Here is a 274562-nt window from a genome sequence, read left to right as displayed (position 1 = left end):
ACATCAATTGTAACGGTTTAAATACCGAAACACCATGCAGATGGGGGCATAGACTTAAAATTATATTTGATATGTGACCTTGACCTCTGATTAGTTGAGATCTGTTTGTTGGATTGGACCTTCAAGTTCTTTCCATTTTTCACCGTCCAACAGATGTCCATCAATTAATTCAATTTGGTTAGTTTTGAGTGTGATTGTTTTGGGTTGTACCACATCTATCTTGGAACCTACGTTTGAGGGTTTGATCTAAGGTACATCTGTTCCACGTGTACAGTTACAGCATCAATGAGTACGAAAGCATTGTGCTTAGCCAGTGTATCGAAGGCTTTCTCTTTATTTTTTTTGACATCGATATGCAAGTTGCACATGAAATGTAGTGGGCAGAGGCCCATGCAGTTGTTTCTTGTCCACAAGTCTACTTTTTATATTTCTAGAGAAATTGCTAGTATGAAGCTGGTGTCACAGACGTACACGCAGCTTCATCCTCATAAACGTGGCAAACTTGTGTGATGATCAGGACGGTCGATCTTATGGTCCACCATGTTGGTAGGCCATATGTCAAAAATTAGAACATCGTACTTATTAATCATCCGACCATGGACTAACGGAGCAATGGTCCACATTCTGTAAACACAACTCGCACAAACTGGATGGACGCCTGGTGTGGGCCTGGAGCTCATGGGGCTAGTAGGGCTTGGGTCAGGATACAAGCCTTAGCCGGACGCTGAAACAGACCATGAAGGTGATATTATTGTAGGTTGGAACCCTCTGCCACAATGTACTCAAAGTTGCTTTATCAACGAAGCTGGTGTGCATTTGTTCACACTTAGGAAATGGAACCAACCTTAGATCCTTGTTTATCAGTCACGTGGTCATGGATCCGGACCATTCCAATCAGTGGACCACCTCTTGGATAATCATCAACCAAAATCCACGCTTGATTATAAGTTGATAACCATTCCTTCGATCCCACGCTCTCATATGGTTTAGAAGGCTTAGATCAGGACCCCAGAAAATGGATAAAATGGTTAAAAGCATCGGTTTTCTATAATTTTTCTTAGCAGTGAAGCCCCAAGAAGCTATATCTATGAATTTTGGTCGGTCCAGATCCATCCTCAGACTTGTCAATCCGGATATTCAAGCTCTTCTACTAATAGTGGAAGATGAGTAGATGTGGTCCAGTAAATGAGTAGATGTAGCTGATTTTTGCGTAAGGTAATCCTCATTAAAAGGAAAACCTATTGAACAGGTTGGATAATCTTCTGGGTGGACGGTACCTTGTGGTCCAACCGGTTGGACATGAGACCTCCTGAATAAATAAGATATCCTTGGACAACACAAAATGGGTACAATGATTTTGAAATAAAGGTAGCAGCCAATTGAAATCCATTTCAGTCTCCAAAAATCATTTTTTTACACGAGTGCCAGCATGGCACGTGGGTACAGATCAAAGCGGTTTGTTAGGTGGGCTCAAAATGACCACGAATGCACTGGCCAAAAAATGGTCAAGGTGGTCTACTCCCACGTGCATGAGAAAAACAAACGATTAGATGATCAATTATCTGTATTTAACGTACACGTGTCCCACATGATGAGTGGACCTTCTTGATCTGGTGTACGGCATGATCACGGTGGACCCCACATCATAAGTGAACCGGATCCCGGAAGCGGATTGCGTACTGAGTAAATTCTGTGGGGTCCAACGTGATTTTTGTATTTTATCCACTCCGTCCATCCATTTTACCAGATAATTTTACGTCTTACGCCTAAAAATAAAGTATAACAAAATCTAAAGTGGGCCACACCACAGGAAACAGTAAGAATTGAACATCTACTGTTGAAAATTTCTTTGGGGCCACGGAAGTGTTGGATCAAGCTTGTATTTGTTTTTGCCCTTCATCCATCTCTGTGTGATCTTATAAACAGTTTGGATGAGAAATAAACATCATAGAGGGCCCTATAAAGATTTCAACGGTGGAAATCAGTATTCCAACTTTTTCGTAGGGTATGGTCCACTTGATGTTTGGGTAGGCTTATATTTTGGGCACAACCCCTTAAATGATCTAGAAAAGCGGATGGACGGCGTGGATAAACCACATAGTTTACTCAGTACGATCCGATTTCCCGGATCCCACACCCACATGCCTTTGATCACATCGACATTTTATTTTAGGTGAGTCCCTTCACGGGTCTGTCTAAATTGCCAGAAGTAATTTTCACATACAAAACATGGCATGCTAAGCTTGACATGACATCCAAGCCGTGCAAAATGCCATCTCATCATCAAGGTCACAAAAATCAAGCCAATACACTCATCAGGTGGGCCACACCGTCAAAATCAATAGGCACAAGATGATTTTACCCAATGTACAGTTGCCACCTGTTAACAATCCTAACAACTCTTTGCCACATCCACTAAAACTGCATCCAGATGTTTAGCGGATTACTTGTGATAATTTCAAATCAAAGATTAAATTCAAATTTTGTAATTATTTAAATGGTTGGCAAGATCCAATTATCTGATTCAAACCATATATTAATTTCTATCATGCCACTAAATAACCAACCTTAAATCCAAAGAGGCCAAACATTGGATGGTCAGGATTTTCTGATGACAAGCGCGATGTTAGCTTACTCCACTTTGGATTTTGTTTTGCATCATTTGATTGCTATAAGTCGTTGTCCAATCTGATCAGCATGACACGTGTTTGAGTAGGTATGATGACGTTAAGGCCGTGACCTCACATATTCGTTTCTTGGCACTTTTGCGAATGTGACCGTTGATGATGGCCCTCTTGCACAGGGATTCCTGCCCACAACCAATGGATGGTGGGAGATGACTTTATACGATCTAACATGCACCCATTCTTTTAACAGGTTGATGAGTACGTGATTTTATAAAGAGTGCGGATCGTCTGTGTTAAAGGCACAGAGAAATTCAGTGACGTAGCTTTCATTGGTACACGGCATAGCCGATGATACCATGTTAAAAAAGTGCAGATTTTCTCTTCCAGATATATTCCGTACTACACCTAAATTTTAAGCGTGGAATTTCACCATGATTTATATGTTAGATCCCCACAGTTCATAAAATTTTCCTAGAGTCTTAATGAAAAAATGATGCACATCTCAAAGTTCGCGTGGACCATACCACATAAAGCGGGGATTGAACAAGGGTAATTTTTTACTATAAACGCAATCGGCTGTCTATCTTTTTTATTCGATCAAAACAAAGCTTACTTACCAAACTATACTTCTATCCATATAACAGCTTTACTCTAAAATTCAAAGGTATTTTCATCCAAAACTTTCTTTCTATACCTTAAAAATCTACTTTCATTACTTAAATTATCGGCCGACATAAACAAAAAAACCACACAAAAGAGAAGCATCTACAGTGCTAATTTTTTCATTGAACAACTATTGCTAAAACCTTCTAGGTCTACTGTAAGGTTTATTTGCCTTTTCACCTCTTTTGTAAGGTCACTGGGATTTAGATGAAGGGAAACAAAAATATTAGATTCATCCTAGCCTTACGTGGACCTAAGAAATTTTCAGCGATGGGCATTCAGTTCTCGTATTTTCCTATAGTATGGCCCACTTGAGCTTTTGATTTGCCTCCATTTTGGTATTATGCTCTAAAATGGTGTGTAAAAATGGGTGGACGTTGTGGATCTAATACACATATTATGATGGAGCTTGTTGAAGTTTCACATGTCAATACTTCCTATTTTTTCTCTCCTTGGAAAGGGAAAATATTTTTTTAGATAAAAAACAATGCATATCTAAAGCTAAGTAAACCACACCACATAAAAAAGTAAGACTTATGCTACAGCTGAAAATTACTCGTACTACAAACAGCTCTGATCAAGCTGATATTTGTGTTTTGTCTTCATCCATCTAGGTACTTGTAACCTTATGAATTGGTTAGATATAAAATAAGCCCCCCTAGTGGCCCTAGGGAGGTTTCAATGGTGGTTTGTTCAATCCCCACTACTTTTTATGGTGCAATCCACTTTAGCTTTAGATGTACCTTATTTTTATGCTCATGCTTTAGAATTATCTGAAATATTTGATGGATGGTGTGGATCTAATACAAAAACCATAGTAGGACCATGGAATTTCCACACGTTAAAAGTTGTATTGAGACATCTACTTGCTATAGAGAATTTTATTTTACATGTTGGAGTCATCATAAACAATGCGCATTAATGGGAAGCCACGGCCCGGGAATTTTCTGTGCCTTCCACACCGACTATCCGCACTACTTCCTAAAATCGATTTATGTGAGGAAGAGGAGCAACCCAATACAACTAGGTATGAAAGTATGGACACGAATTGGGTACTACCTAAATGGTCCCTAGCTAGGAGCTAAGAGGGACTCTGAGGGGCCACCTTGATGTATGGTTTCATCCACACTGTCCATACATTTTGCCCTAAAATGCTACAAGTCCAAAAATGATAACATTCTAAGGCTCAAGTGGACCACATAGTAGGGATTAAACATTTATTGTTGCAAAAAATTTTGTAGGCCACAACGGTTTAGATCAAGCTGATGTTTTGTTTTCCTTTCATCAAGGTCTACGTGACCTTATGAACGGGTTGGATGGCAATTAACCATCATGGTGTGGTGGGTGTCATTATCACCCTTGCTTCCTATAATGTGGTCCACTTGAGCCTTGGAATTGCCTCTTTTCAGATTTGTACCCTGAAATTGCATGGAGTGTGGATAAAAACTGAACATCATGATGGCCCCTCGGGCTTCTGTTTGTTCCTAAAATGAGATGTGTAGGTAGTACCCAACCGCGTTTGGCAACGTGATGCTACAACCCATGAACTAGATGGTTATATATATGGTCCAATCGGCAGGATTTTTCAACCGAGCTATTGTATAGTCTAAATATCCGAAGATCAAACTGATTTATGAGTAGATTTGTTGCAATATGGACTTAAATTAAGAGAGGGTGGAGATCAGTAGGAGTCCTTATACATACATTAATCAGAATTAAAAGAATAAGAGCGCTCAATCTGATAGATCCGGTCTCACCAATTCTTCAAACAGACAGGAGTGAAATTGTCAAAAGTCGACAGTATGCATCCATTAGGTCATTTAGATACAACAATGACATGATCGGTTTGAAGTATGAAGCAAAGTTGAAGGTCTCCCATGTTACACTATAGGAGTATCTGTGTCACCGCCACTTTGAAAATGGCAATGGACTATTATAGGAGCCTAGACAAAGAAGTCTTGAATGGACGGGAGTGGATTACATTATTTGGCTTGAACGGAGGGTAGCGGATTACGTGCGCCCAGCCTACCAAGACGTCGCGGCCCTTACAATGGAGAACAACTTTATACATGTATTCTATATCCAACAATATGGCCGAAATGAGGGCTTTGTTTGAAGGTATGGAATTGTGTGTCAATCTCAGAATTGACAATGTGTTAGTCGAATCCGATTCCAAATGGCTAATTGACAGAATTTTGGGCAACACCAACCCCGCTGGACTTGTAGATATTGGTTGGATAGGATCAAGATGCTTCGAAGTAGGGGTAACTTTTACTTCTCTTATATCCCAAGGGAGGTGAATGGGCCGGTAGATGGGCTGGCCAAAGAAGGAAGTGTGAAGCAAGTTAGCAGCTTATTCCGGAATCCGTCAAATCTTCCTCACCTAGTCAAAGGAAGAATGGTTCTGGCCTCCTTTTTTCTTGTTGGCCCTGTCCGAATGGCCTTCTTGTATCTCAAAATTTCGCTGAAATGAAGACAGTTTATTTTTAAAAATAAAAATAAAAATAAAAATAAAAAATGTATTCTATATCCATGCCATCCATCCGTTTTGCCGGATTATTTTAAAGGATGTGACTAAAAATGAGGCAGATTGAATTCTCATAGGAAACAGTGGTGATTGATTATTAATGGACCACGAAAGTTTTGGATCAACCTGAAATTTGTTTTTTCCTTCATCCAAATTTATGTGACCTTATCAACCTTTTGGATGGCAAATAAAAATTACAGTAAGCCCTAGGAAGTTTTAATGGTAGGGCATTCAATCGCCAGTGTTTCCTATAGTATGGTCCATCTGAGAATAGAATCTTCTTCATTTTTTGGCTCATGTGCTAAATGGATATGGAATAACAGATGGCCGGAGTGGATATAGAATTAATGGATCAAGGTGGGCCCCACGGTAAAGACTGCACCGTCTTGAGTGAGGTTGGGCCCGCACCTAATTTAATTATGTAATTGTCCTTTTCTTATTCCAGAACAACCAGATGGGGCGGGTTCCTCTCTAAGTCCTGGTAGAATAGAATATATTATTCTCTGAGTAATTCACCTGCGTTAAAAAAGATTATTTGCATGCACTTGCTTATTCACCTGCTTATGGGCTGTTGCGGACGGCCCACCATGTTGTGGGTATTCCACCCAACATAAGCATCAAATGAGCCCCACCATGATGATAAGATACCCAAAAATCAAACCCTATCAAATTACGATGTGTTGTACTTTAGAAAATAAGGACAACCACCTAAAAACCTTTATAAATTCACATGGTGGTTGGATTTGCCTGATTTTTCCAGGTCCAACTTTCACAGCTGGGCGATCCTACCATATAAGTGGGATGCCATTCATACATATAACCCTTGTAGAATATGATATTCTCTTGGAACTGCCTCAACCCTTCTCTGGTTTAATTTTCTCATAATACTAGTTTAATCATCTAAGACAAGCGTATGCAGTTTTGGTTTAAATATGAATTTCATCTCGAGAAAGGAGTAAAACTCAACTTTGCAATAGGTGGGCCCCAGCATTATATATGTTATATCCAACGATTCATTTTATTTTTTTCAGATCATTTTAGAGCAAGCTCAAAGAGGCTGATTCAAAACTCAAGTAGACTACACTACAGAAAACAGTGGGGATTAACATTTACCATTGAAAACTTCTTATGGGCCACAGAAGTGTTGGATATGTCTTATTTTTTGGCTCATGCCTTAAAATGATCCGAAAAAATGAACAGACGGTGTGGATGAAACACATGCATCATGATGGGCCACAAAAGTTTCTGACACAATCAACTCTGTTTGCAAGAACCGTATAGTAGAGATAGTATGCACCCTTCATCATTTTCAATAAGTAACAACACTATACATTTGACTGTCCTTTCAGAGAATCTAAACCGTCCATCGGGTGTGCCCTACCTCAGATTTTCCATGCTAATAAATAAAAAAGAAAAAAAAAAAAAAAAAAAAAGCCAATGGGACAACTGGAGTTCTAATTTTGAACGGACGACCTGGATCCATAATTGTACTTCCCAAAGTCCTGATGGAATATCTAAGGACGTGTAACTCTCTCTTTCAATAATATTCACAAGATAAGGTCGAATAAAGTTGTCCATCGAATCGTTCAATATCTTATTTTTTTCTTGACATTTTTTTCCTTTTAATGTCTTTTTCAAAATTCATGCCTACCATTTAAATTGAAAACACCCCACCAGATTTAAGCGATGGGCTAATACCATGGGTTTGACTCCCGTCCTCGGTATTAACCCATATACGTGGTTGCCAAATAAAATAAAATTACTTAGTTATATAAACACATTTAAAATTCTAAATGTGTTTGGAAGTTATTTGATACTCCCATGAGTATGACTTTTGATACGCAGGCACCGACCTTGGTACCAAACAGTTATTTCATACTCCCGTGTGAATGACGTCTGATGCGCAGGCACCGACCTTGGTACCGTGCGGAGCTGGAAAAGCTATGTAGACCCCACCATGATGTATACGTTTTATCCACGCCATTCATCTATTTTTGCATGAGCTCAAAAAATGATGCAGATCCAAATATCAGGTATACTATAGGAAACAGTGGTGATTAAACTCCCACCGTTAAAAACTTTTTGTGGGGCTATAGAAGCTTTGGCTCAAGCTCATATTTGTGTTTTCCATTCATCCATGTCTGTCTGACCTAATCAACGGGTTGGATGGCAAGTAAACGATACAGCCCTATGATTGGTGGGGTCCACCTGATATTTGGATCTACCTCATTTTTTTTGGTACGGCGGAGTCCACATAGCTTGTCCCAGTCCCGCAGGCACTTAGAAAATGGTAAACGGTACACCGTGGGGTATATTAACCAATCCAAACCGATGAAATTGTGGAACACTGCTGTGAAAGTTAAAGTCAGATTGGTTGAAAAATCCTGACCTTTGATTTGTGAACGCTTGTTTTTGGAACTAAGAGTTTGGATATTTTCATTTGCAGCCGTCCAATAAATGCACAGCAATCTAATATTTACATAACCAAATAAAAGTAATCTGTTTCGCTCATGAGGCATCTAAACCGGTGCCTGTAATTTGGAGGCACTATTTGGTAAAATCCAATTCTTTGGACCCTTATTTCTATTTGGAGAATTTATCCCAGAGCACTATAAGTTACGGTGCTTTTAGTTGCATCAAGAGATATGGAGAGCCTAATAGACCAATCTGGGCTGTCCATTAGGTCCAAAATGCGTTTTATGAGCTACCATGTAAAAATAATATAATTGGACAACCCTAACCATCAGATCAGTAGCATATAACATGGACGGCCAGGATCATTTATGAGAAATAGGCCTAGTTATAACAAAGGATCCATCTATTTTATTGGGGCCCATCATAGATTGCTTAAGGTTCTAAAGAACTACTTTGATCAGAAAATCCTAACCATCCCATTCATGGTTTGGACACTAATGGCTATTAAAAAAAAAATAGAGTATAGATCAGATCATCCCATCAATTTGATTTCCACATAGTAGCTAAAGAAATGTCTGCTGAACAGAGTAGACGGTCTGGATTAGTCAATTCCACTGTCCAATTTCTATTACTTGTAGTGCTCCGAGAGCACTTGATCATTTCTCTGTTATTTGTAATAACGGTTTTTTTTTTTTTTTTTTTTTTTTAAGTAGTGTCCTATCAACGTTAGTCACCCAAGCTGGCATTGTACTTTCTCCCTTTCTTTTATCTCTACCGTTCATTTGGCATCAGTTCAGGATGATCGGAGCCGTTAATCATTTAGATCATATCGTAGATGGATTACATTCGAAAAGTAAGGTTCATCGAACTATCTCAGTACTTGATTTTGACACCAGCGGTCCATACAGGTCACAAAAAAGTTAAGCACCGGTCCAATTTCAATTGGGAAAGAAATGCTCCCTTAGAATAGCTGAGATAGTCCAGCAACACAGTGGCCCACAAGATCAATGGTCCTGATTCACGCATCACAAGAAATGTATATTAAAAAATGCAAGCATGGGCATGAAGATGCCTAAGAGAAAAGTGTTTGGCATGAGGCCCTATTTAAGTGGTGAGGTAGTAAGAAGAACATCACCATTTGAGCTAAAAGAAGTAGTGTTGGAAGGGGAGTAGGAAGCTGTAGCTGAGGCAATGGCAATCATGTGTTGCTGTCCGATACTACCGCAACGCGAGATGACGGCCGACGAATTCCGGGCCTGGATCATGAAGTTCGACGCGGACCGTGATGGCACCATCAGCCAGGACGAACTAAAACGCGCGCTTCGTAGCCTACACTCATGGTTCACTTGGTGGAAGGCCCGCCAAGGGATGAAAGAAGCCGACAGCAACAGAAACGGCCACATCGATAGGCAGGAGATGGAGAAGTTGGTGGCTTTCGCACAACAGAATTTGCACCTGAAAATTTATGATGATAATGACTGATCGATCAAACTTCGACTGTTTGTGTATCTTTATGTTTTTTTATGTGTGTGTTTATGGTGTGGATTGGGGTGTGTTTTTGAAGTGATTTTATTACCAAGAGTAAGAGAGTGCTTACAAGAGATTATGTTGTATTTGAATGGTATTACTCCGATCTAATTCGATTACTTATGCTAATAACTGCAAAAGCTCTGTCATCTTGGATTTGCAACTAGTTTGTGGAGAAATCGACGTTGTCAAAGATTACATTAAAATGGCTTACATGAGCAAGATCATGACCATAACCATGAAATCAAGAAGATAGAGAATAAGAGGAACTCAAATTTATTTTTGGTTTAAGCTTACATCCATGAGCTCTCACACTACCCTCCTGTACATTTCCTATACACAAGCATCCACAACATGTTTCCTACACATCCTTTAAGAATCAAAGACAATTTCATCAATTCCATCGCCAACCCATTGAAGTTGCAGTGTCAAAGATGACAAGGAATTTTCCACCTTGAAATCTTTTTCATGTTTTACATTCCCACCTAATTTAGGAAACTTAAAATGTATTCACTCTACCTTAATTCCAGTTATCGAAAGTAGCCATCCATCAACTTTGACAAGAAAACTTCGATTCGCCTCTTTGGACTTACAAACTATAACTGTTAGGAAAAACAAAATTGTATGTTTTCAAGATGTGGTGAATCTCTCCAACTCTCCAATCCAATAATCCACTTCCCAAAATTTTCAAAACAAATCCTATATCAACTTTCAACAATTGTACCCTGAGTGTTCATTTCTGATCAAGTGGCTATTTCAGGTCCAACTACAACATCATTTTCAACTTTAGTTTCACGAAGAACAGAACGGATCCTCTACAACAGTTGTAGACTAAGCTTAACCTACAAAAACTTGAATTTGTACGTGAAGTGTATTTCTTTACAACTAAAACATTCATATCTTCATCTACAATTATGCTAATAAAACTCATTCATATGCCTGTAAAACTAATATGTTTTTGATGGTTGTCTATTATTTTTCACCATCTGGCTTACTTGATGATTAGATCGGCCTCATTTTCGGGGCATCTGGTGGGGCAACCCTGGACGGATTGGATGCCATACACACACCAAAGTGAGAAACATGCAGCAAGATGCAAGAAATTCTCATGTACAACAGTTGCAGAGGACCCAGAGTCTTATTCAAGTACTACAACGTAACCCATCCACGATGAAGGCGCACCAGATGACTGTTCCAAATCACCAAATGGCGGTCTACAATGCCGGCCAGAGCATTTTCCATCCTGTGCATGTGACCTAATCCACATGGGCCACTTGTCAAAGCATTTATTCTCTGATAATTAGTTGTGGTGGAGAGTCACAGAAACAAAATGATGATTTCTAAGATTCTATTCCTTTCTTTTGAACAACTTTCATAGCTTCTTCTTCTTTTTTCCTTTGATCCAAATTTATAGGATTCTTATTCGATTATAATCAATAAAGAGAGAGAGAGATTTCAAATATAAACAATCACCAGGGCAAGTACAAGCTCTCATTTCAATTGTAAGTATCAAAGGATTTGGTACTCCTGCTAACATGGTGATCAAGAGTAAGGGGGTCCCCCGATCCAACGGTGAGATGACGATCGATGAATTCAAGTTGTGGTTGAAGCGGTTCGATGTCAATGATGATGGACGCATAAGCAAAGATGAGCTCCAAACAGCAATCCGCCGTGCCGGTGGGTGGTTCAGTTCTTCGAAGAGTGTTCGAGCTGTAAAACAGGCTGATGCCAACCACAATGGGTTTATCGATGACAGTGAGATCGAAAATCTGGTAGCCTTTGCACAGAAGAGCTTGGGGTTGAAGATAGTTGTATATTAGTTAGTTTTTAGTGTAGCTCGTGTGATGGTTGAATATCAAGTTAATAATGGTGTTTGGTTTTGCTTTTCTTTGTGATTCTTTTGTATAGAGATTTTAGAGTTCAGAGAATCCTCATTGGCCCAGCCAGTATTAATTAGAGGACCACATGAATCAATGATCCAGACCATTGGTCTCATGGTATCCCCCAAATGACTTGGTCAGAAAGTGATAGGAATTGTCCAGGAAATTGGCCACTGATTGACAGGTTGGGATATTCCATTCTGGAGAATTGGATAGCTAGGATCTTCCAATCAAGGAGATCTTTAAGAGTCCCTCATCAATAAAGGGGCCTATCAGATCAATGTTCTGGATCATCCGCCATGGCCCGTACTTGAGCAGAATGGATCACATCAGGAGGCTCCTAATGCATCAATGCAACATAATTTCAAGTGGGAGAAATATATAGAAGCTGTCCCACAAGGACAACCCAAAATATGTCCTGCTCAATCTCCACAGCGTGGTGGTCGGTGATCAGAACTGATGGCCAACTTGGTCCCAATATGAATGGATGATAGTGTAAAGATCAGATCCACCGTATAATTCTAACTTTATATTGGAGTTAGCCTACAAAGAACCAGTGGAAACAAGAAATGCTTGTTCGGTTAAACTTGTTTAATCCATGGACAACAACAGGCTCATAATAAAATGGTTGGAAAAGAAATGCAAATCAAAATAACTCTCTTCTTTCTATCTTCTACTCTTTATTATGTTCCTAATATCCAAATAAACTTTAAAGAAGATCAAACTTACTGCTCTAATATCATGTTAAATCAGCTTAATCATTTTTTAATGTATCAAATAATTAATGTAGACATTTATATGAAAGCAAACAACCCTAGTTTTTCAACCGTCATTGAAACTTTCATCAATGGCCAATTTGGATTCACATAAAGTAAATAAATGAAATATAGTTTCCCATGAAACTTACACTCAGCTTTTATTTATGAGAATTTATAAGAAAAACCATTCCCACTTTTGTCTTTGTTGGAAAATTAATAAATTTATTTTCCCACCTTTACCCCCTAAGAAAAGCATTTTCCCATGATGAAAGAAAAATTAGTTTCTTAGGATTAAGCCAGTTAAAAGGTTGATAGTTAAATAAGGTTTATTGAGCCAAAGTCCATGTAATAAAATTCATTCACATTTTTACTATTATAACCTAATCATCTTAGGTTCTCTTCTATTTTTCTCATTGTAGCTTTCCATAGGCTCTCAAGCTTAGCACAATTTAACTGTTTGACAAAGCCCAAATATGCCACCATCACCTTCAATCACCTTACATATACCACGGGTGTCGATATGCCAAATGAGCCCTTTCCGTCTTCAATTATACCCCAGATGTGCCACCATGCCACATATGCCAATGTGCCATGTATAAGGCTTTCCGCAGGTGCTAATGTGCCACATGTGACACCATTCATCTTCTCTTTCACTTCTCTTGTGTCCCACATATGTAAAGCATTTCACAAGTGCTAATGTGCGACAAATGACACCATTCATCTTCTCTTGCACCCCACATGCTAATGCACCACATGCACCACCATTCATCTCTTTTTACACCCCAACTTGTAAAGCACCATACATTCTTGCCATATACGCCATCGTTCGTCTTCAATCACTCCAAATATGCCACACGTGCCAATGGTGCCAATGTGCACAAGTGTTGCCATCAGTATCCATATGTTAAATGTATCAATATATGTCTTGTGCCACATGTGCCACTTTACAACTTCAAGCACCTCATATGTAATATTTGTGCCACAATTCAGCTTCAAGCACCCACATCTGCCACACATACCACATGTTACTATCCATTTCTAAGCATCCCACATCTGCCACACATACCACATGTTACTATCCATTTCTAAGCATCCCACATGCCAAGTGCTAATTTGTCACATTTTCTAGTGACTACCTAAAAAAAATTCCCCATAAAAATTTGGTTTGCCTAAGACCAATTTCAAAATATATCCTAAATTTTTAGAAAAATCTTGTTGAAAAACGAGGAAGAAAAATTCATTTCGCACAGTTTCCTATAAATAAAGTTTCCCAAGAAACAGTATTTCCTTTCCTATGCTTTTAACAGCCTTAAGATGGAAACATAAGAAAGAACACATTCCCCACAACCCACACAGAAAATCACATCCAAGGCAATACACTCACCCTCGGAAGACTGCAGAAGGGATTTTGGAGCTTGAGATATCCAAGGGATTTAACGTGTGATAATACAACTTCCATAGAATTGCATTTGTATTTATAACATGTCGATGAACTTAGTTTTAAGGAAACTCAAAATTGTCATCAATTCATTAAATAGAGAATAATCAGCTTATTATTTGTTGCTTGCTTTTGAAATGTTAACTCCACACACCTGCAGACAAGAGTTACCTGGCACAGTGTAACACATTGATCTGTTTCAATTGAAGGCATGACGATGAATGAATGGAACTGTAGGTCCATGAACAATGATACATGTATGTTTTTTTAGCATGCCCACTTCTTCTAGGATACACAGCAATGCATACATAGAAATTATTACAATGCTTGTGAGAACTCATGGCATCTGCTACCCGGCTTTATGAACTTGCTGATCTGAAGGATACCAAAGCTCCAACTCCACCACATGAATCTGTACATACAATGTTCAGTTGCATCTACCCAGCATAGCAGACCACCGAGGTTCCTGATTGCTCATATTGGCTGCCGAGAATTCCTCCTTGACTAGTGTCCAGTAATTTTGAATTAATTACGCACCGATGAAAAAAATGTACAAGACGAACTTTTAAAATGCTGGGACTAACAGCTAAAGTGTAAGAGTGTGCACGCACAGACGTGCACTCATGCATGCATACACTTGTGTCTGTGTGAAAGAAACAGGCAATGAGTTTGGTGGGAGGGGGACATAACAATCAGAAGAGAAGGCCCGAGATTGATTCAAACACTGAAAAACAAGTAAAAGACTTTAAAGTGAGATGTGCCAAGACATTTTTCAGTGTATTTAACTATTTATAGTACACAATATATACATGCGCCTATCTATGATGTGGAGTTTGCTAACCCATGTGTATAAACACGCCCATGAAAATAAAAAATTAAAGATCTTGAAGTGAGATGCGCCAAAGACATTTCTTCACTTTAGATTGAACTATTTATAGTACATAGTGGGGTTTGTTGACCCGTTTGTATAAACACAACCATGAAAATGCACTAGCACGCGCCAACCCAGCATGGATGGGGACTATCTAGTCATGAAATAGGTAGTGCTCACCATAAACATGATCTGGAAATCAGATGTTCTGCTCATCAGGTGTGCCCCGCAGTACAAAAGAAATGGATGGTTAACAAAAGTTGCACAGTCATCTGCATAGTGACCCCACCCAATTGCACAGCTTGGATAATCACATACAGGCGCATTATAGGTTGTTGAATATACAAAAACGGTTTTAGTAAAGCTCCTATAGTGTAGCTGCATCCATATAATGACGATTTAGTAAAGAAGACAATCATTCTGCTGTTTCAAAGAAAACCATGCGTTTAAGGTGCTGCTTTTTTATAAAGTAGAGACCATTAAAGTGAGAGAACCCCACCTAGCAGATTCCACAGCTTGGCATGCTAGAATCCTTCTGACTCCTGCTCCAAATGTGATTAGGCGAGCATCTCCAGTTTGCGAGGCTTCAAATGCTGATCTCGGGAAGGGGCACTTTCCAGAAATTCCATGAATTGAAGTCCTCCTGAAACCAAATTCATGTGATAGTCAGTTCAAAATAGATACCCAAGAATATGGTTACAACCATGGTGCTAGTTGATGTCATTGTCTAGCATCCGAGTAGTGTTCTTGCCCCGCAATCAGAACTTTCAGTCTCTTTAGATGAAAGAGTTCCAGAAAAAATCAGAGGGAAACCTGCTCGGCTGAAGACTTGGCTGGAAAGATGCCGTTCACAAGAGAATGAAGTGAAGTATAAGATTTTGTATCGACCCAGCGGTTCACAGCTACCTCTCCCTGTATCCAGTTGCAAAAATAAATCCAGTGAATCTTGGTTCTCGGAATCCATCTAGTAAGATTTAGGATTAGGGAGTTGATTAATACCTTGGGATTGATAATAAAGATTTTTCCTTTCGGGATTCCAACCTTAAGGTAGCTGATCTCATCGGTATCTCTGTTGCCAAAACCAGCATAGAATGGGTTGGAATCGGCGGGAAATAATGCCCTGATATCCTGGAAATTTGGAGAAGGAATGGCATTATGAGCAACCATTCTGCAAAGCTGCAGAAACTTTCGTGTACGATGTTATGAAGGAAACTGCAATATTGCAATGTCTACAATGACTTTCAAGAGGTAAACGACATGAGGTCCAATGTTTGGTGATCCATGCTGATCTGGCAGGCCCCATTTCAGTGTTGGATACCAAAAATATCTCCCAGATTGGGAGATCCCTTTGATGAAAAGAAGTTGAAAGTGTGGGATGTGATCATGTAAAACAAAGCCCATTCTTAATCATTAGGCTCTCAACTGTGCCTCCACTCTTCGAACCAGGAAAAACTTGGAAAGGAAATCATTTGGGTTTGGGGAAATCTTTAAAAAAATAATAATAATAATAATAAAAGAAGATTTGGAGAAAATGATAAAAGAATTAAAAAATGCTATTCCTGTTTACTCCTTTCTCCATTTACTAATAAGAATTCATGAATTATCTGTGGATCAGAAAAGGATGGAAAAAAACAAATAAATAAATAAACAAGAAAAATATACAATTTTTTTAATCCAAAATGCTGCATTGTTTAGTTGTGTTACAGAAGATGTAATGCTATACTTCAAACCCACAAAGAAATCCCACGTTTTCAACATCCTCCACTTCAAGCATTGGACAGCCACTAACTATTTTCATTAGAATTTTTGCAATAACAGGATCCATATAGAAAGAGCTGACAGTAGAGACATATTGAGCTGATGATCAACAAAAGCATTATATCAAAATAGCTATAGTTACGTATAAGAGAAACACAGCTATCTTATTTTAGGGAATGATAAGATGTGAATTTACTCAGCAAATATCACACACAAGACAACAAAATGAGCAAGGAAAAACACAATTTCAGCAGACATATTAGGGGGCTGTCCATACAGTTTTTTTAAGCTGCAATCTCTAATTAAGGCATCCAACATTTATTAATTTCAGAACCCATCAAATGTATATGGTGTAAAAGGTTTGATGGCTTCATATCCAGCACAGGCTCCAATCTGGCAATGTGTGTAACATCTAAGTGGTGAACAAGGGGGCCCCCACCATGGAGATGAACATACGCAAAACTTAGGATAGTCCACTCATCACTCCTCAAGTGGCAACTCATGTATGTGGAATGTGGACCACTGGAGGCCACCAGATGAGTGGTGTTGACAATGATCATGTTTGATCTTATGATCCACAGTCCAGATTGATAGGGGTGTATGTGTGGCCCACCTGGATAGCTGTATGATCATTTGGCACAGTCCTTTCTATCTTTTGTTTATAGTCCCTTTACTTTTGTCATTTTTTGTGCAACTTGTGTACATATCATATTGAAACTAGTGATGGCCATTTTCAGCATTTTTTTATCGCTTAAGCAACCCTACCTACTTTTTGCTCCTCTTCTACCTTCTTCTTTCTCCGTTCTCTATATAAATCCACATGGTATTAGAGATTTTCTAATCCAGTTTCCTCCTCATCTCTTCTTCCTGTGCATCCCATTCTTCTTTGTTTTCTTCCAACATCTCAATCACATCTTGTTTTGCTGTTTTTATTCTTTTATAGACCTTTCTTTATGTGCACAGATTTCTGTATGGGATCTGATGCTTGTTTTGGCAATGAAATTGAGAAATATCATCCTTGCGGTTTTCACGCAAAGAAGGGCAGCATATTTCCTGGTCGTGTAATGGAATGGACATATCTTGATGCTAGTGGACGTCTTGATGTGACGGGCAGATCTGCCTTCATTCATACTATATTTTTTGTTGTGATTTAAGAGGGCCTGGATTCGATGTGCTGCATGTTTCTTCTGTCAAATCGCTGCTGATATGGTGTCGAATTGTGATGTACAATCAGATCTCTGCCTGATGGCATCAGAATCATGGTTATTACCAGTCAGTTATTATTTATATTTGATTTTGCCTTTATTGGCATCTACTTTGCTGTACATTAATGATTGAGTACTCGACTACTCGTTTCGTTGAGACTGGTTATTTTCCGCTCGATGGATGGTAAAAGTGAGTCCAAAAATTCCATTCTACCTCCATCTGAGGCTCATGGATTCCAAATGAAAAATTAAATAGTACAAATTACTTACAATGGGCTATAGCCATGGAAGTTTTTCAGGCTAGGCTCTGATACCATGTCAAATTTGCTCAATGACCCTCAATCGAGTGGTCCTTTTCTTATATAGAAATCATTTTCCCTACTTACAATATATCCCTTAATTACAGCATAACAACAGCATCTTTATCCCCTAATTACAGCCCTTAATTACAGCAATATATGGTACAACAATATATGGTAGGTTTGTTGTCTATCCTACTAACAGAGCCAACATAAGTTAAAGTATATTACATCTTCCAAACCTAAAGGTAATTCCAACTATGATGGTTGATTGGCAAATGATGCCGAGATTCATACTCTTTTGCGTAAAAGCATAGACCAAACATAAGTGTCAAGTTTATGTTTTTAAAGACCCCAAAAGAAATTTGGCATACTCTAAAAGAAATGTACTCGAGAGAAAATTCTAAATCAGACATGGAACAGTATGAGAAGATTTTTTAACTCAAACAAGGTGAGAAAAGCATTGACAAGTATTATTCGACTCCTAGGGTATGTGCGAAGAGTTGAATATATATTACCCAAGGTATTCCATAATGGTAATGATGCCCGTAACGGGCATTGCCGTTACCGTTACGGGTAACAATCATTACGGGCGTAACGGGGGCATAATGGCCGTTACACCCCCCGTAATGGTTCTTTTTTTCTTTCTTTTTTTTGTCAAATTTTTTTGAAAAAATATCGAAAAAGTCCCATTTAATTAAAGAATTGCAAATATGTATTCTTTTCTGATTTTCAACATGTTCATGATAACATAACGGTCCACTCTTTGGTAAGAATATTGTCTCGGGCCTCTATTGATTTTATGAACCTAAAAGTCCTCAATTGGCTGTAAAAATCATATATTTCATTTTCTAAATATATTTATTAATGATTCTATATAGATAAGATAATATTAGTATTAATTAGGCAATGATGGATTCATGGATGTAATAATAAAGATATTGTATAAGTAATATATTAAGTTAATGGATTGGAGAAAGGAGTCATGGACAATGTGTCACAAATAGAATAGAAAAAAAAAAAAAAAAAAAAAATCAAATATTATTATTATAATGTGATAGTTTACAGTACACCATTTGTGTGAATCACACATACATACCACCAACATACTCTAATCACCATCAGAAAGAAAACCTTGCTCCATGTGGTTGATCAACCTCTACGTTGTCATCATCCTGACGTAGGCCATGCGGTTGTGGCTGTGAAGGAGTTGCATATCCATAGTAACCACAAGATCCTGTGGGGAAGACCAAATCAACAAATCCTGAGGATGACAGACTCCGATCCTCACTACCACTAGACATTTGTTGTGTGAAATATGGGTAAGAATAGGTGACAAATGACAACTTGTATTCACAATAACCGTACCTATACCCCTGCCCTGGCCTTGGTACTGCTCATACCGATACCGTGAGTGAGACTGAGACGATGTAGAGCTTGGAATTGGATCCGGATCCGAATATTTGTAACCCGTACCAGATCTAATCTTGCATTCTACCATTCCATGCATTTTCAACAATAACCCCTTCAAATTAGGAAAAAATATCAACTTTTTATAATTTTTTATTTTTGTATTTTTCATAAATCACAAAAAAAATGGTGCGAAAATACCCAAAAAAAAAAAAAACAAAAAAAACAAAAGAGAGAGAGAGAGAGAGAGAGAGAGAGAGAGAGAGAAGCATACGAACATAAGATCTAATCTTGCATTCTCCCATTCTATGTATTTCCAACCATAACCCTTTCAAATCAGGAAAAAAAAAAAAAAAAACAAACTTTTTCCCTCTTTTTTTCTATATTTTTCATAAATCACTAAAAAAAAAAAATGGTGCAAAAATATTTTTTTTAAAAAATTTTGAAAACTGCATAAATTTCAGCAACACCATGTTGATTAGGTGTTTCATCAATTTTAGCAAAAAATCACAAGAAAAAACATGCACTAACCTCTATCTTGAAAATCCCCAAAATGGCCCACCACTCACTCAAGCTTCAATTTGTCAAAACTAAGTTGATCTCAAGTTTTAATCTTCACAAATATGCTGGAAGCAGCCGAAATCACTATGGAATAAGCTTAGGAAGGGGGAAAAAATAGAGAGATGTGAAGAAAATCTGCAAAATGGCCCCCTTAAAAAAAATCTGACCATTTTTTTTTACCGTTACATATAACGGACGTTACGGTAACGTTTTCTGGGGGCTGACCGTTACAGCCCCATAACACGTGACGGCTACTGCCATTACCATTATGTAACAACTGTTATGGCTGTTCTGTAACCATTTTTTAATACCTTGATATCACTCCTCGACTCTTACTAAAATGTTGTTAAAGTAGCACGAGGAGTTTTGGGTTGCAAAAGTTTTTTCTGTGTTACATTCTGAATTTAACCTAATCTATGCTTAAATTCTTAGAGGCGACTATATTCTGATGGTTACAAAGGCACTTTCTCACATTCCACATATGTCAATTGGGAGTTCCATCAATTCCTACCCTCAATGAAGATTTGCTCTCATTATAAAATAGGGTCACGGCGATGGTGGTAGTATTGGTGGTTGTGGAGGTAGCGGTGACCATACAAGATTCAAGAGGAGGCTGTGATGCATGGGGTGAACAATTCTGGTGATAGAGATTAAGGAGAGGCTGTGGCAGAGATAGTGGACCCAAAAAAGTAAACATTGTGGGTGCCCTAACAACTACGTGTATATATGTTGGGATATTCATGGAAAGCCCACGTGGGCTAATCAAGCATATGTCACTAAGGATGATTCATCTAACACTCATGCAGCTTGTTCTTCTCAGCCACTTCCACCTTTGATTGAGATTGTCAACCTCTCCATGTCTCCCAAGGAGTACTCTCATCTCTTATCATCTCAGTAGCATAGCATTAGTCAGCCAGCTTCCTCCACTGCCACATTAACCTAGTCACGCAATGTTTGTCTTCATTCTCAGTACAATCCCTGGGTCGTTGACTCAAGTGCATCAGACCACATGACAGGTAATTCATGTGTTTTATCAAAACTTGCTAACTCAAACTCTTTTGTCAGGATAACAAATGGTATCTCCTCTCAGATTAATGGATTTGGTACTATTTGTCCATCTCCTTCTTTGAAACTTTAGCCAATCTTATATGTACCTCATTTTCCATTTAATCTTATATCAACCAGTCGTCTCACCAAAAGTCTCAACTGCTCAGTTACTGTCTTTCCCTCTCACTACATGTTTTAGGACCTAACAACGAGGAGGACGATTGGTTCAGGATATGAGGCAGGAGGTTTATTCTACCTAGATTGTGCACCAAGTACAGCGCTTCAGTCTAATGTAACATGATTCCAGTGGCACTATCGATTGGGACATCCTCCCTTAAATAAATTGAAGCGGCTAGTTCTAGAGTTGTGTTCATTTCTGCTTTTAATTGCGAAGTATGTTAGTATGGTAAAGATAGTTGAATGTCTTTTCCACCCCATGTGGATTGACATCCATCAAATTCTTTTTCATGATGCATAAGGCACAGATTAAGTATTATGTTAATTTTGTTAATGACTTTTCTCAAACCACTAGGTTATTTTTGTTGAAAGAAAGGTATAAGATTTTCTCTATGTTTCGATTATTTCATGTTGAGATTAGAAATCAACTCCAAGCAAATATCTATATTTTGCATTCAAATAATGAACATGAATATGTGCACAATGATTTCTAGGTATACTTACAAAAACATGAAATTTTACATCAGACTTCTTGCAGTCACTCTCCTTGACAAAATGGAATAGCTAAACACAACTATTGGCACTTGACGTAATTAGGGAAATTTTGAGATTTTGGGAGATGGGCCATATTACGGAAAATTAGGAAATTTTTGAAATTTTCCTAATTTTTCTCAAATCAATTGCAATCTAATAGCAGACAACCGACCAGCGCACCAAAAGCTTCAGAGTTGATGGAGGACTGGTTTATATCTATATGCAGCCCCTTCTAGGCAAACCCAGGAGAGACCTCCCCATGGGCAACCCCCGCTTCACACGGGTCTCCGAATCACAATGTCCCACAGTAAGCCCCACCTCGTGGCCATTCTGCATCTCACAGACCTCACCTTGTGGGTCACCCCACCCCAGCATGGAGATACGGAGCATCCTTGGAATCACACCAAGATGCCCCCGCATCTTCCACCCACACTGGTGAGGAGACTCGAACAATGGGCTCTCGCTCTGATATCATTTTGATAGAAGACAACTAACCAGTGCACCAAAAGCTCCAAAGCTGATGGGGAATGACCAGGTTATTACTATATGCAGGCCCTCCCAGGCAAACCTAGACGAGACCTCCTTGTGGGAAACCCCCGCTTCGCATGGGTCCTCGAATCACACGATCCCACAATGATCCCCACCTCATAGCCATTCTGTAACTCACAGACCCCACCTCGTGGGCCACCCACCCCAGCATGGAGAGACGGTGCATCCTTGGAATCACACCAAGATACCCCCGCACCACAATCTTAGTGTCCAAACATGTATATAACCTAATCTACATATTATTGACAATTTAGGAATTTTTCGAGAAAAAATATTTTTTTCCGAAATCCACGAGTATATTTCTAATTTTCTACTTCTTTTTCTTTTGAATGGAATGCTTAAGTGATGGGGACATCACGCGCACATGCACGCCCCCCCTACGCAAGTACGCAAGGAGGAGAAGGGCCCCACCATCAATCTGGATCAATGACGACATCCAGGGAAGGCCTCTTAGTTAGAGGGCTGCGTTTTAGTTCATTGGAGTAGACCCGATAGTTATGTAAAGCCCACTATGGGTTCTCATGATCGTGGCCCACTATTCTAATTAGTCAAGTACTTTGGGTTTTGCTTATTATTGTTATTAGGAATATCATGGACGGTTTAAATTGTTTTGATTAGTTATTATTTTTTATTACTTTGTCTTCAAGTAATAAGTTGCGCACATAACGCGAGTTTTGGAGTATAGGGTTTTATTATAAATAAGCACCCCTTGTAGTCTTTTTATTCATTGAAGATTAATAAAATTTATGTGTTTCTCTGCTCCTCTAAATTTTTGAGTTGTAGAGATTCAATTGGGTGTGAAACTCTTCCTTCCTCGAAGGGCTGACTATCGTGGTGCGAATCCATACATCCCGATTCGCCCCCACCTTCTTCTATCCATATTTCTCTTCTCCTGCAATCATCTACGCTTCAAATTCATCCTCTATTGCAGCCGTTTTTCTCTCTATAGCAAATTTTCAGAATCTGGCCCTGCAGAAGGGCTGAAACTTCGGCGGAGCACCACGCACAAGTTGTGCATCAGATCAAGCTGACATTTGAGAATTTGGAGTCCACCCCTGGCCGACCAAGGTCAAGATGGCTTTTTTTAAATAGTGGGCCCCACACATGCAGCCGAAATCACACGCACGTGCGTCTGGGCCATTGCTGTTGTCCACACGTGCGGTACTTCTCAAGTTCGTCTCTCTCCTCTCTTTCACTCCTTTTTCACCCAAAATCCCTAAACCTAACCCTAAATTATTCAAATCCCCAATTTTATGCCCTTCCTTCAACCTTAGGGTTCCCTGAATTGAAATTTCTGAATCCCTTGGATTGGGGAATTATTTGTGCATGTGTGGATGAATTTACCCTCCTTTGATTCTTGTTTGGTGTATAATTTTAATTGATCCGGCCCAGCATGTGTAGGCCTGAATCCGCATAAGATTCCCCTTGATTGAGTGTTTGAGCTTTTGTGTGGGATGTGGAATTTTGTGTAATTGTTTCTGAACTAGTGTGATCTAAAGCTGAAAATCTTGCGCAACATACTTGAATTTCATGTCTTGCATCACTAAGTTTCCATACATGTCTTCTTGCATTTATAAATTTTATGAATTGACTTTGAATAAAATTGCATCAGTTTAATCAAACAACGCATAGATGAGGACCCTATACAAAGGAAACCTATTGTGTGCACTTGTTTTTGTGATTTTTTTATTTTTAAGTGTGAATTGGTGTCTTTTTTAACAATCCATGAAGTTTTGTTGAAAAATTCAACCAATTTCCCAATGTTTCTCCATATTTCCCGACAACGGTAATAAATTACACGATACAACTGATATATCCCATGCAATAACTAATATGTATCCATATCCCAAGGGTTAGATACATTACGCGATAATGATATGGAAAACATTGGTTGTTTCTCCTTCATTTCTTTTCATTTTAAACTGGTTTAAAAATTCTGACCAGATTTGGTTGATAAAAGAGCAGTGAACAAGAAGATGATCAACCGATTCTTCATCTACCATGCAACATAGACACACATTAACTATAATCATCCCCCTTTTTCTCAAATTGTCGACCGTGAGTATCTTCTTCTATCCAACCAGCCATCCAAAAGATGCAATCTTAGGAGGGACCAAATATTTCCAAATCTGATTTGTCAAGGATTCTTCTTTAAGGCAAGGGTCGTTGTCCAAAAGTTTGTATAGCGACTTTACCGAAAAAAATACTGGACTTGTCAAACCTCCAGATTAATCTGTCTGCACTGAGCTGATCTGGCTTGATTCTGTAAATGCAGTCAAGGAGGGCCACATACTCATCAATCTCCCAATCATGTAAATTTCTTTTGCGCACCATGTTCCACTCTATTTTCCCGCCGAAAACATTATAGCAGCTAGCTAATGAAATAGCGTGATTAGGGGCTAGAAGGAATATATTTGGAAAATCTTCTTTCAAGACCACATCTCCCACCCAAATATCTTCCCAAAACTGAATGTTATCTCCCTTCGCTATATCGAATCCGATACCTTTGAGAACCTCCTCTTTCACGGATAACACACCCCTCCAAAGGGCCGAAACCCTTTAAGATGTTGATTCCTTAGTCCACCAACCTCCCTTTGAACTATCATATTTACTTTTGATTAACTTATTCCAAAGACTCCCACTTTCAGTCCCTAGTCTCTAGATCCACTTCCCTAAGAGGGCCCAATTCATTTTCTTGAAATCTTTTACCCCAGCTCCACCTTCTTGAAAATGCTTGCACACCTCTTTCCATTCGACTAGATAAAATTTCATCTTCTCCTCCTTCCCATGCCATAGAAAATCCCGTCTTAACTATTCTAGATTAGCCAACATCTGAATAAAGACATGAAGTACAACGGGAGATTCGATAAAGCGGCCTTTATGAGGGTGAGATGACCGCCCAATGATAAATATTTACATTTCCATCTAGCTAGATACTTCTCAAACCTGTCTATGACCTTGTCCTATAGGGACTTAGGAGGCCTTCCTATACACAGAGGGAGACCAACAAAGATAGTCGGAAAGCGGGCCATTGAACTGTCAGAATTTCGCATATTTTCTTATCTCTTCTTCCTCCATGTTGACCCCAAACATCTTGGACTTTGCCATATTAACTCTCAGCCCCGAGACAGCCTCAAAACACCAAATCGTTGTATGCAAGTTGCTCACCTTCTCTTGGTCCGCATCACTAAATAACAATGTATCCTCCGCGAACTGAATATGGGAATCGGAGTGGCCATTTCTTCTACTCTAATTCCGCTTAAGATGCCTGCTTCTTGACTTTTATTAAGCATTCTGGATAAGGCCTCCCCGACTATAAGAAAAAGAAATGGAGACAATGGATCGCCTTAATGCAACCCCCTGGAGCTTTTGAAGAAACCTTTTGGGGATCTGTTGATAAATATAGAGAAATAGGCCAAACCGACACACTCCCCCATCCACCCTCTCCATTTCTCACCAAAGCCCATCTGCTTTAACATATACTAAAGGAAGCCCCAATCCACATGATCATATGCCTTCTCAAGATCAAGCTTGTATAGGATACCCTTTGATCTGGATTTATGACTGGAGTCCAAACATTCATACGCTATGAGAGCACTATCAACTATTTGTCTTCCCAGGATAAACGCACTTTGATTTCTGGAAATTATCTTCCCTATCACCTTCTTCAACCAAGACGCCATTACTTAATCCAGAATTTTGTATGGCCCTCCTAGTAAGCTAATCGGTCTGAAATCTTTGAAGCTAGCCGTGCCCGGGATCTTTGGGATTAACGCTATAAAAGAGGCCCCAAGACCTTTTGAAAGTCTCCCTCTGTCATAAAATTCATTGAAGAAATCCATAACGTCGCCTTGAAGAACTTCCCAAAAAGTTTGAAACAAAAAAATTGGAAAACCATCTAGCCCAGGAGCCTTGTCTCCTCCCAAAGATTCCACAGCAACCTTCACTTCTTCCAGCGTAAATGGAGACTCGAGAGCTTTAGCATCATCTTCAAACAATCTGTCCACATGGAGATGATCCAACTTTGGCCTATCCTAACCTTCTCCCTGAAGCAAAGTGCTAAAAAACGTAATAGCCTCTTCCGCTATTTTGTCTTTATCTTCAATACGGCTTTCATTCACAACTATGCAGCTAATCTTGTTATTTCTTACACGCGCACTAGCTATATTGTGGAAATTTTGTGTTTTTGTCGCCCTCCCTAACCCACTTAGTCCGCGATCTGTCTCCATAAGATTTCGTCTTCTACCACCCTGGCTGAGTGGTTTTGAATGAGTTGAATTCTTCTAGTCAATGTTTCTGTAGACATTGATCCTTCTTCCGCTCTCAAATCAATCAATTGCAACTCTGTCAAGATCGAATCCATTTCCATCTCCCTTTTGCGCAACTCCTCTTTCCACTGCTTAAATTTTTTTCCTTCAGGAGTCTGAATTTGCTGCACAACCTAAAACCTGCATAGCCTTCCACCTGAAAACCACCCCACCAATCAGTTATTAGCTGCAGAAAACCTTTTATCTTCAGCCAAGAAATTTCAAATTTGAATGGTTTCAGGCCCCAATTTTGCTCTTCTACTGTTAGGATCACCGGGCAATGATCAGACGTGGTTCTCGGAAGGACAGACTGGGATACAAGAGGAAATGACTTTATCCAATCAGAGGACACCAAGAATCTGTCCAATCTAGAGAATGTCGGATTCACTCGCCCGTTAGTCCATGTAAATCTGGATCCAAGCAATGGAAGATCCACCAATTCCTGATCATCAATCCAGAACGAGAAGGATCGCATTGCTATTGTGACCTTTCTGCCATGGGACTTTTCTTTGGCATATCTCATATTAAAATCTTCACCTATACACCAGGGGCCTTTGAATCTAAGCCTCGTAGAGTTTAGTTCCTCCCAGAAGTGTTTTCTGCTGGCTTCTTGAGTGGGGCCATATACTGAGGTGACGAGACAACAGAATTCAGAGGATTTGTCTTGCAGGATAACCGACACAAAGAAGACACCGAACTAACTATTCTCAAGCAACCGTTGAGATGATTTCCACGGCATCAGAATTCCTCCGACACTACCAATAGCATCCAGCGCTACCCATTTTGCATCTTTTGCCTTCCAAAGAGTACCCATAAGCTTATCATTAAAATTTTGAACCTTCGTTTCCTGTAAGCAAATCACGTCTAAATTGCTTCTCCCACAAGTGTCTTTAAGAAGCCTTCTTTTTTGCTTGGACCCCACACCTCTAACATTCCAAGATAAGATCTTCATTGAGGAACTGAGCTACCCCGATTTCCTTTTATCCTTGTTCCTGCATTAAACCCAGTAAACAGATTGGGACTCAAAGTAAGACTTTGAAAATCTTTGTTGCTGCACGATCCAGAAAGGCGTTTTCTGGGAGATCTTGTTCCTGTTAGTGGTCTTCCATAGGTCTCGACACATTGAAATAGAGGTATATAATCCTCTGGGTGGTCCCCAAACGATAGCCCTATGGACCTTCAAATGTGTCCTATGGCATCTTTGATCCATTTCTTCTTCTGGATTATTTCGATCAACTTGGCCCTCTAGTCTTCGGCTTTCGCCTTCTTTTCGTATACACCCTCCAACTGCTTTGATGATCTCAATTTGGTTTTTTCTTTTTTTATTTAGCAAGAATTTTTTTTAAATTTCAAAAAAAAAAAAAAAAAATTTGTTGATTCTTGTTATGATGCCTGAGGAGTATTAGAAGACTATAGATCTGCTGATTTGGTCTTGATTTGGGATTTTTTTTTTTTTCCTTTTTTATATTTTGTTTTCACAAGTTTTCTATAAATTTTAAAAAATAATAATAATAATTTCTATTTTCTACGTATTGTTATTATGTTGCTTGCAGAGTCTTCTAATAGTATAGATCTAATGATTTCACACATGCAAAGATTTTAAAAAAAAAACACTACATTTTCCTCCATTTTTGGGTTGATTCTTTAAGCATTTTCTCCACACACAAAAATCAATAATAATTTTAGGAAATTATATGATTATGAATGATAGATATAGGTTAATATATGTTTATTTTGAACATGGATCTACCATTTACAACTATATTTAAATTATTTTCCGATATTCAAGCCATTTTTATCCATTTTTTTGGTATTTAGTTGAATTTTTTTTCTTTCAAAATTTATTTGGGGGTATGAAACATAGATCTAAATTCTTTTAACAAACATTTACATCTTAGAGGCTGTAAATTTATTTTTAATGTATTTCCACCTTTTTCTCAGCAATTTTCAAAATTTTTTTATTTTTTTTCAAAAATCAGATTGGATGTTGCTTTCTTTTTATTAATTTTTCACCTCTTACTTGTATATCAAATATCAATACATGTAATATACTTACACTCTTTTCTTAATCTTATAGTCCTAATGTGTCATTGTTTTTAAAAACTCCAATCCACTGACAGACGGTTAATAGTACAATAGTTGATAGATAATTATATTAGCAATATATGATATCAATTTCTGACATATATCAACAATTTATACCCAAAAAAATCAACACTACACCTTACAGTAGGTCAACCCGTCTGATGCACCATTGAATACATGGTTTTTTAAATTTTAAAAAAAAAAAAGATAGATTCTCAGATATCTCATTTTTTCCAATTTTTATAATATTTTTCTGTTCTTTTTTCTTTTGCTTTAAAAGAATTATGACCGATACACAATGCTATATCGTATCATTTTTTTTACCTGGCCAATTCACCCACTAATAGCCACATTCAAAACCATGATATTGATGATAGATAATCCTCGGAAGAGAGGCATGACCATTCCAAACAGATGTTTTTGTGCATGCAAGCGGCTGAATCCATTGATCATCTCTTCATTTTTTGTCCGTTTCTCCTCCAAGGTGTGGACTCACTTCTTTTTTCTTTTTGAAATGTCGTTGGTTAAGTTGATGCTTTATGGTTGTAACAAGGAATGCCAAATCGGTTACGTATCGGCCGATACGGCCGATACGTAACGGTAACGGTACGCACCGTTACCCGATTCGGGGCCGTATCGGCCGATACCAATTTTTGTACCCGTATCGGCCGATACGGGCCCGATACGGGCGTAACGGCCGATACGGGCGTAACGGTCACCCGTAACGGTCAGCCCCGTAACGGTCGAAAAACGGCCATTTTTTTTTGCATTTTAAGGTCCGTTTTTGATGTTTTTTCGAAACTTCTTGCTTCCAAACTCCTTCTCACTCCTTCTACTGCTAATTTCGACCAACCTTGGCTGGATATTTGAGGAAAAAACACATTATATTGGCGGATTTTGTTGAATCAAAGCTTGGTGGGCCATTTTTCATAAATTTATCAAAAATAGGTATTTATACTTTTTTTAATATGTTTTGCTGTTTTAATTATCTCATATGATGTGTTAATCATAGTAGAACATGTTAATATCCATTTTACAGATTTGGGGTGCCATTTAATATTTTTTTAATATTTTTTTCTATTTACGCATGAATTTTGCCCCTTTTTTTAAAATTCAAAAAATCAATTTTTAATGATTGTTTTGCTGTTTTAATCACTCCATATGATGTGTTAATCATAGTAGAACATGTTAATGTGCATTTTACAGATTTGGGGACCCATTTTATATTTTTTAAATATTTTTTTCTATTTACGCATGAATTTTGCCCCTTTTTTTTAAATTCAAAAAATCAATTTTTAATGATTGTTTTGCTGTTTTAATCACTCCATATGATGTGTTAATCATAGTAGAACATGTTAATGTGCATTTTACAGATTTGGGGTCCCATTTTATATTTTTTAAATATTTTTTCTATTTACGCATGAATTTTGCCCCTTTTTTTAAAAATTCGAAAAATCAATTTTTAATGATTGTTTTGCTGTTTTAATCACTCCATATGATGTGTTAATCATAGTAGAACATGTTAATGTGCATTTTACAGATTTGGGGTCCCATTTTATATTTTTTAAATATTTTTTCTATTTACGCATGAATTTTGCCCCTTTTTTTAAAATTCGAAAAATCAATTTTTAATGATTGTTTTGCTGTTTTAATCACTCCATATGATGTGTTAATCATAGAAGAACATGTTAATGAGCATTTTACAGATTTGGGGACCCATTTTTTATTTTATAATTATTTTTTCTATTTACGCATGAATTTTGCCCCTTTTTTTTAAAATTCGAAAAATCAATTTTTAATGGTTGTATTACTGTTTTAATCATGCCATATGATGTGTTAATCATGGTAGAATATGTTAATGTGCATTTTACAGATTTGGGGTGTCATTTTATAATTTTTTTCTATTTTTGAATTAGTGACTTTATGTTTTTATTTGCTTATATTGGAATTTTGCCTTGGAGCTTCTTAGGGTTTAGTTAGAATATAAAATCATCTTTATTAACATAGGTCATACACAGATACACTCATACTCAAATCTAATTATCTAGTGTCTACCTAAGCCTAAAGAAATGTCTGGATCTGGCCAACAACAAGTAAGTGATGATATTGGATGGCAACATTGTGAGAGGGTTGGTGGTACTAGGCACCAAATGAAGTGCAAGTATTGTGATAGACTAGTGACTAGTGGAATTACCCGTCTCAAACAACATTTGGCACATCGAAAGGGTCAAGTTACGCCATGTAGTAGAGTACCGAAAGAGATAATGCTTTTAATGCAAGCTAGTCTGGCTGAGTCGAAGGGTAAACGTGCTGTTGTACAAAAGAAGAAAGATGATATTTTGGATGCAGCTCGACAGGAAGTGTTTGGTCCTGAATATATGGGCATTCGTGATGAAGATATTATTGATTCTGACGAAGATTCAGATCGAGAACTTACTATAGCTAGGAGAGAGAGCTTGCGTCTAGCTCGTGAAGAGGAAGAACGTCGCCGCATGTTTGGCACGTATGGGTCAATGCGTGATACAGGGGGGGGGAGTGGGAGTGGGAGTGCAACTGGAAGTGCAATTCTGCAAGTGGGGGTGGGGGTGGGAGTGGGGGGGGTAGGTTTGGTGGGTTACGACGTATGTTTGGGAGCCGACGACAGACATCTTCACATGATGCCCCTATACGTTTGGATGAAGAAGTAAATGAGCCTAGGAGACCCTCTATTGATCCAATCCTATTTAGGAAAGAATCAACTAAACAAAAGAAGATAAAACAAATGTGGAGTAGAACTTCCGTTGAGAAATTAGGTAGAGCAAGAAGTTATTTATACATGCCAACATACCTCTTAACGCAGCCAATTCTCCATATTGGCGGGTGGTAATTGATGCAGCAGCAGGGAATTAAAAAAACTCCCACGGCTAAGGAGATTAGGGGAAATGGACGATGCAGAGTATGCGGATGTGAAAGCATACGTGGCTACCTTTAAACTGTATGGCAAGCCGGAGGATGCACAATCATGTGTGATGGTTGGACTAGCCCAACAGACGCAGCATGATCAACTTCATAGTGTACCGCCACTTATGAACTATATACCACAAGTCAATTGATGTCTCAGAGGCAACCAAAAATTCTACTTATATTAATGAACTAATGGATAAAGTTGTGGACGAGATTGGAGAGGAGAATATAGTGCAGATTATGACAGATAATGAAGCAACATATAAGCTTGCGGGACATATGTTGATGGATAAGAGAAAACATCTTTTTTGGTCATCATGTGCTGCCCATTGTATTGATCTTATATTGGAAGATATTGGGAAGAAGAAAAATGTTAAGGAAACGGTCGAAAGGGCAAGGGAAGTGACGACGTTTATTTACAACCATAATCAAGTAGTCGCAATAATGAGAAAGTTCACGAAAAAAGAGTTGTTGAGGCCTGCGGCGACTAGATTCGCAACAAACTTTATAGCATTAGAGAGTTTATTCCAGCATAGGGGAGAGTTGAGTGAGATGTTCGCTTCCCGAGAATGGCTCAACACAAAACATGGGAAGAAGACATCAGGAATACCGGTCGAAGTTGTGAACACCATACGGGACAACAAATATTGGAAGAAGGTCAAGGCGATCCTAAAGGTGATGGAGCCACTAATGAGGGTACTCCGTCTTGTTGAATCCGATGAAGCACCTACCATGGGCTTCATATATGATGTCATGGATAAGGTAAAGCTTGCAATTCAACGTGATTGTAGAAGTTGGCAGACTTATTGGAAGATGATCGACAAGAGATGGACAAACCAACTCCATCACGATCTTCATGCAGCAGGTTACTACCTAAATCCTAGGTATAGATATGCCCAATCATTTGTTGCGGATGATGAAGTTCGTGTCGGGCTAAAAAATGTGATAAAGAGATTAGAGCCTGACTTAGATCTGCAAATAAAGGCATTAAATGAATTAGATACATTTGGAAATCGCCTTGGTAGCTTTGGAGATGCTCTTGCACAGCATGCAGTATCTAGATTGCAACCGGCCGAATGGTGGATTAATTTCGGAGAGAGTACGAAGGCTCTCCAAAAAATTGCAGTAAAAGTTTTGAGCCAGACAACATCTTCCTCTAGCTGCGAAAGGAATTGGAGTTGTTTTGCGCTCATTCATTCAAAGAATAGGAATAGATTGTAGAACATTAGATAGACTTGTCTTCATGCACTACAATATAAAACTAAGAATGCGACGACATCATAGGAGCATTACAGCTGTCGATGACTACTGTCCAATAAACTTGGATAATATTTATGATGAGGATGACCCACTTCTACCTTGGTTGGAAACAAGGGAAAAACAAATTGAAGAGGATAGTGAAGAATTGGAAATTGATGACCCAGAAATACGCAGAGCGCAACAAGAGAGTCGTGCAGATGTGTTGGACCCAGTAAGAGGGGCAGCGTTTATGCCACGTACAGATACGGCTCAAGATCAACAAAAGAGTACGAGCAGTGGTAGCGTGACCGTGTCGGATGAAGACGATGACCCCCCTGCCCCTGGTGCTGGCACTTCTGGTGTTGCTCAGTGCCCTATACAGCCGTCTACAGATCATGATGTCGATGAACAGCGACGAGGTGGTACACGAGGTCGGACTTATGAGTGTACCGAGTCACGATACAGCCAGCGGGTACATCTAGTGGTGCACCGGGTCCGAGAGGTTCGGAACATCAGCAGGCTCATGGTCTTGGTTATTATGATGGATATTCTTATGGTGAATTGAATTATGATGGTTATACTGAGCCTGTTCCATCACATTCATGTTGGAGTAGCCCTCCTGATCAATATCCATATGATTATAGATATCCAGATCCAAATCCAAGTTACTCATCACAACAGATGCACTCTCAATCTCAAGATTCTCAACAGCCTGAGGGCACCAGTATGGCTATTCGACGGGCACTGGTGGATATCCTTACTCCGGGTCAGAGTCGTTGCCTAGTCGGATCAGTCATCCTCTAGTTTCGTTGATCTAGTATTTCCTTCTGGCACTGGATATTATGGATATGTAGCACCTACACCTATCGGACAGCCTCAGCCTGATGGTGACGATGACGATGATGTGGAGGTCGAGCAACCACAAAAAAGCAGATTTTCATTTTGGTGGTGACTTGTGATTGTGACTTGTGAGTATATATTTGTGTTAAGGTAAGTATTTGTTGCAGCAGACAACAATATTATTGCAAGAAGCCATGCACACACTTGACACTGCCGAACTTGTATTTAAAATAGCTCCCCCGACAACCAATCAAGTAATCCTTAATCAAGTTGCAGGGAGTATATCAGACACTACTAATTTTTTATTTTTTATTTTTTAATATGAGGATGACAGGTCATAGACGGGAATCACAATATCACAGTCACGTGCACCACACTGCACAAGATCCCAGGTATGATCGAGACATACCTCAAAAATAATTGCAAACACCTGATGTAAGATATTTTCATTTTACATTCATTCTAATATATCTATCATTGATAGTAGATAGTTAGAAAATTAAATATATGATCAAATTCAGGTTATCTGGTTCATAAATTCATCAGACAGTCCGATACAACTTCTCACCAAAGAGTGGACCGTTACACCACCATAAACATGTTCCAATTTATAAATGAATGCATATTTGGAATGCTTAGAATATTCTGGATTTAATCCATATTTTTTCATATTTTTTGGCAAAAAAAAATTTTTGTCCGTTTCTCCTCCAAGGTGTGGACTCACTTCTTTTTTCTTTTTGAAATGTCGTTGGTTATGCCGGGCTCCGTGTTGGACCTCCTCTAGTTATGGCACAAAAGGGAAGTGGAGAAAAAGTCCAGGGCTATTTGACACTTGATTTTGTCCGCTGTTTGGTGTGCTATTTGGGGTGATCGAAATAAGTGGCGTTTTATTCTTTGGGATAAGTCAAAGCGTTGGTGGACTTCCTTAGGGGGCATTTGGCGCATGGTATTAGATGGGATTAGGAGGGATAGAATTGCATTTGGTCCCGTGCAATTCCATCCAGCATTTGGAGAGGATGGGATTAGGTGGGATGGAATTGCATTTAGTCCCATGGAATTGCATTTGGTCCCATGCAGGATTTTTGTGGATTTTGAAATCCACTACACATGTGGGCCCCACATTGATGCATGTGTTTATCCATGCCGTCCATCCACATACACCATTTACACGTGACATTCTGGTTATATATGTGTACAAGTGTGTTATCTCTCAAAATAAATAAATATGTGTGTGTGTGTGTGTACAAGTGAGCGACATCTATTGTGAATTTGGTCCTTTGATTACAATTCCATGGTCAACCAAACATAATTTTGCTTAATCCAATGTTTTCCCATAGCAAAAATTCAATACCATGGTATTACCAGACACGCAATCATTGAGCAATAATGATGTTAATCCCATCTAATACCATTTAATACCATTCAATTCCACGAACCAAACACGCCCTTAAGGTGTCTGTTCTAAATGGGCAGTCACTATGAAAGTCAAATCTGATTGTATTTTGGCCATCTAAATGCTTTTTTTTCTTTTCATTTTTTCTCTGTATTCTTTTCCTGCCTCACTCGCAAGCAGACCTTTAATGAATTTCCATTGTCCTTCAAAAAATAATAATAATAATAATAATAATAATAATAATATATATATATATATATATATATATATATATATATATATATATATATATATATATATATATATATATCCACAGGTGGACCAGCCTTGTTTCTGCACATGTTCATCCTCACAGTGGAGACCAGCTTATTCACCAGTAGATGTCCCACACACCAGCCAGGTTGATACCTGTGTTGCATGTGAAAGTGTGTGTATGTGTGTGAGTTGAGCTAGGAAACCCCATGCTAGTAGAAAACACCAAATGGCGGACACCAACAAATACAAAACTCATATGCATAAGCCTAACAACTTCATATGCATAAGCCTAAACCCTACATTTTCCATTGTTTCGAGATGCTGCAAATGGATAACCTAGCAAAAATGTCTTGGTAAAAGATTACATGTTTGTTTTTGTTTACAAACATTAAACAAGACTAACAGGGTGTAGGTCTTCCATTAGATTGTATAGTCATTGAATAATTGAAACAGCAAAAGCAACACCAAAGAAAGAACATAGGAAACAGGACTCACTGTATCCATATTTGAAGATACAATACAGGAGACAGGACTCACCTCTAGACATGCGATCTTGAATTCATGAGGAGCTCTTCTGATAACTGCAAACAATAAAGGAGATGAACTACTTTCAGAGCATGCCTTCAAATTACAAATACAATGCATGGTGGTCCAGAAAAAATTCCAGGCTTAATTTCAAATCAACCATCGAATTGGATATGCTTCAATGAAAACATTTAACATACCCTATTTGAGAAATACTGCTTCTAACAATCGTATCATAGCTACTGTTGAAAACTTGAATTACCATGAAGATTTCAGTTCAAGTTTCCAAGCGAAGATGATTCAAGGCAAATTGCCACACGACATGCTCAGTGTGAAGCAAACATATAATTAGAATTTGAGGTATGTATGAATGACATTTATAGGCCATATATAGACAATGATTGCTATACTGCACACTCAGAACCACCTAAAGTTTCATGTACATGACATGGAGGTATAATTAGGCCCTGATGCACCAAAACATGAGTAGTGTCATGATGCACCTATTTGTTCAGGTGGGACCCCTAGCTAGGTCGTCATACCTTGACATGGCTAGCCTCACCAAGGGTGAGAGATGTTACCTTAGTTTTTAAATTTTCTAAGCATTGCTTTAAAAACTTGTTTTCTAAAGTTCCAAATTGAAAGTAAAGTTGAAATGTTGTTTATATAGGATCATTTCTATATAGCTATTACTTAAGATTTCACTAAGTAAATGGTGGTCTAGTGAGGTACAAAGCACCAAGCGCACGTGCATGCGTGGGCAGTGGGCTGTAGGGTTGCTTGGGCGCATTGTGCTGCTTAAGTGGTGCACTTGGCACTAAGTACATGCATGTGGCAACAGGGCCAGGCTGGGCTATTTGGGCCTCTATCAAGACCCAACCCTTTTCTAAATGGACCTATCCATTGGGCCTCAAGCCTGATGAGGTAGATGAAGGGTCATCAATCTCTAAAGCCCACCTCTTTTGACATAGAAGCATCTAATAATCACTGCATTTAAACTATGCATTTTATTAATTGGATAATTAATCTCCTTCTATAAGAACATGTGGAGATTGGTGTGTGAACCACTTACAACTCATATTTCCTTCTTTCTACTCATTTTGTGCCTCCAGAGCTAAGGTCAAATACCGTGTCTTCGTTGGATAGTGCAAGCTCACTAGAAGACTAGATCGAGACAGGTTTAATTGAATCCCAGGGATAGTGTGGCTGAATCCCTTACACAATTGGGAAGCTTTGGCTATTTTCAAGAAGCGTACAGTGGCATGCGCCTTTAAGCTACTCTTGACATTCTGTAATGATGTTTTCCCATTTTATTTCCTACAAGAGATGCCGCAAATATCCTTCAGGTTAGAAGATCCTAACCCTTTGATCAATGGCCCACAAAATTGCTGGTTGAGAAGAAAATACAGCAACAGTCTAGAAATGCCAAAGACAATTATAGTTCGAATCTGGAAGATTTCTGCGGCATGTTAAGAAATAGTGGTGTATGTTGGCATCAAGCGGTGTAATTCCTAGGAGGGCATTCTTTGCAAATTCTATGTACAACGAGGTGTTGATATAATCTCTAGGGATCATTTAGATAGGATTAAGAAGATCTCCTCGATTTCTCTAGTCTTAATAAGCTGGAGAAGATTTTTAGAATCTCCTAAAGTAGATTTGAGAAGCCTATAAAATATAAATAACATACTCATTCTATCAATTCAATAGAGAAAAACAATTCATAAACTTCCAAGTTTTTCTTTTTCATGGCATAACCCAACCATAATAGGGACCATCAGAGCAATACATGTCATTTATTAGTGTGGTACCCCTGTCACCTACAATGAAAGTATCAAATGATTTCACGAAATTGAATGAAAAAAAGACATTTCTTTAGGTCCTCGCTGCACAACTTGCCGAAACTCATACTAATTGGTGAATTTGGTTGCGTTCATTGCAACCAAAAATACAAGGCCTAGTACAGTAGATTGCATACATGTGTACAAATATACATAAATAGATATGTACATACATACATATCTGGAAAATGATCAAGTGCAAACCTTCTCACCACTATGATATGCAAACCTCTGTGAGCCCCATGTTTGGCCATGGGCCCAAAGATCATTCCAATCCACGACCCAAGTGGGCCACACCATAAGGAACACTTAAGAGGGCACACCCTCCCCCTCCCAACTGTTCCTGCTCATTTGGCCCACCTAAGTCATGGATTGGCCTAATTTTTGGGCCCATGGCCAAACGAGGGATGGCGTGCATGATGATCGCAATGGATGTCATGATCACATCCCAGCGCAGAACATGCAACTCATTTGTACTAGTAATTATAGTGAAAACATTTGCAACTCATACATACAGAGCAAGAAACCAGAATCAAATAAGGAAACATATGAGAAGCATCTCTAGAGATTACATGGAATCCAAAAATGTCCACACTGTTGGTAAGCATTCATTACAAATAAAAGGAATCTCAACCATACTAATGCATCCCTCATTGGAGAAGAGAAGGGCACTTGCATGCAGTGTGGCTACGAATAACTGGTATGGATTGAAAATTAAAACATTGGGGAGAGGTGGAGGGGGGATTGGGTAGAGAGGAATTGGAGCTTGTTAGGAAAATGGTGTTGGAGGTTCCAATCCAAAATGAAGCGTTATGGAGGATAGTAGTAGAAGATAAATATGGGACAGCAAGTTGGAACCCAACATGTGTGAACAGGAGCAAAATCCAAGGTTTGGAGGGATATTTGGAAATTAGGAGGCGGAGAAAAAGTGGGGCAAAGCTACGTTGGAGGGGACTAGATTCAAGTTAGGAAGTGGAGACATGGCTAGGAGATTATCCCTTGGCTGAAAAGAATGCAGAGTTGTTCATGATAGCAGCGTTCGAGGGTGCACTAATAAAAGACCACATGGAGGCAATCAACTTGTGTGCAACGTTTGATTCAGAAGAAATCTGAAAGGAGCTGAAACCCAAAAATTCGTTGAGATGATGGACCTGCTTCAGTCAGCGGAGGTGAATAGCCTGTAATCGCAACGTGTGGAGGTGGTCAAGTTCTAGAATCTAAACAGCCAAATCCTTCTTCCAAATCCTAACCAATTAGAGCTGATGGGGACATCACGCGCACGCACGCCGCCCCCTATGCATGTACGGAAGGAAATAGAGGGCCCCACCGTCGATCTGGCTTGATGACGACGTCCAGGGAGGGCCTCGTAGTTAGAAGACGAAGTTTTGGTTCATTAGAGTGGGCCCGATAATCAAATAAAGCCCATCATGGGATCTCATGATCGGGGCCCACTAGTCAGATTAAGTTCATACTTTAGGTTTTGCTTATTTATACTATTTAGAACATCATGAACGCTTCAGATTTCTTTAATTGGTTTTTATTTTAGTTTACTTCATCGCCAAGTAACAGGTTGCACACATGGTGCGAGTTTTGAAGTATAGGATTTTCTTATAAATAAGCACCCCTTATAGTTCATTTAATTCAATGAAGATTAATAAAAATTGTTACATTTTCCTGCTCCTTTCCGAGTTATGAAAACCTAATTAGGTGCGAAGCCCTCCCTTCTTCGAAGGGCTAATTACCGTGGTGCGAAGCCACATCTATCCCGATTCGCCCCCACCTTCTTCCATCCATATTTCTCTTCTCCTACAAGCATTTCATCTGCAAATCCATCAATAGTTGCAGCTGTTTTTCTCTCTACAGCAGATTTTCAGAATCTGGCCCTGCAGGAGGGCTGAAACTTCGGCAAAACACCACACACAAACCGTGCATCAGATAGAGCTGAGATTTGGGGGTTTTGGAGTCCATCCCCGGCCGACCAGGGCCAAGGTGGCCTTTTTCTTAATAGTGGGCCCCACACATGTGCGACCGTGATCACACGCACGTGTGTCTGGGCCATTGTTGTTGTCCGCACACGGGAACTGTCTTCCGGTTCAGGTTTTCTTCTTATTTTACCCTCTCATACTTGTTTTTCATAAAATCTAACCCGATATTGCATTATCCTTAATTTATTTACCCATTTTCTCGCCCTAGGGTTCCTTGAATTGAAATTTGTGAATCCCTTGAATTAGAGACTGATTGTTGTGCATGTGTGGATGATTACTACTTATCTTTGAGCATCATTTGATTTATAATTTTAACAGGTGCAGCCCTAACATGTGTAGGCCTGGACCCGCATAGATTCCCCTTAATTGAATGGTTTGGACTTTCATGTGGGATATGAAATTTGTGTAATTGTTTCTGAACTAACGTGATCTTAAGCCTGAAATCTTGCACATCATATTTAAATTTCATGTCCTACATCAAATTTGGTATCAGAGCTTAGGGTTCTTATAGGGGAATGCATTACGTGTTTAGGGTTTAGTTGTTTATGTCCATTACGCATCAATTCTCATCATATATGGCTGTTTAGAGGCCCATAAACCTTGACATAAGCTGCTGAAATTTTTTGTTATCCTCTTATTTGAATTATTTTAGAAATTAACTTAGCTTTCTATTTCTAGGTTTAGAAACTTTCCTTTTCTGTTTTTAGAAACTAATTTTTTAGAAACTTTCTCAATCTATTTTTAGAAACTAATTTCCTTTCCTTTTTCTTTTTTAGAAACTAGTTTACTTTCCTTTTTCTTTTTTAGAAACTAGCTTACTTTCTATTTTTAAAAACTTTCCTTTTTCTTTTTTTAGAAACTAGGTTGCTTTTTAGAAACTTTTCTAATTTGTTTTTTAGAAACTTTCCTAATTTGTTTTTAGAAACTTTCCTTTTTTGTTTTTAGAAACTAGGTTGCTTTTTTTAGAAACTTTCCTAATTTATTTTTTAGAAACTTTCCTTTTTTCGTTTTTTAGAAACTAGGTTGCTTTTTTAGAAACTTTCCTAATTTATTTCCGGAAACTTTCCTTTTTCGTTTTTAGAAACTAGGTCATTTCTTTAAAATAAATAAATAAATAAAAATAAAAAATTCTTATATTTTGACAACTATATTGCTGAATTTTGGTTTGCACCCTATATTAAACATGGAACAACTGCTAGAGTCACTAAACAAGCTGTCCCAGCAAATCGAGTCTTTGGATAAGCTCTTGGAAATGGACCAATGCTTTGAACAACTTGATGTGCGCATTACCCAACTAAAGACCATCGCCAGGACAAACCCCACCATTGGGGTAGATGTCCAATCTCAGGCAGGTGGCCTGGAGGATAGACCAATGATTGGAGTTGGTCAAGGAATCAATTATGGGCGTGCACCCGTGCACCAACCCTATGAGGGATATAAAGACCACTATTTTGAGGGGTACAACATGTGCGGCCTTGTGGTTGGAGAGAGTGCACCAGAGGCTAGTGTAGAGTTACCAACTGAGGTCATTCTGGTAATGGATGAGTTACGTGATTTCTTTCTTGATGATCTACCGGATAAGTCTCCCCCTAGGAGGGATATAAAGCACACCAAAACATGGGAGACCGTTGTACCTACAGCCAGTGTTCATATTATCGGCGAAAAATCGATAATATCGCTGATATTATCGGTGTCGCCGGAGTTGCGACACCGAAACTCACTTTTTTCGTTTCTCTTCCAAATATCGGCGAATATTCGGCGATTTTATCGATTTTTAATGTAAAATACAGTTGTCGACCAAAAATCGCGGCCCTGTCAAGGGAGAACTGTAGCCGACAACTCCTATTCGACGATAAAAGGGACGATAAAATCGGGAGCTGCGTAAATACCAAAAAAAAAAAAAAAATCAAGAAAAAAGGGGAAAAAAAAAACTTTTGGAAGTATGTACCTGTAGAATAGGATCGTTGATCAGAATTAATGGGCAAATCTCGGCGAAGAGCGAAATCAGAGATTTTTTGAGATTTTAGGTTCCCTTCTGGAACCTTTCTATCGGCGGCTTTTTCTGCGATTTTTTTAGGGTTTCGGATTTTGAAACCCTTTTACGAATCGGATTGCGTACTGTGTAGCTTTTATCGTGCTGAGTAAACTCAGTTGGGCCTACTGTGAATGTGTGTGGGTTATCCACACCGTCCATACGTGTTTCCAACTCATTTCAGTGGTTGAGCCGAAAATTGAAGAATTCCCAAAACTCAAGTGGACCACACCACAGGAAACAGTGGGAATAATGACTTCCACCGTTGAAACCTTGTTAGGGCCCACAGTGATGTTTATTTGTCATCCAACCTGTTCATAAGATCACACAGACATGGATGAAGGGAAAACACAAATAAAAGATTCATCTAAAAGTTGTGGCCCCAAGCAATTTTGGATGGTAGAATTTCAATTCACACTGTTTCCTATGGTGAGGTCCACTTGAGATTTGGATGCACTTGGTTTTTCGTTTGGAGCCCTAAAATTATCTGTTAAAAAGGATGGACGGAGTGGATAAAATATGTAAATCATGGTGGACCCCACAGACTTTACTCAGTACGCTTAGCGTGCTGAGTTACACAGTACATCCCCCTTTTATATCGTCCTACCCCCGCTCAGACGGTAATCCGTCCAAGCAGGGCTCTGTGGGGCTCACCGTGATGTAAGTATTTTATCCACACCGTTCATCACTTTTCTTAAGATATAATTATGAAAATGAAGTAGGTCCACAGCTCTAGTGGATCACACCAAAGGAAGATACAGTGATAATGACACCCACCGTTGAAACCTTCCTAAGGGCCACCGTGATGCTTTTTTACCATCCAACCTATTCATAAGGTCATGTAGACGTTGATGAAGTGAAAAAACAAATATCAGCTTAATCCAAAACTTCTCCAGCTTCCAAGAAGGTTTTAATGGTGGACGTTCAATCCCCAGTTTATGGTCCACTTAAGCCTTATACATGCTCATTTTTTGGCTCATATGTTAAAATGATCTTAGAAAAATGATGAACGGAATGGATAAAACACTTACATCACGGTGGGCCCCGCAGATCCCTGCTGGACGGTAATCCGTCTGGGCGGGGGTAGGACGCAATCAGCGTCCCTTTTATCAGGAGTGACAGTGGGTGGGCGTGCCGACCTTGGTGGCTTGGATGTCACCAAGTTACGTGGACCCCACCATTTTGTATGTGTTATATCCACACCATCCATCCATTTAGCGAGATCAATTTAGGTCATGAACCTAAAAATTAGACAGATCCAAAGCTTGGGTGGACCACATCATAGAAAGCAGTGGGGACAATGATTCCTATTATTGAAAACTTCTTAGGGCCCACAATGATGTTTATTTGTCATCCAAGCTGTCCACAAGATCACATAGTCATCGATGAAGGTAAAAAACAAAAATTACACGGATCAAAAACTTCTATGGCCCCTAAGAAATTTTCAATGATGGAGATTCAAATTCACACTATTTACTATGGTGTGGTCCACTTGATCATTGGATATGCTTTGTCTTTGGAATCAACCCCTATAATTATATGGTAAAGTGGATGGACGAAGTGGATAAAAGTATATAAATCAGTGAGCCCCATAGAGTTGACTCGGTCCACAAAGTATTAAATGAACCCATTTTTATTATAATTGAAGCGATTTTGATTACAGTGGGCCCCATAAAGTATATATGAACTCATTTTGATACAATTGGAGCGATTTTGATTATAGTGGGCCCCATAAAGTATTATATGAACTCATTTTGACTATAATTAGAGCGATTTCTTATGGCAGCGTATGCTTTTTGGGCCCCATTAAATGAAAACTTATTATTTAGTGCATTGTTTTGTAATTTTTTTTATTTCTAAATATGCAAATATGTGTATTTAGGCATGCCTTGAAGTTTTACCGAAAAATTCCATCATTTTCCCCATTATTCGCCATTTTTCTTCGCATTTCCAATTATTGGCGATAACGATATTATATCTTTATCTCCAGTCAACGAAACTTGTAGCGATACCGACAACTTGAACACTGCCTACAGCCGAGTTTGCGTTTAATAGTTTTGTCGATAGGTCCACAGGTCTCAGTCCTTATGAATTCGTTACTAGTTATAAACCTGGAAAACATATTGATCTTGTCCCTATGTCACTGTCCCATAGGCCGTCAAAGCTTGCAGAGTCTTTTGCGCATCACATTCATTCATGGCATCAAGAAATCAGGCAGAAGATCTTCCACCTTCCATGGGAATTAGTTCCACATTCAATGTGGAGGATCTAGTTACTTTTCAGGGGACCACTGTTACTTTATCTGGCCCTTCACCCACCCATCCTTATTCCCCAGATTTATCCTTTGATCCATGGCCCCCTCCCAACCCATCTTCCCAGCCTCTAACTCTCATACCTACCCTTCTCAACCCATTTTCCTAGCCTCTACGTCCCATACTTACCCGTCTCAACCCATTTTTTCAGCCTCTACCTCCCATACCTACCCTTCTCGACCCATTTTTTCAGCCTCTATGTCCCATACCTACCCGTCTCAACCCATTTTCTCAGCCTCTACCTCCCATACCTACTCTTTCTGACCTTTCTTTCCAGCCTTTACCTCTTATACCTAACCTTCACACACCCAGAGAGGAAATAAAAGATATCATGGACTAACAGATAGTTTCAACGTCGGACAGCAGGATTCAGAAGTACCTGGTTAAATGGAAGTCACGTCTAGTTTCAGACAGTACGTGGCTCACTGAGGAGGAGCTTCAAAGACTTAATCCTGACATCCTGGAGCAGTTTAGGAGTTTTATTTCGTCAGTGGCAAAATCTTCGCAACCGGGGAGAATTGATGGGATATCACGCGCACACACGCACGCACGCCGCCTCCTACGCACGTACGGAAGGAGAGGAAGGGCCCCACCGTCGATCTGGCTCGATGATGACATCCAAGGAGGGCCTCCTAATTAAAAGACGGAGTTTTGGTTCATTAGAGTGGGCCCGATAATCAAGTAAAGCCCATCATGGGATCTCATGATTAGGGCCTACTAATCGGATCAAGTTCATACTTTAGGTTTTGCTTATTTATATTATTTAGAACATCATGAACGCTTTAGATTTCTTTGATTGGTTTTTATTTTAGTTTACTTTATCGCCAAGTAATAGATTGCACACATGGCGCGAGTTTTGAGTTATAAGGTTTCCTTATAAATAGGCACCCTTGTAGTTCTTTTAATTCAATGAAGATTAATAAAAATTGCTGCATTTTCCTGCTTCTTTCCGAGTTATGAAAACCTAATTGGGTGTGAAGCCCTCCCTTCTTCGAAGGGCTAACTACCGTGGTGCGAAGCCACATCCATCCCGATTCGCCCCCACCTTCTTTTATCCATATTTCTCCTCCTACAAGCATTCTATCTGCAAATCCATCAATAGTTGCAGCCGTTTTTCTCTACAGCATATTTTCAGAATCTGGCCCTGCAAGAGGGCTGAAACTTCAGCGGAACACCACGCACAAACCGTGCATCGGATCGAGCTGAGATTTGGGGATTTTGGAGTTCATCCCTGGCCGACCAGGGCCAAGGTGGCCTTTTTCTGAATAGTGGACCCCATATATGTGCGGCCATGATCACACGCACGTGCATCTAGGCCATTATTGTTGTCCACATGCGGGAACCGTCTTCCGGTTCAGGTTTTCTTCTTATTTTACCCTCTCATACTAGTTTTTCATAAACCCTAACCTTAGATTGCATAATCTTTAATTTATTTGCCCCTTTTCTCACCCTAGGGTTCCTTGAACTGAAATTGGTAAATCCCTTGGATTAGGGACTGATTGTTGTGCATGTGTGGATGATTACTGCTTATCTTTGAGCATCGTTTGGTTTATAATTTTAACAGATCCAGCCCTAACATGTGTAGGCCTGGACCTGCATAGATTCTCCTTAATTAAATGGTTTGGACTTTCATGTGGGATATGGAATTTGTGTAATTGTTTCTGAACTAATGTGATCTTAAGCCTGAAATCTCGCACATCATATTTAAATTTCATGTCCTGCATCAAGAGCTGCTCTTCCTTTCCTTCAGAGGTTTGGAACGCAGCAGCACCCTTTTAGCTTTCATCTTTTTTTGTGAATCACAGTTTAAGAGAATTTTGATGGTTGATCAGCTCTAAAACAAAGGGGGTGTTTGTGTATGCCGAACAGGTGTATCATGTGCAAGTGTGGGGAGGAGACAGAAAACCACTTAATGCTTCACTGTCAGTTTGCACGTGAAATCTAGCGATCCCATTTGCTTGCTTCAACATTGTGTAGCTTATTAATGAAAAGATCCATGGGATTTTGGACAGCTAGAAAAGTTGCCCTTTTAAGAATCAGGGAAAAGTTCTGTGGAACCTTCTTCCCAAGACAGTTTGCTGGGAGCTGTGGATGGAAAGGAACAGACCTATCATCGACGATTAGGAGCTTTCTGTTCACTCAATAGCCAGAATAATCAAAGAGCATTTGCTGCTGTGGCCATGAACCATAAATCCTTCAAGAAAGCATCAGTCGAGATGTTATGTAGCGGATAGCAAGAGTTCCTTTGGTCCAAGGCTCCTAGCACGTAAGTCAGGGAAGGTGCTAGAAGGGCTGGCTCCACGACCGTTTGTGCAGGATCAAGAAGAAAACAGAAGTCAGCTGAATTCTCCTCAATCTGAGTGGCATGGCAGTTGCTGTGTTTTTGGGTCCTGTTGAGGCCTCATATGTGCCACTCAGTCCATGGCTCTAGCCGTGGGAGAGACTGTCCAGCTCATTCAAGCTAGCTTTTCTCAGCTAAATATTAGAGCGGGAAGGAGAGAATAACTCCGTGCTGAAAATGGGCCAGGGGAGAAGGCTTTATCCTGAAGGTTTTGTGCGATAACTTCAGTGATACAGGTATCCTTTCTGCTGCTAAATATTTCATTTTCCCAGGGAGGGCAGATTTCAATACTAATGACCCTGTTTTCCTTCTAGTTGTATCTAGGTCTTCACACCCTTTTATGTACTATGGGAACTCTGTTCCTTTAATTTAATTTAATGCATTTCGCTATCTCTTCAAAATAATTATTATTTAAAAAATAAAAAAAAATAAAAATAAAAATAAAAAAAACAACAACAACAACAATTACATGTTGCTTGAGTTGTAATGGGGAAAAAAAAAAAAAAACAATTAAGACAATCACCTTCTCGGAATAGCGAAGGAAAAAGCCCATCAGGCGAAATGACAACTGGTCCATCAGGTAATGCCTTTCCATCCTGCAAATGCAAGCATGTAATCCAATCTACGAGTATAACTTTAAACATAAGCCCATTCCTCTCTTAGGGGTTGTAGAGAAAACAAGACAAAAGGCCCGAATCTCTTGCATCTTTGGACATTAAAATACAGAATTTCACATCAATTCTTTATATATTACCTGCTTAAGGTTTAGAAGGAACTGCCTCGTGAGATCGGCCTGAGAAATTGCCCGTGCACTAAGAAAGAGCAACTGATATCCATTTTCCTGCAACAAAACTGAGCTAATTCATATCTCTATAACGCTTCTCAACAGCTCACGCACTAAGTAAATCCAATCATCAAGATAGTAAGGAAAGCATCAAGGGTTTTATTTGCCAACCATTCTTGAGCTTTGACCCTCTACAGAAGTGCTACGACTCCGAAATTTTACAACAAAATCATAAGAGTGCTGGACACATCCTTACTAAACCTTTGCCAACTGATATTGCTGAGTGGTGTATGATCAAAAGGCATGCAGATTTATTGGACCTTCTGTTGATGATACTTAGGGGCTCCCATGTAACCAAAACAAAATACATAGAAGTGCACATCTAACCACACTCATATTGGACGCCTGGCACAAGGACCATTATCTAGACCATTTGTCAGTTGGGTCTGTCAAAAAACCACTTGCTCTAAAAGCTCAAGCTAGGGTGTATCAACGTATATCAAGGGACTTTAACACTCCCCCGCACGTGCAGGTGGAACTCTGCATGGGAATATACTGGGCAAGGGTGGAGGACACTCACTCACACCATAAACAATGGCCCCCTATTAGAGAATATATTAGGGAAGCATATTTGAGGCTCCCGGGATTTAAACACAAGACTTCCCACTCTAATACCATGTCAAATAACCAATTTCTCTAAAAGCTCGAGCTGTTAGAGAATGGTGTATCAATTTATTTCAACACACCCCCACACGTGCAGGGTGGAACTCCACACAGGAACATACTGGGCAAGGGAGGAGGGACACTCACAACTTAAACAATGGCCCCCCATAGAGGATGTCAAACAACCACTTTCTCTAAAAGCTCAAGCCATTAAAGTATGGCATATCAATGTATATCAAGGGACTAACACTCCCCCGCATGTGCGGGATGGAACTCCGCACGGGAACATACTGGGCAAGGATGGAGGGACACTCACACCATAAACAATGGCCTCCCATGGGAGAATATATTACAGAAGCATATTTACTGCTCTCGAGATTCGAACACAAGACCTTCTACTCTAATACCATGTCAAACAACCACTCTCTCTAAAAGCTCGAGCCATTAGAGGATGGCATATCAATGTATATCAAGGGACTTTAACAATGTCCAACTGTAGATAGATCACTATCTGAAAATTTGAACGGATTGGATAATCCAACAATTTCATTTCTATCCCCCATTTGTAGAACCAATTAGAATGTCTAGAACTTCCGATTAGTAAGATCTTCCTACCACACCTGATCCACCATGGACCTATTGGATGAACAGTCCAGAGCATTGGTTTTAGTACCATGCGTTCAATTTTTGTCGGATCCCACAATAAGGGGCACCAGTGAATGATGCACCGATCATATTACATTAAAGTGGAAAGCATATTACAACTATCTATCTCCCATGCACCATAAACCCTTGCTTCCATCTATTATGTTGAAAACACAGATGCACAATCCAAGTGAGCTCCAAAAAAATAAACCCATGTTTGATATGTGTGTGTGTGTGTGTGTGTGTGTGTGAGAAAGACATAACAAGAGTAACAAACCTTTATTGCTGAAAATAAATGTGCAACGCCTGACTGTGACCAATCCTTCCCAACCAAAGGCATAAATTGTCCTAGAACATCTGATCTGAAATGCAGATGAAATGTGAGGAGCATTAGACTCATCTATAAGAAATCAACAACATTCTAGAAAAATAGCGAATTTTTTAGGAATTATATATCTCTTTGAAGGCAAAATATCAAATCAATACTTCCAGGTAGAAAAATGGCGTTTAAGTGGAAGAACATTAAGCAAATTTTTTCATGTTGAAATGTTTGAGTGGTAGCCCATGCTTCCAATAACCTTGGGGTTTCCCCAATAAATCTCTTTCACTTGATTTCTAAGAGGAGGGTACAGAACAAGTCTGACCTAAAACCCATAAGGATTTCTCTTGCCTCATCTCTAGACCTATGGATGTCTTCCCCGACAATTTGATCATGAACATAAGTAAACTTGATGAGGACATCCGAGCACAATACCAGAGGAGGGCTGAGCCACTCTCCTTATGTCTAGACGACCATTACGTGGGGTCCACTTGGCCCAATTCACATTCCTAGACATGTAGAAGACCCCTAGTGTATGTCCGTGCATCTTTGAAGACCCCACACTGGGAAGATACACGCGTACTACACGTAGGAGCTTGATGGACACGATGATCGAACTATTGGATCATCATCATTAGACATCTTAATCGTGGACCCCCATGGACCACGAAATAGTTTAGTTGTTTAGATTGTTTACATGCTTCGTTATTTTTTATATAACTTATATTTATGTTGAGATTAGGGAGTTGGGAACAACTTTTAATTTATTAAGCATCTTTATGTTGAGAGTCTTATCTGAGAGGGCCTTTTTGTAAAAATTCTTTTCTAAGACTATAAAAGAGAAAATGTAGTGTGTAGAGACCTAATGCCATTATTTTGAAAAAAATAATAATAATTTTAAAACAAAAAAAGGCTTTGTGTTTTCTCTTCTTCATGTGATTTGAAGAATACTCCATGTGATTTGGAACTTAGGTGTGGTGTGATTCCATTCCCCATTCGACGGAGGTGTGAGGCTTCCATTTATCATCTTCCTTCTCTCTTCCTTTCTACCCAAAGAGGTATTTTCCCAAAAAAAAAAAAACTTCATCTCTCTTCTTTCTTTCCTATCCAAAACCATCCAAATCATCTTTTTCTTCAACTTTCCATCATCCAACTTCAACCTCAACCGAAATTAACCATCGAGAACCCCAAATCCCTAACTTCCCTTCATTTAAAACCTTAATTCCCCTCTACGAATACCTAAATCCATCAATCCCCTTTAACCAATTCACCCAATTTATTCCTAACTTCATCTTTTCCCCATATTCTAAAAAACTCTAATTCCAAAATCTCCACTTCCCATGAATCCTAATTTTTCCCTTCCTAACCCTAATCATAGAACCTACAAGTCAGTCCCTTGAGTGTGAAACGTGCCTATACTAAATTGGAAGTTTTATCCTTCCATCGGGCCTAATTTTTATTGATTTATATGATTTCTTAATATGCGGGTATATGATTTAGGTTAAATCAGATTTTATTTCCTATTATTTACTCTTTAATTACATGGTGGATTAGCATCTTTTGTTAATTGAATTACTTTATGAACTCTTTCATAATCTCCATGTTGCACGCTAGGATTAAATCATGTGTCCCGCATCAAAACTCCTTTGAAATTGAGATACTTTCCTTTTCATCCAAGAATTCTCACGGTACAATGTTTCCTCTTCCGATATCAGTTCTTCTTGATATTCCTCAAGAGTTTTACCATTTCCTACCAACACAAAAGATATTTCATGTTTGCTCCAAAAGGCAAGTTTTAAGCATTGAAACCTCTCATCTTTCATATATTTATTTCCCTACCTCTCTTTCCTTTTTTTTCAAGTTTCCATGTATTTTCCATGAAAAACGAGCTTTTAACCAAATTTCAACAACTTGTCCAAATCATCAAGTTCTTAGAAAACATAACCGAGTTGAACTCTCCATATTTCCTAGTCGGTTCAATCGTTAAACATGATCTATCGAAACAGATGCCAGAATGTTGAAACTTATGAACATGCATACACTAACCCATGGATATGTTGAGAAGCAGTTCTGAATTTGTGGATCTGGAAGCATGATCCTGTCATGGAAAGAGTATGAATTGGCAGGGAGTGGTGTGAATTTGTCAAAAATGCTAAGCTCTAGATCCTTTAGCAGAGACTCACATTTTCGCATAATGAGAGTGAGAACTAACCCTAGGCGGAACAATCTGGAATGATTTCAACAAAGGCCAATCTATAGGCCTCTAAGAAAAGATGGCTCTAATCCCAATAATTCTTTCAAGAACAGAATCTGTTAAGAAACAATAATACCAAATCAAAATCTATGACTCTCTCAATCCTTACACTACGTTTGGATGCAGTGACGCAAAGTTAATTGAATCACGAACATTCTGTTTAATCAGTAAATAATGAAATTGATGATTTTTCCTCATATTCATGATGTCCAAGTAGCCTCCAAAGTGCAGTTACATTCCTTTCAAGTCCAACTTGAAATTGATGCAATTGCAATTTGGAGCCTGGGCCCTATGTATGAATGATTAAGCCCATGAACTTACAATTTGGTTATTGCCACTTCCAATAGTAATTACAAAAGTTGGTCATGCCTCCAATGTCACCCTTAATATAAAATAGGGCTGCAACTTGTATTCAGGTCAACCTGAACCGGACTGACCCAACCTGAATTCGGGTCGGATCGTGTCAGGTTGTCAAGGTCCTCACGTTGGTTTCAGGTTGAAAAACACCAACCCAATTTGCACGGGTTGGGTTTACGCTGAGCAATTCAGGTCAGGTTAGATCAGTTTGGGAACAATCACATGTATCCAGGTCAGGAAGGGTTCAGGTCGGGTTGGGTCGAGTATAGAGGACTTTGGGTTGGGTCAGGCTGAGCACCACGGGTTAGAATTTGGGTTAGGTCGGGTTGTGGGTTGGGTCCTCTTGAGGTCGGTTTGGGCTGGGGTTGACCCTCAACTTTTCCAAACCCGCCCGAGTTGCACCCCTAATATAAATATAAGGACTTACTAAGAATAAGCAACACTTGAATCAAAATCCATGCGGTAATATGATGAATCACTTACTTGGTAATTGTTCCATCAACGTCCGAGATAACAATACGGGTGTTCCATTTCCATAAATAAATTCTGGCATCTACCTGTTCAGTAATATATTTCAAGCAGGCAGAAAATAGAAAACCCATGACATAATAGTGGAGAATTTCAAGTAACATAAACAAGAACCTGCTGCTTCCCAAGCATTGCGGTCGAGAAAGTAAAGGTAATCACATTCCGTCCTTCCTTTAGATCCAAGGAAGCCAGCTCTTCAGAAGTCGGAGTGATGGACCGCACCACTTTTTTTGTTGTGCTGCCTTCATGCATGTTATTATTCTCGGCAATGTCACCAGCACTCTCTGAAGCATTGTTGCTGATGTCAGTCCCTTTGTTAGAGCTCTCAGCTTTTGATTTTCTGAAACTGAAAGGCCAGAGTTTCCAGCTTCCACCAGAGGACACAATGGATTCCCCTTCAATGGCTTTGTCTGCTTTGTCAACAGCTATCATGCCTTCAGGCACAAGGATCTGTTCCCGACCAAAAGAAACCATTCCAAGAACAATGGGAGCAGCTGCACTCCATGGGAAATAACGACCACCAATTCTCACCACTAGCTTATCATTCTTCACAAGCAAGGGACCCAGAGCACTGAACTTCTCTGCATCCACTTTTTCAGCATCAAATGCTTGAGAAGCAGCATCGGCTCCCATCCCTTCAAAGAGCAAGTGTTTGCAAAGGGATATCTCTGCACAAAGTACATGAAATGAATGGGCACCACTGACGTACACCCAAAAACAAACTACATGCCAATGTGTCCATGTGGACATATAATTATACTGAAAAATGTATTGAATAATTTTCAGTTCATAATGTTTCATACCTATATGCCCATGCAGATATATAATTGAATTCAAAACTGTCATCACCATCATCATCATCATCATCATCATCATCATCTAAGCATTATCCCAACAAGCACAGAGAGATACCAAAGTACAGATTAAAAGATACATTGAGACTTCTTTCTAACAGCTGTGTCGATGTGTGTCCAATAGGTGTCTCAAAATCAGGGGCATCGGACAATGATATATTTTAGAAAATGGAATGTTCTCATTACGTAGAGCAGAACAATTTAAATAGATTTACAAGCACCTTAAAGATAGAAAAGAAGAAGCAAATAACCAGTTCTCTTACCAACAGCAGGATTTGTTGACAGGCATTCATGTGACCCCACGCTCTTAGTGTCAACAAATGCAGCAGCAGACTCAGTTTTCCGCTGGTGCTCGACTAAGTTGCTTTCGGACACCGCTTTTGGCATTAAAGTTTCCATATGCACGTCCCATTTCAAATCTTCAGAACTTAAATCCAAAGAACGGCTAAGAGGATGGAGAATATCATAACTTTTGAGATCGTACATGTGGCCCCGGAAATTGGGAACAGATTCTGCCAATTGCTCAACTCCCCCATCACGCAAACGACTTTTTGGGATAGTTATTTGACCGGCCTGAGCCCCCAATTCTTGAGGCAACCCTTCAAGGGCTGTTGGTGATGACTCTTGAATTAGTTCTGACGTATATGAACCTGCAGTAGAATATGAGTGGGACCCGAAAGATCGATTTGAAGATAAACATGGCTCATGATATGTATTGTTAACTTCATGTTCCTCTTCAATGCCTTCCATCATGTGATCGCCTGTCTCCACTGCAGCTGCAGAAACTGTTTCGTCCCACCGGGACCCACTGCCTACCAGATTATCAGTTTTGCTGAAAAGGTAGTCATCATCTTCCTCTATGTTCTCAGACGATAGCATTCTACAGATTACAACTTTCTCGGGAATAGAGCTGACATTAGATTTTTGAGGATTAATGGGGGCCTCGGACGAAAGCTGAAGGCCATGCATCTTATCTCTTGACCCCAGATCTTCCCCTTGGATTTGATTAATCATGTTGCTGAGATAGGAAATGTTGCGAACAGTCTGTGGGTCAGCTTCTTTGATGGAATCAAGCATCCGTTCATCCTTAATGGTTTGATCAGGGGAATCGGGTGCAGTTGATGGATTTTCATCATCCACTTCATTATTGCCAAATAGACGAGAAGAAAATTTGTCCGTCATTTGAGATTGACTCTCGCAATTCTCAACATGTCCAGATTCCGAAGTCTTCTCCTGAATAAGCCCCATATCTTGGTGGATGAGTTCAACTATCTTAGCTTCAACGGGATCAGAACTTGGTGGGTCTATATCAAGTGAAGAAAGGGATTCTGTTTGCATTTCCCTGCCACCAACACTCTTTGTAATTAAATCCTCAGAAGTTTCATCACCTTCATGAACAGCTTTTGGGTTACAGGACACACCATCAGAATTTTCTTCTCCCAAGGGTAGACTAGATTCTGGCTGTGAATTCACCTCAGAAATTAGCTCAGTTTCTGTGTACAAAACTTCTGTGTGAACTTCAACTTCCTTGCACTGTCCACCAATCCCCGTACTCCTGCTTACCAATGTTTCGCTGTAGATGTATGAAGAAACTCCACCCTCAAAGTTTTCCTCCTTAGAAAGATGGACTGTTAAAAGGTTATCTCTTTCACCAGATGCCAGACTTGTATCACATTGTACAGATATATTGGAATGCACGGTCGAACCTTCTTCTGAATCAGCCAAACTGGAACCTTGAAAATCAAGAACAACATCCTCCGAAATCAATCTTTTCAAAATATCATCAAAACCAGCATTCTCTGCAGAACTAACTTCCCTGATTTCATTTGCTGATTGCTTAAAGGTTACCACATGTCTCTCAGATAATTCACTCATATCCTTGGCGGATATTCTCAAATCTTGCTCATGGGTGCTTAAACATGCGTACATCGGGCTGGTTACCTCATCTAAACGTTCTGTATCCACAATGCCAATCCCAGAACTACCAGTCACTGCAACTGTTTCGTGTATATCAGGATGCATGGCACCATGATCCAGGCTATCATGCAAAGATGGGCCACACGTGCCTTCTCTCTCACTAACTTGCATGTCCTCATTAGCCTCTTCAGCAAGATTATCAATACCAGACAACCAAGAAGCACTGTCCATCCTCTCAGTCGCAGTCAGAGGATTGGACGACGAGTTCACATCCATGGTGTCCTCAGCAATGTTGATACCCTTCGGCATACTTATCCTCTCCACATCACCACCCCCCTTCCTAAGCCTGTCTTCATCCTTCATCGACTTCCGTCCAAACATGAACCCCAAAATACTAGATGGCTGCGAACTTGACCGCTTCACAATCTTCCCATTATCCATATAGATCTCAGTAACTGAGTTCGATGCACCACCACTAAGATTAAGGCTTTGAGCCTTTAAAAACCTTTCATTATGTGACTGCTCATCCATCTCATCACCTGATGATAGAGGAGAGAGCATACCATCCCCCTCATCGCCATCATCAATCTCCTTTAGAAAGTAAGCCTCTCCCTTATGATCCAAGTACATGTGAAAGCCAGCTCTAGCTCCATTAACGCTTATGTCGACTACCTTCTCTCTTGATTTCAACACCCCTTGAAATTTCCCAAACCTGACGTACCAAGGGCTTGATTTGAAACTGCCATCTTGCTGTTCGACAACAATGATATCTACAGCACCTCCAAATGGGTGAAAGGGGGCCGAAACTGTATAAACGCCGCGAGAGATGTAGTTACTCAGCCTCTCCACAGCATACATTTTCCCGACTTCGAATTTCTCAGATAACAAAATCAAGATTTCTCAAAATACCACCATGTAAACCATGATCCTGTCGAGCAGCCCCAGAAAATATTGAGGCACTTGGTTGGAAAACCAAGCAGCCCAGATCACGAAAGCACGGAATCTCTACCAAATTCATCAAACTCGCTCTGTCACTGTGGTGGAAAACATGTCACAGATCGTTAAATTCCTAAACATCTCCTTTTCAGGTAAACTCTGCCAGAATTGATTGGTCCAAACCTTGACAGAAGAAAGCCCAGATGACCCGATTCCTCAAAATCCCTTCCCCAGGTAATCAAAAACACCAAGATTACAGGTTCCTGGCCATGAACAACGATCGCCCAAATCCTCAAAATCTCCTTCTCAGCTGAAAAACCCCACCAAATTACAGGTTCTTCGCCCAAAAAAAAAAAAAAAAAAAAACTCAGAATTTCCTCACCCGCAAAGAAAAAACCCACCAAAATTACAGACTTTTAGCCATGAAAGAACACGCCCCAGATCACAAAACCTCAAAATGTCCTCACAGAACCGCTGCCCTTGAAAATCCCCATAAAAATCAGAGCATCCCGATCATAAACAAACACGACACCTGTAATCTATCAAAGACCCACCAAAATTTTCCGACAGATCTTCATAAAAAAGTTAAAAACCAAAAAAATACTAATAATAATAATAATAATAATAACAAATAAAACAAATAAACCAAGAAAAAAAAAAACAAAACAAAAAGAAAGAAGATCGAGATTCAACTTCCAAGAACCTTAAAAATGAAAATTTCACCCTCCCCAAACACGTGATATCTCAGTCCCAGAAAGGAAAAAAAGGGGGGAGGATAAAAGGGGACAATTCAGTCCAAACCATATTCGCCTGAATCCATGGAATGTACCCAGAATTCTCGTCCAACAGCATTTGCAAGGACAGAGACAGAGAAGGAAGAGGTTTTTCCTTTCTTGTCTTTTTTCGGTTCGTCGGAGATGGACTAACCTCAGGAGAGAGAGAGAGAGAGAGACGCGGCCAATGGATGGATTTCTCCCCTTCTCGATTCGGGCGACACCTATTTTTTCTCGTGAAAGGTTGAAGATCGGAGGCTGACACGTGGAATAATAGCGTTATGGGAGAAAAAAAGTAGAATGCATATCCACACGCGCCAAACACAAGTACGATCAACAAGGAAATTGTGTGAGATCTGGGACGCTCATCTGGAGGGATCTAGAGATAAAAATAATTAAAACAGTCTAACAATTCGGTTTCCTGAGATATCACTGTCGATGATTTTATCTTTTAAACTACTCTGATTTCAAAGAAATGTTTCCCTATATAATATTTCATCATTAAATCTTATATATGAAAATTTAGTCATTGGGCCTGACTGTTGAACGGATCTGATCTTATATATATTGTCCATGTGAGCAACAATGGCGCTTCATTTTTCCGCTTTCAGATGCGCGGATGGAAGTAGCATTCGTCTAGTCTGAGATTTCTGAACGAACCTTTTCTCGCAAGCGGATTGGCTGGTGTACTGCACACCAGCCCCGTGGCTGGTGGTTGGTCCTCTGTGGGCCCCACCATGATGTATATGTTTCATCCACTTCGTTAATCCATTTTTAAAGATCATTTTTGGGCCTGATCCCAAAAATGAGATGGATAGAAATCTCAGGTGGACCACACCCCAGGAAAACAATAGTGATTGGATATCCACCATTAAAATCCTCCTAAGGTCCACTGTACTGTTTAGTTGACATCCAATCTGTTGATTAGGTCATGCAAGCCCAGACGAAGGTTAAAAACAAAGATCAGCTTGGTCCAAAACTTTTATGGCCCCCAAAAGGTTTTTAATGGTCTACGCTCATTCAACAATGTTTACTGTAATGTGGTCCACTTGAGGTTGGGATATACCTCATTTTTTGTCTCGTCTCGTAAAATGATCTGAAAAAATAAATGGAAGGCATGGATGAAACACATACATCATTGTAGGGCCCATTGAGCACCAACCACCAGCCATTGGCGGGTGGTAATCCGTTCCCGTAGACGAAGAACCCCACTTTCTACCCGTTCTCTTCCGCAGGAAGTTCCCGCACAAGGATGTTAGGTGGGCCACTGCCTTTAAGAAATTTACTTCGTTCATCCGTTTTGAGATCCCATTTTGGGACAAAAGACCAAGATCAGAATCCAAGTGAGCCACCAAAGAGGAAATTTTGGGGAAAGACATATCTACCATTGAAACCTTTCTAGGCTCTACATTGACGTTTATATGTCATCCAAACCATTTATAAGATCATTAACACTGGAATGAAATGGAAATACAAAAAATTTATCTGAAACAAATCTTTTATGGACATAAGAATATTTCAACGGTTCTCATTGAATTTTCATTGTTTTCTCTCATATGGCCCACTTGATTTTTGAATTCACCTCAATTTTTGTGTAATGTCGTAAAATGAGATCTCAAAACGGATGAACGGAATAAAATTCCCACTAACATTGCGGTGGGCCCCACCCATCATCCTTACGCTGAAACTTCATGCGAAAGGCTTTCACAAGAAATCTGCATCTCCTTCATTTTATGACATCATACAAAAAATGAGAGGGATTCAAAACTCAAGTGGGCCATAAGAGAAAACAATGGGGATTCAATGAGAATCGTTGAAATATTCTTATAATCATAAAAGATTTGTTTCGGGCTAATTTTTTTGTATTTCCATTTCATTCTGATGTTAATAACCTTATAAACGATTTGGATGACATATAAACAACAAGGTGGAGTTTTCAATAGTAGGTATGTCTTTTCTCAATTTTTCTTCTCACACCGCCCACTTGAGTTTTGGATCCACTTCATTGTTGGTCTTTTGTCCTAAAACAAGATCTCAAAACAAATGAACAAGGTAGATTTCCCAAAAAAGTTATGGGCCCCACCAAGGATATCCGTCCTTGGAAATGGATAGGAAGCAGAAAAAAGAGGAGACATTTGAGGTTCTTCATAGACCCGAGTACAAATGCGAGTTAACGCCTCCGTTTGCTAATGTGTCCTCCTGCCTTCTGACTTAACCACTCTCTACCAATATAGGAGCTACATGTCAAGCTTGTCTTGAGCTCTGCATGAGTGGGGGTAGTACCTAATCCATGATCGTCGGGGAAAGACGAGCACGCTCCTCAAGCTCCAGACTGTACGAACAGTTGAAATAGATTGGCTACTCCCCCTGACACTAGCTCCGTGGCTGGTGGTCGGTGCTCTGTGGGCCCCACCATGATGTATGTGTTTCATCCATTCCGTTCATCCATTTTACAGATCATTTTATTGCTTGATCCCAAAAATTTGAAGGATATAAATCTAAGGTGGACCACACCACATGAAAACAATAGTGATTGGATATCAACCATTAAAATCCTCCTATGGCCCACTATATTGTTTACTTGACATCCAATCTGTTGATTAGGTCATACAAGCCCAGATGAAGAGAAAAACAAATATCAATTTGATCCAAAACTTTTATGGCCCCCAAAATGTTTTTAGTGGTCGACCCTCATTCAACACTGTTTCCTGTAATATGGTCCACTTGAGATTTGAATATACCTCATTGTTGGATTCATCCCGTAAAATGATATGTAAAAACAGATGAATGGCATGGATGAAACACATACATCATGGTGTAGCCGACATAGCACCGACCACCGGCCATTGGCTGGTGTTAGGGGCGTAGCCAATCCGCTCCCGTTCAAAGTATATCAAAGTTTCATGGGCCTCACAATGATATGTTTATTATATAAGCACTGTTCAACCATTTGGCGAGATCATTTTAGATAACTAATTAAAAATTTTCATATCCAAATCTTAAGTGGACCACACCACAAATATGGAGACAGTGATTCTCACCTTTAAAACATTTGAAAAGCCAGCCATAAAATTGATTTTCCATCGAATCTGTTCATAAGGCCACATAGAATTGGATAAAGAGGAAAAAACAAATATCATAGTGATCCAAAACTTCTAAACCCAAAAAAGGTTCAATCTCTTTTGCAATGGGTCCAGTTGATCTTTAGATCCGTCTTATTTTTTTGGTTCAAGCGTTACTAGGAACCCACCAAATTGTTGGAGGTTGGGATATGACACAATTGAAGGTAGGACTCACAGAACTTGGTGACGTTAACCCACCAGCCAGGTCGGTGGTGTGTGGTACACCAGCCAATCCGCTTCCAGGCGTCAATCGCGGTTGCTGACGTGGCTTATTCAAGCCGCCAGCATAGCTTAGGGACGTCCAAAGTGACCCCAATGTTGAATTTTATTTATTCCAAATCTTCTTTGGCCAATCTTTCATGTGATCCACTGACTTATGAATAATTCGACGGTTAAAATTGATAATTAAAGGTTTACATCAAACATTCGTGTGCTGCCCATCTGAAGATATTTATATATGGATGTATTAAAAATACGCTTCTTTATACTTGTAGTGCGATTGTGGTTCGCGCTTGAACATCTTAAATAAATAACTATCAGGATATTGGGATTCTGCCAAATCATTTGATACTCAGGCAGGTACGACATTTGATACACGGGCACTTGGAAATTGTACACGTGACACACATCGACTCAAGTTAATCCGTTTAAATTGAGGAACCAACTGTCCCTAAGTCAGGTTCCCAACAATCTTAGCCACTGAATAGAGGAGATCGACTTCGTTGTCAATTCTAACATTTTTATTTTTAAGTTAATAATCATGAATATTTAGTGTGTGTGGATCATCCATCACCCTCTACAAAAGTATTAAAGCTTTTATATTGGATGGAAGAAGAGGCCACCATAAATTGGCCCAGAGGATGGGATCCAAATTATTTATTGCCTAAGCTGGTTAGTGAAAAAGTATTGAGTACGCTTATCAAATGTGGTGTAAATAGGCAAAATCATTTCATTAGGAGAATACGTGATTTTTCATTGTAGGCTAATTTCTTTACATTTTGTATAACCTGGTAGCCCTTACATTTTGTATAACCTGGTAGCCCACATGATGGTCGCAAAAATGCAAGTAACATGTGTGGTTGTCTATGTCTATGTCGTAGATGCGGTCAATGGTAGTGCCCGTTGATCAGGATAATGAATGTCGTGGGCCTATTGTAGATGGTCATGATGTAAAAAATAGACATGAATGGAAGATCTAGTGGGCCCAAGGTTTGCCTAAAACCAAAAGGTTTAATGAAGGCAATATGACAAACTAAGTTGGAATTCCATTTTTTCCAGTACCCAGTCAGATTATATAATATATATGGCTGAATTTTAAGCATGGATTAAAGGCCAAGTTGGTTAATGCTTGAAAATGAGTTAATCTCATTTTAGTTAATAAAAAATATGTATTTAAGATCATGATTATTAATACATAATTCAATTTAGTTCATCATAATTGTATTAGATTTCATTATCTTAATGCATCATCATGATTAAGTAAAATTAGATTGACCCATTTTCAGATGTCTACTAATAATAAGACCATGAGATTTAGAGTGAGGCTTGTCATATCAACAATGATCATTCAAAACACACAAAAAAATATTGGATGATTAAGTTGTTTTGACCGACCAACACCTTTTATAGGTTCTAAGTTAACAAGCAGTTGGACACCACAATTCAGCTTCTGATTCATCCGGTATTCCCAATTCTACTTACTGAAATTAGCCTTGTCCATTGTCCAAGATTATTAAGCATTATATAATGCACTATTTCCTCTAATAAGGTACATATGATGCTTCCGGAAGAATCATTACATCCAAATGAAATAAATATATATATATATATATATATATATATATCTTTTATAAAATGAATGTAGATGGTGCTTGCAAGGATAATCATGGGGTTGCTTGTGGTGGAGATGTCATTCGGCATCTTTGCTTTTGTCCACTATTATGGGTGGAAACAAACTCTATGGCAGAGTTTAGAGCTCTTGCATACAATCTAGGGTATTGTTCTAGTCTTGACATTCAAAACATTATAGTGGAGAGTAATTCTCAAGTGATCCTAAAGATGATAAATCCATATTCTCTTAAATCTTGAAGATCAGTTCACCACCGGTGGTTTATACTTATGAAGCTTCAATAAGATATCCCACCATATCCTTTGTTCATATGCCCGAAAATGTGACTTACATTGCCAACTCTAGCAAATTGTAGCGCAGATTTATGGTTGAGTTTTTCTTCTTTTTTTCCACTCATGTCTTCCAATTTTCCTAAAAGTCCTAATTATTCTTAAATGCATGGATCATGTTTGATTATGCTAAGTCATTGAGAGATGGAGGGCCATGCTTAAGAATATCATTATTTGTTTAAGAGGTTGTTTGCGATGAGGGATTTGGGGTAGGATTGGAATAAAAATCTATAGATTCACACCCACCCACCCACACCCCCTTCTAATTTTTTTGTTGTGAATTTATGAGCCATAAATTTTCCAAATGATGCCCTCATAAATTCATGGATTTGGGGCAAATCCAAATCTTTAAAAAATCAAAAATATTACCATGTGCAAATTGATAGACTCGCTTGAAAGGAATAGAAATTATTCCATTACAAGAATGCTCACGCATTTTAATGAATGCTCCCAAATTTAATAATTCATCATTTTATTATCAAATAGTGGACCCTGGGATTTGCAAAATCGAACTCCATAAATTTGACAAGCTCATGGATTTATCAAATCTATAGTTTCATTTCCCCTATGCCAATGGGGTGTGGCGGAATTTTCTTAGGGGATTTTTTCATGTCACGCCCTCATTTTGGCCTAAATATATATATATAACAACCTTATGCATATGCTCAAATGACCCCTTTTCACTTTTTGTTGGTAAAAAAAAAAAAAAACTCTATTACTAACATATGTGGACAAAACAAGACAAAATTATGTCATAGCCATTGTACTTAGCTAGAAAAATATCTTTTTATCCCTATTTTATATAGAGGAGTAACTATTTTGCCCTCACACCGGGGGGGAGGGGGGAGAGAGAGAGAGAGAGAGCATACATGGTTAATGCGTCAATTGTAAGGGTTATGGCCCACAAGAGGGAGGGGGGATTAGAGAGGGGTTGGATTTGTTGGAATATTTAGTTGAATTAAATAGACTATTAAAAATCGAAAACCAAAAAAGGAAAATAAATTTTGAGAAAGAAGAACTTATTGAATGAGTCGAGGTGTGACTGAGTCACTCGGCTTGAAATCGAATTGCTCCCCTTGGACTGCGTCCCAAGTGCAACAGGTTCCCAGAGCAATCGACCTCCAGGATACAACGACTATGACCCAGTCCCAGCGGTGCACTCACTGTACACGGGCTCGAACCACTTGCAGTTTAATCCGAAAGTGCTGAGTTGACTCAGCGATGAACTCAGTAGAAAATTGCTTAAAACCGAATATCAGAGAGCGTTTTATAAGAGAAGAATTTTTCGTATATTAAAACTGGAATCGGTAGTCTTTATATAGACTCCGAAGTGGTGCATAAGCACCCTTTACAAAAGGTTAGGTCCGTTGGGTTTAAACCCAACAGGTGCGACCAACCGGAAGGGACGCATCTCTCTGGTTTAAAACGAAAAGGCGCAAGTGCGAGTACACTCCCGCACATACAGTCCTGCGAGTACCCATACACACACCCACGCGAGTATACACACACCGCACCCGCACCCACGCCCACACGGACTCGGACTCGGGCTCGGCACGGCACGGCTCGGCTCGGCGCGCGCGCGCGCGTGTGTGGTCAATGGCATAGATTAGAGCTATTGGCATAGCCCCCCCCACAGGACCAAATTCACATGCCCCCTGAAAGGGGCTCAAGCCCTAAGCAAAAATACTATCTTATATACAAGATAGTTTACCTTTTCAAATCCGATGTGGGACAAAACCCACAACACAAAAATACGACAACTTTTTAAAATTGGAGGGAAATTACCGAAAATTTGAAAATTCAAATTTTAATGCTATTTTAAAACAAAATACAACAGGATTTAGGGTTTTGAGAGAGATTATGATTAGTTAGAGTTTTGGAAATGAGATGTTAGGAATATAATTTAGAGATTTGTGAGAGATATAATATTATCTTTTAAAAAAATTGCTAACTTAATTATCTAATCATTGTATGTTTTTGCATTTAAAAATTTAATGAATGAGTAGTTTTGACCATAACTAAAAAACGATTGCTAATGTCATTTTCAAACATGATGTGCTGTTATTAAAGATGGGATTTAGGACTGAGCTCAACTAAACAACTTTCAAACATGATTGCTAATGTCATTTTCAAAGTAGTTTAATCAAATTAGGCCACATCAGGGACCGTGGCACTCTGTTTCCCGGATTCATTGGATCTGCATTCGATTCAGTCCGTCCAAATCATGGGCCCCACGTGATGTGGCATTTCGAAAGTATTCCACTGACAGAGTGCTCCTACGGTTGCAATTGAGTGATGGAAGACCTAAATGGGAGATCGAGATTGGATGTGAGGATCATCTGATGGGAATGACATCCCAGTGAACTGAATCCTCATCCTGCCCGGACATCAAGTTGCATTTGGGTGCACAAGTGAATTGAATTGCAAAATTTCAGTTTAGTAGGAAATTTGATGACAAACAAACATCACTGTAAGCATTAAGAAGGTTTCAACAGAGGAAATCATTATTCCCACTGTTTCCTATAGTATGGTCCACTTGATATTTCGATACGCTTCACTATTTGGCTCAACCATTACAATGAGCTGTAACAACGGATGGATGGCGTGGATAAACCACAGGCATTCACGGTGGAGCCAACAGAGTTTATCAAGCACAATGAATTACTCAGTACGAAATCAGATTTCCATTAGATAATCAATCCTGATCTATAACTCAGGTGGTCACATCAGACACAACAACGGTGCACAGATTGGGTAATACCCCACCAGGACCTGCCTAGAGATGGACCGTCCTGGCAGGGGCTCTATTGGGCCCACCGTGATGTATGTGTTCTATCCCATTCATCTTAACAGATCATTTTAAGACATGAGCCTAAAAAGAGGAAGATCGAAGGCTTGAGTGGAACACAACGTAAGAATCAATGGTGTCAATGACACTTAATGTTGCAAATTTCCGAGGACTCAGTGGTGACAATGTTTATTTGCCATCCAACCATTTAATAAGGCTAGACAGACCGGTATAAATGGAAAACATAAATATCAGCTTAGATTAACTTCTTTTTAGACTAATGCCCTAAAATGATATATAAAAATGAATAAACAACCTATATATATATATATATATATGGAAAAAGTTCTATGCCATCGGGCTCATGGGAACTTCCTATGAAGTCGAGATATGTGGGTGCCATTGTGATGCGTGTCGAACATCTACCCCATTAGTCATATGCACCATTCCATGGTGTACATAGGGCTTAAAAATCAAGTCAATCCGTAGCTTTTGTGGGCCACACCACATATAAAAGTTGAGAGGGGTTACCCTCCATTAAAACATTTATAGTCATTTTTTGAGCCCACTGAGAACTCACAAATCCCATATGTGCATCCCACTTGGATGAGGGGTTAGACCAAGTTTTAGACGCATCCAAAATTTAGTTAGGCCCCACCAATTGATTTTATATGTTTTAAGCATGTCTTTACATGATTTTAGATGATATAGCCCACCTGAGTTCCATATACAGCTGATTTTTAACACATCCCATAATTTAAAGGAGACCCAACAAATGTACGGTGCTGATGTTCGACACACATCACAGTGGGCCCCACACAGCTCGACCTCATGGGAAGTTCTCATGAGTTCGGCGGCATAGAACGTGTGTGTGTGTGTGTGTGTATATATATATATATATATATATATATATATATATATATATATGCACTAGACCTAGGGATACTCCAATTGAGGCATAACATGTTAGTATATGGGTTTAGGTATGATTATACGTTTCTTCACGTGGTGTGTCCCACCTGAGTTTTGTATCAGGATGATTCTTGGGATGTACAGTGAGCATGAGGAGATGCACCATGTTCACGGTTTGGATTTCAAATGCACATTATGGATGGGCCAAAAATATCTGGAACGTATGGTGATCCGCTAACTTTCGCATGGATAGGATAATGTGATAGATGTGAGTTTTACATGGTGGCCGATCAATGATGGGTTGTATTTATTGGACGGTCCAGATGGATTGATTGGAGTGTGTGGCTCCATTGAATGAGCCAAAATTATATAAAACAAATCCATTGTTACATGAGCTTAGTGAAAATTGTCGGTGGCATAAATCACTTCCACATGCGACTTTTGAGTTATTACAATAATAATAATAGAGATGATGGCCCACCAAGGAAGGGATGCTTGCGAAGTCTCCTGCACTCCATGAGCCCCTCAAATCTCACACAGCTGGATGCATCTTCACCATCAATATCTCCCAAGGGGTTCGTATCTGACCCGCCCTGCAGCGAAATGGCGATGGTTCATTGCCACTCCACAGCATCCGTTGTTAGTTGGCAATTCTGGACCATACATCAGGTGGGCCCTGCTGCGGATAATCTAATGGAAGAAACACATCAAAGATGCAATACTAGATATCAATTAGGAACTTCAGACGGACAGGGAATGAATTTTGTCTCATAGGCTATAATAGTTATCGGGCCCACCAGGTAGACCGTTCGGATTCACTGACCGTAGGGCCAGATGTGCCGCAGAGTGGCAACAGAATGTAACTGTCCATCGCACGACGAACGGAAAGCCATGATCCTGTGACGTCAACGCATGAGTCATGTCGTTCACAGGCTAATCTCGACGAAATACATTCAGCCCCTTATAATTATTGGTATCGCCCTTTCTTTTTGAGAAATTGACGACTGCGGACCCCACCTTTAATCCAGTGGTTTTTACGAAGAAATACAAGCTTAACATACGCACTTAGACCTCCTCGTAAGGATAACGAATTTGAAGACGAAAATACCCCTACTTCCTTTGGCTAGCGTGCAGAGACGAGCGCTGACAGATGGTCTTGCGATGGGAACTTAGGTGGGGCCCACTGTGATGTTTGTGAGAAATCCTCCCCATCTAAGTTCATTCATAGGGTCACAAATGTCACGTCCCAAACTCGAAAAACGGGCTCACAAAATTCCCGATCGCCGAATCTAGTGCCGACAGCCTCCGTAGTGTCCCATTCTCGGATTCCGGCACTCTCATGCCAGATTCCGATCCTGGGATCCTACAAGGAGGATTTTCAGTAGAATTTTTTTTTGTAATAGAGCATAACCATAAGCATGACCAAGTCACAAAACAACATCACCACATATCCACTATATCAAAAACTTTTAAGTACAATGCAGAAAGGGAAAATACAGGGTGATCAAAAGCTTCAAAATAAACTGATGTGCACTCCTGCCTCAGCGCTTCTGCTGTCCAACACTACCTGCACGCAACGGTCGTGCATAAGCTTACAAAAGCTTAGAGGGTGGTGTAAGTGTGTGTGCAAGGCCAGCGCCAAGTGTACAATATCAAAGTAATGCGAAAATATGCGATAAGTCCATGAATGCTATCAGCTGTACCAACGCTATATGATGCAAGACATGAATACTATCGGCCATACCAAGGCCATGCGATGCGAGGCCTATGTAGCCAAATGTCATATGCGAGATGCGAAGCAAGCATTTCAGTCCTCATCAAGTACACATATCAGTACAGTTCCTCTCTGGATATCACCGGAGTCTAATACACTCCACACAGACTGCCTCCTCCCTAGCTGCACAGTCGAGCAAGTGGAATAGACTTCACTATCCGCCTGACCAGTAATCTGTCAATACCTACCCGGCTCGTCGATAACAGACTCATTTGTGAGTTGGTCAAACTCAGCCTAGCTTATAGCCCCCTCACTCGGGCGGATAAGGCCACACCCCCTTCCAACCGACCACGACACAGTGGGAGACGCGGCCTACTGGTATTTGGCACTCAGGCGCTCATGTATCCACTCGATGTTGGACGTTGGAGCATCTCCTGACACCAAAAAGGTTCTAGGATTTTCACCAAGGACATCCTACGTGCCCACAATGCTAGAGCCAATAATTTCCAGTATCCGATACGGCCATCCACGATGTGTCTATGGAGCTATGACCCTAATGTCACTAGGGCGTACAATGATCATGTCACACATATGCGAAATGCATGAGTCAAACCGTCAATCATGCAGAAATCTCACGTGTACCACGCGCTCATGTGGGGCACTCCGTCTCAAAAGGAGTCCCGTAAATTTCTCAGCCCAACGGCTTATGCTATGATCAAGCATTCCTCATATCAAGCATACATATGATGCGTATGGGTATGTATCATAGAGCTATACTAAGCATGTTATAAAGTAAGGAACTATCAACAAGTATGGGCCTATCAATGGGCCTTAAGGAGAGTTACAATGCGGACATTTAACCAAAATTGTACTTACAAGATGGACGTCAAACCAACATCGCTCCCAAGGCATGGCTCGCCATAAAAATACCATTACACAAACCATATGGAATCACACATTGCAATGGACCCTAAGGACATCCCATTGGGCCTCGACCCATGGGCCTTAGACACATCAAATGGGCCGTATCACATGGGCCTTACATTAATCAAATGGGCCGCATTAATGGGCCCCCACCAACGGGCCTTATGTACGTTGCAATGGGCCATATCCCACGGGCCTTTGAAAACATCACAATGGGCCTTGTAACATGGTCCTTATGCATGCCAAATGCGCCTAATCATATGGGCCTATTCATATGGGGCCTTATGCATACCAAATGGGCCTAATCATATGGGCCCTAGATATATACCAAGGTGAGCCTTAATGGACGGTCATAAGTAAATCAAGATGGGCCCCAAACATATGCCAGGGTGGGGTCCATTTGAACTACAAATCTATCTTTTTTTTTTTGTGTCTCAAGCCTCAAGATGGGCTTTCAAAATGATTGGATGACTTGGATGCAAGACATGCATCATGGACCATGGATCTGATTCATTCTTTAGCTCATGCTCAAAAATGAACTTGCAAAATGGATTGACGGTCTGGATGCAACACACGCATCATGGTGGGTCCCACTGTCCAGGTGTGGACGGTGTGGATAAACACATAAATCATGGTGGGGCCGTCCAGTCACTGGACGACCGTGGTGAAACACATTTATCTTGGTGGAATCCACCGTCCACTGCTGTGGACGGTGTGCCTAAAACACATACATCACTGTGGGTCCCATGTGGGGCCCACCATAATGCTTATATGGCATCTAATCTGTCCATAAGGTCACTCAGACCTAGATGAAGAGTAAAAACAAATTTCAGCTTGATCCAAAACTTCCGTGGACCCAAAAAGGGTTTCAATGGTAGAGTTCAATCACCGCTGTTTTCTTGTGATGTGGGCTGCCTGAGGTCTGGATCTGACTGATTTTTGGAGGGGACCCACCTCAAGGGGTGGTCCACCTCATGGACGGCGTGGATACAAAATATACATCATGGTGGGGCCCACATGAGGGGCCGTGGGTCCCTGCACGGACGCCCGCTACACGGCAGGCAGCGCCTGCGCCTCTGGTGCTGTCAGCGGCAGCAGAAAAAAAACTTTGTTCTCAAGGTTTTGCATACGTGGGGCCCGCATCAGGGAGATCCGAGCTCGCCATCGATCCCCATAGCTCAAGACAAGAAGGATGAGCCCAATATTCAATATATTTTGGTGAATAAAAACAGCAGTTGGATTTTTAACGGTAACCACCACTGTTTCTCATGCTATGGCCCACCAGTTACTCGGATCTGCTTCATTTTTCGGCTCAACACCTAAAATGAACTCAAGAATGGAATGGACGGCATGGATTGATCTCATACATCAATGTGGGGTCCACACAAGTGGACCACCTCAATAGGGTGTGAACCAAGCTGATATTTGTGCTTTCATTTCAGTCCAGGGACGTCCCTGGACAGGGACGGCCTATGCATAGTGCATGCACAAGGTGGGCCTTGCTCCTGTGGGCCACCAAATGAATGAATGGTAAAGATAAAACATACATTAAGGTGGGGCCCATCCAAGTGGGTCACATGGCCACCCCATCACACACAAAGATAAATAAATAAATAAATAAAAGAGAAGGAGAGAGAGAGATAGAGAGAGAGAGAGATATACACGTGTGATGGAGGGACCCCGGCACTATGGGCCCTCCGTTCCAAGCATCCAATCATACATCAAGTGGATCTCATTGCATATGGGCCCACCAAATTGAAAATCAATGGTGGAGATCCTTTCTCCACCAAACTAGAAGGTCTAGATGACCATATTTATGTAAGAAAATAAACATCATGATGGGATCCATGGAGAATGGCCCCATCATGGAATGATCTTAAGTATCAAGGTGGGCCATTAGCCACATCAAGGGTCCAAAGTGAGATCCATACCATTGATCGGTAGGCCTCACTTGGCCCATTATAAGAACATGAAAACCTAGTCTATAGAAGCACCCACCGGTCGATCTTCTCGGTCCGTTGAAATGCCGATCTCCTTAGGCTTCACTTCAACGGTGGAAGATGGAAAATGAAAGGCTAGGATGGAAGATTTGGGATGGGAAAGTGGGCCACACACATGCACTCTCTCACATGGAGAAGCTTGGACGTGAGCTCTCTCCTTAGTTGCTTGGAGTTGAGTTGAGAAATGAGAAAGAGAGAGGGAGAGATGGGATGTAAAGAGAGAGAGTGATGGATGTGAGTGATGGGTGAGGTGATGTGTACTTGACTAGCATGGGTGTGTAAGAGAGAGGGTGAGAAAAGGTTGACTTTGGAGAGAGAAAGCATGGGTTACTTGTACTTGACATGAGGTGATGGATGGGATTGATTGATGGCATTGATTTGACATATTGTAGAGATTCTCTTGGGATTGCAAACGCGCGACGTTTCTTCGAAATAAACGCTGGCCCACATCTCCTTGCTAGGGTATCGGATTGGTGTGCAAGACGCGGCGTCGGAACCGCGGCGACGGTGTGGTCGTAATGGTATAAGTCTTAAATTAAGCTAACTCAGATCTACGGGATACGACTCAGGGTCGATCGCAACGTCGATTATACGTCACAGGTTGCCGAAATTCGACAGGAAGGATCGCGGGATTCGACGGAACAGGATACGGGTCTTACAATAGAACTATTTGAATTTGGTGTGGTGTATTTAATGGGAGCAGGATCTTCATTTGTGAGATGGCCGACCAATTCTTGACTTTCTGCAAGGGCCAAGGCTTGTTCACACCACAAGGGATAATTATTTGAGGTGAGTCTGAGTGTAATGAAGTTGTCAACGTTGAGAGATAGAGTAGTCATGGTGGAAGAAGAGAGCGGAAGATAAGAGAAAGAAGCTTTGACGTGGTAATGATGCCAAGTGTTCACAATGGCTTTGATACCATAAAGAAAAAATACCTTTTTTAAAATTTTAATTGATTGCAACGTGAACACTTTCTTTAGGCGTTTACAGAGACAAGGAATTTAAACATGAAAACATGAATACAAATCTCCATAAAATCTGTTGCTACCGATATCCTTCAACATCTCTCCATTGATTGAGGCCATATCACCTCCACTGATTGAAGCTTTATCGCCAACCTCATCACCTCCACTGATTAAGGCCTTATCACCTCCACTGATTGAGGCAACGGTTGCTAAGTTGTGACATGTGCTAATAGAGATGTCATTCGGCATCTTTGCTTTTGTCCACTAGTATGGGTGGAAACAAACTCTATGGCAGAGTTTAGAGCTCTTGCATACAATCTACAGTATTGTTCTAGTCTACACATTCAAAACATTATAGTGGAGAGTAATTCTCAAGTGAGCCTAAAGATGGTAAATCCATATTCTCTTAAATCTTGAAGATCAGTTCACCACTGGTGGTTTATACTTATGAAGCTTCAATAAGATATCCCACCATATCCTTTGTTCATATGCCTGAAAATGTGAGTGACATTGCCAACTCTAGCAAATTGTAGCGCAGATTTATGGTTGAGTTTTTCTTCTTTTTTCCTAAAAATCCAAATTATTCTTAAATGCATGGATCATGTTTGATTATGCTAAGTCATTGAGTGATGGAGGGGCATGCTTAAGAATTTCATTATTTGTTTAAGAGTTTGTTTGGGATGAGGGATTTGGGGTAGGATTGGAATAAAAATCCACATATTCTAATTTTTTTTGTTGTGAATTTATGACCCATAAATTTTCCAAATGATGCCCTCATAAATTCATGGATTTGGGCAAATCCAAATCTTTAAAAAACCAAGAATATTACCATATGCAAATTGATAGACTCGCTTGAAAGGAATAGAAATTATTCCATTACAACAATGCTCACGCATTTTAATGAATGCTCCCAAATTTAATAATTCATCATTTTATTATCAAATAGTGGAGTTTGGGATTTGCAAAATCGAAATCCATAAATTTGACAAGCTCATGGATTTATCAAATCTATAGTTTTATTTCCCTTATTCCAATAGGGTGTGGGGGAATTTTCTTCAAGGATTTTTCCATGTCACACCCTCATGTTGGCCTAAATGTATATATAACAACCTTATGCATATGCTCAAATGACCCCTTTTCACTTTTTCTTGGTAAAAAATTTTAAATAATTTAAAAATAAAAATAAAAAATAAAATAAAAAATCTATTACTAACATATGTGGACAAAACAAGACAAAATTATGTCATAGCCATTGTACTTAGCTAGAAAAATATCTTTTTACCCCTATTTTATATAGAGGAGTAACTATTTTGCCCTCACACCAGAGAGAGAGAGAGAGAGAGAGAGAGAGAGAGCATACATGGTTAATGCGTCAATTGTAGGGGTTATGGCCCACAAGAGGGAGGGGGGATTGGAGGGAGGTTGGATTTAGGGTTTTGAGAGAGATTATGATTAGTTAGAGTTTTGGAAATGAGAAGTTAGGAATAGAATTTAGAGATTTGTGAGAGATAATATTATCTTTTAAAAAAATTGCTAACGTAATTATCTAATCATTGTATGTTTTTGCATTTAAAAATTTAATGAATGAGTAGTTTTGACCATAACTAAAAAACGATAAGTTGTATTGGGAAAAAACTGCATGAAGGAGGGTGCTTTTTGTCTTTGGGCCAAAAGGGGGTCAAGGGATTAATGTTATAATCTCTTCTCACTATAGTTAAGTCTCTTATTAATATATCTTAGTTCTTAATATATTCTTATGAAAAATTACTTGCCTTTTAGTTTAGGATAAGTAAATAAACACATATAGTGCTCCAAGTATCAGTGCTTTTAAATCATAAGTCATTTTGGTTCAACTACTTGTGCCTCAAATAGCTCATTTCAGCTTCTACTTATGCGGCATGTAATTATATTTGGTAAATAACATATTTAATCTTAATTTTTTTATATAAATTATAACATATATAAATTACTTTTACAACAGCATTTTGATGTTGATCATTCATCATTCAGACCCACCTTTGAAGTGGGGCCATCCATCATGTGGGGTTCATATATCATATCCCCCGTCCATCATGTGAGGCCAATCTTTAGCATGGATTGTTCATTATGCTCGGCCCACCTTAGCTTTATCTTGAATGTGAACCATCCATCTTACAAGGCCTACCTTCAATATGGGTCACCCACCTTGCAAAGCTTATACGGATCAATTAAAAGTTTTGGCACAAAAACTGTGAGGCCCATTTTGGTGTATAGATCATATCCATGCCATCCATTCATTTTGTTGGCTCATTTCAGAACATGACCCCAAAAATGTGACAGATCTAAAGCCCAAGTGAACCACACGAGGAAATTGAATTCTTACCATTAATAATTGCTTAGGGGCCACGTAAATTCTGGATTAAGCTGATTTTTTTTATTTTCCCTTTATTCATGTCTATATAATTTTATGAACAGGTTGAGTGACAAATAAACATGTGTAGGCCTTTGAGGTGTCTTATAACCGTTGTTTTATGTATTGTGTTCCATTTGAATTATAGATTTGTCTATTTTTAGATACATGCCCTAAAATAGTCTTGTGGAATGGATCACAGCATGAACATGACACATTTATCATAGCGGGTCCTATAATTTTTGTGCGTATACTAAAACATGAAATTCAATTAAAATTATTACAAATTTTGTGACAATAATTCTTAAAAAATAAGCATTTAAAAATTTTTATAAAAAAAAAAAAAAAAAAAAAAGCCTATCCATAATGCATTTTTAAATGATTAGCAAAATTAAATAGACCTTCAATTTTTAAAATGCCACAATGTTTGCTTACAACATAAAATAGTCTTACCATATTAACAAAGGAAGTGAATGTCACACAAACATTGTAGTGGCGCTCGTGGGGCAGGGTTAATTTCCATAGGCTCTGGTGCGTGTAACAAGTGGCAGCTTGTGCCCAGCTAAATTCACAAAGGGTCAGGTCACATTGCATTGTCAAATCATAATCTTGTGCCCTGCTAAATTCATAAAAGGTTTACAGGCCACATTGCATTGTCAAATCATAATCTTTCCATTGCACTAGATTGATAAGCTGTATCTACCTCCTTTACCGACTTATATAATTGTACTAGAACCACAGTTACTGATATGACGAGATTTGATTGGTTCATGTGCTGTTATTAAAGATGGGATTTAGGACTGAGCTCAACTAAACAACTTTCAAACATGATTGCTAATGTCATTTTCAAAGTAGTTTAATCAAATTAGGCCACATCAGGAACCGTGGCACTCTGTTTCCCGGATTCATTGAATCTGCATTCGATTCAGTCCGTCCAAATCATGGGCCCCACGTGATGTGGCATTTCGAAAGTATTCCACTGACAGAGTGCTCCTACGGTTGCAATTGAGTGATTGAAGACCTAAATGGGTGATCGAGATTGGATGCGAGGATCATCTGATGGGAATGACATCCCAGTGAACTGAATCCTCATCCTGCCCAGAACATCAAGTTGCGTTTGGGTGCACAAGTGAATTGAATTGCAAAATTTCAGTTTAGTAGGAAATTTGATGACAAATAAACATCACTGTAGGCATTAAGAAGGCTTCAACCGAGGAAATCATTATTCCCACTGTTTCCTATAGTATGGTCCACTTGATATTTGGATACGCTTCACTATTTGGCTCAACCATTACAATGAGCTGTTACAACGGATGGACGGCATGAATAAACCACATGCATTCACGGTAGGGCCAACAGATTTTATCAAGCACAATGAATTACTCAGTACAAAATCAGATTTCCATTAGATAATCAATCCTGATCTATAACTCAGCTGGTCACATCAGAGAGAACAACGGGGCACAGGTTGGGTAATACCCCACCAGGACCTGCCTAGAGATGGACGGTCCTGGCAAGGGCTCAATTTGGCCCACCGTGATGTATGTGTTCTATCCTGTCCATCTTAACCGATCATTTTAAGACATGAGCCTAAAAAGAGGAAGATCGAAGGCTTGAGCGAAACACACGTAAGAATCAATGGTGACAATGACACTTAATGTTGAAAATTCCCTAGGACTCAGTGGTGACAATGTTTATTTGCCATCCAACCTGTTAATAAGGCCAGACAGACCTGTATAAGTGGAAAACATAAATATCAGCTTAGATTAACTTCTTTTTAGACTAATGCCTTAAAATGATATATAAAAATGGATAAACGACCTGAATATATGTATATATGGAAAGGGTTCTATGCCATCGAGCTCATGGGAACTTCCTATGAAGTCGAGCTATGTGGGCCCCATTGTGATGCGTGTCGAACATCTACCCCATCAGTCACATGCACCATTCCATGATGTGCCTAGGGCTTAAAAATCAAGTCAATCTGTAACTTTTGTGGGCCACACCACATACAAAAGTTGAGAGGGGTTACCCTCCATTAAAACATTTATAATCATTTTTTGAGCCCACTGAGAACTGTTTCACAAATTCATTATGTGTGTCCCACTTGGATGAGAGGTCAAACCAAGTTTTAAACGCATTCAAATTTCAAATAGGCCCCACCAATTGATTTTATATGTTTTAGGCATATCTTTACTTGATTTTAGATTATATGGCCTACCTGAGTTCCATATACAGCTAATTTTTGACATATCTCATAATTTAAAGAAGGCCCATCAAACGTACAGTGTTGATGTTCGACACACATCACAGTGGGGCCCACACGAGCTGTCATGATGGATGATTAATGGTTAGGATAGAACATATATATATATATATATATATATATATATATATATATATATATATATATATATATATATGCACTAGACCAAGGGATACTCCAATTGAGCCATAACATGTTAGTATATGGGTTTAGGTATGATTATACCTTTCTTCACGTGGTGTGTCCCACCTGAGTTTTGTATCAGGATGATTGTAGGAATGTACAGTGAGCATGAGGAGATGCACCATGTTCACGGTTTGGATTTCACATGCACATTATGGATGGGCCAAACACAGCTGGAACGTATGGTGATCTGTTAACTTTCTCATGGATAGGATAATGTGATAGAAGTGAGTTTTGCATGGGGGATGATCAATGTTGGGTTGTATCTATTGGACGGTCCAGATGGATTGATTAGAGTACGTGTGACTCCATTCAATGAGCCAAAATTATATGAAACAAATCCATTGTTACATGAGCTTAGTGTTAATTGTCGGTGGCATTAATCACTTCCACATGTGACTTTTGAGTTATTACAATAATAATAATAATAGAGATGATGGCCCACCAAGGAAGGGATGCTTGCTAAGTCTCCTACACTCCATGAGCCCCTCAAATCTCACACAGCTAGATGCATCTTCACCATCAATATCTCCCAAAGGGTTCGTATCTGACCCGCCCTGCAGCGAAATGGCGATGGTTCATTGCCACTCCACAGCATCCGTTGTTGGTTGGCAATTCTGGACCATACATCAGGTGGGCCCTGCTGCGGATAATCTAATGGAAGAAACACATCAAAGATGCAATACTAGATATCAATTCAGGAACTTCAGATGGACAGGGAATGAATTTTGTACCATACGCTATAATAGTTATCGGGCCCACCAGGTAGACCGTTCGGATTCACTGACCGTAGGGCCAGATGTGCCGCAGAGTGGCAACAGAATGTAACTGTCCATCGCACGACGAACGGAAAGCCATGATCCTGTAACGTCAACGCATGAGTCATGTCGTTCACAGGCTAATCTCGACGAAATAGACTCAGCCCCTAACAATTATTGGTGAGGCCGGATCCTCTGTTATCAGGTCAATAGAGACTTCCTGATGCCCTGATCCTCATTGGTCCACGTCACCACTCACTAAAAAAATAAAAAATAATAAAAAACAGCTTCGGACGCCAAACCATTAGGGGAACAGGAATTCTCTGTTTACCTGATAACGGGAGGATCCCAACTTATTATTGGTATCGCCCTTTCTTTTTGAGAAATTTATAACTACGGACCCCACCTTTAATCCAGTGGTTTCTATGAAACAATGCAAGCTTAACATACGCACTTAGACTTCCTCATAAGGACATCAAATTTGAAGACGAAAATACCCCTACTTTCTTTGGCTGGCGTGCAAAGACGAGTGCTAACAGACGGTCTTGCAATGGGAACTTAGGTGGGGCCCACTGTGATGTTTGTGAGAAATCTCGATTAAAGCGTTTCGACCGATTGACTTGATGGATAGATCGGTTACACAGTTTTGAGTGTTTTTATGCAATTTGTTTCTATTTCTTGTTTTGATTATATAAACTGGTGTAATCGATATTAGGGTTACTACTAGACATGCTTAAGGGTTTGAAAGGATTACACCCTGGATCATGTCTCAAGTGGTAGACTAAATGAAGATACCTCGTTTCAACATTATATATAACATGAAATGGTACATGAGTGGGACAACAATGTACAATGTATATTCAACAATGAATTTTTCCAACCCTGGACAAATATCACCTACAGACTAGAGACAAACAATCATATGCTATTGACTTCCTCCAATCGGAGGTGAATTTTTGTATATCTGTTCCCCCAAGGTGAGACCACTACACAAAATGTCAATTAATTTCATTACGAATATGCCATAGTCATAACCATTGTCCTGCTTCGGCGCAGATTCATCGACTCTGACGATCCACTTCTTCCCTTTAAGCGCAGTGCTGTCTCCAGTGGCATGGAAGAGAATGGGGAGTGCATCAGTCATCTTCTTCATCTTCTACTTGTACATCAGTATTAGATTTGTGCATAAGTTATCCACAACAACGATTTCTCTTACTTTAGGATAGATGACCAGTAAAAACCAATGTGAATTTTCATGATTTATGGGCGCATAGACCTGTCCATGATTTACAAAATAATATATTAGTCAAAACATGATAGAACACATAATAGTAAGAGATGATGTTCTGTGAAGAGTGCATTACCCCTTTATAACACCAAATCGCTTTGGCGTATGGTTTATCTCGCTACTTGGCAATTACGTAGGCTATGGTTAGCTAGCCTATTAGCGAGGCCCGTTTTGACGCCAATTTGGAGGCCCAGTATATGATCAAAACCAGTAAACGCCCCTTAAGACTTTGATGTTACAAACATGATCAAAGTTCAATACATGTAAGAAAATAAAATTTTCAAACAGATTAAGGATTGCTAAAATAAACAGTTACCGTAAAATACGTAGGAAAGAACTTGCAATCCTGAGGATATGCTATTGAAAGATCGCTATGCCTTTTCTCAAGGAACTCGATGTATGTATCGATAGCCTAATCAATATGATAGTATGATTTAGTCATAAATTAATATAACAATTAATTATATGTCAATCAATGCATATAGAGAATAACTTAGTAATGCTTACCTCGCTATCAACCCACGCATCCTTCATCCATATCGTACTGAACCATTTTCCCGCTGCCATGTCCTTGTTTGCTTCATACCAGTCCTCTGCCTCTTTCACCTCCTGCGTGGATAGTATCCTGAAAGGAATCATCTGTAGAGGAAATAGTATTGGAGAAGTAGCAAAAGTTGTTACTTGCTTGGGTTCAGAAACCGCCGCAGGGGTTGTTTCGAATGCAGACAGGGACAAGTACAGAGAAATCTTATAATATGACGGCTTCGGTATCCTTTCGGTTCTCCTTTCATAAACGGGGTGAGAAGTAGATGCATTCAATATATTACCTTTGGCATTACTATACGATTACACATCTAGATCCCCATGTCCAAGTTCTTTATCTTCAGTATCATTTACTTCTCCTCTCTTCTTCAACTCCTCACCATCCTCCTCTATCACAAAACGTCTCCTCTGTGTACGACTACCTTCATTCTCCTTATTAAACTCCTCCCTCTCATTCGCTAACTTTTCCTTCTCCTCAAAAAACAAATCATTCTCCGTCTTCAATTGCTCTTTCTCTTTCAATAACGTCTCCTTCTTATCAAACATTGCTTCTTTCATTCTCATCTCTTCTCTCTCTTTTCTCATTTCGTCCCTCTCCTTCTTCAATTCCTCTCTCCTTTTTCAACTCTTCCCTCTCAATCCAAAATTCCTCTATAAAAACAACATTCTTCATAATACTCCCCCTCGGTCTCTATCCCTCTATGCCTTTCTCATCGTTATCATCTGACTTGTCATCCTCCTCATGATCAGTTTCATTACCCTCCCCATCATCTTCCTGGGTCTCAGTGAGTTACAAAATGTAGAAATGGATATGTAAGAGTAAGGATAACTTTACAATGACAGATAAAATATAGTTCATTTTTCATAACATCTCACCTGAAAACTGTCACGCACCAAGCAAACGGCATCCGTTTTCCATTCTCGTAGTGTTGGTTCTTATTTCATTACTACTGATATCTGCAAAAGAAAAAAGAGTAATGTTAAATAAAAAAAGCATATACTACAAGTTAAGCAAAGTAAATACCAGAGATATATATAAACTTACAGCTTTACTCTTAAAAATAGCATGTATTTTGTTGTACCTCCAACCCTTCCAGCCTCGATATTGAATGAAGCGTGGAATTTGATGGGGAACATACGAAACAACATACTCTTATAGGGCCGGTAATATCTCTACTGCCCATACCTGTTAGAATGAAATTGCACCAGGTTAAAAATCCAAAATTGACTATAGAGGGAAAACATATAAAAAAATAAAAGGTATTCTTACTTGTAGAGGAAGGACGCAACCACATACAGTGTACCGAGAGAAACTTGATGTGGCAACGACAGATTTAATTCCTTGCGACATTATATAGTATCCCAAACTACCCCAAGGATACCTATAGAAATCATCTAGCGAGTCCACCAGGTGAATATAATTCATGTCGCACATGGTTTTCGGTTTAGTTCCCCTAAAAAAGTACTCCACAACTAGAAGTAAGATAACCTTCACAACGTCCTCATGCTTATTGGTGTCAACTAATCTCTCAAACACGTCCATTAGGTGCTTATTTAATACTATATATTCTTTGAAGTATCTGTCTCTTAATGTTACAAAAAAATGTGAAATAGAGCCCCTATAAATTTAAAGGATATAACATGCAATAGAAACGAGAAAGGGGATTGCCTAAATAAATTTAGCCGACTATCGTACTTCTCCACTCCGCCCTTCACCTTGTCAAACCACCATATCAGTGTACACCTAAATGTTGGGTTGGAGATTACGACAGAATATTTGTCGTCTGCAGAGATGAATTGAAAAACATATCAAATATAAAATTCACAAGAAAAACGTAGTGGACAAAATCAGACATAATTAAAAACAATGTAGCATTTCATTAATTTGAACAAGCTTCATATGAAATAGAGATAGAAATTGAGCGGGGAAATACTGAAAATTGTGCGAGACAAACTATCAACATAAGCGAGACAAACTATAATTTGATCGGGGCAAACTGCAAATTGAGCAGGCCAAACTGGATATTGAGCAGGGCAAGCTAAATATTCAATAGGGCAAACTACCAAAATGCGTAATCTCAGCATTCAATGTGTATTCCTGATTAATCTCATTTTTCAATTATTCAACCATAGCATTTTGCCAAGTTCAACGTTAGTTAGATTAGTGAACATTTATATGTTTCGTTGCAACAAGATGATGTTATTTGTAACTAGTTTTGTTGGTTGGTTAATTGGTCACATTTTCTTCATGAAATGGGTTGGATTCATATTATTTTGGATACGGGAAAGTAATTCTATTAGATGTAATGTACTTATTCAATCTAATAAGTACCTTGTGTCATAATTGAGAAATTCTATCCCTTGAATCTTTAGTATTCTTTTATTTATCACATGTGTCTACTATTTAAGTAGAATACCGTTGCCTATTATCACTAAGAATCTGAAACAAACCCCAGAAACGGAAGAAATGGAGGAAAGTGAGGAAGAAATAGATGTAGAAATAGAAATAACTTCCGAAACGATGGGGAGTAAACAGGAACAAGAGGCATCCGCAAAAGAAGACCCTTCCCTTTGTTCGGAAGAAAATAAAGATCCAGACAAACTATGTGGGAATCAAGGGCTTCAAGAAAATTGGAAGTTGGAGATACTTAAAGCGGATAGAGACATCTTCTGGACTGAAAAACCTCTTGTGACTCTTCTTTTCAACTATAAACGATGGAATTGTCCATTGCGATATATAAAAAATGATTGCTTTGAGAAAACATTGAGCTGGGCAAATTAGAAAATTGATCAAGGGAAACATGAAATTTAACAAGAGAAACATGCAATTCAATAGGGAAAACATGAAATTCAGCGGAAAAACATGAAATTAAGAGGGAAAACATGAAATTAAGTGGAGCAAACTTGAATTTCAATAGAGGAAACATGAAATCGAGTAGGGCAAACTAGAAATTCAGTGGGGCAAACTAAAAATTCAGTGGGGCAAAGTAGAAAGTCAACAGGGGACACTAGAAAATCACCGGGGCAAACTAGAAAATCAGCGGGGCAAATTGGAAAATCAACAGGGCAACCATGAAATTGACCGGGGAAACTAGAAAATCAGCGAGGCAAACTAAAAAATCAGCGAGGCAAACATGAAATTGACCGGGGCAAACATGAAATTAAGTGGGGCAAACTAGAAAATCAGCGGGGCAAATTAGGAAATCAATGAGGCAAACATGAAATTAAGCGGGGGATACATGAAATTCAGCGGGGCGAATTAGAAAATCAGCAAGGCAAATTTAACAAATAATTTTATGGCTTGAGCCCAAAAATCTAAACATATCCAATGTTCAAATGGACCACACCACATGAAAATTTTGAATTAAACTTCTCATGTTGATCATTTCTTAGAGGCCACAGAAGTTTTAGATCAAGCCTATAATTGTGTTTTCTATTAATCCATGCCTATATGATCTTATGAATAGGTTTGATAATAAACAAACATCACTATTGGGCCCACTATGGTTTCAACGGTGGAAATCATTATGCCCACTGTTTCCCGTGGTATGATCCACTTAATCGTTTGATATGCTTCAATTTGGGGCTAAACCGCTAAAATTAGATGGAAGAACGGATGAACGGGTGGATATACTACATACATTCAATGTGGGCTCATCTGAGTTTACTTAGTACAACGGGAGCGTACTGATTAACTCAATACGCAATCCGATTACACTTGCTACGCCCCACAATGATGTTTCATTTGTAATACATTGTGTTCATCGGATTATGTAATGCCCATCCATTTTCATCGTATTTTGTATACACCAAAACCCCATATGTGGGAGGGAACCTAAACATTAAGGGAGGGAACCTAGACATTGAACGGGGCAAACATGAAATTTAGCGGGGGAAACATTAAATTCAGTGGGGAAAACATGAAATTGATTGGGGCAAACTTGATTTTCAGCGGGAGAAACATGAAATTCAGTAGGGCAAATCATGAAATTCAACGGGGGAAACATGAAATTCAACAGGAAATACTGCAAATTGAGCGGGGCAAACATGAAATTCAGCAGCGAAGACAGAAAATTCAGCGGGAAAAACTGAAAAATAAGCAAGGCAAACATGAAATTCAGCGAGGCAAACTAGGAATTCAATGGGGCAAACATGAAATTGAGTGGGGCAAACTAGAAAATGAGCGGGGCAAACATGAAAATGAGCGGGGCAAATATGAAATCAGCGGGGCAAACTAGAAAATCATTATACCCACTGTTTCCGTGGTATGATCCACTTGATATTTTGATATGCTTCAATTTGGGGCTCAACCCCTTAAATTAGATGGAAAAATGGATAGACGGCGTGGATATACTACATGAAACAAATTGGCTACTCCCCCTACCACCAGCCAATGGCTGGTGTTCGGTGCTCTGTGAGCACCATCATGATGTATGTGTTTCATCCATGCCGTCCATCTATTTTTATGGATCATTTTATGATATTATACAAAAAATGAGGTATATCCTGATCTCAATTGGACCACATTACAGGAAACAATGTTTAATGAACATCAGCTATTAAAAACTTTTTGGGGGCCATAAAAGTATTGGATCAAGATGATCTTTGTTTTTAGCCTTCATCTGGGTCTTTATGACCAAATAAACAAATTGGATTTCAGATAAACAGTACAGTGGGCCTCAGGAGGATTTAAATGATGGATATCCAATCACTATTGTTTTCCTGTAGTGTAGTACATCCAAGATTTATATCCCTCTTATTTTTAGGATAAAGCCTTAAAATGATCTTTAAAAATAGATGAACGAAATGGATGAAACACATACATCATGGTGGGGCCCACAGAACACCGACCACCACCCACTGGGCTGGTGTCATGGGGAATAGCCAATTCGTTTCCTATACTACATACATTCAATGTGGGCTCAACTGAGTTTAAAATATACCTGTGGTGCGTGCTTTCTTCACTGGACCGACCATTTTCAGAAGAAGACAAAATGCTGATGAGGGGGCCCACAAAATGGATTTTTTTTTGTCTTTCTACCATTAACAGAGTGAGGAAAGGGGGTGAAAGCAACGGTAGTGAAAGCAGCAGTGCACGCCCTGAAATTCGGTACCCGAGTTGGTCAGAACCAAGTCTGAATCCCAGGTCATGATTTAATATTAAACATTCACAACTATACTTAATTAATCTCATTACAATAACAACGTTCATCAAATACAATCTTTAACTATTACAGCCTAAACTTACTTCTAAATTCTTATTATACATTTTTTTTTCCATCGGTACAAATAAAAGATAAGTAAATTGATGATTGGATCTTCACTCCACTTTGCCCTTGACTAAACTCTGATGCCCTGAAACACTATTATTTTGGGTATAAGCACAACCGCTCGTGGGATCTTATCCAACCAAATTTGAAATTTTTAGATTTATATTAAACAAATAAATAATAAAATTACTTTCTTGAAATTCAAAACATGAATCAAAATATTGAATATTAAATATGACATGAATGCGATGTTGGAATCATAAAGACGTACTGAATGCTACACTATCATGAATTCAATAATAAAATTAAATAATTATCACATCTTACAACACCGTACTTAGGTGTATGGTTACGTTGCATTAACACCCACACACTGGTACCTCGTGGTGAGGAACTCATTTATACATTAGCTGGTCAGACTACTGCTCCAGTTGTACCTCTGACGTATGTCCGCGCACACAATTGTACTCATATGCCGTTCACAAAGGAGACTCCGAAGGATCCAACGGGTTCTAGGGTCCTTCACCCAAGGGACACGATTGCCCTACTTGCTAGCTTTAGAGTCTCTCACCCAAGGGACACGATTGCCCTACTTGCGGGCCAGAACCGGTCAACTTGAGCTGAAGGACGAGTGCATGAGAAGTGCAAATACCCTAAAGGAAAGAGTTGGAACTTAAGTGAATTAAGTCGTCCACTCTTATGCAAAGTTGAGGATTTCGGACCGTCGGTTTTCGACCAAACTTTACACGTAGAGTAAGGATATTTCCCTGCTCATATCTGTATAGCCGCGGCCCTGATAGACTATCGGTGACCGTTGAACAGACTTCTTATCATATCTGTCGATCGGCGCATCCAAATGGCGGGCCGATCATATCCATACGTAGATCATCATTAGGGCTAGCTATCCTACGGTGTATATTGACTTGTATACCTCATAGTGGGCCCTAGAGGCTAGAAAGACCCTCTTATAGGTCTAGTATAGTAAAAACCCAATACTTGGGGCCATTGTCATCAAATCTGGGACTATATAAGGGCCTCATTTGGGGCACCCCTCTCCCCATACGAATTTGCCCTAGGGAGAGAAAGAGAGAAAGAGGAGAAAGAGAGAGGGAGAGTGAAGAAGGGAGTGAAGGTGGACCCTAGATCGAGGTGGGGCCCAAAGAATCAAACCCCACAACTCCCTACCTCTTCTCCAAGAAGAATCCCTCCTCTACGACCGCCCATTCATCCCGTTGATCGTCTAGGTAAGACCCATCACCCCTTTTTCCTTAAAACCCTTATGATGAGAAGGGATTTCATAAATTTCTAACATGCAAATGGTTGTTTTAGGGAATCCGATCGTCCGACCCCAAAAGCCCTCATTCCTAGGTCGTTTCCAAGATCTCAACGATCCATAGGTGCGGACTATTATCCTTAGATGGCCTAGCACTAAATTATAGTTGGAGTTTAATGATTTTGTTTGCTTGGTGTGTTGTATGGAAGAATCTAGAAAAACCTAGGAATGACATATTGTTGGAATTGTATGAATTGCATGTTTATTTCTCTTTGATGTTAATCTTGCCTCTCTCATAATCTAGTGTATGGATGATTACATGCTCATGTATGATTGATTTCTTCCTTTCATATGTGTTGCTTCATCTTGTGTATGATTTATTGCTCTTGTACATATGATTTCTCAACATGGAGGAAGTGTTAACTTCCTCACTAACCCACACCACACACCTACACTTTATTTATGATATTAATAGATGTTTGTTAGAGAAATATGAATTGTATGTTGAGCAACATGAGAACATGGTGTTGTATATGTTTGATGTTACATTGGTAGTTGACATGCTATAAGTCACTATTCCTACCCTTGGGTTGGTCAGGAACTTGAGGAGAGCGAAGGTGGTTCCGTTGGTAGGACCACCTTGAGGCTAAACCCATGGGTTTGGGCGAGTACGTGTGGGCGGCAGTAGTTAGGCTACATGGGTCGCTTGTACCCGATGTCGTTCCGCCACATACTTGCCTGGGCTCGTGCGATTTAGTCCACTGGCAGACTCACCGGGTTGTTAACCTTGTTTGCTCACATATGTATGGAAACTGGAACACCCTACCACCGTTGCAGCCCATCGATACCGGATGGAATATTGATCCACAGTCTCGTGAGCCGGGCATGGTGGAATGGGACACGGTATCCGAGCTGTCGGCCTACGCTGGGGTGACGCGCCTCCCCGTAGTGACCGCGAGCGACCCCACATTCAGCACCCCCCATGTGCTTGAAGTCGGGGATGGGGGAAACCCGACGGGGTCAAGGATCGCGGGGTCTCGGCCTCACACATTGGGGGGTCTTGGCCTCGCAACTAGTTCAGGGCATTTGATACGTGGGGTGTATCAGATTCCCAAATCTGTTGGATGAATGGACTTAACTAAGAACCCAGTTAACATCATCATTGCATGGCATTAGCTAGGTTGGCGACTCGGCAGTCGAGGTCGCACTGAGGAAGTGTTGGCATTGGCGATCGTTAGATGTTGTCGCACGAGGGAGCGTTGTGGTGAGGGCATACATCATATCATCCTGCATGCATGCACATTAACAAGACTAGATAGATATTTATGATTGATTGTTTTTCATTAAATTCTTATTATAATTGATGCTTGTTGCAACTTAAGGCTAATAGCACCCACTGAGTTGATCACTCACTCCCACTCTGGGACGGTGTTTTAAAACACCAACCAGACCCGTTCATAGATGCAGGTGATACAGATTTCGTGGAGCCTGGTGATGCGAGCCTCGAGGAGGAGGACGAGTTCTCTTACTTCCAGCTGATGAACGGGCCCTCATCGGACCTATAGATGGCATGTTGGATCGCTGAGTTGTGGACTCAGCCCTATTCTTTTGGGCATGATACTCCTTTTGTGATTTTGCTGGGCAACGCCTGATGCGACCCTTTTTATATCCTTTTGGACATGTATATAATGATCTATTTTCATTTCAGCAGACTAGTTGTGAACGTGCTTCATGTTTCAAGTAATTTCATGCTGGGCCTTTAAACCTGGATTAATCGCATATTAATGAAAACCAATTATAAGTGACCCCAAGAACTCGGGACTCAAGCGTATGCACGACCCCCGATTTTCAGGGTGTTACACTTCTTTTCAACTATAAACGATAGAATTGTCCATTACGATATATAAAAAATGATCGCTTTGAGAAAACATTGAGCTGGGCAAACTAGAAAATTGATCAAGGGAAATATGAAATTTAGCAAGGGAAACATGCAATTCAACAAGGAAAACATGAAATTCAGTGGGAAAACATGAAATTAAGACGGAAAACATGAAATTAAGCGGGGCAAACTTGAATTTCAGCGGAGGAAACATGAAATTGAGCAGGGCAAACTAGAAATTCAGCGGGGTAAACTAAAAATTCAGCGGGGCAAAGTAGAAAGTCAACAGGGGAAACTAGAAAATCAGCGGGGCAAACTAGAAAATCAGCCGGGCAAATTGGAAAATCAGCGGGGTAACCATGAAATTGAGCGGGGGAAACTAAAAAATCAGCGAGGCAAACTAGAAAATCAGCGGGGCAAACATGAAATTGACCGGGGCAAACATGAAATTGAGTGGGGCAAACTAGAAAATCAGCGGGGCAAACTAGGAAATCAGTGAGGCAAACATGAAATTGAGCAGGGGAAATATGAAATTCAGCGGGGCGAATTAGAAAATCAGCAAGGCAAACTTAACAAATAATTTCATGGCTTGAGCCCAAAAATCTAAACGTATCCAATGTTCAAATGGACCACACCACATGAAAATTTTGAATTGAACTTCTCATGTTGATCATTTCTTAAAGGCCACAGAAGTTTTAGATCAAGCTTATAATTGTGTTTTCTATTAATCCATGTCTATAGATCTTACGAATAGGTTTGATAATAAACAAACATCACTATTGGGCCCACTATGGTTTCAACGGTGGAAATCATTATGCCCACTGTTTCCCGTGGTATGATCCACTTAATCTTTTGATATGCTTCAATTTAGGGCTAAACCGCTAAAATTAGATGGAAGAACGGATGGACGGCGTGGATATACTACATACATTCAATGTGGGCTCATCAGAGTTTACTTAGTACAATGAGAGCATACTGACTAACTCAATACGCAATCCGATTACACTTGCTACGCCCCACAATGATGTTTCATTTGTAATACATCGTGTTCATCGGATTATGTAATGCTCCTCCGTTTTCATCGGATTATGTATATACCAAAACCCCATATGTGGGAGGGAACCTAGACATTGAACGGAGCAAACATGAAATTTAGCAGGGGAAGCATTAAATTTAGCGGGGAAAACATGAAATTGATTGGGGCAAACTTGATTTTCAGCAGGGGAAACATGAAATTTAGCAGGGCAAATCATGAAATTCAACAGGGGAAACATGAAATTCAGCAGGAAACTGCAAATTGAGCGGGGCAGACATGAAATTAAGCAGCGGAAACAGAAAATTCAGCGGAAAAAATTGAAAAATAAGCAAGGCAAACATGAAATTCAGCGGGGGAAACATGAAATTCAGCGGGGCAAACTAGGAATTCAGCGGGACAAACTAAAACTTAGCGGGGCAAACACGAAATTGAGTGGGGGAAACTAGAAAATCCACTGGGCAAACTAGAAAATCATTATGCCCATTTTTTCCAGTGGTATGATCCACTTAATATTTTGATATGCTTCAATTTGGGGCTCAACCCCTTAAATTAGATGGAAAAACGGATGGACGATGTGGATATACTACAGGAAACGGATTGGCTACTCCCCCTACCACCAGCCAATGGCTGGTGTTCGGTGCTCTGTGAGCACCATCATGATGTATATGTTTCATCCATGCCGTCCATCTATTTTTATAGATCATTTTATGATATTATACGAAAAATGAGGTATATCCTGATCTCAATTGGACCACATTACAGGAAACAGTGTTTAATGAACATCGGCCATTAAAAACTTTTTGGGGGCCATAAAAGTATTGGATCAAGATGATCTTTGTTTTTAGCCTTCATCTGGGTCTTTATGACCTAATAAACAGATTGGATTTCAGATAAACAGTATAGTGGGCCTCAGGAGGATTTAAATGATGGATATCCAATCAGTATTGTTTTCCTGTAGTGTAGTACATCCAAGATTTATATCCCTCTTATTTTTACCATAAAGCCCTAAAATGATCTTTAAAAATGGATGAACGAAATGGATGAAACACATACATCATGGTGGGGCCCACAGAACACAGACCACCAGCCACTGGGATGGTGTCAGGGGGAATAGGCAATTCATTTCTTATACTACATACATTCAATGTGGGCCCAACTGAGTTTAAAATATACCTGTGGTGCGTGCTTTCTTCACTGGACCGACCATTTTCAGAAGAAGACAATGCTGATGAGGGGCACAAAATGAATTTTTTTGTCTTTCCACCATTAACAGAGTGAGGAAAGGGGGTGAAAGCAACGGCAGTGAAAGCAGTAGTGGAAAGGGAAAGGGAAAGCAAACATTGGAAAGGGAGAGAAAAAGCAAACAGTGGTAGGGGAGAGGAAAAGCCACAACAGTGCGAAGGAGGGGTATTTTCGTCCTGGAATTCGGTCTCCACACGTGCAGGTCTAAGTTCGCAAAGTAAGCTTATATTGGTTCATAAAAACTGCTGGATAAAAGGTGGGGTCCACAGTCACAAATTTCTCTTTCTTTTTTTACGTGCCGATATCACAATATCCAACGTTACACGTGTATTTCAGTTAATATATGCCACGTGTACCATTTCGAGGTGCCTGCGTATCAAGCATCATTCACAGCCGGAGTAAAGTGCGGATCGACTGTGCTGAAGGCACGGCGAAATTCTGGGCCATCGCTTTTCATTGGTACATGTCATACATCTTAGAAATCAGGCCAGTGTGCGGAACTTCTCCAGACCCACCATGAATTTATGTGTTAGATCCACACCGTTCATTAGTTTTTTCAAATTATTCTAGAGCATGAGGCCAAAAATGAGATACATCCAAAGCTAAAGTGGACCACACCACAGAAAGTAGCGGAGATTGAACAGCTACCATTGAAACCTTCTTAGGGTCCTGTGAGGTTTATTTGCCATCTAAAATCTTATTACGATCACAAAGACGTGGATGAAGGGGAAAACCAAATATTAACCTGATTAGAGACTTTTGCAGGTGGATCCTTACCCTTGCTTGGGTGGTAGACTTTCAGGAGTTTCAACACCCGGTCCGAGTGTCCGTAGGGGGGTGAAATCCCACTATGGCGTGAGTGTGTGGGGGTGTGTGTACGTGTGTAAAAAAATTTAAAAAAAAAAGTTTTAACGACAGGTAGTTCCAATGTTTCTTGTAGTGTAGCCCACTGGAGCCTTTCATATGCCTTTTGTACTCTCAGTACGTTAAAATGATATGAAAAATTGGACGGACGGTGTGGATCTGACACATACATGATGATTGGGCCCACATACGTTCCACGTGTTAACCTTCCGGTTTTATTCTCTCTGGGATGTCCTGCACCACACAGCACAGCAACGGAATTTCTTGTAGCGTGAAATTTACGCGGCACACGATGATATATTTATTATATCCACACCGTTTATTCATCTTTTCAGATTATTCTACAATAAAACTTAGAATAAGTTAGACTAAAAGCTCAAGTAGACCACACCAAAGGAAATAGTAGGAATTTATGACTGTCGTTGAAAACTTCTTAAGATAGAAGGCTATGATCAAGTTGATTTTTATTTGTTTTACCTCGCGTAAAAATAATTTTTTTTAAAAAAAAAAAAAGTCCACGTGACTTATGGACGTGTAAGATAGCGAAGAAACCTTACGGTAGGCCTTAGGAAGATTTTAAGGATAGTTTATACAATTCATTTATTTGCTATGGTTAACTTAAGCTTTGGATATACCTTACTTTTGTGCTCATGCTATGGAATGATCTGAAAATCTTGATGGACGGCGTGGATCTAATACAAATAATGGTGGGTCTAGATAAGTTTTACTTGCTAAAAGTTGTGTTGTTCTGGATAATGGGCATATTTTGTGAGCCGGTGGGATTGGCAATGACGTGTACCAATGAGGAGCAACGGATCAGGATTAACTGACCGTACGGCCAGATGTACTGCAGAGTAGCAACAGACTGTAATTTGTCCATCGCACGAGACATGACGCATGTCTTTCACATGCTAATCTAAACAAAAAAGACTCAGCCGCTAATATTATTGTTGTCACGCTTCTTTTTTAAGCGCCGGTGTCACAATATCTACACGTGTATTTCAGTTAATATATGCCACGTGTACCACTTCGAAGTATCTGCGTATCAAGCGTCATTCGCGGCCGGAGTATCAAATAACTCCCGTAGAATAGGGTGTTACTGAAAGTTTGGAATTGTAACTGACCCACACGCACCTCTAGGTGAGACCACACGTGGACATCCCAACCTCGCATGGGTGACGACAAAAATTAGGTGGGCCCATTTATCAGACCAGCCGCATATGTTCCATGTCGGGAATTATTTTTAAACCATTCGTTGCCTGTGTGGGCTCGCCCAAGCAGGGAACTGAGCCAAGGGCATCTGCGTGCTTCTGATGTCACATCGGCCGAATGTAAAGGTCTGTTTGGGCGGTGGGATTAGAAGGGCTTAGGCGGGATGGGATTCATCTGGTCTGTGCCGATTCCACTCCATGTTTGGGAAGAATGGAAAAGCTTGGAATTACATTAAATGGAATTGCATTGGGTCCCATGCTAATTTCACTCAATGTTAGTTAGTTGTGTAGGTCTCACCATGATGTGTGGGCTATATCCACACCATCCACCCATTTATTGAGATTATTTTAGAGCCTGGGCCAAAAAATCGGGTAAATCTAAAGCTCAAGTGGACCCCACCATAGAAAGTAATGGGGATTGAATACTTACCGTTGAAAACTTCTTTAGAGCAACGTAAGTTTTGGATCTACCTCATTTTTAGGCCCATGCCATAAAATGAGGTTCAAAAACAAATGAACGGTCTAGATATAACACATGTGTGTTATTCTCAGTAATTTCAAATGATGGTGGGTATATCCATTCAATGTACCACCGTATTATCAACAAAGCTTGGCATTGATCTTATCCCATGGCATCAGGGGACAACCCCCACCATAGGTAATAATTATGTCTTTCGAATCCCATCCCACCTAATCCCTTCTAATCCCACCGCCCAAACCGACCCTGCTTAATTGGACTCAGATTGGGTGGTGACTCAGCACCAACCGGTTCGACGGTGGAAAAACTCAGTGGGTCCCACCATGATGTATCTGTTTTATCCACGCCATCCATTCATTTTGCCAGCTGGCAGATCCAAAGCTCAAGTAGACCTTATTACCACAGAAACAGTGGGGATCGAACATCAACTTTTATAAATTTATTGGTGCTATGGAAGTTTTAAATGGAGTTGATATTTGTATCTTACCTTCATCCACGTTTACTTGGCTTTATCAAAAGGTTAGATAGCGAATAAACATTATGTTAGCCACAAGAAATTCTCAACGGTGAGCGTTCAATATCCACGGTTCCTATGGTGTGGTTCATTTGAGTTCTACATCTATCTTATTTTTTAGCTCATGCATTCGAATGAGCTGGCAAAATGGATGAATGGTGTGGATAAAACACACGCATAATGGTGGGCTCACGGAGCTTTTTCACCGATTAGCAGTACTTTTTGTGTTGATGTAATTACTAGTATTTGCAATGTAAAAAGCATAATAATTAAGGAAATTCTCTCTTTCAGGATAATAGAGTTACTCACGTGACTCTCAACGTTATTTTATTATAAAAACTTTGTGGGGCCACAATGATGTATGCATTATATCCACTCCGCCCTTACACTTTTTTCAAAGCTAAAGTGGACCACATCAAATAAAAAACAAAAAACAATGGTTTCAATGGTGGCATCATTATTCCTATGTTTCCTATAATGTAGTATGTTTGATCTTTCAATCTACTTCATCTTTTTGGTTCAGGCCTTAAATTGATCTGAAAAATGAATTCACGGCATGGATATAATGCACAGGGCCCACATAGTCTGCCTTATTTTTTGAGCCAAGAGCTATTAAAAAGTAAAGATGCTAATTTCATGAATTGATAGCTACTTACATTTAACATTATAATTAATAAATACCAAAATACATCAAAATACAGGTAAGACTTACATTTAATATTATAATTAATAAATACCAAGATACATCAAAATACATGCAAGTATATCAAAACAAAACAAGCCCACCCAGATGAGGGCCGGTAATGGTACTTAATTTCTAGGTGCGGGAGATCCTTAACCCTAAGCTACGTGGGTCCATCCAAATGTTCCTGTCACATCCATTCCACCCACCAATTTCATCAGCTCATGTTAAGATGTAAGCTCAAGATTAGGCCGATTCAACATAACCGTGATTGAATTGGGTTTGGGTTAAGGCCACTTCCCCACTCAGGGTAAAATTAGACCTTACATGCAGTACAAGCACAGCTTGCATGGAAATAGGGTTCTTGATTGGTTCCATCCATGTCATGGATTCAATGATATGCAGGTTCATGACTGAAACAGCATGCAAATAAAAATTAAAATAGGGTTCATAATAGGAATGGACATGGGCCCACATGCTAAGTGATCCCACCATCGCAACTGTCTCTATTATGGACTCTTACAGGCCAAAAGTAACAAAAATACACTCAATGGATGACTATAACCATCACTATCTTTAGAAGAATGTTGAATATTAAAAAGAAATTTTTTCCATGGCCGCCATTGAGCTCCAAAAATTAAAATTTAGGATCATCAATGAATCATGTAATTAGGACAATAACTTATTTTTTTATAGCAATGATTGTGGCAAGTTCATCCCACAGCTTGATAGACAGTTGTATTATTTAATGGGAAATGGTTCTGTGAGGTCGAACCTTTGTGAGCCCCACCATGATGTGTGTTGGACATCCACACCGTGTATTTTGTGGGTCCCCTCTAGGTATGGGATGTTAAAAAATCAGCTATATTTGAACCACATAATCTGCAACCATGTAAAGTAATGCCTAAAAACAACTAAAATCAGTAAGTAGGGCCACCTAAGTTTTGGAACGGCCTGAAATTTAGCGTGACTCTCATCCAAGTGAGGCACACACAATGGATGGGTTAGATGTCTGAACCACATCTCAGTGGGCTCTATAAAAATAAAAATAAATAAATAATTTAAGAAGGTTTCAATGGATAGGCATATGCTCTCAACTGTTGTCTATGGTGTGGCCTATCTAAATCATGGATTGCCTTGATTTTTAGACCATGACCCATCATGGAAGGATGCATCTGATTGATGGGGTGGATGTCCGATACACATCGCGGTGGGGTCCACGGAGCTCTACCTCATGGGAAGCTCTCATGAGGTCGACCTCATATAGTAATTTTTCCCTTATTTAATTGTTAGATATTTGATTTTATTTATTAATTTAGAATTTGATATCTTAAGTTGGGTTGGGTGACCAGGTTTGGTTCTAAGGTTGGGTTGGGTTAAGCCTCAGTCCAACTCATATTGTAAGTTGGGTTGGGCTTGGGTTAAGCATCAACCCAACCTTCTACTCTAAATAGCCCCGGATTATCAAAAGGAGAGTTGTGTGCCAAACAACTCCATGGTATCACTAGAATTCTTCTTTTCATTCAAATGTGTTCAACATCAAGAATCATAACTTTCGGGCCGTGTTACATACACAGTGAGGCCCACCTGCTCAACGGTCTAGATTTTAGACAAACTCTCTACATTAGCATGGGCTGGATGGCTCTACAGTTAGTGACTATGCACAGCAGCATGTATTAATCATGTGTTCCCAGCACTCCTCTTCTCATCTTGAAATCCAGACCGTTCACGGATGCAAAAGATAGCAAGTACGGATGGCCACTCACCAGACAGTGTAATATATTATGGCCATATATGCAAGGAGAACTTAAAAAGTGCAAGTTTTGCCAGGGAATGAATGTATGGGCTTTGACAAAGGCCCACACATCTTCTCTCTCAATCATCATATTATAATTCATTGCCTTTTTTATCCTTATCCTTCATTCAAAATATCAATCCTTCATTCAAAATATCAATTTTGTCCTTGTTCTAAGAGATAGAGCTGAATCATGTGGTGGAGAGAGAATGGATTAGAGAGAGAGAGAAGATGAACGGCCATGGATGAATAAACATCTACAAAACTACACTTCTTGGAAAACCCAAATAAGTTCAAACTCTTCAAGAAAAATTCAAGAAAATCAAACGCTCTCATCAATATAATCATAACCCAAAACCCATTTCATACACCACATACCATATATGTACACATGAAAAAAAAAAAAAAAAAAAAAAAAAAAAAAAAAGGAAGAAGAAGAAGAAGAAGAAGAAGAAGAAGAAGATAAAGAAAAGAGAGAAAAAGCTAATTATCTTCTGATTCTCATACAGTCATTTGCAAGTCTCCTCTTTCACTGCAATGGAGTTCTTGCAATGTGCAATGGCTGCTTGGATTGCGTTCTGGAGCTCTTCCATGGTGCTATCGTTGGATGAAGAGATGGAAGTGGTTGCTAGAAGAAGGCCACTGTTTGTCGGAGACGTTCGCATGGAAGCCGGAGCAGAGAATCCTCCTCTTCTTCTTACTCCCCACTCCTTCCACTTGAAAGAATTCAAATTGCCTGAGAAGGAATATGGCTGCTCGCGCTTCTCCTTCTCTCTTCCTCTGAAGAACAAGAAGGGCCTAACCACCCTCACATACCTCTTCAAAACCCGCCTTACGTTGAATCTCAACTTCCTTTTGTTTTCTTTACTTTCACCAGTTTGGAATGCTTTTCGCCATTTTCCAAACTTGAACAAGGAGAATGACTTGGGCTTGCTTCTTCCCTTGGACCCACTATTGTTGCTGCTGCTGCTGTTGTTGTTGTCGTCATCGTTGTCGTTGTCGTTGTTGAGCTTTGAAATGCTGAAGAGATCTCGAATGGTTGGGTTGAGATTGTCCAAGGAAGTGGTGGAGATACGTGGAGAGTTGGAGAAGTGAGAGAGGAGATGGAGAGGGAGGAGGTGGCCATGGAAGAAGATATCATCAGCCGGGGATAAGTCGATGGCAATGGACGGTGGGGTCTTGCGTTTGTCGATGACGGATGGTGGTGATGGGTGGAGAGAGATTGTGAAGGAGAATTCATGGGAAGGAGAGGAGGAAGGTGAATGTGGGTGAGAAGTAGTAGGCTTTTGGTGGTTTGTGGATTGGAGTAGATGGTGTTGTGGGTTTTCTTGTTTTGATATTTGGTCTTGTTTGGCTGTAATTTTCTCAATCTTGTTTTGGGTGGCCATAGCTCTAAGAGATGGATGTATGGTAAGAGGAAGAGAGTGCCGGTTTGATTTTTTGTATGAATTTTGAACTATTTCTTCTGGGTTTTCTCTTTTGTTTATTTATGGGTATTGGCAATCTTCCTTTGGGCAAAGATAAGGAGATTGGAAGGTAGTGAAGGGTAGAGAGAGAGAGAGAGAGAGAGAGAGAGAGAGAGAGAGAGACCACATTGATAATTTACAATCATCCACCTTAAATGTGGGGGAATCCAGACTATTCAAATTGTGGGTTCCATCATCGATGGAGAATAGTCCAAAATCAAACCGATCACTAGATCCTAACCATCCTACTGGTGGCTATAAAATGGACGATCAGAAATTTAATTACCAAGCCCAAACTCGAGAGCCATGATCAGACGGTTAAGATTCTCGGGTCATTGTAATTTTAAGCATATTCTACATCCATGATGGTGTCCAAGATGCGGAGGGTTTGGATTTTTCTGCATATACACGGCATGTACGGTGGATGAGGGACGCGGATTCGCTACTGTCAGGTTGAGTAGCGAGACTTGCTACTGAAGTGAAGTTACTACGTTCTGTGGGCCCCACTATGATGTATGTATTGTATCCACACCGTCCATCCATTTTGAGATATCATTTTAAGGCATGATTCAAAGAATGAGGCAGATCCAAAGCTTTAGCAGACCCCACCACAGTAAACAGTGGGGAGAGTGATTCTCACCGTTGAAACCTTCCTAAGGCCCACCATGATGTTTATTTGAAATCCAAGCTGTTCACAAGTTAACACAGACATGAAATAAGGGAAAATACAAGTATCAGCTTGATCAAAAACGTTTATGGTCCTTAGAATTTTTTAATGGTGGGTGTCACTCTCCCCACTGTTTTCTGTGGTGTGGTCCACTAGACATTTATATTAGACTCATTCTTTCTCTATTTACTTAAAATAATCTCTCCAAATGGATGGACGGCGTGGATACAAAACATACAACATCATGGGCCCACAGAACTTAGTGACGTCACTTGAGTAGCGAGACTCGCTACTCGAGCTGTCAGTAGCTAATCCGCGTCCGGTGGATGAGCCACTACCACATTGAAAATCATGGTAAACAATCACTGTAGAAAGAAAGGGTGGGGATTTTAAGGAGAAGCGCTGTTTTTATGTCACTCGCTTTCCGAAGATGTGTGAAGCTGCGTGCGTAGTGCCGATCAGCTGTTTAGATTTTGACATTTGCGCGTATATTCACTTTTCTAGGCCATACACCAAACACTCGGTCTTTCTTCTCGTTATTACCACCGTCTGATGTTCTCGGCCTAAGTTTAGTGGTAAGGCCCCAAGTTTCAATGGTCAAAATCTATTACACCTGTGATATGACAATGGCCAATGCCTCTCACTTCCTTATCCAATCCCGTGAATAATACCTTTACTTCTACAGAATTTATACGTGGGAGTTATTTGATACTCTTACAGGGTGTGGTAGTTGATACACCGGTACCGGCAGGCATGGTACATGTGGCATATATTAAATCAAATTAAACTGTCTAAATTGCGGGACCCGCTATGGATGGTACTATACTGAGAAAAAAACTGGTTGGGATGCGGGTTGGCTAGTTACCTGAACACCAGCGATCTAGTTGGCTATAATGTGTGTATTTTATCCATGCCGTCTCCTGATGTTTGTGCTTTATCCACACTGTGCCTTCATTTTTTTTCATCTTATTTCAGGGCATGAGCTCGCCGATCCAAATCTGAGGTGGACTACATGATAAAAAATAGTATTAATTGAACTTCGACCATTTAAAACTTCCTAGGGTCCACTGTAATATTTGTTTGCCATCTGCCAATGAGATTAAATAGGCTTAGATGAAGGAAAAATAAAAAAATCAAATATCATCTTGATCCAAAACTTTTATAATCCTCAGAAAGTTTTCAACAGTAAGCATTCAATCCCCTTGTTTCATATGGTGTGGTTAACCTGAGATTTGAACCTTCAAGCTTTTGGTCTGGTGCCCTAAAATGAGCTGGGATGAACGGATAAAACGCACATATCATGGTAGGGCTCACAAGCGTTCGGGTCACTAGCAAAACCGCATCCAACTGGTTGACAGCTATCGTTATCTCTAAGTCGTGGAAATTTGTATTTCGGATTAGGACCCTTAGGGCCTGTTTGGGAGCGTGGATTTGGAACCCCCTGGATTCGCAACCCCCAGGATTGGAAACCCCCTGGATTGGCAATCCTCTCGGTGTGTTTGGTACCCTTGAGTGTGAATCAACTTTAATTCAAAAATACCTATACATAGTATATTCACGGGGGTTTGAATTTAATTACTAAATCAACTTTAATATCTCCAATTAGTGAGATATATAATTTTTGACACTATGATTGTGATAAGCCCGCAAAAATATATGTTTTGCCTAAAAGTGATGAAATTCCAAGTCTCAAATGGACCGCAAGCACAAGATCATGCCTGAGTGACTAACCAACGATTTTTAATCGTTGATTGATATGGACAATGTTTGGACGGTGTTGGACAATATTTGGACGGTGCTGAACTACATGAACAATGTTTGGACGGTGCTGATCATCGTTAGTGAGCCATGTGCCCAGTAAAATGATAGTGTACAGTGACATATATTTATACCTGCAACTATTCAAATGACTTTAAGTGTAATCCAAGCTCTCACCTTGGATTACAAACCCCCTCAAAGAGGGGATTGGAAACCCCCTGGGCAATCCCCAGTTGCTTTATGCTGCCAAACAACCATGGGGGTTTGAAACCCCCTCTAATCCTCTCCAATCCCCTCCAATCCAAGGTGCCAAACGACCCCTTAGAATTTTATTTTCATTTCAACCGTCGACTAAAATGTCCAGCAATTTGCTGGTTAGTCAAATCAATGGGATTTTTGGTTTACCATTCCATCTAAATGGTCTCACAATTTTGAAGATTTGGTTGGAGTCACTTGCGATCCATAAAGCCTGCGTATCAACTACTACGCTCTGTCAGAGTATCCGAGTATTTCTTAGACATTCTGAGATACGATATGGTACGAATTGTACTAGAACCAAAAATAACCATGACTGTGTATATTCACAACCGTACATTTAAAATAGTTGGAATGGAAACGGATTGCACCTGGCACTAGATACTTACGGGGTTACGTTCGCAAACCGAAACCCACGTGTGCGTAACTTTCAGTAGATCTACTCCGTCCATCAGGCATTCTGCCTCATGTTAACTACTGAACCTAACCATGATATTCCAAAACTCAACTAAGAAAGAACACGTGAAACAGTTGGAATGGAACATCCATAGGAGTGGCTATATGCCATCCAATCCATTCATTTGATATGCCTCGTTAGGATGAGAGATTTTTTCAAAAATCACACTATTCCAAAACAGTTTCAAGTGTTTTTTTTTTTTTTTTTTTTCTGGATGTTCAATCAACCTGATTATGGCCAAACGATGGTGATTTCATGCACGTTAAGTCATTTCCCCGCCTTAGAGAAGATAAGTAATCCCGGTGGTTTGTACGTAGATGCTCGAGGTACATTAAGTGTTTTCCTACATATAAGGGGGATGCCATGGCAAAAGGGTGCCGATTTAGGACCGGTCTAGCCTCACCCAAGATGATGAAGTCTTACTGTACGGCCCACTTTGATGTATGTATTCTATGGAAACGGATTGGCTACTCTCCCTGCCACTAGCCCGGTGGCTGGTGATCGGTGCTCTGTGGGCTCCACCATGATGTATGTGTTTCATCTAATTTTAAAGATCATTTTATGGCTTTATTCCAAAAATGAAATGGAAATAAATCTCAGGTGGACCACACCACAGGAAAACAATAGTGATTGGATATTCACCATTAAAATCCTCCTAAGGCCCACTGTACTGTTTATTTGACATCCAATCTGTTGGTTAGGTCATACAGACCTATATTAAGGTTAAAAAAACAAAGATCATCTTGATCCAAAACTTTTATGGCCCCCCAAAAAGTTTTTAATGGTCTACGTTCATTCAACATTGTTTCCTATAATGTTGGTCTCATACCCTATAATGATCTAGAAATATATATGAACGGAATGGATGAAACACATACATCATGGTGGAGCCCACAGAGCACCAACCACCAGCCATTGGCAGGTGGCGGGGGAGTAGCCAATCCGTTCCCGTATCCTGTATCCATGCTGTCCATCCGTTTTTTAGAACATTTTAGGGCATGTACCCAAAAATTGAACAGATTCAAATTTCGAACAGACCCTGAGAAGTTTTTAACGGTGGAGCATTCAATCGCTACTGTTTTCTACAGTGCGGTCCACTTGAGATTTAGATTTGCTTCGTTTTTAGCCTCATGCCATAAAATATAGTATGGAAAAACTGACAGAGAACATGAATGTAGAATACATACATATCAAAGTGGAGCCCACGGTAAGGGCCGACCATATTGGGTGAGGTCGGGGCCACACCTAATCCGCTCCATGTTTTATCCACGATGGACTCTATTGAGTGATAGGTGGGCCCACATGTAAATCCAGCACCATTAATAATAAATAAATAAATAAAAGTAGGCAGAGTTGGCAATTGACCGGAGCTCCATGTTTTCATGATAAGCGAAAAAACAAAAAGACGGGCATGTTTGAATTGAATGTCGTGTGACACGTGGTAACAAGACCGGATAAGTCCCACACCCATGTAAAATCAAATCTAGGGAGAACTTCGTTACTATCCCAGTATCTGCTGATCCATTCGCACATCTAAACCGTAGAAATTGTGGGCCCCACTTTAGATAGCTTATAAACCATAATAATAATAATAACAACAACATCAACACTAAACGAGTCGTTTTAACTGGTAGAAAAAGACGTCAACGTTACAAAGTTTGGGGCTTTATCACATTCAAATGGGTCCCAATATTTGGACGATTCTGATTAGGTCCATTCATGCATGCCAAGCTTCCGGATGCTTGTTGATGGCTATCCCACTCTGCCAGCGAATCAACACGAGATCCACTTGCCATATGACAAGACTCGGTGGTAGTTCACCACCATTTTCAAGATGCTACTAACTCATCCTCCTTGGGACCCGAATGTACGTACATCCAGACCACCCAAATCATGAGGCACATTGCAGATCACCCATGGCTAGAAAATCACCCTGATCAAGAAATCCTAATTGGTGGCCTTCAAATGGATGGTCCAGATTGACGTACGAATTAACCACTTGCCGGTAGTGAACCATCATAGGAGTCTACCTCAGTGAGCTGTTTGGTAAGGAAAGATGAGTAATGTCCAACCCAAACGTGGGTTGTGGTCCATCTCAAAGTTGGGGTTTTATAGGGAGGGTGGGCCAACATTTCAAATCATGGATGAATTATTTGTTGAAAAACAAAATTCCTTTACACCACTGGATGCGCCCACTGACCCACTCACGTTCTATTGTTTCTTGTGGAAGATGGAGGTACTTGACCCAAAAGAGACATAGCATAAAACAAAAACTTCTCCCTCATTCGGCCTTGCATTCTGCCCCTTTAACCGTCACATCAAAAAAAAAAAAAAAAAAAGGGCTTTGCTTGGGATTTCTATTTTTATATATTGTTGCAATAATCAACCGTTCATTAATGGAGGTTATCTATCAGCCGCACCGGCACCCTTCACATAACAATTCTCGTGGAACTAGGAACTGCCAAAATCGACATCTTGTCCGTTCAATTGGCGGGCACCAGGATTGGAGTGTTGTAAAATGTTCATTTCTGCCGTAGGTGTTCAAGACATCAATCCAACAAGTTAAGAACGTCTAAACATGCAGTGATATATCCACCGTGGCCCCTGCCTGATGAACGGTCCCGATCAGCAGACTGACACCATCTCACAGTTTTCGTGGGTGCTTACAGAGGAACAATACATCCCTGCTCAGAGTAGTCTAACAATTCCCACTATTTCATCACACGATATGTCCCAGCTGATGCTCTAGTTTTTAGACCTAAAGGGCTATCCAAGAATGATAACTAAATAATAATATTTTTAAAAAATATATATTGTGAAATGGGTTAGTAGGGTCGAACATGACCCTTGAAATTTAAAAAAAAAAAATCTACAGCAGACTGCATGCTAAACGCATAGAGCCTCGTGAAAAAGATGGGTTCCCCATGAAGATCACCTGTCTCAAAAATCAGACCTATCCGCTCATTATATTGGCCACATCTTTACGTTGAGACAGATCATCAGCTACTCCCATTGATTTCAAGGGTGTGACCCACCTGTCTCAAAAATCAGACCTATCCACTCATTAGATGGGCCACATCTTTACGTTGAGACAGATCATCAGCTACCCCCATTGATTTCGAGGGTGTGATCCACCTGAGTAGGGGGCAGGCCTGATTTCTTGCGCCAGGTGATCTTCATGGTAGCATGAACTATGGATGACTCAGATTTTCTGCATGACATGTTCGTACGTAGCAAGCAGCCGGTTGCAGCTGGTCGCTTCTCAGAAGATTACAAATAAAACAAATGTGGTGAGATTGCTCTACACGGTACTCGTAGATTCTGATTTCATGAAAATTAAGGATATTTAAATATATAATATCAAATAAAGGAATTTTATGAAGGATCTAAAAGAAATGGTAGATTAGACATCAGACTAGCACACACAACTCCGTTTTAATTGCTATGCCTACCTCAACTAATGGATACTACCAGTATTCATTGATTACTCATCACTGCAAGATGAGGCTGGATAACAAGGCATTTCTTTGAAAAATAAATAAATAAAATGAGAAAAATGAAAACCACTATAATTGAGGATTAAAAAATGATTAGTGGCATATTACAAAACCTATATATTATATGAGCTTTGTCGTATTATTAAAACAACAAGGCTCCATCAGAACAAACCAGGGATGGGGAGCACTGCTATTTACATTATCTACAGACTCACCATCTTGTTCCGATATTTGTAAAGAATCTGTTCAAATAACTGTACACCTGCATCCGAGCATCACAACCATATCAGACCTCTCAAAATTACCCAGGAAAAAAAAAATGCATGTAGCATACAAGAAGAAATATTTCCTTTGGGTAAAGCTTCGACTTACATAATACAGACTGTTCAAGTGCAATAACTCGTCAGTTTCCGATCTGCCTCCAATCTGCTTCAGAGGACGCTGTTTCAGTAAGTGTCAGTGTTGAGAGGATTAAGATTGTAAGATGATAGTGGACACTGGAAACACTATTTTCTGCAAGCTCGAGGTTGAGAGGGGCCCAGATATTTCTCCATGGATTCTTTCTTATGTTCAGGGTCTATGCTGCAGGTTTGCAGACATCATTATTAGTAAGAAATGTTTGTTTCCAGAAAGGTGCTTACCATTATTATAAAACCAAAAAAAAAAAAAAAAACTTTTTGTATCTGTGGACTGGGCAAGAACATGACCTGTTTCTTACTCCAAGAAAGGCACAGTGAAAGGCCTGGGCAGCAGCAGAGGCAGGAGCTATAGCGGCTGCAGGAGCTGCACGGACAGCACTCGCCAGAGCTGATCCAACACCGGCACCACGCTGATACGCCTTAATGGGATTCCCAACCAGAGCAGAAGCTGTCTTGCCTAGGCCTTCACTGAGGCTCTCATAGGCCTGTCAGCCAGAAAGGAAAAAAAAAAAAAAAAATTACAGCAAGCCATGTTTGAAACAATCTCCGCATGCATGGATAGCATGCTAGAAAGATGGAAATGCAAATCTCTAACCACTGTATTAAACTGGTAAACAAGCAATCTTGTTAACTGATTATTAGAAGAGTTAGAGACTGAAAGTCAGGGACCAAACCAAAAAAGAGGACTTAGAACCCTGGTGCATCAGGAAGTTAGCGCATCCTTGTGCACCAGTCTGTACAAGTGGGGCCCATGGTTCGACTACTCATAACATCAATCCAGGAGGCCCCACGATGGAATGGATGCCAGATGCCCCAAAAATCTCCGGACAGGAATATCCTAACCCTTCAATCAGTGGCCTACAATTACAGTTAAAAATAACAATAAAAATACAGTAACATTCTGAAAATGGGGCAATGATTGGATGGCTAAGATTAGAATATCTTTGGGGCATTCCCACCCACTGTGGGGCCATCAGGTCAACAGTGTGGATAACCAGACCATGTGACCCACTTGAATGGACTGTGCATGCTAGGATACTAAACACATTGCATCAGGATCCTATAAATCATCTACAAACAAACGATGCCCTGCCATGGATGGGGATGCCCTTTTTTATCAATAACACAAATTTAATTAAGAGAAAAACAGAAAGACAGTCTCCATCAAGGCCATGGAAAGGAGTCCCTGATAAAAAATTAAAAAAAAAGGAAAAGATCTACAGGCCCCCTTCTTTGCTAGAGAATTGGCCATATAGGGAATGCCCTTTTGAACATATTACCTCATGTGCGGTACAACAACTTCAACCCCAACATGCCAAGAAAAAAATGTATCTTACTAGTTAGTAGTTACAACTTTTAAACAAAAATATTGTTCAAGAAAATGTTGGAATCACAATTATCAGATCTCATAACCTTACAGGCACTGAATAACTCCAGTCCCTGAAATCTTCATTGGGTAAGTTCTGTCAAAGAATAGGCTGATCAAGTGACCAATTGTTCCACCATATCCCAAGGTTAGTACAGATCCCATGCACATTTAAGAAGTATTGGCACAAGTACACCTCATCAGAATAAGGCCCAATCACTTTTGTTTTCTATTAAGACAACCTAACCCCCATAAGGGTGGAAATTTCCATTCACGACCAATGAGAGATTCAAACTAAATACAAAATTAAAAACAGAACCTTTACTATTATCACGTCAATGAGAGTCTTGAGGGGAAAGAAAAAAAACACAATAACACAACTAGATTAAAGACATTAAGAACTAGCAGGAATAAAGGACATAGGAGTATAATATAATGGATAGCAGTAGCTCTGTGAATGTGTCAGCTGATGCTGATCTTGGATACGCTATTGATTGCTGGGTTGATTGGATGTGAGCTGTTTGGAAGTGCATATTCAACATGATAAATGTAACTTGAATAGAAGTGCAGAATTTTCAAAAGAGGAAAATAGATGAACTTGAAAACAAGTCAAAACTGTTTTAATGTCCATATGGGAAGCACTATGAGCCTATGACAAAGAATTGTAAGTATGACAACAAATAAATATGCAAGAGAAAGGTATACCTGCTTAATCCCTTGTTGCGCATCTTTAGGCGGGTTAGATCTCACGCTCATCCTTCCTCCGCTTCTCACAGTCAATGGTACAGAAGGTGGAATACTTGTGAGAATAGTTTCTGTTTGGTGTAGGATGTTATGAGCTCCTGCTGCCAAATGTAACCCCAACCCAACTGCTTCAATCGAGATACTTCTTAAGAATGCAACTGCACCTGGTAAAAGAATTATCACATTAGCGTTATTACCTAGTTTGATGCAGGACATGAAAATTAAATATGATATGCAAGATTTCAAGCTTTAGATCATACTAATTTAGAAACAATCACAAAATTCCACATTCCACATAAGGTCAAGCATTCAACAAGGAGAATCTACGAGGGTCCAAGCCTACACCTGTTAGGGCTGAATCAATTAAAATTATAGACCAAACAATGCTCAAAGGAGAATAGATTCATCCACAAGTAAAAAGGATTACTTCCTAATCCAAAGGATTCACACATTTCAAATTGGGAAAACCTAGGGTTTGCAAAAGTGGAATAGGAATTGGGATTTAAGATTATCTGGAGTTAGGGTTAGGGAAATAAGGTGGGAGAGGAGTAAAATAGAGGAAAGAGAGAACCTGTAATCAGTCCACACGTGTGGACAGCAGACTGGCCTGACGCACGTGCGTGGATTGCGGTTCGCACGTGTGTGGGGCCCACAAACCCAAGAAGGGCCAACTAGGGGTTGGTCGGCTAGGGATGGGCCACCCACATAGCAAGTTTCAGGGCAACCGGATGACTGGTTTGAGCACGGTGCTCCGCCGAAGTTTCGGCCCTCCTACAAGGACTGATTCTGAAAATCTGTTATAGAGAAGGATTGGGTGCAAAATAAAGGTGGATTTGAAGATTGGATGGTTGTAGGAGAGGGTGAATATTGAGGGTAAGAGGTGGGGGCGATTTGGGATGAATGTGGCTTCGCACCAGGTAGTTAGCCCTTCGAAGAAGGGAGGGTTTCGCACCCAATTAGATTTCCGCAACTCAAAGAATTAGAAAAGCAAGAAAACGCAGAATTTTATTAATAATCTTCAATGAAAAAAAACCTACATGGGATTGCCTATTTATAGGGGTGTACACGAACCGAGCTAGCTCGGTTAGCTCGCTCGACTCGACTCGAAAAAGCTCGATTCGACTCGGTTCAAAGATGAGTTCGAGCCGAGTCGAGCTGATTTTTTGAGCTCGAAAATGAGTTCGAGCAAGCCCCAGCTCGACTCGACTCGACTTGGATCAAATCCAGCTCGAATACAGCTCGGATCAAACCAATTTGGTGATCAGTTACTTTGCCATTGATGTTGCTCACCAACTGTTTGATAAAATGACTTAACCAAATGTGGCTGGTGGCAAGGAAGGTTTGGCCAGTGGCAAGCAAGGTATGTACATTAAACAAATAACTTTTTTCTCTTTATTTTTTTTGGTTTTTATGTTACTTAAAAGGTGTTTGATAAAACACCTGTAAAACCATTGCCTCTGTTTTACAAACAGTGGGATTGTGAAGTTGCAGTTCAGGTGTTTGTGGAAATGCCTCAATGGCGAACTCAGCTCAATCTTGGCTCGAACTCGGCCCGAGCTGGCCAGTTAGGCTCGAGGATCGAGCCGAGCCGAGCCGAGTTCGAGCTGAGGTTAGCCAGTGTTAGAGCCAAGTCGAGTTGAGGCCCACTAGACTCGATTTGACTCGATGTACACCCCTAACTATTTATAAGAAACCCTAAACCCCAAAAGTCGCGCCATGCGCGCGCACTATTACTTAGAAACAAAGTAACAAAAATAACAACTAATCAACGCAATCAAAACCGTTCATGATGTTTCTAATAACGATAATAACCAAAACTCAAAATCCTATATCATTTAGGGTAGTGGGCCACGATCATGAGATCCAATGGTGGAATCCCTATGATGATCGGGTCCACTCCAATGCTCCATAGCACGGCCCCCTAACTAAGAGGTCCTCTATAGATGTCGTCGTCAATCCAGATCAATAGTGGGGCCTTCCTCCTCCTTGAGTATATGCGTAGGGTGGGGGTCGTGCGCGTGCGCATGATGTCCCCATCAACTCTCCCCGTCTGCAAAGATTTCGCCACTGGAGAAACAAAACTCCCGAACCGCTCCAAGATGTTAGGATCAAGTCTTTGAAGCTCCTCCTCAATGAGCCACGCTGTCTGAAGTTGGGCGTGACGTCCACTTGACCAGGAACTTTTGAAATCCACCGTCCGACGTTGATACTATCTAATGGTCAAGAATATCCTCTATCTCCTCTTTGGGTGTGGGAATGGTAGGTATGGGAGGTAGAGGCTGGGAAGATGCGTTAGGAAGAGGTCATGAATCAAGGGAAATGTCTAAGGAATCAAGATGGTTCGGTGCAAGGCTGAACAATGTATCAGTGGTCCCCTGAAATGCAATTAGATCTTCCACATTGAATGTGGAACTAATTTTCATGTAAGGTGAAAGATTTACCATATACACATTGAGACCATTTCGTTTTAGAATTTTGAATGGTCCAATGCTACGCGCATGTAATTTACGAATGGCTCCCTGAGGGTACTGCTCTGGCCTAATGCGGACCATCACAGAGTCCCTAACATTGAATTCCTTGAATCGTTTATGTTGGTCTATAGAAATTTTGTAATGTTCATTACTAGTATTGATCTTTCGATGCAGGACAATTAACTACTTGCTCTAAAAGCTCGAACTGTTAGAGCATGACGAATTAATCCCTTTATCTCATAGCCCAAGCCCCACATCTTATGGGTTAGGACCTTGACCGAACCCCTCTCGTGGGCCCTAAATCACGTGGGTACCGCCTCACACGGGCCACCCACCCCGAGTGCGTCACCGCATCCCACAGGCTACCCCACTCGAGTCTGGTGTGAAAATGCCCCTACATTAACATGTCTTAGCACAAGAAGAAATGGAAGTTCAGACAAAGGAATCAAAGCCAGAATTGTATCTAAAAGAGCTAGTCATAAAGCGCTCGGACTTAATATTTTGGAATTGTGGAAGATGAGAGTCAGTGAATCAAAATACCCTATATTATCTATAATGGCACGGGACATTATCAATACAGATTTCAACAGTGGCATCAAAATCCACTTTTAACATGAGTAGGGTTGTAAGCAAGCATCGAAGTTCACTTTCACCAAAAACAGTCGAAGCATTAATTTGTACACAAGATTGGTTGCGCCCGATATGGATAGGTAATATTCAAGATGAGGAAGAGGTAGAGATTGAGAGTTAAGACGAGACTGTACCTGTAACAAAAACTGCATGAAGGCGGTTATAAATTATTTTTATTTTGTTGAAACTTGAATACGATGTAATGTTACTTAAGTTGAAAGTGGTGAAATGTGATTTTTACTCATTATTGTTTATTTGCTTTTGTTTATCATATTGCTTTTATTTAGCTTTTATATCAAGTTATTCGTTTTTAATTTCAATTTATTTTTATAAATCCTCAGCATACTATTTTTTTTTTAATTGCGTGTAAATATGTCGTCATCCGACCCATCGACTAACATTTGCGACTACGGTTCCCTAGCCGAATCGCCAAGGTTTGGACGAACAAAGATTGCGTGGGGGCAAAGTTTGTTAACAAAACTAATCGGTGGTTATACTTGGCATGTCGAGGTGGTTATGCAAAATTGTGCCCTAATGCCCCAAAAGATGTCCAAATTCTTTTTCAAGCCCTTTTAAATTCAAATAAGAAACTTTCACTCCATCCAAACCTTCTGGTACACGGAAAACTATTATGGAAGAGGTAGAGGAGAAAGCTAGATTAAACGCTTTCAAAGAAGATGAACTCCAACTTGCCTTAAAACATAGTATGGAAAAGGCTTCTAGCCATCAGCGATGTCCTCCAAGACAACATGATGCTGAAACAGGTTCGGATGGATAGAACGACGATATAGGAGCCTATAATTATATGCCAGGAATAGGAAGGCACTCCTCCTATAGAGATTATTAGTTGTAATTTGTGAACAATGTAATTATAATGGATTATAATTGATTTTATGCATTTAATACATTTTAGTGCTATGTTCAACTTCGACCTCGAATTTCAAATTGAATTCAAACTCGACTCAAACTCAATATATCGAACTCGAACTCGAACTCCTCTAGAAAGCATGAACTCGAATCAAAGTGACAAACTCAAACTCGACTTGGAAGCTCAAGCTTGAACTCAGCTCAAAAGCTCGAGCTCGAACTCGGCTCAAACTGGCCCGAGCTACTAACCGAGCCAAGCCGAGTTGCCCAGTCATGCTCAAGGACCGAGCCAAGCCGAGTTTAAGCTGGGGTAGCTTGTTGGTCAAGCCGAGCTGAGCTGGGCCAGGCTCGACTCAGTTCAATTTGTGTACAGCTCTAGGTATTATAAACAAAAAGGAGGAAAAGTGCATAACTGCAATGAGATAACAATGGAAAAGGATGGATTCGTATTTTAGTTCAGTTTCATCCCTTTCAGCCGGATAATACAATTTACCATTCTCCTAGTAATTATCTACAAAAGACTCCAGTAAATAAGTTCACAATTGATCCATAGTTACCATTAAGTTGCTTAGTGCTATAAAAAAAGAGCATCTTTTTACACATGATTTGAGGTAAGCTTGAGAGATGATCTTGTGACGATGTGTATTGGAACCTTCCCATGGACATAGTTGGTTTGGACACAGGGACAATCCATTCATTAATCAGGACCATCTGTTTCACCTGAATCACTTTTCATATGCTACCTTGAAAAGTCATCCTGATTGGATGATCCAAACAGTCCAATCAGTGGCATGCAAGAAAGGATGGAGAAGATCTTTCATTGAAGATAGGTCCAGTCACGGATGTTAAGGAATGAGGACCATCCAATTGCTGTAATTTTTTTAACATTAATGGAAGAAAAGTGGATTGGACCTAATGAATGGTCTGGATAGGTGATGTAGATACAAACGAGTCCAAATGCAATTATGTGCATGGGAAGGTTCCTAAATGCATGGCACAAATCGGTTCTCAATAAGGTTTATGACTGTCAATTTAGAGGAAGACATGCGTCAGTAAATAATAGACATGCCATTCCCACTTGTTTTTCCAAAAATACCCAAGAAAGTTTTAGAAAATGTTTAAAAAAAAAAAATTGCTTGATCTATTTTCTTTAATCAATCATATAGCTAAAAAAATCAAAATGCAATAAATCTTGGAAACAAAATCATAGATGCAAGCAGTGTTTGTAGTATCGGTATCGTTACATGTATCATTGGTTGGGGATACGAAAAAATGTATCAATATTGCCAATCCCTGAAAATGTATCACTGACTGAAGGAAACATAGGGAAAACGGTGGGGTGGGATTTTTTTTTGTGAAACTTCGAGAGATGCTAAAATACACAAATTTGCATATTTAGGAATCAAAAATAATAATAATAAAAAGAAGAAGAAGAAGCATACATAACAAGTTCCATTTAATGGAGGCCTAAAAGCATTGTTATCGTAAGAAATTAGTGCAACGGTAACAAAATTAAGTTTATATAACACATATGTAGGTAGCAAACAATAACTAAAACATCTAAAAACTAAAGGAACTCAAAAACATGCCCATATGGCCATCCCTCGCATGATCCATCAAACCATCTAAGCACCAACGCATGCATGCACATTCACACATGCATGAACCGTCCATCCAACCATCCATGCATGCATATGCACACACAAACATACATACACAAATGCATGATCCATCCATCCAACCAACCAACCAACCAACCACGCACGCACATATGCACGTGCATGATCCATCAATCGATCCAACCATTCATCCATGCATACATACGCTGATACGCACACAGTAATGATCCATCCATGCATACATACATACAAGCATTTCATGATGCAACCATGCATCCATACCCCAAAAAAAAAAAAAAAAAAAAAAAAAAAATCTAATGGAAATATATTTTTTATATAAACTGAATTTTTTACTTTTTTTTAAAAAAAAATCCACCAAAAAATGCAACCCATTGATCATAAAAATGGAAACATAAATAAGAAAACATCCAAACAAAACAGAAATCTTTTCTTTTTAAAGTTAAATTTCTTTTTCTCAAATTAAACATTTTTAAAAATTTTATATAAACAATTAAAATTTTTGAAAAATCAAGGGATCAACATGAGTCTATACCCTAATCATCATATGTTAATTTGGGCCCCCAGTTACTCAATTTATGCAAGAAAATGGGGAAATCATATTTTCCCCAATTTTCCCAAACTTGTCCATTTTGATCCTTCAATCTCTCAGTTTTCCACTCAAATCCATATCAATGCATGAGAATCATGCATAGACATGAATTTAAAATGAAATCCATGAGAAAATCAAAGAAAAAAACACATTTTATTGCAAAAAATTATGCATTGTTGATTCCGGGCCACCAATGCAAAAAGCACATTTTATTTCCCCCAAATGGGAGATTTAATCCACAGGGAATGAAGCTGAGGTGCCAAAATCAACCCCCCAAATTCAAATGTAGAAAGAAAATTGGAAGATCTTTCGCTTTTCCTTTTTTATATAGGATTTTTTCTGAATTTTTTGCCAAATAATGTTGTTGCAAATGAGGATATCGACTTGTATCAACGATATTATCCCTGATGCAATCGATCCATGAAACTTAATACATGATACACTCATGATATTTTGGCGATACATTCTGTTATTGACACAGCACGAAATATCGCCAAAACCTGAAAATTCTACATTTCCCAATGTTACTAGTATTGCCAAGCTGGAAATACCGGTAATATCGTCGACATAATCGATAATATCAGCAATACATGCAACACTAGATGCAAGTAATATTCAAAAATATAAAGGATGCAAAAATGATGGTGAAGCTCCTCCTTTCAAAACAATGGGGAAAACAACCCTTGCAACACATTGCCGCTTCAATGTTTTGGGGTATTTGGAATGAAAGGAAGCATAGCATTAGAGATGAAGTTTCTTCGGACAGTAATGAGTGTGGTCATAATAACAGGTAATCTTGGTACAACTCTATATTGAAGGTAATACTTACTGCAGTGCCCCTGCCCTGAGCTACAGCTCAAAATAATTGCTATATTTACATTCTCTGAAAGCAATTACAATTACATTTTGTTATATTTCAGCTCATATTATATGTTAACGTGATAAATTTTCCATGGAATTTTAAGCAGATAAAAGTTACTAAGATGTATATCATAGAGCCTGTATGGGGTAAGAGCTGCATGTATCATAGACTACAATTTACAGTTCAACTAAAAGAATAAGCTGAGCACTTGTTGCATACCTCTTTGCATCCCCTTGAGCAACCTGTGATCTTTCCTGTAGCTCTTAACTGGCCAAGAAACCAGTTTGGCAGCACCAGAACCAACTGCAAACAGCGATCGAATAGGAGCAAGCCCTTTCAATAATTTATGAACCTACATTGCAGAATGCCAATTGATTTTATAAGAAGAAAAAAATTGCATAGCATATAATATTTAATGCATCAGGAATCTTTATCATTTTCAGGAAGCAGATAAAGAAGATGGCCCTATACCTGATTATGTGAAATGTCTTCCAACCACTCCCCTACTATTGTTTCACAGACATTGCCCCAGCCATATATACCAACTGCATGAACATGTTTGAGCTGTAACTCAATTCCCTGCATTGAATTTATATCACATACCATGAAAATTCTACATTTCCAAACGTCTATCAATAAGAAACTATTAGCAATTTAGCATTTATCATATGAATATTGGAAGCCGTGGAAGTATGACAGTCGGAATCTCTGCCAGCTAAAGGATTAAAATTGGCAGCATCAAAGCATTTTGTGACAGAATATACAAAACCTCCTCAGGCTCAGCATATAATCCATAGAGAGAAAGAGGTGCAAGGGGATAATGGCAACATATTTCCACTGCAGCATACTACTACGAAGAGTAAAAAGAAAATTGGCCTTCAGCATCAACTCAAGCAGCAAGCAGTGAGATCACTTTACAAGGGGATGTTAACCTCCGGGAACGCGAAGGATATCAAGAACATGGAAATACATAGACAACTGAACCTAAGTGTTTATATCAATGCTGTGTTTATCGGATTAGAATACTGGAGATGCATTTTACATACCAAAAATGCAATCCGAGTACTTTTGAAAAGATGGAAAGGATGAAAACGGTATTCAAAGATCTGAATAAGTGAAAGATGGAAAGGACAAGGGCGGTATTCAAAGATCTGAATAAGTGAAACCTTAGAAATCACTTTCAAAGGCATGGTTTAGATTCCTGTAACACCAGGATCAGCTAACCTTTGGCCAGTCTTGTGCATTTGCAGTTCTATCTAGTAAAACCATAAAAGAAATTTCTTTAAAATTAATATTAGACAATATTACACTGACTGAACAATTCGGTTGCCTTGACGAAGTATCAGATCATAGAACTCAATATATTGTTTGGATCTGGGACTGAGATAAGATTGTGAATGTGAACAGTTTAAAACACGATTGCATAAACAAAAGGACTGTTTACAGCAAAGTTCCTGGATAATTTGTAAATCGCAAGCCTAAAAGGGGTCCTACATGAAACTTTTTTATCACTTCCTTTCAGTAATTTGTTTCTCTGTAACATCCATAGCCAAAAAACTTCTGTTGTGTCCACCTCTGTTGAGTCCACCACATGCTGGAGAGCTGAAGTACAGGAGCAGTTATCCAAGGACAGGTCAATGCAACAAACAGCAGAGCACTTCTCTGAAGTCAGGACAGCATAAAGAAGATTGCAACAATTGACAAAGGACAAATTTGATGTCCTCCATTAGAGGAAGGAACGATATGCATCAGAAGCCAAGTTAACAATGGCTTAATGTAATCTATAAAGGCACCATTGAGAACTGTAAGTTGCATCTTACCAATAATCAGATTCTTTAAACATCCATCTCTCTTAATTAGTAGCTTTCTCCATTGATAAAGTGACAGCTTAATCTCATTTTCTCTCTGCATTAATTTCCTTTATGTTCATTCTAGCTCATAAGTCTTACATATTTATGTCATTTAAATTGTAAGAAATTTGCATGAACATGGCCCTTCTTTGGATTGGTTAGAGAAATATCAACTTGTTCATCACAGAGGATTACCAAAACCCATATTTGATCATTGTCCAATTATTTTGGAGGTGGATGAGGAGGATTGGGGTCCTCATCCCTTCAGATTTGAGCTAGCATGGTTAGAGGTGGAAGGATCCAGTGAGCAAGTTAAAGAATGGTGGTCTTCCTTCAAAGTTGCAGGTTACGCGGGATTTTGTTTATTTCAGAAACTGAATCTGTTAGATTATGGTGTGGAAAAATGAGGTATGGAAGCATCGTGAAGAGGAATCAACAAAAATCCTCCAAGACATACAGGCTATTGATATCAAAGAAGAGGTTGAAGAGTTGTCGAAAGAACAAACGGCTTGGAAGGAAGTTTATAGAGCAAAATATAATGCAAGGATGAGAGAGGAGGAAACTTTATGGAGGTAACATTCTCTGGCAATTTGGTTGAAAGAAAGTGATAAAAATACGAAATTTTTCCATACCATGGCAAGTGCACAGGCTAGAGTAAATAAAAACAAAAGCCTAATGGTTAAAGGGAAGAGAGTTGAAGGAAAGGAAAAGGTATGTTCAGCAATTGTTAGGTTTTATAAGGATATTCTAAAAAGGGAAGAATGGCATAGACCTAAGCTTGACAATCTTTCATTTGCATCCTTCTCTTCTATAACCGCAGAATCTTTAGAAAAGCCAGTTTCAGAAGAGGAAATTCAAAATGCAGTTTCAGAGTGGGGAGAGGGAAGGCACCCGGACCGGATAGCTATCCAAAAGCTTTCTTTCAAATCCCTTGGGATATGGTTAAGCAAGAATGGATTTGTTTAACTTTATAAAAGATTTTTTCAAAAAGGGCCATTTGGCGTCGGAATTAGGAGTGACATTCATTGCGCTAATTCCTAAAAAAGGTGTGGAAAGTTTAAGGGATTTTAGGTCAATTAGTTTATTGGGGGGTCGTATAAAATCTTGGTGAAAAGATTGGCTTCCAGATTCAGTGTGGTTCTAAGCGACATGATCTCAAAATCCCAAGGGGCTTTTGTGAAATGTAGGCAAATAGTGGATAATGTTCTAATAGCTCATGAAATGAATGTATCAATTCTTGTAAAAGGAAAGGAAAGAACAGCATTATTTGTAAGTTAGATATTGACAAAGCATACGAACATGACGATTGGGACTTCCTCAATTATATGTTGGGGTGGTTGGCTTATGGGGTAGAAATGGAGAACGTGGATGCAAGTTTGTGTTCAATTGGCAAAATACTTGGTGTTGGTAAATGGTGCACCGAAAGGGTTCTTTTCTTCATCAAGAGGGTTATAGTAGGGCGATCCATTATCTCCGTATTTGTTTGTGGTGGTGATGGAGGATTTTAGGAGGATGTTAGAACAAGGGGTGGAACCAGGCTTAGCGGAAGGCTTTCAACTAGATAATTCAAACTTTCAGATTTCTCATCTCCAATATGCGAACGGTACTCTGCTTTTATGCGTTGTGGATGAATTGAAGTTTGATGATCTCCGCTCAATTATAACATGCTTTGAGGCGATCTCGGGATTAAAGGTCAACATTAGTAAGAGTGAACTGTTGGGAGTAGGTCTCTCTAAGGAAGATGTTGAGGGTTTTGCAGCACGCTTTGGATGCAAGGTGGGCTCTCCTTCCCGTGTTCATACCTAAGTCTTCTGTTAATTATAGATGAATTGCCAAAAAGCATTTATGGGACAAAGTAATATAAAGGTTCGAAAGAAAATTATCATCGTGCAAAGGTAGGCTTCTTTCTTTGGGAGGTAGGCTTTACATTAACAAAGTCAGCTATATCAAACCTTCCGATTTACTTCATGTCTACATTCAAATGTCCAAAATCGGCCATGGCCTAGTTAGAGAAGATGAAGCGAGACTTTCTATGGCATGGGTCGGGCGAAAATCACAAATTCCATCTACTTAAGTGGGAAAAGAAGTATGTAAACCAGTGTCTCGGGAGGGGTGTGGGTTTGACGAGTTTGGAGAGAATGAATGCAGCATTGTTGGGAAAATAGGTTTGGAGGTTTGGGGAAGAAGAAAGTAGTTTGTGGAGGAAAGTGTTGTGTAGAAAGTATGGGGTTAAGGAAGGGGGTATATGGACAAAACCTTCTTCTTTGTATAGGGCTTCATCCTTATGGAAATCAGTGAGTTGGTTGAAAAATAAGGTTTGGGGGGGAGGATCGGTTTCTATTTAGGTGATGGTAGGAAGATTGGATGAAATGTGTGGATTGGGGTCCAAATGTTGAGCATCACTTTTCCTCGATTAACAAGAATTTCCCTAGAGCCAAATGTAACAGTCAATAGATGTTTTTCTGTACATGGTGAGGAAACTATTTGGGCGCCTCCTTGTAGAAGAAATTTGCGCGATGATGAGGTGGAAGGTTTGGTTAGATTGTTTGAATTACTTTCTACTAGGCATCCATCTATCACGGAGGAAGATGCGCCTATGGTGTGGTTAAAAGAAAAATCTGGAAAGTTCTGAGTAAAATCATTCTATTCAATGATCAATGGGGGGGCATATAGAGCAGTTAGAATGTCACATAGCTCATGTTTTGCATTATGGTGCTCCTTCAAAGTGGTGGCTTTCGCATGGTTGATGCGCAAGAAAAGATCCTCACGGTTGACAATTTAGTAAGTACGGCATGATTATCCCTAATGTGTGTTTACCATGTTTTCAAGGTGAGGAAGGAAACGGTCAATCATCTTTTTATTCATTGTCCTTTCACTTCAAACATTTGGCTTGGTTTCTTTAAATTGTTTGGAGTTGCATGGGTTGCCCAAGCTCAATTAACCGGTTTTTCTTAGCTTGGCATGGGGGGGAAAGGGTAAGGTGGGGAAGCAGATTTAGCAGTTGTGTTTACTAGCAGGGTTATGGAGCATTTGGTTGGAAAGAAATAGTCGTTGCTTCAAAAATCGACAGCATCGCAGCTTGGAAGTTTTTAATAGGGCAAAATCAAGTGTTCTCGTCTGGGCGCAAGCAGCTAAAATACTATCCATTGATCACTTTCGATAAAATTATAAGGAGGCTTTATTGTAATTTTATTTTCTTTTTGTTCGCATATTCTTTTGGCTTCGGCCTTTTTCCTAATAAATTATTATCATTTCAAAAAATAGCAGTCAACAGCTGAAGCCACAAATGAGCAGTTTACCTTCCATGGAACTACGTTAAGAAGCTCTGCATAGTTACCTCCACGTAGAGCTATTAGATCAATATGGCGAGGATTATAGTCTACCCGCACAACTTCGGGCCAAATGTCACATTTCTGGAACAGAGAGAAGAATATCAACATGAGATTTAACAAAATCCATATTCTAAGTAAAGGATTCATGTGAGAGTTGATCCTACAGTACTTCTTCATGTCCAATTAGTCCTAAATTGAGAATACTAATCCATGGGCGCAGCAACATAAACTGATATTTTTTTTCACAGTAATGATTGCTTAACATAAAAGAAAACACCACAAAAAGCAAACTACAAGAAGGCTAAGAGAGGTAATGAGGAGTGATGAACAAGCGACTTTTTTATCCTAACACTATGAGCAAGAGACTGGAAGCCAATTGGACTTTTGCTCGTCATGGAAATTGGCACAATCAACCTTCAACTGGAAAAGCTGCCAGTATAAGAAAATCACCAAATACGCAGAGGAAAAGGGGAAAAAAAAGGATAGAAGAAGATGAAGAAGAACATAAAAAGGAAAATGTATGTGCATGCGCTTTTATTGGACTTGCATCTCAATATGGCAATGTAACTTAAATAGTCACAATAATCTAAACATTTAAACATCAATACATAATAAGCAATATGGAGACAAGGAGACTTGCCTGGAAAAAGGGAAGTAATGCCTCTTGGGCAATAGGTTGCCTCCCTAGAATGCAATTCTTTGTTGACAATACCCTTGACTCGCTCAGATCACTGGAAAGATTCCGAGACTGATTAATGGATGAATCCTTGCATGCGAAGAAACTGATGAGAAAATCAAGCTGGCTTTGATCTAGATGTAAGCGTATAGGAAGAAACGCAACACGTAGCCTGAGGAGAAAAAAGAAACTCGCCACTTGAGCATCATTATTGCCACTTCATTGGTAACACTAAAAGAGCTGAATCTACTAAAGCGAACTGAGCCAATTCCATATCCATCACCAGAGTAGAGAGGGGGAGAATATGTACAACCAAAACCAACACAATAGAGTCACAGAAGAATGATGACAGGCCATTTAACACATTTTTTTTATCAATTAAAACAATCTTTACATTAAGGGCATTCTGCTCAGACTAGCGCTTTGCTAAAGCCCACACACATGTACAGTCAGCTAATGCAAATGCCACCAAATATGCCAGCATGGCACACAGGTGTGCCATCCATTAGAAGGGTACCAATATGTAGATTCCCTATTCCAAGAATCAGGTCAGTCCACTATTCAAGTGAGCCACAATTAGATAAACAAGTATACAGTTGTGGAAAAAAAAAAATTGGCTGAATTTTTGTAACCCATCTGCTTATTTCTAATATCATGGCACACCTACTGAGGGGGCCAGGCCATCTTTATCTGTTGGCAATATCATCTACATGGTGAGGTCCACTTGATAGATGGCTTGATATTTGTACCCGTGTGCCACGCTGGCATATATGGTGTATCCATCAGTTGACTTGTGCATGCATGAGCTTAGCAAAGCTCCTCAGCCTAATAAGCGCATATTTAGTTGGGGTTGCACCCAGTGCTCAGTGTTATACTCCAGAAGTTCAGTTCTAATATGATATCATAGCTCTTCTTGGGATTAGACTGGATGGAAACTGCATTAAACATTTGATTGTCATACATCAAAGTAAAGCACTTGTATGGTAGAAAATAAAGAGGTTTCCTCTCTGGAGGAACCTATACCAATATAGTTTTTATTCAATGAAATAATAACTCAAAATGTACATAGATTACAGAAAGTAAGTTCACAGTTATCCATGTACTTTACACCCAATGAAATCAATAACAGTGCAAGATAATATTCGCATGAACATAGTGAATCGAATAACTGCACAAATTGACTGTAAAGAATAAAAATAAAAGAAGAATCCAACATACCTGTACTCTTCAAGGGGGATCAGTGGATCTGGTCTGACAGCCTCCAAATCCAACTTAAATGCTTTTGCACAGGATTCCCTAGGATGATCTTTTGAATGATAATAGCCCAGAACCTTCAAAGCAAACCAAATGAGCAGATTTTTAAAGAGCTGAGATATACAATGAGGATATGCTATGAGGTGTACAAGTTGAGAAACTGAGCTATACCATCTTCCAAGGGGCATCCCTACTGCTGTCATAGAGATTAAAATCCTGGACCGATAGTGAAAGATTTGACACATGTATTTCTCCATCAGGAAACATATCATACTGAATGTTCATCCCAGACAATGCAACCTCTAGACATATTGTGGTGTCCCTTCCACCTGTATTTAGAGCAGGTGGGACCTTCTTCCTTGAGTTAGGCCAGTCAGATCCAGCATACATCCTCCATCTCACATCGATGTTCTTCAGAAGTATCTGTGCACTTGGTTTGCATGACTCAGCAGGTGTAATTGAACTGACTGAAGGAAGCTCACTTTCTTCATGTATTTGTTCCCCTGCATCATGCTCACTCACTTTTGAAACGTGATTTTCTATTATTTGCAATGAACTGTCCTTGTACCATCCACCCTTGCCACTTTCTAAATCAACACGAGCTGAATTGTGGTATTTGCATTTTAAATCAACTTCATTCAGTGAATGGATGTTCACAGATGATTGTGGCGGAGGAAGCAACTCGGTTGTACAATAGCCTTCAATGAATTCTGGTAAGTAAGCTCCCTCTGCGGGTGACGAAGACTGAAATTTTTCCAATGCTACCCCACACACTGGCCTCATGAAAGAATTTAGAGGGAAAGCATCACTAGATGTAGGAGTGCTGTTCAAGTTATGCACTTGCCGAGGCAGACATCCCTCCACTGCAATATGAGACTGCACTTCGCAAGAACCAGATGGACAGGTATGATTTCTGTAAAAAGCATCCTCATATATCTCATCCATCAGTCCAACCACCATAGATCTACTTTCCACACCTCTATTTGAGGTTTGACCTGACAAAATCGGTGAGACAGAACAACTGTCAACGACCTGGACTGCGGTGGTGTAATCACGTCCATGCACCTGTTGAACAGTATCCCACCTAGTCTGCAAATGAGCAACAGACTCCTCTATGTCAGGTGCAAAAAGCTGCTGAAGTTGACCAACCAAACGAATAAGACCAGCAGTTGTGTCATGGCAGGTGTCAAGATGAATATGACATTCTGAACACTCTAATTCCCACAGCAGGCCACTATTACAATTTGTTCTCAAAATGGCTTCCACAAGTGTCTCCCCAGCAACTTTAACATAGCCACTCTTGCGAAGATATTCCACGCTGTAGGTACCTTCATCATTGTCTGACCAAGATGAGGCAGAAATAAGAAGCCCAATATCTTGTAGTCTTATTTTGAATTCATTGAATGTAGAACTTGCCAAGGATTTGTTAGAAAGATGTAATGAAGCTGCAGCTAGAAGACATGCAACACATTGTTCACCAGATTCTTCGACAGGCTTAGCAGAACTGTCACATTCAAATTCCAGAACTCCATCATCGGTCACTGAATTTGTGATGTGTGGTTCATAACTCAGAGCAATATCCACCAAGTCAAGAAAGAATGAAGAAGCACAAGCCACATGATCCTCAGAAGATTCCTTGTGCACGTTATGGCCACCAGCTTGTTCATTCACATGAGAAGGCAAGCTGAAAAAGTGGCATATTTCATTCAACCAATCCAAACGACCTCCTGGGGCAATAATTGTGCCACATCTCACAGTTATGGATGTGAAGCTCTGCAGCAACTGTGGATCCCACATGTGTATGATATTTGTACCAGCAGAACCAGACAATAATGTATTTGTACCTTCTCCACCACCTCGCCGCATTGTGGAGTTCTTGCATGAGATCAGGAGAAGATCTTGACCACCAACAGAAGCCTCATTGACCATCCCACTGAGACAACCACGCAACTCACCTTCAACATGGCTAACCCAAACATAATTGGCACCACTAACGCCCCCGATGCTTGAGACAGAGAACAACCCAAATTTCGCAACTGTCAATCTTAAGACATCCCATGTACCTGGGAGCTCCTTCTGAATTAAGCATTTAATATCTGCCCCCTTCTCCAAGCTAATGAAAAGATCTACTGCATCACATTCCACAAGAACTGACACCTGAGACGAATTGCCATCACCAGGGGAAGCCCGCTCTATCTCAACGCTATCATCTAGACTTGCCTCTGTATCATGAGCTACATGTGCAAAGCCATCCAAGACCTGATGTAGAAGGCGATCGAGTAATTTATATTCAGAACTGCCAAGGTGGATCCAAACAAGAGAAAGACAGATGTGAAGTACAAAGGCAGAGCTCAGAATCATCTCCTGTCGCATGCAAGAATTTGTCTCCCATAGATCTTCTGCAGTCGTTACAGATGCAAAGTCATAACCTTTTCCCATCACTTTATTTCTGCTTCTTGAATCTTGTGAAGTAGCAAGATGCCAAGCTTTTCTTTTTATCCAAGGCCCTGTTACAGGACCCCCCTGCCAAGACATACGAATGATGGAGTAATCATCTGTTTCTTGGATAGCAGAAAGAATTTTCTCAGCAGAAAAGGTCCGGCGGTCAATGGTACTGTAGTTGTTTCCTGCACTTTTACTGTCAGAAGTGATTAAGTAGACGTTAAGATCTCCGAAGTTCAAATTAATGGAACTGGAACGAGTATCAGAGTATCCCTTTTGAGAACTTGTATGTGGAATTGGTTTCATACTCGAAGACGGAGAAAAATCAAGGCATACAAACTCCTCCCAGGAAGAGCAGTGTCTAAAATCTCCATGACTCTCATAAGGGAAACATAATACAACCCTTGTACGGGAAACAACAATGTCTCCTTGTACACTTCCACTTGGAGAAACATTCTTGACACAAGTACAAGTGCCTGTTTTGATGCCCCTGTGACATGAAAAATCATGCTTCTTCCCGAAAACTTCAGACCTAAAATCTTTATTCCTGTTGGTTGTTTCAGAATAATGCCCTACCTTCTTAGAGAGATCCAACAGCAAATTGACCAGATTAAAGTTCACCCACAAGATGAATGGGGGCAGCTTTACAGAAAAAGAAGTTGATGCTCTTGACCCATCATCCAAAGAAGTGGTATTGACAGCAACTTGACAACCACGCTCACTGTGAGATTTCAACAACTTAACCTTGACAATCGCAGCCTTACAAGCAGTCCTATTATTAACTCCCTGTGCTATCACAGTTGAGGACTTGCATAAAGGATCTTCTGCAGTACTGGATCCATTTGTTGGTTCTGAATCAGGATCTTGAGCAGAAAAGGGAAACGGTGGCAAAGCATCTTGAACTTGTGCCTGCAAATTTTGGACCAAAAGCATCTGGCTTTGAGAAGTGTGCTCGCAGTTCGAGAAGCCAACATCCACAGCCTTGTTTCCATTGTCAAAGCAGTCATCAACCTCGATGCAGTTTATCATTGCTTCAAACTTCATTTTTTGAGGACAGACCTGTTAACCTTGACAGAAGTCTCAAATTAGTCTTAAGAAATAACTGAGAAAAACAAATACCAAAATGGAGTAACCAAACTAAATATAGAAGCAAGAAAAATCGGCAAACATAATTATTACCTGCAAAGTAAGAACCAAGTCCCAAAATTTTGCTTCTAGATAATGTACATTCTGACCAAATGAAATAAACTCGGTTGTGGTTGACTGCTCAACATTCATAGAAGAAAAGGTTGGCATGGCAGAACCAGGGTTGAGCCCATTTAGAGATCGGATAGCCGTATTGCTGATTGAGTAACTCTCATATTTTAATTCATCAAGGTCCCCGATATTTCTGTTACCACCCTTTGAGTCTTGTGACTGCTCCTGGTGTTCATCATAGAATGAAAGAACAACTGAAAACCCAACAACAGTTGCCCTTAGGTTTGTTTCCACATGCTGTTGCTCTGCACAAACAAGAAACATTAAACAACCTCAATATTAATGAACTACCATCATATAAATGATGGAAGCATCAATAGATGTCCAATATTAACACCCATAGCAAACAGTTGATATGTACAAATCCCATTCCAAAGCCATTATAATCTGTACCAAATTACCAAAAGGAGTTATAAATCAGGGACTATTAATTGAGTAACACGATTGCTATAAACAAATGAGTACATAATATTTGCAGCATGACGGACTCAATTTGGAATTTGAACTTCTTGAGAAAGAAGAATGGTATCAAGGAACTTACTGGAGGAGATATGCACAGACCCAGAAGCAAGGCTTGACGCAGCCGTTATTGCACTGAAGACAGACGAAGTCCAGTTCCATATACCACTGGTGCCTAAAGCAGATTGGGAACTCCTCATTCCATCAAAACATTCAAAAAATTGATCTATGCTGCAAACAAAAAGAAAAGGAAAAAGAAATTGATGATTTGATATGGTGAAAATACTAGTATCTTCTAGAGGGAGATTTGAAGTCATCAACTATGTTCAGATATTAAAATAAAACTCTTTGGTCACTTTTAAGAGTTGTAACTTTCCTTTCTTTGTGTAGGTGGGTGGTTCGTTCCACACCAAACTCAGTACTATTGGGGAACAACTAAATTCCTCCCCACCTCAAGAACTAAATTAGAGGCAAACAGCATTGCTAGAAATTGATATGGGTGTCAGTAGGGGATCTGGTGTAATGGAATGGAATTAAAAGAGGTTGGGATAGCAAAAATGGTAATCAATATAGTAAAAATTTAGTTTTAGAAGTGATAAGTATATGTTGCTTTCAGAAAGTTGCATTTTTGGCACAAGATAAGCCTGAATGTCACAAAATTGGCAAGAAATCCGATTGTTATGGGAGATGCTATTCTATTTTGGAATATGATGGATTCTTTTGACTCCAAGAACTTTAAACCAGCTAACAAGACATGACCAAAAACCAAAATTAAAATCGAAGTAAAAAATAATAAACATCAGAATCCTCCCTATGAGGACAGCGACAAACATTCGAGCAAATGGTAGGAGACTGGTACAGCCATAGAGGCATGGTGAAAAGGAGGTATGACCCAACTATGGTGGAAACTGCAGAGTTTCGTGAAAGCATGTATAAAGAAACAAACCTCGCCCCATAGTTTTCTGCTTCAGTTCCATCTTTTGGATCCTTGTTGATGGAGAATGGCACCCAGTGGGGAATCACATGGGTCCCTGGCAGTAAAGCATCTGTTGCTGTTTCTTGACCAGTTGGAGAGCAAAAGCCTGATGAAAACTTTTCACTGCTTGGTGTCACTCTACCCGTAGCTAGGGTAAAAGACTGGTAGCAAGATGTAGAATTGAGAAGAGCAGAATCTGTAGCCCTGTGATGCAAATTGCTTCTTTCATCCATGCCCACATTCTTGGGACATTCATCCATGCCCGCATTCTTGAGACATTCCCATAAACATATGATCCAGTTAATGGTGCTGGGCTGAAGCCTTAATTGCATAGGATCAATAGAAACATCTGCATCCACTTTGCGAATGTCTAAAGAACCATTTTTCCAAGGCATACTTAATTTCAGCATCCCTGAAAATCCACCAATTTCCCCAGTCAAAATTGGAGTTGTACCTGAAGGCAAGCTTCCAGTATATTTCTCATTGAAGGCTGTTCCTGAAGCAGTTGTATGTGGTGACTGATTGCCAACATTATCCATTTGAAGAAGGTCAATTATGGCTCCTCGAAACTTTACAAAAGTTGTTAATCTACTCATCCCCAGAAAGCTGTCAGCTCCTGAATCAGAAATTGGGCTAGCTTCTTCGGAAACGCATGTTCCATATTCTGTTTCTGGAATACGAAGAACCAGGAGTCTTTGAGGCTTGGATCTCTTCTCATACTTCTCTGAACATGGATCAAAAGCAAAAATTAAATTTTTTATTTTTACATGGAAGCTCGTAAGCAACCATTTGACCATCTTGGCAATTGTCTTAACCCCTTCATGAACATCCGGAGAAACAGATGCAGCACTGCCATGGTCCATCTCAGACTCAACCTTTTCTAGGCCATTACTGACAGATTTTTTACCATCTCGATCCAACAAAAGTTCATCTGTGTCTGCTGGTAAATTGCTCCCCACACGCGGAGCCAGCACAAGCTCAAGTTCCTCCACTTCAATTTGACAACTTTTTACCTTCCATGGAATTGTAACTATTAGGGAACCAATAGATCCTTCTTTTACAATGACTGGCGCCACACCCAACTAGAAAACAAAGCAACATTGATAAGCTTTTCAATCTATTAAAGGAGTAAAACGATAAGCAATAAAATCTATTGAAACATGATCACCTGAATTGTCAGTATAATTAGTATGTGATAGTCATTCTAGACCAATAGCTAAAAGATAGATATACAAAAATGTTTAAGAAATGGGATGGAGGCTGTCAATGGGCCAGGCACAAGCTGAGGAAAATCATAATTCTGAACTGACCAGCCCAATCAGTTGAAAACCCAGACCCAGGTTGAAGACCGCAAGCTTCTGGACCTGGGAATGGTTGGGGGAGGACTGGTCCAACAAAGGGAGGGGCCAATCCATTCCATTTCCAAGCCCGAATTGAGCGAATTGATAAATTAAAAAATTAATAAACTTATTTTAAAATTTTAAAATTTTAAAAATTAAAAAGAGAGAGACCACAGAGACAAAAGGGAAAAGGTCATGCATGAGGAAATGCCAGAAAATAGCAGGGATCATTATTCCATTCTTTTAATTTACTCAATTAGGATTTAAGTGCATGAGTGATTTGTTTTATGTGTCAAGATAGTTGCAGAAATTGACATTCATTACGTGCATAGACATACAAATGCAATACCCACAGACATCAATGGCCAGAATGAAGTTCCATCAGATATATCATATATGCTTTGGGGATGGCGCCGGGGGCTGTTCAAAGGTCATAAGGACCAAGGATATTTTATGGAAGACAGTTTTCTTCAGAATGTTATGGGTATTGTGAAAGGAAAGAAATAGAAGAATTCTAGAGAATAAAGTTGCTCCATATGATTCTATTAGAAGGATTCTTTCGCGTGGCCATCAATTGGGCAATGGCAAGGCAGGAGTTCCGAGGGGCTCTTTGGCAATCTTGTCAGGGAATTGGCTCAACAATTTAAAAAGCTGTAATTAGAAGGGCCACCTTGTGTGGGATTTCCATGCTTTTTTTCTCTTGTGCTGCTTGTGTTTCTAGTAGTTTTTGCATAATAAAGTTTGTCTGTGTTACCGCAAGAAAAAAAAAAAAAGTTCCCTGTGACAGCAGAAATCAGGCCATCTCATCAAAGTTTGTTGGTAGCTCAAAGGTCCTGACCTATTGGGTAAGAAAGTTCCAATCACTTCCTCTTAAACAGTCAGTACTGAACAGAGGAAGCTGGAAAATCAATCTTATTTCTAGAAGCCCTCCCCTCTTTCTTGTACATTGAATGTCTATCCACTCAGGAAACAAACGATTTCACTTCATCCAAAATCCTCTCAAAACAACATGGACAAAAGCGAAGCCATAGGCAAAAACTGAAGGTTCCCCCCTCCCCTTTGCTTAAATAAGAAATCAAAATTCAGAAAGCTTTAAAAGTGGGGAGGCAGTAGCTGTAACAAGAACCAGGGAGGTCACGACACGTGGCGAAGTCTCTGCTCCTGCTGATGAAGCAATTAATGTGGAAGGAAGAGACAGAACTTTTGGCTGAATTTTCGGAGGGCTTTAACACATGTAAAGCTCTCAAATCCGAAATACGATCTTATGCGAACAAAGGCATGTATGCGAACACTAGCCCTGATACGGCACATGTGGCACTTAAATGAAGTCACATGTGGAGACTATATATATCACGAAATACACAATTTCGAGCCTACTCTATCACTTAAAGCTCATATTGAGTCAGAAGCAGAGAATGGGAAGTATGCAAGCTCTCCAGTATCTGAAATGGACTGTGAGATGGAAGAAGGGCAAAATCAACTCGTCTGAACAGGAAGCGATGCTAGCGAAATGGCAGAAGAAGAGGCAACATCTCTCTTATCGCAATCAGCAGGTAGTGTAGGGGAGCGCGAGGATGGCGACGCGTGTAAGGAAGGTGTAGATGCGGTCGATGAAAATCAGACGCTTGCTTTTCCCATCGCCAGAGGTGTTTTGGAAGGTACGTTTTCAGAAGACACGGGGCAAGGGGTTAACGCAGGAGATAGCATGGCGATCGCGGGCGTAGTGCTCGAACCTGAGGAGAAGACAGACTCTGGCAGGCAATCACCTCGCGACTGTAGTTGATGTTGCTGATGTAGAGGAGGGTTCGCTACAAGAGCATCTTCCGAAGCTTACGACAACCAGCTTGCTTGTATCCCTGATAATAATATGAGTTTGGCGAAGGATATCCTTCCTATTCAGGTTTCTATGGGGCTATGCCGAGACATTCAATCTGTAGGGGATACAATGGTCACGTCACAAGATTATTCAGGGGAGGTAATGCAATGGCATGTCTGTTGGTATGAAGTGGGCTGGAGACTATTTGGGAAGAATTGGTAGTCTTCTGGGGATGACATTCAGAGATTGTGAGGAGGATAATGTCACAATCTTCAACACAATTAGAGCAAGAGGTGCATTGAAAGAGCAGGAAGCAGCGATCTCGGATAAGTCAGTTCCAGTGCATGGCTCAAGGGAACTTAAAGCACTGGAATGGAACGTTAACTAGGGCGGGGCTGCGGGTTCATATGGTGGGGAGGAGAGGAGGGGTAAGAAAGTTACATCATGAAGATCATCAACTGGAATGTTAGGGAGTTGGGGTTGTCCCCAAAAACGAGCTCAAATCAGGGCTACTTGCAAGAGGTATAAGGCTCAAGTGCTAGCTATTCAAGAGTCTAAAATGAGCAGCATGTGCCAGATAGTGGAGAATGATATTTGGAGAGGTGGGGTGAAGGACTAGGTGGCGAAGGATGCACAGGGATTTGCAGGGGGGATTCTCGTGATTTGGAACTATGTTGTGTGGTCTAAAATTGACAGTTGTGTGGGGGGGTTTTCTATCAATGTTGTTTTGCATGACAGGTCGTCGGGCTTCGAGTGGGTGTTCTCTGTTGTTTATGGCCCCAATTCCCCAGCGAGTTGTTCTGGGTGGAGATGGATTCGGTGGCTACGAGATGGGGGTTGTCGTGGTGTGTGGGTGGTGATTTTAATGTCCCCAGATTTTCATTTGAAAAATCATCAAGAGGAAGAATAACTTGAAGCATGGAAGCGTTCTCTACTTGGATTCAAACAAATGGGCTCGTGGATTTGCCGCGGGGGGGGGGGGGGGGGGGGTTGGGTTTTTTAACTTGGTCAAATGGCGGAGAGCGGCCTACCCTTTCCAAGCTTGATAGATTCTTGCTTTCTCAGAGTTGGATTGATAAGTTTCCCCTTTCTAGTCAGCGTGGTCTACCGAAACTGATCTCAGACCATTGGCCTATTTCCTTCGAGGTGGAGATGGAGAGTCGAGGCTCAAGGCCATTCAAAGTTAAGCTTGCACGGATCAGAAGGTTTTAGTGATCTTGTGAGGGGCTGGAGGAATTCTTACTCTTTTACAGGCCATCCAGGGTTTGTTTCTCCAGAAACTGCGTTACCTAAAACAGAGAATCACCACTTGGGAAAGAGACCCCCCGTGACAAAAGAGGCAGCTATAGAGATGGTTTTGAACGAGATTCAAGCGCTTGATATCAAAGAAGGGGTTGTCCTATCAGAGAAAGAGCAGAATACGAGGGATTCGTTGAAAGGCGCGTTTAATAATTTCTAGTTGGAGGAGGAGATCAAATGGAAGCGGCAGTCTAGGGCCACTTGGCTTAAGGAGGGGGACAAAAACACAATTTTTCCACAGCATGGCTAGTGCGAGGGCCCGGGCTAACAGAATCAAAAGTGTTATGGTTGATAGGGTTCGTGTGGAAGGTGAGGAGGTGTGCAAGGCTATAGTCTCCTATTATGAGAAACTCCTTTCAAGTCCCCACATTTTGTGTCCCAAACTCAATAACCTGAAATTCAACATGCTCTCGAGCAAAGATGTTATGGTTCTGGAAAGGGAGATTTCAGAAGAAAGTCAAAAAGGCGATCAAGGAGTTGGGTAGGGATAACTGATAAGGTGTTGGGTCCTGACAGGTTTCCTATAGCTTTTTCCCAATCATTTTGGGATTTGCTTAAGAACAATGTGATGAACTTTGTTAGAGATTTTTTCCAGCATGGTAAGCTAGCCTCAGAGCTGAGGGCTTCTTTTATTGTCCTCATCCCTAAAAAGGAGGGGGTCGAGAGCCTCAAAGACTTCCGCCCGATAAGCCTCATCAAAGCTCCATGCAAAATCCTTGTGAAGATATTCTTGCTTCTCGATTTTGTGCTTCCTTGGGACGTGTCATATTGAACATACAAGGAGCTTTGGTTGAAGGAAGACAGATTCTAGAGAGCTCTCTCATTGAAAATGAAGTGGTTAATTTGAGACATAAGGAAGCCAAGGGTGGAGTAGTGTGCAAGTTAGATTTGGGAAAGGCCTATGATCATGTTGATTGGGCCTTCTTGATTATATGTTTGGTCGGTTGGGATATGGACTCAAATGGAGAAGCTAGATTTGCGAATGTTTGGGATCGGCGAAGTTCTCGATCTTAGTTAATGGTTCGCCGAAAGGGCATTTCAAATCATCTAGGGGATTAAGGCAAGGTGATCCACTATCGCCTTTCTTTTTGTTATGGTGCCAGAAGCCTTAAGCAAAAGCCTTGAGTAGAATCCTAGATAGAGGGGTATCCCGAGGCCTATTCCAGGGTTTTGAGGTGGGAGCAGGGGATTTCCAAGTGTCTCAAAGGGGTATTCAAATGTCCCAAAGGGGTTCTCAATAAGCTCAAAAAGCTTAGAAGGGATTTCTTATGGCAAGGTGGGCAAGTTAAGAAGAAGTTTCACCTTATGAAGTGATTGGATGTATGCAAGCCGAAAGAGGCAGGGGGTCAGTATCCACCTTTTGGAACCTATGAATGATGAGTTATTGGAAAAATGGATTTGGAAGTTTGGGTCTGAGGAGGGAGGGTTATGGAAGGAGGTCATCATAAAAAAGTATGGGGTGGATAATGTTGGCTAGTGGCCCAATACTGCGGGCTTGTATACGGCATCCGGGTCAAATCATAAAACTCAAAGAAATTGTCCATCAAGGAGTGGTTTATGTTCTAGGGGATGGGGTGAGGATCAGATTTTGCAAGGATATATGGCTTGGAGATAGAGCCCTATAAGATATTTTCCTGAATCTTGCCCTTGTCGCCTTGGATTTGGATATCTTTGTTAGTCGTTTTCTTTTAAGGTGAGAAACACGCACACACACTACCACACATGGGTTCTCAAACCCTTGACCTCAGAGATGAGCCAAGGGAAGAGACCCAGATCTTTGTTAGTCTTTGTTTCTCGTTAATGGGAAACAATGGGGTTTGGAATCCTTTGTGCAGAAGAGTCCTTCGAGAGGTGGAGCTTCAAGAAATTATGGCGCTTCTCTGCCAACCGAAAGGGGTCTCAGTTTCAGATGGGGTCGATTCTGTGCGCTATGCGTTGGCTTAAGGATAAGTTCAGGAAGTTTTCGGTGAGATCTTTCCACTATGTCCTCGATTCGAGCCAAAGTGGAGTGGTCACTAATTCCACCTTTGGTCCTATGGCGCGCCATCTAAAATGATGGCTTTTGCTTGGTTAGTGGGGTGGAACAAGGTGTTGACTACTGAATCATTGATAACCTTCATATAAGAGGACTCATCCTTATCAATGCTTGCCCTCTATGCCTAAAGGATGAGGAATCGGTATCTCATTTGTTCGTGCATTGCTGCTTTTCCTGGGAGTTGTGGGCTTTCGTCCTTCAGTATTTTGGCATCGCCTGGATTTTTTCCAGATCGCATTGATGGCTTCTTTCAGCAATGGCATGGAGGGGTTAGGATTAGGAAGGGAAGTATCTCAAGAATGGAGATTGTTTTTACTAGCTAGGTTGTAGGCCATTTGGAATGAAAGAAATCGTAGGTGCTTTAGGCGCATTCTGGGCAACCTCGTGGGGTTTTTTGTTTTGCTCGATCTCTTGTGGTTGAGTGGAGGGTGTGTTGTTCTTAGCATGTAACTAGTGGGTGGGGTAGCTTTTATTTGCTTATTAGGGTGACTTTTCTTTTCTCTTTTGTATTATTTCAACTCTACCGTTTCTTTCAATAAATTGTCATCCTTTAAAAAAAATGAGAGACAAATGACAGGCAGAAGGGCCTCCCGTTACGGGCAACAAAATGCATAATGGATTTTATCTATACAGCATGTCCTCTCTATTTGTTCCCAAAATGGATCTTGCCGGGCAATTCATTGAAAAGATTTGTCTCAACTTCATTGGGCCAATAATCAGGCTGCCATATCCTAATTGGTAATCTGTCTCAAGTTCGTCAGGCCAATGTTCCATGATGAGCCAGGCTCCATCCACTGAAGGGCTTCCTCAGCCTGTTGGTGGCCCCATCCAATGTTAGTGTTTAGATGGATTCTCATGTCCAGTATTTCATGGTGGACACTGCTGCTTTGCCCAAGCTTTGGAAACCCCATTGAAATAGAGTTCCCATTCCAGGTCATCCTACTTGCCATCCAAGTGAGTTCTGGTCTTGGGGGGGGGGGGTGTTCATTTCAAAAAACAAGAATGTCAGAGCAGTTAGTCTGCATTACCTCGTTCCCTATTGCTTTGCCATTGAGTCAATCTCCCTAGAAGTTGTCAACTCGCTAATTTTCCAAATGGACCAGCAGACTAACGACCGATTTCAACCAGCGCCATTGGTTAAACTATCAAAATCATCGGTTCCCCATGAGATTTCAACCCACCTTAGCACAATTCCCCTTATAATCAAAGATGAAGGCTTTTAAAAAGTAGCCCAGTGTTATATAATGGGAAGCAGCATCTGCAGCAATGGTTTTGAATAGAATGTCCTTCACTCTGCTTCTCGAATTGGTGGGGATATTTTTGCTTGGACAACCTACCATTGCCCTTCCTACCCGACGAAAAGTCTCATTTCGCTTTTGATTCAGCGTTTCTAGGTCAACCCTATCCAATGGTAGGTGGGCGCAAAACATAGGTTCCATTGAGGTTTGTGCGGAGGATGATCCTTCTTTTTTTCTTTTCTTTTCTTTTCCCTTCTTTTTTTTGGAAAGATGGATTGTCCCCTTCTTTAATGCAAGGAGAGGAGCAAGTTCGAAAGTATGAATGCTTGAGTTACTTCTTGCTTCTATGGTACTAAACAAATGAGATGAAGTGTAATATTTCCAATGAAAAAGTGGAACATTGTAGCTTCAAACATTTTAGAGGTTAACGAGCAAAGGCAGTAATTGAAATAATAAGACCATGTTTTATTTGGGACAGAATGTTCGCAGTCATGGAACAACATTTCATAGGATTAACATAGCTAAAATGAGGATGTTGAGATGGATTATTGGCAAGACAAGGATACAATTAGAAATAAACACATTTTAAGGAACTTAGAAATGGCACCAATAGGTAATAAGATGTGAGAGTAAGCTTCAATGGTTTGGCCATGTGCAATGAAGACCAAGAACTACATTAGTTGGAGTGAGTTGGTTCAAGTTGAAGGCTCTAAAAGGGCAAGCGGAAGGCCCAAAAGGACATAAGTGGAGGTAAAGGTTTAATCGAGGAAATGCACCTGATAGAGTAGAATGGTGAAATAGGATTCGTGTAGTTAAACCCCATTAATTAGAAACTTGTGATGAGACTTAAATGATGGTGATAATGAGCTAGTAGTAGAGGTAATAGCTAGGCCAAGTGGCAAAATGGAAAAACGATGGATACTGTAGTTGAAGAGATGCCCGCAAATGGAAGCTTTCCAAGAAGTTGTTTGCTGGGCAAATTTTGGCTGGTCATCGAGTTGGTATGTTTCAAGTTACGGTAATAAGCATTAGGAGATTGTTGCTAAGGGGCCAAAACCTCATAATCAACACTTCTCAAAACCATTGTCATCATCAACATCTAAGCCTTATTCCAACTAACTGGGGTCAGCTACACAAATCTGGTTCCGCCATTCTACTCTATCTAGGATCATATCCTCAATTAAACCACTACCTCCACCCACGTCCATTTGGGCTTTTCCCTTGTCCATTTAGAGGCCAACATTTCATGCCAACTGCTAACCCGCGACACAACCCTCCTTGATCCGGGCTTGGGACAAACAATGAGAGCACAAAACTCCCACAAGGCTATGAAATAGTCTATTGGATAGGTTGATTAAAATGATTGAGTTAATGAATGCCTCTCAAAAAAGGGGGGAAATTCCTCCTAGTGAAGTGTAACCTTTGGAGCTGATGAACATTTGCTGAGTGATTCAGCACACATAATAGATTAAGGGAATCCTATGTCGTTTACCCTCCTGGTTGCTAGGAGGCTATGTTGCACAGATGCAAGTACAGGTGTCCACATCCAGCACAGGTATAGAGTGTCAGATTCAACAAATCGCAGAAGTAGGATCCCTGGTTAACACATCATATATCAATCAGGTATAAAGCGTTAAAAATTTATATGGTTTATACAAGCTTCAATAATGGGAGCTTCAATGGGTCCAATTTCCATGTCATATTTCATATAGGACACTTTTATTGTAAAGGATGGACCACAAGATGGAACTATTAAAAAGGCAAATTTTTGTTATGTGAAGTTTAGAGAAAACTGCACAAAAGGGCAACTAGGGTTGTGTTGGGACTCGTGGCATGTCCAAATCTAATAGAATCTGGCAATGGTTACTTCACCTTTTTAGAAGTATATACATGACATAGGTTGCTGGATTAGGTCGTTGACAAGGTTGGGACTTCTCCGTTAGCTCCACTTTGCAACCACCAATGATGCCATTGGCTACTATATCAAAGCAGACTTGGCTCCAACTTAATGAAAAGACTAGAGTTTCGCGTGAATAAGAGTAGAGTTTCATGGAGTTCAAGAGCTTCCCTTTTCAAAGGAGCTACAATAAAACGGGTAAAAGGTAGCAACTGAAGTTACAAGAACTAGCGGTGAAGACATCAGTAATGATATTTCATCCATTGGCTCATTCTTCGAAAAGCGATTAGAATGGTTTGCTAATTTCCTGTGGCTGGAGCCACCGGGAGTTGGGTTTCATGGTAAGAAGCACCTCCTAGTGGGGATTTCCCTAGCCAGTTCCCAGCCCAGGAAAAGGAGGATTAGTGTAAGGTTGGCAGCCAACCCCAAACAGCAAGAAGCAATAGTATGATGATGATGATTTATGGGAAGGGTTCAGTTGCTTTGAGCGTCCTCAGCAAAACCCGTTGCAGACATGGAGTTCTGTTGAGTCCTTCAAGGCAGCTGTTTTGTAGTTTGATGAGCATTAATTCCTCTTCTTCTTCTTCTTCTTCTTCTTCTTCTCTCTCTCTCTCTCTCTCTCTCTCTCTCTCTCTCTCTCTCTCTCTCTCTCTATATATATATATAAGACATGGAGTTCTCAAGAGAAGGAATGCTGGAAGGCCATTAAAAGAAGAGGCTTCAATGTAAATACATTCTAGAAAACGTTGGGCTTAATAACAAATGGGTATTCAAATTGACAGAAGGATCCTTTTCAGCGTGTAAAAGATCTTTGGTGATGGCAATCGAATGTTGATGAAAATGACTCTATCCAGGTCTGTTTCTAACCTAGGACATTGGTACTTTAGTGGAAGTTTGAGCAGTTTTCTTGTTTAATTTTCAAAACCTCATAAGAGTTTCTAGTTTAATATTTCAAATTCTCATAAGATCCAAACACAGCTCAAACAAGAGATTCCATCTCCTCATACATTAGGAAGCAAACAGCACTGGAATAAAAGAAATATAATTAAGCCACTATTTGTGCTTCCATCTCCTTGTGTATTAATTCTTTCACTAGTTTCCTTCCACATATCTGACTTTCTTGACTGTCCAAGTCCAGTTTCAAAGCAAATTTTTCAAAATCTTCTCATTGATCGGTGAGAAGAGCAATTACAAGTGTGCCGCTAGTCTAAAAGTTAGAAATAAGAAAATCCTGAATGGTGACTATGCTCCTGATTCTAATTCAAACTGAATGTATGCTACAAATTCGATGTAGACATAACCTAGAATTTTCTCTGTTCGAAATCTCCCACCGAGGGGACCCTTCACATACGTGAATTCTCAACATAAAACCCTAGAAACTGCAAGTTCTCCGCGCCGGATTCATCAAATTTTCTGGAACCGCCTATCGTAAATTGACGGAGGAGATTGTGCGGCGGCTTACCTTCTGGTTAATATAATCGACGTCAAGGGCAAGGTCGGTGAGCTGGATCGTGCCTTTGCTGAGCTGGACATCGAGATGGTCAAGGTCGAGATCGCCGAGTATGAATTTCCCCAATTTCTTCTTCAGGAGGAATTTGCAGACGTGTTTGATGGCCCATCGAGAGAACATCGCCTCCGTCGATTTGGCGATGTTCCAACGGAATTTGAATGGAATTTTTGGATTGAGATTGAAGTTTATCTTTGAGTTTTCATGGAGAGAGAGGGTGAAGAGATAGAAAAGAAGGCAGGAAGGAAGGTAGGAGACTCGACCAAAAAGATGGAAGGACTTTTTATGAATTTGATTCTGTTTCGTTAAAGCTTGTTAAATCACGAGAGTTACAAATTACCCGCCGGGTGGAAGCGGTTCACTCGTGCATGTGTCGTAACTTTACACGCGTGTGAGATCTAAGCTTTCCCTAAGGTGAGATCTTTTGGCGGGCGCGGCACCCACCTCGGCGGTGTGTTGACGTGGCAAAGTCCTGTGGGCCCACCATATGTTTATATCCACACCGTTCATTTTAGGGCATGATTAAAAAAAAAAAAAAGGCGCCGGGGGGCGGTGGGTTTGGGGCCAGATCCATTGAAAGCCTAGATTGAATGCATACCATTCAATTCTTCTTCAGACCACAAAAAGTTTTGGATCAATCTATATTTGTTTTTTCCTTCATCGACAGTTGTTGGACCTTACGAACAGGTTGGATGTCAAAAAAAACACCGTGGTAGGGCCTAACAAGGTAACAATGGGTGTCATTATCCCTGCTATTTTTGTACGGTGTGGTCCACTTGAGCTATGGATCGACCTTATTTTTTTCATCTTTTCTAAAGTAATCTCACAAAAATAGATGAATGGTGTGGATATAATACATACATCATGGTGGGGCCCACGAAACTTTGTGGTCACATGAAAAGAGGCGACTTCGGAACGAAGGTGGGCCACGGCATCTCAAAACATTGAATGGCTAGTTCCATGGCTTTACCTTGGATGTGGTTGCCCATTGAGGAACGAAATTCTCCAATTAGCTGAGTAGGATTGTACGGTTAACTTGACATTACCGACGTGAACTTAATACGTAAAGCATGCTTAAATCAAACTCTGCCGCACCGTAGTGCCACAGAGGTCATGATGGCGGGTCTTCATGCAATCGGTAGCTACCTGACATGCGGGAGTTGATTAGGCCCGGTCCCGTCAGGGATTGGGAGGGGAGAGCGCAACTTCCATGAGGTCCCGGAGGATTCCCGGGACGAAGGTGAGACCCTGGCCATAGAGCCCACCTCATATATTGATGTGTTTTTAATTTTACGTGTACTACACTGTAGGAAACAGTGATTATTATACTCCAAACTACAAGGGCCTGTTTGGCCGGGCGTATTGGAAGGGATTGGAAGGGATGGGATGGGTTTTAAGGTAATGATGGTGGTGTCAGTGGATTGGTTTAGGGCCAGTTTGGGTAGCTGGCTTAATCGGCATTACAGTGTATGGGATTCTCTAATCCCTAAGGGCTCATTTGGCCGAGTGGATTGGAAGGATTGAATGGTATTAGGGTGGATGGCATAGATTCCGAGGTAATGATGGTGTTGTCGGTGGATTGCCTTGAGATCCATGGGATTGCTATATACCGGATTGCTATATCCTGTCTGTTTGGCACGCTAGCCAATCCCAGATTAAACCTTCCCATCCCTTCCTCCTCCTAACATCCCAGTCAAATTTGAAAAGATTAGGGTGGATTGGATGGGATTTAAAGGTAATAATGGTGTTGTCGTTGGATTGTCTTAGGACCCATGGGATTGGGATCGAGATCACGTCTCGCTTTGGCACGCCCGCAATCTCGAGATTTTACTTTAATCCCTTCAATACCATCCAATCCCTTCCAATCGACCATTGGAAGGGATTGGATGGTATTGAAGGATTGGAAGTTAAATATGGGGATTGGCCAGGCGTGCAAACAGAGTTGGTGATTTGATCCCAATCCTGGATCTTAAGACAATCCATGATAATACCATCATTACCTTTAAATCCCATCCAATCCACCCTAATCCGTTCAATTTTGCTTGGGACATGTTTGGTTGGAGGGATTGGAAGGGATGAGACGGTTTAATCCCAGGATTGGCCGAGGTGACTCGTTGGATAGAGCAATCCCATGGATCTCAAGACAATCCACTGACAACATCATCATTACTTAAAAATCCATGCCATCCACCCTATTACCATTCAATCCCTTCCAATCCACCGGCCAAACGGCCGAAGCGAATTGGCTGGTGTACGTGTTTGGATGGCGTCTGTCTCTCGGCGTATTAAGAGGGATTGGCATGTGCATGGAGTCAATGGGATTTTGAAATCCCACCAAGATAAAATCCCACCAAGATACCGCTTAAGGCCCATTTGGATGGGTGGATTGGAAGGGATTGAATGGTATTAGAGTAGATGGCATAGATTTCTAGGTAATGATGATGTTGTCGATGGATTGTCTTAAGATTCGTGGGATTGCTATATCGAGTCTGTTTGACGGCCAATCCGGGATTAAACCTTCTCATCCCTTCCAATCCCTTGAACCAAACACGCCTCAGGCAATTTGAATGGTTTAGGGCCAGTTTGGGTAGCTGGCTTAATCGCATTACAGTGTATGGGATTCTCTAATCCCTAATGTGACGGATAGAGTGGTGTTTGGATGGCATCCATCTCTCGGCGTATTAAGAGGGATTGGCATGTGCATGGAGTCGAGTCGGTGGGATTTTGAATTTCCACCGAGATATGCGGCTTATCGATTTAAGATGTTTTTTCCAGTATTGGGGCCCACATGCGACTTATCCACGCCATCCATCCGTTTTTCCAACTAATTTGAGACATTGAATCAAAACTTGAAGCATAACAAAAGCTCTACTGGACCAAACCATAGGAAAGAGTGGGAATAATGATTCCCACCGTTGAATTCTTCCTAGGACCTATAGTGAAATTTATTTGCCATCCAAAGTGTTCATGAGATCTCAAAGACAGGAAAGTAGAGAATATATATATATATATATATATATATCAAAAACTTTTGTACCTCAAAAAAATTCAACGATTTTTGAATTCCTGCTCTTTCTGTGGAGAGAGAGAGAGACATTGGGTGTGCTTCAATTTTGGGCTGAACACATAAAATTATCTAATAAAATAAATGGACAGAGCAGATAAAAGACATAAATTATGGTGGGTCCCACATAGTTATCTATATGGTGGATGAAGTTGCAAAGAGTGACGCAGTTTCCAATATCCCACGGAACCTAAACAATTCACTGGTGGTGCATGGGATAGAGGTGTACACCACATGCAACTGACAATCCCATGTAATCCACCATAATTCATGCAGCCAAAGAGGCCCTTAAGATCCATGGGATTGCTATATCCCGAGATAAGTTCATCGAGTCGGTTTGGCACGCCCGACATATCCCAGGATTTTACCTTCCAATCCCTTTCAATCTGTCCAACCAAACATGCCCCAGGCACAGCTAAACAAGATTAGGAGAAATGGGATCAATTTTAAAGTAATGATGGTGATGTGAGTGTATTGGTTTAAGATCTATGGGTCTGCTATATCTTAGGACAAGTTCATCAGGTCTGTTTGGCTCGTTTGGCATGTCCCGGGATTTTACCATCCCATCCCTTCTAATCCCTCTTAATCCACCGGCTAAACAGGACCTAAAAGCTTCTTAGCATCCACTATAATATTTATTGACCATCTAGCCTATTGATAATGCCATGGATATATGATGAAAAATAAAATAATAACAATCATAATAATAATAATATATAACTTGATATAAGGGCTGTTTGATTTTCCAAATCTATCCTAAATATTTTATAAATGAGCAATTATTGTATGGTCCCTGATGCTTGATTTGACTGGCTTATTTTTTTAACATGAAAATTGAAGCGTAAAATATATGTGGGGCCCAGAGTGATGTACGTGGCTTATACAAGCCGTTCATCCATTATATCGACTGAATTCAGGGCATGAGCCATAAATGAGGCAGATCCAAAGCTCAAGTGGACCACACCTCCGGAAAAGGGAACTGCACACCAATCCTAAAAAACTTGTTAGGACCACTGTTTGCTTTGGTGTGGGTCACCTGAGTATTAGATTAGTCTCACTTTTTTACTAGTGCCTTAAAATGTTCTAATAAAAATGATGAACAATGAATGTATGTCATATATATTACAATAAAGGTTATAAATTTAAACTAGCCCTTTTGACCAATTTTTAAAGCACAAAGATAAGTATATATTTCAAATTGAATGAAAATGTAATAATTGCTTATTTACTAAGTATTTACCAAGGATCTAGAAAATCAACATGAGCCTAAAATTATATTCCTGCAAAAGGTTTTTGGTGGTCATTAACCATTGTTTCCTATTGTGTTGTCCACCTGAAATTTGTATATGCTTCTCTTTCAGGACTGCGACCTACAGTGAGTTGGAAAAATAGATAAATGACATCAATATATAATGCATACATCGAGGCGGGCCCTTAATGTCGGGGTGTCACCCATATGGTTGATTATGATGTCTCCCTTAAGTTACCCTAGGGAGGGGATTAGATGTGGCACGACCTTGTCTAAGATGGTGCAGCTTGTACTGTAGGGTCCACATTGGTATATGTATTATATATATCTATGTTGTTCATCCATTTTTGCCATACTATCTTATGGCATGAGCCCAAAAAATGGCACAGGTCCAATTCTCAAGTGGATCATATCATAGGAAAAGTGGTGATTGACCATTAATGGACCAAAAAGGTTTTGGATAAGGTAGATATTTGTTTTTTACCTTCATCCCATCTTTCCATCTGTTCCTGGGTTAGGAGTAATACCTGTTTAGGGGACCATCCTTTCTGATGACGTAGAGAAGCCGGAGTAAGCCTCACAACGAACCTGATTAAATCAGGACGCGAATCCCACAAGCACGACCCGGTTGGCGAACAAGTTTATATGAAGTTGTCAACACTTTGAATGACAAATAAAAATTATGAAAGCATTACAGCAGGCCTTAGTTTTTAATGGTAGGGCATTCATCACCATTGTTTCCTACAGTATAGTCCACCAAAGATTTAGATTTTTTTTTTTTTTGGTCATATCCTAAATTGATATGAAAAACGGTGGATATAGAATAAAATACATCTAAGTGCACCTCATGACAGGAAAAAGGTGGGTAGGAAAATGCCCCCTCAGCCGTCCTTTTTTAACCAACCGCCCCCTTCATTTATTCCGTTCACATTCGGGCCCACCTGTGGTCTAATTTTGAGGAAGCATCTACTTTTTAAAGTACATCTCCCTGCTACGTGTACTTTGGATAGCTGGCTCGACTTTACCACACTCTACTAGCTTACCACTATTGATACAGCTTTTTTTTACTATGGATTGATACCAAGACCTCAATGTTGAAACAAGGTAGCTTTCACAAAGTCTACCACTTGCGCTGTGGATCAGGTTGTTACCATTATTGATATAGCCTATTCAAAGGTTTTAGGATTTAATCAGAGGAGTAAAAGGATCCTTTTAAGTATAGTTTTATCATTTTACATCTAAAGATAATATTTACTCTGTCAGGGTTATTTTACAAAAAGTGAAAAATAAGGAGATAAAAGAAATAATTGTCTATATGATAGAGACATTTTAATAAAATAGGCCAACTCGAGTACGTGGTACCACAGCATTCACAAACAAGCCAGTATTTTACATGCACGAGTAGTCCATTGTATCTGCCACATGGTGGTACGAGTATAGGTGAATCACGAGTACGTGCCATTCATTACATGGGTCTCACCCTTAATAAGCCATTCTATAGAAAACCAATTTGACAAAATGTCTAGCAGCCACCATTGGTTAGCACGGTCCGTTTTGATTACGCTGGAGTGGTTTGATAATTTATCCAAAAGATCCATATCGTGGTGCCCCTTCAAAAGGATCGCCTTCGTCATTTAATCCCAACTGTCCAATTATCATCCTTGTCAAAAATGAACGGTGCATATTGACTATAGCAGTGTAAATGGATTCATCACTGATTTAGATCACTAATAGTAGGAGTCTCACTTTTCATTGCTCATCTATAGTAGAGACCACTTTTGTTAGGTGATATAACTGTCCATTCATTGGCCATTGAAATGAAAAGTTGATACAGGGTAATACTTGAATTGGTTGGTGTTGGGGGACCGTAGAAGCACATATAAAAAAATTAAGTAAAGTAATTCAATTGCACCAAGCAAGCACAATGCAAATATAATGGATTTCATGTGGAAAAACTCTTGCCGAAAAAATCACGGCACAATATAATAGTAAATACTTTGAAAGCAGAATAATTACAAGAGAAAGTAAATTATCCGATCCGAAGAACCTATATCAATCCCCAATCTATACTCTTAAAAATCTAAGAACGAAATTGAAAGCCCTAAATACTTTGCAATCCTGATTACACTCAAATCTGCCTTCAAAAAAATCACAATTAAAATAAAAAAACAAATCTTGTAAATTTGCAAATCTGCATATATATTCGTCATCCAAATAACATCAAAACTTTTCAGAGACAAAACATGGAATTTTGGAAATTCTCAATTGCATCTAAGTATATTCGATGCCATCAAACTTGACATTCAATGTCATCGAACTCTCCTCCATGTCATCGCAATGACACCCAATATGTCCAACAACTAATTGAAGGAAATCCGAAAAATTTCAATGGCATCAAATGACTCCAATGACATCGAAGTTTGCTCAATGACATACTGTTGAATCTACAAATTTAAGACATCTATGTAACAATTGGTTGTTGATATAGATTATCCAACTTGTGGGCCATGCCTCTAATTACCCATCAATTTCACACAATCATTTTGATCCAATGATCGCAGCCGTACAATCAGTGGCTATGGAAACGGATGACATATATTGATTATAGTAGGAATGGTCCAGCCATTGATACGGATCGTCCAATCACCAGAGTCACACATTTGATTGCCGGTCACTTTAAGAGTGCTCCTGGTGGATGATCCAGTGGGCATTCATTGGCTGATGAAATGGATAGTCCATATTGTTTTTTACCAGAAGTGATGTGATCAGCGATCCAGACCACCCATCATGTGGGTCCAGCCTCTGGTCCTTAAAAATAACCTGATTATTCAGCCGCTAATCTAGTGGTCGGGGAAATGGATGAACCATGTTCTTCAATGTAAAATGGTGCAGTCACTGATCCAGAGCAATCATAACGCAAGTCCCACCTTTGATTGCTATCACTATCATAGGGGGGGAAAATAATTTGATTGATTGATCCAGCCATCCATTCATGAGAGAAAATGGCATCCATTTAATATGGACTGTCCATGCTGTCACACTAGTATTGGATCCTCCATCAATTGGATTTTTCCTTTGAATGGTTGCACCGCTCAAAAATAGCTTTGGTCAGATGATCCAACCCATTGAATTAATAATGACCAGGGAAATGGATTATAAAATAGACAATCTGATAGACCTACCTTTATCTAAACAACTAGAGCCACTTATTAGTATGATTTTTATCTACAAAACCTCCGCAGATAGATGTCATCGTCTATTCAACATGGGAGGGAGAGCTCGTTGGAGAGAGAGGAAGAAAACTAATGTTCCTGGACCTTCCATGAACTTTCAAATTCTACTTCTTTGGTATCTTTTTTCTTTTCAAAATGGAATCAAGAGTTTCGGGAATTTAAAGTAGCCAAATGTCCATCTCTCTCTATCTCTCTCTAGTTATGAAAATTAGAATTCCAGAGAACTGAAGTCCTTGCATGCTAAGCAGGCTTTCCAACCAAGCAACGCGAGTTTCACGTCTAGGTACCATCCACAAGTCACAATTACAACGTGCATTCTATTTATGTGGAGGGAACGGTAGTCCGGCCCGGCCATGCATGTCCCAGCATGGCAGATTAGTTGCGATGGTGAATGGATCAGGAGATGACTTTTGCTATAGCCAGGCCGGGTGTGTTGTTATTGGAGTGGCAATGGGTCAAGTTGGGACAAGGCCCAGTTAGGTTCCAGCCAAGGTTAGCCCAGCCAATATATTTACTGAAGTAAAGAATTCTAGCTCTAAGGCCAAACTGCTACCTGTTATCTCATCACGGCCTGACCTGACCTATTTAAAATTTGGCCAATCCTAACACGACCTGACTTAACCATTTAATTAAAACCTGATCAGGGTCCAATCGAATTGACCTGTTCAGACATGACCAAACTCAAGTTTGAAAAAAAAGAATATAAGGCTAAATGTATTCTAAACATGTCCTAATAGGAGATATATAGATACACATACATTCTACACTCATCTTCTACTGCATCATCTTGAGTTTTGGGTCTTATCAAATCGGGTGACTTGGCCTAGCAACTTATAAACTACACACGCGGGTCAAGTTGGTCAGGTTCTCCGAACCCAATTACTTAAATTGGCTGCCTTATCTAGCCCGGGCGTGCCCTGCTCGTTGTCATCCAGCTTGGTCTAAACATAACTGAGAAGCCGGTCGGGCTGGTTTACCTCGGGTCATGCTATGGCCAATGGATTTATGGCATGTTATTGGATAGCGAGGCTGGGCTCGAACCTGGGAACTCCATGCCGAGGGAGCGGATCAGGTGCTGTAGTGAGTGTTTCCCTGACCATGAGGCCCACTTCGATGTATGTGTTGTATATCCACATCGTCCATCAGATTTTACAAATCATTTTAGCGCACACTTGCAGAAATGAAGCAGATCCAAATATCTAAGGGCATGTTTAGTCGGTGGTATTAGATGGTATTGAATTGTATTAGGTGGGATAACAATATTATTGGTCAATGATTGCATGCCTGGAAATTCCATGTCCAATCCCATGTTTGGGATAAAATTCTTGCCATGGGAAAAAAAACATTCAATTAAGCAAAATTCTGTTTAGTAGATCATGGAATTGTAATCAACAAACCAAATTTACAATGGATCTGTCACTTGTACACATATATAACCAGAATGTTAGATGTAAAGGGTGTGTATTGATGGACAGCATAGATAAACACATGAATCAATGTGGGGCCCACATGTGCAGTGCATTTCGAAATCCATGGAAATCTCACATGGACCAAATGCAATTCCATCCCATGTAATCCCAACCTTCCCAAACGGTCGATGGAATTTTGACGGACCAAATGCAATTCCATCCCACCAAATTCTATCTAATACCATGCGCAAAATGCACCTTGAGTGGACAAAACCACAGGGAAAAGTGGTCATTGAACGCCTACCATTAAAACTTCCTGGGGCCCACCGAAGTGCTTATTTCCCATCCACATTGTTGATAAGTTCACGCGGATCTAGATGATAAGGTCACACAGATCTAGATGAATGAAAACACAAACATCAGCTTATCCAAAAATTTTGCGGCCCACAGGGAGTTTTTACTGGTCAATCACCACTATTTCCTTGGAACGGTCCACCTGAGATATTGACCTGCTTCCTTTTTGTGATCACACCCTAATTTTAGCTGGAAAAACTGATGTACTGTATAGATATACAACGCATACATCAAGGTGGGCCGACGGTCAGGGAAACACCCACCATCCGCTCCCCGATGCTGAAACACAAGCTAACTACCATTGACCTAGGAGCTCAAATAGATTAGATTCAGGGCATGTTTCAATGATCGAAGCCGCTCATCCAGCCTTCAACCACGGGCAACTTCTAGATCATCCAATCACGGAAACGTGTGGGCCAGTGCGTAGACAATGGACCCCCGGTGCGGGTGACCATGGACCCGAAATGATATGCGCCGGCTCAACAACAAAGCACACCACGCAACAAACGCGCCTGCATATTTTGGCGGGAGAGTTTGGAAAGCTCCAAACCCAAACGAGACAAAAATCTAAAAAGCCCGCCAAACCACGCTATCGTCTTTATTCATATAATAGCGGCGACCCACTTCGACTCCCTCCCCAACTCTAGGCTCGAATTTCTCCTGACATTCTAGCGCTTTATTTTCCCAAAACCGTCCAAAAGGTAAGCTTTTGCATCCTTTCAAATCCCCTTCAGGTCTTTTTTTTTTTTTAAATTTTATTTTGTAAATTTATTTTTAATTGCGTGATGCTTTTAGGAGGACAAAAGTCTGGTCGATCCAAAATTCAGGTGGGCCACACCATGTAAAATCATGCCTAAAAATCTAAAATCGAGTGGCGTGGCCTACCTCAGTTTTGGAATAGTCACACTTTTGGAATACCCGTTCATCCTGGTGGGGGGCATCTTCTGAATGGATTGGATGGCATGTACAAAACACGTTGGGCCCCATACACAGTGTGGGAGGTTTTGATGGTAGGCGTCCCCATCCCAACTTTATCTGTGTTTGGAACTGCTTTTGGATGGACTGGATGTGGGCAGTACATCATGGTGGGCGTTTCAGAACGGCTGGTTTTTCCCTTCGATACATGGGATCTTGCAGGAACGCTGGAGGAACGCTGGTTGTCTAACCACTGAGACGTTGCTGTTCGTATGGCGGATCTAGACCGTCCATCTTGGTGGACCTCGCCATAATGCCCCCCTGTTGAAAACTAAACCGAATGGATGACTCTCTGCATATGTATAGTGGCCTTCGAAAGGACGGCCGAATTTGCAAATGGATTCAACTGGAGGAATTGATCGTCAGGATCACCTTCTTGATGTGATTTTCAACCAAGGGCTATCTGTGGGCAAGTCCAATTTAGATGGACGGGTTGGATCTACCACCGGCCTGCCACGTGCCAGTAATTTGGCAACAACTGCGCCTCCCTATTCCCGCTTGACAGATCGGAGTCGGCCTATCGAGGAAGCGCACGTGTTCTTCAGCTATTTTCGAATTTGAGAAATGCCGACCCTACTCACACGCGTAGTATTAGAAATTGGAATGTTACTTGTGGAGTTACACGTTGGCAAGATCCAAGCGTTCATCAGGTGGGGCCCACATGATGAGTGGATCAGCCTGATTCTTGCACCACCACACATACATCATGGTGCCTCCCCGATGAATGGCTTGGATAACGCACTGTTATTTTCGGTGGATTGCAGTTCTCGCTTCCCTAGGATTATCACCACCTGTTTGACAAAATTCCTCACCCAGAAGCATTGATTTTCTTTTGCATCTCTGTTTTCCTCCATATGTATCAGCGCTAGTGAAATATTCCTATAAGAGAGCGCAGGGAAGGATGTATGTGGTCAAGAGAGATGGTAGGCAGGAATCGGTGCACTTTGATAAGATTACTGCTCGTCTGAAGAAGCTGAGTTACGGCCTCAGCATTGAACACTGTGATCCTGTGCTTGTGGCTCAGAAAGTATGCGCAGGAGTCTACAAGGGTGTCACCACCAGCCAGCTTGATGAGCTTGCTGCTGAGACTGCTGCTGCAATGACTGCCAACCACCCTGATTATGCCTCTGTAGGTGTTGCATTTCTGCATTTAATTTCTTTTTTACTACATATGTTTCTGGTCTGTTCTTATTTGCTTTCTGTGTTGATCTAGCTTGCTGCAAGGATTGCTGTTTCAAATCTGCATAAGAACACAAAGAAGTCGTTTTCAGAGACGTAAGTGTTTGTTGTTGTTTCCCTCTTTTATTTTCTTGAATCTTTTGAAAATTTGGTTTCCTTTGATTGGTTGGTGCAGGATTCGAGAGATGTATAACCATTTCACTGAGAGATCAGGGCAGGCGGCTCCTTTGGTTGCTGATGATGTTTATGAGATAATCATGAAGGTGAAATCTTGCTTATTAGAATCTGCTTTTCTTCCATTGCTGTTAATTTTCATGTTGATCGTTCTGCTACTTGTAAATATCAACCTTCGACTCTTGAATTACAAACTGGGAGAAGGAATGAGTTGATAATGGCAGGAATCTTGCTCATGGTTTATAGTCAGTCAGGTGCTGGAACTGTCATGAGCTGATATAATGACGACCATCACAGCCATTGCATTAGTCAAGCTATTATATATTTGATTAATTAAATATATAATGGGTGGTATGAACTGAGATACATGGCGGTGTAATGGATGTTGTGCCCTTTATCAACTGAATGCTTTTGAAAGGAAAATGAGTATTCTTGACATTTAAATATATTTTGAATTTACTATATGCATGAAGAAAATAATTTTTAAACATGTTTGATATACTGTGAAAATAATATTTGTACTTTAACTAAGCATAATTAATTAAATATTTAGAGAAATAATACCCATAACAAACCAAATTAATTGACATTTTAACACACCGTGTTATGTCCCTGGAATGAGTCTTGGCCTCAGTGAGGCAGTGGCCCTGAAACCTTCAGGAAAGAGGAACATTGCAAGCATTCTTTACTTCTCAAAAAAGAAAGGAATAATAGGAATAAAAAAATGTTATTGGCCATAATGGCTGTTTTACTTGTGGCTGCTATTGCAACCTTCTGATGGGGTTGCTTCAGTTCCATTATAATGTTGTTATAATAGGTCTTACAAACACTGTTCCAGAAACCATTATTTGAATTAATAGAGAATTAGAAATAGAATTATGGATTTCATTGGAATTTAGCCTCATGCAAAGGAATCATCTGATCTTTCTTGCTTTTCTATTTTTTTACATCGAGGCATCCCTGTACAAGTGGCACACACAGTATCCAGACAGTTCATTTGGTGGGCCATATTACAGATTGGCATGTGGTTGGATGATCCCAACCACTGACTGAACTCCTTAAATGTGGACTTGGCTCTTTGTATGTGCCCCACTTTTAATTCTCAAAAGTCGTGGACTTGGTCAGTGATTGGGTTGTTTTACTGGCATGTTTACTGGGACACAGCCAATTCACGGCAGTCTATCAGATTTGTTATCTAGATCTCATGCATATGGGTGAACAATGGATTCTTTCCTTTCTATGGTACTTATTTAGAGATGATCAGTGAGCTACTTCAATTATTGCCAACGTGGGGAGTTCTTAGAGTTCTCTATTGATTTCACTTGTTTCAGAATGCCTCCCTCCTGGACAGTGAGATAATCTATGACAGAGACTTTGACTATGATTACTTTGGTTTCAAAACCCTCGAGAGATCCTACCTATTGAAGGTTTCAGGAAAGGTTGTAGAGAGGCCACAACATATGTTGATGAGGGTTGCTGTTGGAATTCACAAGGAGGATATTGACTCTGTTCTTAAAACATACCAATTGATGTCACAACGCTGGTTCATCCATGCTTCCCCTACTCTTTTCAATGCAGGAACACCAAGGCCACAGGTACCAGTCACTAAATCTGTTTGAATTTTATATTTTGTATTTATTTTCTTTTGTTTGTTTACATTTCTTTTTTGTTTCACATGGTTTGCCAGTTGAGTAGCTGCTTCCTTGTGTGCATGAAAGAAGATAGCATTGAGGGGATATATGATACTCTGAAGGAATGTGCTGTTATTAGCAAATCAGCGGGAGGGATAGGCCTGTCTATTCATAACATTCGTGCAACAAGCAGTTATATTCGTGGCACAAATGGGACTTCAAATGGCATTGTTCCAATGCTACGGGTATTCAATGATACTGCTCGTTATGTTGATCAAGGGGGAGGCAAGAGGAAGGGTAATTTGTTTATGTTTTGACATACTTTTTTTTTTCCCCTTTAAATTATTTGCTTTTATTTCTTTGATTGAGTTGAAGCTGTTTCCTTGTTGAAATTCTGTTTCTTATGCTTATAGGAGCGTTTGCTGTGTATTTGGAGCCATGGCATGCTGATATCTTTGAGTTACTAGATCTCAGGAAAAATCATGGGAAGGTATGAACGATGTCTTAGTAAGGTCAAATGTTATCAAAGTGGTTCTTGTTTACTTTTTTCACAACAAACCAGATATGTTTTTGTTGTGTAATTTGATGAATCACCTTTCCTTCTTTTTCTTTTTCCTTTTCTTGGAGGAATGTTGCCATGTTTTCCTTTCTCATCTTCCAGCCCTAAGTTTCATTAAGACTAGGCTAAGCATTGGCTATATTCTGATGCAATGTGAACTCCATTGCTGGTGCTGGGATTTGGCATGCTGGTTTCAAGATGTTAGATGTGTTTCATCTCTAAGCAGCCTCTTTGGTGCCTATAACTTATTTTGTTTCCTTTTTAAAGGCCCAGCTCCAAATGATTGGACATGCTCATGGTTTTGGAAAACCACAACATTATTTATGTAATTTTGGATAGAAAGGAAGAGTGAAGTAAGATGATAAATGGAAGCAAGGTGTTCCAAAATGGTAATGGTAGCTATAAAGGCCACCACCGTTATCATTGTGATATGGGCCGTTACAACCCCTTTTTATTTTTTGGAAAAATTGTTGTAGGACCGTTACGGGGCTGTTACAGCCTATTTTTTTTTGTAACAGCCGTTTCGACCCCGTAACATGTCCTGGTTATGACCGTTACGTTATAGCTGTTACGTAATTGATTTTGAATACCTTGGATGGAAGCTTTGCACCAATGTTGAATGGGGAATGGAATCACACCACATTCAAGCTCCCAATCACATGGAATATTTTTCATGTTACATGAAGAAGAGAAAGTACAAGGCTTTAAAATAATGGTATTTGGGCTCCACACACTCCCCCCCCTCTCTTTTTTTTATAGTATCAGAAAGGACCTTTTACAAAAAGGCGCTCTAAGATAAGATTCTTAGTGTAAATATGCTTAATAAATTAAAAATTGTTCTCAATTCCTAATCTCAACACAAATATAAGCTATATAAAAAACGAAGCATGTAAATAATCTAAACAACTAAATTATTTCGTGATGCATGGGGGTCCACGATCAAGATGTCCGATGATGATGATCCAATGGTTCGATCATCGTGTCCACCCGATTTAATGGTTTGATGTGTTCATCAAGCTCTTATAAGTAGCCCACGTGTATCTTCCCGGTGTGATGTCTTTAAAGATGCACGAACATTAACATGGGGTCTTTAACATGTCTAGGAATGTGAATTGGGCCAAGTGGGCCCCACTTAATGGTCATCTAACCATAATGAGACTGATTGAACCCTCCTTCGGCATGATGCTTGGATGTCTTCATCAATTCCCCTCGGTTGAGGAGATTTCGCCTTTGGCGAAATAAAGCTGTGGTGATGCTCGAGGAGATTCGTGTTTTGTCGCTGAAGCTCTGCCTCTGTGATTTACGTATTGTCTGACTTTGGTCTGCCATTCCACTTAACAAGATACTCCTGGTAACTTTCATGTCGTGTGAAAATCGCTTCTTCATCGTATATATCCTCTATCCTCTCTTTTTTCATAGTTATAGATGGTACAAGTTGTAAAGGTTGAGAAGAGGGGTTATGTAATGGCCATGGGTAGAGCTGTACACGAGTTGAGTTAGCTTGGTCAGCTCGCTCGACTTGCCTCGGCCTGAAATTGGATTTGGATTGAGTCGAGCTGGTTTTTGGAGCTTGAAATTTTTTTGAGCCAAGTTCGAGCTTTCCTGAGCTTGACTTGTCTCGGATTGAACTTCAACTTGAATCGATGACTCGATTATTTTGATATTGATGCTGCTCGCCGAGTGTTTGATGAAATGACTCAACAAAGTGTTGTTTTGGGTCTATACATTCTCCGTGGGATCGACTGGTGGCGAGGAAGGAGTGGATATGAAACAAATCACTATTAAAAACTTTGCATTATAAAACTACCCTCATATCTTGATTTTGATGTTGCCCGCCGAGTGTTTGATGAAATACTTGTAAATTGCTGTTGTTGTTTTGCATTTTGTGAGAAATTGAAGTTGCGTCGTATGTGTTTTGAGAAAATGTCACACATGCTCGAACTTGACTTGAATTGGCCCGAGTTGCTGATCGAGCCGAGCTGAGCTAGCCAATCAAGCTCGAGGATCGAGCTGAGCCGAGCTGAGTTCCAGCTGGGGTTAGCTATTGGCCGAGTCGAGTCGAACTGTGCCAAGCTTGACTCGGTTCGACTTGTGTACAACTCTAGCCATGGGTTATAAGACAGGTCATGGGCATTATCATCAAAGTTCATATGAGGGTTAGGGGAAAGTCCATGAAATGTTACAAGATCTTCCACATAAAATATGGAATTAATACCTATGTTAGGTGGAAGATCTATCAAGTAGGCATTTAGACCCAGTCTTTTTAAGATTTTATACAGTCCAACGCTATGTGCTTGTGAGTTTTTATGGTTCATTGTGGAAACCTTTTTGGATGTATTCTAATCATGACTTCATCACCCACAACAAACTCTTTAAACCTATGGTGTGAGTTAGCAATTATTTTGTATGTTTCATTACTTATATTGATTCTTTTTCTAATCTTTACATGCAAGTCATGCATATGTTGTGTAGATGCATGTGCAGACTTTGAAGGCCTATGGAACACTGACATCGGTATGCAATCTATAGGGGTCCTAGGCTCATCTACTTGTCTTTCCAGATTCACTTCTTCCCTGAGACTCATTTGATCGTGACGAAGGTTTGGTAGATTCAATGCATGAATGTTCCGCACGGGTGTAAGCTCATTTGGTATGTCTTCTGAAATAACAACACTAGATTCCTCCAATACCTGACTCACCTCAGGTGGTAACTCTACACTACCCTTGGGTGTAACCTCAGGTGGCATTTGCATAATAATCCTAGGCGTTATTTCATTTGCCATGTGGGCATATACTGTCAAATCAATTTTAGTCTTCCTTTTGGACTTTTTGGCATTAACTATAGGAAGAGACAAGCTGGAGTTTCGTCACATCTTCAGGATCATGTTTTTTGACGTCCTTCTTTTATGAGGTGCTTTGGGGCGGAAGAGGCTTCAAGACAATCATTTGCCTTCATACAGAAATGAACACGTTTTCAAGCAACCGAATAGTGTTGTGTCCTTGCCATACAACCAAGGTCTACTCAAAATGACATGACTTATATCCATAGGCAAAACATCACACCTCAACATGTCGGCATATGAACCAAACTGGATGGGGAATGGGACAATGTTGAGAAACTGGAATCGAAGATGCATCAACCTATGGGACTTGATAGGGCTGAGGGTGAGGAACGACTAACATACCTAAGCGGTCCATAATGCTAAGATAGACTACATTGATGCAACTGCCACTATTAATGATCACCTTGAAGTTTTTGTCACCATAATTGGTATAAGTGTGGAAAATTGAATTCGAATTCCTGTGCTAATCATCACTTTTTACAATATGGCTTAAGGTGTGGATAACAAATGCAAGTGGCATAGCCTCAAGTCCAATTTGATTCCTAGCTTGTGATTGGACATCTTCTCCAGTGCCGGGTTTCACCTGAAGAGAGGCTTCAAACTGATTGACACGCGCATTGATCGTGGTCAATTGAGTCGCGGTGCTCCTATTGTGCGCTTCAATAGCCGTCAGATGGTTGTTGATAGCGTTAAGAGCCTTGGCAATTTGTTCTAGATTCATAATGGGATGTAGGTCAAAACTTGGTCCATAACGAATGGGGATACATAAGGTAACTCTTAGGTGAAACCTAAATCCTAGGGTGATGTTATGACAAAGACTACCAACCTAGAAATCAAGTTGGACATGCTAGGGATGCTAATATGAAAATTCAGCAGGTAGCAATCTGAGAGTATCAAGCTAAAAATTCAGCTAGAGTGTAATCTGAAAGCTACAAACTGAAAATCCAGCAAGACGACAACCTGAGATTACTACACTGAAAATTCAGCAATGGTAATATGGAGAACGCAAGCTGAAAATTCAGCAATGTGACATTTCACACTAAGAACATAATTCAGCAAAATGAACATAGATTCTATATGTAATGTATGTTCTAACAACCCTAGATGTAAAATTTACCCTAAATATGACTCTATCCTAAGTGCAACACAAAAATCTTATGCTAAACCAATGGCTTTGATACCAAATTTGATGTAGGACAACTAGACACTTGCTCTAAAAAGTTGAATTGATAGAACGTGGTGAATCAATCCCTTTATCTCATAGCCTAGGCCTCACATCCCATGTGTTAGGTTCTCGACCAAACTACCCTCGTGGGCCCCACATCACATGGGTTTCGTCTCACACGAGCCACTTGCCTCACACGGGCTACCACCCTGAGTGTGCCACTGCATTCCACAGGTCACCTCACTCAAGCCCGATGTGAAAATGCCTTTGCATTAGTAGAAATTCACAATCACATTAGTAATATTAAATTTATCAGAGATGGATTTGCCATCCACTGATAAAGAAGAGATAGAGTTAACTTGTGTTGGAGCACGGGATATGTTGTGAAAGAATTTTGTATTTTTATCTCCCTCCTTTAACCAAATTGCTTGAGGTCTCTAACGCCACTTTATCTCTTCCTCCTTAATTCTAGAACTATATTTAAGAGAATACTTCGCCATGAGATAATACAGGGGCATTTTCACACCGGGCTCGAGTGGGTGGCTTGTGTGAAGCGGGGGCACACTCGGGGTGGGTGGCCTGTGTGAGGCAAGACTCATGTGAAGTGGAGCACATTAGGGAGGTTCGACTGAGGGCCTGACTTGGGCTATGAGATAAATGATAGATTCGCCATGTTTTATTAGTTCGAGCTTTTAGAGCAAGTGGATAGTTGTTCTGCGTTGAAAGTTGTATTAAAGCGAATAATTAATACATGGGCATTTTCACACTGAGCTCGAGTGAGGTGGCCTATGTGAAGCGGAGGCACACTTGGGGTGGGCAGCTTTTGTGAGGCGGGACCCATGTGAAGTGGGGCCCACGATGGGGGTTTTGGCCGATGGCTTGACTTGGGTTATTGATGCAGGACAATTAACCACTTGCTCTAAAAGCTCGAACTGTTAGAGCATGATGAATCAATCCCTTTATCTCATAGCACAGGCCTTACATCTCATGGGTTAGGACCTCGATTGAACCCCCCCCCTCGTGGGCCCCAAATCACATGGTTACCGCCTCACGCGAGCCACTCGCCTCACATGGGCTACCCACCTTGAGTGTGCCCCTGCGTCCCACATGCAACCCCACTCGAGCCCGGTGTGAAAATGCCCCTGCATTAATTAGGGGTGCACACAGGTCGTTTCAGTTCCGGTTTCATGGTCCGGTTCTGGGGTGAAACTGGAACTGAACCATTCCTAACGGTTCTAGGATTTTTCGAACCAGAACCGGACCGTTAGTACCCTTTCCTAACGGTTCTAGGATTTTTCGAACCAAAACCGGATCATTAGCACCTTAGAACCGGACTGTTAAAACCAGTTCCGTTTCGGATCGGTTCTGAGAGAGAGAGAGAGAGAGAGAGGACCAACAAGAGCGAGAGAGATAGGAGCAACGGAGAGAGAGAGAGAGAGAGAGAGAGAGAGAGAGAGAGAGAACCGGTGACAGAGAGAGGGCAGCCACAGCACGGTTGGGTTAGCGTGAACAGGGGTTAGGGACTTAGGGTTTAGGTTTTTTTTTTTTTTAAATTTAAAAATATAGGTTCGGTTCCGCGGTTCGGTTCTACATACCCCCAAACCAAGAACTGAACCGAACTAAACGGTTCTTTAATTTTTGAAACCGGAATCGGAACCGGTGCACTTTAGAATCAGACCAAACCGGACCGTTTGGTCGGTTCCTGTCCGGTTCCACAGTTCTAATCACCCCCGGTGAGGAGTCTCGAACATGAGACCTCCCGCTTTGATATCAATTTGATGTAGGACAATTAACGACTTGCTCTAAAAGCTCGAACTGTTAGAGCATGGTGAATCAATCCCTTTATCTCATAGCCCAGGCCCCACATCTCATGGGTTATGACCTCAGTCGAACCTCCCTCGTGGGCCCCAAATCACATAGTACCGCCTCACACGAGCCATCCGCCTCACATGGGTGGGGCCTGCCTCACACAGGTTGCTCACCCTGAGTGTGCCCCTGCATCCCACAGACAACCCCACTCGAGCCCGGTGTGAAAATGTCCCTGCATTAGTTATGAGCTAAAGGATTGATTCATCATGCTCTATTAGTTCAAGTTTTTAGAGCAAGTGGTTAGTTGTCTTGCTTCATCAGATCTTCCTTCGACATTTGTTTAGATTCTTCCTTGATGTCTAGACTCTGCAACGCGCTTAGGATAGAACCCATCTCCTTTTCCCTGGATCTAAAAATCTCACAATGCCAACATTTTAGATTCACTTTAAGATGTTGAAGTTTTTTAAATAACACAAAACCTGGCCTGCTTGTGACCTTAAAGGAGGTAGTCTTGGATTATAGCCCCGAAGCCTTTAACTTCTAGTTGGAAAAAGTTATGCATACTTGTTGCGACCCAATCCCTTGAAGACTTCTCGAAAATGAAATGAATAAAATTAAAATCACCCACCAATACACCAAGGGACAAAAGATCTCCCATGAACATTAGACGAATCTTTCTAGAAGTTGTTCCTATGAGCCAAGCGACTTGGACCATAGACCCTTGCAAAAAGGCAATGAAGGCCAGATAATGTATCTCTGAGAATGATGTTCACAGAGAAGGCTCCCACCTAACTCTCTTCTATTTGTCATGTACCCAAATCCCACATGACTAAAATTCCCCCCAGCAAAGCCCAAAGAATTGAGAGCCACTTATTATTATTATTATTATTTTTTTTTGAAAGATAATGCAACTTTTATTAAGAAAATGCTAATTGGTGAAAATTACAAAAAAGACCCAGCCATCTGAGACCAATCCTTATGATTGGAGGCTACAATACAATTATACCACTCTAAAACAACAGCTTTAACCCTTTTTGCAACCCTTGCCTCAGGCACACTATTATCTTGGAATACCTAATTGTTCCTTTCTCCCCACAGAACCCATAAAATTGCTAGAAGCAACAATCTCCAAGCCATCCTTCCCTTCCCCCTGATATGCATGAATATTGTTTCATGATTATTGAAAATTCTACTAAGATCAGAAATCCTATAATTCCTGAATTACTTTTCAAGTTCAATTGTGTACCCTGCATTCGTGCTTTTGTGATTTCAATGAGGAATGCCAACTGTTGGTAATTCTTGCCAAAAGTATGCAATTGCTATGACATCTATTCAATTTGAAATACCTAGTGTGCATTTTCTAGTGAGGCATATAAATACTAAGTGTGCACCTATTTTATAGATATGCATGCTTACATAACTATATCATTGCACATATCATTGTCCTTGTCGAATGCAACTTTTGACGGCCTATCTCTCACACTGAGAAACGAGTTTAATGTTTTTGGAAGTTTCTTGTATTAGCTGATGAATGTTTTTTTTTATTTTATTTTAATGATGGCTGTAAACATGCTTTCTTAATGCTTAAGTTGTTGCACTCTTATAGGAAGAACATAGAGCAAGGGATCTGTTCTATGCCCTTTGGGTCCCTGATCTTTTCATGAAAAGGGTTCAAGGAGGTGGGACATGGTCCTTGTTCTGCCCTAACGAGGCTCCAGGTTTGGCTGACTGTTGGGGCGAGGAATTTGAAAAACTGTACACCCAATATGAAATAAAGGTAAATTTGGTCAGAACTTTGAACTTGTAATGTCTGATACTTCAATTCAATTGAAATATGATCATCAGTTACTGTATTTGGGGGACTCAGGGCAAGGCAAAGAAGGTTGTTCAAGCACAGGATCTCTGGTTTGAAATTCTAAAATCCCAGATAGAAAGTGGAACGCCTTATATGCTTTTCAAGGTATTCTACTGAGAGAAACATGAATCCCAGTGAACCATTTAGATATCTTGGTTTTACACTTCTGACTTTATTTGTTTATTTAGGATACTTGTAATAGAAAAAGCAATCAACAGAATCTGGGGACAATCAAGTCTTCGAACTTGTGTACTGAGATCATTGAGTTCACTAGTCCTACAGAAACTGCAGTTTGCAATTTGGCATCAATTGCATTATCACGATATGTCAGGGAGAAGGTAATTTCCATTGATTTCATGCATGTAGCACAGTAGAGCTTTCCACTTCTCCTTTTATTCTATAGTTTGTAATGGTGTGCTTGTTTGTTGTAGGGGGTCCCTATTGAGTCACACCCATCTAAGCTGGTTGGAAGTAATGGTTCTCAGAACAGATATTTTGATTTTGATAAGCTAGCAGAGGTTTGTTCATTGTCTTGAATTTTAATGGAGGACGGTTTTGCTATTCCTTTCTGTAGCATTGGGTTATCTCTCTTTTTGATGTGTGTGTTACTTTACAGATTACTGAAATAGTTACCACAAATCTCAACAAAATAATTGATGTGAATTACTACCCCGTTGAAACTGCGAGGAGGTCCAACATGCGCCATAGGCCAATAGGCATAGGAGTGCAGGGTCTTGCAGATACTTTCATATTACTTGGCATGTCATTTGATTCACCAGAGGTGCTTGCAGGTTTCCAAGAGGTCATTTAATTTCTGTTATTGATTGAACTAGTCAGGATTGCTGATCAGTTTTGGGTTCGTGCAGGCTCAGGAGCTTAACAAAGACATTTTTGAGACTATCTACTACCATGCTCTGAAAGCTTCTTCTGAGCTTGCTGCAAAAGAAGGCCCTTATGAGACATATCATGGGAGTCCTGTGAGCAAGGTTTGTGTTGAAATTGTTAATCATGGGAACACCAGTCTTGCTCACTCTTATAGACCAATTTGCAACAATACAATATCTAAATGAACTGCCTGATTGAAGGCAATGGCACAATCTCTCAAGGACCAGGCTATTTATGATTGCCATGTTGGGTACTCTCATCTTACATGTGCATGATGCATGCATAATAAGCTTCGTGTGGAAGAATGTGAATGAGGTTAGCTTTATGATCTTGGTATTTTTTCTTACATAGGCGTAACAATGTGCAGGGAATTCTTCAACCTGACATGTGGAATGTGACTCCATCTGATCGTTGGGATTGGGCTGCTCTGAGGGGAATGATTTCGAAGAATGGAGTGAGGAACTCCCTTCTTGTAGCTCCTATGCCCACTGCTTCAACCAGTCAGATTCTGGGCAATAATGAGTGCTTTGAACCATATACCTCCAATATCTACAGTAGGAGGGTTCTAAGGTTTGCTTTTCTTTTCTATTGATAATGTTACTTGTGCCTTTCAAAAAATTCTAAGGTCTGCTTTTCTTTATGTTGATAATGTTACTTATGCCTTTCAATAAGCATTCATCTACTATTACGTATCTAATATTTTTCATTTTTCAGTGGTGAATTTGTTGTTGTGAACAAACACCTTCTTCATGATTTAACTGAGATGGGTCTTTGGTCTCCTGCTCTCAAGAACAAGATAATTTATGATGATGGGTCTGTTCTCAAGATTCCAGAAATCCCAGATGATCTTAAAGCTATATACAAGTAAGGATATACTATTCCTTTACTTTCTAGGCTGCATAAGTTTATTTTGTTATTCTATCCTTTTCTTTTTTGCATGAGAAAATATTTTTGGTCTATGACATCAGGACTGTGTGGGAGATCATGCAAAGGACTCTAGTTGACATGGCCGTTGACCGTGGTTGTTATATAGATCAGAGTCAGAGTCTGAATATCCACATGAACCAGCCTGATTTTCGCAAGCTCACTTCCTTGCACTTCTATGCTTGGTCCAAGGTAAAACGATAATAGGTTTCTGGCTTATGTGCAATGCTTGGTGATTCTGAGATTTACGTGATGTATTTCTTTCAAAACTTATGGCAAGATGTAATTCTTTATGAATCTTTCTTTTAGGGCTTGAAAACTGGGATGTATTATCTGCGAACACGGGCTGCGGCAGATGCAATAAAAATCACTGTGGATACCTCTGTTCTCAAGGTAAAAGCAGTTATCCATTTTGCTTTATTTTTGGGTGTGTTATGAAATACGGTCAAACTGCATATGGGCCTGGAATTGAGCCAACCAGGCAGGTTTGTCATTTGGTGCTGTGCAAAACTGAGCCTGTGTTAAGTAGGCTTCTGTTTTGTTATTTGATTGCCCCAAATCACATGTATGTACAGTAAGGCCAGAAACATGTTTCACATCTATTTTGGGGCGAGCCTTTTGTGCCGTCCTTGGAAGTTAGGAAATTAAATCCAGGCTTTTCCCCTGCTCTTTTTTACTAGTCTATCTTTTTAAGCATAATTTTCCCAGCTGACATTCATGAATATTTGGAGAGTATGCAGGAAAAGGCTAAGACAATGGATGATGATCTTGAAGCCAAAAGGGCCCAGGTGGTTTGTTCCTTGGAAAATCGAGAAGAATGTATGGCCTGTGGAAGTTAAATAATATTTCTCCGAGTAACATTTGTAATATTGTCCATTGTGAATGCAATCTTCATGCTGAGGCTGATGGCAGTAATTGTGAAAAGTCCATTATGGTGGGCAGTGGGTTTGGTTGAATAGTTCATGCGAAAGATCTTGCAGAGGGCAGATTTGGTTGATCAAATGTGAAGGCCAACCTGCCTCTATTTATCATGACTTTCTTGTAAATTTATTTCAATATTATAGCACTATAACAAGTATTGCTCTTTTATGCACATTGTTTGCGTGTAACTTTGCTATTTTGTGGTACTTAAATTTATGTTGCTCGTTTGTCATTGGATTTGTGATTGGTGCTCATCATCATAATTATCATCTAAGCCTTATCCCAACTAATTGGGTTCCGCTACGTGAATCTCATTTCACCGGGATAAGTCATGTCATCATTATCATGGTCAAAATGCATATGTATTATTGTGAAGTAATCATTGCACTTATTCATAACATTATTTTGAAAATCTTGATAATTCAAACAACGACATTAGTGTATTTTGGTGATGATTTGATATTAATGTAAAAATGTCATCATTATAATTTTGCTGTTGATAAACCAAACATGAGAATTGATAGTCAATGCCAATGTTGCCAAGAGGGTGAAGTAATTTGTAGTAGTTGCACATTTCTTTTATATTACCTTGGTAACTGGGGAAACAAACAAGCCCTTAATTAGTGTAGTTCTTGGTCTTTGTTCACATGGCCAAACCATTCACGCCTACTTTTTCTCGTTAACTATTGGTTTGCCACTCATCCATCTTAACATTCTCATTTGAGCTACACTAATCCTTGCTTATAAGTAACATACCTTACCGGGCCTGGGGTTGGCCTCAGCCTAGATTTGGAACTGTTTTGAGCTGGGCCATTGGGCTGACCTGGTAATATAGGTGCAGATGTATAAGAGGTAGGAATGGTGTGTGACACATTAAGTACTTAACTGGAACTGTACATGCCCTTCTCCCCTTCTACTGTCAGCCTGGGGCGTGCCCTGCCCATTTATTAAGACTGAAATTCATATGCCTATCCATTTTGACAGGCAGGGGCGGCTCAAAGGGGTAGGCAGGTGAGGCAATCGCCTGAGGCCTCCTAATTATGAAGGCCCTATATTATAGCAAAATGAAAATTTCTTAATTATGAAAGTCCTATATTATAGCAAAATTAAAATTAAGAAGAAAAAAAGCCCGATTTTTTTTGAAATAAAACTTATTGAAAGGCTTACAAAATAGGAATATCTAAAAATTAGTTTACAAATTTGAAATTGAAAATAAAAAAACAAATCCTAGAAACTAGCACTATTAATAATAACAGACTCTATCGTCTCTTTTCAAAATAATAGCATCATTCCCAATAAATTCTTCTCCTAAAACTTAGGACAACAATTACCTACTTTATTGCTAATTAAGTTCTCAAAAAATTAAATTCTAATATCATTTTTCTAAATTAAATTCTAACTTCATTTTTCTAACTTCATTTTGCATCTAAAAAGGCAAGAAGCAAATTTATGGTTTAATTTTGAATTTATTTTATTTTTAAAACTAAATAGCCTCATTTTTATGACTTGCATAAGGGCCCCAAAAATGTTGAGCCGCCCCTGTTGACAGGCCATAAATGGGCCTGGTGATGCCTCAGTCTGGGCCTCAATAATATCATAAAATCTGGGTTTGGATCAGCCCATTTGTTGATTGGGCCTAAAAATCTCAGAACCAAAAGGCCCTGAAGTCAGGCCCTTACTTGGACCGACTGTGATGAGTTTTCTCCAGTAGCCTTTTCAGCCCATACCATCTGAGGCAAGAGATGTAATGCTTCAAATGCTCTCTGCTCTGGAAAAAAAACTGAACACTCATGTGTATTGTGTATTATAAAGGTTCTCGAAAAGATAGCACGTGCCCCCCAATAAAAATGGAAAAAGAAAAATAAGTTTCCAACCATCAAGCAGGTGAGCAGGTTCTATGGTCGCAATCTCAAGAGCAATTTGTCCAATTGTCATGAGCTACAAAGTTTTGGAGAAATTTTCTACAAGATTTCGGGACAATTACCCTCCTTACTAAGGTAATTGGAAACAGCAGCTTTCATTGCAGAAATTCTTAGAACAGTTTTGAACGTCAAAAGAAACTACCATCATCATACCTCTCTCCAGACATCATGGACAAAAGATGCCAAGTCTTCTACTTAGCATGGTTAAGCTGGGTACATTATCCATCATTTGTTTTCACAATCTCGGTCAAGTATAGTCCACTAATGCAGTCTTAGCACCTTGCATTGGACAAAGAATGACTGAAATTTCACTACTCCCGGGAGCCCACATTTTTCATATTTCTATAAACAACATGTGTCATTATCTGGATCCATGTAATGGGAAACCATGAATACATGGGGTATAATTTTCACAACAGGTGGGCAATCCTAATCACTACACAAATTGGTTTGGAAAGTCACTAAAATCTGATCAGTGGTTTTTTGCAAGTTCCCTTTTTTTTTTCTTTTTTTTTTAAAAGGATTGCCAAAAATCACTGTGACTTTTTGGCATATCATATATCGTCATGTTGAGAGCTGTTTATGAGTGAACTGTTCAGACTAACAAACACGTGCCACTTATATGAAGAGTTTAGGCAATGATAATCCAGCGCTTCTGGTAGAGGATCTCATCCCCACATGAAATTTGGACTAAGGCAGGAAGATCTCTCCCGCAGGAGTTCTCATCCTTTTCAAGCAGAGTTGCAAATACAACCACGTCTCTTATACATGCAAGTTGAAATCATTTCTTTTCCTACCAAGTGTTCGAAAATGAATTAAAAAATCTTGAGTGCATGGCTTAATCGTTCAACATGTTGGGTTTGTAGCAACCACTATTCAACATATATTTCTTGAGTTGGGCTGGAATTTTGTAGATACTTCCACCCAACTCTCTATCATAATATTACAATCAATGAAGGCTTCCCTCAATCAAACTCTATCAGAAATGATACACGCATGAATGGAAGCAAGCCTAGAAAGAAGAGAGTTATGTCAAACCCTTTTTTGGGAGGTACTGCACAAGTGAGAACTCATCAATGGCTGGAAATCTGTCAGGGGAAGCTCATTGTATGCTCCCACAAAGAATACAGCTTTTTGATGGAATGAAGCTCAGATCCTGACTTGTTCAACTCAGCCCAGTAAATTCGAGAGATCAGCAAATGGATACATGTGTCTCTGCAATATTCAATCCTGGAATAGCTGTCCGAATGGATCCGCATGCTCACACCAGTCATGTGTGAACGAGAACATAATTAATGTTTGGGCTCTGAATTTACCATACTGGTCAGCTCTAATACCACTGTTAGCGCCAATTTATATGCACAATGTGGCTGGTGAGGGGAGTGGCTATTCACTTCCAGTACTATGTCTTACGCCATCTGAATTTACAAATGAAAAGTAAGAAAGAAAAGAACTTGGCAGTCGCTGTAAATGAATATTTGGAAATAATCAGCATGTAAGCAAATCATAGCTCCAACCCTAACATGCATGTGAGCACACACTAAAAAAGGAATCTTACCTCCTAACGGCCTTTTACCTTCCATGGCTTCTTTCTTTGCTTGGCAGCTTGCGCATAGGAAGGGACCATCCCAGGGACGCAATCTTCCAGGAAGTGATGAGCCAGCATGTACCGAAATGCCTTCTCCGGGCTTCATCTCTACTTGACAAACTGCACACATGAACAACTTGAACATGTTGCATAGGGGATACTCTGTATCTAACCTGCAATTCAAAAAATTAACTATTCTTAGTTTCTCTGACAAACTGTGGAGTATCTAACATATATGTGCACCATGAAGTGCTAAATTAGAAGAATCAGTTCCCTATCAATAAAGGTAGCACCTTTCATGTCAACTTATCTCAACAGAACTGGATTCGAACTTGAGTTTTAAACACGACTGGTGTCAAAACTGATTTAGTGGACAGTTCAGTCCCAACCAGTTCTATCACCAGTTTGAATAATTTCAACCAGTGACGTAATCAAGATGCAACATGTAATGTAACCTATAAGAAAGATGCTTGTACATAGCAGTTCATGTTCCCATTAATATTGGTTCCTGCTGGATTGAATTGCTTAGTAGGCTTTTCGGATTTTCAAGCAAACCGGTCCACCTTTATTCGAACACAAGCCAATCTGGCCGAGTTTCTAAACCCAGATTCAAACACAAAGGTCTTGATGCCAGTGATGGTCCAAATGAAGAGACCGACATTTAAATTAACTCTCTTTAAACAGTTATCAATGATATAGTTCTAAAATGAGCTAACTTGACTTGATAAGATCTTGAGCCAAGTCTCTGGGAAACTCGCTCACGAGCTTGATTTGGTCTGAACTCGACAAGACTCATTGAGTTGACTCGATACGACTTGGCGTGACTCAAGCCAAGTCAGCCGCCTGGCCTTTTAGTAATAAAAAATGCAATCAACAGGAATCGAATCTGTGCCAGTGCTTGGGAAGCACAGCCTCCTTACCATCATTACATGGGTAGAAGCTTTGCTTTTTATTTTTTTAATGGAAAAATTTATATATGCAATAATGTTCAATATTTATTCACACTGCTTATATTCTTCAGTTACATATTATAATATCGAGTCAAGTCAGTTTAAGACTTGTTTGAACCTTTGAGTCGATCTGACCTGACAGGACATGGAGTTGAGTTTTTGGGTTTTTGAACTATGATCAAGGATAATCAACCCCTGAAATGGTGCAATAATTCTGGAATGTATTTGTTTGAAGTAGCTATATGCCTATATCACCTTTAAAAGTGAATAATCTCATAAAAATAAATAAGCAAAAATGAAACATGCAAGAGAATCCTCCAAAATCAAAGGTCTTCAATAGCAGTTACATGAGCATCAATGGAACCCATTGAGCTCGAAAGAACCACATCTACTACATTTAGTTCTGCTAGAAAGTACAAACCTTTCAGCAAGTACAGCAGATCCTTCCTCAAACATTTCCTCCACCAAATCTGGCGGTTCAGGAAAGTCTTCAGGCTGAGACGACGACTCAGAAGACTTTCTGCGGAACATGGATTTGAACACCCCTTTCCCTGCCTTCTTTGGTGGTGGTGCAGGAGGGGCCATCTTCTCAGGTGGTACTATATCAACAACAATGCAAGTAGTATCATCTCGAAGTCCCTTTAACTGTACAGCTTCCTGCAAATGGAAAATAAGGGATGAGTCTCAACAGAAAACAATAATCACAATAAGATCAATGCATATAGGAAATCCAGTCCAATAGCATTACTTTAACAACTTGCGCAGCAGCAGCATCTGGGGGCATCCCACGACAACAGCTTAGAGCCACTTCAGAACTCAAAGCATCCCAAACACCATCACTTGAGATGATCAATCGACCTCCAGCAGTAGACAACTGTAACAATAACAATAGTAGTATTTAGGTGACAGAAAAGTGCAGCTGGAACTCAATTTCACATTCAGGCAGCTGTTAAGTGCACATAAAAATAGGCCACTGTCATATATCCCAGAGCTGATGGTGCATGAAAGAGAATTGCAACTTAATTCAATACCCGTCCTATTGACCTCGTTTGAATGGTCAGAAGAATTATTTCTTGATATCCAAAAGATAGTGATAGCAGATCTTAATACATGAAAATTGCAGAAGCAAGATGAGATGAACTGAAAAAGAAAGAATTAGGGAAGTTTTAACAAAAAAGAAGCAGAATTCTCATGTACTGATATGGGTGAACAGGACCTATTGCACCATCAAGTACAGAAATTATGGCATTCTGTGGACAAAGGTAGGGATGCATCACTCTGCCTTTAGTTAGTGGACTCTTTAGTTCTAACGAAAGGTCAGCGGTACTATAAAACTGTCTGCAAACTTTGACTTTTGGTCAAATACTTTGAAAGGAGTCCTAATGCAGGGGCATTTTCACACGGGGCTCGAGTGGGGTAGCCTGTGGGATGCAGGGATACACTTGAGGTGGGCGGCCCGTGTGAGACAGGCCCCACCCGTGTGAGGCGGGTGGCTCGCGTGAGGCAGTACCCATGTGATGTAGGGTCCACGAGGGGGGTTCGGCCGACGTCCTAACCCATGCGATGTGGGGCCTGAGCTATGAGATAAAGGGATTAATTCGCCATGCTCTATTAGTTCGAGCTTTTAGAGCAAATGGTTAATTGTCCTGCATCAATTCCCATAAAAGGTGACTTAAGACAATAAACATGGGGTCTAAGGTCATTTACTCAAATCCCTTTTGATGATTTCGTGAGAAACTAAACAAAAAAGTGCTAGATGACAATATAATGCATAGCAGATTCAGTATGCCACAGTTTAATTATTTATTTTAGGTGCTTGGGTGGGTGGACCCAAATAGCTGAGACAAGGCTGCGATAATGATGGCAATGGTGGTCAGGTGGTGGGGTTGAGTGGATTACTGAGGACAAAATGCAGAGATCAATCTTGATGGAATATGTGTTAAACCAGTCCATGATCATGAAAAAGGAAAGATTTATCACAAACATTGTACCATCCATTTCAGATAATGCAAATAACAAAGACAATGATTAGCAAACCTTCACTTGCTTTACATAGGGGATAGGAACAATGAACTCGCCAACATCCATATCTCCAATAGATCTTGAAAGGCACAAGCCGCCTGGCCAACATCTTAGGGGACCAATCTGAAAAACCATACTCAACGATCAAATTTGCCAGAAATTCTTTTCTCCAACATTACCAAATTAAGCAAACTTATATTTATAATAAGGGCAATCAAAGTGAATTTATCCAGCATCGAGAGTTTTAGAGGAAAATATGATTAACTAGTCCTAAGTATACAAACAGCATAGAACACCAAAACAGTAGTCCAAATGTAAAATTTTCGGTTCCATGGTAGTTCGATATCTTGGGTCAATAATTCACAAGAGTGAAGAGATTGAGAAGGATATTCCCATAGAATTCAAGCAGGCTGGAAGAAATGGAGTTGCGCCTCTAGAGTTTTATGTGACCGACGTGTACCACTCAAACTGAAAGGGGAATTTTATAGGGATGGCTATAAGGCCAGCCGTGCTTTATGGAATAGAATGTTGGGCAGTTAAGAAGCAACATGTTCATAGGATGACTTAGCTGAAATGAGGACGTTGAATGGGGCCAACTTGTTACAACCGTCTGTTGTGTACATGCCATAAATCACGTGTTTAGAATCATCAATCAAAGTGTTACTTTAGAATAGTAAGAAATACAAAGTGGGATCTATCTTAGATGTTTCAAGATGATAATTGGACCTATTTTATTTCTATGATCAATCTTGACTGTGCATTTTCATGCTATTGATAAGAAGCATAGAATCATCTAATTAGCATGATTTTTGCACCATGGCTTGCTCCTAGTTGTATGAATGAATGAACAGTTTGGATCGATGATAGGTCACCCATGTGCCATATAAAAGGTTTGGGGACATTGTTAATGGCCCCATGAAGGTGGGGAATTAGCAAAACTCATATATAAAAAGTACATGGATGGGTAGTTGGACAGTGAGCAGACAAAAAAGTGAGTTAAGATGCAGCTACTACAGGTGGAGAAAAAAAAGGCCATATAATGCCCAAAACGGCTGAGCATGATGTCAGAGAAGAGATTACAAACTTCAAGGAGTTTACATGATACTGTAAATTAGGGTAGTTCTGTCATAGTCAACTGTCCAATTGTTGAGCAGATACAAGGCCAACAGTAGTTTAATCATCGATGTTTGTATTTTTTATATATATGCCTTGTTGGTCCTCTCAATCTTTTATTGCATGTTTCAATCATCACCATACACCAATCTTATATCATGTCACAGCTTTCCAGCCAACAGGAAGATGAAGGAAACTGTATTAGAACAGAATTCCATGTACACCCTTTTGTGCATCAAGACCATACAACAAGATCACAAAACTCCTGACTTGGACAAGTGGCCCTGCTCCATTCATTGCCACTCTTAAATGGAGCAAGATGGCAATCCTCCTGCCAGTTGGATTCACCTTATTGGAAGCATAACGGAGAACAGTGACAAGTCAACATAGCATAGTAGTTGTAGTTGATGATCATGATTTGTTAGAAGGACATGCCATCTCCAGGAAATCCCTGATTTTTTTTGGTTAAGTAACAGACTTTTTTTTTTCTGAATGGCGAAAGGATTTTATTAACAAGGAAGTCAAAGGCCAAAACACCAAACAAAAAGGCTGGGATGGTGAGGAATCATCCTACAACAAAAGAGGGGGGAGTAAAATCCCCAATACACATCAATGGACTCCTGGTTACAACTTGAGAACATCTTGCTATATGATTCCCAATCTATTCCAAGCTTTAGGGAAAACCTGTCCCAGTGATTGCTATTGAAAAAGGACCGGCCATTTCTTTTCCTCCAAGTCGACCATAGGAACTCCCCCAAGCTTTAGACAAAAGATAGGTCATCCAAGGGACCTCACAACCACCTGAAGAATCCCCTCTGATTCACAGAGGAAAAACCACACAACATGAAGAGGTGATCTACCATCTCCTCACCCCTAAGGCAAAGAACATACACATTAGGGATAATAAGATTTCTGCTTCTCAAATGATTAATGGACGGACATTGTCCCTTCTAACCAACTGAAAGCAACCACCTTGGGAGGTCCAGAGATCCTCCAAATGAAGGCCGTAGAAACAAGAAACTGATCTCTCTTCACCCATGTGAACATTGAGTAGAAGACTTGACAAAAAAAAAAAACTCCCCATTTCTATTGAAATTCCAAATCTAAGAACAAATATAGGAGCAATAACAACTGGAGTGCACCCCTCCCAATCAGTATACAACACCCCAATCTATGATTCATGGACAAGGATACAGGTGTTAGAATCCGATAATGGTACCTAGACTTGTAGAACCCAAAATTTAGGATTTGTGGCTTCAGTAATATATCCTAATTACTTTAAAAACTAAATATTCTATTAATTTTAAAAAAGATCCTGACTAGTATAGCACTGTAAATTTATCATTCTTCATAAAGTAACACAATTTTATTAACACCAAACAGAAAAGAGGATATATGCAAATGGCAGGGTGGAGAATGAAGGATGCTGAGATTTAATCCAACCCCCCTATGTTGCATGGACAAGGACATAGGTGCCAGAATCCGATAACACTGCCAAGTTCTAGATGTAAAACCCCAAAAATAGGATTTTTGCCTTTCAGTAATATATCTTAATTACTTTAAAAACTAAGTATTCTATAATTTTATTTTATTTTAAAAGGGCTCTTACAGTATAGCACTATAAATTTCTGATATATTTTTTTCAACTAACATGAAATTTATTAACACCAATAAGGATATGTTCAAATAGCTGGTGCGGATGAAACCAAAGAATATGATATGCAGCTTCAGTAATATATCATAATTACTTCAAAAAACTAAATATTCTATAAATTAAAAAGAATCCTCACTAGTATAGCACTGTAAATTTCTCATTTTTTAAAAAGTAACATGAAATTTTATTGATGCAAAAAAAGAGAGGATATATGGCCCAAGAGGACGTGGGTCCAACTGAAGTTTTGGTCATAGAGTGGAATAGAAGAAATGATTCATGTAGCTGACCCCAATTACTTGGGATAAGGCTTAGATGATGATGATGTGTTAAAAACGAGGATATACACAAATGGCAGGGGTGGGGAGCGGAGGATGCTGAGATGTAATCCAACCCCATACAAATTTTTGACATTGTATTCGGTTTTTTTTTTTTTTTTGAAGGGTTACATTGGATTCGTTATTTAATGTCCCATAAGGCGCTCTTTCCATAACAACCACACCACAACTAAGGAAACCTCTTTCTTTTGCCATTAGCAAACCAGTTATGGGCTTGGAACAAATCACCAATTGTTAAACCTGTCATTGCCCACTTCATTTCAGAGAGGGATAGAAACTTTCTCCAAACCACCATGGCCAATTCAAAGTGGATGAAAAGATGATCCACCAACTTGCATCCTTAAGCCAGATTATACCCCTGCTACTGACCATCATTTCCTGCTTCAAAAGTGGTCGATAGTTGGGAATTTATTTTTAGATACTTACAACTCGATCACAACCATTCTTGGAGGGCCTGGGTAACGACATATGGTGGCAGTGAATATAACAAGTTTGAGCCTGCAACACCACTACTAAGGAAACGACAGAATGACCCAAACTATGAAATTTCCCAAGGATTCAAACTTCCACCTCCACCTAACATTACTAAGCAAAGCGGGAGTTCCATTTTGAATATGGCCTTGCAACATGGTGAACTCCTCAATCTCCAACTTAAAGTGGGTGAAAAGATGATTTACTAACTCCGCGTCTTAAGCCACATAATACCCACAGATGGTGACCATCATTTTCCTGCTTCAGAATTGATCTATAGTTAGAACTATAGTTGCATGCAGCGTGAAGCGAAGCAACAACATATTCAGGTGCGGGAGCAAGGAAGTGTCTCTTTTAAAATAAAACAAGTATAGAAAGGTACGAAGCGGGAGCAAGAGTGAGAGTCCACAGCGGGGTTTCGAAGTAGGACCAGCACCTAGTTACAAGGATCCAACAACTAAGGTTAGGACTTCATTTTTAGCTACTTATAACGCGATTGAAACCACTATTAGAGAGCCCATGTAATTCCATACGGAGGCATAGGGCATGACGGTTTGCAACACCACTACCAAAGAACGACAAAATGACTTGAAACTATGAAATTTTCCGAGGATCCAAACTCCCACCTCTACCTAACATTAGTGAGCAAAGAGGGAGTTCCATTTCGAATATGGTCCTGCAACATGGCGAAGTCCTCAATCTCCTCTTCCCTACAACTGTGAAAGCAAGGAGACCAAACCACCATATCTCCCACAAAATTCAAGTATTGAGACACAGTCTCTTTCTCTAAAAGCTCGAACTGATAAAGCATGGCGAATTAATCCCTTTATCTTCTAGCCCAGGCCCCACATTGCATGGGTTAGGACCTCAGCCGAACCCCCCTCGTGGGCCCTGCATCACATGGGTTCCGCCTCACACGAGCCACTAGCCTTACACGAGCCGCTCACCCCAAGTGTGCCCCTGCATCCCACAGGCAACCCCACTCGAGCCCGGTGTGAAAATGCCCCTGCATTAATCACCCCTGGTAAGGAGTCTCGAACACGAGACCTCCCGCTCTCATACCACTTTGATGCATGACAATCAACCACTTGCTCTAAAAGCTCAAACTGATAGAGCATGACGAATTAATCCCTTTATCGTATAGCCCATGCCCCACATTGCATGGGTTAGGACCTCGGCCGAACCCCCCTCGTGGGCCCCACATCACATGGGTTCCACCTCACACGGGCCGCCCACCCTGAGTGTGCCCTTGCATCCCACAGGCAACCCCACTCGAGCCCGGTGTGAAAATGCTCCTGCATTATATCTCCTCCAACCTAAGAGCCTCCTTTCAACACATTCAACAACCACATCCTCTAGATGTTTTGGCGGTATGCTTCTATTTAGCTTTATGTTGGGAGATTTGGAAAGAGTGGAATAATCATATCTTTAATAGCAAAAAGGCTTCATTGTCCAAAGTGGCGAAAATAATAATTAGTAGCATCATCAAATGGCCCCCTAGGCATTCGGAATTTAATGGGGAATTGATGATACAAAATTTTTGATTGATTGGCAGTAGCAAGGTGTACAAAAACGGTTACGTATTGGCCGTAATGGCCAATATGTAACGGCAACGGTCATAACCGTTACGCGTTATGGGGCCGAAACAGCCGTAACAATCTAGAAACAATTTTTTCCCCCTAAAAAAAGGGGGCCGTTAAGGCCGCGTATCATAACGGTAACAGTGGTGGCCGTTACAGCTATCGTTACCATTATGGAACACCTTGGGTAGTAGAGAACAATGAACTAGAGACAATCCCAATTGTGAGTATAAGGAATTGCCTACCCTTGGGGTGGTGGAAGGCTGGAAGCTCAATTTTGATGGTTCACACCGGGGTAACATTGACCCCAGTGGAATTGGAGGCCATCTAAGAATTGAGTTCGGTGATATAAGCTTCTCCTTCTCTAGACTATTGGTGTTGGGAACACCACTAGATTAGAGGTGCTTGCTTTGTGAGAAGGCCTACATTTATTCTCTAAGGACTTCTCCAAGCCTCCACTAGTAGAAGATGACTCTTTAACCGACATATGATTGGTGGCTGCATGAAGAATAAATCATGGAATCTGTCATTCTTCTTCCCCTCTCTCTCTCTCTCTATATTTTTTTGACAAACAACCACAAAAATAAAATAAAATTCACTAAAGCACCAACAGGGAACCGGAGTTCTGATACGCATATCCAGGCTACTAGAGCCCTAACAAGCCAAAGCCAAAAGCTACATCATTTGATTCTAACTTCACCTTGTTAAAACAAAATATTTAATTTGGATAAATAGAATCTGACATCATTTATAATGTTAGTGCAAAGACCAAGGTTCTTCACCATCTCTGATCCATCTAAATACATTGGAGGCGTGGCTCTCAACCATTGTCAGCAGGAAATTGTGAGCCAGCGGAATGCGTTGGGCTTCTCTCATCCCTAGTGCATCTGCTTTTAGCTGGTCACAGTGGGAGATGGGACTGTTGAATGCAATGACCAGCGATCCTTGTGTCCCTGAGGATTCCCCCAACACTGCATCCTATTCCATTCCACCAGAGTTCATTTTGAACATTCTTGGAGTGGCTGGGCATCAAACTATGGGGAGGTGAGTGGAGATAAAATTCTAACAGTAATCATCATAACTGAGAAAATCATAAAGGAAACATGCAATGGAGCGGGCCATCACTACAACCATGGATTATGGAATTCAATTACTACTTAGGTTGGATCCGGCGAGGGATGAGACCTCCCGATCTTGCATGGTCACACCCAATCGATCAATGAAGATCACTAGTCCGAAGAACCAAGAAGTTTCTCGGATTAGGGATTTGAGAATTTGGGGGTTTAGGGTTTAGATCGGTTCTCAAGATTTTGATCGAAGAAGGATTAGCCAAAACTGGAAAATAGAAGGAAGAAAATTATTATCTTCAAGAAGTTGGAGGAGTACAAGAAGAAATTAGAAGAAGAAGATCAAGGGAAGAGAAGAAGCACCATTAGAGAGAAGAGAGGAAGGATGCAACCAAAGGGTTTGCTTTTCATTAATCAATAGTTAAAATTCGAGTTTAAGGCTTTAGCCCACTAGAATAAGCAAATAAAGACATAAAATTACTAAAATACCGCTAGAATAAGCAAATAAAGACACAAAATTACTAAAAGATCCCTAACTAAGTCAAAAACGCGCAAATATCATAAGTACGGGAAAGTTTGGGCGCTCGGTCTTCTTTCTCCAATCTTCCTTCACATGTGTCTTCCCTGAGTGGGGTCTTCTATATGTCCAATCACATGTGAAAGGTCTTCAGCTCCTCAATAGTCGCCTATCCACAAGGACGACACTTGTGGTTGGCGCTTTCTTCGTTGGTACACCTTGAATGCGCTTGTGTCCGCATCAATTCCCCTCGGGTGAGAAAAACTCGACTCCGACGAGTTGAAACTTTTGTAGCGCTCGAGTAGATCTGGATCAATACCCTGCAATGCGTCGCCCGACAGCCACGTAGATTCAGACGATGGTTTGTTCTTCCACTTGACAAGATACCTTTGGAAACCCCCATCTCTCGTGGATACTATCTCGTCATCCAAGATTTCCTCAATTGCTTCTTTATGGGTAATGGGTGGAGGAGGGGGTGGAAGGGGTTGGGTAGCAAACTCAGAAAAAGGCCATGAAAGGGACGATGTATCAACAATGGGAGTATGGGCACGGACTAGATCTTCCACATTAAAAGTTGGATTAATGCTCATTTCAGGTGGAAGGTCAACCCGATACGCGTTGGACCCAACCTTTTGTAATATCTTGAATGGTCCAGCACTACGCGCTTGTAATTTCTTTGCAGATCCTTGAGAGAATCGCTCTGGCCTTATTCGCACCATTACAGTCTCCTTCTTGAAATTCTTGCACTCTACGATGAGAATCAGCTGAAACTTTATAATCATCATTGCTCTTATTTAACCGCTGTCTAATATGTGTATGCAAATCATGAATATGGCGTGCGAATGCATCGGTTGACTCAGAAGACCTTTGGGTAACAGACATAGGTAAGAGATCTATGGGCATTCTAGGTTTATAACCACTTACAATTTCAAAAGGACTCAACCCTGTAGATCTATTAACTGACCCATTATAAGCAAGTTCAGCAGTTGGTAAAATTAGGTCCCAAGTCTTAACATGTTCACCCACTAGACAACGTAGAAGATTTCTAAGGCTACGGTTTACCACTTCAGTTTGACCATCTGTTTGTGGGTGGTAAGCAGTAGAAAATTGCAAACGAGTTCCCATAATGTGCCACAGTATCTTCCAAAAATAGCTAGTAAATCGAACATCATGATCAGACATTATGGTTTTAGGTAACTCATGGAGACGCACCACACCATCAAAAAAGAGACGAACAACATGAGACGCATCTGACGTCTTCGAACATCGGAGGAAATGCGCCATTTTAGAAAAATGGTCCACAACGACAAAAAAGGAATCGTGCTTTTTTATAGTCTTGGAAAGCCCGAGCACAAAGTCCATACTAATGTCCTGCCACGGCATGTGGCACAGGCAATGGCGTGTACAGCCCCGTATTTTGCTTTCTTTGCTTTGCCGGTTGATAAGTTCGACACCGCCCTAAAACTTTGGCTACGTCTCGCTGAGGCTTGGCCAATAAAACGATCTTCCACGAGAGCAATAGTCTTATCACGACCAAAATGGCCAGCTATCCCTCCTGAATGAAGCTCCCAGATGAGGAATTCACGAAGGGACATACGGAGAATACAAAGTCTGTCTCTCTTGAAAAGAAAATCATCTTTAAGAACATATTCACCCATAATATGCTGGTCACTAGAGAGCGACGCGTAAGTACCCCCAAAATCAGGACATATGGGGTATTCATCTTTCAGTTGCTCAAATCCGACTACCTCTACACTCAAAGAGTTGAGCAACTCCACTCTCCTACTAAGGGCATCTACTGGTTTGTTTTCAACCTCGACCTTGTGTTTCAAAACAAACGAATATTCCTAAAGAAACACTACCCACTTGGCATGCCTTGGGTTGAGTTTTTTCTAAGAATGCAAATATCTCAAAGCCTCATGGTCAGAAAACAAAACGAATTCTTGCGGTAGGAGGTAGTGTCGCCAATGTCTCAGGGATTACACTACCGCATAAAATTCTTTGTCGTAAGTGGAGTATTTTTATTTTGCCTCATTCAGTTTCTCACTGAAATAGGCCACTGGGTGTCCTTCTTGACTCAACACTCCACCTATACCGACACCAGACGCATCGCACGCTACTACAAAGACTTTAGAAAAGTCAGGTAGACGCATGACAGGAGCTTCCACCATCTTACTCTTCATTTCTTTAAAAGCCTTGACGGCGGCTTTAGACCACACGAACTCTCCCTTTTTCATGCACTCGGTAATGGGAGCCATGATCGTGCTAAAACCCCTAATGAACCGACGATAAAAAGTTGCTAGGCCGTGAAAACTTCGCACCTCATGAATGTTCCTTGGTTCTGGCCACTCAACTATGGCCCTGACTTTTTCAGGGTCTGCGCGCATCCCTTCAGATGACACTATAAATCCTAAGAACACAACTTGGCTAGACATGAATGCACATTTCTTAAGATTAGCGTACAACTTTTCCTTCCTAAGGACACTACAGACCTTCTTTAAATGTTCAAGGTGTGATTCCTTAGTGGTACTATAAATAAGAATATCGTCAAAGTACACTACTAGGAATTTTTCCATGAATGGCCTCAAAGTTTGTGTCATCACCCGCGTGAAAGTAGTATTGGGTGCGTTAGTCAAGCCGAAGGGCATGACCAACCACTCATACAGCCCATCTTTCGTCTTAAACGCCGTCTTCCACTCATCTCCTGGGCGTATACGGATTTGGTGATATCCACTCTTGAGGTCTATCTTAGAGAATATAGTGGACCTGGCCATCATGTCAAGCATATCATCAAGTCTAGGTATAGGGAACCTATACTTGACAGTAATTTTGTTTATGGCACGGCTGTCCACACACATGCGCCACGTGCCGTCTTTCTTTGGCGTCAACAATGCAGGCACGGCACACGGGCTCATACTCTCTTGGATGAAACCCTTTTGCAGAAGCTCATCAACTTGCTTCTTCAACTCTGCATGCGTTGCAGGGTTCATCCTGTAGTGAGGAAGGTTCGGTAGAGTAGACCCTGGGACAAGATCAATGGCATGCTGTATGTCCCTCATAGGTGGCAACTCATTCGGTAAGTCTTCAAGAAATACATCACTGTATTCCTTCAAGACCGAGGTCACCTCACAGGGCAACTCTGATGGAACCTCAGGTGTAATTTCTCTAGCCACAAGGGCATACACCATAGAATCCTCCTTAGCCTCTTTTTCAAACTCTCTTGCGCTGATTATATGTAAAGACTTAGGTTTGGATTTCCCCATTTCTCTAGGCTCACTTGCCTTCTCATCCTTCTTCCCTAGTATATTCTCAGGTGGCATGAGATTAAGTTTGATCTTTTTACCATTATACATAAAAGTACAAGCATTCGAACGGCCAGAGATTGTGATATCATTATCGAATAGCCACGGTCTACCTAGGATAACATGTCCCACATCCATAGGTAAAACATCACACCACAGGGATTCTTTGTATGACCCAAACTCGATGGGGACTAGACATTGCTGGGTGACAGGTAGGGATGTCTTGTCAACCCAAGAAACTTTATACGGGTCTGGATGAGGTGTGGATTTCAGTTTTAAGCGATCTAAGGTGCTAGTGGAAATCACATTCTGACAACTTCCACTGTCCACTATCACCTTACAATTCTTTTCACCACACTTGGCAATAGTGTAGAAGATAGTGCTTCGACGCCAGTCAGCACTACTTCTAGACTGAGCTAACACACGCTTGACTACTGCAAGCGTTGCTTCTCCATCCACTTCTTCATCAGTAAGTCCTCCTTCAGGGTGATACTCTTCAACTTCATAATCACCCTGGTCATCTCCACTCTTGTGGGACTTGCCTATAACTAAGGCTCTCCCACGGCTCTTCGTAGGACACTGATTAGACATGTGGCCAAGGTTGCCACACTCATAGCACCTCACTTGGCTTATGTTACTAGGACCGGCACCAAGAACCCCTTTGCCCTTGTCCTCCCTAGGCCTAGGCGGAATGGTCGCCTGTGCCCTAGGTTGATTACCAATATTAGGTCTAGTTCCTTGGGAACTAGATCTAGCATTGAAGTCTCGGGACTCAAAACGATGAACGACAGGAGCCTTCAGATACTGCTCTAACTCCTGCACGACTTGATATGCTTCATCTAAGTCCATTAAGGGCCGAGTAATAAGCTCGCGCTGAAGATCCGCACAAAGGCCCGTCTTAAAACGCTAGAGCGTTACTAGAGGGTCTTCTCGGATATCACATCGCATCACATACTCTTCAAATTTAGCGATGTAGTCAGCGGCAGGCATTGACCCTTGGCGTAAGGATTGCCATTGGTCAAGGAGCTTCTGACGGTATGAGAGAGGAAGGTACTTCTCCTTTAACTTCTCTTTCATCTCATACCAATGTGTGATAGGGGCTCTACCAACTCTCTCTATCCTACGCTCGGTGTTGGTCCAGAAGAGCTTGGCTTGACCCACAAGCTTCATCTTAGCAAACCGCATTTGACGGTTTTCCGACATGTCATACCACTCAAAGTAGTGGTCCATGTCAGCAACCCAGTCAAGGAACGCCTTGGGATCCAAGCGCCCATCAAAACTCGGGGCCTCAACTCTCACACTCTTCATCGCACGCTCATCTGGATCATAGCGGTCTTGATGACCACATGTGGCTCGTGCCTCTCGCACCACACCACGACCGTTACCACGATCTCTATCCTCACTACCACCACGTGTGGCAGCACGTTCTTCCATGATTCCTTCCACTTGGGAGTGCGCATCTTCCCCTACAGCGGGGTTTTCCTTTTGGGACGCCTCTAGTTGCTCCACCTTAGTCATGGTAGTGGTAATTTGGTTCTCAAGGCGGGCAAACTCACGCCTTTGACCCGCTTCTAGGGCGGTTATCTTTTGTATCAATTGAGCAAGTTGCTCAGATAACTGCTCGTTATTCATGGTAGGTTGAAGTCCGAAACCTCTACCTCTTCTCGTGGGCATACAATGAAGACTTGAACCAAACTCTACCTAACTAGACTACTAAGTGTTATGACTCTCAAGATGAATGCGATGAATGTAAAACTACTATGAACTGACACAATTAAGTTGAAACAAGGAACAACTCAAATCTGAAAATTTTCCAGATTAGGAACTTTCTAAATGTGGAAAGTTTCTAAAATTGAAAACTTTCTAAACCTGGAACTTTCCTAAATTAAACCTAAAAATCAAAACCCTAGTTTGATAACTCGATCTAGACAAAAAACCATGCAAACCTAGGCTTTGATACCAAATTTGACACAGGACAGCCCTAATTATGATGCATGCTCATGGACACAATTAAACAGCGGAAATAAAAGGAATAAATGATCTAAAATTCTAACAGTAATCATCATAACTGAGAAAATCATAAAGGAAACATGCAATGGAGCGGGCCATCACTACAACCATGGATTATGGAATTCAATTACTACTTAGGTTGGATCCGGCGAGGGATGAGACCTCCCGATCTTGCATGGTCACACCCAATCGATCAATGAAGATCACTAGTCCGAAGAACCAAGAAGTTTCTCGGATTAGGGATTTGAGAATTTGGGGGTTTAGGGTTTAGATCGGTTCTCAAGATTTTGATCGAAGAAGGATTAGCCAAAACTGGAAAATAGAAGGAAGAAAATTATTACCTTGAAGAAGTTGGAGGGGCACAAGAAGAAATTAGAAGAAGAAGATCAAGGGAAGAGAAGAAGCACTATTAGAGAGAAGAGAGGAAGGAGGCAACCAAAGGGTTTGCTTTTCATTAATCAATAGTTAAAAATTCGAGTTTAGGGCTTTAGCCCACTTAAATAAGCAAATAAAGACATAAAATTACTAAAATACCCCTAGAATAAGCAAATAAAGACATAAAATTACTAAAAGACCCCTAACTAAGTCAAAAACGCGCAAATAACATAAGTACGGGAAAGTTTGGGCGCTCGGTCTTCTTTCTCCAATCTTCCTTCACATGTGTCTTCCCTGAGTGGGGTCTTCTATATGTCCAATCACATGTGAAAGGTCTTCAGCTCCTCAATAGTCGCCTATCCACAAGGACGACACTTGTGGTTGGCGCTTTCTTCGTTGGTACACCTTGAATGCGCTTGTGTCTGCATCAGGCATCCTATTCCATTCCACCAGAGTTCATTTTGAACATTCTTGGAGTGGCTGGGCATCAAACTATGGGGAGGTGAGTGGAGATATGGCCAGCAGCAACTAAACCAGATCACTCTTGAAGAATATCAGCTGGAGACCACCCTTTGAGTTTGGTTGATAATGCTGCCTGCTCATTAATCAATTCTTCAACCTCACCAATCAGCACTTCGGTAGACATCTGGGAGTTTTTGAAGATCTGATTGTTCCTTTCTTTCTTTTTTTTTTTTTTTTTTGAAACGATGATGATATTTCATAGAAAAGGCCAAAGACAACTATACAAGAACACAAAAAATACAAATGTACAATCCGATTGTTCCTTTCTTTCCATGCTTCCTAACAAATGGCAACGGGAACAAGATTCCAGCCAATGCTCCAACTAAAGAACTCTCCTCGCGAAATACCCCTTTCCTCGCCAAAGGAATCTGTCATTCATCTTCAACGAATTTGGCACCTTTCATCTAGGCTAAACATTTCATTTACTCATGTAGGGTAAGAGATGAATGACAAGGCCAAATTTTTGGCTAACATTGGTGTCTCTAGATCTTCTGCGTGTATGGGAATTCCTTCCCCTTGATGTATCTTTTCTTGATTTTTTATTACAAATTTTGTTATCCCTTAAAAAAAATGCTGGCACCCACCAGATCAATTCATCAGAGAATTGATCCATGGCTGGTCTCATATTCCCAAATTTGTTGATTATCCTAAACCTTCAAGTGTGCACAAGGATATCTATGGAAGTATTACCTCTATTTGTGTGTGTAAAATCTCTGGATAATATAAAAGAAAGAATATACAGCTATACACATCAATCTACAAAAGACTCAGCCGCTTGTAATAATAAAATTTTAAGGAAAGCATTCAATTCAACAGTTCAATAAACGTAATAAAGAAACTAACATGCAAAAAAACCATACCTCTGCACCACCACCTGTATTTAGTCTACCAACTTCACCCCCACTTGCTGTTATTCGGTCCCTCCTGTGAGAACATACAGAGAAAACTCCTAAAAGTGAGAACAAGTTTTAACTGTGTAGCATTGTTTAAGTACTTGAAAGAAAAACTTACTCCTCTTCATTGGCTTCCAGTCTATGATCTGCTGACAAATTATAAATTGCACCTTCAGCAGACTCAAATATGCAGCGTGAATCACCAACTGATGCTGCAGTTACGACCCATCCATCTATTATCACAAATGTAACAGTTGTTCCTGAAGGTTGTCCTGAAAAAGGAAATCCATAAATCAATTCCAGAAAGCGAATTCAACACCCTGTAGCAATGCAAGGAGAAAGTAATCATCTACAAAAAGGTACATCTGCAATGACAATCAAGAAGAAAATAGAGCAGGACAAAGAGTAGTATCAATTGATAGCATGCAAAGTCGAAACTTCAATCCATGAAACCATTTGATTTTTTTTGAAAGATGAGAATTTTATTAAAGCAAAAGGAAAACTGCAGAAGCAGAGACAGCAACTAGAGGGAAAAAAAAAAAAAAAAGGAGAAGAAGAAGAAGAAGAAGAGAAAACTATACAGGGGAACACCTAAAAGAAAGAAAAATACAGCAACTAGACCCAAGTTTGGCAAGAACCCTTGGAAATACTAGCTAAGGAGCCCAGTCTCTAAAGAAACAAGAACCCTTGAGAACACCCTCGCCGAGGACGCACTCCTGTATCTAAAACAATGATTGTTTCTTTCAGCCCAAATAACCCATAGAACAGCTAACAGGAGAGTTTCTCCATTTCCTCTTTCCACGAGCACCTCCAGGCTCCTCATGCCAGATACAGAAAAGTTGATATACAGAATTGGGCATTGCCCACGATATTCCAGCCAAGAGAAGGACACTCCACCAAAGATCTAAGGTGAATTGGCAGTGAATGAACAGGTGGTCCATGGATTCCTCTGCCCGCAAGCAAAGGAGATGTGCATTAGGAAGGATCATCCCTCTCTTCTTCAAGTTATCAATAGTTAGGATTCTATTCTGACTAACGAGCCAGCCGAAAGCCACCACTTTTGGAGGCACACCATAAGACCAAAGCACTCCCGTGTGGCAGCATCCCACTAGATCTACAGAGGCTGCAAGGTGACAATAGAAGGATCTGACTGAGAAAATTCCAGAGGTTGACAGCATCCAACGAATTGAATCCTCATTGGGTGAAGGAAAGAACTCCTAAAAGCGAGAAAGAAGAAGAGTAAACTCATGGATTTCAGGGTCAGACAGATTTCTTCTGAATAGAGGTAGACAAATTCCTCCATTCTCATTTTCTATAAACAATCTCCCACTGGAATATTTGGGTTTAGATTGACAGCAAAGGGGCCAGGAAAAGATTCAGACAGCATGGGTGGACCACACCAAAGATCCAACCAAAAACTAATTATGTGACCATTCCCCAAGGAGTAGGAGACCATGTCAAAGACAATAGGGGCCATCTTCGCTATACCTTTCCATATAAAGGACACTTGATAGAAAGAAGGCTCTTTAGTCCACCACCTGAGAGAAGAAGTGCTGTATTTTGCTGCCACTATCTGGGGCCACAGACTGTTCATCTCTATTCCCAAACCTCCAAATCCATTTACCTAGGAGAGTTTTATTGACAATCTCAAGGTTCCTAATATCCGCACCCCCTTTGTTGTAAGGAGTGCACACCTCCCTCTGGTTTAAAAAGGGGGATTTTCTGGAGTCACTACTCCCCTGCCACGGGAACTTTCGACGCAAATTGTCAAATTTGATGATAATGGATTTCAGGCACTGGAATAGGAATGAATAGTATATAGGCAAATTCGAGAGAGAGGCCTTGATCAAGTTAAGTCTGCCTCCCAGAGAAAAAACATTTAGTTTCCAAGTAGAGAGCTTCCTCTCCATCCTTTCTACAATTTTGTCCCACAGGAATATAGGAGGTTTTCCTACGCACAAAGGTAATCCCAGATAAATGGTGGGGAGACAACCCACCTTACGGTCAACGAGATCAGCAAGAGAATTACAAGCCTCCAAAGGTAGATTAATCCCGTAGATTACACTTTTAGAAAGATTTGACCTTCAAACCTGAAACTACCTCAAACCAACATATTGTCATACTCAAGAAAGTTGCCATATTCTCGTCTGCCTCACAAAACAACAACGTGTCATCAACAAACTAAAGATGGCAGATGCATAATGTGAAATTTCTAATTGAGAACCCCTTGAATACGCCCACTTCTTGGCCCCTAATCAACATACCACTAAGAGCATCAATCACAAGAACGAAAAGAAAAGGGGACGGGGGGTCACCCTGTCGAAGACCTCTAGTGGCTCTAAAATAGCTAAAAGGGGAGCCATTAATCAATACTGAGCGTTGCGATCAGTAGCCCACGAGACATCATCTTCGGTGCTCCTTCATTCATGGCAAATTGATCTTGCAGAACCTAGTGAGAGACAACACCCCTTTCCCCTCTTCCATACGACATCTTCTCCCAAAATCTTAATTTCCATAGCTTCTTGCCCTACTAGAACCTTCACTGATTTGGGAATCTCTGACGTTCTTCTTACTTTGATGAGCAACTTGGCAAAGTAGATTTCCTCCCGTTGTTTGGTTGCTCAATGAACCTGTAGCACCTCACCCACACAAGATCCTAAAGATAGGAAAAAATCTTCAAACCAAAGTTCTAGAGGTATCTCAAGGAAGATAAACTAGGCATCCTCTGTTCCAAGCCTAGACCGGTCTAACCATCTCCAAATCCCCTTAACAGGACTCACACTATTCTGATTACCAATGGAAATAATACTATCATATCAAAGAAGGGGCTTAGAGAAACCCAAACTGCTTCCGAAGACAAATATCGGAAAATGCAATCTTCATGGCTAAGAGAACAATAGAACTGAAACCAGAAAGATAAGTCCTGAAGGGAAAAGCCCTGACCCACCCTATTCTAATTACTAATGAAAATAATAACATCAATATCGGAGAAGGAACTTAGAGAAACCCAAACTGCTTCCGAAGACATATATCGGAAAATACAATATTCATGGCTAAGAGAACAGTAGAACTGAAACCAAAAGGATAGGTCCTAAAGGGAAAAGCCCTAACACAGGCTAACCACCACTAACCATTGGAGATTTTCTTTGGCCTTAGTCATGACGGATTTTGACATGGTAATTATCGATTGATTCCCTGCTTTGAACGGTGTAACTTGAATGGGGGGTCAGACTAGAGTAAGTGGAGGAGGAGAGGAGGGGGCGATAACAGATGCAGGGTGAGGGGAGGATTCCAAAGGAGGAGGAGGAGGAGGAAGAAAGGGCTCAACCGGCGATCCAAGGGGAATAGGGAAAGTTGGGGATCGGGGTGGCAATGATGAGCCCAAGGCCCCTAGAGGAGCGGAGGGTAACTCCATCCCTTGTAATGCCTCTTTGAATGATTTTGCAGGTCCTGCAACAGGGATCTTTCCTTTAGTCCTAATTGGGGTTGGAGGTGGAAGGGATTGGGAAGCAAAGTGGACTATGGGAGGAGGACGAGGCACAATTTCCATCGTTGTCTTCTCAGAGTTCACTCTATCGAGCCCGAAATGAGCAATGTTCACCCAGAATTCTTTACTATAGAATCCCCCCCGTTCCACAACTCTTTTCAATTCCTCATTTGAATTCATCCTAACAAACGCAAAGCCACTGATAGATGCAAAGCCTCTTTCCTTCGGTATAACCACCTCTCTGACCTCCCCAAACCTCCCAAAGACTCGCCGAAAGTGAATCTCCATCCATTCTTCAGGAAAACTATCAACGTATAAGGTCGGAAATTGGCGAAGGGGGTTGAAAGCAGGCACTTAGGACGATGACGATTTTTTTATTTTTTATTTTTTGTATCAACCTTGACCCAGTCACTTGAATCTTCCAGATTCGTAACCTCCTGGATACCTCTAGATCTATGGGAGAGTTGTTGTTGATGATTACCCCTTTTGGATTCCCTTCTTTTGATAACACCATAATCTTTAATGAAGTCCCCATCTAAGCTAAGGATGTCGTTCGGGAAGGAAGATCGACTGTGCGCCCTAGATGATTTGCTTCCGTACCTCTGGGACCGGGAGGAACCGGAGGGTGCAAACACTTTGGAGGAATCCCAATGGCAAGACCTCTAGATTCGAGTTGAAACTATTCAAGTGAGTCACCTCCTACAACTTTTCATAGTGTGGTCTTGGTTTTGTTTAGATTATTTCAAATTATTCGTTGACAATCATGTTTTCGATTCTTCTTCCTATGATAATATTGAAATTCATAATTGTGTTGGTTTTTCTAGTTTTTGAGCATATTATTAATTGCTAGAAAATTGTGGGATTATTATTCAAATTTGAGTACATTCTAAAAAGGGTTGCAAATTGTGACAATCTTGAGGTTTTACGATGCGTAATTGGGCTTATTGGAAAAATCGTGGTTATAATTGATATTGGGAATCTGGGATGCCTCAGAAAGGCTGGAAGGTTGCTCTATGGCTTGCTCGGTGAGAAATAGAGATAGAGCGACTTCTTTCCGATCTTACCCTCAATTTTTTCCTCTCCTCTGGATTGTCGACGCAATCTCAATGTTTCTCACTCATCTCAAACTATTTTGCAATCATAGAACTACGAGAATCAGCCCAACTCGCCCTTGACTGGAAACTGTTCCTATGCATCGGCCAGCATCAATTCCCCTAGCTTTGAAATAATTTGGCCTTGACTGGAAACTGTTTAATGGTGTTGACAGATTAATCTCAGAACAGGAGAAACAGAAGGATACAGTAAAGATCCCAATAATCAACCCTCAGAAGAAGTGTTGACAGATTGCTTTAATGTGACCTATCACTCTAATGGTTTGATAAGAGTCATTTCATCAGAAAATATATGGCTTATTAGCTTCTAATTATAAATCCAGTATCAAGCTGTTGAATGGTTATGACGGGAATACTTTTGAACTTTAAAAAATATTCTGATGACAAAGATGATGCAATGAATTACTAAGCAAGATCCCACCAGAAACAGAGCCTCCTATGATGCCATTAGTGTATTGCTTGAGTCAATGAATTTTAAGGCCTAGGAATGCACAGCTTCAAAGCAGTTAGATGAAGCACACATTTCATTAGTTGACTATGCTCACCCTTGAAATACATGCATACTGGTGAAGTATATAATGAAGAGAAAAACAATCAAGTCGCAGAGATTACATGGCATTCAACAATTGTTCCACCGATCAAAATTCTAATAAATGTCTCCAAACTAATTTCTACATAAACAATCCAGGGAATAATGCATAGGAATCATGACGGGTAGTGGTTCCTAGAGCAGCAAAGCCAGCCTATGATTAGCAAGACTCCCATCATTCTTGAACCTTGACATTTAGGGGGCGTTTGGATCACAAGTTACTTTAGAAAAGCTACTTATGCCATAAGTAGCTTATCTTGGTTTCTACTTAATAAATGAATAAGTACCCTAAACCCTAAACAACATACTTATCATCCAAAAAGTAGAAAAGCATATTTGGTTTCCAACATTATATGTAATTATCCCGAAAGTCTATTTGGTCCCCCTCGCATCTACCATCCATCATGTGGGGCCATCCTTTGATGTGGATTGTTCATTGTGTGGGCCCCACCTTTGATGTGGGGCATCCATCATGCAGGGCCCACCTTGGTTGTGGGCCATTCATCATTAAGGGCTGACCTTTAATGTGCACAATTCATTAGATAGGGCCCACCTTTGATGTTAGTCATCCATCATGTGGGGCCCATCTTCAATATCCACGGCTCATCATGTGGAGCCCACCTTTGATGTGGACAATCCATCATGTGGGCCCACCTCCGATGTGGGCCATCCATCATGTGGGACCCGCCTTGGATATGGGTCACTCATCATTAGGCCGATCTTTGGTGTGAACAGTCTAGCGTGTGGGGCCCACCTTGATGTGGATCATGCATCATGTGGGGCCCACCATTATTAATTGCCCATCATGTGGAGCCCACCTTTGATCTGGGTTGCCCATCATGCAGGGCTCGCCATGGATGTGGGCCATTCATCATTGGGGAAGACCTTTGATGTGGATCGTCCATCATGTGGGGCCATCTCAATATGGCCATGGGCCATCATCATGTGGGGCCCACTAGATCATCTACCCGTTCATTGGATGATTTTCCAATCTCATAAACTTGGAAGGAATTCGTGGCCACAGAAAGTATATTGCTTTAAATAATTTCCTAAGTTGATGTGTCGCCAATGAAAATGAAGGAAATAAGTTACTTTTGGAAGTTGAAAAACGATAAAAAATAACTTATAAAAATAAGTTACTTTTTCTAAAAAGCTACTTATTTAAGTTTAATAACCAAACAAACTTATTTAAGAAAAGTAATTATCTTACGTAAGTTCAAAAAACTACTTATTTGTTAGTATCCAAACGGGCCCTTAGTGGCACCAACGATAAATCTTTAGCATGGAATTAGAGACAAAATCAGCATTATACATATGCATAACGTATTGTCCTTAATACTCCATTCGTACCTTTATCTTTTAGATCTTTATCAGTTTTGACGAACCCTGCAACCAAAGCCCTTGGCAAGGCAGCTAGCCAATCGTCCCTGCTAAGATCTGAAGGAATAGCAGCCAAAATATTGTTTAAGAGATTCTCCTTAGAGTATATAGCAGCTGCAGATCCATTGTGTCCGTCAAATAGCTGCAAAAAACAAAGTACAGTAATTCAAGCAACCTGAATAAAACCGCAGAAATAATATGAATGGTGTCTTTAGAATAGGTGGCCAGAAGATGTTGAGCATGTCTGAGATGGATTGCCACCCAAATTCTAGGTATTAAAGAGATTTATTGAATTGTTCGTATCCTCTATACATAAATGTATGAGCTGGAAATCTAGAAAACAAGTATTACAACAATTTACTATTTGAGTTCCAAACCATCAAAGCTACAAATTATAATGGTTTAAACTTTGCTGTAGGGGATCTGATGCAGGACCGATGCATGAACCAAATAACATGTGAGATCAAGTAGCCGAACTAAGATATTTAACCAAAAAAGCTATACACATCGCTATAATCATCACAAATATCATGAAAATTAAAAGAACATTATGCATAATCCTAACCTAAGCTACCAACATCGTATTACAAAATCATTAAATAAAGAGAAACTAGAATCTAATGGATGTAGGGATATCCAATTAGCATAGGGTATAATCTATTTCAAAATAGAAAACCTAATACAACCTAAGTAGGGTTTGAGTAATTTGGGAAAGTAGGAAAATTAGGAATTTTAGGTTTAGGGTTAGGGTTTCGGGTATGGAAGAAAAGGGTTTTGATATAAATTTTTTTTTAAAAAATGGTTTTGATATAATGATGATGAGAAACCAAAAAGGGGCTAGGTGGGATTCACACGTGTGGCCGTACGGCCACATGTGTGACGTGGGGTGGATGGATTTAGGTCGGTTAGGGTTTGGATTATGGATGGGTATGAGAAAGTTGGGTTTGGGAGAAGACGTAAATCTAGGATGGGAGAATGAAGAACCTGAAGAAAATACCTGCATGAGAGAGAAAAGAGAAGGTATGGGGATAGATGGAGACCTCGCACCAATCTCCCTTCCAAATTACACAGAAGTATCTTCAAATCGCATGAAGATGGAAGAAGAAAGCAAAAGCTTTTTTTTAAAAATCACAAAATCCAATGAGGGAGAGGTTCACACGCCCACCTTCTTTTATAGCTTCAAGAAAGTTTAAAAATTACAATAAACACCTTGTTAATTTGACAAAAATAGCCCTAATCTAACTAAAATCAAATAGAAACACTCCTAATGGTGTCTAAACATAACATAAACAAAGTCCTATAAGATGATAAAATCTAAGAAAACTAGTGTAGACGATCCATGATAAATGGCCCGATCATGTGATCCGACAGCCCGATCATCACGTCCCTTCAATCCAACGGTCTGGATCACTCTATAAAGTAGCCCATGTGCATCTTCCCAGTGTGGGGTCTTCCAGATGCTCGCATATGCACATGTCGTCTTCAGCACGATCACGGGCACTCGCCTAGCCACATGGAAATTGGTGCGGCCCGCCTCCTCCACTGATATGTACCTAAGGGTGTACGTGACGTGATGTCCTCATTAGGATCGCTCTAGGGTGCATTTTTGGGAAGATGTTTGGTGTGGAAGTGCCCGTCTAAGGGATTTGTTCCCCTCCATTGTGAATCTTTCCACACGTGTTGACATCTTTGTAGCTAGCTGCTTTTCCTTTCAAGATAGAGGGGAGTTTGGCTTCCCCCTTGCAGAAGAAACCTTTCTGACACAAAATTAGGTGACTTTCTGTCTCTCCTTTCTTTCTTATAGGGGATCGTGCCTATTCAAGGTGAAAAGGATTCTCTATTCTAGACTCATTCTAGGAACAGAGTGTTCTCAGTTCGGTCTCTTTACACGATCCTGTCTACTCCTTGTTCAGCTGCAGATTACAGTCACATTTCCTATGTCTAGTCTTATGTAGCTCCTCCTAAAGTTGTTGCTTTCACCTGGGTTGCTGGGCGTAATAGGATCCTTACCATTGACAACCTCTGTAAAAGATCCTTCATCTTTCTAAATGGATGCCCAAAGTGTCTTTGTGCGGAGGAATATGTCGACCACCTGTTTATTCATTGCTCTCTCTCGCATAGTGTGGTCTAGTATTCTTAGGTTAGCCGGAGTTAGTTGGGTGATGCCCTCTATGGTCGAAGCTCTCTTTCAATCCTGGCATGCTTCCAACGACAATCTCTTCGAAAGGAAGAAATGGAGAATAGCCTTGCTGGCGATATTTTGGGCATTGTGGCTAGAGAGAAACAATCATTGCTTCTATAAGGTGGGGGCTTGGCTGCTGGTGTTTCCAGCAAGGTTGCGTTGGATGTCAGGGAGCGGGTTCCCTGACAGGTAGGTCTTAGGTTCTAGTTTCTTTTCTCTTTTGGCTTGTTTTGTTTTTCCTTTGTTTGTCATGTTGTTCTCCTTGGCCTTTGGCTTTAATAAATTTCATCTTTAAAGAAAAAGAAAACTACAAATCATAATTTAGGAAATCATTCAACAATTTTTTTTTTTTTTTTTGAAAGATATTGAATTTATTTAGGCCGAAAGGCCAAAAAAGTTAAGCATACAAAAAAGACGGAGAAAAGGAAATAACCAGAAAAAAGAAAATACAACTGAACATAAAAGAAAGAAAGAAAATAAAAATACAACCAAGTCACTTAAAGCGCCTAATCCTTTCAACATTGATTGACGTCACTAATAACGTCTAGAGACAAACAACTCCTGCTCTAGAAGCAATGGTCATTCCTCTCGCCTTAAAGAGACCAAATAACCGCAAGCAAGGTAATTCTCCATCTAGAAGATTTCTTGCTTCTGGGCCCTCCCCCATGCTAGGATTGATATAGATCAGCAATGGAATTAGGCATCACCTATGAGACACTAAACTTCAACAGGACACTAGCTACATGTAAATTTTTATTTTTTTTTAAGTTCTAAAATGTGAAATAAGCAACTTTATTTCAACATCTTGAGAATTCTATTATTTGCATCAATTGCCTCAAAGGTCTAAAACAGACTCAATTGTGAATCAGTCGCCGCGTAACTTAGCATGTGCATTAGTGCATATGACCTTTTAATGCAGCAATAATAGATGGGTCTTTTACTTTTTTTAGCGATAAAAATAACAGTAAGTATGACATAAAAAAAGTATCATCATGGATAGCTACTGATGAGGACATCCGAGCACCATACTAGAGGAGGGCTAATCCAGTCCCATTATGCCTAGAAGGTCATTACATGGGGCCCACTTAGCCGAAATCACATTCTTAGCCATGTTGAAGACCCCACGTGCATGTTCATGTATCTTTGAAGACCCTATACTGGGAAGATGCACGTGAGCTGCATATAGGAGCTTGATGGACACATTAGACTGTTAGATTGGGTGGACACGATGATTGGACTGTTGGATCATCATCGGACATCTTGATCATGGACCCCCATAGGCCACGAATAATTTAGTTGTTTAGATTGTTTACATGCTTCGTTATTTTTAGTATACTTTATATTTGTGTTGAGATTAAGGAGTTAAGAACAACTTTTAATTTATTAAGCATCTTTATGTTGAGAATCTTATCTGAGAGCGTCTTTTTGTAAAGGTCTTTTATGAGACTATAAAAGAGAAAGATGGGTGTGTGAAGCCCCTTAATGCCATTATTAAAATAATTTTAAAAAGCTGTGTTTTCTCTTCTTCATGTGGTTTGAAGAACACTCCATGTGATTTGGAGCTTGGGTGTGGTGTGATTCCATTCCCCATTCAACGGAGGTATGAGGCTTCCATCTATCTTCCTTTTCTCTTCCTTTTTATCCAAAAGATGTATTTTCCTCAAAACTTCATCTCTCTTCTTCACTTCCTATCGAAGACCATCCAAATCACCTTTTTCTTCAACTTTTCATCATCCAACTTCAACCCCAACCGAAATCAACTATTGAAGACCTAACGACCCACAAGTGCGAGCCCCTAGGGCCTAGGCTGACCGTATGGACAACCACTCAATCATTTGATTTCCCCTTACTTCCCCCATCAAAACCCCTTGATTCCTCATTCATAACCCTACCCTAAACCCTAGATCCCCAATTTTCTATTTTTCCCAATTTTTAAAACCCTAATTCAAAAATCCCTAATTCTCATGAGCCCTAATTTTCCAAATTTCAGATTTTTCCCCTCCTAACCCTAATAATAAAACCTACAAATCTATCCCTTGAGTACGGAACGTGCCTATGCTAAATTGAAAGTTCTATCCTTCCATCGAGCCTGGTTTTAATTGATTTATGTGATTTCTTAGCATGCGGGCATGTGACTTATGTTAAATCAGATTTTATTTCCTATCCTTGACTCTTAATTACTTGGTGGGTTAGCATCTTTTGTTAATTGAATTACTTTATGAATTTTTTCATAATCTCCACATTAAATCATGAGTCTTGCATCAGCTACTCAGAAAAATCAACTCAACAAAGATCATGGTTTGGGGAATCAATGCTAATCAATGTTCTTTCAAAAGATTACAGACTTCATTGAATGAGAGAGAAGTTGCATGTGAATCAAATATCTGCGTGCCTCTACACCTGCAAAACCACAATCAGGATGTGGACCCACTAACATAGTGCTCTAGTGATTTTTTCCTTAAATGCAATTACATGGCTCAAAAGGGATACTCCTGCATCTTTATAGTTGACCTTCAAACAAACAAAGTCTCATTCTGTTGTCTTGCTTCAAATGTTAACTCTGGATAGCTGGGCATTATATGCTTTTATTTGCAAACACTTTCAAGACTCTACACTGATATGCATCTTTTCCTCTTTTAACAAATTTTGTTCTCAATTGACCAAAAAAAAAAAAAGAGATGGTTTTTGATTTGGTGGTTTCCCCTCTAACACGCCAAACATCCCAACGAAGTTATAAAGGACCATTAGCACATAACACTTGTATGTACTGTCATATCCCAATGAAAACATAAATTGCATCTATAATAGCACAGGAATAAGCACATAAAATTTGAAAATGAAAAAAAAAAAAATCCCCATACAAACCTACGAAGGGGTAGTTTGGCCACGTGGATTCGGAAGGATTTGTGAGGATTTGCCATTTTTTAGGCCTTTGGTAGCTAGGAATTGGAGGGATTTGGTTTGAATTTGAGAGGAATCCAAATCCTACAAAAAGAGCTCCCTTTGAATTCCCAACTCAAAGCTCTGATTTCAAATCCACTCAATTCCTTAATAACTAAAATCCAATCCATTCCACGGGAGTTCAAAATCCGTGCTACCAAACGAGCCCTAAATGGTAATTTCATGTGGTTGTGTTTGGATGCACAAGTGATAATTCAGTTCAATCAAGAGGAAATGACAAAAAATGACGATGTCACATAGCATCGATGATGACGAACTATCCCCCAAGTTGAAGTTACATCCCTTTCAAGTCCAACTTAAAAGTAACATAATTGCACTTAAATACGATATGGCGCATCCAAATGCATCCCAAATTTCACGAAACAGAAATTACATGATGATCATGCAACTACAACCACAAGCCCCCCCCCCCCAAAAAAAAAAAAAAAAAAAGATTTACCCCAAAGACGGAGAATGTAGTAGCCCCGTCATCTGGTACCCTCTGGCATTCAGTCTTCAACAATGTGAAGTCCTCGCCTTTCTTGCTCTGGTTAGCCTGGCCATGAGAGATGTCTGGATTCTCAATCTTCTCGATTGTTGACTCTCGCTTCAGCAGCACTCCCAGAGGGACCATCCGGTCAGTCTTCGACGACATTGTTCTCCCTATTCCCAGCAAAATTCCCTATTCACAATAGCGTCTGCCTCTAAACATCCAAGCCCAATGCAACCGAAGACGGAACCATGATCAGAAATCGCAAGAAATCAAAGTCAACAGATCCCTGTAATAATTTCAAAACCAGAAAGAAAAAAAAAAACTGAATTCATCAGCATTCTCTGCATACAGTTCGACGCAAATTCACACAGCAATTCACGATAAAAAGAAAAAAAAAACTGAAAGAAATGGAGACAGCTTGCTGGATTCGAATCACGTGAATTTCTAATATAAAAAACAAAAAAATAAAATAAAATAATAACGATTGAGATGAGATCCGAATCGAGAGACGGCCGAGAAAGTGAATCGGCCTAGGAATTCCTCTCAATTGCATCAATGCAGGTAGAAAGCAAGATCAATGAGCGAAGAATGCCCGAAAAAAAAAAAATCAAGAAATTGAGAGAGGAGAGGGAATGTCCGAATAGCTTACAGGAGGAACGAGAGATTTGGGGGTGGTGATTCGGAGCCGTAATGGTGGAAGAGAGGGAAGAGAGAGAGAATGGGGTTTGTGCAGCACTCAAGAGGCGGGAATCCCGGCGCCCCGGAGGAAGAAATTCCATTTCTGAGGGAGAGAGAGAGAGAGAGAGGTCAGAGAAAAGCGCGGAATAGAAGCTCGGCCTTCCCCTCTCTCTTTTTCTTGCCATGTGCTGACATGTCAACAGCGCACCGTCGCAATGCCGGATTTTAGCGTGCGCCTCGGGCCCAGATGTTTCCTCCTTTAAATGGAGTGCGTCGAGCTAACTTGCGCCTATGGGGTGATGGGATTACAACGGCGCTTACTCCACCCTGGTCGGTCCATCTACAGGCTGGCGGATCGCATAATCCGACGCGCATTACGTGCGACACATCAGAGAGAGTACGAATGGAATCGGATTGGTACTCCCCTGCCACCTGCCAATCGCTGGTGGTCGGTGCTCTGTGGGCCCCGCCCTAATGTGTATGTTTAATCCATGCGGTCCATATATTTTTATAGATCATTTTATGGTATTAGACCAAAAATTAGGGATATCCCAATCTCAAGTTTACCACATTACAGGAAACAGTGTTGAATTAACGTTTACCATTAAAAACTTTTTGGGGGCATAAAAGTTTTGGATCAAGCTGATCTTTGTTTTTTCCCTTCGTCTGGGTCTGTATGACCTAATCAACAGATTGGATGTCAAATAAATAGTACAGTGGGCCTTAGGAGGATTTTAATGGTAGATATCCAATCGCTATTGTTTTCCTTTGGTGTGGTCCACCTGAGATTTATATCCCTCTAATTTCTGGGATCAAACCCTAAAATGGCCTGTAAAAATAGATGAACTGAATGAATGAAACACATACATCATGGTGGGGTCCACAAAGCACCGACCATCAGCCACCGTCATGGTGGCAGGGGGAATAGCCAATCCGTTTTCACTGGGAAAGCCTTTAGCAGAAAGTTCCTGCACTGGGGACCCAGGTGGGGCCATTGTGATGTTTGTTAGAAATCCTTTTGGTCCATTCCGTGAGTTCATTTTAGGACATGAAATATTCATAGGCCAAGGAAGTTTTGAATCATGTTAATATTTATGTTTTCAGTTCATCTCGGTAGGATTGACCTGGGCTCTACACGAGCTTGGTTAGCTTGTTCCACTCGTCTCAAAAAAGCTTGATTCTACTCGTTTGAAATTGATTTTGAGTCGAGTTAAGCTGAATTTTTGAAGTCAAAAAAATTCTAAGCCGAATTCAAGCTTGCTCGAGCTTGACTCAGCTTTGATTGAACCTAGGTCAAATTGGACTCGGATTGAACCAATTTGGTGACTCAATTACTTTGGTATTGATGTTGCTCACCAACTATTTGATGAAATGACCCAATCAAGTGTCGGTTGGTGGCAAGGAAGGTATGTATGTGAAACAAATACCTCCTTTTCTTGATTTTGATGTTGCTTGAGAGGTGTTTGATAGAATATCTTAAAAAACTACTGTTGCTGTTTTACAAGCAGTGAGAATTTGAGATGCAATTCATGTGTTCGTGAAAATGCTGCAGAGGCGAACTCAGCTCAATCTTGGCTTGAACTGGTCCGAGCTACTAATCGAACCGAGCTAAGTTGGCCAATCAGGCTTGAGAACCGAGTCGAGCCGAGTTTGAGCTGCGGTTGACAAGTGGCTGAGCCGAGTCAAGCTGTACTAAGCTCGACTCGGTTCGACTCATGTACACCTATAGGAATGACATTATTAACACTCACGAACCCAAGGAGGTTTCAACAATAGGAATTTTCCAATTTCCCTAACCACCTATTCCTTTAGTGCGGTCTACTTGAGTCTTGGATCCTGCTCAATTTTAATCTCATGTTCTAAAATGAGCTCAAAAAACTGATGGATGGAGTGGATTCCTGACCAGAATCACGGTGGCCCCACCTAAGTTTATGGTGCAAGAACTTCAAGGATGGTGGGTGAGACCCACTGAGATGTTAGTTAGAAATCCAATCTGTTCATCTGCTTTAAGAGCTCATTTTAGGACCTTTATTTTTGAATAAATGATGTATACAAAACTTAAGTAGACCACACAAAAGGAAACAATGGGGGATTGAGTGTGAATGGTTGAAGCATTCTTATTACTATAAAAGTATTGTATCAGGCTATATTTTTGTTGTTTTCGCTTCATTACACGTCTTGGGTAGCATATAAACATCAAGTTAGAGCTTAGGAAGGTTTCAACTGCAGTAATTTTTTTCCCCAATTTCCTTCCTCGGGTGACCCATTTTAGTTTCGGTAGAATTCTCTAAAATTAGCTTTCAAAACGGATGGACAGGTAAATTTCACACAAATATATTGGGTCTTGCCATGTGGGTGAGACCCTGACAGCGGGGCCACCTCGATGTCTGTGTTGTATTTCCACGCCGTCTATCAGTTTTTTCAGCTCATTTTAGTGCCTGTTGCCGAAAACGAAGCAGGTAAAAGTGTCAGGTGGATCACAAAGTAAAGATTAAATTCCCACCGTTAAAAACTTCTTTATTTTACAAAAGTTTCGGATCAAGCTGTTATTTGTGTTTTCCCTTTCATCCATGTCTACGTAACAAATAAACATTACGGTGTACACTGGGAAGTTTTTAACAACGGACATCCAATGACAACGGTTTCCTGTGGCATGTTTCACCTGAGATTTACATCTACTTAAGTTTTGGCACCATGCCCTAAAATGAGCCAGCAAAACTGATGAGCGGCTTGGATATAGAACGTATTCATTGACGTGGGCCCCATGGTCAGGGGTCTCACCCACATAGCTGGAGCCGGGCGGCAGCTAATCGCTTCCACGGCAGGAAGTTCGGCGGTCAGAAGCTAGGTGGGGCCCACCGTGATGTTTTTGAGAAATCCAACCGTTCATCTGTTTTTACACATTATTTTAAGAGATGAGACAAAAAATTAGGGACATCCAAGACTTAAACAGGCCACATAATAGGAAAGAGTGAGAGAGACAAGACTATAGTTGAAACCTTTCCGGGGTCAAGTGGTCAACCATAATATTTACAGGCCATCCAAACTTTCGTAAGTTCATTCCTACTTAGATAAACTAAAAGCACAAAAACATTAGCCAGATCTAAACCTGACGTGGATCTATCCAAAACTTTTGTAGCCCTACACATGTTTCAAGGGCGGGCGTTCAATCTCACTGCTTCGTGTTGAAGGGCCCACTTGAGCTGTAGATCGCGTAAAGGTGGCAAAAACGGATGGACGGGACTTGATTTTCCACAAACATCATGGTGGCCCCATCTAGCTTCGGACCGCAGGCAATCCACGCACAAAAGTGGGCCACACCTAATGAGACAGGAAACACGTTCATTCTCATGGTTCTGAAACAGAGGACGACATGCCAACATTCACCATGTTCCATTGGATTCCTAACTTTTATTCCTTTCCGTTAATTACGAGATCGGTACTGAAAAATCGCGTCAATTAGACCACTCCACCCGGGATCGGGTCTAATTGAGTTGATCCAGTGGGCCTCACCCCGGAGGTGCCATAGCCAACCAAATAATGGCATCACTTATACAATCATAACCGTCCAATTTGTGGCATTCAAATCGATTGTTTGAAACCAAAAAAAAAAAAAAGAACAAAAAAAGAAAAAAGGGAGCATCGATCCACTTTCAGACCCAATCAAGCGGTTGGGATCAATTGATTGGGGCAAGTTCTTGGTTATGAAATCTCTGCCACAGGGCCCACCAGATGAATGCCTCTGATCACGAGACCAAATGAAAGATCGAAACCAATCTCAAGCCTAAAAATCACGACCGTGAAATGAACCTAGAAGCTGATTAGAGGATCTTCCCCTTGTATAGGTTGCTGATGTGGTAAAACCTTTTTGTTTTTTTCATCGGGTTGGCATCATATGATGAATGGCCCAGATACCCAAAGAGACACCGACGGTCCTGTAAGGGGCTCTTTGAGGTCTACTGTGATGTATATGCTTAATCTATACCGTCCATCCATTTTTACAGGTCATTTTAGAGTGTGAACAAAAAAAAAGGCATATCAAAGGATCAAGTGGACCATACCAAAGGAAGCAGGGGGGACTAAAACTTACCGTTGAAAACTTCATCCAGGCCTATGTGACCTTATGAAACAGGTTGGATGACAAATAAACATCACGGTGGTCCACTTGAGCCTTCGACATGCCTACAAAAAATGAAAAGGCTGATGCTCTGAAATGATATGTCAAAAATAGATATAAATCGTGGATAAAACATATACACCACAGTGGGCCCACAGATCCCCTGAAAAGACCGTCCGTCTCTAGCTAGTTCCTCTGTGAGGGTAAAACCCAATCCGCGACCCTTTCCACGAAATTGATGGGGCCCACCAGATGAATACCTCTGATCATGATGCCAAGTCACGAGTGAGATTGGGTTATTGTATGAGTCAGTGTCTCTCAAGAAGGGCCATTGCCCAAAAATCACAACAGTTGATTAGACGATTTTTTCTGTAGAATCTTAACCGTTGGTTGGACCTCTTTTGTCTTTCCCTTAACAATCGAGTTCTATTCATTAGATAACCTTCAATCATCAATTAAAATCATTCTATTGGTGTCATTTTTCTAGGAATGGCCCGGATGATAAGGTCCAGATCCTTCACATGTATAAAAATAGTGCTTGGTAGCTCGGATGCAAGCATCCGTTTGCGAACAGCTACGTTGACGAAAAAGCCTGGCAGAAGCTGTACACGTTCTGATGGGAAACAGATTGGCTACTCCCCCTGACACCAGCCAATGGCTGATGGTCGGTGCTCCGTGGGCCCCACCATGATGTATGTGTTTCATCCATGCCGTCCATCTATTTTTACAGATCATTTTACGGTATGAAACGAAAAATGAGATATATATAAATCTTATGTGGACCACATTACATGAAACAGTGTTGAATGAACGTTGACCATTAAAAAACATTTTGGGGCCATAAAAGTTTTGGATCAAGCTGATTTTTGTTTTTTCCCTTCATCTGGGCCTGTATGACCTAATCAACATATTGGATGTCAAATAAACAGTACAGTGGGCTTTAGGAGGATTTTAACGGTGGATATCCAATCACTATTGTTTTCATGTGGTGTGGTCGACCTGAGATTTATATGCCACTCATTTTTGGGATCAAGCCATAAAATGATCTGTAAAAATGGATGAACGGAATGGATGAAACACATACATCATGACGGGGCCCAAAGAGCACCGACCACCAGCCACGGGGCTGGTGTCAGGGGGAGTAGCCAATCCGTTTCCGTTCTGATGACAGTTCATAAATTAATTTCTCCTGCAAAGTGCCATGGCACTTTTAGAAATTACATGGAAATTGCACAAGTGCCGTACAAGTATTCAAATTTAACTCTCCAAACTATGGGTCCCATTTTATTGAATTATTAAAAAAAGAAAAATATCTAAGGTACTATTTCAACAAACAAGTGTCCACCAATCAGATGTTAGTAAATTGTTTAATCAGTTCGAATTTGGGAACGTGACTTATCAACAGTGGCTTCTACAAATTAACTCGTTTAATTTGAGTTAATGTAGCCTACATGTGTACAATTCCTGAGTGCCTGCATATCTACTGTCAAACTCTACCGAGTATGAAACAACTCCGTGTGTCAAACTCTACCCAGTATCAAACAACTCCCTGTGTAAAAATGCAGTTTCTGAAAACTTATTTTGTCTGTAAAAACTGACAGATCGGACTGCAATCTGCTGCTTCTCCTTCCTGTTAGTGAGCTGAACTAGTATTAAACCGAAGCAAGATGACTACAAACAGGTGCGGAGATTCATAGTAGGAAATTTAAAAAAAAAAAAAAGGTGAGGAACTATGGATCCATTCCAAAATTGGGGAAAAAAGAAGAAAAGGAAATATCCTGGGCATCACAGACCAGTATTAGAGTTGCATTTATCAACCAACATAAAGGACTATCTTCTTTAGGGATCAAGTACTGCTAACGCCATAACAAAATGACTGCCGGTGACAAAATTACGTACAGATAACAATGATGCATTTCCTAGAAAACTGTAGCATAGATAAATTGCAAGCAACAATAATGAACAAAACTGAGCGTTGCTCCGGCTACCACAATCATCTGGTCAATAAAATTAGTTGCTGCTACCTTTTTTTACCTGCAAAGGAGACGATAGGGTTATTAAACTTGAAGATATTATGTAATGGATAACAATTTGAGGCATGGTGATAGTTGCATGATTTTCAGGGATATGATGTCCACATGCACGAAGCTACTTCCAAATAACAATTTGAGGCGTGGCGATAGTTGCATGATTCAGGGACATCAATGATGTCCACATGCACTTGGCTACTTCCAAATAATATCATATAGCAATGGTTCTTAGCTATTTCCAAATAATATCATATAGCAATGGTTCTTAGCTTCTCTTGTGAGTATGATCAATCTTAACATGAATTGCTTCTTCTTTTTTCACACATGCACTCACGCCCCCCCACACACACTCACACCACGGTGGGATTCCATCACAATGGATACTTGAACCCATGACCTTGTGTTGAAACTCTTGTGAGTCTACCACTGAGGCATGAGTAAGGACCCAAATTTTAACATGCATTGCTTTCATCTCCTATCCCGTATCTACATATGATGCTTGACAACATGAGAGGATTCAGGAGAAAGGGATGGGTTGCAGTTTCAAGCAAGACCAACTATGAAATTTTATATGTTTGTCTTACATTATTATAGTATTATTTCTTACTCCAATTATAGTTAATTGGAGCTTTGCAAAGCTTGCATGCATGTACAAGTCATCTAATGCACACCCGACCACATGGGCGCAAATTGCCCGTAGCCAGGGCCTGCCCGGATGTATGCATCATATCTACTCTATTCATCTGTTTCGCCAGCTCATTTTAGGACATGGGCCAAAATATGAGGTATATACAAAGCTCAAGTGGATCAAACCCGAGGAAATAGTGGGAATTGAACTCCCACCATTGAGAACTTCTCGAGGACCACAAAAGTTTTGGGTCAAGCTGATATCTATCTTTCCCTTGCCCACTATGTTCCCATGCAGAGTTCCACCCGGCACGTGTGGGGGAGTGTTAAAGTCCCTTGATGTGTGAGTGTCCCTCCTCCCTTGCCCACTATGTTCCCATGCAGAGTTCCACCTGCACGTGCGGGTCCCTTGATGTGTGAGAGTGTCCCTCCTCCCTTGTCCACTATGTTCTCATGCAAAGTTCCACCCAGCACGTGCGTGGGAGTGTTAAAATTCCTTGATATACATTGATATACCGAGTGTTAAGGTCCCTTCATATACATTGATATGCCATCCTCTGATGGCTTGAGCTTTTAAAGCAAGTGGTTGTTTGACACTAATACCCATGAAAAGGGTGGCAAACGAGGCCATTGAAAGTACCTGCATTGATTCGTTTCGGACCAACATCCAAATCATCCTCAGATTCTAAACCGCTTGCCCTTATTATGAAGACCTAGAAGAAAGGGGGGAGGAGAATAAAAATAAGTAACAGCTCATGATAGACTCATTAATTCACAACCAAAGGCGGACTTATTAATTCACAACAAAAAGAGGACACGTTAATTCACAACAAAGGGATGTTGTTCCTTGATGACAAAAAAACAAAAATAAAAATACAGGAGCATCTCAAAAGAAAACCTAATGCAACCAAAAGTAGACTCATTAATTCACAACAAAGAGGGTACACACATTCTTTAAAAAAAAAAAAAAACATGAGCATTTAAAGAAATGATTGATAGAGAGCATTTGTGGTATACATAAATGGTCCGATGCACCCCTTAAAATGCAAAAGCTTCAAGTTTCGAGAGGGAACTTGTTGAGTATCTTCTATATCTACATAAACATAGCATTGTAACATAGAAGGTAGATTGAACAAAAACGTATATATAGCATTGTAATATAGAAGGTAGATTGAACAAAAACGAATATATTTGTATACTTGTAATTAATTTCGAAAAGCCACAAAGAACACACTTCAATAAGCAAGAGAATATCCAAGAAGTGGCATTCCATGCCACAAAAATGTTAATCTATGCTTCACTAACGAGCTTCTCGTAAAACCCGTATACTAACCAATGTCAATATTGTGAAATCAAATAAATTATTTTCTAAAGGAAGATCAAACATTGTTTACATTGTATAGCAGGTTGAGGGATATTGCTTATATTCCTATAAGCCCAAAAAGAGCATCATCGAATGATGAATGAAGAAAGGCAGTTTCATGGTTTGAAGACGAAACATTTACCAATAGGAAGACTATATAGAGAAGTGCTTGTGAGATGTAAAACTGAAGGAGTTGGAAGTCATTTGCATTTAACCATTCAATTGTCCTACTGCCGAACAAACCTATACATTTGTGGGTTTTTTTTGAAGTAATATGATTACAAATTGTTAATAGCTTCATGGAAAAGGGAATAGAATTTTTAGTTCTTTAAGGTGAATTTTAGCAGCCCTCATGTGCTCTCATAATTATGTCTAGCCGTTTTGTTTCAAAGAGGAATACATGTTAAATTGTCACCATATATATATATATATATATATATCAAAGATTAAGCATTTCAAGAAAGGTAACATTGAAGTTGGGGAAAAAAATATAACAAATGATAATAATAATAATTTGTTAGCAAGGGACCCAAACCATCACCTTAAATATCGTAGCCTTAACCAATTGGAAAACCAAAGCATCCCCATCAACCAAATCGTGAGCGAGAGAGAAACCTCTCCATCCACCGCTCAACCCGGTCTTCTGGGCCAGATATACTGTAGGGTACTCATCCCCATTTTCATCAACTAAAGTAACTGTAGCGTCGTGTCTTGGTAAGTTTAACTTAGAGAATTGCACAGGAAGCCCCTGTTGTCAAATCGATAAAAAATAAGTATCTCAAATACTTCACATGTAGGCCCATTTCATATGCTACATATGCAGACCCAATGCCCAAGAACCCATCATTGATACATGATTGGAAAACATTCATCTATTGATGTTGAAATCTTGTATTTTGATGAATGATAAAACTTACCAGCCAAAACCCACCAGTAACATGGGATTGGAGCATGGGCTTTACAAAGCTTGGAAATTCAGGCTCCAGATTTGATTGAACTTCATTTGCTTTCTCTATAGCATATGATCTAGCTTCATCTGAAGCATATACTCTATTGAGCAAAGACCTGCGCTTGTAGCTTTGATCAACTCCCAAAAGTAGCAGTTAGAAGAGGCAAAAACAACAATGCTGCCATAAGGCAAAGTTTATCCTATAAAAGCAGTCTATGAAATGTAAATGTGTCCACTAACCTTCTAGGCCTCTCCACATATTCAACCACTGCCTGCCCATACATCATGAGAATTGCATATCAGTTTAGTTACATTACTTTAATATGTAGAATCAACTTTCAATTCAATGGGACAATATCATCATATCCTAAAATATTTAAAATTTCGCCAAGACACATTCCGTAGAATGGTTTGCTAGATTCTAAGATGTGGTTTTTTACATGGAGCAATGCTTCGAGAGAGACTTGTATGTGGACAAGTTCACCTCCACATAAGCAGAACAAGCATCATTGGCATATGCTTGTTTGTGCATTTATGTTTGAAAGGAAGCATTTCTTTCAGAATATAGCTATCATGCATCTATTTTATAGGACTGTTTGGCACACGGAATTCGAGAAGGAGAGAACTTCTCCAAACCATATACGAAGTGGATACAAGTGTACACACACATTGTATTTATATGAAAGAAAAAAAGGCACATGGTTTGGGCACGTCTTGAGAATACACACATAAAATCAAGAAGCCATCAGTTCCTAGTTGTGGACAATCTATTCACATAAGCATTCTTAGGTGGACCCTTGTATCCATATGTTGCAGCCCGTATACAGAGGTGAGAACGGTCTATTCAAGCGTTCAATTGCTGTCCACTCGGCAATGACAATGTAAACACCAAATCTAATAATTTGAAAATTTCCACTGACAGATTAATCCAAATAGGGGATTCAAACCAATCATGGAGTTCAATATAATCTATCATATTCCTTTGGTTGTGGCAATGGGATGCATCTGTTAAATTACCAAAATGGGCAAACGGGCTGGTCCATCACTTCAGCTGAAGTGAAGCATGGAGTACCACTCATCTCCAACCATTGAGGTTGATTGCCACTTTGAGGGGACAAACTGTAATCCCATCTAGTCTCCAACTATTAGTATTTTCTTCTTTCAATTTGTTCATTTTACAGCAGTATTTCTGTCCATTTCTCTATTCATCATTTCCCTTTTTATATACACTTCATATAGAACATAGCCCTACGCTTTGTTTCAAGATCGCCAATTCCAATAACAATTGAAAACCATTCTTCAAGCTTCGAAGGATGAATAACCAAAAAAATAAAAACTCACTTCCTTATAAATCGGAGCTGGTTTGTTTGCGACACGAGACGATCTCCGAACTTTAACAAGACCCGCTTCTTTCCTAACCACCCGTGGCTTCCCCGACTTGACCTATCAGCGAACACAAAACAGGCAGTTAAAAAGAAAAAAAAAAAAACCCAGATATATCAAACACAATCCAATGAATCAAATACACGTAAAATGAGAATGAAGGGTGGGAGTGGAAAGAAGGGCCAAACAGGGGATGGCTTGGGAGAGGCATTTCGCAAAGTCTGAGAGAGCATAGTGAGATTGAGGTCTTCCATCCTTTTCTTGTTTTCTTCCAATCTCTGTCGACGGAAATCCTCATATGCCGGCTGACAGACCGCCATTGTCGAATGATCAAAGATCCAGTTCTTGGATTGGAGAGTCTGTGGTAGAGATCAAGTAGAAAAGCAGACAGGGAGGAGAAGGAGAAGGAGAATGGGGTAGAAGTAAAAAAAGGAGAGAGAGAAAAAGGTTTGAATTTTGAAAAAGGACTGCAAATTTGCTTTGGAGAGAGGGAAGAACCCAAAAATGGAAAAGAGATGCAGAGAGAGAGAGAGCAGGAAATGGTGTACATGCGTGTGCTGTATAAATTTGGCAGATATATTGTCAATCTGAACCGTGAAAATTGTGGGTCACGTTATATGTAGGGTTAGAATAGATTTTGGATTATTCTGGCTGTTTTGTTGGTGTTCATCGGAAGGATGGAAAAAATAAAAAACCATTGTCCATACTAACAAGTTTTATCTATTTATATTATATTCGGAAATTTTCCTATCAATACGACTCTGATATTGATTTAAATAAGTGGATCTATCATTTGGACGGTTTGGATTGGTCTGTATACACAAAATATATATAATAAATGTGTGCATGTGTATCAAAAGAAAAATCCTCCCGGAGTATCAATGTTTTCCCTGCCCAAAAAATGACCGTTTATATCCCATCTCAATAAAATAATGAGGAATGGGACAGCGAGCGTAAAATGAATTTAAATGAGAAAAACTTTGGTACTCTGGCAGAGACTTATGGATGATACTCACGCACATAGAAAATATTTAGAAATTGCATACCTAGAATTCAATCAACTTAAACCAAGCTGTCCAACTTATTGTTCTCAGCTTAGATGTATCATGAAAAAAATTTATTTATTTGATTATCTCCCTATCGGACATTTAATGGACGCTTAAAAACGAAAATAGCCAACGGTCTTGTTTCCACAATCACGTGTCCAGGAATCAGAGGCTAGGAATGTTCAACTAATATGATTTTTGGATTATAAATTTTAGAGAGGTTTCTCGAAAATTTAGTCTGTTGAACTTGAGTGAAAATATGGCACGTGTGCCATTTAGGAATGCGTGCTTATCAAGTGCCATATGCATCATGAGTATCAGATATTCCCCAAATCAAATGGAAGAGGATTTCCGGGCCCAAAGAGATGGATGTGACAAATCCACTCCGTCCATTTGTTTTGAAAGACCACAATATGGCCGAAATATACAGATCAGCCAGATCCAATATTCAGGTGGGTCACACCAATGAAACAGTGGGAACGAAAACATCCACCGTTGAAGCCTTCCAAGCTGAACATAATGTTTATATGCCATCCAAACCGTTCATAGGGTTATTACCACTCATAAAAACTGGAGGCACAAATATCATCCTGATACAAAACTTTCGTCACCCAGACGTTCAATCCAAACTGTTTCTTGTGGTATGATCCACCTGATGAACGGGTTGGATCCTGCAAAAGTTGTCTCTTTATGAATCGTTAGGGGCGAGTGCAGATCAGGTATAGACCGATCTTGTGGCTGTTTAGCACGCATAAGGCTAGCAATGGGCCGAGCCTGGCCCAGCAAAATCAAAATTTCAAATAGGCTTGGTCCAAAGGCCTGGCCCAACCAATTCGAAATCTAAGCTTGGGGTCGGCCCATTTTTAGGCCTTAATATGGATGGTCATACATCTTATAAATGTATATAAAACATTATATTTCTTCATGTATAGTGTTAGGGATAAGGTGTCCAATCATTTTAGCAAATATAGGCCATCCTTGCTTACGTCATATTTAAATAGAATTAATCTTTTATTTCAGGACAGGTGTTTTCAAGCACATGTCCTTGTGTAAAATTGAGTTTGACAAATACGTACAGCCTGTGAGGCCAATGTGTTATATGACCTTGTTGTAGGGAAGCACGGAAGGTGAGCCCTCAAGATCTGGCGGTCTACATGAGTCATGGAACCCTCACAAAACAGAATATTAATGCTACAATGGCCCACCTATTTACTACCAGAGCAGATGAATCTATTCACATATCTGATTTTACAGTATAGATGGCCCCAAATCACGATCTATGGATTAAATCGTCCTAAGGACAAGCCAAAATGGACAAATTTTGATGCACACTATATATCTCTGTATACTCTCGGTATTTCATATAATTGATTGCCTTTTACGAGAGAAAAGGTATCATTTTATATAGGAAAGGAAGGATATGGGATGAGACCAGATTATCCGGTCTTCTCCCTATCTCCTATCCAGAATCAAATTCAAACATGAATTTGAAATCTCAACAGAAAGGAAAAGGCCGGAAGAAGCCTAAACATATGTGACCCACCCACTAGTGATTGCTCACCAGTGGGCCCCACTGGCCTACGTCCAACACTTGTGAGCATCTAAACCGCACCCACTATATGTTTTAGAGTTCTATTAGCATTTCTCTTACGGAATAAGATATGAACATCCGATCATTTTAGTTCCACGAATGGCTCATGATTTGTGTTTCAACATTCAAGTATTCTTGGAGTAGTTAATTAAGAATGGACATATATTATAGTAAGGAAAAGATATAACATATTAAAGATTTTCAAGGATATTAGAATTACTTTTTATGAAAGCATAGTTGGTTGGATGATAAGACATGACCCAAAAGGTATTTAAAGGCAAACCAAATGGCTGAAAAGCATCTAAGAGGTGCGGCCAAGAGGTATTTAAAAGTAAACCAAGTGGCCGAAGGACATCTAGCAAGGTACAACCGAGATGAAAGATGCGGTTGAGAGGTGTCTAAAAGTATACTGAGCGGTTGAGAAGTGTTTAGAAGCAAAATGAGCAACTGAGATGCTAGAAGTGAAAAGCAGTCGAGCGAAAGATGAACGATCAAAGGAAAGTGTATAAGAAAAAGGAGTGAATGATCTAAAAGGTTGACATGACAACTCTTCAGCTGATTTAACTAACAAATTAAAAAAAGAGAAACATATGATAAATAGTTACGGGAGAAATTTATAAATAGCAGAAGAAATCAACAAAACACGACATCTCACATAAATCAAACCAAATTAAATGTATCAATTTATTTTATCTCAGTCTATCCTAGGAATAATGAAAATCCAATAAAAGTAATTTGTACTTGTAATTCAGGTTTACACTCGTATGCTAGACTTGATCTTTATCAAATATTGTCACGCCCCGAACTCGGAAACCAGGCTCACAAAATTTCGATTGCCAAATCCGGCGCCGACAGCCTCCATAGTACCCCATTCTCGGCTCCTGACGTCTATACACCAGGTTCCGATCCTAGGATCCTACAAGGAGGATTTCAAATATGATTTTGATTCAGTAAAGCATAACCATAAGCATAACCCACGAACAATAACCAAAAGAACACCATCACAAAATCCACTATAATAAAAAGAACTTTTAAGTACAATGCGTATGAAAGGAAAATACAAGATAATGCAAATAACGGAAACTCCAAAAACTCGTCTGCACGCTCCTGCTGCTATTATACTACGGCTGCGTCCTAGCGTCACCTGCATGCATCAATCGTGCATAAGCTTATAGAAAGCTTAGATGGTGATGTAAGTGTGTGCGCAATATGAGCGTGCTCAGAATGCAATGTCAGAGTAATATGGAATCATGCTAATGAGTACATGAATGCAATCAGCCGTACCAAGGCTATGCGGTGCAAGATATGAATACTATCGGTCATATCAAGACCATGTAATGCGAGATGCAACTTAAGCATGTCAATCCTCATCCACAATATCAAATATCAGTACAGTTCTCATTCTGGATAATTACTGGGGTCTAGTACACTCTACGCCAGCTTGCCGTCCCTATCCGGACGCACAATTGAGAGAGTGGAAGAGACCTCACTATCCGCCTGCTAATATCGGGCTCAGCTCGTCGATAACAGACCCATTCTTCAAGCTGGTCAAACTCAACCTAGAAATTGCCTCCTCACTCAGGTGGGTAAGGTTACACCCATTTCCAACCGACCACGACACAGTGGGAGACGCGGCCTACTGGTATACGGCCCTCGCGTGTTCGTGTATCCACTCGGTCTCGACGTTGGAGTCATCCTCTGGTATCATTGGATTTAGAGATTTTCACCCAAGGACATCTATGGCGCTCCAATGTTAGAAACAGTATTTTCGGTATCCATTCCAGCCATCCACAAGGTGTCTGTGGAGGCTATGACCCTGATGTCGCTAGGGCATACAATAATCATAATCACACAAATGCAAGTACATGAATCACTCTATTAGACATGCAACAAATCCTGCGCATACCACGCGCTCATGAAGGGCAACTCCGCATATCAGGGAGCTCATAAATAATCTGCCTGAGGGCATATGCTATGATTAATCACTCCTCATATTTAGCATACATATGATGCGTATGATCATGAATCATGGATCTATACTAAGCATGTTATATAGTGATGGGCTCTGTGTATAACGAAGATGGGCCTAGATGGCCTACACTACTAGTATGGGCCTAACAATGGGTCATAGGGAGAGTGACAATGCAGACATTTAACCAACATCATCCTATAATGTGGACGTCAAACCAACATTGCTCCCAGTGCATCATCATATAAACCATGGTGGAATCGCACATTGCAATAGGCCTTATGTACATCTCATTGGGCCTCGACCCATGGGCCTCCAATACATCAAATGGGCCTCATACCCTGGGTCTCATATGTATCAAAGTGGGCCTCAACAACTGGCTACAAATATATCAAGATGGGCCGATCACATGGGCCTCATATATATCAAAGTGGGCCTCAACAACGGGCCACAACTACACCAAGATGGGCCTAATCATATGGGCCACATATGTATCTACATCAAAGGATCAACTAGACCACACTCCAAATAACAATGGTGACCATGATTTCCACCATGAAAATTCTTAAGGCCCACCATAACATTTATTTCCTATCCAATCTAGTCGTGAGGTCACACTGACTTGGATTAAAAGGAAAAAAAAATTCTTAATGATCCAAACTCTTGTGACAACAAGGAGTTTCAATGGCAGAAGCTCAATCCTCACTGCGTTTTGCTGGGTGGTCTACTTGATTCTAGATCCCTCTCAAGCTTTAGCTCATTGATTGCTTGCCTCCAAGTGTAGAGGTTCATAAGTAATATCCTGTGAATATAGGATCGATCCCACAGGGAGATGAATTGAGATAAGGAAAAAATCAAATACAAAACAAACTAAGTAATAAAAACAAAACTGATGATTTGATTTTGAAATTTTTGAATGGATGTAATTCAACTGAATAAAATAACACCCAAGCTTCAAAGTTCCACACATAGGTTAATGTTCCAAAATCATGATGACTTGGATAACACAATTAGGATCTGAGCACTATGGTCAGCCTAATCGAAAAATAAAACACTTTAAATATTTTAATAAATGGTATAAAAGATTAGAAAATAATGGATTTGCACCATTGACATATATTCTCAAGCGCCAGTGATTTTAAGTATTCAATATCTATAGGATAATGAATATCAAAGAAATATAACAGGTTGAGAACCTCTCCTATCTAGGAAATCTGATTGATCTAAGGTAAGCCTATCTATCAATATGTATCTTATATGATGGAAACATATGGATCTTACAAGAGGATAAAAAACAAAACATAAATAATAGATAACATGCATACACCATTCTTCTCATCATTAAAACAATCATTCATCATAATCTTAAAAAATTATTAAACCCATGTGCTTCCCTTCTAGCTTGGGCTAGAAGGAACTTAGAAAAACATAATTAAATTGCAGAGATAAAAAGTAACAAGAAACAAAGAAGAAAAAAATGCAAATAAAAAAGATCTAAAAAAAAAAAAACTTATAAACTTGAATAAAATTAAAAACTCTTTAAAAATTCTAAATATTACTCTTAAATGCTTCTAATGACGTTTAAAAATGCCCTAGGAAGCCCTATTTATAAGTAGGGAACTCCAATTTTCGTACAAAGTTGAAAAACCTTGGAAAACGCCTCAAATATACAAAAGTTTTCAAAATAGACTTCTAGCTGCATAGTTCGTTTAAAACAGACTTCCTGCTGCACAGTTTTTCAAAATAGACTTCAGAGCTTTAGAATACACTTTTCAGGATGATTTCAGGATTCTTCACTTCAAATCTTCGATTCTTTTCATTTCTCACTTGGTTTTCTTGGATCTTTGCCATGTGAATTCTTTAATCTTGGTTTCCTAAGATCCATCCCTTGCCTTGGTGATTTTTTAACATCAAATTCTTACTTTTTAACACTATTTTTCAATCCAAGCTTTTAAATTCACCTTGCAACACATACATGAGTAAAATAAAATATTAAGACGATTTATGTTCATAAAACCAAGATATAAATGAGAAAAATTATGCAATATTTGAGTCTCAACACTCATGCCATAAAATGAACTTTCAAAATGGTTGGATAGCTTGGATGCAACACATGCATCATGGTAGGTCCCATAAAGGCCCACCATCATATATATATATATATGTGTGTGTGTGTGTGTGTGTGTGTGTGTGTGTGTGTGTGTATAATATAATATATACAATATAATATATATATATATACAAATGCACACACACGAGGTGCAGCCCCCACACGTGGGGTGGGTCCCATATAGTTGGACGGCATGGATGAAACATATACCTCATGGTGGGGGCTCCCTGCTGTCCAGCAGCCACCTAAAATGACTAGACGGCATAGGTAAAACACATACATCTAGGTGGGCTCCACCATCCACGGTAGGGGACGGTATGAATAAAACACGTACATCACTGTAGGCTCCACGTGGGGCCCACCATAATGTTTATAAGCCATCCAAACAGTTGACGAGGTCACATGGATCCAGATGAAGTGGGAAAACAAATTTCATAATAATCCAAAACTTTTGTGACACCCAGAAGGGTTTCAATGACAGATGTTCACTCCATTGTTTCCTGCCATGTGGGCCACCTGAGTCCCATGTACAGCCCATTTTTGGGGTGGCCCACTGTCAGAGGGGACCTGACAAAATGCACGGTGTTAATGATAGACACACATCATGGTGGGGCCCACGGCTGGGACTGTGGATCCCTGCCAGGTCGTCCGTCCGCCAGGTACAGGCGCTACCTGCGTGCGTTTTGCAGCAGCAGCGTCAGCACTGCCTCTTTTTTTTAAAAAAACATGTTTTTCTGCAGTTTTCCCTAGGTAGGGCCCACATACGAAAAATCCAACCCGACCACTGGGTTCTACGGTCCATGATCGTCCAAGTGAGACCAATATGCAACATATTCTTGGCGAATAGAAGATTCAATATGGGTTTTAACGGTATTAATGCTATTTCCTATGGTATGGCTCGCCTGAGAATCGGATTGGTCCCAAAATTTGGCTCAACGACTAAAGTGATCTGACGAGAAGGATGGACGGCTTGGATTGTATACATACATCAAGGTGGGGCCTACATGAGCGGCCCACCCCAAAAGTAAATTTTTTTTTGGTTAGCTTTGTTAGTACACACCCATGTCAGTACATGCACTCCATGTTAGCCACCCCTGCCTCACATCCAGCGTCCGAAGACGCTGGACGGCATGGATATACACAGCATCATGGTGGGCCCCACATGCACGTGGCCCACATTTTAGTCAAGGTGGGTCCCACATAAGCGTGGCCCACCTGATTTGGATCAATCTGATACTTATCCTTCATCTTGGCTGTCCAATGGATCCGTTACAAGGTGGGCCTCATGATCGGACGGTCAAGATTGTCTTACACCGTGGTGGCCACAAGACATCATACAAGAGAGAGAGAGAGAGAGAGAGAGAGAGAGAGACGGTGACAGAGGGACCTCGCCACTATGGGCCCCTCATGGATACATCATATACATCAAAATGGGTCCCGCCAACAAGTGGGCCCTAAAATAAGAATTAACAGTGGATCACCCACTTCTAGGCCTTCTCCTTGGTCCCTTAGCCTCCTTAGTTCCTTGCCTTCTTTTTTTATGGAGGTTGATAGGGTTTTGATGGTGTGGATGAGAGATGAGAGGGTAGGGAAAGTGGGCCACACTTGTTGTTTGGGAGAGAGGGAGCTTGGACGTGGGATGTTGCTTGGGAGATTTTTGAGAAATGAGGGATGATGGGATGATAAGGATGGGTGATGGGTTGTAAGAAAGGGATGGGTGGAGTGATGGATGAAGTGATGTAAGGGTTGACTTTGGGTAGCTTGTGTAAGAGAGAGGTAAGGATAGGGTATGGGTTGCTTGTACTTGACTTGATGTGTGATGTGTACTTGATTGATGAGATTGATTGATTGATTGATGGGATAGGTCGTAGAGATTCTCTAGGAATTCGTACGCGTGACGTTTTCTTCGAATTGAACGTGGGTCTACATCTTCTACCCTGGGTATCGGTTCGGTGCGCGAGTTGCGACGTTGGAACCGCGGCGACGGCGCGATCGCTAAGATACAAGTTTCGGGTCGAGCCGTCTTCGGTATGCAAGACTCGGCTTAGGATTGCGCGCAATCATCGGATACGGTGCGAAGGTTGCCGGAAATCGACCGGAAAGACCGCGGAAGGCTACGGAACAGTACGGACTAAGATACGAGTCTTACAAATATCAAGCAGTTCTTTTTAGAGACACATTCTTGCAGTCACTCCTAATGACTGATTGTGAGTTTTTATTTTTGTCTAATTGCATTGATATATTAAAAAATCATTTCTTGTGAAAGCAACCTACTTTCAAAGGAATAACAATCATTGTCTTTCGATTATTATCTAATTATTATAAAATTATGCAAGTGACTGAGTAGGTGACCGATCTTTTAAATTTTTGATCATATACATTTATATTGGACGTATATGTTGATTTCAATGCTTGGGGTCAAAGTTTATCAGTTTAAATCGAGCCATTGTATCAATTTTGGCATCACTACGCATACCACACATGACAAAAAACAAACCGAGTGCCAACAGTTAGCAGCTGCAAATGGTAACTGTTTGAGCACTGTGCATTTACCCGATGAATTAGAACTGTGGGCCATATGTCATTGTAACAGCTAAACTACATGCTTTAGGGTCACTGATTGTATGGACGCCCAAGATGGATGCTTTAGCTATTAATGTCTTCATGTCCATGCGGTCCTACGATGAGTTGATATACCTTTTTTAAATTTTTTGTGGGTTATCTGAAGTGGACCTCACTTCACTTGGATGTCCCACTTGCATGTTAGGTTGACCTTTCACAAAGAAATATCTTGCGAGTGGGACATCAAACCGTGCATCATGCTGTGGGCCTCATTTGTTCACTAATTGTTAGATACCGGCAAATCCACAGGAATTTGAACTGAGAATCCTTGTTTGTGAGCCCGACTCCATGGGATACTTTTCCCAACCGCTTCTCTTTGCAAACGCCAACGTTTCTCAATTTCAGTTTTCTACATTCCTGACATTCGTTCCATGCTTTTGGCTTGAACACTGTAAACAGTTGTTGTATGATAAGACGTTTGTGCACCCAGTTTCTAACAAAAATGAAAAAGCTCCTTTATATGAGGGTGTGTTTGGGATTCCTACTCATGATTTGTGCATATACAGGATCAAATTAAGCCGTTCCTATTGATTTTGCTTTCCTATAGGTACTTGTAGTGAGTACTGTCATATGGACATATTTCATCCATAAATGATCATTTATGGTTGTACTGCCCGTGTGCATATGGAATTTTTGGTAGTGATCCACATGGTACACTGAAACAGATTTTTGATAGGATACATCATCGAAAACTAAACTTCTTTTTTTTTTTTTTTTCTTTTCTTTTTTGGGTAGCCTCGTAAGCAAAGGCATGGTTAAAAAAACTTGGAGATGGATATGCATGTAAACTATGGAATCGTAGTTGGATATGCCTGGCTGTAAATTCTTGACAATATATCCAAGATGCATTTGTGGAAGTGGATTTAGAAGGCATGAAACAGGAACTTTGGATGAGGCGTATCACTTAATGTCTGGACGACAGTAATTTCCTCACTATTGGTTCTCCGGTATTGCAGGTTTACTCATGTAACTTATGTCACAAGGATGCAATGCATGTAAATTTGTGTTCCCTAAGGTCTCTACCCTTTAAAAAATAAATAACCCTTAGGCCCCCTTTTTTGCTGGAATATGACCATTGAAGAGCTCCTCCTTTTTGTCTAGCCTTGTAGCACAAATGCCAAGGAAATTAAAGACTAGGTTGGCCAACTACATGACGATTGGCAAGAGAACGGTCTCTCAAAAGGTCGAAAAAGTTTTGTTGTTATACCCTCGCTATCCATTCATTTTTCAATATCATTTAGGGCATCATTCAAAAAATGAGGCAGATCCAAAGCCCAAGTTGACCACACCACTGAAAGATGTAGGGATAGTGACGAAACCTTTCTAGGGCTCACCATAATATTTATTTTCCATCCAACTTGCTCATAAGTTCACAAGGACTTAGATAAATGGAAAACACAAATATCAGCATCATCCAACACTCTTATGGACTTTGAAGCTTTCAATGGTAGCGTTTAATCCCTACTGCTTTTTGTAGTCGTGTCCGTTTCTGCTTTGGTTTTGCCTCATTTTTGTATCATTCCATAAAAAGATATGGCGGAATGGATAGTCAGTGGGGATGTGCTCAGGGACTATGCCATGATGTGAGTTTTCCACTATATTATTGTAGTCATCAAGGGATGTAGGGGAGGACGTGTAGAGGTCGAGCATCGTCTTCCTCAGAGGGATAACTGTTTCGAATCCATGGGACTTCTCTAGACTCTTCACAGAGATGCCTCGAATCCACAAGGAAAATAGTAAAATAGAAAATAATTTGTAAAAATTTATAAATTGATTGATGATCCAAATAAATGAATTTACAACCATTTAAGTAGGGATACTAAGCCTTGAAGAAGTTTCGGAATCATACTATAACCAAAACTCCTAGAAATCACGACTTACTATAAATAGTAAACTTACTATTTTATAGACGGTCATGATTCCTACTAGTGCTCATGGTTTTTGGCCAAAAATAGTAAGTGTCTATTTCGCTGAATCATAACGTTCCCTTAATTTTTAAGCACTTTTTGTGTTGGACACACGATCATTTCCATGCACTTCACGGTCAATTTCCTTCACTTCACGGTCATTTCCATGCATTTCATGGTCAATTTGCTTCACTTCACGATCATTTCCATGCATTTCACAATCATTTTCAGTGATTTCATTTAGATTCCCAATCATTTTCATGCACTTCACGTTCAATTCCCTTCACTTCACGGTCATTTCCATGCATTTCACGATCAATTCGCTTGACTTCACAGTCATTTCCATGCATTTCATGGTCAATTCCAACGATTCCGTTTAGATTTACGGTCACTTCCATGCATTTCACGGTCAATTCGCTTAACTTTGCGGTCATTTCCATGCATTTCACGGTCAATTTTGGCGATTCCATTTAGATTCACGGTCATTTCCATGCACTTCACGGTCAATTCCCTCCACTTCACGGTCATTTCCAAGCATTTCACGATCAATTTGCTTCACTTCACGGTCATTTCCATGCATTTCACAGTCAATTCTGACAATTCCGTTTAGATTCATGGTCATTTCCATGCACTTCACGGTCAAATCCCTTCACTTCACGGTCATTTCAATGCATTTCAAGGTTAATTCACTTCACTTCACGATCATTTTCATGCATTTCATGGTCATTTTTGCACGATTCCGTTTAGATTCATGGTCATTTCCATGCACTTCGTGGTCAATTCCCTTCACTTCAAGGGGACATGAGTTAGGATGGAAGGTCTCCAACATCATGTAATGTCTTGGAAAAATCCGTACAAGACCTGAGTACCATCTCAGGTAGAAATCGCTAAGGACCGAATCCTTTAAAAATTAGACGAAGAGTAATTAAGTATTAAACTAAATTAATCAGTAGATTAGCTCGAATCACTTTCTATACGAACTGCAAGACTCAAAACCAGTAGAATCACTAACTCTACATTACTTGAAAATCTAAGATCAATCTCAAAACCCAATTGCTCTCGAGAGCATCTTGAAACTCCGTATCGGACCTAGACCATGCGTTGAAAGTCCAATTACCGCGAAACTATACAGTTATGACCGCCTTACTGGGCTTGACAACCATATCGAAAATCAAGTCCAAATAGTATCCAGAAACGCATAACTTAAGCCCGGAGCGAAGTGTGTGAAAAACGCGAATATCTTTAGAAAATAGACTCAAATTTAAGTGAATTGGGTCGTTCACTTGTAAGCCAACATTAAGGCTTCAGACCGTCAGATTCTGACCCAACTGCACCCTCGAATCAGGGAAATTTTTCAACACAGGTTAGTATACTTGTGGCCCTGATCGAGTGGCAATGACCGTTAAACTGAAACTGGTCCTCCGCAGTCGATCTACAAACCCGATCGGACCGAAACTTTAACCTGACATAGATCTATTATTAGGAGACTTCCTCTAGACTATACGTAGAAAATGGACTTCTAGATAAGCCCCGTTGGACCGAAACAGCCACTCTTTAGCTATAACCTAAGTATACCATGGCCCTGGGGCCATTTACATCAGTTCTGGGCCTTTATAAGGGCCGTAATCCACCCCTCTCTCATTCCATACGAATTTGCTAAACCCTAGGAGAGAGAAGAGAGAAAAGAGAAGGAAAGAGTGAGGAGAAGTGAGATAAAGTGAGAGAGAGTTACTAGGATTAATTCCTACCACTCTACGTGCTGAATCACCTATTCCCGTGTCGCTACATCGGTGATTCCGATTCCGTTGCTGGGTAAGAAATCATAACCCTAACCTGTTTTAGGTATCTAGATAGAGTAAATAGCGAAATAGCTAACCTATTTCGTGATTCAGATAGCCGTTGTGCTGTAGACAAAGGTATAGTGTTCAAACTGTGTTCGATTATAGTTTACCGACGAAAGGTGCGGACTATAAACGTTTAGGTTATGGTTTTCAAGGCTTTCAATGTCAGTTAATGATTTATGACTGACTTGATTGCTATCACATGTGCTAAGATACAATGTCTTTCATATATTACACATATATATGAACTATGTGAAAAATAATACATTTCATGTGTTTGTTTAAATGTTTGTATAACTATAGAATTATGATTTGTGCTTGCCATGATTGTTGTTTGGGCATATATGATTGTTGTACGTGTGACAACTCCTATGTGGAAGGATTTGCTATAATATGTGTTTTAACTAAATTATTACATGTATGTGATATGTGTAGTCTAATTGTTTGATAAAATGCCCGAAGGAAAAAATGCTTGTTGAAATGTGTTTAATGATGGTGTTGAGATAGGATTCTCAATTCCATTATTTATAGTTATAGTTTCCTTTATGTAACCTATCTTACTACAATGTGATTTATGGATGGAATGCCTATGTATAATAACATGTGTACTATTTATTTGTTGAAATGCTCAAATGAGGTTTATATTTAGATTGTTTGTCACATGCTGTATTTGACTATCACATGTGAATGCTATTGTTTTATAATATGATTGAGGCTACAATGTAGTCCAGGCAATCAGTAATGGTTTACGATCAGCGACCGAACTGTTTAGCCACGACGGATACATTCGATGGATCCGAATCGTACGGTGATTATCAACAGTGGTTAGGCCACGAGGAGTGCGTATGCGCTCCATGTTGATTAATTCAACGTACGCTCGTACCAGTCGAGCTTGTCAAGTAATCCGATTGACCTAACGTATGTTCACCATATATGGACGCTACTGTTTGAATCTGAGGTACCACTTACCACCGTAGAACCTGTTTAACCTTAGTACCACGATCCGCTAAGACTCATAAGCCGGACATGGTAGTATGGGACACCGTGGTCGAGCTGTCAGCCTACGCTGGGGTGACAAGCCTCCCCATAGTGACTAATGAGCAACCCAAACTCGTGAGCCGAATATGGTGGTATAGGACACTGTATTCGAGCTGTTGGGTTACGATCAGGTGACGAGCCTCTCGTAATGACCTCGAGTATACATAAGGACTATGTTAAGGTGACGAGCATTTCCGTAGTGACATCGAGTATAAAACAGGCCTGCACTGAGGTGGCGAACCTCTCTATAGCGACCTGGAACTGTCATTGTATATGATTAACTAGGATTGACGATCCTAGATAGATCATTGTTTGAGTCAATAATATAAAGGGAGGTACCTTAGCTTCCCGAACCTGCTGTATGAATGAGTCTAATAAAGGACTGGGCTAACACGATCATGCACCGCATTGCATGTGCCTTTGGCGTAGGAGCTGAGCACAGTGGAAGGGATGCATGCTGCGATTGTGTAGGCGAGGGCATGCATCATTAACACATATCATCATTGCATTAACCAGAGTACCTAAGAATGCTTGTTGTATTGTTTTATCATTACTGCTTGACTGAATTGATAACATGTTAACCTTTGCCTTATAGCTCCACTGAGTTGATCACTTACTCCCACTCTGGGACGGTGTTTTAAAACACCAACCAGACTCTTTTGTAGTTACAGATGATGACGATGCTGATGAAGCGGAGCCTGACTTTTATGATGATGAGGAGGAGTTCTCCTATATGTAACTCGGGCAGGTCTATGTAGACCTGAAGTTGTGCCATCGGGGCTACAGGGATATGGACTAGATGACATTACACTTGATCATTTTGTAAATTTTGGTATAGTACATGTAACTATTTAACCTGGTGACGTTCATACTCTGGGGACTTACAATAACTTATATGCTTATATGTACTTATCACAGTCTCCCGCTTGCGTAATTTAACTGTCTCTGGGGTATAATATGTTGATTTAGTATAATCACACTCATGTTTAATGCACTAATACAGACAATATTTAATTATCATTATTTATGTTGCATAAGTGATGTGTTGGAACTTAGGAGTTGGGCTCCTGCTCGACCCCCGATTTTTAAGGTGCTACACATTAGGCATGACAAATGAGTTGGTGTGTCTTTTCTATACCCCACATAGGAGTGAGTGCACCATGGATATAGGCTCATAGGTTTGGACCCATTGGACACTTACATTGATGGATCAAGGTTAAGCTTCTAGATTGGAAGGTGTATTAAGCCTTAATTGTGATCGACTTGAAGATATACCAGATTTGATTAATCCTTAGACTCAATCAATGATATGTGAGAAGTTTAAGGTCTTACTTACATTTTCTTTAACCTATTTTACGAAGTTATCATATTTTCAACAAAGTGGGCATAGCCAGGGCATCTATCAAATTCTTTTATTTTCTTATTTATTTATTTTATCAAATTCCTTCCAAGCTTAATACGTGGAAAGAAAAAATCTTTAATGAAAACATATGCCTTGAAAAAGCTCCCAGCATATTGTAAATGGTAAACGAGTGTCGGAATCTAAAAGTCTCTTTACATATCCTATCTTAGAAACCATACCATCCAACTCATTTTCCAAGAGTCATGTGCTAGACAATTTATGGCCATCGAATAGTCCATTTTGCAGTGCACAGGTGGCCCACCCAATAGATGGAGTTACCATAATTTATGGCTGATAAACATTCACTAGTCACCATGGGAATCACATCTTGCGTCGAATCTCACGCATGAATCACTTGAAGATGGGGCTATGTAGATACCATTCCTCTTCCCACCAATAGAAAAGCACTCCAATGTCCCACATAACATATCTAAGGATATTTAGATCTGGTTCACCAAATCATATGTAAGGATTATGGCTTTGGTAACCTACCAAAAGAGTTTGGTGGCATTTGAATTTGGAAGAGTACAACGCTCTTTGAAAGAATTTTGGGAATGTATGTGTCAAATCAAATTAGACCGTCCAAGTCGCATGACCCAATAGAAATGCATAATATTGTTTGGATTTTTAGGGAAAATTTTCATCCACATGCTATTGATTTTATCAAACAATGCCTCCACATTTTTAAGCTAGCCTTATTATTATTATTATCATTAAAATGCTTTTTTTTAAAAAAATTCTTTAAAAGGTGTTAAAGTCCATGCATTGTGGCCCAGGTAAGGTATGTGTACAACATCCAACCCATCCAGTTAGTACATCCACATTCATGATCATACAATCAAAAAATGAGGGCAATCTAATTGTCAGGTCAAGGACACCATAGGTAACAATATAGGCAATACATAACCCCTCAAATCTATGGGTGACCTAGTTAATGATTGGATCAGGCTTACATCATTGTGGGACAAACTTGCTGATGGGTTATACCTCTTTAACACACCACGTCCACCCGCGAGGAGTGGTTTAGGTGCAGCCCTTGATGTGGGCCAACCTTGATGTATTTATTCTATATCCAGGTTGTTCATTTGTTTTGCCATATCATTTTGCTACATGAGGCCAGGTCCAAATCACAGGTGGACCATATCATAGAAACCATGGTGATTGATTATTAATAGAGGTGTACACAAGTTGAACCGAGTCGAGCTTGGCACAACTCGACTTGGCTCGACCACTAGCTGACCCTAGCTCGAACTCAGCTCGACTCACCTTGAGCCTTGTTGGCCAGCTCGGCTCAGTTCGGTCAGCAGCTCGGGCCAGTTTGAGACGAGTTCAAGCTAAGATCGAGTTGAGTTCGCCCGTGCATCATTTTCACAAACACACGGATTGTACCTTCAAATTCTCACTGTATGCAAAAAAAACAACAACGGTTTTATAGGTATTTCATCAAACACCTTGTAGGCAACATCAAAATCAAGAAAAAATGGTATTTGTTTTATATACATACCTTCTTTGCCACCAACCGACACTTTGTTGAGTCATTTCATCAAACACTTGGTAAGCAACATTAATATCAAAGTAACCGAGTCACCGAACTGGTTCGATTCGAGTTGGGGTTCGATTCGAGTCGAGTCAAGCTCGAACTCGGTTTGAAATTTTTCCGAGCTCAAAAAATCAGCTTGACTTGGCTTGAACTTAGTTTCAAACCGAGTCAAATCGAGCTTTTTTGAGTTGAGTCGAGCGAGCTAACTGAGCTAACTCGGTTCGTGTACAACCCTAATTATTAATGGGCTACAAAAGTTATCGATCAAGTTGTTTTTTTTCTTTTTCTTTTGTCCTCAAGCCAAGTTCATGTGACCTTATCATTGGTTGGATGCAAATAAACATTATACAAACATTATGGTGAGTTGTAGTAAATTTTTAATGCTAACGTGTCCAATCATCACTATTTCTTGTAGTACGGTCTGCCTAAGATTTGGATCTTCTTTGTTTTTGGGCTCATGCCCTAAAATGATCTAGCAAAACGGATGGACAACATGGATATAAAATATAAATACATCAAGATGGGCAAGATGGGCCTCATGGAATTGTCTTGGGTGAGGTTGGGGCCACACCTAATATCCTCCTCTGCAATTAGGGTTGTCAATGGGCGAGACTTAAGGTTAGTCTTAGCCCAGGTTTTGAACTGTTTCGGGTTGGCCCAGTTCAAAATTCTAATTTTGCAGGCATGAGCCCATCCCATTGACACCTGCAATCTGTGATGCTAAACTTTACTATTTTATTTTTAAAACTAATAAAGAATTGTTGAGCCCGGGTAAACACTGACTTCGGTTACAACATAGGCCATACCTTGATTTATATGTTGTATATCCATGTTAACTTTTAGGGCAGGGATCAAAAAATTACATTAGATCCGAGTCTTTGGTGGACCATACCACAAGAAACAATAGGAATTGAATACCTACCATTAAGAACATCTCAGGGCTCACCGGAGAATTTTGTTCGCGGTCCAATCTTTTGGCGACTTGGATGAAGGGAAAATGCAAATGTCAGTAAGCCTATAACGAATTATTTTAATGTTGTACAGTTAATCAGTATAGTTCCTTGTGATGTGGCGCTGAGATTTGAATTTACTTAATTTTAGGCTTATGCCAAATATGCCCCACGATCACGGCCTCACGTAATGTAGAGGTTCTGGCAAGTGGACTAGGTGAGACCTGGGACACCCAAGATGGTGCAGCCCTTACCATGGCCCACCTTAACATACATGTCCTATATCCACGTTCTCCGTCTGTTTTTTTCATATTATTTTAGGGCATCATTAAGAAAAAATAAAATCCAAATGTAGGTGTACTATACTCTAAACAGGTGTGATTGAATACCAAGAATGTTTCTGTGGTGTTTATATGCTATTCAATTAGTTGATAAGGTCACATAAGCCTTCATAAGAGAAAATAAATATCAGCTTGATCCAAAACTTTTGTGGCCCATTAATGGTTAATCACCACTGTTTCTTATGTTATAGTACACCTGATTGTTGGATCTGCTTCATTTTTTAGGATAATGCCCTAAAATAATCTGAAAAAACGGATGGACGGCGTGGATACAGAATACATAATATCAAGGTGGGCCATACGGCAAGGGCCGCACCGTCTCGTGTGAGTCCGGGGTCTCACCTAAGCCGCTCCCTTTACCCCGCCTCAGCGAATCCGCTCTCTTTAAGGCGCACGTGCAATGAAATCAAAATGGGAAAGTCTAACAAGAGTCTTCCGATCCCCGCCCCAGCTGTCGAAATCTTCTAACACGATTCGAAACCTTTCAATCAAACACGACACGTGTGAATAAAAGAAGTGCAACGGCAGGTACGTATCACTTATCGGATTTGGAAGCAGATTGGCTGGTGTAGCGCACACCAGCGTGTGGTGACGTCACCAAGTTATGTGGGTCCCATCACGAGGTATGTGTTATATCCCAACCGTTCTTTAATTTGGAGAGACCGTTCTAAGGTTTTAAGCGAAAAATAAGACAGATCCAACGATCAAGTGCACCACGCTACAAAAAGCTGCAGGGGATTGAACCTCTACCATTGAAATACTTTTGGGAGTAAAAGAAGTTTTGGATCGATATGATATTTGTTTTACCCGTTCATCCAGGTCCTTTTGACCTTATGAACAGATTGGATGGAAAATAAACGCTATGGTGAGCCCTACAAATGTTTTAACGGTGAGAATCATTGTCCCACTGCTATTTCTGGTGTGGTCCACTTAAGATTTTTATATGAATAATTTTTTGTATCATGTACTAAAATGATATCAAAAAATGTATGAACGGTGTGGATATAATAAATACATAATTATGTGGGCCATGTAACTTTGATCTCCTATGGACCGTTCGTACAACTCGGAGCTGCAACGCTCGTCTTTGCACGACACGTACCCACACCAGCCATGTCGCTGCGAATCCGCTTCCCTCCGAATTACTCAAATTTTCTTAAATTACCAAATAGCCCTTCAACGGTTGAGGTCTGCATTTATATACGAGTGTAGCTCTTTCTTCCTTGCCAAGAAAGCCATCTCTCTCTATTTCTCCTCTGAAAATCTGTCCCTTCTTCCTGTCTCTCTCTCTCTCTCTCTCTCTCTCTCTCAGACAGCCTCTTTCCCTCTCTCATAGTCATCGCCATTGATGCAAGCGTACCGTAGGTGCGTAGCGCACCAGTCTCTGTTGAAGTCTTCGTGCCTTCTCGCCTCTTTCGGTTTATCTCTCTCCCTCTCTTTCTCTGTCTTCTAGGGTTCTAGAAATTTCTCCACATTATTGCATGTTTGCTTCCTCAGCTGCTTCTGATTTCCAATTTGGAAACTAAGGGATGATGTGGGGAGAGATAAGGAAGTGATATCTGGGGTTTGACAGTTTCTGGTTGTCAACCTGGACACAGTTTCTTACTGAATCTGGTTGTCACAATCTGATTTTGAATTCCTCACGTAAGCACTGTTTGGCAGATGCCTAATGATGGTTGATCTCAATTATTCTGTAATACATAATGAGTTCATTTTAACAGTAGTTGCGTATCATTATCCTTCAAGAGGAGAAAGAAGTCTAAGCCTACATGAATCTTGTTCAGCCATTCTGCTTAAACAAGTGCTATAATTTTTGCTAGGCTACAATTTCTCGGCTTGGGAATATCTAGGGAGGCTTGGGAATTTCTAGGGAGAGTTTTAGATTTGGACATTTTTCTCATGATATTGAAATCAAGTGGATGGGTTAGAAAACTTCGGCCATGCTTTTCATATCTGTTCATTTATTCACAAACTGTGGCCCACATGACTAGTGGGTCAACCTGATTCTTGGGCCAGCTTGTCAATATAGTGTTTCCATTTAGATGGATGGATTGGATCGTGTACCAATTGTGCCATGCTGACACTTGTACGTGAGCTTTACTACACACGTGTGGCTTAGCAAATCTATGTTTTTTTTTTTGGCTTCGAATGACATGTTCAAAAACATCAGTGTAGTAGTATCTATGCCTGTAACTGAGCCATTTTCTCTTTATGTGCTTTGCTCAGGTATTTGCACTTGACATTCTTACCTCCTACTGCACATGGTATCATAAAGGCGGAGGCCCCTCACGTACATTAAGGTGTTTGAGTCTTTAGCAATGGTGCTTTCCGAGTTGGATGTCTTGCTCAGTGTTTGAGTCTTTAGCAATTTTTCCCCCTAACTTTAACATTGCACATGTGCTGCATTGGATTGTCTTTTTGAAATTAATGTGAAGTTCCACTAATAATTGCAATTTAACTTGATAGTTCATCCAAATGCATTTTGTAAATCCAAAATCATGATATACAAATTAAATGATTTTAATTACAGGGCATAAGAAGTGCCTACATGTGTTTGCAAGTACTTATCTTTGAATTATGCAATCTGTTCTTATCTTCATTTTATCAGGATTTACTGCCTATTTCATGGCCTTTGTGTATGTCTGCATTTGTTTCAAGTTGTCCCTGGCTTATTGGCGAATGTTGCCATCTGATCATCCTGCTCTATGTCAGAATGTGACTGTTTGGGTGATTTGGTTTATGGATTTTCTTTTATCAGTGGCACTTTTTGAGCCTTTCTTTGATATTTTATCTGAACTTCAAACTAACAGTCCAATGGCATGATTTGGAGCAGGTTATTGACTATTTTAACAAGGCACTACAAGGCTTGGGTATAGATCTGTCACAAGTCGGTATCTCTGTGTAGATTGATCTTGGGAAACAGGCAATTACATGACCGTCCACTGCTAAGGTAATTTTTTCTTATTCCCTAGTTTTAAGCTGTTTTTTTCTTTTTTTTTTTTCTCTTGGGATTGCCAGCTTGGGAGAACACCTGACCATGGATTGTATGGCCTACCTGGAACTATCATTTACAATGAGAAAATTTACAAAGATACCACACCTGGAACTATCGTTTTGTGTTGTTTATGCAATAGACCTTTCAAGGTTTATTTTTTATTTTTCGAAAGATGAGAAAATTTACAAAGACCTTTGGAGTCTATGCTTTGGTTTTTATGGTTTGATCCTTTTTTGGTTTCAGGAGATAAACTTTCACTATTAGGTGGATTTCTGTAGAAATGTTTGCCTTTGTGATTTTTGATGCTCATTTAATGGTTTTGGTTTTGAATCCTAGTATGATAATTTTATTTCCATTATTTTTTATGCCAAGTGCTTAAAGACATTAGGAATGGACTCTTTTTTTTTTTTTATTTATTTAAAAAAAAAAAACAAAAACGACGACAACAGGAATGAAGACTTGTAATGATTCCACCTTTGGTATGGGTAGCAGTTGTGTGCTTGGAGGGAGGATTTTCTGATCTAAAAGCTTTGTGCAGCAGTTGTGCTTGAAGGGAGGTCTTACACTTCTGTTTATGCATAATTGCCACTACCATGCTCTGATTACAGTCAAGATGGATTCTCAGCCAAAGGTTATTGAAGGCTTGATTCTCACAGAGGCTTGATTTTGAAGGCTTAATTAGAACTTCTTTTCTAATTAACAGTTCCTTTTAATTTCTATTTATACATTACAAGCCAGAAAATGCTTGTTTATTTTGAAACTTCAGCTAAGATACATTATGTAAACTACTCCATTAAAAAAAAAAGAAAAAGAAAAAAAGAAGCTAATAACTGAGAAAATTTACTTGGGTTATTTCAGTAGATGAGTTATCCAATTCATGACCTGATGATATGCACAATATGCTCGGGTTTTCAGTTTATACAAGTGGAGAGATGCTTGATTGGCTGGGCCGCAACAGTGGATGGTCATACACTTCATTCTGAGATATCCTAGTCACTAGTGCTTTATTGCTTTTCTCCAAACATTTATTTGCAAGCAACAAATGGAAATGTTTTTTTTTTTTTGAAACAAACAAATTGAAATGTTATGCTGACTTCTTTGGGAATGGTCCATCTGCGATGGTGCACAGTGTACTGATGGTCTACATCATAGCCGAAAAACTGGTTGAGCCGACTCCAAACAAATGGAAATGCTTTTTTTTTTTTTTTTGAAATGTACAAATTGAAATGTTATGCTGACCTATGGAGAAAATTCTTTGGGAATGGTCCACCTACGATGGTGCACAACGTACTGATGGTCTACATCATAGCTGAAAAAATGGTTGAGCTGACTCCAAATTTGGTTGAGCTGAAATGGTTGTCTACATCCTAGTCACAATGTACTCCTTGAATCGATCAACTTGATGGATTTTCGAGTTAGAGTCCTGTTTTTGGGTTTTCGAACCACGGTCAGATTAGATAACATGGGCCCACTTGTATATAAAATGAAACTCAAGTATTCTGTGCATGTCCTCTGGTCAAGTTTCATATAAATCCTCATTGCATTGTATCTTTTGTCAAGAATGACTAATTTGCCTTCTCAAATTGTTTTTTTCAACAGCATTTTGCTGCAGTCATAATGCGGATAAGGGAGCTGAAAACAACAGCTTTAATATTTGTGTCCGGTAAAATGGTGAGTTGATACTTGATGGGTAATGGGTTATGAGAGACTTCTAATCGTAGAAGGAAGATCTTGTGGCTGATTAGATTGTAACTCTTTTAAGAGAATAAGTGCTATGAACCTTTTCATGATAATGCCATAGAACTTAAATACCAGAATATGTTGAGGCCCTAAACTGTAGACTCACTGTTAGATCATTTACTCTTAAGCGAAAGGAATATACATTCATAAAAATTGAATTGAATCAAAAGCATTGTGGGTAGTTTGTTTCATTGGACAAACATCCCAAGTTTTGAAATAACCAGATTGTAATTTGCTTCAAATATTCTTATTTAGGGTTGGCTTCAAAATGCTATTATGTTAATCTCAAGTTGGACTCAAGAAGAACTTAATTGCTATTTCGGTGGCTGCTTGCTTGTTATGAATACAATGAAACATCATTCATTCATGTCATTTCCTCTTTATTGAAATGACCAAAACAGGTTAGTCTAACTCTATTTATATTGAGGAAGTAACCCTCCAAATTGCAATCACTATTTGAACCTGAAATACATGGAATTTTGATTTGTGTTTGGTCAGTGTATGGACCACACATCTAAATGCATTTGTGTTTCAGAGAAACTCATTCAAACTTTACTCTTCTTTTTCTTTGTATAGGGAATTCCAGCTAGTGTCCAGAATTTTTCCCGTGACAAGGATGCACAGGCTCAGCCTGTTGCTTGGCGAAGTTTTTTCCAGTGCTCCACGGTGCAACTGCACTGGAACTATGGTGCAACAGGACTTCTGACAGTGGCACAATCGAATGTTGATAAAACCAACCAGAGTTACTGTGGTGAATCGAAGCTGAATTACTTGACAATTGATGGGAGCCATGAAGGACTTGTGCCTCTACGTATGATTTTCATGTTAATTGGCTGACCTTATTAATCTACCATTCTTTGTTTGCATTTGCAAGTGAAATTGCTGATTTTATAGATGGGTTGCAGGTAAAGAAGGGCCTGTCCGTGATAAGTGAGTCTTTGGCCAGTTTACTTTTATGTCCAATCTCGCATTTAAGCATGTAGCAAGCTGGTTGTGTGCATGTGTATGCAAAATCATTATGCCATTAGTTTTAGTCTAAATGCATAGATTAAGTTGAATGTGATCAATCTTCAAGGTGGTATGTTACACTTCAGCTTTGTTGAATGTAGGATGGCGATTTAAGAGTTTTCAAGTGGCTAGTATGGTAGTCCTTCTTGATCAGCCTGATGCCCATGCCTCTGTGAAAGATTTGGATTTCAGGTACATGGAAATATTTGTATGTCTGAAAATGTTTGGACTTTGTACTATAGTTAAATAGCATAGTAGGTAGCATTTACAAACCATGTCAGTTTGCTTGAGAGTGCTAGAAACCCAAGTTTATATATATATATATATATATATATATATATATATATATTTTTATATATATATATATATATATATATATATATATATATATATATATATATATAGGGAAAAGGTACTATGCGCTCGACCTCACGATAAGCTCCCGTGAGGTCGAGCTGTGTGGGCCCCACCGTGATGTGTGTCGACCATCAACACCGTGCATTTGATGGGTCCCCTCTAAATTATGGGGTATCCCAAAAATCAGCCGAATACGGAACTCAGGTGGGCCATACCATCTAAAATCATGTGAAGACACCGTTAAAACATATAAAAGCACTCGGTGGTGCCCACGTGAGTTTTGAATGCTGCTGAAACTTTGTCTGAACCCTCATCCAAGTGGGACACACATAATGGATGGGCTGGATTTGCAAACCACATCTCGGTGGGCCCAAAAAATGATTATGAATGTTTTAATGGTGCACGGCCCCTCCCCACTTCTGTATGTGGTGTGGCCCACACAAGTCACGGATTGACTTGATTTTTGAGACCTAGGCCCATGATGGAATGGTGCATCTGACTGATGGGGTAGATGTTCGAAACGCATCACGGTGGGGCCCACACAGCTCGACCTCATGGGACGGACTCGTGAGGTCGAGCGAATAGTACCTTTTCCCATATATATATATATATAACTTAGATCCCTTTGTTCTGATTTTATTTATCTTCATTGTTTATCAGACTTATCAGACTTTCTCATGCAGTTCTGATGGAAAATTTGTAGCATCCTTGGGAAGTAGTGGTCCTCGTCGGGTTTGGGACCTAACGTCATTGATGTTGTAGCCAATTTACCAGGAGAAAATGTGAGCAGCTTGTTTTACTTGCCTTTTTTTCTTTTGATAGGCAATCTAGGCTTGAACCCGTTACCTCTGATGAAACACACCTTGTCTACCATTGAGCTGTGGGCTCTAGCCCATTTTACTGATTCCTTAAGTACATTTTTGGAATTCCCTTTTTTTTTTTTTTTCCTTCTATCTTTGAATCTAAGCTGGATACATTTGTCAAATTCAGGGTGAGGTTTTCGGGTTCTGCCGTTTTTCTCATAATAGTGTTGATAATCAAACCCTATATTTGACTGCAATGCAAGGTGGAATTTCTGATTCGAATGACAGGTTCTCCTTGATTGCTATTGTTTCATATGTTGCTGATTTTGAAGCATTTTCACAAGCCAGCATGGAATCATTGTCTCTTGGAACACTATAAAAGGTTCTCCTTGATTGCTATTGTTTCAAATTATCTCAACTGTTTTAACCTTCCTTTGTGATTAATATTGTGCATATGAATTGGTTGGATGGGGATTGTGTATGTTTCTCATTAGCATGTTTCATTATTTCAGATTATGGGCAGGCAATTGGGACCAAGGCTTCTTGGTAGGGCTGATGATTCTATGGTAAATATCTGCTTCTTATTTGCATTTGAAATTTTGACATAAACGATATAAGCTATTGTAAGTAGATAGTTTCTTGTTTTTTGGTGGAATATGTGCATATATGGATAAAATAAGGAAATGACTCAAACAACGAATGATGCCTAGTGATTTTTTTTGCATAAACCAGCAAGGTTGAATGCTGTATTTTATAAATGCAATTGGAAGTATGATGGCTCTTTCAGAAAAAAACTGTTTCAAGTGGATTTTGGATAGAAGATTTAAAACAGAAAAATCCAAGTACATGATCACTCTGTAGATTTTGTAATAGGATCCTCTTTGGGTGATTTTGTGCATGTTGCAGGTTGTTGATGCTAGAAGATGCTTATTATGAAGACTAGGTGGAAATGGTGATCGAGAAGATGCTTCATTAAGTACATGTGGTCGGAGGGGGGTACGTTTTTAAATTTGGTTTTGCTTTTTTTTTAAATTTTTTTTTTTTTTTATTTTCCCCTCTTTTCTTCATTTTTTTTTTGTCTACTTTCTTTCCATGAATAGTCCTTAGACTTTTTCTTTTTAAAACACACGAACTCGACGCACACACCCACGCACACCGTAGTGGGATTTCACCACCTATGGGTATCGAACCCAAGACCTCGTGTTGAAACTCCTCAAGAGTCTACCACTGAGGTAAGGACTCGAAGGTGATGCTTGAAACACAAACTTTTTGGTGATCCAAACCATTCCTGTTTGGGGGGAAGTCCTGTATCTGTATGAATAGTTCTAGAAATCCTATTTATTTCAATGACTTGGCCGACTTTTAAGACGAAACTTTGCATTTGGCTAAGTATTACCCTGGCCTCTACTCAATTGTCCAAATCATTAACATCGAGGGCTACTTTCTAGTGATCCATTCGACTAGTTCTGTATGTGTGTGGCTAATATTAAAAATCCTACTTGTTTCAATGACTTATTAGATTTCATGACAGAGGGCTAATTTTTAGTGATCGAAACCATTTATATGTCTGGGGGGAAGGCCCGTATGTGTATGACTAGTTCTGAAAATTCTATTTGTTTCAACGAATAAGCTGATTTTTAAGACCAAATTTTGCATTTGTCTAAGTAAATTTCAAGTCGAAAAGGGGTGACCCGACCTCTACTCAATTGTCCAAATCTTTAATATGGGGGGCTACTTTCTAGTGATCCATTCGACTAGGCCCGCATGTGTGTGACTAATTCTTAAAATCATACCTGTTTCAATGACTTGTCCGATTTCAAGTCAGAGGATTCCTATGTCTGGGGGAAGGCCCAAATGTGTATGACTAGTTCTAAAAATCCTATTTGTTTCAATGTCTTTTCTGACTTTTAGGACCAAATTTTGCATTTGGCTAAGTAAGTTTCAAGTTGAAAAGGGGTAACTTGGCCACTACTCAATTGTCCAAATCCTTAATTTAGCCGGCTACTTTCCTGTGATCCATTAGACTAGGCTCGTATTTGTGTAACTAATTCTAGAAATCATACCAATTTCAATGACTTGTCCGATTTCAAATCAGAGTGCTACTTTTTAGTGATCCAAACCATTCATATGTCTGAGTGGAAGGCCCGTATGTGTATGACTAGTTCTAAAAATCCTATTTGTTTCAACGACTTAGCCGACTTTTAAGACCAAATTTTGCATTTGGCTAAGTAAATTTCAAGTCGAAATGGGGTAACCCGACCTCTAATCAATTGTCCAAATCCTTAATATGGCGGGTTACTTTCCAGTGATCCACTCAACTAAGCCCGTATATGTGTGACTAATTCTAAAAATCAAACATGTTTCAATGATTTGTCCGATTTCAAGTCAGAGGGCTACTTTTTAGTGATCCAAACCAATCATATGTCTGGGGGAAGGCCTATATCTGTAGAAATCCTATTTGATTCAACGACTTATCTGACTTTTAAGACCAAACTTTGCATTTGGCTAAGTAAATTTCAAGTCGAAATGGGATAACCCGACCTCTACTCAATTGTGCAAATCTTTAATATCGCGGGCTACTCTCTAGTGATCCATTCGACTATGCCCATATTTGTTACTAATTCCCAAAATCATACCTGTTAGAATGACTTGTTTGATTTGAAGTCAGAGGGCTACTTTTTAGTGATCCAAACCATTCTCATGTCTGAGGGGAAGGCCCATATGTGTGTGATTAATTCTAAAAATTATACCCGTTTTAGTGACTTGTCCGATTTCAAGTCAGAGGGCTACATTTTAGTGATCCAAACCATTCATATGTCTGGAGGGAAGGCCCGTATGTGTGTGACTAGTTCTAAAAATCCAATTTGTTTCAATGACTTAGCCGACTTTTAAGACCAAATTTTGAATTTGGCTAAGTGAATTTCAAGTCGATAAGGGGTAACTCGGCCTCTACTCGATTGTCCAAATCCTTAAAACGGCGGGCTATTTTCCAGTGAACCATCCGACTATGCTCGTATGTTTGTGACTAATTCCTAAAATCATACCTGTTTTAATGACTTGTCCGATTTCAAGTCAGAGGGCTACTTTTTAGTGATCCAAACCATTCTTATGTCTGGGGGGAAGGCCCGTATGTGTGTGACTATTTCTAGAAATCTTATTTGTTTCAACGACTTAGCCGACTTTTAACAGCAAACTTTGCATTTGCCTAAGTAAATTGCAAGTCGAAAAGGGGTAACCCGATCTCTACTCAGTTGTCCAAGTCATTAACATGGAGGGCTACTTTCCAGTGACAAAGAAAATTTGAAGTCAAAATGGGGTAGCCTGGCCTCTACTCAATTGTCGAAATCATTAACATGGGGGGCTACTTTCTAGTGATCCATTCGACTAGTTCCATATGTGTGTGGCTAATTTTAAAAATCATACCTGTTTCAACGACTTGTCCGATTTCAGGTCAGAGGGCTAATTTTTAGTTATCCAAACCGTTCATATGTCTGGGGGATAGGCCCTTATGTGTATGAGTAGTTCTAAAAATCTTATTTGTTTCAACGACTTATCCGACTTTTAAAACCAAATTTTGCATTTGGCTAAGTAAATTTCAAGTCGAAAAGGGGTAACCCGTCCTCTACTCAATTGTTGAAATCTTTAATATGGCGGCTTACTTTCCAGTGATCCATTCGATTAGGCTCGTATCTGTGTGACTAATACTAAAAATCATATCTGTTGCAATGAATTGTCCGATTTCAATTCAGAGGGCTACTTTTTACTGATCCAAACCATTCATATGTCTGGGGGATGGCCTGTATCTGTATGAATAGTTTTAGAAATACTATTTATTGTCCAAATCATTATTATAGAGGACTACTTTCCAGTGACTAAGAAAATTTGAAGTCAAAAAGAGGTCGCCTGACCTCTACTCAATTGTCGAAATCATTAACAGGGAGGGCTACTTTCTAGTGATCCATTCGAATAGTTCCATATGTGTGTGGCTAATTGTATAAATCATACCTGTTTCAATGACTTGTCCGATTTTAAGTCAGAGAGCTAATTTTTAGTGATCCAAACCATTCATATGTTTGTGGGGAAGGCCCATATGTGTATGACTAGTTCTGAAAATCCTATTTGTTTCAATGACAGGCGACTTGTAAGACCAAATTTTGCATTTCTCTCAGTAAATTTGAAGTTGAAAACAGGTAACCAGACCTCTACTCAATCGTCCAAATCCTTAATATAGCGGGCTACTTTCCAGTGATCCATTCGACTAGGCCCGTATATGTGTGACTAACTCTAAAAATCATACATATTTCAATGACTTGTCCGATTTCAAGTCAGAGGGCTACTTTGTAGTGTATGACTAGTTCTAAAAATCCAATTTGTTTCAACGACTTATTCAACTTTTAAGACCAAATTTGGCATTTTGCAAAGTAAATTTCGAGTCGAAAAGGGGTAACCCGACCTCTAATCAATTGTCCAAATCCTTAATAGGGCGGGCTACTATCCAGTGATCCATTCGACTAAGCCTGTATGTCTGTGACTAATTCTTAGAATCATACCTGTTTCAATGACTTGTCCGATTTCAAGTCAGAGGGCTACTTTTTAGTGATCCAAACCATTCATATGTCTGGGGGAAGGCCTATATCTGTATGAATAGTTCTATTAATCCTATTTGATTCAACGACTTATCCGACTTTTAAGACGAAACTTTACATTTGGCTAAGTAAATTCCAAGTTGAAAAGTTGTAACCCGGCCTCTACTCAATTGTCGAAATCCTTAATATGGGGGGCTACTATCCAGTGATCCATTCAACTATGCCTGTATGTGTGTGACTAATTCTTAGAATCATACCTGTTTCAATGACTTGTCCGATTTCAAGTCAGAGGGCTACTTTCTACTGATCCAAACCATTCGTATGTTTGGGGTAAAGGTCCGTATGTGTATCACTAGTTGTAAAAATCCTAGTTGTTTCAACGACCTAGCCGACTTTTAAGACCAAATTTTGCATTTGGCTAATTGAATTTCAAGTCCGTAAGGGGTAACTTGGCCTCTACTCAATTGTCCAAATTCTTAATATGGCAGGCTACTCTCCAGTGATCCATTCGACTAGGGCCATGTGTGTGTGTGACTAATTCGAAAAATTATACCCGTTATAGTGACTTGTCCGATTTCAAGTCAGAGGGGTACATTTTAGTGATCCAAACCATTGATATGTCTGGAGGGAAGGCCCGTATGTGTGTGAGTAGTTCTAAAAATCCTATTTGTTTCAACGACTTAGTCGACTTTTAAGACCAAATTTTGCATTTGGCTAAGTGAATTTCAAGTCAATAAGGTGTAACTCGGCCTCTACTCAATTGTCCAAATGCTTAAAATAGCGGGCTACTTTCTAGTGATCCATTGGACTAGTCCCGTATGTTTGTGATTAATTCTTAAAATTATAATTGTTTCAATGACTTGTCTGATTTCAAGTCAGAGGACCACTTTTTAGTGATCCAAACCATTCATATGTTTGGGTGGAAGGCCCGTATATGTATGACTAGTTCTAGAAATCTTATTTGTTTCTACGACTTAGCCGACTTTTAGCACCAAACTTTGCATCTGCCTAAGTAAATTGCAAGTCGAAAAGGGGTAACCCGGCCTCTACTCAGTTGTCCAAATCATTATCATGGAGGACTACTTTCCAGTGACTAAGAAAATTTCAAGTCGAAAGGGGTAGCCCGGCCTCTACTCAATTGTTGAAATCGTTAAAATGGAGGGCTACTTTCTAGTGATCCATTCGACTAGTTCCGTATGTGTGGCTAATTCTATAAATCATACCTGTTTCAATGACTTGTCCGATTTCAAGTCAGAGGGCTAATTTTTAATTATCCAAACCGTTCATATGTCTTGGGGAAAGGCCCGTTTGTGTATGACTAGTTTTTAAAATCCTAACTGCTTCAACGACGTAGCCGACTTTTAAAACGAAATTTTGCATTTGGCTAAGTTAATTTGAAGGCGAAAAGGGTAACCTTGCCTCTACTCAATTGTTCAAATCTTTAATAGACGGGTTACTTTCCAGTGATTCATTCGACCAGGCCTGTTTCTTTGTGGTTAATTCTAAAAATCATATTTGTTGCAATGATTTGTCCTATTTCAATTCAGAGGGGTACTTTTAAGGGATCCAAACCATTCATATGTCTGGGGGGAAGGCCTGTATATGTCTGAATAGTTGTAGAAATCCTATTTGTTTCATCGAATTAGCCGGATTTTAAACCAAAATTTTCATTTGGCTAGGTAAATTTCAAGTCGAAAAGGGGTAGCCGGCCTCTACTCAATTATCGAAATCATTAACATGGAGGGCTACTTTCTAGTGATCCATTCGACTAGTTCCGTATGTGGGTGGCTAATTCTATAAATCATACCAATTTCAATGACTTGTTTGATTTTAAGTTAGTGGGCTAATTTTTAGCGATCCAAACCATTCATATATTTGGGGGGAAGGCCCGTATGTGTATGACTATTTTTGAAAATCCTATTTGTTTCAATGACTTGGACGACTTTTAAGACCAAAATTTGCATTTATCGAAGTAAATTTTAAGTTGGAAAAGGGGTAACCCGACCTTTACTCAATTGTCCAAATACTTAACAAAGCGGGCTACTTTATATTGATCCATTTGACTAGGCTGGAATGTGTGTGACTAATTCTAAAAATCATACATATTTGAATGAATTGTTCGATTTCAAATCAAAGGGCTACTTTCTAGTGATCTAAACCATTCATATGTATGGGGAAAAGGCTTGTATGAGTATGACCAGTTCGAAAACTCCTATTTGTTTCAACGACTTATCTGACTTTCAAGACCAATTTGGCATTTGGCTAAGTAAATTTCAAGTCGAAAAGGGGTGACCCGACCTCTACTCAATTGTCCAAATTTCTTAATATGGCAGGCTACTCTCCAGTGATCCATTCGACTAGGCCCGTATGTGTGTGACTAATTCTTAGAATTATACCCGTTTTAGTGACTTGTCCGATTTCAAGTCAGAGGGATACATTTTAGTGATCCAAACGATTCATATGTCTGGGTGGAAGGCCCATATGTGTGTGACTAGTTCTAAAAATCTTATTTGTTTCAACGACTTAGCCGACTTTTAAGACCAAATTTTGCATTTGGCTAACTGAATTTCAAGTCGATAAGGGGTAACCCGACCTCTACTCAATTGTCCAAATCCTTAAAATGGCGGGCTAGTTTTGCAGTGATCCAATGGACTAGGCCCGTATATTTGTAACTAATTCTTAAAATCATACTTGTTTCAATGACTTGTTCGATTTCAAGTCAGAGGGCTACTTTTTAGTGATCCAAACCATTCATATGTCTGGGGGGAAGGCCCGTATGTGTGTGACCAGTTCTAGAAATCTTATTTGTTTCAACGACTTAGCCGACTTTTAAGACCAAACTTTGCATTTGGCTAAGTAAATATCAAGTCAAAAAGGGGTAACCCAGCCTCTACTCAATCGTCCAAATCATTATCATAAAGGAATACTTTCCAGTGACGAAAAAAATTTGAACTCGAAAAGGGGTAGCCTGGCTTCTACCCAATTGTCGAAATCATTAACATGGAGGGCTACTTTCTAGTGATCCATTCGACTGGTTCCGTATGCGTGTGGCTAATTCTAAAAATAATACCTGTTTCAATAACTTGTCTGATTTCAAGTCGGAGGGCAACTATCTAGTGATCTAAACCATTCATATGTCTAGTGGAAAGGCCCGGAAGTGTGTGAATAGTTTTAAAAATCCAATTTGTTTCAATGACTTAGCCGACTTTTAATCAAATTTTTTAATCATTAATCTTTTGTTTTAATCATTAAAAGTGTTTTATCGCACTTGATGGATATCCAACTATTAAGATCTTGTGGGCCTTGGATTAGCATGGGATTTTGGTCAAGAGTGGATGCCACCGGTTGGTGAAGGGCATGGTGTGTCATAAAGGCTGTTATGTAAAGGTAATGGTGGCATCCGTTGCACATTACGGGGTCGTAATGGTCATTCCGGAAAAAATAACCTGTAACCGTTGTTAACGGTTTCTTACGCCTCCTTTAAAGGCTGTAACCTCCACTTTAGTGGTCAGGGCAGATTTTGGTTTTTCATTTTTTTTTTCAAAGTTGGAAGACAGATAAAGGTTTGAAAGGAATCTAAGTGTTAAGATCTTTTCGACACTTGGACTACCATGGGATTTTGGTGAAGAAGAGTGAAGGGACTTTGTCAATTTGGTGCATGGAGGTAGAGATATAGACTTTTGACGGTATCAGCTACATACTGAAGTTTGTAGGGTAGTTTGAAACCCAAACATTTTGTCATGGAGGACTACTTTCCAGTGACTAAGAAAATTTCAAGTAAAAGAGGGGTAGCCTGGCCTCTCCTCAATTGTCGAAATCATTAACATTGAGGGCTGCTTTCTAGTGATCCATTCGACTGGTTCCGTATGCGTGTGGCTAATTCTAAAAATCATACCTGTTTCAATGACTTGTCCGATTTCAAGTCAGAGGGCTACTTTTTAGTGATCCAAACCATTCATATGTCTGGGGGGAAGGCCCGTATGTGTGTGTCCAATTCTAGAAATCTTATTTGTTTCAATGATTTAGCCGACTTTTAAGACGAAAATTTGCATTTGGCTAAGTAAATTTCAAGTCGAAAAGGGGTAACCCGACCTCTATTCTATTGTCCAAATCTTTAATATGGCGGGCTACTCTCCAGTGATCCATTCGACTAGGCCCGTATGTGTGTGACTAATTCTTAAAATCATTCCTGTTTGAATGACTTGTCCGATTTGAAGTCAGAGGGCTACTTTTTAGTGATCCAAACCATTCTTATGTCTGAGGGGAAGGCCCGTATCTGTATGAATAGTTCTAAAAATCCTATTTGTTTCAACGACTTAGCCAACTTTTAAGACCAAAATTTTCATTTCGCTAAGTGAATTTCAGGTCGATAAGGGGTAACCCGGCCTCTACTCAATTGTCCAAATCCTTAATATGGCGGGCTACTCTCCAGTGATCCATTCGACAAAGTCCGTATGTTTGTAACTAATTCTTAAAATCATACCTGTTTCAATGACTTGTCCGATTTCAAGTCAGAGGGCTACTTTTTAGTGATCCAAACCATTCATATGTCTGGGGGGAAGGCCCGTATGTGTGTGACCAGTTCTAGAAATCTTATTTGTTTCAACGACATAGCCGACTTTTAAGACCAAATTTTGCATTTGGCTAAGTAAATATCAAGTCGAAAAGGGGTAACCCGGCCTCTACTCAATTGTCCAAATCATTGTCATCGAGGACTACTTTCCAGTGACTAAGAATATTTGAAGTCGAAAATGGGTAGCCCGGGCTCTAGTCAATTGTCGAAATCATTAACATGGAGGGCTACTTTCTAGTGATCCATTCGACTGGTTCCGTATGCGTGTGGCTAATTCTAAAAATCATAACTGTTTCAATGACTTGTCCGATTTCAAGTCGGAGGGCTACTTTCTAGTGATCCAAGCCATTCATAGGTCTGGTGGAAATGCCCGTTCGTGTATGACTAGTTCTAAAAATCCAATTTGTTTCAATGACTTAGCCGACTTTTAAGACCAAATTTTGCATTTGGTAAGTAAATTTCTAGTCGAAAAGGGATAACCCGGCCTCTACTCAATTGCTCCAATCCTTAATATGGGGGGCTACTATCTCGTGATCCATTCGACTACGGCTGTATGTGTGTGACTAATTCTAAAAATCATACATGTTTCAATGACTTGTCCGATTTCAAGTCAGAGGGTTACTTTTTAGTGATCCAAACCATTCATATGTCTGGGGAAAGGCCTATATCTGTATGAATAGTTCTAGAAATCCTATTTGATTTAACGACTTAGCCGACTCTTTAAGACCAAATTTTGCATTTGGCTAAGTAAATTTCAAGTCGAAAAGGGGTAACCCGGCCTCTACTCAATTGTCCAAATCCTTATTATGGCAGGCTACTCTACAGTGATCCAATCGACAAAGTTCGTATGTTTGTAACTAATTCTTAAAATCATACATGTTTCAATGACTTGTCCGATTTCAAGTCTGAGGGCTACTTTCTTGTGATCCAAACCATTCATATGACTGGGGGAAAGGCCCGTATGTGTATGACTAGTTCTAAAAATCCAAATTGTTTCAACGAATTAGCCGACTTTTAAGACCAAAATTTTCATTTGGCTAAGTGAATTTCAAGTCGATAAGGGGTAACCCGGCCTCTACTCAATTGTCCAAATCCTTAATATGGCAGGCTACTCTCCAGTGGTTCCTCGTCAAAAAGGGATAACCGGGCCTCTACTCAACTGTTGAAATCCTTACTATGGTGGGCTACTATCCAATGATCCATTCGACTATGACTGTATGTCTGTGACTAATTCTAAAAATCATACATGTTTCAATGACTTGTCGATTTAAAGTCAGTGGGCTACTTTTTAGTGATCCAAACCATTCATCTGTTTGGGGGGAAGGCCCATATGTGTGTGACAAGTTCTAGAAATTTTATTTATTTCAACGATTTAGCTGACTTTTAAGACCAAACTTTGCATTTGGCTAAGTAAATATCAAGTTGAAAAGGGGTAACCCGGCCTCTACTCAATTGTCCAAAACATTATCATGGAGGACTACTTTCCGTTGACGAGGAGACTAGGCCCATATGTGTGTTGCTATTTCTTAAAATCATACCTGTTTGAATGACTTGTCCGATTTGAAGTCAGAGTGCTACGTTTTAGTGATCCAAACCCTTCTTATGTCTGAGGGGAAGGCCCGTATTTGTATGAATTATTCTAAAAATCCTATTTGTTTCAACGACTTCGCCGACTTTTAAGACCAAATTTTGCATTTGGCTAAGTGAATTTCAAGTCGATAAGGGGTTAACCGGCCTCTACTCATTTGTCCAAATCCTTAATATGGCGGGCTACTCTCCAGTGATCCATTCAACAAAGCATGTCTGTTTGTAACTAATTCTTACAATCATACCTGTTTCAATGACTTTTCCGATTTCAAGTCAGAGGGCTACTTTTTAGTGATCCAAACCATTCATATGTCTGTGGGGAAGGCCCGGCCTCTGCTCAATTGTGCCAATCATTATCATAGAGGATTACTTTTCATTGACTATGAAAATTTGAAGTCGAAAAGGGGTATCCCAGCCTCTCTTCAATTGTTGTAATCATTAAAATGGAGGGCTACTTTCTAGTGATCTATTCGACTAGTTCCGTATGCGTGTGGCTCATTCTAAAAATCATACATATTTCAACGACTTGTCCGATTTCAAGTAGGAGGGATACTTTCTAGTGATCCAAACCATTCATCGGTCTGGTGGAATGGTCCGTACGTGTATGACTAGTTCTAAAAATCCAATTTGTTCCAACGACTTAGTCGACTTTTAGGTCCAAATTTTGCATTTGGCTAAGTAAATTTGAAGTTGAAAAGGGGTAACCCGACCTCTATTATATTGTCCAAATCTTTAATATGGCGGGCTACTCTCCAGTGATCCATTCGACTAGGCTCGTATGTGTGTGACTAATTCTTAAAATCATTCCTGTTTGAATGACTTGTCCGATTTGAAGTCAGAGGGCTTCTTTTTAGTGATCCAAACCATTCTTATGTCTGAGGGGAAGTCCTGTATCTGTATGAATAGTTCTAAAAATCCTATTTGATTCAACGACTTGGCCGACTTTTAAATCCAAACTTTGCATTTGGCTGAGTAAATTTGAAGTTGAAAAGGGTTAACCCGGCCTCTACTCAATTGTACAAATCTTTAACATGGCGGGCTACTCTCCATTGATCCATTCGACTAGGCCCATATGTGTGTTATTAATTCTTAGAATGATACCTGTTGGAATGACTTGTTCGATTTGAAGTTGGAGGGCTACTTTTTCTGAATAAATAGTTCTAAAAATCTTATTTGTTTCTGCTACTTAGCCGACTTTTAAGACCAAATTTTGCTTTTGGCTAAGTGAATTTCAAGTTGTTACGGGGTAACTTGGCCTCTACTCAATTGTCCAAATCCTTAATATGGCGGGCTACTCTCCAGTGATCCATTCGACTAAGCCCGTATGTGTGTGACTAATTCTTAAAATTATTCCTGTTTGAAAGACTTGTCCGATTTGAAGTCAGAGGGCTGCGTTTTAGTGATCCAAACCATTCTTATGTCTAGGGGGAAGGCCTGTATGTGTGTGACCAGTTCTAGAAATCTTATTTGTTTCAACGACTTAGCCGACTTTTAAGACCGAACTTTGCATTCTGCTAAGTAAATATGTAGTCGAAAATGGGTAACCCAGCCTCTACTCTATTGTCCAAATCATTATCATAGAGGACTACTTCCTAGTGACTAAGAAAATTTGAAGTCGAAAAGTGGTAGCCCAGCCTCTACTCAATTATCGAAATCATTAACATGGAGGGCTACTTTCTAGTGATCCATTCGACTAGTTCCGTATCCGTGTGGCTAATTCTAAAAATCATACCTGTTTCAATGACTTGTCCGATTTCAAGTTAGAGTGCTACCTTTTAGTGATCCAGACCATTCATATGTCTGGGGGAAGACCTATATGTGTATGAATAGTTCTAGATATCCTATTTGATTCAACAACTTAGCCGACTTTTAAGCCGAAACTTTGAATTTGGCTGAGTAAATTTCAAGTTGAAAAGGTGTAAACCGGCATCAACTCAATTGTCCAAATGTTTAATATGGCGGGCTGCTCTCCAGTGATCTATTCGACTTGGCCCATGTGTGTGTTACTAATTCTTAAAATCATACCTGTTTGAATGACTTGTCCGATTTGAAGTCGGAGGGCTACTTTTTAGTTTTCCAAACCCTTCTTATGTCTAAGGGGAAGGCCCGTATCTGTATGAATAGTTGTAAAAATCCTATTTGTTTCAACGACTTAGACGACTTTTAAGGCCAAATTTTGGATTTGTCTAAGTGAATTTCAAGTCGATAAGGGGTAACCCGTCTCTGCTCAATTGTCCAAATCCTTAATATGGCGGGCTATTCTCCAGTGATCCATTCGACAAAGTCCGTATGTTTGTAACTAATTCTTAAAATCATACCTGTTTCAATGACTTGTCCAATTTCAAGTCAGATGGCTACTTTTTAGTGATTCAAACCATTCATATGTCGGGGGGGTGTGAGGCCCGTATGTCTGTGACCAGTTCTAGAAATCTTATTAGTTTCAACGACTTAACCGACTTCTAAGACGGAACTTTGCATTTGGCTAAGTAAATATCAAGTCGAAAAGGGGTAACCCGGCATCTACTCAATTGTCCAAATCATTATCATAGAGGACTACTTTCCAGTGACTAAGAAAATTTTAAGTCGAAAAGGGGTAGCCTGATCTCTTCTCAATTGTCGAAATCATTAACATGGAGGTCTATAGTGACCCATTCGACTGGTTCCATATGCGTGTCTAATTTTAAAAATCATACCTGTTTCAATGACTTGTCCGCTTTCAAGTAGGTGGGCTAATATCTCGTGATCCAATGCATTCATATGTCTGGTGGAAAGTCCCGTATATGTATGGCTAGTTCTAAAAATCCAATTTGTTTCAACGAAATAGCCGCATTTTAAGACCAAACTTTGGATTTGGCTAAGTAAATTTCACGTCATAAAGGGGTAACCCGACCTCTATTCTATTGTCCGAATCTTTAATATGGCGGGCTACTCTCCAGTGATCCATTTGACTAGGCCTGTATGTGTGTGACTAATTCTTAAAATCATTCCTGTTTGAATGACTTGTCCGATTTGAAGTCAGAGGGCTACCTTTTACTGATCCAAACCATTCTTCTGTTTGAGAGGAAGTCCTGTATCTGTATGAATAGTTCTAAAAATCCAATTCGTTTCAACAAGATAGCCGACTTTTAAGAACAAACTTTTAATTTGGCTAAGTAAATTTCATGTCGTAAAGGGGTAACCCGACCTCTATTCTATTGTCCAAATCTTTAATATGGCGGGCTACTCTCCAGTGATCCATTCGACTAGGCCCGTATGTGTGTGACTAATTCTTAAAATCATTCCTGTTTGAATGACTTGTCCGATTTGAAGTCAGAGGGCTTCTTTTTAGTGATCCAAACCATTCTTATGTCTGAGGGGAAGTCCCGTATCTGTATGAATAGTTCTAAAAATCCTATTTGTTTCAACGACTTAGCCAACTTTTAAGACCAAATTTTGCATTTGGCTAAGTGAATTTCAAGTCGATAAGGGGTAACCCGACCTCTACTCAATTTTCCAAATCTTTAATAAGGCGGGCTACTCTCCAGTGATCCATTCGACAAAGTCCGTATGTTTGTAACTAGTTCTTGAAATCATACCCATTTCAATTACTTGTCAAATATCAAGTCAGAGGGCTACTTTTTATTGATCCAAACCATTCATATGTCTGGGGGGAAGGCCCGTATGTGTGTGACCAGTTCTAGAAATCTTATTTGTTTCAACGACTTAGCCGACTTTTAAGACCAAACTTTGCATTTGGCTAAGTAAATATCAAGTCGAAAAGGGGTAACCCGGCCTCTACTCAATTGTCCAAATCATTATCATAGAGGACTACTTTCCAGTGACTAAGAAAATTTGAAGTCGAAAAGGGGTAGCTCGGCCTCTACTCAATTGTCGAAATCATTAACATGGAGGGCTACTTTCTAGTGATCCATTCGACTGGTTCCGTATGCGTGTGGCTAATTCTGAAAATCATACCTGTTTCAATGACTAGTCGGATTTCAAGTCAGAGGGCTACTTTCTAGTGTCGCGAATCATTCATTTGTCTAGTGGAAAGGCCTATATCAGTATGTATAGTTCTAGAAATCCTATTTGATTTAATGACCTAGCCTACTCTTAAGACCAAATTTTGCATTTGGCTGAGTAAATTTCATGTCGAAATGGGGTAACTCTGCCTGCTCAATTATCCAAATCCTTAATATAGGGGCTACTTTCCACTGATCCATTCAACTAGCCCCGTATATGTGTGACTAATTCTAAAAATCATACATGTTTCAATGACTTGTCCGATTTCAAGTCAGAGGGCTACTTTCTTGTGATCTAAACCATTCATATGACTGGGGGAAAGGCCCGTATGTGTATGACTAGTTCTGAAAATCCAATTTGTTTCAACGAAATAGACGACTTTTCAGACCAAACTTTGTATTTGGCTAAGCAAATTTCAAGTCGAAAAGGAGTAACTCGGCCTCTGCTCAATTGTCCAAGTCCTTAATATAGCGGGCTACTTTCCAGTGATCCATTCGACTAAGCCCATATGTGTGACTAATTCTAAAAATCATACATGTTTCAATGATTTGTCCAATTACAAGTTTGAGGGCTTCTTTCTTGTGTTCCAAACCATTCAAATGATTGGGGGAAAGGACTATATGAGTATGACTAGTTCTAAAAATCCAATATGTTTCAACGAATTAGCCGACTTTTAAAACCAAATTTTGCACTTGTCTAAGTAAATTTCAAGTCGAAAAGGGATAACCCGTCCTCTACTCAATTGTCCAAATCCTTAATATGTCAGTGTACTATCTAGTGATCCATTCGATTGAGACTGTATATGTGAGTAATTCTAAAAATCATGCATGTTTCAATGACTTGTCCGATTTCAAGTCAGATGGCTACTTTTTAGTGATCCAAACCATTCATATGTCTGGGGGAAGGCCTATATTTGTATGAATAGTTCTAGAAATCCTATTTGATTCAACGACATGGCCTACTTTTAAGACCAAACTTTGCATTTGGCTAAGTAAATTTCAAGTCGAAAAGGGGTAACCCGACCTCTATTCTATTGTCCAAATATTTAATTTGGCGGGCTTCTCTCCCGTGATCCATTCAACTAGGCCCCTAAGTGTGTCTGCTGGGAAGTCTCGTATCTGTATGAATAATTCTAAAAATCCTATTTGTTTCAAAGACTTAGACGACTTTTAAGACCAAATTTTGCATTTGGCTAAGTGAATTTCAAGTCGATAGGGGGTAACCCGACCTCTATTCAATTTTCCAAATCGTTAATATGGCGGACTACTCTCCAGTGATCCATTCGACAAAGTCCGTATGTTTGTCTTAAAATCATACCTGTTTCAATGACTTGTCCAATTTCATGTCAGAGGGCTACTTTTTAGTGATGTAATCCATTCATATGTCTGGGGGGAAGGCTCGTATATGTGTGACCAGTTCTAGAAATCTTAATTGTTTCAACAACTTGGCTGACTTTTAAAACCAAACATTGCTTTTGGCTAAGTAAATATCAAGTCGAAAAGGGTAACCCAGCCTCTACTTAATTGTCCAAATCATTATCATAGAGGACTACTTTCCAGTTACTAAGAAAATTTTAACTCGAAAAGGGGTAGCTCGGCCTCTACTCAATTGTCGAAATCATTAACATGGAGGTCTACTTTCTAGTGATCCATTCGACTGGTTTCGTATGCGTGTGGCTAATTCTAAAAATCACACCTCTTTCAATGACTTGTTCGATTTCAAGTTAGAGGGCTACTTTCTGGTGGTCTAAACCATTCATATGTCTGGTGGAAAGGGCCTTATGTGTATGACTAGTTCTAAAAATCCAATTTGTTTCAACGACTTAGCCGACTTTTAAGACCAAATTTTGCTTTTGGCTAAATAAATTTCTAGTCGAAAAGGGATAACCCGGCCTCTACTCAATTGTTCAAATCCTTAATATGGCGGGCTACTATCCAGTGATCCATTCGACTAAGACTGTATGTGTGTGACTAATTCTAAAAATCATACATGTTTCAATGACTTGTCCGATTTCAAGTCAGTGGATTACGTTTTAGTGATCCAAACCATTCATTTGTCTGGGGAAAGGCCTATATCTGTCTAAATAGTTCTAGAAATCCTATTTTATTTAACGACTTAGCCCACTCTTAAGACCAAATTTTGCATTTGGCTAAGTACATTTCTACTCGAAAAGGGGTAACCAGGCGTCTGTTCAATTGTCCAAATCCTTATTATAGCGGGCTACTTTCCAGTGATCCTTTCGACTAGGCACGTATATGTGTGACTAATTCTAAAAATCATACATGTGTCAATGCCTTGTCTGATTTCAAGTTAGAAGGCTACTTTCTTGTGATCTAAACCATTCATATGACTGGGGGAAAGGCCCGTATGTGTATGACTAGTTCTAAGACTCCAATTTGTTTCAACGACTTAGCCGACTTTTAAGACCAAATTTAGCATTTGGCTAAGTAAATTTCTAGTCGAAAAGGGATAACCCGACCTCTACTCAATTGTCCAAATCCTTAATATGTCGGGCTACTATCCAGTGATCCATTTGACTAAGACTGTATGTGTGTGAGAAATTCTAGAAATCATGCATGTTTCAATGACTTGTCTGATTTAAAGTCAGAGGGCTACTTTTTAGTGATCCAAACCATTCATATGTCTGGGGGAAGGCCTATATTTGTATTAATAGTTCTCAAAATCCTATTTGATTCAACGGCATGGCCGACTTTTAAGACCAAATATCGCATTTGGCTAAGTAAATTTTATGTCGAAATGGGGTATCCCAACCTCTATTCTATTGTCCAAATCTTTAATATGGCAGGCTACTCTTCAGTGATCCATTCGACTAGGCCCATATGTGTATGACTAATTCTTAAAATCATTCTCGTTTGAATGACTTGTCCGATTTGAAGTTGGAGGGCTGGCTTTTAGTGATCCAAACCATTCTTATGTCTGAGGGGAAGGCCCATATCTGTATGAATAGTTCTAAAAATCCTATTTGTTTAAACAACTTAGCCGACTTTTAAGACCAAATTTTGCATTTGGCAAAGTGAATTTCAAATCGGTAAGGGGTAACCCGGCCTCTACTCAATTGTCCAAATCCTTAATATGGCGGGCTACTCTCCAGTGATCCATTCGACAAAGTTCATATGTTTGTAACTAATTCTTAAAATCATACCCATATGTGTATGACCAGTTCTAGAATTCTTATTTGTCTTAACGACTTAGCCGACTTTTAAGACCAAACTTTGCATTTGGCCAAGTAAATATCAAGTCGAAAAGAGGTAACCCGGCCTCTACTCAATTGTCCAAATCATTATCATGGAGGACTACTTTCCAGTGACTAAAAAAATTTGAAGTCGAAAAGTGGTAGCCCGACTTCTAATCAAATGTCGAATTCTTTAACATGGAGGGCTACTTTCTAGTGATCCATTCGACTGGCTCCTAATGCGTGTGACTAATTCTAAAAATCATAACTGTTTCAATGACTTGTCCGATTTCAAGTCGGAGGGCTACTTTCTAGTGATCCAAGCCATTCATAGGTCTGGAGGAAATGCCCGTATGTGTATGACTGGTTCTGAAAATCCAATATGTTTCAATGAAATAGCCGACTTTTAAGACCAAACTTTTCATTTGGCTAAGCAAATTTCAAGTCGAAAAGGGGTGACCCGACCTCTATTCTATTGTCCAAATCTTTAATATGGCGGGCTACTCTATAGTGATCCATTCGACTAGGCACGTATGTGTGTGAGTAATTCTTAAAATCATTACTGTTTAAATGACATGTCCAATTTGAAGTCAGAGGGCTACCTTTTAGTGATCCAAACCATTCTTATGTCTGAGGGGAAGTCCTGTATCTGTATGAATAGTTCTAAAAATCCTATTTGTTTCAACGACTAAGTCGACTTTTAAGACCAAATTTTGCATTTGGCTAAGTGAATTTCAAGTCGAAAAGGGATAACCCGGCCTCTATTCAATTGTCCAAATCCTTAATATAGGGGCTACTTTCCAGTGATCCATTTGACTATCCCCGTATATGTGCGACTAATTCTAAAAATCATACATGTTTGAATGACTTGTCCGATTTCAAGTCAGAGGGCTACTTTCTAGAAATCTTATTTGTTTGAACGACTTAACTGACTTTTAAGACCAAACTTTGCATTTGGCTAAGTAAATATCAAGTCGAAAATGGGTAACTCGGCCTCTACTCAATTGTCCAAATCGTTATCATAGAGGACTACTTTCCAGTGACTAAGAAAATTTGAACTCGAAAAGTGATAGCGCGGCCTCTACTCAATTGTCGAAATCATTAACATGGAGGGCTACTTTCTAGGGATCCATTCGACTTGTTTCGTATGCGTGTGACTAATTCTAAAAATCATACTTGTTTCAATGACTTGTCATATTTCAAGTAGGGGGGCTACTTTCTAGTGATCCAAACCATTCATATGTCTAGTGGAAAGTCCCTTATATGTATGACTAGTTCTAAAAATCTAATTTGTTTCAATGACATAGCAGACTTTTAAGACCAAACTTTGCATTTGGCTAAGTAACTTTCAGGTTGAAAAGAGCTAACCCTGCCTCTATTCTATTGTCCAAATCTTTAATACGGAGGGCTACTCTCCATTGATTCATTCGACTAGGCCCGTATGTGCGTGACCAATTCTAGAAATCTTATTTGTTTCAACGACTTAGCCAACTTTTAAGACTAAACTTTGCATTTGGCTTAGTAAATATCAAGTCAAAAATGGGTAACCCAGCCTCTACTCAATTGTCCAAATCATTATCATAGAGGACTACTTTCCAGTGACTAAGAAAATTTGAAGTCGAAAAGTGATAGCATGGCCTCTACTCAATTGTCGAAATCATTAACATAGAGGGTTACTTTTTAGGGATCCACTTGACTAGTTCCGTATGCGTGTGACGAATTCTAAAAATCATACTTGTTGCAATGACTTGTCCGATTTCAAGTAGGATGGCTACTTTCTAGTGATCCAAACCATTCATATGTCTGGTGGAAAGTCCCTTATGTGTATGACTAGTTCTAAAAATCCAATCTGTTTCAATGACATAGCCGACTTTTAAGACCGAACTTTGCATTTGACTAAGTAAATTTCAGGTCGAAAAGGGGTAACGCTACCTCTATTCCATTGTCCAAATCTTTAATACGGCGGGCTACTCTCCTTTGATTCATACGACTCGGCCCGTATGTGTGTAACTAATTCTTAAAATCATTTCTGTTCGAATGACTTGTCCGATTTGAAGTCAGAGGGCTTCTTTTTAGTGATCCAAACCGTTCTTATATATGAGGTGAAGTCCCGTATATGCATGAATAGTTCTAAAAATCCTTTTTGTTTCATCGACTTAGCCGACTTTTAAGACCAAAATTTTCATTTTGCCAAGTAAATTTCAAGTTGACAAGGGGTAACCCGACCTCTACGCAATTGTCCAAGTACTTAATATGGCGGGCTACTCTCCAGTGATCCATTTGACAAAGTCCATATGTTTGTAACTAATTCTTTAAATCATACCCGTTTCAATGACTTGTCCGATTTTAAGTTAGAGGGCTACTTTTTATTTATCCAAACCATTCATATGTTTGGGGGGAAGGCCCATATGTTTGTGGCCAGTTCTAGAAATCGTATTTGTTTCTCAATGACTTAGGTGACTTTTAAGGCCAAACTTTGCATTTGGCTAAGTAAATATCAAGTCGAAATGGGGTAAACTAGCCTCTACTCCATTGTCCAAATCATTATCATAGAGGTCTACTTTCCATTGACTAAGAAAATTTGAAGTCGAAAAGTGTTAGCCCGGCCTCTACTCAATTATCGAAATTATTAACATGGTGGGCCGCTTTCTAGTGATCCATTTGACTGGTTCCGTATGCGTGTAGCTAATTCTAAAAATCATACATGTTTCAATTACTTGTCTGATTTCAAGTCAGAGGGCTACTTTTTAGTGATCTAAACCATTCATATGTCTGGGGGAAGGCCTATATTTGTATGAATAATTCAAGATATCTTATTTGATTCATGGACTTAGCCAACTTTTAAAACCAAACTTTGCATTTGGCAAAGTAATTTTCAAGGGGAAAAGGTGTAACCCAGCATCAACTCAATTGTCCAAATCTTTAATATGGCGGGCTGCTCTCCAGTGATCTATTCAACTTGGCCCATATGTGTGTTACTAATTCTTAAAATCATACCTATTTGAATGAATTGTCCGATTTGAAGCCGGAGGGCTACTTTAGTTATCCAAACCCTTCTTATGTCTGTGGGAAAGGCCCGTATTTGTATGACTAGTTCTAAAAATCCTATTTGTTTCAAAGACTTGGACGACTTTTAAGACTAAATTTTGCATTTGGCTAAGTGAATTTCAAGTCGATAAGGGGTAACCCAGCCTCTACTCAATTGTCCAAATCCTTAATATGGCGGGCTACTCTCCAGTTATCCATTCGACAAAGTCCGTATGTTTGTAACCATTTCTTAAAATCATACCTGTTTCAATGACTTGTCCGATTTCAAATTAGAGGGCTACTTTTTAGTGATCGAAACCATTCATATGTCTGGGGGAAGGCCCGTATGTGTGTGACCAGTTCTAGAAATCTTATTTGCTTCAACGACATTGCCGACTTTTAAGACCAAACATTGTATTTGGCTAAGTAAATATCAAGTCGAAAAGGGGTAACCCTCCCTCTACTCAATTGTCCAAATCATTGTCATCGAGGACTACTTTCAAGTGAGTAAGAATATTTGAAGTCGAAAATGGGTAGCCCGGGCTCGACTCAATCATCGAAATCATTATCATAGAGGACTACTTTCCAGTGACTAAGAAAATTTAAAGTCGAAAAGGGGTGGCTCGGCCTCTACTCAATTGTTGAAATCATTAACATGGAGGGCTACTTTTTAATGATCCATTTGACTTGTTCCGTATGCGTGTGGCTAATTTTAAAAATCATACCTATTTCAATGGCTTGTCCGATTTCAAGTCACAGGGATACTTTCTACTGATCCAAACCATTCATATGTCTGGTGGAAAGGCCTGTTTGTGTATGACTAGTTCTAAAAATCCAATTTGTTTCAACGACTTAGCCAAGTCTGAGGGCTACTTTCTAGTGATCCAAACCATTCATATGTTTTGGGGAAAGGCCCCTATGTGTGTGAGTAGTTCTAAAAATCTAATTGGTTTCAACGACTTAGCCGACTTGCAAGCCCAAACTTTGCCTTTGACTAAGTAAATTTCTAGTCGAAAAGGGATAACCCGGCCTCTACTCAATTGTCTAAATCCTTTTTCTGGAGGGCTACTATCCAGTGATCCTTTTGACTATGACTGTATGTGTGTGACTAATTCTAAAAATCTTACATGTTTCTATGCATTGTCCGATTTCAAGTCAGAGGGCTACTTTTTAGTGATCCAAACCATTCATATGTCTGGGGAAAGGCCTATATCTCTATGAATAGTTCTAGAAATCCTATTTGATTCAACGATTTAGCCAACTTTTAAGTCCAAATTTTGCATTTGGCTATGTAAATTTCTGGTCGAAAAGGGATAACCCGGCCTCTACTCAATTGTCCAATTCCTTAATATGTCGGGCTACTATCCAGTGATCCATTTGACTAAGACTATGTGTGTGACTAATTCTAAAAATCATACGTGTTTCAATGACTTGTCCGATTTCAAGTCAGATGGCTATTTTCTTGTGATCCAAACCATTCATATTCTGGGGGAAGGGCCCCTTTTTGTATGACTAGTTCTAAGAATCCAATTTGTTTCAACGACTTAGCCGACTTTTAAGACCGAATTTTGCATTTGGCTAAGTAAATTTCTAGTCGAAAAGGGATAACCCGACCTCTAATCAATTATCCAAATGCTTAATATGGCGGGCTACTATTCAGTGATTCTTTCGACTAAGACTGTATTTGTGTGACTAATTCTAAAAATCATACATGTTTCAATAACTTGTCCGATTTCAAGTCAGAGGGCTACTTTTTAGTGGTCCAAACCATTCATATGTCTGGGGAAAGGCCTATATCTGTATGAATAGTTCTAGAAATCCTATTTGATTCAATGACTTAGCCGACTTTTAAGACCAAATTTTGCATTTGGCTAAGTAAATTTGAAGTCAAATAGGGGTAATCCGGCCTCTGCTCAATTGTCAAAATCCTTAATATAGCGGGTTACTTTCCAGTGATCCATTCAACTAGGCTCGTATATGAGTGACTAATTCTAAAAATCATGCATGTTTGAATGACTTGTTCGATTTCAAGTCAAAGAGCTACTTTCTTTTGTTCCAAACCATTCATAAGTTTGGGGGAAAGGCCCGTATGTGTATGACTAGTTATGAGAATCCAATTTGTTTCAAGGACTTAGCCGACTTGTAAGACCAAATTTTGCATTTGGCTAAATAAATTTCTAGTCGAAAAGGGATAACCCGTCCTCAACTCAATTGTTCAAATCCAAAATATGGCGGGCTACTATCCAGTCATCCATTCGACTAAGACTGTATGTGCGTTACTAATTTTAAAAATCATACATGTTTCATTGACTTGTCCGATTTCAAGTCAGAGTGCTACTTTTTAGCGATCCAAACCATTCATATGTCTGGGGTGAATGCACGTATGTGTATGACTAGTTCTAAAAATCTTATTTGTTTCAACGACTTCGCCGACTTTTAAGAATAAATATTGCATTTGGCAACGTAAATTTCAAGTTAAAAAGGGGTAACCCCGCATCTAATCAATTGTTCAAATCCTTAATATAGCGGGCTACTTTCCAGTGATCCATTCGACTAGGCCCGTATATGTGTGACTAATTCTAAAAATCGTACCGGTTTCAATAACTTGTTGGATTTCAGGGCAGAGGGCTTGTTTCTAGCGATCCAAACCATTCATATGTCTCGGGAAAGGCCCGTATGTTTATGACTAGTTCTAAAAATCCTATTTGTTTCAATGACTTGACCGATTTTTAAGGCCAAATTTTGCATTTGGCTTAGTAAATTTCATATCGAAAAGGGGTAACACGGCCTCTAATAAATTGTCCAAATCCTTAATATGGCATGCTACTTTCCTGTGATCCATTCGACTAAGCTCGTATGTGTGTTACTAATTCTAAAAATCATACACGTTTCAATGACTTATCCGATTTCCAGTCGGAGGGCTATTTTTTATTGATCCAAACCATTCATATGTCTGTGGGAAGGCTTATATTTGTATGAATAGTTCTAGAAATCCTATTTGATTCAACGACTTACCTAACTTTTAAGACCAAACATTGCATTTGGCTAAGTAAATTTAAAGTCGAAAAGGGGTAACCCAACCTCTACTCAATTGTCTGAATCTTTAATATGGTTTGCTTTTCTCCAGTAATCTATTCGATTATGCACGTATGTGTGTTTCTAATTCTTGAAATTATACCTGTATGAATGACCTATCCGATTTGAAGTCAGAGGGCTACTTTTTAGTGATCCAAACCATTCTTATGTCTGAGGGGAAGGCTCGTATTTGTATGAATAGTTCTAAAAATCCGATTTGTTTCAACGACTTAGCCGTCTTTTAAGACTAAATTTTGCATTTGGCTAAGTGAATTTCAAGTCGACTAGATCCGTATGTGTGTGGCTAATTCTAGTGATCCATTCAACTAGTTCCGCATGTGTGTGGCTAATTCTAAAAATATTACCTGTTTCAATGACTTCTCCAATTTTAATTCGGAGGGCAAATTTTTAGTTATCCAAACCATTTATATGTCTGGTGGAAAGGCCCGTATGTGTATGACTGGTTCTAAAATCCGTATTTGTTTCAACGACTTATCCAACTTTTATGACCAAATTTTGCATTTGGATAAGTAAATTTCAAGTCGGAAAGGGGTAACCCGACCTCTACTCGATTGTTCAAATCTTTAATATGGCGGGTTACTTTCCAGTGATCTATTCAACTAGGCCCCGTATGTGTGTCACTAGTTCTAAAAATCATACCTGTTTCAATGACTTATCCGATTTCAAGTCAGAGGGCTACTTTTTAGTGATCCAAACCATTCCTATGTCTCGGGGGAAGGCCTGTATCTATATGAATAGTTGTAGAAGTGCTTCATGTTTGGACGACTTAGCCGACTTTTTAGACCAAATTTTGCATATGGCTAAGTAAATTTCAAGTCGAAAAGGGGTAGCCCGGTCTCTACTCGATTACTAAAATCATTAACATGGAGGACTACTTTCTAGTGATCCATTCGACTAGTTCCGTATGTGTGTGGATAATTCTTTAAATTATACCTATTTAAATGACTTATCCGATTTGAAGTCAGGGGGCTAATTTTTAGTGATCCAAACCATTCATATGTCAGGGGGGGAAGGCCCGTATGTGTAAGACTAGTTCTGAAAATTCAATTTGTTTCAATGACTGAGGCGACTTTTATAACCAAAATTTGCATTTGTCTAAGTAAATTTTAAGTTGAAAAAGGGTAACCCGACCTCAACTCAATTGTCCAAATCCTTAAAATTGCGGGCTACTTTCTAGTGATCCATTCGACTAGGCCCGTATTTGTTTGACTAATTCTAAAAATCATACCTGTTTCAATGACTTGTTCGATTTCAAGTCAGAGGGCTACTTTTTATTGATCCAAACCATTCATATGTCTGAGTGGAAGTCCTGTATCTGTATGAATTGTTCTAGAAATCTTATTTGTTTCAACGAATTAGCCGGCTTTTAAGACCAAATTTTGCATTTGGGTAAGTAAATTTCAAGTCGAAAAGGGGTAGCCCATCCTCTACTCAATTGTCGAAGTCACTAACATGGAGGGCTACTTTCTAGTGATCCATTCGACTAGTTCCATATATGTGTGGCTATTTGTATAAATCATACCTGTTTCAATGACTTGTCCGATTTTAAGTCAGAGTGCTAAATTTTAGTTATCCAAACCATTCATATATCTGGGGGAAGGCCTATATCTGTATGACTCGTTCTAAAAATCCTATTTTATTCAACGACTTAGCCGACTTTTAAAACCAAATTTTGCATTTGGCTAAGTAAATTTCGAGTCGAAAAGGGGTAACCTGTCCTCTACTCAATTGTTCAAATCTTTAATATGGTGGGTTACTTTCCAGTGATCCATTTGACTAGGCCTGTATGTGTGACTAATACTATAAATTATACCCGTTATAGTGACTTGTCCGATTTCAAGTTAGAGGGCTACATTTTAGTGATCCAAACCAATCATATGTCTGGAGGTAAGGCATGTATGTGTGTGATTAGTTCTAAAAATCCTATTTCTTTCAACGACTTACCCGACTTTAAGACCAAATTTTACATTTGGCTAAGTGAATTTCAAGTTGATAAGGAGTACCCCGGCCTCTACTCAATTGTCCAAATCCTCAAAATGGCGGGCTACTTTCTAGTGATCCATTCGACTAGCCCCGTATGTTTGTGACTAATTCTTAAAATTATTCCCGTTTTTGTGACTTGTCCGATTTCAAGTCGGAGGGCTACATTTTAGTGATCCAAACCAATCATATGTCTGGAGCAGGGAATTCAATATCGGTACGGCCGATACGTAATGGTAACGGTCCAGTCCGTTACGCGATACGGGGTCAAAACGGGCACCCCCCCGATTCTGTATGTGTAATGACCCCGTAACGGCCGTTACTGCCCTGTAACGATCAGGGCGTAACGGTTCAATAACGGTTAGTTTTTTTCTTCTTTTTAAGGTCCGATTTTGCGTTCTTTTTTGTACTTCTTTCTTTCAAACTGTTTCTAAATCATTCTATTGCAATTTTTGACCACTCTTAGCTTGAAATTACAGATAAAAACAACTTATATTAAGGATTTTCTTCAAAAATAGGTATTTATACTTTTTATTCGATGTGTTTTTGTTTTAATGGTAGAATATGATGTGTTAATCATAATAGAACATATTAATGTCCATTTTACAGATCGTTGTTGTGATTTTATATTTTTTTTATAATTTTTTTCTATTTACGCACTATTTTCGGCCTTTTTTTAAAAAAAAATTTCAAAAATTAATTTTTATTCAATGTGTTGCTGTTTTAATGGTAGAATATGATGTGTTAATCATAGCAAAACATATTAATGTACATTTTAAAGATTCTTATTGTGATTTTATATTTTTTTTCTAATTTTTTTTATATTTACGCAATATTTTTGGCCATTTTTTTTTAAATTCGAAAAATTATTTTTTATTTAATGTGTTGCTGTTTTTATGGTAGAATATGATGTGTTAATCATAGTAGAACATATTAATGTCCATTTTTACAGATTCTTATTGTGATTTTATATTTTTTTTAATAATTTTTTTCTATTTACGCACTATTTTCGGCCCTTTTTTTTTTTAAAATTCAAAAAATCATTTTTTATTTAATATGTTGCTGTTTTTATGGTAGAATATGATGTGTTAATCATAGTAGAACATATAAATGTCAATTTTACAGATTCTTATTGTGATTTTCTATATTTTTTTTAATTTTTTTCTTTTTATGCACTATTTTCGGCCCTTTTTTTAAATTCAAAAAATCATTTTTTATTTAATGTGTTGCTGTTTTAATGGTAGAATATGATGTGTTAATCACAGTAAAACATATTAATGCCCATTTTACAGATTCTTATTGTGATTTTATATTTTTTTATAATTTTTTTCTATTTACGCACTATTTTCGGCCGTTGTTTTTTAAATTCGAAAAATCATTTTTTATTTAATGTCTTGTTGTTATAATGGTAGATTATGATGTGTTAATCATAGTAGAACATATTAATGTCCATTTTACAGATTCTTATTGTGATTTTATTTTTTTTATAATTTTTTTCTATTTACGCACTATTTTCGGCCTTTTTAAAAAAAAATTCAAAAAATCATTTTTTATTTAATGTGTTGCTCTTTTTTGGTAGAATATGATGTGTTACTCATAGTAGAACATATTAATGTCCATTTTACATATTCTTATTATGATTTTATATATTTTTATATTTTTGAATTAGTGACTTTATGTTTATATTTTTTTATATTGGACAAGTTTTGGAGGTTCTTAGGGTTTAGAACATAAAATCATCTTTATTGATTAGATTCTGAAAATTGTATATAAATTTAGAATAATGAGTAGACTCATAATCTCACATAGACATAGGTCATATCTAATCGATATCTAGTATATACCTGAAATGTCTTGGTCTGGCCAACAAGTGAGGATATTGGATGGCAACATTGTCAGAGGGTTGGTGGTATTAGGCACCAAATGAAGTGCAACTATTGTGATAGACTAGTTAGTGGTGGAATTACGCGTCTCAAACAACATTTGGCATATCGAAAGGGTGAAGTTGCGGGATGTACTAGAGTATTGAAAGAGATAATAATTTTAATGCAAGTCAGTCTGGATGAGTCAAAGGGTAAACGTGTTGCTGGACAAAAGAAGAAATATGAGATTTTGGATGCGGCTCGACAGGAGGTGTTTGGCCTTGTATATATGGGTGTTCGTGATGAAAGAATTAAAGCTCTCACGGTTAGGGATATTAAGGGGAAATAGATAGATACAAAGTATACAAATGTGAAAGCATACGTGGCTACCTTTAAACCTGTATGGCAGGCCAGAGGATGCACGATCATGTGTGATGGTTGGACTGGCCCAACCAGACGCAGCATAATCAACTTCATGGTGTATTGCCACACTACAAGTCAATTGATGCCTCAGACGTAACAAAATATTCTAATTATATTATTGGACTAATGGATAAAATTATGGATGAGATTGGAGAGGAGAATGTAGTGCAGATTGTGATTGATAATGAAGCATCATATAAGCTTGCAGGACATAAGTTGATGAAAAAGAGACCACATCTTTTTTGGTCACCATGTGCTGCCCATTGTATTGATCTTATATTAGAAGATATTGGGAAGAAGAAAAATGTTAAGGAAATGGTCGAAAGGGCAAGAGAAGTGACAACGTTTATTTACAACCATAACCAAGTAGTCGCAATAATGAGGAAGTTCACGAAAGGACGAGAGTTGTTGAGGCCTGCGGCGATTAGATTCGCAACAAACTTTATAGTATTAGAGAGTTTATACCAGTATAGGGGAGATTTGAGTGAGATGTTCACTTTCCGAGATTGGCTTAACACAAAACATGAGCAGAAGACATCAGGGACACCGGTTGAAGTTGCGAATACCATACGAGACAATAAATATTGAAAGAGGGTCAAGTCAATCCTAAAGGTGATGAAGCCACTAATGAGGGTACTCCGTCTTGTTGAAACCGACGAAGTACCTACCATGGGCTTCCTATACGATGCCATGGATAAGGCAAAGTTGGCAATTAAACGTGATTGTAGAAGCTGAGAGTCTTATTGGAGGATGATCGACAAGAGATGGACAAGATAACTCCATAACGATCTTCATGCAGCAGGTTACTACCTCAATCTTAGGTACAGATATACCCAATCATTTATTGCAGATAATGAAATTCATGTCGGGCTAAAGAATGTGATAAAGAGATTAGAGCCTGACTTAGATATGCAAATAAAGGCGTTGAATGAATTAGATACATTTGGAAATCGCCTGGGTAGCTTTGGAGATGCTCTTGCACAATATGTATTATCTAGGTTGCAACCGGCTGAATGGTGGATGAATTTCGAAGAGAGTACGAAGGCTCTTTAAAAAATTATAGTAAAAGTTTTGAGTCAGACAACTTCTTTTAGCTGCGAAAGGATTTGGAGTTGTTTTGCACTTATTCATTCAAAGAATACGAATAGACTGCAGACTAGGACATTTGATAGACTTGTATTCATGCACTACAATATGAACTAAGAATTTGACGACATCATAGGACCATTACAGCCACCGATGACACAAACTATTATCCAATAAACTTGGACAATATTTATGATGAGGATGACCTGCTTCTACCTTGGTTGGAAACAAGGGAAAAACAAATTGAAGAGGATAGTGAAGAGTTGAAAATTGATGACCCACTAATATGCACAGTGCAACAAGAGAGTTGTGCAGATGTGTTGGACCCAGTAAGAGGGGCAACTCTTATGCCAAGTACGGCTCAAGATCAACAAAAGAGTATGAGCAGTGGTAGCGTGACCATGTCGGATGATGGTGATGATGACGCCCTTGCCCCTGGTGGTGGCACTTCTAGTGTTGCTCAACACAGCATACAGCCCGTCTACAGATCATGATGCCGATGAACATCGACAAGATAGTACACAAGGTCGGACTTATGAGTGTACTGAGTCACGATACAACCAGCAGGAGGAGGATAGGTCTGGTGGTGCACCGTGTCCGGGAGATCTGGAATATCAGCAGGCTCATGGTCCTGCTTATTATGATGGATATTCATCTGTCCAATTGGATTATGATTATAGTTATACTGAGCCTATTCCATCACATTCATGTTGGAGTAGTCCTCCCGATATATATTCATATGATTATAGATATCCAGATCCAAATCCAAGTTACTCATCACAGACACACTCTCAATCTCAAGATTCTCAACAGCCTAAGTACGGGCACCAGTATGGCTTTTCGACGGGCACTGGTGGATTTCCTTACTCGTGGTCGGAGTCATTGCCTAATCAGGATTAGTTATCCTCTGGTTTCATTGATCTAGTATTTCCTTCTGGCACTAGATATTATAGATATGCAGCACCTCCACCTATTGGATTAGTCTCAGCCTGATGATGACGATGATGATGATGTGGAGGTCGAGCAACCACAAAAAGGCAGATTTTCATTTTGGTGGTGACTTGTGATTGTAAGTATATTTTTGTATAAGGTAAGTATTTGCAGCATACATCAATATTATTGCAAGCAGCCAAGCACACACTTGAAACTGCCGAACTTGTATTTAAAATCGCTCCCTTGACAACCAATCAAGTAATCCTTAATCAAGTTGTTGGGGAGTATATCAGACACAACTAATTTTTTTTTTTATAATACTCTTGACTTGAGGATGACAAGTCACAGGACAAGAATCACCATCACAGCCACGGGTATGTTTAATTCTTAATAACTTAATATAGAATAAATTATGAAAAATAATTGCAAACACTTACACATGTAAGATATTTTCATATTACATTCATTCTAATATACCTATCATTGATAGTAGATAGTTAGAAAATTAAATGTATGAGTTTTGCAGTCAAATCCAGGTTGTCTGGTTCATAAATTCATCAGACAGTCCGATACAACTTGAAGGGTGGTCTTACACTTCTGTTTATGCATAATTGCTACTACCATGCTCTGATTACAGTCAAGATGGATTCTTAGCCAAAGGTTAGTAAAGGCTTGATTCTCACATAGGCTTGATTTTGAAGGCTTAATTAGAACTTCTTTTCTAATTAACAGTTCTTTTTTAATTTCTATTTATACATTACAAGCCAGAAAATGCTTGTTTATTTTGAAACTTCAGCTAAGATACATTATATGAACTACTCCATTTAAAAAAAAAAAAAGAAAAAGAAAAGGAAAAAAAGAAGAAGCTAATAACTGAGAAAATTTACTTGGGTTATTTCAGTAGATGAGTTATCCAATTCATGACCTGATAATATGCACAATATGCTCGGGTTTTCAGTTTATGCAAGTGGAGAGATGCTTGATTGGCTGGGCCGCAACAATGGATGTTCATACACTTCATTCTAGGATATCCTTGTCACTAGTGCTTTATTGCTTTTCTCTAACCATTTATTTGCAAGCAACAAATGGAAATGTTTTTTTTTTTTTGAAACAAACAAATTGAAATGTTATGCTGACTTCTTTGGGAATGGTCCATCTGCAATGGTGCACAATGTACTGATGGTCTACATCATAGCCGAAAAACTGGTTGAGCCGACTCCAAACAAATGGAAATGCTTTTTTTTTTTTTGAAATGTTATTCTGACCTATGGAGAAAATTCTTTGGGAATGGTCCACCTATGATGGTGCACAACATACTGATGGTCTACATCATAGCTGAAAAAATGGTTGAGCTGACTCCAAATTTGGTTGAGCTGAAATGGTTTTCTACATCCTAGTCACAACGTACTCCTTGAATCGATCAACTTGATGGATTTTTGAGTTAGAGTCCTGTTTTCGGGCTTTCAAACCATGGTCAGATTAGATAACATGGCCCCACTTGTATATAAAATGAAACTCAAGTATTCCGTGCATGTCCTCTGGTTGAGTTTCATATAAATCCTCATTGCATTGTATCTTTTGTCAAGAATGACTAATTTGCCTTCTCAAATTGTTTCTTTCAACAGCATTTTGCTGCAGTCATAATGCGGATAAGGGAGCTGAAAACAACAGCTTTAATATTTGTGTCCGTTAAAATGGTGAGTTGATACTTGATGGGTAATGGGTTATGAGAGACTTCTAATCGTAGAAGGAAGATCTTGTGGCTGATTAGATTGTAACTCTTTTAAGAGAATAAGTGCTATGAACCTTTTCATGATAATCCCATAGAACTTAAATACCAGAATATGTTGAGGCCCTAAACCGTAGACTCACTGCTAGATCATTTACTCTTAAGCAAAAGGAATATACATTCATAAAAATTGAATTGAATCAAAAGCATTGTGGGTAGTTTGTTTCATTGGACAAACATCCCAAGTTTTGAAATAACCAGATTGTAATTTTGCTTCAAATATTCTTATTTAGGGTTGGCTTCAAAATGCTATTATGTCAATCTCAAGTTGGACTCAAGAAGAACTTAATTGCTATTTGGTGGCTGCTTGCTTGTTATGAATACAATGAAACACCATTCATTCTTGTCATTTCCTATTTATTGAAATGACTAAAACAGGTTAGTCTAACTCTATTTATATTTAGGAAGTAACCCTCCAAATTGCAATCACTATTTGAACCTGAAATACATGGAATTTTGATTTGTGTTTGGTCAGTGTATGGACCACACATCTAAATGCATTTGTGTTTCAGAGAAACTCATTCAAACTTTACTTTTCTTTTTCTTTGTATAGGGAATTCCAGCTAGTGTCCAGATTTTTTCCCATGACAAGGATGCACAGGCTCAGCCTGTTGCTTGGCGAAGTTTTTTCCGGTGCTCCACGGTGCAACTGCACTGGAACTATGGTGCAACAGGACTTCCGACAGCGGCACAATCGAATGTTGATAAAACCAACCACAGTTACTGTGGTGAATCGAAGCTGAATTACTTGACAATTGATGGGAGCCATGAAGGACTTGTGCCTCTACGTATGATTTTCAAGTTAATTGGCTGACCTTATTAATCTACCATTCTTTGTTTGCATTTGCAAGTGAAATTGCTGATTTTATAGATGGGTTACAGGTAAAGAAGGGCCTGTCCGTGATAAGTGGGTCTTTGGCCGATTTACTTTTATGTCCAATCTCGCATTTAAGCATGTAGCAAGCTGGTTGTGTGCATGTGTATGCAAAATCATCATGCCATTAGTTTTAGTCTAAATGCATAGATTAAGTTGAATGTGATCAATCTTCAAGGTGGTATGTTACACTTCAGCTTTGTTGAATGTAGGATGGCCATTTAAGAGTTTTCAAGTGGCTAGTGCGGAAGTCCTTCTGGATCAGCCTGATGCCCATGCCTCTGTGAACGATTTGGATTTCAGGTACATGGAAGTATTTGTATATATCTGGAAAATGTTTGGACTTTGTACTATAGTTAAATAGCTTAGTAGTTTGCTTTTACAAACCATGTCAGTTTGCTTGAGAGTGCTAGAAACCCAAGTTTATATATATATATATATATATGAAATTCAGATCCCTTTGTTCTGATTTTATTTGTTATATTGAATATCCTGATTGTTTATCAGACTTCTCAGACTTTCTCTTGCAGTTCTGATGGAAAATTTGTAGCATCCTTGGGAAGTAGTGGTCCTTGTCGGGTTTGGGACCTAACGCCATTGATGGTTGTAGCCAATTTACCAGGAGAAAATGTGAGCAGCTTGTTTTACTTGCCTTTTTTCTTTTGATAGGCAATCTAGGCTTGAACCCGTTACCTCTGTTGAAACACACCTTGTCTACCATTGAGCTGTGCGCTCGAGCCCATTTTACTGATTCCTTAAGTACATTTTTGGAATTCCTTTTTTTGTTCTTGTATCTTTGAATCTAAGCTGGATACGTCTGTCAAATTCAGGTTGAGGTTTTCGGGTTCTGCCGTTTTTCTCATAATAGTGATGACAATCAAACCCTATATTTGACTGCAATGCAAGGTGGAATTTCTGATTCGAATGACAGGTTCTCCTTGATTGCTATTGTTTCATATGTTGCTGATTTTGAAGCATTTTCACAGGCCAGCATGGAATCATTGTCTCTTGGAACACTATAAAAGGTTCGCCTTGATTGCTATTGTTTCAAATTATCTCAACTGTTTTAACCTTCCTTTGTGATTAATATTGTGCATATGAATTGGTTGGATGGGGATTGTGTATGTTTCTCATTAGCATGTTTCATTATTTCAGATTATGGGCAGGCGATTGGGACCAAGGCTTCTTGGTAGGGCTGATGATTCTATGGTAAATATCTGCTTCTTATTTGCATTTGAAATTTTGACATAAACGATATAAGCTATTGTAAGTAGATAGTTTCTTGTTTTTTGGTGGAATATGTGCATATATGGATAAAATAAGGAAATGACTCAAACAACGAATGATGCCTAGCGATTTTATTTTATTTTTTGCATAAACCAGCAAGGTTGAATGCTGTATTTTATAAATGCAATTGGAAGTATGATGGCTCTTTCAGAAAAAAACTGTTTCAAGTGGATTTTGGACAGAAGATTTAAAACAGAAAAATCCAAGTACATGATCACTCTATAGATTTTGTAACAGGATCCTCTTTGGGTGATTTTGTGCATGCCGTAGTTTGTTGATGCTAGAAGATGCTTATTATGAAGACTAGGTGGAAATGGTGATCGAGAAGATGCTTGATTAAGTACACATGGTCGGAGAGGGGTACGTTTTAAAATTTGGTTTTGCTTTTTTTTTTTTTTTCCCCTCTTTTCTTCATTTTTTTTTTGTCTACTTTCTTTCCATGAATAGTCCTTAGACTTTTTTCTTTTTAAAACACACGAACTCGACGCACACACCCACACACGCCATAGTGGGATTTCACCACCTATGGGTATTGAACCCAAGACCTCATGTTGAAACTCCTCAAGAGTCTACCACTGAGGTAAGGACTCGAAGGTGATGCTTGAAACACCAACTTTTTGGTGATCCAAACCATTCCTGTCTGGGGGGAAGTCCTGTATCTGTATGAATAGTTCTAGAAATCCTATTTATTTCAATGACTTGGCCGACTTTTAAGACGAAACTTTGCATTTGGCTAAGTAAATTTCAAGTCGAAAAGGGGTAACCCGGCCTCTATTCAATTATCCAAATCATTAACATGGAGAGCTACTTTCTAGTGATCCATTCGACTAGTTCCGTATGTCTGTGGCTAATTTTAAAAATCATACCTGTTTCAATGACTTATCAGATTTCATGACAGAGGGCTAATTTTTAGTGATCGAAACCATTTATATGTCTGGGGGGAAGGCCCGTATGTGTATGACTAGTTCTGAAAATTTAATTTGTTTCAACGACTAAGCCGATTTTTAAGACCAAATTTTGCATTTGTCTAAGTAAATTTCAAGTCGAAAAGGGGTAACCCGACCTCTACTCAATTGTCCAAATCTTTAAGATGGGGGGCTACTTTCCAGTGATCCATTCGACTAGGCCCGCATGTGTGTGACTAATTCTTAAAATCATACCTGTTTCAATGACTTGTCCGATTTCAAGTCAGAGGGCTACTTTTTAGTGATCCAAACCATTCTTATGTCTGGGGGAAGGCCCGTATGTGTATGACTAGTTCTAAAAATCCTATTTGTTTCATTGTCTTATCTGACTTTTAAGACCAAATTTTGCATTTCGCTAAGTAAATTTCAAGTCGAAAAGGGGTAACTCGGCCACTACTTAATTGTCCAAATCCTTAATTTAGCCGGCTACTTTCCTGTGATCCATTAGACTAGGCTCGTATTTGTGTAACTAATTCTAGAAATCATACCAATTTCAATGACTTGTCCGATTTCAAATCAGAGTGCTACTTTTTAGTGATCCAAACCATTCATATGTCTGGGTGGAAGGCCCATATGTGTATGACTAGTTCTAAAAATCCTATTTCTTTCAACGACTTAGCCGACTTTTAAGACCAAATTTTGCATTTGGCTAAGTAAATTTCAAGTCGAAAAGGGGTAACCCGACCGCTAATCAATTGTCCAAATCCTTAATATGGCGGGCTACTTTCCAGTGATCCACTCGACTAAAGCCCGTATGTGTGTGACTAATTCTAAAAATCTTACATGTTTCAATGACTTGTCCGATTTCAAGTCAGATGGCTACTTTTTAGTGATCCAAACCAATCATATGTCTGGGGAAAGGCCTATATCTGTAGAAATCCTATTTGATTCAACGGCTTTTCTGACTTTTTAGACCAAAATTTGCCTTTGGCTAAGTAAATTTCAAGTCGAAAAGGGATAACCCGACCTCTACTCAATTGTCCAAATCTTTAATATGGCGGGCTACTCTGCAGTGATCCATTCGACTATGCCCATATGTGTTTACTAATTCTTAAAATCATACCTGTTTGAATGACTTGTTCGATTTGAAGTTTGAGGGCTACTTTTTAGTGATCCAAACCATTCTTATGTCTGAGGGGAAGGCCCATATGTATGTGACTAATTCTAAAAATTATACCCGTTTTAGTGACTTGTCTGATTTCAAGTCAGAGGGCTACATTTTAGTGATCCAAACCATTCATATGTCTGGAGGGAAGGCCCGTACGTGTGTGACTAGTTCTAAAAATTCTATTTGTTTCAACGACTTAGCCGACCTTTAAGACCAAATTTTGCATTTGGCTAAGTGAATTTCAAGTCGATAAGGGGTAACTCGGCCTCTACTCGATTGTCCAAATCCTTAAAACGGTGGGCTATTTTCCAGTGAACCATCCGACTACGCCCGTATGTTTGTGACTAATTCCTAAAATCATACCTGTTTTAATGACTTGTTCGATTTCAAGTCAGAGGGCTACTTTTTAGTGATCCAAACCATTCTTATGTCTGGGGGGAAGGCCCGTATGTGTGTGACTATTTCTAGAAATCTTATTTGTTTCAACGACTTAGCCGACTTTTAACAGCAAACTTTGCATTTGCCTAAGTAAATTGCAAGTCGAAAAGGGGTAACTCGATCTCTACTTAGTTGTCCAAGTCATTAACATGGAGGGCTACTTTCCAGTGACTAAGAAAATTTGAAGTCAAAAAGGGGTAGCGCGGCCTCTACTCAATTGTCGAAATCATTAACATGGGGGGCTACTTTCTAGTGATCCATTCGACTAGTTCCGTATGTGTGTGGCTAATTCTAAAAATCATACCTGTTTCAACGACTTGTCCGATTTCAAGTTAGAGGGCTAATTTTTAGTCATCCGAGCCGTTCATATGTCTGGGGGATAGGCCCGTATGTGTATGAGTAGTTCTAAAAATCCTATTTGTTTCAACGAATTATCCGACTTTTAAAACCGAATTTTGCATTTGGCTAAGTAAATTTCAAGTCAAAAAGGGGTAACCCGTCCTCTACTCAATTGTTGAAATCTTTAATATGGCGGGTTACTTTCCAGTTATCCATTCAATTAGGCTCTTATCTGTGTGACTAATACTAAAAATCATACCTGTTGCAATGACTTGTCCGATTTCAATTCAGAGGGCTACTTTTTAGTGATCCAAACCATTCATATGTCTGGGGGTTGGCCTGTATCTGTATGAATAGTTTTAGAAATACTATTTATTTCAACGAATTAGTCGGTTTTTAAGACCAAATTTTGCATTTCGCTCAATAAATTTATATTCGAAAAGGGGTAGCCCAGCCTCTACTCAATTTTCGAAATCATTAACATGGAGGGCTACTTTCTAGTGATCCATTCGAATAGTTCCGTATGTGTGTGGCTAATTGTATAAATCATACCTGTTTCAATGACTTGTCCGATTTCAAGTCAGAGAGCTAATTTTTAGTGATCCAAACCATTCATATGTTTGTGGGGAAGGCCCGTATGTGTATGACTAGTTCTGAAAATCCTATTTGTTTCAATGACAGGCGACTTGTAAGACCAAATTTTGCATTTTTCTCTGTAAATTTGAAGTTGACAACGGGTAACCCGACTTCTACTCAATCGTCCAAATCCTTAATATAGCGGGCTACTTTCCAGTGATCCATTCGACTAGGCCCGTATATGTGTGACTAACTCTAAAAATCATACATGTTTCAATGACTTGTCCGATTTCAAGTCAGAGGGCTACTTTGTAGTGTATGACTAGTTCTAAAAATCCAATTTGTTTCAACGACTTATTCAACTTTTAAGACCAAATTTGGCATTTGGCTAAGTAAATTTCGAGTCGGAAAGGGGTAACCCTACCTCTAATCAATTGTCCAAATCCTTAATAGGGCGAGCTACTATCCAGTTATCCATTCAACTAAGCCTGTATGTCTTTGACTAATTCTTAGAATCATACTTGTTTCAATGACTTGTCCGATTTCAAGTTAGAGGGCTACTTTTTAGTGATCCAAACCATTCATATGTCTGGGGGAATGCCTATATCTGTATGAATAGTTTTATTAATCCTATTTGATTCAACGACTTATCCGACTTTTAAGACGAAACTTTGCATTTGGCTAAGTAAATTCCAAGTTGAAAAGTTATAACCCGGCCTCTACTCAATTGTCGAAATCCTTAATATGGGGGGCTACTATCCAGTGATCCATTCAACTATGCCTGTATGTGTGTGACTAATTCTTAGAATCATACTTGTTTCAATGACTTGTTCGATTTCAAGTCAGAGGGCTACTTTCTAGTGATCCAAACCATTCATATGTTTGGGGAAAAGGCCCATATGTGTATGACTAGTTCTAAAAATCCTAGTTATTTCAACGAGCTAGCCGACTTTTAAGACCAAATTTTGCATTAGGCTAAGTGAATTTAAAGTTCGTAAGGGGTAACCTGGCCTCTACTCAATTGTCCAAATTCCTAATATGGCAGGCTACTCTCCAGTGATCCATTCGACTAGGGCCATGTGTGTGTGTGACTAATTCGAAAAATTATACCCGTTATAGTGATTTGTCCGATTTCAAGTCAGAGGGGTACATTTTAGTGATCCAAACCATTCATATGTCTGGAGGGAAGGCCTGTATGTGTGTGAGTAGTTCTAAAAATCCTATTTGTTTCAACGACTTAGTCGACTTTTAAGACCAAAATTTACATTTGGCTAAGTGAATTTCAAGTCGATAAGGTGTAACTCGGCCTCTACTCAATTGTCCAAATGCTTAAAATGGCGGGCTACTTTCTAGTGATCCATTGGACTAGTCCCGTATGTTTGTGATTAATTCTTAAAATTATAATTGTTTCAATGACTTGTCCGATTTCAAGTTAGAGGACCACTTTTTAGTGATCCAAACCATTCATATGTCTGGGTGGAAGGCCCGTATATGTATGACTAGTTCTAGAAATCTTATTTGTTTCAACGACTTAGCTGACTTTTAACACTAAACTTTGCATTTGCCTAAGTAAATTGCAAGTCGAAAAGGGGTAACCCGGCCTCTACTCAGTTGTCCAAATCATTATCATGGAGTACTACTTTCCAGTGACTAAGAAAATTTCAAGTCGAAAGGGGTAGCCCGGCCTCTACTCAATTGTCGAAATCATTAAAATGGAGGGCTACTTTCTAGTGATCCATTCGACTAGTTCCGTATGTGTGGCTAATTCTATAAATCATACCTGTTTCAATGACTTGTCCGATTTCAAGTCAGAGGGCTAATTTTTAATTATCCAAACCGTTCATATGTCTTGGGGAAAGGCCCGTATGTGTATGACTAGTTTTTAAAATCCTATCTGCTTCAACGACGTAGCCGACTTTTAAAACGAAATTTTGCATTTGGCTAAGTTAATTTCAAGTCGAAAAGGGTAACCTTGCCTCTACTCAATTGTTCAAATCTTTAATATGACGGGTTACTTTCTAGTGATTCATTTGACCAGGCCTGTTTCTCTGTGATTAATTCTAAAAATCATATTTGTTGCAATGATTTGTCCGATTTCAATTCAAAGGGATACTTTTAAGTGATCCAAACCATTTGTATGTTTGGGGGGAAGGCCTGTATATGTCTGAATAGTTATAGAAATCCTATTTGTTTCATCGAATAAGCCGGCTTTTAAGACCAAAATTTTCATCTGGCTAAGTAAATTTCAAGACGAAAAGGGGTTGCCGGCCTCTACTCAATTATCGAAATCATTAACACGGAGGGATACTTTCTAGTGATCCATTCGACTAGTTTCGTATGTGGGTGGCTAATTCTATAAATCATACCGATTTCAATGACTTGTCTGATTTTAAGTTAGTGGGCTAATTTTTAGCGATCCAAACCATTCATATGTTTGGGGGGAAGGCCCGTATGTGTATGACTATTTCTGAAAATCCTATTTGTTTCAATGACTTGGACGACTTTTAAGACCAAAATTTGCATTTATCGAAGTAAATTTTAAGTTGGAAAAGGGGTAACCCGACCTTTACTCAATTGTCCAAATCCTTAACAGAGCGGGCTACTTTCCAGTGATCCATTTGACTAGGCCGGAATGTGTGTGACTAATTCTAAAAATCATACATATTTGAATGAATTGTTCGATTTCAAATCAAAGGGCCACTTTCTTGTGATCTAAACCATTCATATGTATGGGGAACAGGCTCGTATGAGTATGACCAGTTCGAAAACTCCTATTTGTTTCAACGACTTATCTGACTTTCATGACCAATTTGGCATTTGGCTAAGTAAATTTCAAGTCGAAAAGGGGTAACCCGACCTCTACTCAATTGTCCAAATTTTTTAATATGGCAGGCTACTCTCCAGTGACCCATTCGACTAGGCCCGTATGTGTGTGACTAATTCTTAGAATTATACCCGTTTTAGTGACTTGTCCGATTTCAAGTCAGAGGGATACATTTTAGTGATCCAAACGATTCATATGTCTGGGTGAAAGGCTTGTATGTGTGTGACTAGTTCTAAAAATCCTATTTGTTTCAACGACTTAGCCAACTTTTAAGACCAAATTTTGCATTTGGCTAAGTGAATTTCAAGTCGAAAAGGGGTAACTCCTTCCTCTACTCAATTGTCCAAATCTATATTATGGCGGGCTACTTTCCAGTGATCCATTCGACTAGGCCCGTTTATGTGTAACTAATTTGTTTGTTACTTGGATCTTAGTGATTGGACCTTCCATCGAGTTGTTTTCTAGCTGGGCCCGGCGCTGAAATTGTTTTAAATGTTTAATCGAAGTTTTTAATCATTAATCTTTTGTTTTAATCATTAAAAGTGTTTTATCGCACTTGATGGATATCCAGCTATTAAGATCTTGTGGGCCTTGGATTAGCATGGGATTTTGGTCAAGAGTGGATGCCACCGGTTGGTGAAGGGCATGGTGTGTCATAAAGGCTGTTATGTAAAGGTAATGGTGGCATCCGTTACACATTACGGGGTCGTAACGGTCGTTCCGGAAAAAATAACCTGTAACCGTTGTTAACGGTTTCTTACGCCTCCTTTAAAGGCTGTAATCTCCACTTAGTGGTCTATTTCAGGGCAGATTTCGGTTTTTCATTTTTTTTTTCAAAGTTACAAGACAGATAAAGGTTTGAAAGGAATCTAAGTGTTAAGATCTTTTCGGCACTTGGACTACCATGGGATTTTGGTGAAGAAGAGTGAAGGGACTTTGTCAATTTGGTGCATGGAGGTAGAGATATAGACTTTTGACGGTATCAGCTACATACTGAAGTTTGTAGGGATGAGGAGCATCATAGCTGATACTCTAGTTTGAAAGCCAGACTTTTTATCATGGAGGACTACTTTCCAGTGACTAAGAAAATTTCAAGTCGAAAATGGGAGGCTTGCCTCTCCTCAATTGTCGAAATCATTAACATCGAGGGCTGCTTTCTAGTGATCCATTCGACTGGTTCCGTATGCGTGTGGCTAATTCTAAAAATCATACCTGTTTCAATGACTTGTCCGATTTCAAGTCAGAGGGCTGCTTTTTAGTGATCCAAACCATTCATATGTCTGGGGGGAAGGCCCGTATGTGTGTGACCAATTATAGAAACCTTATTTGTTTCAATGATTTAGCCGACTTTTAAGACGAAACTTTGCATTTGGCTAAGTAAATTTCAAGTCGAAAAGGGGTAACCCGACCTCTATGCTATTGTCCAAATCTTTAATATGGCGGGTTACTCTCCAGTGATCCATTCGACTAGGCTCGTATGTGTGTGACTAATTCTTAACATCATTCCTGTTTGAATGACTTGTCCGATTTGAAGTCAGAGGGCTACTTTTTAGTGATCCAAACCATTCTTATGTCTGAGGGGAAGTCCCGTATTTGTATGAATAGTTCTAAAAATCCTATTTGTTTCAACGACTTTTAAGACCAAAATTTTCATTTGGCTAAGTGAATTTCAGGTCGATAAGTGGTAACCCGATCGCTACTTAATTGTCCAACTCCTTAATATGGTGGGTTACTCTCCAGTGATCCATTAGACAAAGTCTGTATGTTTGTAAATATTTCTTAAAATCATCCATGTTTCAATGACTTGTCCGTATGTGTGTGACCAGTTCTAGAAATCTTATTTGCTTCAACGGCATTGCCAACTTTTAAAACCAAACTTTGTATTTGGCCAAGTAAATATCAAGTTGAAAAGGGGCAACCCGGCCTCTACTCAATTGTCCAAATCATTGTCATCGAGGACTACTTTCAAGTGAGTAAGAATATTTGAAGTCGAAAATGGGTAGCCCGGCCTCGACTCAATCATCGAAATCATTAACATGGAGGGCTACTTTCTAGTGATCCATTCGACTGGTTCCGTATGCGTGTGGCTAATTCTAAAAATCATAACTGTTTCAATGACTTGTCCGATTTCAAGTCGGAGGGCTACTTTCTAGTGATCCAAGCCATTCATAGGTCTGGTGGAAATGCCCATTCGTGTATGGATAGCTTTAAAAATCCAATTTGTTTCAATGACTTAGCCAACTTTTAAGACCAAATTTTGTGTTTGGTAAGTAAATTTCTAGTCGAAAAGGGATAACTCGGCCTCTACTCAATTGCTCCAATCCTTAATATGGGGGGCTACTATCTCGTGATCCATTCGACTACGGCTGTATGTGTGTGACTAATTCTAAAAATCATACATGTTTCATTGACTTGTTCGATTTCAAGTCAGAGGATTACTTTTTGGTGATCGAAACCATTCATATGTCTGGGGAAAGGCCTATATCTGTATGAATAGTTCTAGAAATCCTATTTGATTTAACGACTTAGCCGACTCTTTAAGACCAAATTTTGCGTTTGGCTAAGTAAATTTCAAGTCGAAAAGGGGTAACCCAGTCTCTGCTCAATTGTCCGAATCCTTAATATAGAGGGTTGCTTTCCAGTGATCCATTCGACTAGCCCGTATATGTGTGACTAATTCTAAAAATCATACATGTATCAACGACATATTGGATTTCAAGTCTAAGGGCTACTTTCTTGTGATCCAAACCATTCATATGACTGGGGGAAAGACCCGTATGTGTATGACTAGTTTTAAAAATCCAAATTGTTTCAACGAATTAGCCGACTTTTAAGACTAAAATTTTCATTTGGCTAGGTGAATTTCAAGTCGATAAGGGGTAACCCGGCCTCTACTCAATTTTCCAAATCTTTAATATGGCGGGCTACTCTCCGGTGATCCATTCGACAAAGTCCGTATGTTTGGATTTAATTCTTAAAATCATACCTGTTTCAATGACTTGTCCGATTTCAAGTCAGAGGGCTACTTTTTAGTGATCCAAACCATTCATATGTCTGGGGGGAAGGCCCGTATGTGTGTGACCAGTTCTAAAAATCTTATTTGTTTCAACGACTTAGCCGACTTTTAAGACCAAACTTTGCATTTGTCTAAGTAAATATCAAGTCAAAAAGGGGTAACCCGGCCTCTACTCAATCGTCCAAATCATTATCATAGAGGAATACTTTCCAGTGACTAAAAAAATTTGAACTCGAAAAGGGGTAGCCCGGCCTCTACTCAATTGTCGAAATCATTAACATGGAGGGCTACTTTCTAGTGATCCATTCGACTGGTTCCGTATGCGTGTGGCTAATTCTAAAAATCATACCTGTTTCAATGACTTGTTCGATTTCAAGTCAGAGGGTTACTTTTTAGTGATCCAAACCATTCATATGTCTGGCGGAAGGCATATACTGTATGAATAGTTCTAGATATCCTATTTGATTCAACGACTTAGCCGACTTTTAAGACGAAACTTTGCATTTGGCTAAGTAAATTTCAAGTTGAAAATGTGTAACCGGGCATCAACTCAATTGTGCAAATCTTTAAGATGGCAGGCTAGTCTCTAGCGATCCATTTGACTAGGCCCATATGTGTGTTACTAATTCTTAAAGTCATACCTGTTTGAATGACTTGTCCGATTTGCAGTCAGAGGGCTACTTTTTAGTTATCCAAACCCTTCTTATGTCCGGGGGGAAGGCCCGTTTGTATATGAAAGTTGTAAAAATCCTGTTTGTTTCAACCACTTAGCCGACTTTTAAGACCAAATTTTGCATTTGGCTAAGTGAATTTCAAGTCGATAAGGCGTAAACTTGGACTCTACTCAATTGTCCAAATCCTTAACATGGTGGGGTTCTCTCCAGTGATCCATTCGACTAGTCCCGTATGTGTGTGACTTATTCCAAAAATCATACCCGGTTTAGGGACTTGTCCGATTTCTAGACAGTGGGCTACATTTTCATGTTCCAAAGCATTCAAATGTCAGGATCGAAGGCCCGTATATGTACGACTAGTTCTAAGAATCCAATTTGTTTCAACGACTTAGCCGACTTTTAAGACCAAAATTTTCATTTGGCTAAGTAAATTTCTAGTCGAAAAGGGATAACCCGGCCTCTACTCAATTGTCCAAATCCTTAATATGGCGGGCTACTATCCACTGATCCATTCGACTAAGACTGTATGTGTGTGACTAATTCTAAAAATCATACATGTTTCAATGATTTGTCCGATTTCAAGTCAGAAGTCTACTTTTTAGTGATCCAAACCATTCATATATTTGGGGGAAGGCTTATATCTGTATGAATAGTTCTAGAAATCCTATTTGATTCAACGACTTAGCTGACTTTTAAATCCAAACTTTGCATTTGGCTGAGTAAATTTGAAGTTGAAAAGGGTTAACCCGGCCTCTACTCAATTGTCCAAATCTTTAATATGGCGGGCTACTCTCCATTGATCCGTTCGATTAGGCCCCTATGTGTGTTATTAATTCTTAGAATGATACCTGTTGGAATGACTTGTCCGATTTGAAGTCGGAGGGCTACTTTTTCTGAATAAATAGTTCTAAAAATCTTATTTGTTTCAACTACTTAGCCGACTTTTAAGACCAAATTTTGCTTTTGGCTAAGTGAATTTCAAGTTGTTAAGGGATAACCTGGCCTCTACTCAATTGTCCAAATCCTTAATATGGCGGGCTACTCTCCAGTGATCCATTCGACTAGGCCCGTATGTGTGTGACTAATTCGAAAAATTATACCCGTTTTAGTGAGTTGTCCGATTTCAAGTCAGAGGGCTACATTTTAGTGATCCAAACCATTCATATGTCTGGAGGGAAGGCCCGTATGTGTGTGACTAGTTCTAAAAATCCTATTTGTTTCAACGACTTAGCCAACTTTTAAGACCAAATTTTGCATTTGGCTAAGTGAATTTCAAGTCGATAAACGGGTAACCTAGCCTCTACTCAATTGTCCAAATCCTTAAAATGGCGGGCTAGTTTCCGGTGATCCATTCGACTATGCCTGTATATGTGTGAGTAATTCTAAAAATCCTATTTGTTTCAACGACTTAGCCAACTTTTAAGACCAAATTTTGCATTTGGCTATGTAAATTTCAAGTCGAAAAGGGGTAACT

The 274562-nt window shown here is 39.7% G+C and overlaps 8 protein-coding genes across 30 annotated transcripts; 3 read left to right on the top strand and 5 right to left on the bottom strand.

Moving 5' to 3' along the window:
- Nucleotides 1-13934: 13934 nt before the first annotated feature.
- Nucleotides 13935-56605, bottom strand: LOC131236165 (phosphatidate phosphatase PAH2-like). Of its 9 annotated transcripts, none has more exons than XM_058233313.1 (12): nt 56245-56602; nt 53009-56201; nt 52006-52559; nt 51847-51920; nt 48711-48795; nt 47096-47182; nt 46865-46937; nt 35846-35889; nt 15706-15834; nt 15520-15618; nt 15206-15349; nt 13935-14334 (listed from the first exon to the last, which is right to left on the bottom strand). In XM_058233313.1, the coding sequence occupies exons 2-11, from the start codon at nt 55518-55520 to the stop codon at nt 15293-15295; spliced, it is 3714 nt and encodes a 1237-aa protein (XP_058089296.1). In that variant the 5' UTR covers nt 55521-56201; nt 56245-56602; the 3' UTR covers nt 13935-14334; nt 15206-15292. The 9 variants fall into 9 exon arrangements, with proteins under 9 accessions (XP_058089296.1, XP_058089310.1, XP_058089284.1 ...); XM_058233327.1 differs by having other exon boundaries at nt 13935-14006; XM_058233301.1 differs by having other exon boundaries at nt 13935-14339; nt 56245-56601.
- A 38503-nt stretch (nt 56606-95108) lies between these two features.
- On the bottom strand, nt 95109-96198 carry LOC131236155 (BRI1 kinase inhibitor 1-like). The gene has a single exon (XM_058233296.1). It carries the CDS (start codon nt 96031-96033, stop codon nt 95155-95157), a length of 879 nt encoding a protein of 292 aa, XP_058089279.1. The 5' UTR covers nt 96034-96198; the 3' UTR covers nt 95109-95154.
- A 6598-nt stretch (nt 96199-102796) lies between these two features.
- Nucleotides 102797-136026, bottom strand: LOC131223994 (autophagy-related protein 2-like; the record flags this gene model as incomplete). The annotated part of the gene is made up of 13 exons (XM_058219586.1): nt 102797-103007; nt 103118-103327; nt 103453-103649; nt 105236-105438; nt 112553-112685; nt 112805-112912; nt 118156-118363; nt 119410-119522; nt 119617-122946; nt 123067-123389; nt 123686-123834; nt 124550-125661; nt 135667-136026. Coding segments are annotated over 12 exons (6312 nt in total), but the record flags the coding sequence as incomplete, so codon positions are not given.
- A 9515-nt stretch (nt 136027-145541) lies between these two features.
- LOC131236137 (ribonucleoside-diphosphate reductase large subunit-like) lies at nt 145542-160111 on the top strand. Of its 3 annotated transcripts, XM_058233280.1 has the most exons (18): nt 145545-145721; nt 146859-147124; nt 147209-147270; nt 147350-147437; nt 148680-148943; nt 149036-149276; nt 149393-149469; nt 156961-157131; nt 157222-157314; nt 157398-157547; nt 157641-157727; nt 157826-157990; nt 158076-158195; nt 158462-158664; nt 158809-158958; nt 159063-159210; nt 159328-159411; nt 159759-160111. In XM_058233280.1, the coding sequence occupies exons 2-18, from the start codon at nt 146897-146899 to the stop codon at nt 159855-159857; spliced, it is 2430 nt and encodes an 809-aa protein (XP_058089263.1). In that variant the 5' UTR covers nt 145545-145721; nt 146859-146896; the 3' UTR covers nt 159858-160111. The 3 variants fall into 3 exon arrangements, with proteins under 3 accessions (XP_058089272.1, XP_058089275.1, XP_058089263.1); XM_058233289.1 differs by lacking the exon at nt 157826-157990 and having other exon boundaries at nt 145542-145721; XM_058233292.1 differs by lacking the exon at nt 148680-148943 and having other exon boundaries at nt 145543-145721; nt 147350-147439; nt 149227-149276.
- A 2510-nt stretch (nt 160112-162621) lies between these two features.
- Nucleotides 162622-193359, bottom strand: LOC131236116 (probable protein phosphatase 2C 12). Of its 4 annotated transcripts, none has more exons than XM_058233252.1 (10): nt 193093-193356; nt 192411-192729; nt 186799-186970; nt 180379-180532; nt 180228-180291; nt 166437-166544; nt 165148-165273; nt 164821-165056; nt 163420-163622; nt 162622-163279 (listed from the first exon to the last, which is right to left on the bottom strand). In XM_058233252.1, the coding sequence occupies exons 2-10, from the start codon at nt 192603-192605 to the stop codon at nt 163248-163250; spliced, it is 1290 nt and encodes a 429-aa protein (XP_058089235.1). In that variant the 5' UTR covers nt 192606-192729; nt 193093-193356; the 3' UTR covers nt 162622-163247. The 4 variants fall into 4 exon arrangements, with proteins under 4 accessions (XP_058089235.1, XP_058089242.1, XP_058089257.1 ...); XM_058233259.1 differs by having other exon boundaries at nt 192411-192654; XM_058233274.1 differs by lacking the exon at nt 165148-165273 and having other exon boundaries at nt 193093-193359.
- A 6999-nt stretch (nt 193360-200358) lies between these two features.
- On the bottom strand, nt 200359-204034 carry LOC131236103 (B3 domain-containing protein Os06g0194400-like). Its single transcript, XM_058233244.1, has 6 exons — nt 203779-204034; nt 203549-203650; nt 202448-202479; nt 202176-202335; nt 201800-202006; nt 200359-200608 (listed from the first exon to the last, which is right to left on the bottom strand). The coding sequence occupies exons 1-6, from the start codon at nt 203908-203910 to the stop codon at nt 200492-200494; spliced, it is 750 nt and encodes a 249-aa protein (XP_058089227.1). The 5' UTR covers nt 203911-204034; the 3' UTR covers nt 200359-200491.
- A 19253-nt stretch (nt 204035-223287) lies between these two features.
- LOC131236079 (SEC12-like protein 1) lies at nt 223288-263562 on the top strand. 9 transcript variants are annotated; one of them, XM_058233194.1, is made up of 9 exons: nt 223288-223345; nt 224781-224897; nt 226542-226613; nt 227259-227493; nt 227792-227882; nt 262392-262491; nt 262692-262767; nt 262848-262886; nt 263017-263395. In XM_058233194.1, exons 3-9 carry the CDS (start codon nt 226560-226562, stop codon nt 263052-263054), a joined length of 633 nt encoding a protein of 210 aa, XP_058089177.1. In that variant the 5' UTR covers nt 223288-223345; nt 224781-224897; nt 226542-226559; the 3' UTR covers nt 263055-263395. The 9 variants fall into 9 exon arrangements, 4 of the variants coding, with proteins under 4 accessions (XP_058089177.1, XP_058089166.1, XP_058089155.1 ...); XM_058233172.1 differs by lacking the exons at nt 223288-223345; nt 224781-224897 and adding exons at nt 225349-225573; nt 263419-263562 and having other exon boundaries at nt 263017-263070; XM_058233183.1 differs by lacking the exon at nt 223288-223345 and having other exon boundaries at nt 224445-224897; nt 263017-263394.
- LOC131236098 (eukaryotic translation initiation factor 2A-like) lies at nt 229129-262122 on the top strand. 2 transcript variants are annotated; one of them, XM_058233223.1, is made up of 4 exons: nt 229129-229232; nt 229374-229416; nt 260824-260895; nt 261541-262122. In XM_058233223.1, the coding sequence occupies exons 1-4, from the start codon at nt 229165-229167 to the stop codon at nt 261799-261801; spliced, it is 444 nt and encodes a 147-aa protein (XP_058089206.1). In that variant the 5' UTR covers nt 229129-229164; the 3' UTR covers nt 261802-262122. The 2 variants fall into 2 exon arrangements, with proteins under 2 accessions (XP_058089206.1, XP_058089217.1); XM_058233234.1 differs by having other exon boundaries at nt 229363-229416.
- Nucleotides 263563-274562: the final 11000 nt, after the last annotated feature.

The sequence above is a fragment of the Magnolia sinica genome, chromosome 2 (assembly GCF_029962835.1).
Source record: "Magnolia sinica isolate HGM2019 chromosome 2, MsV1, whole genome shotgun sequence".
Lineage (NCBI taxonomy): Eukaryota > Viridiplantae > Streptophyta > Magnoliopsida > Magnoliales > Magnoliaceae > Magnolia > Magnolia sinica.
Note: the sequence above shows the minus strand (reverse complement) of the source record. Positions and strands in the feature narration are given on the sequence as shown.

What these genes read in the sequence shown, in the direction of transcription:
- LOC131236165 (XM_058233313.1), bottom strand. Translation starts at nt 55,520, where the DNA reads ATGTATGCTGTGGAGAGGCTGAGTAACTACATCTCTCGCGGCGTTTAT. An exon ending in CAATGCTTGGGAAGCAGCAG is followed by an intron (nt 51,921 to 52,005) that starts GTTCTTGTTTAT and finishes ATTACTGAACAG; the next exon opens with GTAGATGCCAGAATTTATTT. An exon ending in CCAAGTCTTCAGCCGAGCAG is followed by an intron (nt 15,350 to 15,519) that starts GTTTCCCTCTGA and finishes ATTTGGTTTCAG; the next exon opens with GAGGACTTCAATTCATGGAA.
- LOC131236098 (XM_058233223.1), top strand. Translation starts at nt 229,165, where the DNA reads ATGTTGCTGATTTTGAAGCATTTTCACAAGCCAGCATGGAATCATTGT. An exon ending in GTAGGGCTGATGATTCTATG is followed by an intron (nt 229,417 to 260,823) that starts GTAAATATCTGC and finishes TTCTTTCAACAG; the next exon opens with CATTTTGCTGCAGTCATAAT. An exon ending in TATTTGTGTCCGTTAAAATG is followed by an intron (nt 260,896 to 261,540) that starts GTGAGTTGATAC and finishes TTCTTTGTATAG; the next exon opens with GGAATTCCAGCTAGTGTCCA.
- LOC131236116 (XM_058233252.1), bottom strand. Translation starts at nt 192,605, where the DNA reads ATGTCGTCGAAGACTGACCGGATGGTCCCTCTGGGAGTGCTGCTGAAG. An exon ending in CTGGAAGCCAATGAAGAGGA is followed by an intron (nt 180,292 to 180,378) that starts GTAAGTTTTTCT and finishes ATGTTCTCACAG; the next exon opens with GAGGGACCGAATAACAGCAA. An exon ending in AGGTAAAAGGCCGTTAGGAG is followed by an intron (nt 163,280 to 163,419) that starts GTAAGATTCCTT and finishes TTGTAAATTCAG; the next exon opens with ATGGCGTAAGACATAGTACT.
- LOC131236103 (XM_058233244.1), bottom strand. Translation starts at nt 203,910, where the DNA reads ATGGCGGTCTGTCAGCCGGCATATGAGGATTTCCGTCGACAGAGATTG. An exon ending in TATGTGGAGAGGCCTAGAAG is followed by an intron (nt 202,336 to 202,447) that starts GTTAGTGGACAC and finishes AGTTGATCAAAG; the next exon opens with CTACAAGCGCAGGTCTTTGC. An exon ending in TTAAGGCTACGATATTTAAG is followed by an intron (nt 200,609 to 201,799) that starts GTGATGGTTTGG and finishes CCTTTCTTCTAG; the next exon opens with GTCTTCATAATAAGGGCAAG.
- LOC131236137 (XM_058233280.1), top strand. Translation starts at nt 146,897, where the DNA reads ATGTATGTGGTCAAGAGAGATGGTAGGCAGGAATCGGTGCACTTTGAT. An exon ending in ACCACCCTGATTATGCCTCT is followed by an intron (nt 147,125 to 147,208) that starts GTAGGTGTTGCA and finishes GTGTTGATCTAG; the next exon opens with CTTGCTGCAAGGATTGCTGT. An exon ending in ACACCCAATATGAAATAAAG is followed by an intron (nt 157,132 to 157,221) that starts GTAAATTTGGTC and finishes TGGGGGACTCAG; the next exon opens with GGCAAGGCAAAGAAGGTTGT.
- LOC131236079 (XM_058233172.1), top strand. Translation starts at nt 225,517, where the DNA reads ATGCATAATTGCCACTACCATGCTCTGATTACAGTCAAGATGGATTCT. An exon ending in CCAATTTACCAGGAGAAAAT is followed by an intron (nt 262,492 to 262,691) that starts GTGAGCAGCTTG and finishes TGTCAAATTCAG; the next exon opens with GTTGAGGTTTTCGGGTTCTG. An exon ending in ATATTTGACTGCAATGCAAG is followed by an intron (nt 262,768 to 262,847) that starts GTGGAATTTCTG and finishes GCATTTTCACAG; the next exon opens with GCCAGCATGGAATCATTGTC.
- LOC131236155 (XM_058233296.1), bottom strand. Translation starts at nt 96,033, where the DNA reads ATGGCCACCCAAAACAAGATTGAGAAAATTACAGCCAAACAAGACCAA.